At 49.7% G+C, this 285,849-nt stretch overlaps 10 protein-coding genes, 1 long non-coding RNA gene and 3 other non-coding genes across 14 annotated transcripts; 8 read left to right on the plus strand and 6 right to left on the minus strand.

Annotated features, from left to right (window-relative positions):
• Positions 1-7,702: 7,702 nt before the first annotated feature.
• trnae-uuc (transfer RNA glutamic acid (anticodon UUC)) lies at positions 7,703-7,774 on the minus strand. The gene has a single exon. It is a non-coding gene; the product is annotated as a tRNA-Glu (tRNA).
• Positions 7,775-16,274: 8,500 nt separating this feature from the next.
• trnae-uuc (transfer RNA glutamic acid (anticodon UUC)) lies at positions 16,275-16,346 on the plus strand. The gene has a single exon. It is a non-coding gene; the product is annotated as a tRNA-Glu (tRNA).
• Positions 16,347-18,247: 1,901 nt separating this feature from the next.
• On the plus strand, positions 18,248-18,319 carry trnae-uuc (transfer RNA glutamic acid (anticodon UUC)). The gene has a single exon. It is a non-coding gene; the product is annotated as a tRNA-Glu (tRNA).
• A 15,496-nt stretch (positions 18,320-33,815) lies between these two features.
• On the plus strand, positions 33,816-36,832 carry LOC140189326 (avidin-like). Its single transcript, XM_072246041.1, has 4 exons — positions 33,816-33,884; positions 34,489-34,684; positions 35,146-35,263; positions 36,624-36,832. Exons 1-4 carry the CDS (start codon positions 33,816-33,818, stop codon positions 36,721-36,723), a joined length of 483 nt encoding a protein of 160 aa, XP_072102142.1. The 3' UTR covers positions 36,724-36,832.
• A 4,471-nt stretch (positions 36,833-41,303) lies between these two features.
• Positions 41,304-44,183, plus strand: LOC140189327 (avidin-like). The gene is made up of 4 exons (XM_072246042.1): positions 41,304-41,372; positions 41,977-42,172; positions 42,635-42,752; positions 43,974-44,183. The coding sequence occupies exons 1-4, from the start codon at positions 41,304-41,306 to the stop codon at positions 44,071-44,073; spliced, it is 483 nt and encodes a 160-aa protein (XP_072102143.1). The 3' UTR covers positions 44,074-44,183.
• Positions 44,160-60,901, minus strand: LOC140189328 (uncharacterized). Its single transcript, XR_011883500.1, has 4 exons — positions 60,774-60,901; positions 59,847-59,970; positions 48,435-48,596; positions 44,160-44,776 (listed from the first exon to the last, which is right to left on the minus strand). It is a non-coding gene; the product is annotated as an uncharacterized lncRNA (long non-coding RNA).
• On the plus strand, positions 60,436-136,036 carry LOC140189324 (putative transcription factor p65 homolog). The gene is made up of 11 exons (XM_072246040.1): positions 60,436-60,609; positions 108,934-108,981; positions 109,116-109,252; positions 111,925-112,070; positions 119,912-120,003; positions 120,122-120,262; positions 122,671-122,775; positions 128,386-128,601; positions 131,735-131,812; positions 132,741-132,833; positions 133,140-136,036. The coding sequence occupies exons 1-11, from the start codon at positions 60,603-60,605 to the stop codon at positions 133,862-133,864; spliced, it is 1,788 nt and encodes a 595-aa protein (XP_072102141.1). The 5' UTR covers positions 60,436-60,602; the 3' UTR covers positions 133,865-136,036.
• A 12,128-nt stretch (positions 136,037-148,164) lies between these two features.
• On the minus strand, positions 148,165-160,181 carry c28h11orf68 (chromosome 28 C11orf68 homolog). The gene is made up of 2 exons (XM_072245979.1): positions 159,958-160,181; positions 148,165-149,027 (listed from the first exon to the last, which is right to left on the minus strand). The coding sequence occupies exon 2, from the start codon at positions 148,998-149,000 to the stop codon at positions 148,248-148,250; it is 753 nt and encodes a 250-aa protein (XP_072102080.1). The 5' UTR covers positions 149,001-149,027; positions 159,958-160,181; the 3' UTR covers positions 148,165-148,247.
• Positions 160,112-186,441, plus strand: drap1 (DR1-associated protein 1 (negative cofactor 2 alpha)). Its single transcript, XM_072245980.1, has 7 exons — positions 160,112-160,226; positions 169,668-169,740; positions 172,422-172,515; positions 173,359-173,478; positions 177,829-177,925; positions 178,611-178,690; positions 185,858-186,441. The coding sequence occupies exons 1-7, from the start codon at positions 160,185-160,187 to the stop codon at positions 185,994-185,996; spliced, it is 645 nt and encodes a 214-aa protein (XP_072102081.1). The 5' UTR covers positions 160,112-160,184; the 3' UTR covers positions 185,997-186,441.
• A 2,117-nt stretch (positions 186,442-188,558) lies between these two features.
• LOC140188823 (cystatin-2-like) lies at positions 188,559-212,094 on the plus strand. Its single transcript, XM_072245475.1, has 3 exons — positions 188,559-188,854; positions 211,331-211,441; positions 211,586-212,094. The coding sequence occupies exons 1-3, from the start codon at positions 188,588-188,590 to the stop codon at positions 211,673-211,675; spliced, it is 468 nt and encodes a 155-aa protein (XP_072101576.1). The 5' UTR covers positions 188,559-188,587; the 3' UTR covers positions 211,676-212,094.
• Positions 212,095-216,879: 4,785 nt separating this feature from the next.
• On the plus strand, positions 216,880-221,704 carry LOC140189283 (cystatin-like). Its single transcript, XM_072245982.1, has 3 exons — positions 216,880-217,120; positions 221,100-221,210; positions 221,354-221,704. Exons 1-3 carry the CDS (start codon positions 216,914-216,916, stop codon positions 221,441-221,443), a joined length of 408 nt encoding a protein of 135 aa, XP_072102083.1. The 5' UTR covers positions 216,880-216,913; the 3' UTR covers positions 221,444-221,704.
• Positions 221,705-245,963: 24,259 nt separating this feature from the next.
• On the minus strand, positions 245,964-248,857 carry LOC140188985 (cystatin-like). Its single transcript, XM_072245647.1, has 3 exons — positions 248,392-248,857; positions 246,715-246,825; positions 245,964-246,581 (listed from the first exon to the last, which is right to left on the minus strand). The coding sequence occupies exons 1-3, from the start codon at positions 248,785-248,787 to the stop codon at positions 246,492-246,494; spliced, it is 597 nt and encodes a 198-aa protein (XP_072101748.1). The 5' UTR covers positions 248,788-248,857; the 3' UTR covers positions 245,964-246,491.
• A 21,364-nt stretch (positions 248,858-270,221) lies between these two features.
• On the minus strand, positions 270,222-272,895 carry LOC140188879 (cystatin-like). The gene is made up of 3 exons (XM_072245539.1): positions 272,592-272,895; positions 270,818-270,927; positions 270,222-270,674 (listed from the first exon to the last, which is right to left on the minus strand). The coding sequence occupies exons 1-3, from the start codon at positions 272,893-272,895 to the stop codon at positions 270,585-270,587; spliced, it is 504 nt and encodes a 167-aa protein (XP_072101640.1). The 3' UTR covers positions 270,222-270,584.
• A 10,200-nt stretch (positions 272,896-283,095) lies between these two features.
• Positions 283,096-285,212, minus strand: LOC140189362 (cystatin-2-like). The gene is made up of 3 exons (XM_072246106.1): positions 285,009-285,212; positions 283,330-283,440; positions 283,096-283,185 (listed from the first exon to the last, which is right to left on the minus strand). The coding sequence occupies exons 1-3, from the start codon at positions 285,210-285,212 to the stop codon at positions 283,096-283,098; spliced, it is 405 nt and encodes a 134-aa protein (XP_072102207.1).
• Between the last annotated feature and the right edge of the window lie 637 nt (positions 285,213-285,849).

Raw genomic sequence — 285,849 nt, forward strand, 5'->3', positions numbered from 1 at the left:
TTAAGGACCTCCAGCACCCAGGGCATGCCCTTTTCTCACTGTTACCATCAGGGAGGGGGTACAGAAGCCTGAAGGCACTCACTCAGCGATTCAGGAACAGCTTCTTCCCGTCTGTTATCCGATTTCTGAATGGACATCGAACCCAAGAACACTATCGCACTTTTTAAAATATATATTATTCTGATTTTACACGATTTTAATCTATTCAATAGACGTATAATGTAATTGATTTACTGATTTATTTTTTCTACTATAATTTGTATTGCATTGATCTGCTGCTAAGTTAACAAATTTCACGACACATGCCGGTGATAACAAACCTGATTCTGATTATTAACATTTGACATTTTCCCTAAACGAGAACCTATGAAACTCGGCTTTACATACAGCCACAGCGGGCTGTGGCAACGAATTCCACCGATTCACCGTCCTCTGTCAAAAGAAATTCCTCCTCATCTCTCTTCTAAAAGGACGTCCTTCTATTCTGAAGCTGTGCCCTCTGGTCCTAGACCTCCAGCACCACCACCGCCCCCCCCCCCCACTCTCACCCCCGCCTACTACAGGAATTCCCCTCTCCACGTACACTCCACCGGTATTCGATATATTTCCACGAGATTCCTCCCCCCTCATTCTTCTAAACTCCAGTACAGGCCCAGGGACCTCTAGGACAGCTTCTGTCCCACTGTTATCAGACCCCCGAACCGGCCTCTCATACACTGAAACCACCAGACCAGCACCAATCCCACCGCATTCACCCACCTTTACCCTTGCACTCTATCTGTCTGCCTGCACTGCACTTTCTCTGTAACTGTAACACTTTAGTTTGCGTTCTCTTATTGCTTTGGACTTCGGGAAGGTGCAGGTAGCCCATCCCCCATCTGCGAATCCATGCCTCCTGCGTAGAGAGAGTTAAGCGCACCAACTTCCCGGCAGTTCCTAACCTGGTTCCTTAATTTCACTTGCCTTTGACTATTGCAAAAGTTTGGCTCCACTGTCCACGTACACCCACATTCCCGCCTGCGCGCCTCGCTGAACCAGAGCCCACCCCCAATTTTTTTTTTTAGATTATGAGAACACTCAGTCCTCTTTTATTGTCATTTAGAAATGCATACATGCATTAAGAAATGATACAATGTTCCTCCAGAGTGATATCATAGAAAAAAAAATAAACCAAAGACTAACAATGACAGAACCACATAATTATAACATACTGTATAGTTACAGCAGTGCAAAACAATACCATAATTTGATGAAGAACAAACCGTGGGTACGGTAAATGAAGTCTCAAAGTCCCCGATAGCAGGCGGCAAAAGGGAGAAACTCCCTGCCATAAACCTCCAGGCACCGTCAACTTGCTGATGCCTTGGAAGCAGCTGACACCGAGTCCATCCATCCAAAAACTTCGAACCTCCGACCAGTCTCCCGAGCGCCTTCGACTTTGCCCCGGCCGCTTAAACAAGCAAAGTCGAGGATTTGGGGCCTTCTGCTCCGGAGATACCGGTTACCATACAGTAGCAACGGCAGCGAAGCGGGCATTTCAGAAGTTTTCCAGATGTTTCTCATGTTCCTCTCCATCAAATCAGGGTTGTGCACGGTCCCCTACTTGACAATTACAGATATAATTCACTGGAGAGGCCGCGCTGCTGCCGTCGTGCCGTCATCTTCTCCTCCCCTTAGAGTGGGAGATGCCTGCGCCTGGGGCAGAGTCGGTCAGTTGTCGGGGAGAGGGGCAGGGGGTGTACATTTCTGTTGCTGCCCACGTCCCGAATGACTCCAGATGCCCCCAATCCCATCTGTTACGTCTCCAAGGCCGCCGTGACACGCGGCGCGATGGAGGGGTGTCCACAAGGCCATTAAACAGGGAAAAAACACGCACGAGAAATGCCAGAGCAGCTCAGCTAGTCAGGGGGCATGTATAGGAAAGGATTAAAGAGTCGATGCTTCAAGCCAAGACAGTTTCATATCCTCTCATATCCCTTTTGCCAATCAACTTTCCAGCTCTTAGCTCCATCCCTCCCCATCCTGTCATCTCCTCTCATTTCAAATCTCCCCCTCCCCCTTTCAAATCTCTTACTAGCTCTTCTTTCAGTTAGTCCTGATGAAGGGTCTCGGCCCGAAACGTCGACTGTACCTCTTCCTAGAGATCCTGCCTGGCCTGCTGCGTTCACCAGCAATTTTACGTGTGTTGCTTGAAATTCCAGCATCTGCAGATTTCCTCGTGTTACCGTTTATCCGGGTTCGGCCCGAAGAGGCACACAACTTGCTAACACCCGAACCCGAGATTTTGGGAACCGCAGAAAGGGAAGAACGCACAAACTCTTTCCGGAAATCGAACCCGTTTCGTCCCAAAGCATTCGCTTCCCATACCGGGAGCCTGGGTGAAAACCAGGAATCCTTATGAAAGGCTGGTCAGGTTTTTTTTGGCCATATCTCTGTCTTCTTTTCTCAACTTTACTCCCGGTGATTCTTTTATGGTCCTGTAAGTACCAGACCCACACAGGTTTTATGTACATACGCTCATAGTTTTTTACCTCGTGTTGGGGAACTGAGAACTAGAATGCTCAGATTTAAGACCGTAAAATATACGGGCAAATAGGCCATTCGGCCCGTCGAATCTGCTAGACTTTCCTTCATAGATGATTTATTACTCCTCCCTACCCCCATTCTCCGGTCACGTTAACACGACGCTCTTCCTAATCAAGAACCAATCGACCTCCGCTTTAAATATATCCAATAACTTGGCCTCCACAGCTCTCTGTGGCAATAAATTCCACACATTCGCCGCCTGTCTAAAGGATTTCTCGTCATCTCCAAGTCTTTCTATTCCGAGGCTGAGCCCTCTTGTCCTAGTCTCCCCCACTATAGGAAGCCAACTCCCCCTCCACAATTCACTGTATATATATTCGGTAGATTTCCAAGAGACCCCCCCCCCCCCACGTCCTCGTTCTTCTAAACCCCAGTGAGTACAGGCCCAGAGCTCTCTAGGACATCTTCTATCCCACTGTTATCAGACCCCTGAACCGGCCTCTCATGCACTGAAACCACCTTCAATCCCACCTCATTCACCCGCATTCTACCCTTGCACTTCACTTGTCCGCCTGCACTGCACTCTCTCTGCAGCTGCAACACTTCATTCTGCATTCTCTTTTCACTTTGGACTTCAAGAAGGTGCAGATAAACCATCCCCCCTCTGCGAATACATGGCTCCTCCTTTGAGAGAATTAAGCGCACCAAGTTCCCGGGAGTTCACATCACAGATGACCTCACCTGGACCCTTAATATCTCCTCCGTGAACAAGAAGGCACATCAGCGCCTCCGCTTCCTGAGAAGATAGAGGCAAACGAGATTCTACCCCAACCCTACTCTCCCAACCCCGTCCCAGATCTTAACTGTGTTTCACAGGAGCACCATTGAGAACGTCCGGACAAACTGCATCCCCATCTGGTCTGGGAGCAGCCGAGCATCGGACCGGAAGTCCCTACAAAGGACTGTGAGAACGGCTGAGAGGATCATAGGGGTCTCCCTACCATCCATCGGGGATATTTATCAGGAGCGCTGCGTACGCAGGACCCTAAGTATTATCACGGATCCCACCCATCCATCCAGCATCCTCTTTGACTTTCTACCATCAGGCAGGAGACTCCGATGCGTAAAGACAAGAACAGACAGGCTGGGAAACAGTTTCTTTCCTCAGTCCATGAGGCTTCTGAACTCCCCGCTGCATCGCATACAAAGTGTCACCGGGTTATCTGTCCGTACCTGGCAATATTTAATTTATGCATTTCAGTTTGTTATTTATGTGCGATTCGCTTGTAGATTTTATCCTTATCTTCATAAGTTATTGCGTGTTATGTGCTTTACACCCCGATTCGGTGAAACGTTGTCTCGTTTCTATATCCAATATATGGTAATATACGTTATATACATGTATATAATTAAATGGCAATCAACTTGACTTGACTTCAACTCCGTCCCACCTCAATGTGTTGGTGTGATCGGTACGGACGGCGTGTCAGAGAAAGTTTCTCCCTGAACCTCGGCACGCGTGACAATGATAAACATTACCAATCACATTCAGGGTTCAAGATCGCTGATTGTCAGCCTTCAAAGCAGAAAGTAGATTTTGTTATCAAAGTGCGTCCTGTATCTGTCGGCCGAGATTCACTTTCTTGCGCGCGTTCTCGGCAGAACTAAGAAATACAATGGAATCAGTGTGAAGTTACACACAAAGACACACAACTAACGTACGTAAGGAGATAAATTTGACACATACAGAAAATAAACATATCATACCAATAAATAAACAAACTGATAATAAATAATCATATAATGTACAAGTAGATAGGCAGATAAATAAATAGATGAATTTGTCCTGGTAGAGAGATGGATAGATAGATAGATGTTCTACAGAGGCGTGGTTGAGAGTGTGCTGACCTTTTGCATCACAACCTGGTACTCCAGCTGCAGTGCTGTCGACAAAAAAAGTCTTGCAGAGGGTGGTTAGGGGAGCAAAGAAGGTTATTGGGGTCTCCCTACCTTCTGTCCAAGACCTCTTTCAGAGTCGATGCCTCCAGAAGACAGGGTACATCATTAAAGACCCCTCACACCCTCTCCATGAACTGTTTCTTCTTCTGCCATCAGGCAAACGTTACAGGAGCATCAAAACTAAAACCACAAGGCTACTAAACAGCTTCGTCCCACAGGCAGTCAGACTGCTAAATAGCTGCTCCACCTGACTCCGCTTTTGGACACTTTTAACTTGCACTGGACACTTATAACTGATTTTAACTGACGTGTGGCTGTTGTGTTTTACTATTTATTGTGATTGCACTGTTCCTGGGAAACGCTGTCTCATTCTGCCCTGCAGAGCTGATGTACGGTTAGAATGACAATAAAGTTTTTTGGATCTTTGAATATATAGACAGTCGCAGACAATCCATAAAACGCAATGTACAAGTAACCTTGTAATAAATAACAAGCCGCCTCCTCCTTCATCTGAGACTCTCTGTCGGTGGGGGCAATGCGGTAGGCACCCACCAGCCGGGTGCAGGATTTGTGAGGCAACTCCCTGGCGCCTCCGGCGGTACAGCAACAGTGGCCCACGAAGACGTTTGCTTCCCAGAGCAGGATTGCTCTGGGTGAAAACCAGGAATCCTAACCGCTAGACCAGGTAGAAGCTGGCGGGGAAAAAAAAGCGGAAGTATGTGGGATTTGAGGGGCAACTTGCTGCCTCTCCTCCTGCCCCGCCACCCCCCCCGCTACCCCCGGCAGGAAGGCGGCCTTCAGAATCTCCACCTCCCACTTTATCTTCATCTCCCGCGACAACTCCATGTATCAAAAGGTGCCATCCAACACGCCGGTAACGAAACAATCCAGAAAAAAGTAGGAGACGGGACGGCTGCAACGGGATGAACCCCGCGACCGAAACGGAGAAGGAGAGGGGGGGGTGAGAATGTTGGAAAGAGAGGGTTCGGGTAAGTAGCTCTCCACACCACCCCACACCCCACACACCCTACACCAGGGTACGGAAGTTTCCTAGAGAGGGCAGAGGATTAAAATTGAGCTTTACTTGTCACAAGTCAATCGAAACGTACCGTGAAATGCGTCGTTTGCGTCAAATCAAATCAGAGACACTGTGCTGGGCTGGGAGAGCTGCGATTGTCTGCCTGGTCTTCGGTGTAGTATTGTTCCAGTGCCGCTGGAAAAACGTGTACTTCCCATACCGGGAGTCGAACCCGGGTCGCCTGGGCGCAAACCAAGAATCCTAACCGCTAGACCGCATGGAAGACAGTGGAAGATAACAGAGGAAACATGAGGGGGTTTGAGAGGCAAATTACTGCTTACCTGTGGACTTGGATAGGAGAAAGGTTTCGGGTGATACAGGCCAAGAGCAGGCAAAAGGAATTACTTCAGGTAGACACCTTGGTAGACCGGACGTATTGTACCCGTGTCCTCTGCTTTATCCTCAAATACTCTGCACTCAGAGTTACTCGGGGTTTTATTCTTTGTTCCGTAGTCTGTGTCTTGTTTTCGCATCTATACTCTCGGTTATTCATGTGTGAGTCCATCAGTATGGAGCGATACCCATTTTATAGTGTGAACACGCCGAGCCTTTTACGCAACGCTGGGCAACTGGACGCGCAAGAGTGAGATACGCCAACTAGTGGAGAGATGTTGCAGCAACAGCCCTGCACTTAACATCAGTAAGACGAAAGAGCTGATTGTGGACTTCAGGAAGGGTAAGACGAAGGAACACATGCCGATCCTCATAGAGGGATCAGAAGTGGAGAGAGTGAGCAGTTTCAAGTTCCTGGGTGTCATGATCACTGAGGACCTAATCTGGTCCCTACATATCGACACAGTTATAAAGAAGGCAAGACAACGACTGTACTTCATTAGGAGTTTGAAGAGATTTGGGATGTCAACAAATACACTCAAAAACTTCTATAGATGTACCGTGGAGAGCATTCTGACAGGCTGCATCACTGTCTGGTATGGGGGGGGGGGCGGAGGGGTTACTGCACAGGACCGAAAGAAGCTGCAACGGGTTGTAAATTTAGTCGGCTCCATCTTGGGTACTAGCCTACAAAGTACCCAGGACATCTTCAAGGAGCGGGATCTCAGAAAGGCAGAGTCTATTATTAAGGACCCTCAGCACCCTTTTCTTACTGTTACCATCAGGAAGGAGGTACAGAAGCCTGAAGGCACACACTCAGCGATTCAGGAACAGCTTCTTCCCCTCTGCCATCCGATTCCTAAATGGCAATTGAACCCGTGAACACTACCTCATTTTTAAATATACAATTATTTCGGTTTTTGCACGATTTTAATCTATTCAATATGCACGTATCGTAAATTTATTTATTTATTTATTTATTTATTATTTTAATATTTTCTTCTTCTTCTAGATTATGTATTGCATTGAACTGCTGCTAAGTTAACAAATTTCACGACACATGCCGGTGATAATAAACCTGTTCTGATTCTGAAAGCCGAGATTGAGGCTGAGAGGGGAATTGGATGGGCCATGAGGAAATGGCGAAGCAGAATCGACGAGCCAAATGGCCTAATTCTGCTCCCACCCATTATGGTCTTGCGGTCATATGGATAAGCAGAAAAACGGCATTGAGATGGATAATAAATTCGCCAAAATGGAATGGCGAGCAGACCCGATGGGCCGATTCGCCCGATTCTACTCCGATGTCTTGTGGTCTTACAAGAATCAATCATTCCGATTGTGAAACGTTTTAAGGATGCGTTTAGGCTGGAGGGGGCTCGGAAAATATTGGGCGTTTCAGAGTCTGAAATTCTGGAGAGGCCGAATTGTCTGGGGCTGTTTTCCCTCGATTGAAGGAGACTGAGGGGACACCTTATAAAGAGCGTAGTAGAATCGTTCGTGGATAAAGTAAACGGTCTAAGCCCATTTCTCCCCCAGGGCACGAGGGCATAGATTTAAAGAGAAGCTTTGTTTGTCAAAAGTTCCTCGGAAACTTACAGGAAACGCGTCGTTTATGTCCAATTTTTCTGGGCGGCCAGCAGGTGTCGCCACGTCTCCGGCGCCAACGCCGCCTGCCCACAATTTGCCAACCCGAACCGAACAGGATACAGGTGAACGCCCACCTGGTCACGGGAGGAACGCACACACTCCATCTGAAAATTGAACCCGGGTCTCCCTAAAACCGTGTCACCCCAAAATGGTTAGTTCCCATACCGGGAGTCGAACCCGGGCCGCCTGGGTGAAAACCAGGAATCCTAACCGCTAGACCATATGGGAGACGCTGTCATACAACAGCGGACATGCAAAGGTATTCGAAAGGTAACTTCACACAGACGCTGAGGTGGGACTTCAGTAAACTTTTAAAAACATTTCTAAATATATACGAAACCCCTGGTTCCCCTTGGCTAAGCAAGTCTCGGCAAGAAGACCTCCGGCCCCGCCGACCACCGGAGATTGAAGCGCTCTCTTACCCGAAACCCCAGTTTGTGTGGTTGCTGCGTCATTTGCTACCCTGTTACAAATTATTGCCGCGAAATAGCAGACGGTACACCGCAAACGATTAATAGATTATCTTTACGATTCTTAATTTGACTAAAGTGTGAGTAAAGAAAAGAACAAATAAAAATGTTAATGAAACACTCAAATGTGCGCAAGTTGGAGCTGACAGTTTCTCCACAGGCACCGATCTCGCCCCTGGCTTCGTTAACTCACGGTCCCGCTCCGGGTCGAATCCTACGATATTTTCTCTCCTGCGTCTTCATCTCCTCTCGAATAACAACCCCAAGGCCGACCTTTTTATTCCTCACCAGAGACACCTCCCCTTAATCGGACCATCCTAACTGGATGGTACACATTTCTGCTCTTCCCTTCTCTTCAACAGTAACCCAAACAAGTCAAGTCGTTTTTTATTTTCATTTCGACCATAAGCTGCTGGTACAGTACACAGTAAAAACGAAACAACGTTCCTCCAGGACCATGGTGCTACATGAAGCAACACAAAACTACACTAGACTAAGTGAGATAACACAAGGCTACACTAGACTACGTAAGACAACACAAAAACTACACTGGACTACAGACCTACACAGGACTACATAAAGTGCCCAAAACAGTGCAGGGCAGCACAATAATTAATAAACAAGACAATAGGCACAGTAGAGGACAAATTACAATATAATAATAAATGATTTAGATGTCAGTCTAGACTCTGAGTATTGAGGAGTCTGATGGCTTGGGGGAAGAAACTGTTGCACAGTCTGGTCATGAGAACCCGAATGCTTTGGTGCCTTTGGTCAGATGGCAGGAGGGAGAAGACTTTGTATGAGGGGTGCGTGGGGTCTTTCATAATGCTGTTGGCTTTACGGGTGCAGCGTGTGGTCTAAATGTCTGTAATGGCGGGAAGAGAGACCCCGATGATCTTCTCAGCTGACCTCACTATCCGCTGCAGGGCCTTGCGACCCGAGACGGTGCAATTTCCGAACCAGGCAGTGATGCAGCTGCTCAGGATGCTCTCAATACAACCTCTGTAGAATGTGGTGAGGATGGGGGGTGGGAGATGGACTTTTTTCAGCCTTCGCAGAAAGTAGAGACGCTGCTGGGCTTTCTTTGCTACGGAGCTGGTGTTGAGGGACCAGGTGAGATTCTCCGCCAGGTGAACAGCAAGAAATTTGGAGCTCTTAACGATCTCCACGGAGGAGCCGTCAGTGTTCAGCGGAGAGTTTTCAAGCTGAAAACAGAACAGACTGCTCTTACAGAACTGCCAAACTGAGATACATACAGCATAACAGTTAAAATATGAACCAGGGCATTTACATATATGAAAGGTTTCTCAGGGCTTTTTTTGGCCGTAGTCTCTGCCATCTTTTCTCAGCTTTACTCTCCTGTGGGTGTTTAAGTACGGAGGGATATGTACAAGGTGAACACACGTAGTCTTTCACCCAGGGTTGGGGGACCGAGAGTCAGAATGCATAGATTTAAGACCATAAGACATAGGAACAGATCTAGACCATTCGGCCCATGAAATCTGCTAACCTTTCCATCATGGCTGAATTATTGCCCCTCTCAATCCCTTTCTCCTGCCTTCTCCCTGTAACCTTTGACGTTCTTACTAACCAAGAATCTATCAACCCCAGCTTTAAATATACCCAATGACCCGGCATCCAGAGCCGTCTGTGGCAATGAATTCCACAGATTCACCATCCTCTGTCTAAAGAAAATCCTTGTCATCTCTGTGCTAAAAAGGCGTCCTTCTAATCCGAGGCTGTGCCCTCTGGTCCTAGACACCCCCACTATAGGAAGCCAACCTCCTCCATATTCACTGTATACATATTCAGTAGATTCTCTCCCCCAACCCCATCCCAGGTTCTTCTAAACCCCAGTGAGTACAGGGGCAGCTTCTATCTTGAACGGGCCTCTCATACACTGAAACCAGCAAACCAGCACCAATCCCACCTCATTCACCACATTCTACCCTTGCACTTCACTTGTCCGCCTGCACTGCACTCTCTCTGTAGCTGTAACGCTTTATTCTGCATTCTGTTTTTGCTTTGGACTTCAGGAGGGCGCAGATGGCCCATCCCTCTCTGCGAGCACCTGGCCTCTTCATTGAGGGAGTTCAGCGCACCGAGTCCCTGGGACTTCACTTCACGGATGACCTCACCTGGTCCCTGAATATCACCTCCCTGAAGAAGAAGGTTCAGCAGCCCCTCCACTTCCTGAGAAGGTCGAGGCAGAGAGGTTCAACAAAGTCCTTACAAAGGACTGTGAGAACAGCCGAGAAGATCATAGGGGTCTCCCTACTGTCCATCGGGGGCATTTATCAGGAGCGCTGCGTACGCAGGGCCCTTAGTATTATCAAGGATCCCACCCATCCATCCAGCATCCTCTTTGACTTTCTACCATTAGGCAGGAGACTCCGATGCGTAAAGACAAGAACGGTCAGGATGGGAAACAGTTTCTTCCCTCAGGCCGTCAGGATTCTGATCTCCATGCCACACCGAATTCGAAGTGTCACCGGGTAATCTGTCCAGTACCTGACAATATTTAAATTACGCACTTTCATTTGTTTATTTATGCATAAATCATTTGTAGATTTTATCTTTATCTTCATAAGTTTTTGTTTGTTATGTGTACCACCGTGCGTTACACACTGTTTCGTAGAAACGTTGTCTTGTTTCTACATATATTGTATGGTTATATACCTTGTATACATGTATACAAGTAAATTTCAATAAACTTGAGTTGACTTGACCTTGACTCGACCTCCACTCTGCCCAACCTCAATGTACCTATCTGTTGGTGTGATCGGGACGGACGGCGTGTAAGAGGAAAGTTTTTTTCCCCCCTGAACCTCGGCGCACCTGACAATTATAAACCGATTACCAATCTCATTCAGGGCTCAAGATTACTTCTTGTCAGTCTTCAAAGCTCAACGTCAAAGCACGAAGCAAATTTGTTATCAACATGCGCCCTGTTTACGTCGGCCGAGATCCATTTTCTTGCGGGCATTCCCAGTAGAACAACGAACTGCAATAGAATCAGTGTGAAACTGCACACAAAGACTGACAAGCAGCTAATGTACAAGAGGAGGTCATCTTGGCACATACAGAGAATAAACATATCATACTAATACAGATGGACAGGCTGACTGCCAGATATAAACGAACAACAAAGAAATCAAGATATAAATAATATTGAGGAGCGTGTGTTGTAGGGTCCTTGAAGTTAGTCTATAGGTTGTGTTCAGTGATCAGTTCGGGATTGCAGTGAGTGAAATTAGCCGCTCCGTATATGAGTGGATAAGGAACCGAAATGATTGTAACACCGGATCCCATTTACCAACAAAAATCACAATAAGCAGAACGAACACTATCAAAGCAAATCATTGATATAAAAGCAATCCTAAAAAAAACCTTGAGCTGCGTCATCTGAGACTCGCTGGGGGAAACTGAGCGAGGCGGTGCCGCTCGCCAGACGGGGTACGGTAAGCAGTGCCCAGACCGGGAGTCGAATCCGTGCCGCCCGGGTGAAAAGCAAGAGTCCTAACCCTGGACCACATGGAAGCCAGTGAAAGTAATAGCGGAAGTATAAAGGGTTTTGAGGGGCGACTTTCACCCTCTTCTCCACACACCGGTGCCTTCCCCCCGCAGGAACATAGTCTTCAGAAACCCCACCTCCCCCCTCATCTGCATCTCCCGCGGCAGCTCCATGTCTCAGAAGGCGCCGGGCAACAGGTCGGCTAAGAAACAAGCCAGGAGTAGGAGACGGGACGGCTGCAACGGGATCACCCCGCGACCGAAAGGGAGAAGGGGTGGGAGAGGGGCAGGATGTGGTGAACGAAGAGAGGGATTTGGGGGAGGGGGACTCTCCCTCCTCCCCACACCGGAGTTCGGAAAGTTTCCCTGAGAGAGCAGAGGTTTATAAAGAAGAGAAAATCTGCGGGTGCTGGCAATCCTAGCAACAGAGACAAAACGCTGGAGGAACTCAGCCGGCCAGGCAGCATCTCTGGAAAAGAGTAAACAGTCAACGATCCGGTCCGAGACCCTTCGGCAGGACTGGAGGGAAACAAAGCTGAGGAGTAGATTTAACGGCTGGGGGAGGGAAGAGAGAAACAGCAGGTGACAGGTGAAACCTGGAATGGGGGTTGGGATAAAGTAAAGAGCTGGGAAGTTGATTGGTGAAAGAGACAGAAGGCTATGGAAGAAAGAAAGCGGGGGGGGGGAGGATCACCAGAGGGAGGCGAGGTGAGAGAGGGGAAAGGGGATGGGAAACGGTGAGGGGGGGGGGGACATTACCGGAAGAATGAGAAATCGATGTTCATGCCATCAGGTTGAAGGCTACCCAGACGGAATATAAGGTGCTGCTCCTCCATCACGACAGCCGAGGAAGCCATGGACTGTCATGTCAGAATGGGAACAGGAAGTGGGAAGTGGAATCCATGGAAAATCTGAATGAATGGCATGCAGAACAAAAGATTTTCCTTGTTTCTCCATCGTGTCGGACCTTACCGACATGGAAACTGAACTCCGACGGACAAGGACTTTCTACTGCGGGTAGTTAAAACTACCTACGGCTTTACTGGCTGGTATTCGAGGACATACGTACAGAAAAGACCAGCCACGTCATTAAGGATCCCACCCTCCCTGCTCATGGACTGCTTGTCCCAGTCCCATCGGAGAAGAAAACCTCGCGGCATCCACGCCTGGAGCAGCGTGCCCGGCATGGTCGCACAGCGCCTGCCAGTACCGGCGACCCCGGTTCAGTGTGCCGTTACGGAGAGAGCGGAGTGCAGGCAGGCCAGTAACGAAACAGCGCAGTATGCGGGTGACCGAGGTGGGACTGGTGCTGGTTTGGCGGTTCCGGGGTGTGGGAGGCCCGATCAAGCGTGAGACAGAAGCTGCCCCTGTTGGCTGGTCCTGTACTCACTGGAGTTTAGAAGAATGGGGGGGGGGGAGTAAGGGGGCGGAATTCATTGAGACCTACCGAATATGGATCGAGTGGACGTGGGGAGGGTGTTTCCTACAGTGGGGGAATCTATGACCAGATGGCGCAGACTTAAAATAGGACCTCTCTATGGAACAGAAATGAGGAGGAATATCTTTGGCCAGTGGGCAGCGAATGTGTGGAATTTATGCCTCTGGATGTCAGATCACTGGGCTTACTTAAAGCGGGAGTCGATAGGTTTTTATTATTAGGAAGGGCGTGAAAGGTTACGGGGAGAAGGCAGGAGAATGGGGTTGAGAAGGATAAATAAACAGCCGTAATGGATGGGCTAGCAGACTTGATGGACCGAACGACCTAATTCCGCTGTTATGTTTTATGGTCTTCTAGCCTTAAATCTGAGCCTTCTGCCTCTCAGTTCCCCAGCCTTGGGTAAAAGGCTCGGTGTGTTCACACTATAAACTGGGTATCCCTCCATATTTACAGACCCACACATGAATAACCGAGAGTATAGCTGCGAAAACAAGACACAGACTACGGCCTAAACAAAAATCCCCGAGTAACTCTGACTGCAGAGTATTTGAGGATAAAGCAGAGGACACGGGTACAATACGTCCGGTCTACCAAGTATTCTACCTGAAGTAATTCCTTTTGCCTGCTCTTGGCCTGTATCACCCGAAACCTTTCTCCTATCCAAGTCCACAGGTAAGCAGTAATTTGCCTCTCAAACCCCCTCATGTTTCCTCTATTATTTTTCCAGTGTCTTCCATGTGGTCTAGCAGTTAGGATTTCTGGTTTTCACCCAGGCGGCCGGGGTTCGACTCCCGGTCTGGAAAGCAGCCGTTTTCCTGGGCCACTGCTGCTGTACCGCCGGAGGCGCCAGGGACTTGCCTCTCAAATCCTGCACCCGGCCCCTAGTGGGTGGCAGCGCCGACCGCATTTCCCCCACCGACAGCGAGTCTCAGATGATGGAGGAGGCGACTTGCTATTTATTACAAGGTTACATGTACATTGCGTTTTATGGATTGCCTGTGTCTCTCCATATATCTATCTATCAATCACTTTCCCTCCATGTATCCATTTCTCTACCAGTATTAATTCATCTATTTATTTATTTATCTGTCTATCTATACATTATATGCTTATTTATTATCACTTTGTTTATTTATTGGTATGATATGTTTATTTTCTGTATGTGTCAAGATTATCTCCTTATGTAAGTTAGTCGTGTGTCTTTGTGTGTAGCTTCACACTGATTCTATTGTATTTCTTTGTTCTGCTGGGATGCCCGCAAGAAAGTGAATCTCAGCCGACGGATACAGGGCGCACTTTGATAACAAAATCTACTTTCTGATTTGAACGTCGAGCTTTGAAGACTGACAATGAGCGATCTTGAACCCTGAATGTGATTTGTAATCGGTTTATCATTGTCACGCGTGCCGAGGTTCAGGGAGAAACTTTCTCTGACACGCCGTCCGTACCGATCACACCAACACATTGAGGTGGGACGGAGTTGAAGTCAAGTCAAGTTCATTGTCATTTAACTATATGCATGTATATACTGTATATAACCATATATTGGATATAGAAACGAGACAACATTTCTCCGAACCAGGGTGTAAAGCACAGTAGTATACATAACACACAATAAGGATAAAATCCACAGGAGAATCACACATAAATAACAAACTGAAGTGCATGAATTAAAGCAACACACATAAAAGTTGCTGGTGAACGCAGCAGGCCAGGCAGCATCTCTAGGAAGAGGTGTAGTCGACGTTTCGGGCCGAGACCCTTCGTCATAAATTTAATATTGTCAGGGTACAGAACAAATTAACCAGTGACACTTTGAATGCGATGCAGCAGGGATTTCAGAAGCCTGACGGCCTGAGGGAAGAAACTGTTTCCCATCCTGACCGTTCTTGTCTTTACGCATCGGAGTCTCCTGCCTGATGGTAGAAAGTCAAAGAGGATGCTGGATGGATGGGTGGGATCCTTGATAATACTAAGGGCCCTGTGTACACAGCGCTCCTGATAAATGCCCCGATGGACGGTAGGGAGACCCCCATGATCCTCTCGGCCGTTCTCACAGTCCTTTGTAGGGACTTTCGGTCTGATGCTCGGCTGCCCCCAGACCAGATGGAGATGCAACTTGTCAGGATGCTCTCGATGGTGCTCCTGTAAAACGCAGTTAAGATCTGGGGCGGGGTTGGTGGGGTGGGTTGAGGGTGGGGTAGAACCTCGCTTGCCTCGATCTTTTCAGGAAGTGGAGGCGCTGATGTGCCTTCTTGTTCACGGAGGTGATATTAAGGGACCAGGTGAGGTCATCCGTGATGTGAACTCCCGGGAACTTGGTGCGCTTAATTCTCTCAACGGAGGAGCCATGTATTCGCAGAGGGGGGATGGTTTATCTGCACCTTCCTGAAGTGCAAAGCAAAAGGAGAATTCACAATAAAGCATTACAGCTACAGAGAGAGTGCAGTGCAGGCGGACAAGTGAAGTGCAAGGGTAGAATGCGGGTGAATGAGGTGGGATTGGTACTGGTTTCAGTGCATGAGAGGCCCGTTCAGGGGTCTGATAACAGTGGGATAGAAGATGTCCGAGAGAGCTCTGGGCCTGTACTCACTGGGGTTTAGAAGAAGGAGGACGGGGGGAGGGGGTGTCTATTGGAAATCTACCGAATATATATACAGTGAATTGTGGAGGGGGTTGGCTTCCTATAGTGGGGGAGTCTCGGACAGGAGGGCTCAGCCTCGGAATAGAAAGACGTCCTTTAAGAACAGAGATGACGATAAATCCTTTAGACAGAAGGCGGCGAATGTGTGGAATTCATTGCCACAGAGAGCTGTGGAGGTTAAGTCATTGGATATATTTAAAGCGGAGGTCGATTGGTTCTTGATATGGAAGAGTGTCAAATGTTAACGTGAGAAGGCCGGAGAATGGGCATGGGGAGTGGTAATAAATCATCCATGAAGGAAAGTCTAGCAGATTCGACGGGCCGAATGGCCTATTTGCCCCTACATCTTATGGTGTTAAAGCTGAGTATTCTAGTTCTCAGTTCCTCAACACGGGGTAAAAAAACTATGCGTGTATGTATATATTTCTTGTGTGGGTCTGGTACTTACAGACAAACACAAGAATAACTGAGAGTAAATTGACAAAAGAAGACAGAGACTACGGCCAAAAAAAGAATTGAGAAGCCTTTCATAAGGACTTGGAATTTTTATTTTAAACATTGCTTTGTTACTTAGCTTGCTGCAGAGTCACTTATCAACGTCTATGTGACAAAGTTATCTCCCCCAAATTCCCTCGTATCGCCCTCCGCTGTTTCCGCTTCTCCCATATGGTCCAGCGGTTAGGTTTCCTGGTTTTCACCCAGGCGACCCGGGTTCGACTCCCGCTATGGGAAGCAAATTCTTGGGGCGACGCCGGCTCAGTTTGTGCGTTCTTCCTGTGACCGCGCGCGTGGTTTCTTCTCGGGTTCGGGTGTGAGTAAGTTGTGTGTCTTTTCGGGCCGAACCCGGATAAACGGTCTTGTCTTGAAGTTTCGACTCTTTAGTCCTTCCCTATAAATGCTCCCTGAGCAGCAGCTGAGTTGCTCTGGCGTTTCTCGTGCGTATTTTTTCCCCGTTTAGCGGTTTTGTGGCGTGTGACACGGCGGCATTGCAGATGTACCAGCTGGGACTGGGGGCATCTGGAGTCACTCGGGGCGTGGGCAGCAAGAGAAATGTACATCCCCTTTTCCCCCCTCCCCAACAACTGACCGACTCCACCCCACGCACAGGCATCTCGCACTCCAACAAGCTAGAGATGGGCTTCGGTTCAGTGAAGCGCGCAGCGCGCAGGCAGGAATGTGGGTGTATGTGGACACTGGAGCCAAACTTTTTCAATGGCCAAAGGGAGTTGACATGAAGGGACCAGGTGAGGAACTCCTGGGAACTCGGTGCGCTTAACTCTCTCTATGCAGGGGCCATGGATTCGCAAAGGGGATGGGCTACCTGCATCTTCCCGAAGTCCAAATCAATGAGAGATCGCAAGTTAAAGTGTTACAATTACAAAGAAAGTGCAGTGCAGGCAGACAGATAAAGTGCAAGGGTACAAGGTGGGTGAATGGGGTGGGATTGGTGCTGGTTTGGTGATTTCAGTTTATGAGAGGCCGGTTCAGGGGTCTGATAACAGTGGGACAAAAGCTTTCCTAGAGGGCCCTGGGCCTGTAGAAGAATGAGGGGCGAGGAATCTCGTGGAAATATACCGAATACCGGTGGAGTGGACGTGGAGAGGGAAATTCCTATAGTGGGGGAGTCTAGGATCAAAGGGCACAGCCTCAGAATGGAAGGACGTCCTTTTAGAACAGAGATGAGGAGGAATTTCTTTTGACAGAGGGCGGTGAATCGGTGGAATTCGTTGCCACAGCCCGCTGCGTGTGTATTTAAAGCGGATTTTCATAGGCTCTGGTTTAGAAAAAATGCCAAATGTCAATAATCAGAATCAAAACCAGGTTTATTATCACCAGCGTGTGTCGTGAAATTTGTTACCTTAGCAGCAGCAGTTCAATGCAATACAAATTATAGTAGGAAAAATATAAATGAGTGAATCAATTACATTATACGTCTATTGAATAGATTAAAATCGTGTAAAAACAAAATAATATATATTTTAAAAAGTGAGGTAGTGTTCTTGGGTTCGATGTCCATTCAGGAATCGGATGGCAGAGGGGAAGAAGCTGTTCCTGAATCGTTGAGTGTGTGCCTTCAGGCTTCAGTACCTCCTACCTGAAGGTAACAGTGAGAAGAGAACATGTCCTGGGTGTAGGAGGTCTTTTAATGGACGCTGCCTTTCTGAGATACTTCTCCCTGAAGATGTCCTGGGTACTTTGTAGGCCAGCAGCCAAGATGGAGCCGACTAAATTTACAACCCTGTGCAGCTTTTTTCGGCCCTGTGCAGGAGGAGAATGGGGTTGAAAGGGATAATAAATCAGCCGTGATGGAAAGACTAGCAGAGTCGATGGGTCGAATGGCCTAGCCCTGCTCATATGCCCCCATGGTCTTAAATCTACGCAGACTGGGTCCCACGTCCTCAATCTTGTGTAAAAATCTATTTGTGTTGACACTGCACATAACCCCTGTACTTGTATACCCACAGGAGAGTAAAGTTGAGAAATCAAGACAGAGACTACGGTCAAAAATAACCTGAGAAAACTTCCGTATCCATTTCGAAATTTTTTTTAAAACTTTGTAATCGTACTGAACTTCTGTGCGAAAAAGTTGTCTTTGAAATCTCTTTCTATTTGCGTTATCGCTTTCCAGTGTCTCCCATATGGTCTAGCGGTTAGGATTCCTGGTTTTCACCCAGGCGGCCCGGGTTCGACTCCCGGTATGGGAAGCAAACGTTTTTGGGCGACTCTGTACTGAGACTCGGGGCCATTTCCATATACGTTCCACCGGTTCCCCAAGTACGGAGGTTCGGGTTATTAAGGTGTGGGCAGGCTCTGTTGTCGCCGGAAACTAGACGACACTTTTGCTGCCCGCCAAGTATAATCGATACAAACGACGCACCCTCCTGAATGTTTCGGAGTACATTTGACAAATAAAACTAATCTTTAACTCTACGCCCTCGCTGGGAAACCCTCGTGCCCTGGGGACCTTTTGCTTATCTACGTGCAATTTTACTATCCTGTCGGTCAGAGCTCCTCTCAGGCTCATTCACTGGAGGGAAGGCACCCCGGTTCAATTTTGCCTCTTCTCATGACTCCAAACCTTCAGACCCTGAAACGACCAATGTTTTCCGCGCCCTCCGCCACCTAACGCATTCTTAAATGGTTTCTCAGAAGGGATGACTGATTCCTTTAAGACCACAAGACACAGCAGTAGAATCGAGCCCCTCGGCCCATCGGGTCTGCTCGCCATTCCATTATGGCGGATTTACTATCCCTCTCAAAGCCATTCTCCTGCCCTTCCCCGTAACCTTTAACGGGAATGGTAAAGAAGGCGGGGGTAGGGAGCGAAAGTTTAGCAAGGGAGAATATAGAAAGACCAGAAGGAGTGAGGTGGGGGAAGAGAGGAGGGGGCGGGGGAAAGAGGAGAGGGGTTGGGGGAGACGAGAGGTAGTGGGAGAAAAGTTCCGAGATGAAATACAGGGTTGGCTGTACGGAGAGCGGGCGTGAGCTGGCAAAGGGACGCAGACTGGAGATACGAACATGTGGGTTTGGAGGCAGGAGCAATGAGGGCAGAGGATTCGGGAGTCTCTCTGTTTGTGAAGGAGTTCGGGGGGAGGGTTTGGGCGGGGGTAGTTGGCGCCCCTTTACCCGTGGTAGTGAGGACGGTGATGACGAAGAAGAAGGAGGAGGCGAGGTCCCAGTTCCGTTCCTGGAACGCGTTGCCGGTGGGGGAAATGCCGTAGGCGCTGGCGCCCAGCAGCCGCTGCAGGAGACGCTCCAGTTCCCCCTCCTCCACACACCGGTGCCCCCGCAGGAACGTGGCCTTCAGAACCGCCACCTCCCGCCTCATCTGCATCTCCCGCGGCAGCTCCATGGCCGAGAAGACGAAGGCGCCGAAGAATGCGCAGGCAACGAAACAAGCCACCAGCTTCCAGAAGTAAGAGACGGGAGGGTGGCGGCGGAAACCTCCCATAACCGGCCCGGGATCCTGGCCCCTCAGTCCGGCACCCAAGCTGCAGATCCGGGTAAGATAGCTTCACAAAGGTGGGCGAGATCTTGCCCCATCAGGAGGCAATAGGGATTGTTGATCTCCGCTGGCTGACATGCCCACCAGAAAGTTTCTCTCTGTGCTTTAAATATAGGCCCTCTCCCTCTCCCGCCATCTCCCCCACCCCGTGTCTGAGAGACGTCACAAAGAAACTAAAAAGGTTAGTGTGGGTAGGAGCTGAGACAGACATGAACACGCGGTCCCAGCTCTGATACCCACTCTGTTCCCTGCCTCTTGAGTCTTCGGAATGTTGAATGGCCGGATAGAGCGGACATGGAACGGGTGTTTCTTATAGTGGGGGAGTCTCGGACTGGGAGCACAGCCGCAGAGTAGAGGGACGTCCCTTTAAAACAGAGACGGCGAGGAATTTGTTTAGCCAGAAGGCGTTGACTCGTGGAATTCGTTGCCACGGACGACTGTGGAGGCCAAATCAATGCACAAAAATGACCGCAGTATATTGTGACGGGATCCTGAAAATCCCTATGAACTGTGTGTTTGAAAAGAGGGAGAGAGTTGTTCGACACAGATACCTTGTTATTAAGAGAGAGAGAGAGAGACGAAGACTGCTTGGAGATGGTGCTATGGTTTCGCTGCAACGTGTCCACACTTTTGCAAGGACATTGTCCGCTTCTGTGTTCTTACAGAGAGAGAAGGGAGGAGCTACTTGATGGACAGCTGGTGTTCAGCGAGGTGAGATAAACAGAAGGTCAGCTGATAGACAGACGGGCACATGGTTTCGGACACTGGATAAGCTTTGTTGTGTCCACAGGAAAAGGTGGGTTTCGGAGGATCGATCGGGCAGTTTGATCAGTGGCTCTCGCAGTGTGAAAAAGGTGCGACCGATGGGGAGTTATTCTTGTGTTCTACCCTCGCCTGAGTTGATAATTCCACCACATGGAACGGTCCCTGTTGCTGTGGTCACATTCGGTGACTTTTAAAGGATTTCGGAGGACAACGGGAAGATCGACGGCATCGGCTCACCTGAAGACTCAAACCTCTCTCTCTCTCTCTCCATCACTACTCAACTCCATACCACGAACTGAACTGAACTTAAATCATCATCGTAAGACTCTATCCATTTACCCCTAGGCTTGAAGAAGCTTGGTTTTCATATATTTCCACACACACACACATATATATATATATATATATAATCTTTGCTAACCTGTTTCAATATATCTGAATTTATATTACTGTATTGCGTAGTTACTAATAAATACCATTAGTTCATAGCAATACCAGACTCCGAAGTGTTTTCTATTTCTGCTGGTTCTTTAACCCGTCACGGGGTACGTGACAATATGGCCTGCTGAGTTCCTCCCGCATCTTGTGTGTATTTCTTTCCCGCGTATCGGCCTTGGCATTGCGCCGCAGCAGACCTACCGGCTGGGACTGGGGCATCAGGAGTTCCTGTGGACATCGGCAACAGCAGAGACCACCACCCCTCCCCCAGAACGACAGACCTGCTCCTCCCCCCAACCCCCACCCCACACACACTTATCTCTCATTCTAACAGGCTGGGGGAAGAACGCCCGTTCGGGGAGCCGTGCAGACGAGAATGCGGGGGCACACGTGGACACCACAGCCAAGAAATTGCAACAGCCGCAGTCGGATCAGGAAATTGAAACGTCCTCAATGAGTCTTACCTATGTTCACAGACGCAGCGTAGAGGGCATTGTATGCAGGCGCATCGCGGCTTGGTACGGCAAACTGCTCTGCCAAGACAGCAAGAGATTGTTCAAGAGAGTGATGGACAAACAGAGTGAAACCAGTCCTTCCCTCCATGGATTGTCTGCACTCCACACACACACAAAAACTCTTTTCTGTCAAGGTGAAAATAGATCTCTACAAAGCAATCTACATTAATTACAAATATAAACCGCAAAATAATTGATTGCCTATTCACCTCTCTTTACCATGACACACCAAATCATCACTGGTGCAGCCAATTGGTGTTAGAAGTCACATAAATTAGTTAAATGGGGATCACCTGTGTGCAGTCAAGGTGTTTCAATTGATTGTTGTAAAAATTCACCCGTATCTGGAAGGTCCAACTGCTGGTGATTCAGTATCCTGGCAAAAACTACACCATGAAGACAAAAGAACACTCCAAGCAACTCTGCAAAAAGTTTATTGAAAATCACAAGTCAGGAGATGGATGCAAGAAAATTTCCAGGTCACTGAATATCCCTTGGAGGACAGTTGAGTCAATCATCAAGAAATGGAAAGAATATGGCTCAGCTGTAAATCTGCCTGGAGCAGGCTGTCCTCAAAAACTGAGTGACCGTGCAAGGAGGGGATGAATGAGGGAGGCCACCAAGAGACCCATGACAACTCTGGAGGGATTACAAGCTTCAGTGGCTGAGAAGGGAGAGACTGCGCATACAACAACTGTTGCCCGGGTGCTTCACCAGTCGCAGCTTTATGGGAGAGTGGGAAAGAGAAATCCTGATGTAGTCTGCAAGAGAACTGTGAATTGAGAGATTTGTTTTCCATCAAGACAATGATCCCAAGCATAAAGTCAAACCTATACAGAAATGGCTTAAAAACCACAAAGTTAATAGAACAGAGAAATCTACAGCACATTACAGCCCCTTCGGCCCAGGATGTTGTTCCGACCATGAAACCTACTCTACAGACAGCCTTGAATTTCCCTCGCACATAACTCTCTGTTTTCCTGAGCTCCATGTACCTATCTAGAGGCTGTTAAAAGACCCTATTGTATCCGCTTACACCACCATCCCCAACAGTGTCTTCCGCGCTCCCATCTACTCTCTGTGTGAATGTCCTGGAGTCGCCAAGTCAGAGTCCAGACCTCAATCCAATTAAGCATTTGCGGCTGAACTTGAAAAGGGCTGTTCACTCACGATCCCCGTGCAATCTGACAGATCTTGAGCAGTTTTGAAAGGAAGAATGGGAAAGAATTCCAGTGTTCAGATGTGCAAAGCTGACAGAGACCTATCCACACAGACTCAAGGCTGTAATTTCTGCCAAAGGTGCATCTACTAAATACTGACTTGAAGGACTAATACTTATGCGATCAATTATTTTGTGTTTTATATTTGTAATTAATTTAGATCACTCTGTCGAGATCGGTTTTCGCTTTGACACGAAAGGGTCTTTTTCTCTTTGATGAATGTCAAAAAGCCAAATTAAATCCAGTGATTCAATGTTGTAAAACAATAAAACATGAAAAATTCCAAGGAAGGATGAATACCTTTTTTATTCTGAGGCACTGTAGATAGATTGGTAGGTAGATTGATAGATACATAGGTAGGTAGGTAGGTAGATTGATTGATGGATAAGTAGGTAAGTATGCCGATAGGTAGATAACCAAGTAGATAGATATATTGATTGATTAATAGATAGATAAAATAAATAACTTCAAACACAATATGTAGAATCCCTGAAAGTTAATGAATAGGTTGTTTTTGAGCTGTCCTTGAGCCCGGTGGTCCGTGTATCTTCGGCCCGATGAGGGAGAGGGAGGGATGAAGGGAAAGTGTCTGGGGTGAGCGGATTATGCTGACTGCTCTACCGAGGCAGCAGGACCTGCAGACCATAAACACAAGAGATTCTGTTGATGCTGGAAATCGCGAACAAGGCGCGCAAGGAGGAGGAGGAGAAGATGGCGGCGCGACGGCAGCGCGCGCGTCCTCTCCAGTGAATGATATCTGTAATCTGTCAAGTAGGGGACCGTGCACAATTCTGATTTGATGGAGATGGACGTGAGAGTACAGAAGAACATCTGGAGAAACATCTGAAATGGCCGCTTCGCGGCCGCTGCTACTGTGTGGTAACCGGAATCTCCGAGCTGAAAGCCCCGAATCGTCGGCTTTGCTTGTTTCAGCGGCCGGGGTGAGGTCGAAGGCGCTCGGGAGGCTGTATTGGAGGAGCTGGTCGGAGGCTCGAAGTTTTTGGACGGAAGGACTCAGTGTCGGCTGTGGTCGGGTGCTTCCAAGGCATCGGCAAGTTGTCAGTGCCTGGAGGTTTATGGCAGGGAGTTTCTCCCTTTTGCTGCCTGCTCTCGGGGACTCGGGAGTCGATCAGGACTTGAAATTTTTTTAACGTGCCCATGGTCTGCTTTTCATCAAATTATGGTATTGCTTTGCACTGCTGTAACTATTTGTTATAATTATGTGGTTCTGTCAGTGTTAGTCTTTGGTTTGTCCTGTTTTTCTGTGATATCACTTTGGAGGAATATTGTATCATTTCTTAATGCATGTATGCATTTCTAAATGACAAACAAAGAGAACTGAGTGTCCTCATAATCAAAAACAAACGCCGGAGGAGCTCGACATGTCCAGGCAGCACCAACGGAGCGGAACAAGCAGGCGACCTTTCGCGCCGGGACTCTTCATGCCCTGATGAAACATCCTGACGAGAGGCCTCGGCCTGAAACATCGACTCTTTTATTCCCCTCCAGTGATGCTGACCTGACCTGCCGAGTCTCCCCCAGCATTATTTAATTTGAGTAGAGTGCGGACTCCAATGGAGGGGAGGCGGATTTCCGTGACGATCTGGACTGTGTCCATGACCCTTTGTACTATCTTGCTGTCTTGGCCGTGCAGTTTGCCCTGCCAAGCCGCGAAGCACCTGTAAAAACAGGAAAAGCTCATCTGGGGGCGTTCCAAATTTCCTTCAACACCCCTCCCGTGATTGCAATTGTTTGGCCGCAGAGTCCACGTACAATCTCATTCCAGTCTGCACGCCTCATTGAGGGAGAGCCCATCCCCAGCTTGTTAGAATGAGAGATACGAGTGTGTGTTGGGGGGGGGGGCGGTGCAATTCGCTCGCTGTGGGAGGGGGCGGGGTGGTGATGTACGTTTCCGCTGCTGCCAGAGCCTGCGGTACCTCCTGAGGCCCCCGTCCCAGCAGGGCCGCAGTGAAACGCAGCGCGATGGAGGCTGGTCCACGATAAGCGGGAAAAAGAAATACGCAGAACCTCACAGCAGGTCTGGCAGCGTTTATGCGGGGGGTGGGGGGGAATAAAGAGTCGATGCTTCGAGCCGAGACCCTTTTTCGGGGCCCCCGCTGAAGGGGGTTCGATCCGAAACACGGACATTTTATTCCTCCCCATAGATGCTGCCTGACCTGCTGAGTTCCTCCAGCACTTGGTGTCTGTTACTCCGGATTTCCGGCACTTGCAGAATCTCTCCTCTGTTTAAGGGGGAGGGGTTGAATAAACGCTTCATGCCAAATCCGGAGAGAAACCGAGTTTTAACAAAAAACAAGGTTTCATAGTGAATGGGTGCAGGAACGTTCACAGGGGCAGTGACGCGGGGTCAGGCTGGCAATGCCTAGGGGGCGCTGCGTTACCCCCGGGAAGGGGCTTGTGCATCGTCGTCGTCCGTGGGATCGCACTGATCTCAAAATGGCCGAGCTCAGGTGCAACAGTTGGCGTGTGACGGGACACGGATGTGGGGCCTTATGAGATCGGGGTGAGGGTGGGGAAAGGCTCTCGCAATCGACCCCAACGAATCGAAGTGAGTGGACGCCGAGATCCCGTGAGACCCACGTCTCCCGATCGAACTCCGGCCTGAATAGAACTCCGCCTGCCTCCTTCTGCCGGTGGGATCAGCCGCGCCTTCATTAACAAAGTTCCAAGTAAACTGATCATCAGAGTATGTTGAAATCTCCATCGGCAATCCCGAAATTCATTTTTGCGGGCATTCACAGCAGAACGAGGACAGTACAATGGAATCAGTGAAAAACTACGCATGAACTCTGGCAAGCAGCCAATGCACAGTCGATGTCGAAAGCAAATTTAAATATGGTTTTGGAACTGTAGTTATCTCACAATCGTTATTGTAAAGTGAGTAGAGCAGGGGACGAAGCTGATGGAGATCGTGGAGATATCTTATTGAACACCCGCTCATCCTTTCTTCGTTGCGTTGACGCCTTTCTACTCTCCCCTCCCCCACCTCCCCACTCCTCACCCAGCCACCCCGATTCTGCTGACTGCACCGCCGCGTTTAGTGCCGCCGGCAATCTTGGATCTTTGCCTCCACCCTGCCCCAAATCCAGACGCAATGAATGCCCGATTGACGTTCGGTTTACCGACCCCAGGCTCAGTGTCAAGGTGCACTTCAAGATCAACGCCAGGTTGGCGTTTTCAGATGCCGTGCCGTTCCTGTTCGTGATTGGAGGAGTGTGTGTGTGGGCGGTGGGGCGGGGTAGATGGGTGAAATAGATACGAACTATTTAAAAAATATATAGCAGCAGTCATTCTGCAGAATTTGGAAATAGAGTCATCGAGAAGTAGACCACAGAAACAGGCCTTTCGGCCCATCTAGTTCGTGCCAAAACCACTTAAACTTCCTACACCCATCGCACTGCACCTGCACCACAGCCCTCCATACTCTACCGTACAGAAATATACAAAATTCTGTATAGTTATATATATGGTTTCGCAAGCGCCCAATCTCATACCAACCCTGCGCTCAACCTTGTCTGTCACATCCTTGTGATTATGCCACCTCTGCCGACCGCAATCTGCTGATTACTCAGTTTTTCAGTTCGGAGAATCCGAGTTGCAACATTGTTAGCTTTTGTTTTTGCTGGGCAGGGTAGATTACCCGGCAGCTGCGCTCTCCATCTCCGATCAGAGGTGACATCATGCTGCGCAAACTTCCCCACCTGAGTCTCCTTTTGGCACGGGGCATCGTCGGTACCTCTTCGTCGGTGGTAAGTCGTGGAAATGGGATTACTGCAGGAAAATTAGGGGCAATTGATTCTTATTTGCGTTGGGAATTTGCCTTCGAAACGGTGGTGAGGCCCGCCAAGTGTCCTGCAAGCGCCCAATCATCGCACCCACCCTGCGCACAACTTTGTCGGTCACATCCTTGTGATCACGCCGCCTCTGCCATCGCTGCCCTGTTACCCCTGGGTTAGAGGGGGAGGGGAATCAGGGAGGGTTTCTTCTCCCCATCACTGACCGCTCACCCCTGGGTTAGATTCAACCAGGGGTCCTGCATCCCATTGCCACCCGGTGACCCCTCGCTCAGAGAGAGGGGAAATCACCCAGCGTTTCTGCTCCCCATCGTTGACCGGTCACCTCTGGGATAGAGAGAGGGGGGGGGGGATCAGCCAGAATCCTTACGCGTAGCTCACAGAAAATGAGCATTATTAATTGCGCTTCCTACTCCTGAATCTATCGAGTTCCGTTGCGACTGCGAGCCCCTCAGGGGGCTCCGTGCCAAAGGACAGACAGCCGGAACTCCTTCGCCAGGATTGCGGCTGTGCAGTCTCTGGGATCATGCTGTGTAGAATCACCCCCCCCATCCCCCACCCCGCACTCCCCACCCCATGCTTCCTCCAAAGCAGTGGTGACTGCACCTTAAGGTTGCGTCCCTGAGATCCCTGATAAACTGTGGGATTTTCCGGAAATATAGGAGGCGGACGCCACAGAGATGCGGCTGACCGGCGAGATTCGATGAGGTGACCTTGCTTTCAGGCCCAAACTCTGACCGGCTGCTGGACTAATGAGCTGGGGTCGACGGCGTACATCAAGAAGGACGAGGATGGGACCCTGCGAGGCTTCTACAGTTCCGCAGTGTCCAGCGCTGAGACTCCGGTTGAAGGGGAACTAATCGGATTCCAGGTCGATTATCGAGCAGCCGACCTTTGGGTTTGTGGTAAAGTGGACCTCAGGTACGTTGCTATTCCGCCCGTTCCCTGCCCGGGCTCCCGGGGCTCTGCGGCTTCCTCCCTCTGTCTCCTCGTCTCCCTCTGAGGTGATGCACCCCCGCGGGTGGGAGACAGCGCAGGAGCGCTGCAGTGTGGGGGTGGGCAGTACTGAGTCTCTCTCAGTCCTGTAGGAGGAGCGCCACCGAGACGGCCTAGCGCTCTGGGAAGGACGGCAAAACCGAGGGCATGCCATGCTGTGGGATGGGGGTCTGAAGAGGGAGCGCCAGGTGGGGGCGACACACTGTGGGAGAGGAGGTGAGCGGGGAGCACCCCGCTGTGGGAGGGGCGGTACTGAGGGAGCGCTGCACTGCGGGCGGGGGACTGTGCTACGGGAGGGCCTGTGCTGAGGGACGGTAGTAATAGGTCAGACATTATTTTAAAATTCTTTCTGTGCCCAGAGGAGGTCCGGGGGGATGTCTCAGTGTGGACTGGACAGATGTTTGGAGACCAAACTTTGAAGACCATGTGGTTAGCCCGATCATATTCCTCCGTCGACAGCAACTGGGAGGCGACCGTGTAAGTTCTGAATATCTTGGGCAGAGGCGCATATCCGGGGGACTGTGCGCCAACTCTTCACCGCGCCCCGATCCCACTCCTGAGATCTGAGCACAAGGCTGCACTGTGCGCGGGAGCGCCACACAATGGGAGGGGCTATGAAGAGGTAGGGTTATTGAGTGAACGTCGTACAATTGGGGGGGGCGGGTAGGTGTCAGTGAGGGATGGGTAACGCCGCACTATGGGAGGGGCTGATGAAGAGGAAACGTTGTACAGAGGTGGATGGATGAGGAGGGAGGGTCGAGCTGCGTGAGTGGGTGGTGAGAGCCGAGGGAGTGTCGGTGATAGGCAAGCGTCGACAGTGGGAGAGGTGGTGAGGGTGGGGGCGGGGAGGGGAGTGAGAGGGGAGTCAATGAGCAGTGAGTCCCATCCTGATGAAGGGGCGGTGGGGAGGGAGACTGACAACGAACTCCAGGACATCCTTGGCTGGTGAAAGGCGCTGCAGAAATGGAGGGATTCCACCATGAAATCCGGCTACTAAGCAAGGATTCAGCTCCGGTGCAAACGGCTGGGAAATTCTGCGCACCAGAATTCCAGGAGCAAAGGGCTTTGTTCCCGGTCCCTGCGTGACGGGTGACACCGTGATTCAGCATAGTGTTATTCTGAGACTCTGTCCATAACCCCAACGGTTCCTGTCCTGGGTGTGTGTGATGGAACGGTGGGGAGGGAGCTTCACTCTGTGTCTGACCCTGGGAATGTGTGATGGGATAGTGCAGAGGGAGCTTCACTCTGTGTCTGACTCCTGGAGTGTGTCATGGGACGGTGTGGAGGGAGCTTCACTCTGTGTCTGGCCCCGGAAGACTGTGATGGGACGGTGTAGAGGGAGCTTCACTCTGTGTCTCACCCCGGGAGTGTGTGATGGGACGGTGTAGAGAGAGTTTCACTCTGTGTCTGACCGAGGGAGTATCTGATGGGACGGTGTAGACGGAGTTTCACTCTGTGTCTGACCCCAAGTGTGCGATGGCACGATGTAGTGGGAGCTTCACTTTGTGTCTGACCCCGGGAGTGTGCGATGGAACGGTGTAGAGGGAGTTTCACTCTAACCCCTTCTGCCTGCTCACGACTCCCTTGTTTTGTGATTACCGGGTGTGAACTCCGATGTGACAATTACATAAAGTGACTGGGGGAAGTGAAGCGGGAATTCTCCGGCCTGGATCACTCTGTGAAAGGCGGATCTGAATGTTCCCAGTTCCACCTGACTCGTGTCTCTGATCACCTCTCTCTTTCTCCGTTGGAAACAGGACGGGCATGGACGTGTTTCGGTGTTGTATAGGGCAGTGTGGATCCACGGCCGGAGACGGAAGTGAGCGGAAATGTGACCCCAGCAAGGAAGGCTCGTAGGGGAGATGGGGCGCCAGATGCGATGGGCACGGCTTCCGCTGCCTTCCAATTTCTGTAATCGGCCGATAAATCATTATAAATCACAATTTCATTAAAAGAAACATTTTAACCACCAGATTTCGGTGCCGACTGGACGCGTCTCTCCATACAGTGAAGGCAGGTGTGGGGAGAGGTGGGAAGGTGCGGACAGTCACAAATAGAGAGCAAGGGCTACGCTGAGGCTAATTGGGAGGTCGGTAGTTCGTCCGTAAGTCTTTGAGAGGTCTCCGCTGAAGGGTCAGATAACAGCGGGGTGGCAGCTGTCCCTGATCCCGGTGGTGCGTGCATCTTCGGTCCGATGGGGGAGAGAGAGGGATGAAGGGGGAATGTTTGGGGTCAGTGGATGATGCTGACTGCTCCACCGGGGCAGTAGGACCTGAAGGCCATAAACACAAGAGATTCTGCAGATTTCGCGCCGGGACTCTTCATTCCCTGATGAAGCAACCTGTCGAGGGACCTCGGCCTAAAACATCGACCCTTTTATTCTCCTCCAGTGATGCTGACCTGACCTACCGAGTCGCCCCCAGCATTTTTTTATTTGAGTAGAGTGCGGAGTCCAATGGAGGGGAGGCGGATTTCCGTGACGATCTGGACTGTGTCCATGACCCCGAACAGTTTCTTGCTCTCTTTGCCGTACAGTTTACCGTACCAAGCCGCGATGCACCTGTAAAAACAGGAAAAGCTCATCTGGGGGCGTTCCAAATTTCGTTCAACACCTCCCCCCCCCCCCCCCACCCGTGATTTCTATTGTTTGGCCGCGGAGTCCACGTACAATCTCATTCCAGTCTGCACGCCTCATTGAGGGAGAGCCCATCCCCAGCTTGTTAGAATGAGAGATACGAGTGTGTGTTGGGGGGGGGGGCGGTGCAATTCGCTAGGTGTGGGAGGGAACGGGGTGGTGATGTACGTTTCCGCTGCTGCCAGAGCCCACAGTACCTCCCAAGGACCCCGTCCCAGCAGGGCCGCAGTGACACGCAGCGCGATGGAGGGTGGTCCCCGATAAGCGGGAAAAAGAAATACGCAGAACCTCACAGCCGGTCTGGCAGCGTTTATGCGGGGGTGGGGGGGGGCGGGATAAAGAGTCGACGCCTCGAGCCGAGACCCTTTTTCGGGGCCCCGATGAAGGGGGTTCGATCCGAAACACGGATATTTTATTCTTCCCCATAGATGCTGCCTGACCTGCTGAGTTCCTCCAGCACTTGGTGTCTGTTACTCCGGATTTCCGGCACTTGCAGAATCTCTCCTCTGTTTAAGGGGGAGGGGTGAATAAACGCTTCTTGCTAAATCCGGAGAGAAACTGAGTTATTAAAAAACCATGTTTCATAGTGAAGGGGTGCAGGAACGTTCACAGGGGCAGTGACGCGGGGTCAGACTGGCCATACCTAGGGGGCGCTGCGTTACCCCCAGGAAGGGGCTTGTGCATCGTCGTCGTCCGTGGGATTTCACTGTTCTCAAAATGGCCGAGCTCAGGTGCAACAGTCGGCGTGAGCCGGCACCTCACTGCTGTGACACCGATGTGGGGCGTTCTGAGATTGGGGTGAGGGTGGGGAAAGGCCCTCGCCCCTGTAAACCTCTTGCAATCGACCCCAACGAGACCAAATGAGTGGACGCCGAGATCCCGTGGGGGCATGAAAGGCCTTGGCGAGTAGGGTAAAGGAAAACCCCAAGGCATTCTTCAATTATGTGAAGAAGAAAAGGATGACAGGAGTGAAGGTAGGACCGATTAGAGATAAAGGTGGGAAGATGTGCCTGGAGGCTGTGGACGTGAGCGAGGCCCTCGATGAATACTTCTCTTCGGTATTCACCAATGAGAGGGAACTTGATGATGGTGAGGACAATATGAGTGAGGTTGATGTTCTGAAGCATGTTGATATGAAGGGAGGCGAGATGTTGGAGTTGTTAAAATACATTTGGACGGATAAGTCCCCGGGGCCTGACGGAATATTCCCCAGGCTGCTCCACGAGGCGAGGGAAGAGATTGCTGAGCGTCTGGCTAGGATCTTTATGTCCTCGTCGTCCACGAGAATAATACCGGAGGATTGGAGGGAGGGGAATGTTGTCCCCTTGATCAAAAAAGGTAGTAGGGATAGTCCGGGTAATTCTAGACCAGTGAGCCTTACGTCTGTGGTTGGAAAGCTGTTGGAAAAGATTCTTAGAGATAGGTTCTATGGGCATTTAGAGAATCATGGTCTGATCAGGGACAGTCAGCATGGCTTTGTGAAGGGCGGATCGTGTCTAGCAAGCCTGATAGAGTTCTTTGAGGAGGTGACCAGGCATATAGATGATGGTAGTGCAGTGGATGTGATCTATATGGATTTTAGTAAGACATTTGACAAGGTTCCACACGGTAGGCTTATTCAGAAAGTCAGAAGGCATGGGATCCAGGGAAGTTGAGCCAGGTAGGTTCAGAATTGACTTGCCTGCATAAAGCAGAGGGTCGTGGTGGAGGGAGTACATTCGGATTGGAGGGTTGTGACTAGTGGTGTCCCACAAGGATCTGTTCTGGGACCTCTACTTTTCGTGATTTTTATTAACGACCTGGATGTGGGGGTAGAAGGGTGGGTTGGCAAGTTTGCAGACGACACAAAGGTTGGTGGTGTTGTGGATGGTGTAGAGGATTGTCGAAGATTGCAGAGAGACATTGATAGGATGCAGAAGTGGGCTGAGAAGTGGCAGATGGAATTCAACCCGTAGAAGTGTGATGTGGTACACTTTGGAAGGACAAACTCCAAGACAGATTACAAAGTAAATGGCAGGATACTTGGTAGTGTGGAGGAACAGAGGGATCTGGGGTTACATGTCCACAGATCCCTGAAAGTTGCCTCACAGGTAGATAGGGTAGTTAAGAAAGCTTATGGGGTGTTAGCTTTCACAAGTCGAGGGATAGAGTTTAAGAGTCGCGAGGTAATGATGCAGCTCTATAAAACTCTGGTTAGGCCACACTTGGAGTACTGTGTCCAGTTCTGGTCGCCTCACTATAGGAAGGATGTGGAAGCATTGGAAAAGGAACAGAGGGGATTTACCAGGATGCTGCCTGGCTTAGAGAGTATGCATTATGATCAGAGATTAAGGGAGTTAGGGCTTTACTCTTTGGAGAGAAGGAGGATGAGAGGAGACATGATAGAGGTGTACAAGATATTAAGAGGAATGGATAAAGCTGTCAGCAGCACTTCTTCTCCAGGGTACCACTGCTTAATACAAGAGGACATGGCTTTAAGGTAAGGGGTGGGAAGTTCAAGGGGGATAGTAGAGGGAAGTTTTTTACTCAGAGAGTGGTTGGTGCCTGGAATGCACTGCCTGAGTCAGTGGTAGAGGCAGATACACTAGTGAAATTTAAGAGACTTCTAGACAGGTATATGGAGGAATTTAAGGTGGAGGCAGGGTTTAAAGGTCGGCATAACATTGTGGGCCAAAGGGCCTGTACTGTGCAGTACTATTCTATGTTCTATCTTCTATGTCTCCCGTTCGAACTCCGGCCTGAATAGAACTCCACCAGCCTCTTTCTGCCGGTCGGAACAGACGCGCCTTCATTATCAAAGTTCCAAGTAAACTAATCATCAGAGTATGTTGAAATCTCCATCGGCAATCCCGAGATACATTTTCTTGCGGGCATTCACAGTAGAACAAAGCAGTACAATGGAATCAGTGAACTCTGGCAAGCAGCCAATGTACAGTCGACGTCGGGAGCAAACTTAAATATGGGTTTAGAACTGTAGTTAGTCTCACAGTCCTAAGTGTAAAGTGAGTAGAGCAGGGGACGAAGCTGATGGAGATCGTGGAGATATCTTATTGAACCCCCGCTCAACCTTCCTTCGTTGCGTTGATGCCTTTCTGCTCCCCGCTCCTCCACCTCCCCACTCCTCACCCAGTGACCCCGATCCTGCTGACTGCACCACCCAGTCTAGCGCCGCCGGCAATCTTGGATCTTTGTCTCCACCCTGCCCCAAATCCAGACGCAATAAATGCCCGATTGACGTTCGGTTTACCGACCCCAGGCTCAGTGTCAAGGTGCACTTCAAGATCAACGTCAGGCTGGCGTTTTCAGATGCCGTGCCGTTCCTGTTCGTGATTGGAGGAGTGTGTGTGTGTGGGGGGGGGGGGTAGATGGGTGAAATAGTTTGAACTATTTAAAAAAATATAGCAGCAGTGATTCTGCAGAATTTGGAAAAGGAGTCATCGAGAAGTAGACCACAGAAACAGATCCTTCGGCCCATCTAGTTCATGCCAAAACCACTTAAACTGCCCACACCCATCGCGCTGCACCCGGACCACAGCCCTCCATACTCTACCGTCCAGAAATATACAATTCTATATAGTTATATATATGACTTCGCAAGCGCCCAATCATCACACCAACCCTGCGCTCAACTTTGTCTGTCACATCCTTGCGATCACGTCTGTCCACCCCAACCGCAATCTGCTGATCACTCACTTTTCCAGTTCGGAGAATTCGAGTTGTAACATTGCCAGCCCTTTTTTTCTCAGAATCCACCTGGGCAGGGTATATTACCTGGCACCTGCGCTCTCCGTCTCAGATCGGAGGTGACATCATGCTGAGCAACCTTCCCCGCCTGAGTCTCCTGTTGGCGCTGGGCATCGTCGGTGCCTCTTGTTCCATTGTGGTAAATCGTGGAAATAGGATTACTGCGGGAAAATTAGGGGCAATTGATTCATATTTGTGTTGGGAATTAACTCCCCATCGTTGCCCTGTGACCCCTGGGTTTGAGAGAGGTGGGGATTCAGCCAGGGTTCCTGCTCCCCTTCTCCGACCCCTGGGTTAGAGAGAGAGAGAATCAGACAGGGTTCCTGTTCCCCGCCACTGACCGGTCAACCCTGGGTTGGAGAGACGGGAGATCAGTCAGGGTCCTTACGCGGAAATCACAGAGATTTGTTAAGTCCTCCTGCTACTCCTGGATCTATCGAGTCCGGTTGCGACTGCGAGCCCTCGGTGACCGGGGCTCCGCGCCGAAGGACAGACAGTCGAAACTCCTTCGGCAGGATTGCGGCTGTACCCAGTCTCTGGGATCATGCTGTGTAGAATTACCCCCCCATCCCCCACCCCGCACCCCCCACCCCATGCTTCCTCCAAAGCAGTGGTGACTGCACCTTAAGGTTGCGTCCCTGATGTCCCTGATAAACTGTGGGATTTTCCGGAAATATAGGAGCTGGCGCCACAGAGATGCGGCTGACCGGCGAGATTCGATGAGTTGACCTTTCTTTCAGGCCCAGACTCTGACCGGCTGCTGGACTAATGAGCTGGGGTCGACGGCGCACATCAAGAAGGTCGAGGACGGGACCCTACGAGGCTCCTACAGTTCCGCAGTGTCCAGCGCTGAGACTCCGGTTGAAGGGGAACTAATCGGATTCCAGGTCGATATCGAGCAGCCGACCTTTGGGTTTGTGGTAAAGTGGACCTCAGGTACGATGCTATTCCGCCCGTTCCCTGCCCGAGCTCCTGGGGCTCTGCGGCTCCCTCCCTCTGTCTCCTCGTCTCCATCTGAGGTGACGCACCCCGCGGGTGGGAGACAGCGAAGGAGCGCTGCAGTGTGGGGGGTGGGCAGTACTGAATCTCTCTCAGTCCTGTGGGAGGAGCGCCACCGAGACGGCCCAGCGCTCTGGGAAGGACGGCAAAACCGAGGGCATGCCATGCTGTGGGATGGGGGTCTGAAGAGGGAGCGCCAGGTGGGGGCGACACACTGTGGGAGAGGAGGTGAGCGGGGCGCGCCCCGCTGTGGGAGGGGCGGTACTGAGGGACTGTCACGCTATCAGGGGGATGATCCGGGGGAAGTGTCACAATGTGGGACGGCTGCACTGCGGGAGGGCCTGTGCCTGTACTGAGGGACGGTAGTAACAGCATTTTAAAATCCTTTCTGTGCTTAGAATTGGTCCGGGGGAGTGTCACAGTGTGGACCGGACAGATGTTTGGAAACGATGCTTTGATGACCATGTGGTTACGCCGATCAAATTCCTCCGTCAAGAACAACTGGGGGGCGACCCGGTAAGTTCTGAGTCTCTTGCGTAGACGCGCAGATCCAGGGAACCGTGCCCAGTCTCTTCACCGAGCCACAATCCACGGGGTCATGTGGTCAAATCCCACCCCTGAGATCTGAGCACTGAAGGGGAGCTGCACTGTGCGAGGAAGGGCCGCGCCATGGGAGGGGCTGTGAAGAGGAAGGGGTATTGAGTGAGGGTCGGACAGTGGGCGGGGGTGTAGGGCTGAGTGAGGGGCGGATAGCGTCGCCCTATGGGAGGGGCGGATAAAGAGGAAACATTGTACAGAGGTGGATGGATGAGGAGGGAAGGTCGCGCTGCGTGAGTGGGTGGTGAGAGCGGAGGGAGTGTCGGTGACAGGGAAGCGCCGACAATGGGAGAGGTGGTGAGGGTGGGGGCGGGGAGGGGAGTGAGAGGGGAGTCAATGAGCAGTGAGTCCCTTCCTGATGAAGGGGCGGTGGGGAGGGAGAGTAACAACGAACTCCAGGCTGGTGAAAGGCGCTGCCGAAATGGAGGGATTCCACCTTGAAATCCGGCTACTCAGCAAGGATTCAGCTCCGGTGCAAACGGCGGGAAAATTCTCCGCTCCGGGAGAGAGCCCTGAGGGTCCTGAATTCCAGGCTTTGTCCCCGGTCCCTGGGTCACACCGTGATTCACCAAAGTGTTAGCCCGAGACTCTGCCCGCAACCCCAACTGTTCCTGCCGTGGGTGTGTGTGATAGACGGAGCTTCACTCTGTGTCTGACCCCGGGAGTATGTGATGGGACGGTGTGGAGGGAGCTTCACTCTGTGTCTGACCCCAGAAGTGTGTGATGGGACGGTAAAGAGGGAGTTTCACTCTGTGTATGACCCCGGGAGTGTGTGATGGGACGGCGTGGAGGGAGCTTCACTCTGTGTCTAACTCGGGGAGTGTATAACGGGACAGTGTAGAGGGAGTTCACTCTGTGTCTGACCCCGGGGGTGTGTGATGGGACGGTGTGGAGGGAGCTTCACTCTGTGTCTGACCCCAGAAGTGTGCGATGGGACGGTAAAGAGGGAGTTTCACTCTGTGTATGACCCCGGGAGTGTGTGATGGGACAGTGCAGAGGGAGCTTCGCTCCGTGTCTGACCCTGGGAGTGTGTGATACGACAGCAAAGAGGGAGTTTCACTCTAACCCCTTCTGCCTGCTCACAACTCTCTGTTTTGGAATTACCGGGTGGAAACGCTGAAGTTACCCGGACTCCGATGTGACAATTACATAAAGTGACCGGGGGAAGTGAAGCGGGAATTCTCCGGCCTGGATCACTCTGTGAAAGGTGGATCTGAATGTTCCCAGTTCCACCTGACTCGTATCTCTGATCACCTCTCTCTTTCTCCGTTGGAAACAGGACGGGGATGGACGTGTTTCGGCGTTGTATAGAGCAGTGTGGATCCATGGACGGAGACGGAAGTGAGCGGAAATGTGACCCCAGCAAGGAAGGCTCGTAGGGGAGATGGGGCGCCAGATGCGATGGGCACGGCTTCCGCTGCCTTCCAATTTCTGTAATCGGCCGATAAATCATTATAAATCACAATTTCATTAAAAGAAACATTTTAACCACCAGATTTCGGTGCCGACTGGACGCGTCTCTCCATACAGTGAGGGCAGGTGTGGGGAGAGGTGGGAAGGTGCGGACAGTCACAAATAGAGAGCAAGGGCTACGCTGAGGCTAATTGGGAGGTCGGTAGTTCGTCCGTAAGTCTTTGAGAGGTCTCCGCTGAAGGGTCAGATAACAGCGGGGTGGCAGCTGTCCCTGATCCCGGTGGTGCGTGCATCTTCGGTCCGATGGGGGAGAGAGAGGGATGAAGGGGGAATGTTTGGGGTCAGTGGATGATGCTGACTGCTCCACCGGGGCAGTAGGACCTGAAGGCCATAAACACAAGAGATTCTGCAGATTTCGCGCCGGGACTCTTCATTCCCTGATGAAGCAACCTAACGAGGGACCTCGGCCTAAAACATCTACCCTTTTATTCTCCTCCAGTGATGCTGACCTGACCTACCGAGTCGCCCCCAGCATTTTTTTATTTGAGTAGAGTGCGGAGTCCAATGGAGGGGAGGCGGATTTCCGTGACGATCTGGACTGTGTCCATGACCCCGAACAGTTTCTTGCTCTCTTTGCCGTACAGTTTACCGTACTAAGCCGCGATGCACCTGTAAAAACAGGAAAAGCTCATCTGGGGGCGTTCCAAATTTCGTTCAACACCTCCCCCCCCCTCCACCCGTGATTTCTATTGTTTGGCCGCGGAGTCCACGTACAATCTCATTCCAGTCTGCACGCCTCATTGAGGGAGAGCCCATCCCCAGCTTGTTAGAATGAGAGATACGAGTGTGTGTTGGGGGGGGGGCGGTGCAATTCGCTAGGTGTGGGAGGGAACGGGGTGGTGCTGTACGTTTCCGCTGCTGCCAGAGCCCACAGTACCTCCCAAGGACCCCGTCCCAGCAGGGCCGCAGTGACACGCAACGCGATGGAGGGTGGTCCCCAATAAGCGGGAAAAAGAAATACGCAGAACCTCACAGCCGGTCTGGCAGCGTTTATGCGGGGGTGGGGGTGGGGATAAAGAGTCGACGCCTCGAGCCGAGACCATTTTTCGGGGCCCCGAGGAAGGGGGTTCGATCCGAAACACGGACATTTTATTCTTCCCCATAGATGCTGCCTGACCTGCTGAGTTCCTCCAGCACTTGGTGTCTGTTACTCCGGATTTCCGGCACTTGCAGAATCTCTCCTCTGTTTAAGGGGGCGGGGTGAATAAACGCTTCTTGCCAAATCCGGAGAGAAACCGAGTTATTAAAAAACAAGGTTTCATAGTGAAGGGGTGCAGGAACGTTCACCGGGGCAGTGACGCGGGGTCAGGCTGGCCATGCCTAGGGGGCGCTGCGTTACCCCCAGGAAGGGGCTTGTGCATCGTCATCGTCCGTGGGATCTCACTGTTCTCAAAATGGCCGAGCTCAGGTGCAACAGTCGGCGTGAGCCGGCACCTCACTGCTGTGACACCGATGTGGGGCGTTCTGAGATTGGGGTGAGGGTGGGGAAAGGCCCTCGCCCCTGTAAACCTCTTGCAATCGACCCCAACGAGACCAAATGAGTGGACGCCGAGATCCCGTGGGGGCATGGAAGGCCTTGGCGAGTAGGGTAAAGGAAAACCCCAAGGCATTCTTCAATTATGTGAAGAAGAAAAGGATGACAGGAGTGAAGGTAGGACCGATTATAGGTAAAGGTGGGAAGATGTGCCTGGAGGCTGTGGACGTGAGCGAGGCCCTCGATGAATAGTTCTCTTCAGTATTCACCATTGAGAGGGAACTTGATGATGATGAGGACAATATGAGTGAGGTTGATGTTCTGAAGCATGTTGATATGAAGGGAGGCGAGATGTTGGAGTTGTTAAAATACATTTGGACGGATAAGTCCCCGGGGCCTGACGGAATATTCCCCAGGCTGCTCCACGAGGCGAGGGAAGAGATTGCTGAGCGTCTGGCTAGGATCTTTATGTCCTCGTCGTCCACGAGAATAATACCGGAGGATTGGAGGGAGGGGAATGTTGTCCCCTTGTTCAAAAAAGGTAGTAGGGATAGTCCGGGTAATTCTAGACCAGTGAGCCTTACGTCTGTGGTTGGAAAGCTGTTGGAAAAGATTCTTAGAGATAGGTTCTATGGGCATTTAGAGAATCATGGTCTGATCAGGGACAGTCAGCATGGCTTTGTGAAGGGCGGATCGTGTCTAGCAAGCCTGATAGAGTTCTTTGAGGAGGTGACCAGGCATATAGATGATGGTAGTGCATTGGATGTGATCTATATGGATTTTAGTAAGGCATTTGACAAGGTTCCACACGGTAGGCTTATTCAGAAAGTCAGAAGGCATGGGATCCAGGGAAGTTGAGCCAGGTAGGTTCAGAATTGACTTGCCTGTATAAAGCAGAGGGTCGTGGTGGAGGGAGTACATTCGGATTGGAGGGTTGTGACTAGTGGTGTCCCACAAGGATCTGTTCTGGGACCTCTACTTTTCGTGATTTTTATTAACGACCTGGATGTGGGGGTAGAAGAGTGGTTTGGCAAGTTTGCAGACAACACAAAGGTTGGTGGTGTTGTAGATAGTGTAGAGGATTGTCGAAGATTGCAGAGAGACATTGATAGGATGCAGAAGTGGGCTGAGAAGTGGCAGATGGAATTCAACTCGTAGAAGTGTGACGTGGTACACTTTGGAAGGACAAACTCCAAGACAGATTACAAAGTAAATGGCAGGATACTTGGTAGTGTGGAGGAACAGAGGGATCTGGGGTTACATGTCCACAGATCCCTGAAAGTTGCCTCACAGGTAGATAGGGTAGTTAAGAAAGCTTATGGGGTGTTAGCTTTCATAAGTCGAGGGATAGAGTTTAAGAGTCGCGAGGTAATGATGCAGCTCTATAAAACTCTGGTTAGGCCACACTTGGAGTACTGTGTCCAGTTCTGGTCGCCTCACTATAGGAAGGATGTGGAAGCATTGGATAAGGTACAGAGGGGATTTACCAGGATGCTGCCTGGTTTAGAGGGTATGCATTATGATCAGAGATTAAGGGAGTTAGGGCTTTACTCTTTGGAGAGAAGGAGGATGAGAGGAGACATGATAGAGGTGTACAAGATATTAAGAGGAATGGATAAAGCTGTCAGCAGCGCTTCTTCCCCAGGGTACCACTGCTTAATACAAGAGGACATGGCTTTAAGGTAAGGGGTGGGAAGTTCAAGGGGGATAGTAGAGGAAGGTTTTTTACTTAGAGAGTGGTTGGTGCCTGGAATGCACTGCCTGAGTCAGTGGTAGAGGCAGATACACTAGTGAAATTTAAGAGACTTCTAGACAGGTATATGGAGGAATTTAAGGTGGAGGTAGGGTTTAAGGGTCGGCATAACATTGTGGGCCAAAGGGCCTGTACTGTGCAGTACTATTCTATGTTCTATCTTCTATGTCTCCCGATCGAACTCCGGCCTGAATAGAACTCCACCAGCCTCTTTCTGCCGGTCGGAACAGCCGCGCCTTCATTATTAAAGTTCCAAGTAAACTAATCATCAGAGTATGTTGAAATTTCCATCGGCAATCCCGAGATTCATTTTCTTGCGGGCATTCACAGTAGAACAAAGCAGTACAATGGAATCAGTGAACTCTGGCAAGCAGCCAATGTACAGTCGATGTCGGAAGCAAACTTAAATATGGGTTTAGAACTGTAGTTAGTCTCACAGTCCTAAGTGTAAAGTGAGTAGAGCAGGGGACGAAGCTGATGGAGATCGTGGAGATATCTTATTGAACCCCCGCTCAACCTTCCTTCGTTGCGTTGATGCCTTTCTGCTCCCCGCTCCCCCACCTCCCCACTCCTCACCCAGTGACCCCGATCCTGCTGACTGCACCACCCAGTCTAGCGCCGCCGGCAATCTTGGATCTTTGCCTCCACCCTGCCCCAAATCCAGACGCAATGAATGCCCGATTGACGTTCGGTTTACTGACCCCAGGCTCAGTGTCAAGGTGCACTTCAAGATCAACGTCAGGCTGGCGTTTTCAGATGCCGTGCCGTTCCTGTTCGTGATTGGAGGAGTGTGTGTGTGTGGGGGGGGGGGTAGATGGGTGAAATAGTTTGAACTATTTAAAAAATATAGCAGCAGTGATTCTGCAGAATTTGGAAAAGGAGTCATCGAGAAGTAGACCACAGAAACAGACCCTTCGGCCCATCTAGTTCGTGCTAAAACCACTTAAACTGCCCACACCCATCGCACTGCACCCGGACCACAGCCCTCCATACTCTACCGTCCAGAAATATACAATTCTATATAGTTATATATATGACTTCGCAAGCGCCCAATCATCACACCAACCCTGCGCTCAACTTTGTCTGTCACATCCTTGCGATCACGTCTGTCCACCCCAACCGCAATCTGCTGATCACTCACTTTTCCAGTTCGGAGAATTCGAGTTGTAACATTGCCAGCCCTTTTTTTCTCAGAATCCACCTGGGCAGGGTATATTACCTGGCACCTGCGCTCTCCGTCTCAGATCGGAGGTGACATCATGCTGAGCAACCTTCCCCGCCTGAGTCTCCTGTTGGCGCTGGGCATCGTCGGTGCCTCTTGTTCCATTGTGGTAAGTCGTGGAAATAGGATTACTGCGGGAAAATTAGGGGCAATTGATTCATATTTGTGTTGGGAATTAACTCCCCATCGTTGCCCTGTGACCCCTGGGTTTGAGAGAGATGGGGATTCAGCCAGGGTTCCTGCTCCCCTTCTCCGACCCCTGGGTTAGAGAGAGAGAGAATCAGACAGGGTTCCTGTTCCCCGCCACTGACCGGTCAATCCTGGGTTGGAGAGACGGGAGATCAGTCAGGGTCCTTACGCGGAAATCACAGAGATTTGTTAAGTCCGCCTCCTACTCCTGGATCTATCGAGTCCGGTTGCGACTGCGAGCCCTCGGTGACCGGGGCTCCGCGCTGAAGGACAGACAGTCGAAACTCCTTCGGCAGGATTGCGGCTGTACCCAGTCTCTGGGATCATGCTGTGTAGAATCACCCCCCCATCCCCCACCCCGCACCCCCCACCCCATGCTTCCTCCAAAGCAGTGGTGACTGCACCTTAAGGTTGCGTCCCTGATGTCCCTGATAAACTGTGGGATTTTCTGGAAATATAGGAGCTGGCGCCACAGAGATGCGGCTGACCGGCGAGATTCGATGAGTTGACCTTTCTTTCAGGCCCAGACTCTGACCGGCTGCTGGACTAATGAGCTGGGGTCGACGGCGCACATCAAGAAGGTCGAGGATGGGACCCTGCGAGGCTTCTACAGTTCCGCAGTGTCCAGCGCTGAGACTCCGGTTGAAGGGGAACTAATCGGATTCCAGGTCGATATCGAGCAGCCGACCTTTGGGTTTGTGGTAAAGTGGACCTCAGGTACGATGCTATTCCGCCCGTTCCCTGCCCGAGCTCCTGGGGCTCTGCGGCTCCCTCCCTCTGTCTCCTCGTCTCCATCTGAGGTGACGCACCCCCGCGGGTGGGAGACAGCGAAGGAGCGCTGCAGTGTGGGGGGTGGGCAGTACTGAATCTCTCTCAGTCCTGTGGGAGGAGCGCCACCAAGACGGCCCAGCGCTCTGGGAAGGACGGCAAAACCGAGGGCATGCCATGCTGTGGGATGGGGGTCTGAAGAGGGAGCGCCAGGTGGGGGCGACACACTGTGGGAGAGGAGGTGAGCGGGGCGCGCCCCGCTGTGGGAGGGGCGGTACTGAGGGACTGTCACGCTATCAGGGGGATGATCCGGGGGAAGTGTCACAATGTGGGACGGCTGCACTGCGGGAGGGCCTGTGCCTGTACTGAGGGACGGTAGTAACAGCATTTTAAAATCCTTTCTGTGCTTAGAATTGGTCCGGGGGAGTGTCACAGTGTGGACCGGACAGATGTTTGGAAACGATGCTTTGATGACCATGTGGTTACTCCGATCAAATTCCTCCGTCAAGAACAACTGGGGGGCGACCCGGTAAGTTCTGAGTCTCTTGCGTAGACGTGCAGATCCAGGGAACCGTGCCCAGTCTCTTCACAGAGCCACAATCCACGGGGTCATGTGGTCAAATCCCACCCCTGAGATCTGAGCACTAAAGGGGAGCTGCACTGTGCGAGGAAGGGCCGCGCCATGGGAGGGGCTGTGAAGAGGAAGCGCCACGCTACGGAAGGGGTATTGAGTGAGGGTCGGACAGTGGGCGGGGGTGTAGGGCTGAGTGAGGGGCGGATAGCGTCGCCCTATGGGAGGGGCGGATAAAGAGGAAACATTGTACAGAGGTGGATGGATGAGGAGGGAAGGTCGCGCTGCGTGAGTGGGTGGTGAGAGCGGAGGGAGTGTCGGTGACAGGGAAGCACCGACAATGGGAGAGGTGGTGAGGGTGGGGGCGGGGAGGGGAGTGAGAGGGGAGTCAATGAGCAGTGAGTCCCTTCCTGATGAAGGGGCGGTGGGGAGGGAGAGTAACGACGAACTCCAGGCTGGTGAAAGGCGCTGCCGAAATGGAGGGATTCCACCTTGAAATCCGGCTACTCAGCAAGGATTCAGCTCCGGTGCAAACGGCGGGAAAATTCTCCGCTCCGGGAGAGAGCCCTGAGGGTCCTGAATTCCAGGCTTTGTCCCCGGTCCCTGGGTCACACCGTGATTCACCAAAGTGTTAGCCCGAGACTCTGCCCGCAACCCCAACTGTTCCTGCCGTGGGTGTGTGTGATAGACGGAGCTTCACTCTGTGTCTGACCCCGGGAGTATGTGATGGGACGGTGTGGAGGGAGCTTCACTCTGTGTCTGACCCCGGGGGTGTGTGATGGGACGGTGTGGAGGGAGCTTCACTCTGTGTCTGACCCCAGAAGTGTGTGATGGGACGGTAAAGAGGGAGTTTCACTCTGTGTATGACCCCGGGAGTGTGTGATGGGACAGTGCAGAGGGAGCTTCGCTCCGTGTCTGACCCTGGGAGTGTGTGATACGACAGCAAAGAGGGAGTTTCACTCTAACCCCTTCTGCCTGCTCACAACTCTCTGTTTTGGAATTACCGGGTGGAAACGCTGAAGTTACCCGGACTCCGATGTGACAATTACATAAAGTGACCGGGGGAAGTGAAGCGGGAATTGTCCGGCCTGGATCACTCTGTGAAAGGTGGATCTGAATGTTCCCAGTTCCACCTGACTCGTATCTCTGATCACCTCTCTCTTTCTCCGTTGGAAACAGGACGGGGATGGACGTGTTTCGGCGTTGTATAGAGCAGTGTGGATCCACGGACGGAGACGGAAGTGAGCGGAAATGTGACCCCAGCAAGGAAGGCTCGTAGGGGAGATGGGGCGCCAGATGCGATGGGCACGGCTTCCGCTGCCTTCCAATTTCTGTAATCGGCCGATAAATCATTATAAATCACAATTTCATTAAAAGAAACATTTTAACCACCAGATTTCGGTGCCGACTGGACGCGTCTCTCCATACAGTGAGGGCAGGTGTGGGGAGAGGTGGGAAGGTGCGGACAGTCACAAATAGAGAGCAAGGGCTACGCTGAGGCTAATTGGGAGGTCGGTAGTTCGTCCGTAAGTCTTTGAGAGGTCTCCGCTGAAGGGTCAGATAACAGCGGGGTGGCAGCTGTCCCTGATCCCGGTGGTGCGTGCATATTCGGTCCGATGGGGGAGAGAGAGGGATGAAGGGGGAATGTTTGGGGTCAGTGGATGATGCTGACTGCTCCACCGGGGCAGTAGGACCTGAAGGCCATAAACACAAGAGATTCTGCAGATTTCGCGCCGGGACTCTTCATTCCCTGATGAAGCAACCTAACGAGGGACCTCGGCCAAAAACATCGACCCTTTTATTCTCCTCCAGTGATGCTGACCTGACCTACCGAGTCTCCCCCAGCATTTTTTTATTTGAGTAGAGTGCGGAGTCCAATGGAGGGGAGGCGGATTTCCGTGACGATCTGGACTGTGTCCATGACCCCGAACAGTTTCTTGCTCTCTTTGCCGTACAGTTTACCGTACCAAGCCGCGATGCACCTGTAAAAACAGGAAAAGCTCATCTGGGGGCGTTCCAAATTTCGTTCAACACCTCCCCCCCCCCTCCACCCGTGATTTCTATTGTTTGGCCGCGGAGTCCACGTACAATCTCATTCCAGTCTGCACGCCTCATTGAGGGAGAGCCCATCCCCAGCTTGTTAGAATGAGAGATACGAGTGTGTGTTGGGGGGGGGGGCGGTGCAATTCGCTAGGTGTGGGAGGGAACGGGGTGGTGATGTACGTTTCCGCTGCTGCCAGAGCCCACAGTACCTCCCAAGGACCCCGTCCCAGCAGGGCCGCAGTGACACGCAGCGCGATGGAGGGTGGTCCCCGATAAGCGGGAAAAAGAAATACGTAGAACCTCACAGCAGGTCTGGCAGCGTTTATGCGGGGGTGGGGGGGGATAAAGAGTCGACGCCTCGAGCCGAGACCATTTTTCGGGACCCCGATAAATCATAATCTCATTAAAAGAAACATTTTTAGCATCAGATTTCGGTGTCGGCCGGACGTGTCTCTCCGTACAGTGAGGGCAGGTGTGGAAAGATGTGGGAAGGTGTTTACAGATACGGGTAGGTGTCGGCGATGTATGCAGGTATGTTAAGAATTGGAAAGGGGTGGTAGGGCGATGTGTGCAGGTGTGGGAAGATGTGGAAAGGAGTGGACAGATATGGGTAGGTGTGGGCTGTGTGTGCAGGTGTAGGAAGAGGTGGAAAGGTGTGGACGGAAAGTGTAGACAGATGTAGACAGGTGTGAACAGCATTGGAAGGATGTGGGCAGGCGTGATAAGGTGTGGCCTGGTGCAGGCAGGTGTGGACAGATCAGAGCCAGAATCAGATTTGTCATCACTGACATACTGTACGGCATAAAAATTCTTGTCTGGTGGCAGGAGTACAAAACAAAGACTTACTTAGCAAATAACTAAATAGTGCAAAAGACAAAAGGGTATGGGCTTGTGTGTGGTTGTGTGGACAGGTGTATCCTGTCTGAATTATACCCTGGGATCATTCTCCTCCTCAGGGCTCTACATTCCTCAGCATTTGGAAAATAAACCACCCTATCTGGCACCAACTATCTTTCCACAGTCTAGACCACATTTCTCCCCCCAATCCCCCCCCCCCCTTCAACAACACACGCAGAATGCTGGAAGAACTCAGCGAGTCAGGCTGCATCTTTGGAAAGGAATAAAAGTTTTAGCCTTAGACCCTTCACCGGGATTGGATAGGAAGGTGGGGGGAGGGGTGGAGGTACTAGAATAAAAAAAAGGTGAGGGGAGGGAAAAGAGGGCTAGACGGAACGAGATAGATACAGTCGAACGTGCGCATGTTGGAGCTGACAGTTTCTCCATAGTCACGGATCTCGCCCCTGGCCTCGTTTCATCACGGTCCCGCTTCGGGTCGAATCCTACGACCTCTTCTCCCCTGCGTCTTCACTCTTCATATGCTCTCGAACAACAGCCCCAAGGCCAACCTTTTTGTTCCTCACCAGAGAAACCTCCCCTGAATCCGACCATCCTCATTGGATGGCACACATTTCTCCTTGTCCCTTATCTTCAACAGTAACCCAAACAAGCTGAAAACAGGACAGACTGCTCTTACAGAACTGTCAAACTGAGATACATACAGAAAACAGTAAAAATATGAACCGGGGCATTACATATATGGAGGGTTCTCAGGGTTTTTTTTGGCCGTAGCCTCCGCCATCTTTTCTATCAGATTCTTTCCTCTCCAGCCCTTTACCTTTTCCACCTATCACCTCCCAGTTTCTTACATCATCGCCCCTCCCCCACCAACTGGCTACACCCATCTCCTTCCGTCTTGCCCTTTTTCCCTCCTCTAGCCTTTTTTTGCTCTAGTTCCTCCCCCCCCCCCGCCCCACTTCCCATCCAGTCCTGGCGAAGGGTCTAAGGCTAAAACCTTTATTTCTTTCCATAGATGCTGCCTGACCTGCTGAGTTCCTCCAGCATTCTGCGTGCGTTGCTGAGATTGGTGGGGGAGAAATGTGGTCTAGACGACTTTGATTGTGGAATGATAGTTGGTGCCAGATTGGGCGGTTTGAGTATCTCATAAACTGCTGATCTTCCTGGATTTTCACACACAACAGTCTCTAGAGTTTACAGAGAAATGGCGCAGTAAACAATAAAACAAAAAAAAACATCCAGTGAGCGTCAGCTCTGTGGGCAAAAATGCCTTGTTAATGGGAGAGATCAGAGGAGAATGACTAGACTGTTCAAGCTGACAGGAAGGTGACAGTAACTCAAATAACTACACGTTTCAACAACAGCGTGCAGAAGAGCATCTCTGAACGCACAACACATCAAACCCTGAAGTGGATGGGCCACAGCGGCAGAAGATCACGCAAATTAGGGTCTCCCCTGCTGCCGTGAAATGGAGACATCTCTTTCTCCCTTGTTAGGGAGAGAGAGAGCCTGTGGTATGTCGAATACCGGGTGAACGAGTAGTCTTTGGGATAGTGCAAGTCTGTGTCTTTATTGATGCTTTGCTGCACGCTTGAGTACTTTTTTGCCGATACTTTTTTGCTGGCGTGTGTGGGCGGGGGTGTTTTTTGCCTTCCTGCTGCTTGTGCGTGGGAAGGGAAGCTGGGGGGGGGGCGGTACTTTGGGGTCCTAACATTTAACTGTCATTTATTCTTTGGGACACTCCTCTGTTTTCGCCCATTTTCGCAAAAGAAAAAGAATTTCAGGATGTATACATTTCTCTGACATTAAATGTACCTTTGAAACCTTTGAAACATACAGGAGGTAAATTGTGGACTTTTTTTAAGGAAAAAGACGAGTTTTGGTGCTTATTTATATGAATTAATTGTTTTACTATTAATAAAAGCACAATAGACATAGATTCAAATACATTTAACATTTTAGAAAAGATGTTCAAAAATTATCGATATTAATCTTTTAAGAAGACAATGAAAACCAATCAGTTCTAAATAATATTGTCGTTGCAGTATTCAAATGCTGATGTGTACACCGGGTCTGCGAGGATTTCAATACGCATCATGCAGCACCACGTGTTCTCACAGCCGTCCATAATCAGGATGGTACCCAAAGTTCCTTGAGTTCTCAAAGTAGGCACCGTCGTCCCGCTGGGGACGGGGGTGTTTCTGAGGGGGCGGTAAGGATAGAGGGAGTGGCGTGTGGGGGCAAGTGCGCTCGGGAGCAAGGAGGCAGCTGAGGGATCAGACTCAACTTAAGAAATGAATTGCTTACTGTAAGCATTTGATCCTCGGTGCCTCGTGATTAATTACAATGATCGCGGAATCACCTCGCCTCTCTCCAACCCCACCGTTCTCTTTGGGCTTTGCTCAAAGCACATTACCGGCAGGTAGTGTTGAGGAAGCAGGGAATCTGCGGAAGAACTCAGATAAACTCGGAGACCGGCCATAAAGTGGCAGATGAAATACAGTGTAGGGAAGCGTGTGGTCATGCACTTTAGTAGAAGGAAGAAAGGCGTAGACTATTTTCTAAGTGGGGAGAAATCAGTGGTGCGAAGGGTCTTGGGGGTCCTTGTGAGGGTAACTTGGAGGTTGGCGCGTGGTCAAGTGGTTAAGGCGTTCATCTAGTGATTTGAAGAGCCTTGGCTGAGGCCGCGTGTGTGTCCTTCAGCAAGGCCGGTGCTGAGCTGCAGGGTCCTAGTGCCCTTACCTTAGACAACATCGGTGGCGTGGAGAGGGGAGACTGGCAGCATGGGCAACTGCCGGTCTTCCATACAACCTTGCCCAGGCCTCCGCCCTGGAAACCTTCCAGGGCGCAAATCCATGGTCCCATGAGACTTACGGATGTCTATATAAAACTTGGAGGTTGAATCTGTGGTGAGGAAGACAAACGCGAGGTTAACAACAGGAATTCTGCAGATGCTGTAAATTCAAGCAACACACTTCAAAGTTGCTGGTGAACGCAGCAGGCCAGGCAGTATCTCTAGGAAGAGGTGCAGTCGACGTTTCAGGCCGAGACCCTTCGTCAGGACGATGTTCACCAGCAACTTTGATGCGCGATGTTAACATTCATTTTTACAGGACTGGACTCAAAGAGCAAGGATGTGATGCTGAGGCTTTATAGGGCATTGGTCAGACCGCACTTGGAGTTTTGCGAGCAGTTTTGGGCCGCCTATCTAAGGAAAGATGTGCTGGAGAGGGTGCGGAGGAGGTTCGCGAGCATTATCCTGGGAAAGAAAAGGAAAAGGTTCATGCACGGAACGAGGAGCGCTTGACGACTCGGGAAATGCACTCGCTGGAGCTGAGAAGAATGAGGGTGACCTCATTGAATCTCATTAAATATTGAAAGACCCTGATAGAGTGGACATGAGAGGGTGTTTTCTACAGCGGGGGGAGTCAAAGAGCAAGGGCCAGGGCCTCGGAATAGAACAGAGATGAGAAGGAATTTCTTTAGCCGGGGGTAGTGAACCGGTGGAATCTATTGCCGCAGACGGCTGTGGAGGCTAAGTCATTGAGTAAAGTATATTCAAATTGGAAGGTTCTTGATTACTTAGGGCGTCAAAGGCTATAGGGGGAAAGCAAGGGAATAGGGTTAGGGATATGGAACGAAAAAGCAGATTCGATGGGCTGAAGGGCTTAATTCTGCCCCTATGTCTTTTGGTCTTATGGTCTATATCAGGGCTGAAGTAATCACGTTATTTCCGGGCTCGGCTCGCACGTTATTGCCATTCGTTCTTGCAGAGGGACCTCATCAGCCGTGGTTGACCGGTCATCTCGGAGAAGGGAAAATCTCATCTCAAATCTCCGCTGCCTTGCGGCTGTGCCCGCTCCTGGGGAAGGCTTCGGGAGTGAACCCCGAGGAATAAATCCGGGGCTGGAGTCCCTGAGGCAGACCGACATTAGAGTTCAACACAGACTGGCAACTCCTGAAACGCTGCTGGTACCAAAACTGTATCAGTCTCTGCCATTCCTTTGGGTTCATCTGATGCGTGGGGGGACGGGGGGGAGCTTGCTACACGGGAAATGGCTTGCTCACCATATCGTATTGCCCGGGCTTGCGTATTTAGACAGCTAGGACGTAATATCCACGGTCAACCTCGACTGGCGGAGGCCCTCGACTCAACTCAACTGGAGCACGGCCTCAGCGAGTACGATTCCCACACCCTAACCACGCACTGACGCAGTTTTCTGCGTATCATGGTGCAGCGTTCGGCGATGAAAAGTTCCGAACCTGCCCTTTCAATGTCATGGTCTGGTCCGTGAAGTCTGCATTCCGGTTCACGGTCCGGTCCGTGGACTCAGGACTCCGGATCTTCCAGCTGTCCCTCGTTTGGGTGAGTTAATCATAGGCACTTGATTCCCATCTTGGGGCTTGGAATATAAGTAGCCTTGGGGTTGAGTGTGGGCGGCTGGTTTGTCTTGTCAGTTCCCCCGGGAGCAACCTGCTGGTGGAAGGCTAGAGCGGCCACTTGTCATCTTTAAGCCGTGTTGGAGAACCATCGCTTCATAGAGCCTTGCTGTCGGTAGTCGGAGCCGTCTTTGCGGTATGGATTCGGCTGTTTCCTGGGCCAGCTGAGTGGCTGCCAGCCACTCCGAGCTATGTACGGATCCGGTTGTTTCTGTAGCCAGCTGAGGTCGCTAGCCGAACCGAGATTCGAAGCTTCCCCTGAGCAGAAATGGAACTGCCTGTCGTTCTTTGGTGTTTGACTCTTCTCGTCCTCACCTCCGTGGGTTAAGTCAGGCCGTTTGGCCGTTGCCCTGCGGGGGAATCTGTCTTGTCTTGTCCTCGCCTCTGTTGGGTAAATCCGGCCGTTCTGCCGTTACCTGACGGAGGGACCTGTCCCACCTCGGTGTGAAGATGAAGTTGAGTCCCGGCTTGTCTTAGGATAAGTCCCGGCTGTATGTCTATGTTCTGTCCTGTCTCATGTTAGTGTCGTGTTTAAGGTGAGTCCCGGCTTGTCCAAGGATAAGTGCCGGCTCTATGTTGAGGTTCGGTTCCCAGTCTGTCTCTGAGCTCAAAGACACCCAAGCCTCGAAGATCCCGCAGCCAAGCTCCAAGACACCCAAGCCTCGAAGATCCCGCAACCAAGCTCAAGACCCAAGCCTCCAGCCTCAAGCCAAGCTCAAGACCCAAGACCCCAGCCTCAGGCCAAGCTCAAGACCCAAGACCCCAGCCTCAAGCCAAGTTCAAGACCCAAGACCGCAGCCTCAGGCCAAGCTCAAGACCCAAGACCCCAGCCTCAGGCCAAGCTCAAGACCCACGGCCCCAGCCTCAAGCCAAGCTCAAGTCCCAAGACCCCAGCCTCAAGCCAAGCTCAAGACCCAAGACCTCAGCCTCAAGACGAGCTCAAGACCCAAGACCCCAGCCTCAAGACGAGCTCAGGACCCAAGACCCCAGCCTCAAGCCAAGCTCAAGACCCAAGACCCCAGCCTCAAGACGAGCTCAAGACCCAAGACCCCAGCCTCAAGCCAAGCTCAAGACCCAAGACCTCAGCCTCAAGACGAGCTCAAGACCCAAGACCTCAGCCGCAAGCCAAGCTCAAGACCCAAGACCCCAGCCTCAAGACGAGCTCAAGACCCAAGCCCCCAGCCTCAAGCCAAGCTCAAGACCCAAAACCCCAGCCTGAAGCCATGTCATGTCCTTGCCTGGTTCTGGGGTCCGAGCCCGAGGCAAGACCCAGGTTCTGGGTCCTTGTCCAGTCTCGGGCTCGGAGTCGAAGCTCTGTCTCCTAGTCCATGGTTTCTAGTCCTGGTCCCGCTTTCCCTAGCACAAGTCTGCGTTCTTGTCCCTGCTCCTGGTCTGAATCCTGTCACGTCCTTACTCTAGTCAAATCCTGTTCCTTGTACTTCAGTGTCTGTGTCTTGCATTTGGGTCCGTACCAGCGCCCCATTGTGACATTCAAGTGGTCTTGACTGGATTTCTCTAGCCCACGGCCCAACCGAGATACCACCGCCCTACTTTATGTGCCTTCTGGCAGAAGGTGTCGGGGCTTGCCTGAGCTGTGATAACGTCATCCCCCCCCTACCCCCCCCCCGGTATTGATCGTAGTGCTTGAGATTGAACTCAAACAGTAGGATGCCGTCATTAATTCTTAAAAAATCTGGCTGAAGCAGGTCAAAGGAAAGAGTACAGTGTGCGGTATCTTGAAATATAGATTTATACCAGCACCGAGCAAACAACAGCTGCTAATGTGTCTGTTGTGTGAAAAAGAATTTTCAAATAAGACAAATGTAACATTGGCATTCGTTTCAAGAGGACCAGAATATAAGAGCCAGGACGTGATGCTCAGACATTTGTCAGACCACACTGGGAGAATTGTCAGCAGTTTTGGGCCCCTTATCTAGAAAAGGCTCCTTGGACGTTTGAAGAGAATCCACTCTGATAAAGCAAACAAGAACTTGGCTTATTTTCAGCCACTTGGTGAAACTTTCAGAAGCAGGTAACTCTTCAAACACGCTCGCCAGCCCTTCCATACTACAAGACGGGTACGGTGGGTGTGCTCCAGACAGCATTCCGTTGCTCGCTGCCGATTCTGGAGAGCCCCATTACAATTGGAAAAGAACTGAGTCTTCCAGCAGTAAGGGAGGTTCTGGGTACGGTCTTGCTTAAGCCACCAGATCAAGGAATTAAAGCGATTCCACTCAGCGACAACTCTGTTCAAAGACGAATAGGTGAAATGTCTGAGAACGTGGAAGACACATTGTGCAACCTACTTGGGACAACAGAATTTGCTCTGCATCTGAATGACCCAAAGAATCTTTACTTCTTGGTTATGCTCACTCCATAAAAGATGAAAGTCTACCTCAAGAGCTGCTGTTTGCAAGGGGACGAAAAACAGAATGAAGGGGGAATTAATATTTTAGGTTGTTGGGCAATTTTTCAAAGACGACATTCTGCTCACCAACATTTCTGCCAGTGCAATCGGTGGGGGACGGTTAATGACAGGACACCACCGTGGGGGGTTTTCACTTCCTTGAAGCAAGCTGTACCTAACACATTTACCATCCACTGTGTACTTTTCAGTCAACATCCTGGTGCAAAATAAAAGCCTAAGTGATTGGCTACTCAAATCATTAGGTACTCTTTGTCGAGGCAAAACTAAACTAAAATCAAAACAAAACATTTGCCGTCGCCGGCGACCGCATGGACAGTTACATGCCGTGATGTGCCCGTGGCTCTAATGATTGCTCCAAGAGTCAAACCTTCTATTCAATCCTTTATTAGCAATTCGCAAACATACGATCTTGAAGAGGTGAATCTTAAGCATACCCTAGCGTAAACTAAGCCTAATTGAGCGTTACCTCAGCAAATGATATGACCTCCACCTGTCCCAAGCTGCAACTGCCACGAAATAAGCAAGAATACGGAGCTTAATCCCTTCGCTTTTACCACACCCCTTCCCACCACTCATATGAACAGCTGGTGTACATCACAAGTCCTGGTTACGCGACCACTGACACCAGGCAGACGATCTCTGAAGAGTACCGATAATGGCTGGGGGCGGGGCGGGGGGTGGGGTCACTCGTCTTGTGAAGATACTGCACAGAAGAAGGCAATGCCAAACCATGTCTGTAGAAGAATTTGCCAAGAACAACCATGGTCATGGAAAGACCATCATCTCCCAGAACGGACGAACTAATTATTAGGGTAATGCAGTTTGGTTCAAGAATCGAATGATTGAAGGGGACTGGTCGTGTGGAACTTTAGGTTTCTCTACCTTCTACCCGGTGGGAGCTACAAGAAGGTACCTTAGAGAACATAGAACATAGAATAGTACAGCACAATGTTGTGCCTACCCTCAAACCCTGCCTCCCATAAAACCTCCCACCGTAAATTCCTCCACATACCTGTCCAGTAGTCTCTTAAACTTCACTAGTGTATCTGCCTCCACCACTGACTCAGGCAGTGCATTCCACGCACCAACCACTCTCTGAGTAAAAAACCTTCCTCTAATATCCCCTTTGAACTTCCCACTCCTTACCGTAAAGCCATGTCCCCTTGTATTGAGCAGTGGTGCCCTGGGGAAGAGGCGCTGGCTATCCACTCTCTATCTGTTTTTCTTAATATCTTGTACACCTCTATCATGTCTCCTCTCATCCTCCTTCTCTCCAAAGAGTAAAGCCCCAGCTGCCTTAATCTCTGATCATAATCCATACTCTCTAAACCAGGCAGCATCCTGGTAAATCTCCTCTGTACCCTTTCCAATGCTTCCACATCCCTCCTATAGTGAGGCGACCAGTACTCTGGACACAGTACTCAAAGTGTGGCCTAACCAGAGTTTTATAGAGCTGCAACATTACATCACGACTCTTAAACTCTATCCGTTCACTTATGAAAGCTAACACCCCATAAGCTTTCTTAACTACCCTATCTACCTGTGAGGCAACGTTCAGTGATATGTGGACATGCACTCCCAGATCCCTCTGCTCCTCCACACTACCAAGTATCCTGCCACTTACTTTGTACTCTGCCTTGGAGTTTTTCCTTCCAAAGTGTACCACCTCACACTTCACTTTGTTGAACTCCATCTGCCACTTCTCAGCCCACTTCTGCATCCTATCAATGTCTCTCTGCAATCTTCGACAATCCTCTACACTAGGGGTCCCCAACCTCTTTTGCACTGCAGACCGGTTTAATATTGACAATATTCTTGCGGACCGGCCGACCGGGGTAGGTAGGGTTGCCAACGGACAAGAGTAGCAGTCAAATCCTTTGTGTCTACCCTTGAAAGACTACAACGACCATGAAGCCTTGCGCGGGAACCAGTGCGCATGCGTGACTTGTTACCTGCCGATATTTTTTTTCTACAAATTAGTTTGGCGATTCTGTTCGGAGGGGAGGGGAGGGGAGGGGATGGAGGGTGGGGTGTTAATCGCGACCAGAATGTAGTTGTTAAGTGGCTAATACACTCAATTTCCTTTCTAAAAGGGTTTATCTAACGAATTTAATATTAAACAAACAGCGCATATTTTCCTGCATTAATATAGCGATAAGTCAATAATCAGGGGAGGTCAGGGGAGTTTGAAGTAAGTGTTGAACGAACTTCCAGTAGAAGTGGTAGAGGCAGGTTCGGTATTATCATTTAAAGAAAAATTGAATAGGTATATGGACAGGAAGGGAATGGAGGGTTGTGGGCTGAGTGCAGGTCTGTGGGACTCGGTGAGAGTAGCGTTCGGCACGGACCAGAAGGGCCGAGATGGCCTGTTTCCGTGCTGTAATTGTTATATGGTTATATAGGTCACCTATCAGTCAATAGCATCATAACATTTTAAGTAACGTTTGGATATTAAACACACAGCACATATTTTCCCCAGATGAACATATAAAATCACTGCAACACACTAATATCGCTGAATCAGAGGGAGCCCTGGGCTTGTTTTCCTGCAACAAGACGATCCTATCGAAAGGTGATGGGAGACAGCGATACTCGAAGGGGGTTCCTTATGTCCAGTCTATTCCGCAGTTTAGTTTTCGTTGCATTCATTGCAGAGATATGTTGGAAATGGAAGCAACGTTTTCAGTGCTTTCGTGGCTATCTCAGGATATTCAGCCCTGACTTTGACCCAGAATGCCGGCAGAGATGTTATGTCAAACATACTTTTCAGCCCGCCGTCATTTGCAAGCTCGAGGAGGTGATCTTCTTCCCACCCTGACATGGATGACGCTCTGTTAATGACCTCGCGTGTGTTTAAGTTCAACAGTGGGCTTGACAGGGAATGAGGAAAGGTGCAGCTGACTCATATCGCCAAATCATATCGTTTCCTCGCAGCCTGATGGTTCGGGACCGCTGCTCTACACTATCTACAACACCACCAACCTTTGTGTCGTCTGCACTCTTGCCAACCCACACTTCTACCCCCACATCCAGGTCATTAATAAAAATCACGAAGAGTAGAGGTCAAAGAACAGATCTTTGTGGGACACCACTAGTCACAATCCTTCAATCTGAATGTACTCCCTCCACCACCACCCTCTGCCTTCTGCAGGCAAGCCAATTCTGAATCCACCTGGCCAAACTCCCCTGGATCCCATGCCTTCTAACTTTCTGAATAAGCCTACCGTGTGGAACCTTGTCAAATGCCTTACTAAAATCCATGTAGATCACATCCACTGCACTACCCTCATCTATATGCCTGGTCACCTCCTCAAAGAACTCTATCAGGCTTGTTAGACACGATCTGCCCTTCACAAAGCCATGCTGACTGTCCCTGATTGGACCATGATTCTCTAAATGCCCATAGATCCTATCTCTAAGGATCTCTTCCAACAGCTTTCCCACCACAGACGTAAGGCTCACTGGTCTATAATTACCCGGACTATCCTTACTACCTTTTTTGAACAAGGGAACAACATTCGCCTCCCTCCAATCCTCCGGTACCATTCCCGTGGACAACGAGGACATAAGGATCCTAGCCAGAGGCTCAGCAATCTCTTCCCTCGCCTCGTGGAGCAGCCTGGGGAATATTCCGTCAGGCCCTGGGGACTTATCCGTCCTAATGTATTTTAACAACTCCAACACCTCCTCACCCTTAATATCAACATGCTCCAGAACATCAACCTCACTCATATTGTCCTCACCATCATCAAGTTCCCTCTCATTGGTGAATACCGAATAGAAGTATTCATTGAGGACCTCGCTCACTTCCACAGCCTCCAGGCACATCTTCCCACCTTTATCTCTAATGGGTCTTACCTTCACTCCTGTCATCCTTTTTTTCATCACATAATTGAAGAATGCCTTGCGGTTTTCCTTTACCCTACTCGCCAAGGACTTCTCATGCCCCCATCTTGCTCTTCTCAGCCCCTTCTTAAGCTCCCTTCTTGCTTCCCTATATTCCTCAATAGACCCATCTGATCCTTGCTTCCTAAACCTCATGTATTCTGCCTTCTTCCACCTGACTAGATTTGCCAGCTCACTTGTCACCCATGGTTCCTTCACCCTACCATTCTTTATCTTCCTCACCGGGACAACTTTATCCCTAACATCCTGCAAGAGATCCCTAAACATCCATAGTACATTTCCCTGCAAAACATCATCCCAATTCACACCCGCAAGTTCCAGCCTCATAATTTGCCCTTCCCCAATTAAAAATGTTCCTGTCCTCTCTGATTCTATCCTTTTCCATGATAATGCTAAAGGCCAGGGAGCGGTGGTCACTGTCCCCCAGATGCTCACCCTCTGAGAGATCTGTGACCTGACCTGGATCGTTACCTCATACTAGATCTAGTATGGCCTTCCCCCTCGTCGGCCTGTCAACGTATTGTGACAGGAATCCATCCTGGACACACATAACAAACTTACTCCATCTAAACCCTTGGAACTAATCAGGTGCCAATCAATATTAGGGAAGTTAAAGTCACCCATGATAACAACCCTGTTATTTTGGCACCTTTCCAAAATCTATCTCCCAATCTGCTCCTCGATATATCTGCTGCTACCAGGGGGCCTATAGAATACACCCAATAGAGTAACTGCTCCCTCCCTGTTCCTGACTTCCACCCATACTGACTCAAAAGTGGATCCTGCAACATTACCCACCCTTTCTGTAGCTGTAATAGAATCCCTGAGCAGTAATGCCACGCCTCTTCCCCTTTTTCCGCCCTCTCTGTCCCTTTTAAAGCACTGAAATCCAGGAATATTGAGAATCTTTTCCTGCCCTGGTGCCAGCCAAGTCTCTGTAATGGCCACTACATCATAATTCCATGTATGTATCCAAACTCTCAGTTCATCACCTTTGTTCCTGATGCTTCTTGCATTGAGGTACACACACTTTAGCCCTTCTACCTTACTGTCTTTACATCCTTTATTCTGCTTCTCTTTTGTCAAAGCCTCTCTATATGTTAGATCTGGCTTTTCTCAATGCAATTCTTTCACTGCTCTATCGCTCTGGGTCCCATCTCCCTCGCAAATTAGCTTAAACCCTCCCGAACCATGCTAGCAAACCTACCTGCAAGGATATTGCTCCCCCTCGAGTTCAGGTGCAACCCATCCAATTTGTACAGGTCCCACCTTCCCCAGAAGAGATCCTAATGATCCAAAAATCTAAAACCCTGCTCCCTGCACCAACTCCTCAGCCACGCATTCAACTGCCATCTCCTCCAATTCTTACTGTCTCTGTCACGTATCACGTGCCTTTGCTGGGATACCTTCAGAACTCCATGTGGTTACTTTAAATTGCCCCCAGCATGTAGTACATAGAGCATGGAACATAGAAATCTACGGCACATTACAGGCCCTTCAGCCCACAATGTTGTGCCGACCACGTAACCTACTCTAGAAACTGCCTAGAACTTCCCTGCCACCCTCTAATTTTCTGAGCTCCGTGTACCTATCTAAGAGCCTCTTTAAAGACCTTATTGTTTCCGCCTCTACCACCATCACTGGTAGTGCATTCCACGCACCCACCACCCTCTGTGTGAAAAACTTACCCCTGACATCCCCCTTGTACCTACTTCCAAGCACCTTCAAACTGTGCCCCCTCGTGCTGGCCATTTCAGCCCTGGGGAAAAACCTCTGACTATCCACACGAACAATGCCTCTCATCATCTTATACATCTCTGTCGGGTCACCTCTCGTCCTTCGTCTCTCCAAGGAGAAAAGGCCGAGTTCACTCAACCTATTCTCATAAGGCACACTCTCTAATCCAGGCAACAGCCTTGTAAATCTCCTCTGCACCCTTTCTATGGTTTCCACAGCCTTCCTGTAGTGAGGTGACCAGAACTGAACACAGTACTCCAAGTGGGGTCTGACCAGAGTCTTACATAGCTTGTGTGTGTGTGTGTGTGTGTGTGGCGTGTGTCGGGTGGGGGGGGGGTAAGAGTTTGGAATCCTGAGGTCCATTGGTGGATAGGAAGAATAAAATTCGACCAGAGTAAACGGTTAGCAGAGGTCACGCTGATTTCTTTCCAGTAACCGCTGGCATAGAGCCACTCCCTAAAGTGAAGTTGCCCACCAAGGTTATGAATGCAACCCCCACAAAATGCTGGAGGAACTCAGCAGGTCAGCCAGCATCTTTGGAAATGGATAAGGAGTTGATGTTTCAGGCTGAGACCTTTCATCGGGGGAAAGGCACCAGAAAGGTTGGTTTGCAGGTGCAGTGGGTTACCAAGAAGGCAAGTGAAATGTTGGCCTTCATTGCTGGAGGGATTGAATTTAAGAGCAGGGAGGTTATGCTGCAACTGTACAGGGTTCTGGTGAGGTCGCACCTGGAGTACTGCGTGCAGTTCTGGTCTCCTCACTTGAGGACGGATATACTGGCTTTGGAGGCGGTGCAGAGGAGGTTCACCAGGTTGATTCCAGAGATGAGGGGGTTAGACTATGAGGAGAGATTGAGTCATCTGGGACTGTACTCGCTGGAATTCAGAAGGATGAGAGGAGATCTTATAGAAACAAATAAAATTATGAAAGGATAGATAAGATAGAGGCAGGAAAGTCGTTTCCACTGGCAGGTGAGACTAGAACTAGGGGACATAGCCTCAAGATTCAAGGGAGTAGATTTAGGAAAGAGATGAGGAGGAACTGATTTTCCCAGAGAGTGGTGAATCTGTGGAATTCTCTGCCCAATGAAGCAGTGGAGGCCACCTCAGTAAATACATTTAAGACAAGGTTGGATAGATTTTTTTTTTGCGTAGTAGGGGAATTAAAGGTTATGGGGGAAAGGCAGGTAGGTGGAGATGAGCAGATCAGCCATGACCTTATTGAGTGGCGGAGCAGGCTCAATGGGCCAGATGGCCGACTCCTGCTCCTATTTCTTATGTAAGGTGATGGTGTGCGGGAGAGGTATAAGCTGATAGGTTATACGTGAAGCTGAGTCGGTGGGGGCGGAGGGGGGGTTGAAGTAAGAAGCTGGGAAGTGATAGGTAGCTGGAGAAAAAAAGGATCTGATAGGACAAGAGAGGAGGGGCTACCAGGAGGAGGTGACAGGCAGGTGAGGCCAGAGTGGGGAATTGAAGAAGAGGGAAGGGGGCGGGAAAAGTACCGGAAGTTGGAAAAACCGGCGTTCACGCCGCCAGGTTGGAAGGAGCCCAGACGGAATACAAGGCGCTGCTCCTGAACAGCGGAGAATGAGAATTAAAATGTTTGGCCACTGTGAAGTCCCGAAACATGGACTGCTTACTCACCTTCGTCGATGCAGCCTGACCTCCTGTTGCTTCGGATTTCCAGCATCTGCAGCGACTCTTGCGCCCCAGGGAAGATTTAGGTGAAGATCTACGAGAATGGGTTGAGGGAACTTGGCCTTTTCTCCTTGGAGAGACGGAGGATGAGAGGTGTATAAGATGATGAGAGGCATTGATCGTGTGGATAGCCAGAGGCTTTTTTCTCGGGGCTGGAATGGCTATCACGAGAGGGCATAGTTTTGAGGTGCTTGGAAGTAGGTACGGGGGTAAATTCTTTACGCAGAGAGTGGTGAGTGCGTGGAATGGGCTGCCGGCGACGGGTGGTGGAGGCGGATACAATAGGGTTTTTTAAGAGACTCCTGGATGGATACATGGAGCTTAGAAATATAGAGATAACCCGAGGTAATTTCTAAGGGAAGGACACGTTCGGCACAGCTTTGTGGGCCGGAGGGTTTGTAATGCGCTGTAGGTTTTCAGTGTTTTTTTACGTTTCTATCTCGCGTCTCAGGCTATGAATGGGCGGCCGGCCGAGTGCGCAGGCGCGGGAGCCGCTACTTTGTTGCCTTCTGAGACCAGAATTCCATCCCGGCGGTGACGTCACCGGCCTGGGTATTTCCGCGTCTGTCAGTAAATAAAGTTGGGTTGACGGGGAGCTCCCCGCTCCCCTTCCTCACCCCCCCTGTCTGAAAGCGACTCCTCGCCCGTCTCCCCTTCCCTCACCCACCCCTCCGGACAGCGGGAGGCCGGCCGTGCAGCCCAATGGAAGGTCAGTTCTCGCAATATTTCTTTCTTGAAAAACGTTGGAAATTAAAAGCAGGCTTCATTGCTCTGGCCTGTGTGTGTGTGTGTGTAAGAGAGAGAGTGAGGGGGGGAAGAGATCAAAACGTTACTGCCTGCCCCCTATTGTACCCCAAATAAGGACGGAGCTACCTCGCCCGGCCTCCCCAACACGCTGCCCGATCCAAGAGAGAAAAGGCTGGCGATTGTTTGGTGTGCCCGATTTGGAAGGAGGCCTTATTTTATGATGACTTCCCTTTTGGAAGCTGTTCATGCTTGGCGGACCTCGCGACAGGAACGGGTTAATGCGCGCGTGTGTGCGTGTCTGTGTGTGCGTGCGTGTTTCTGTACTTTCGCCTTTCCCTCCAAAGGAAAGGACAGGCGTCTATTTTTTCGGGGGAGTGGGGGAGCGGAATCCGGAGAGGGAGGGAGGGAGGGATGTCGGCTGGGTGGAGGGAGGCGGCCTTTCTATCGGGCAGTCTGATCGCAAGCAGAGTTTGCGGGAGGGGGAGTTGAGCCACGGCAGGACGGCGGTAAATTTGGGATGCGTGTCCCCTGCCTCGGCACCAGGCGTCCGACCCGCGATGTTTCGGCAGCCCTCCTCCGAATAGACTCGGCGGTCGCTTTTTCGGCTTCCTGTGCCTAATAAATTGGCCACCGAGTGCATGTTCATCGTCTTCTGCTGCTGTAGCCCACCCACCTTAAAGTTCGACATGTTGTGAATTCAGAGATGCTCTTCTGCACGCCACTGTTGTAACGGGTGGTTATCTGAGTTACTGTCACCTTCCTGTCAGCCTGAACCAGTCTGACCGTTCACCTCTGACCTCTCTCTCATTAACAAGGCGTTTTAGCCCACAGAACTGCCGCTCACTGGGATGATTTTCTGTTTTTTTTTTGCACCATTATCTGTAAACTCCCGGAGAATCTCGTGCGTTGAAAATCCCAGAAGATCAGCGGTTTCCGAGATTCTCAAACCTCCCCGTCTGGCACCGACAATCAAAGTCACTTGGGTCACATTTCTAACCTCCCCCTCCTCACCCCATTCCGACGTTCCGCCTGAACAGCAACCGAGCCTCTTGACAGTGCCAGCGTGCTCCTGTGCACTGAGTCGCCGCCGCGCGATTGGCTGATTCGACATCTGCGTTAACGGGCAAGTGGCCACTGTGTGTGGGGCCGGGGTTAACTTTGCAGTTGCTTTGTGGGGGTGGGGGGGGGACACGGGGAGACTTAGAAGTGTGATGCCACGGCGGTGCCGCACCATTGGTGACCGTCTTCGGGGCTGAGGTGTCAGACTGAGGCCCAGTTGCGTCTCAGCGTATCTTGTTGCTGGAGATTGGCTGAAGATATCACCACCAGACCTGAGCTAAAAGTCAACAAATACACTCAAAAACTTCTATAGATGTACTGTGGAGAGCATTCTGACAGGCTGCATCACTGTCTGGTATGGGGGTAGGGGGCTACTGCACAGGACCGAAAGAAGCTGCAGAAGGTTGTAAATTTAGTCGGCTCCATCTTGGGTGCCAGCCTACAAAGTACCCAGGACATCTTCAGGGAGCAGTGTCTCAGAAAGGCAGCATCCATTATTAAGGACCTCCAGCACCCAGGACATGCCCTTTTCTCACTGTTACCATCAGGTAGGAGATACAGAAGCCTGAAGGCACACACTCAGTGATTCAGGAGCAGCTTCTTCCCTCTGCCATCCGATTCCTAAATGGACATCGCAGCTTTGGACACTACCTCACAGTTTTAATACACAGTGTTTCTGTTTTTTGCACTTTTTAAAAAATCTATTCAATATATGTACACTGTAATTGATTTATTTTTTATTATTTTTTAAATTTTATTTATTATTTATGTTTCTTCTAGATTATGTATTGCATTGAACTGCTGCTGCTAAATTAATAAATTTCACGGCACCTGCCAGTGATGATAAACCTGATTCTGATTTCGGATCCGGATCTTTATTATCACCGAGTTGGGTGATGTGCGGGGCCAGGGCCCCCGGGCTGGAGGCCCTGATGGGCCCCTGCCGACACCGTAAAATGCTGCTGTACCAAGCAAAAAAAGGGCAAGAACAAGAGCAAACGTCGTACTGGTCTAAATATTAAAAGCTGTGGACCAAGACATTGGTTTAGTACAATACGTAGGCTATAAGCTTACGGGCCTTAAGAGGGAGGACAGAAAGTAATGCAGATTCTTAGTTTGAAGGACAGCATCTAAAGCATTCAAAAATTGACCTAGGCTTAGTTGGCTTAGTAAAGTTATGAGGGAGATGAAGTACGATGTACCCAGTCTTAAATCTTTATTTAGCTATTGCTGCACACACCGTAGGCCTTATTTTTCAAACAATGCCAAAGCATTTTTATCTAGGTATTTTTCTCAACCGTGTGTTCTGAGAAAGTAAAATGGAAATGAGAGACAAAAAGGCCAAGAGAGATGGCACTATGGCAAACTAGGAAACTTGACAATACTCCAACAATCTTTTTGAAAAATGAGATCTAGCATGTACTAACCTATTGTTGTACTGTGTGGTTTGCAGAGTAACGACCACTTATTACTTACTAAGTTTGTAAGCAGTCAACTATTAGCCTATTGCCACAAAAACAGGAATAGCACTGACACACAAGCCTAGATATTTACAAAGTCAGATGCTTGTTTTTCAAAATTAAAGCCTAGTTTCTTCTGGATTTCTTCGCAGCAAAGCCTTTGATCAGATCACTAAAATCCAGTTTCTGAACAAGATCACTTTCAAGTGACGTCAGAGTAAGATGACTGAGCCTATGTAGTTGCCGTTATCAGACCTGCCAAATATGTCACTGGAGCCTCAGGTAGCCAGTCCCCTCTCGACCAAAAACTTCACAACCACGAACACTCTTCTCAGCTACAAAATAATCTGCAGATGCTGGGGTCAAAGCAACACTCACAACACGCTGGAGGAGCTCAGCAGGTCGGGCAGCATCCGTGGAAACGTTGACTGATCGTTTCCACGGGTGCTGCCCAACCTGCTGAGTTCCTCCAGTGTGTTGTGAACACTCTTCTCAATACGTCGGTCCAGTAGACACACTCTGACTCGAACTGTTTTTGCAATTCTGTATCTATTCTTCCGCCGTCAGACGCTGGTGTAAAGTAGGTCAGTATCGTTTTCCTGTGGTGTTCGCTATTTTCATGCTCTCCTATGCGCTCAGCGGCATGTTTCCAGTCGCTAAAGCCAGTTTCGAAGATGGACTGACAGTTACCATCGCTGAAGATGCGGCAAGCAAAGCAAAACACACAGCCGGTGGATGGGGAATATAAGAGCCATTGATATGTACTCACCATTTACCAGCTTGCGTTTGAAGTGAAATTTGGAGAGAAAAACGTCCCTGCTGTTTGTATACTCGTTCCAAAACTTTGATATCCACATCCTGATTCTGGCAGGACTCCGGCCCTTTCTTAGCCCAGTACGCTCGGACTGAATCATCCAACGTTTCCTTTCCCCAGGGAGCGGGATCAGTGCTGTAAGGATCCTCAGTAACAGTAACGTTAACGTTGTTCGGAGGCCTCTGTGGTCGGGAATCCCAAAGTCATGCTCTCTGCCTCTTCAACGTTAGCTGCTGACTGTGGCAAGGACAGTGGTCCTGTGTTAACGCTGGTGCTAACGCTAGCTGTTGAACAAGTCTCCATTTGTCCACCGGTCTCAGACTGTGACAAGAGCGATGATACTGCTGCATCATCGAGAACAGGTTTAAGAAATTCTGTCAATTTCAATGTCTTTTTTAATGCTTCTTTCTCACGGTCCTCTTTTTTTTTTTGTTTCTTTTTTCTTTTCTGTGCTCCACTCTCGTTTTTTTTTTTTGTCCACCATGATGATAGTTACCTATTTTGGGCCCCTCTGCAGCTCGGGCTCCTGGGCTGCCTAAAGTCCGGCCCTGGTGATGTGGAATGTGTTGTTTGCAGTAGCAGTGCAGGGAAAAGACATTTTTTAAAAAAAAAAAAAAAAGATAGTACTAGAAACAGCACAGAGGAAAGAGATAACAAGGTGTGTTCACGGACCGCTCAGAAATCGGATGGCGGAGGGGAAGAAGCTGTTCCCGATTCTTTGAGTGAGTGCCTTCAGGCTCCTGTACCTCCTTCCCTGATGGTAGCAATGAGAAGAGGGCATGGCCTGGGTGGTGGGGGTCCTTAATGACGGATCCTTGAGGCACCGCCTTTCGCAGGTACCCTTGATGGGGGAGGGTTGTGCCTGTGGGCAGAGCTGGCTGTGTCTTGCAGCCCCTTGCGCCCCTGCCATGCGCCCAGAGATGCTCTTCCGCGCACCGCTGTTGTGACGTGTGGTTACCTGCGTTGCCATCGCCTCCCTGTCAGCCTGAACCAGCCTGGCCGTTCTCCCGTGACCTCTCTCATTAACAGGACCTTTCCACCCACAGAACTGGCGCTCACTGGATGATCCCACCCCCTCTCTTAAAGTAACCCCCCGGTTACTTTAACCGTTATTTTGACCTTTGATTATTGCCTGTACAGAGACAGAGTGAAAATCTTGTCTCTGGTCACACAGATCAGACCATCCCACCGTGCATCGAGGAGGCAGAATAAGGTGAGCCAGTAACAATGCAGAATGAAGTGCAGCAGCGACAGAGAGAGGGCAGTGTGGGCAGACAAGGCATTCGCGAAGTAGCTTACGAGGTCGAGCCCATTTAAAAGTCTGACAGCAGCGGGTTGGGGGCCTGGTGGGACGCGCTTTCTGGCTTTTCTGCCGGACAGGAGAGGGGAGAAGAGGGAATGTCTGGAGTGGGTGTCTTTGATGATGCTGGTAATGAGAAGTGTAGACAGTCCATGGAGGGGAGGTCATCTCCTGTGATGCGCTAAGCTGTGTCCACAGCTCTCTGTAGCATCTTGCAATCACGGGCAGGGCAGTTGCTCAACCGAGAAACCCCTCTCCTCTCAGATTCCTCCTTCTCCAACCCTTTGCCTTTTCCAGCTATCACCTCCCAGCTCCTTACTTCTTCCCCACACCTGGCTTCACCTATCACCTTCTGGACTTTTCGCTCTGGCGCCGTCCGCCTTTCCTGTCCGGTCCTAAAGAAGGGTCGTGGCCCGGAACACGCCAACTGTTTTATTCCCCTCCGCAGGTGCTGGCTGAGCTTCCCCTGCTGTGTGTGTTTGTGTTTGCTCCCTGGAATTCTAGAACCTGCAGAACCTCGTGCGTTTACGCCTCCAGAGAGAACGCTTTCTACGGTCTGCTCACTGGAAAATTGGCCAAGGTCGATGGCGACCTTACTGTCTCGGGAATGTGGAGGGGGTTGGTTACCTTTCTCGGCTGGGCGACGAGGCCGGGGGGTCCCGTTCGGAATCAGAATCAGACCCCTGTTGAACATCAGCAGCAGGTGGTGTGAAATCTGTCGGCGTCTTCGTGGCTGGACCGGGGTAGGGGGGTTAGCAGCTCGGAGCCCTCTACCTGCTCAGCCTCCGCACCGTAGACGTCTCTGTCTGGCTATCCATCCTGTAGGATGATGATGGTTCCTTTCAGTCAGTTAGTGGGGTTTGATATGTGCCTCCTGGAGTGGCTGTACAGGCCGATCCTTGACAGGCACTGCTTGCCACATACTTGGCAGGTGAGGCCTGGGGGAGCAGAAGCTCTGTTGTGGCGCTTTCTGTGCCTTTCCTCTGTTGCCTCGTTGAGCTTGTTCTCAGCAGCGTCCTCCCATGCTGATGGGGCAATGTCAACTTTCTTGAGGCTCCTGTGCAGGACATCTTTGTACCGTAGTCGCTGGCCTCCTCGTTTTCGGGTACCACTGGGACAGTTGGCCGTACAAGATGTCCTTGGGCAGTATTCCGTCAGGCATTCTGACAACGTGTCCTGCCCGGCGCAGTTGGGCTGACATCACCAAGGTTGAAACTGCTGGCATTCCAGCTCGAGAGAGGACCTCGGTATTGGAGACCTTGTCTTGCCAGGTGATCTTCATCAGAGAACGTAGGTGACGCTGCTGCAGTTGGACAAGCTGGCGTAAGTGTCTCTGATATGGGCACCATGTCTCACACCCGTATAACAAGGTTGATATGACAATGGCCCTGTATACCTTGCACTTGGTGGCCAACCTGATGTTCTGAGACCAAACTCGATCTTTCAGCTGACCAAAGGCAAAGCAGGCTTTTCTGGTTCTTGACTCAATCTCTACATCCAGGGAAGCTGAGGATGTTATTATACTGCCCAGGTAGCAAAACATATTGACAGTATTGAGACAAGTGTCATCAATAAGGACAGTTGGTTCTTCATAGCTTGAGCCAGGAGCCAGTTGGTACAAAACTTCTGTCTTTTTCAGGCTGATTGTCAGTCCGAAGCTTTTGGATGCACTGGCAAAGCGACTGGTGATCTCCTGTAAGTCTTCAAGAGAGTGGGCAACCAGTGCACAGTCATCAGCAAACTGTAGCTCATGCGCCACAGTGTCCCTGACTTTTGTTTTTGCTCTCAATCTTGCGAGGCTGAGGAGCTCGCCATCAGCCCTCGTTTGTAGGAAGACCCCTAACTTCAGGTCTGATGTGGCATCAGCGAAGAGTAGTCCAAACAGAGTAGGAGCCAGAACACAACCCTGTCTTACGCCGTTGCTGATGGGAAATGGGTCTGACAACTCACCACACGTGTTGATGCGGCCTTCCATGCCTTCGTGGAACTGACGGATGATGCTGGTTTGGCGTGGGGGGCAACTGAGGAGCTTCCACAGGCCATCACTACCAACAGTGTCAAACGCTTTGGTTAGATCAACAAATGTGATATAGAGACTTCTCTGCTGCTCAAAACATTTCTCAGTGAAAACATCACGTCCAATGTGCTACGGCCTGTTCGAAAACCACACTGGCTTTCTGGAAGGATGTTGTCACTGATGTTGGGCACCAAGTGTCTAAGGATGATCGTCGCGAGGCATTTTTCCGCAACCGACAGAAGAGAGGTGCCACGGTAATTGTTGCAGTCTCTCTTGTCTCCCTCGTTCTTGTAGGTGGTCACGATTGATGCGTCTTTGAAGACTTATGGTAGTTCTGCAGCTCCCCACAACTTTGTGAACAGGAGCACGTATGCCGCACCCTCCCACCCTGAAGGTCCAGCTCTTTAGTTTTCTTGACCTTAAGGACTGAGGGAGGATTGTTGTTGCCAACTCCCACCGCTGCCTGCCAGGGCTTTGTCCGTTCTCTCCCCGTGACCGAGTGGGTTTCCTCCGGGTGCTCCAGTTTCCTCCCACAGTCCAAAGACCGACCGGTTGGTAGGTTAATTGGTCATGATTAGGCTAGGATTGAATTGGGGTAGAATGGCCTATTCCCAATCAGAATCAGGTTTAATATCACCGGCATATGTCGTGAAGTTTGTTGTTTTGTGACAGTAGTACATTGCAATCCATAATAATAGAAACTGTGAATTGCAGTAAATATATATTGTGTGCATAATATTGGATTAGATTCAACTTTATTGTCATTGTGCTGAGTGTCACATACCCCGTGATGGGTTAAAGAACCAGCAGAAATGGAAAACACTTTGGTGTCCAGTATTGCTATTAACTAATGGTATTTATTAGTAACTACGCAATACAGTAATATAAATGCATATATATAAAACAGGTTAGCAATGATTATATATAAGTAAGTATGGAAATATATATGAAAACCAAGCTTCTTCAAGTCTAGGGATAGTCTTACAATGATGAGTAAAGTTCAGTTCAGTTCGTGGTATTGAGTTGAGTAGTGATGGAGAGAGAGAGAGATTTGAGTCTTCAGGTGAGCTGATGCCGTTGATCTTCCCGTTGTCCTCCGAAATCCTTTAGAAGTCTCCGACTGTGACCACAACAAAGGGGATAGTTCTTCTGTGGTGGAATTATTAACCCAGGAGAGGGTTGGACTCACGAATAACTCCCCACCGGACATACCCTTTTGACACTGCAAGAGCCACTGATCGATCCGCCCGATTGATCCTCCAAAACCCACCTTTTCTGTGGGCACAACAAAGCTCGTTCAGTGTCCAAAACCATGTGTCTGTAGGTCTAACAGCTGACCTTCTATTTATCTCACCGTGCTGAATATCAGCTGTCTATCAGGCAGCTCCGCCCTTCTCTCTGTAAGAACTCGGAAGCTGCCAGTGTCCTCCAAAAGTGTAAACAAATTGTGAGCAGTCTTCGCCTCTCTCTCTCTTTCTTTCTCTCTCTCTTTTTATCAAGGTGTCTGTGTTGAACAACTCTCTCTGTCTTTTCAAAAGCACAGTTCATAGGGGTAATTCAGGACCCCATCACACGAGTACAGATACAAAGCCAATGAAATGCAATTAGCATCTGACCAGAAGTGCAAAAGAATAGTATTTTTTACAAAATAACTGCGAATAAAATGTAAGTGCTACAACGCACAAATATAAAAGTACTGAGACAGTCCAATATGGGCGCAATACTGCTTAGCGCTGTGATGAGAGGTTCAGCAGGGTCACAGCCTCAGGGAAGAAGCTCTTCCTGTGCCTGCTGGTGCGGGAGCGGAGGCTCCTGTAGCGCCTACCGGATGGGAGGAGAGTAAAAAGTCCATGGTTAGGGTGAGATGCATCCCTGATAATGCTTTTCACCCTGCCCAGGCAGCGTTTATGGTAGATGTTCTCAATGGTGGGCAATTGGGTGCCGATAATCCGCTGGGCAGTTTTCACAATATGTGTGGATGAATTATATATAAAATTGCTTAAAATTACACTACACCCTCTCCTTCCTCAAAATAATGTGTATGAATGATATATTATTTTTCCCTTGCCCCTTATGGGTATGTATGTGTATTTTTCCCTCAACCTCGGGCCCTCTACCAGAGGCCCAGAAGTTTGAGAATTCAGCACAGTATCCTAGCAGTGCGCTCTTCTGGACCGAGATCTCAGATGTTGTTCCTGGGATTTGGTGGAGCCACTCTCCCGGTCCAGGAGTCACAGCTCCAAGTGCTCCGATCGCCACCGGGATCACCCTGGCTTTAACCATCCACACCCTTTCTATCTGCTCTCTCTCGAGCCCTAGTATTTCCCCAGCTTCTCGTACCCTTTCTTCCTGAAGTTGCTGTCATGCGGAATTGCCACATCTATTACTACTGCTTTCTTCTGTTCCTTAACATAGAAATCTAGAGCACATTACCAGCCCTTCGACCCGCAATGTTGTGCTGACCATGTAACCTGCTCTAGAAGCTGCCTAGAATTTCCCTACTGCCCTCTATTTTTCTAAGTTCCATGTACCCATCCAAGAGTCTCTTAAAAGACCCTATTATACCCAACTCTACCACCTTCACTGGCAGTCCATTCCACGCGCCCACCACTCTCTGTGTGAAAAACTTACCGCTGACATCCCCCTTGGACCTTAAATCTATGTCCTCTAGTGTTAGCCATCTCAGCCCTGGAAAAAAGCCTCTGGCTATCCACACGATCAATGCCTGTCATCATCTTACACACCTCTATCAGGTCACCTCTCATCCTCCGTGGCTCCAAGGAGAAAAGGCTGAGTTCACTCAACCTATTCTCATAAGGCACGCTCCCCAATCCAGGCAACGCCCTTGTAAATCTCCTCTGGACTCTCTCCTTAGCATCCACATCCTTCCTGTAGTGAGGTGACCAGAACTGAACACAGTACTCCTAGTGGGGTCTGACCAAGTTCTCGTCCAGTGGGTGGCTGGCCAGTACCCACTTACCGGTCTGTGTTCGGAAGTCCCACAGGATCTTAGCTCTGTCATTCTCCATCTTGGGTGTTTCCCATGTGGACTTGGGCTATAAATATGTAAGGTAAAAAAAAAAATAGTGAGGTAGTATTCATGGGTTCAATGTCCATTCAGAAATCGGATGGCAGAGGGGGAAGGAGCTGTTCCTGAGTTGTGTTGTATCTGTGTCAATTAATGTCACTAAATTCTCCATCTCCTTCCTGTACTCAGACTTATTGTTTGAGACACAGCCCACAGAGTGAGTCCTTCATCTTAAAAGGTTTAGGCAAGATCGGGAATACTCCTCAGGAGTAGGAGTGGGTGTCGGAGGTTAGCAACAGAGTGGTTTGGGATGGAGAGCGGCTCGTACACCGAGGGAAGAGACAGGAGAAAATATTGGTCGAAGTACAGGCAGCGTCAGGGCAGTCTGGAGTGATCTGAGCTGAGAGACTGTGAGACTCGCACTCGGCCAACTCCGGAAGTTTATAAATACTGTGCATTAAATGGCAGTAGAAATGGAAGAAAAATAGATTATTTTGCTTCAATCTTCAGACCACGAGGCATAGGAGCAGAATGAGGCCGTTCAGCCCATCGAGCCTGCTCCACTATTCCATCATGGCTGATCCCGGATCCCACTCAACCCCATACACCTGCCTGCTCGTCCTATCCTTTGATGCCCCGACCGATCGGGAAATGATCAACTTTCGCCTTAAACATACCAACAGACTTGGTGTCCACCGCAGTCATTCCACAGATAAAATGTTGAAATGTTGGCATTGATTTCAAGAGGACTCGGAGGGCCAATAACTTTAAATTCCTGGGTGTCACTATCTCAGAGGACCTGTCCTGGACCCATCATATGAATGTAATTGCAAAGAAAGCACGTCAGCGCCTTTACTTCCTCAGGAGATTTAATATGTCATCAAAAACCTTGGCAAACTTCTATAATGTGTAGTGGAGAGTATATTGACTGGCTGTGTCACAATCTGGTATGAAAACACCAAAACCTTTGAGTGGAAAATCCTACTAAAGGTAGTGGACTTGGCCCACAGGTAAAGCCCTCCCAACCATCGAACACACCTACCTGAAACGTTGCCATAGAAAAGCAGCATCCATCATCAGAGACCCCCACCACCCAGGCCGTGCTCTCTTCTCACTGCCGCCATCAGGGTAGAAGGTACAAGAGCCTCAGGACTCGCACCACCAGGTTCAGGAACAGTTACTACCCCTCAACCATCAGGCTCTTGAACAAAAGGGGATAACTACACTCACTTGACCCATCTATTCAGATGTTCCTACAACCAATGATCTCACTTTAAGGACTCTCTATCCCATGCTCTCGTTATTTATTGATATTTATTTATGTTTTTATTTGCCCGGTTTGTTGTCTCCTGCACTCCGGTAGATCTTTCACTGATCCTGTTTACAGTTACTATTCTATAGATGTGCTGAGTATGCCCACGGGAAAATGAACCTCAGGGTTGTATGTGGTGACATGTACATACTCCGATAATAAATTTTACTTTGAGCTTTTGAACCTTGATACAAAGGCAAAGATCTACAGCTGAGATGAAGAATCAGGTTTAATATCACTGATGTATGTGGTGAAATTTGTTTTGTGGCAGCAGAACAGTGGGATACATATTCAAAAACCAGACCATAAATTACAATGAGAAATAGAATGGATTCCGGTTAAGTGGGACACATGGGGACCCGTACATTTTGGCCCAATTTTAGCGGCTGCCCCAATTAGCTGAAGTTTCATGGAAATAGTTAAAAAGGAATTTTTAAAAAAAAGGCAAACTATCATTTCCCTGAGTATCAAATTATGTATTTAAATGAAATACAGAACAAGTTAGAACACTACCAGTACTACGACAGTTCTGTAAAACTGTGTATTAGTTCCTAATAATTATCGACAGAGGAACTCATCTAGTGCACACTTCTGCATTGCTTTAATTGACTGTAGATGAACAAAATTATTGCAGATACCTAGTGTAGATATTGGACTGCCTTCACGCAATGCTTTTGATGATTGCATCCTGCAAATCTTCATTTTCATTGTAACATTCAAGATGATTTTTGATGCCTTCAAATTTTTCATAGTTTCTAACTTGTTGAAGTAGTGCAATTGTTTTATTTCACACCCGGCCGTTTCTGGCATCTGCAAGACTGAATGCTTGAAACTGCAGTGAGAAAAAGAGCTCTGAATTGTCTTGTTGCTTATTTCTTGCCAACCTTCAGTGACAAAATTCATTGCTATTTGAACACAACTGACGCTGTTTAAAAACTGTTCACTCTATGCATGGTGTAATGTTTAATAGCCACGCAAGTGCATGCGTTTGATGTTAGTTAGAAGCTATTTGGCAACAGCCTCCTGTCCCAATTAGAGGCATTGTGTCCCAAATAACTGAAGGGAATCCCAGCTACTTTCTCGATTTAGTTTTTGTTCTTGTCCCAAATAAGCAGCTGCCCCAGTTAACTGATTGTTCAATTAACCAGAATTGTGTTTGTGTGTTTGTTTGTGTGTGTGTATATACAAAACTTGTTTCAAAGCACCTTTATTGTCAAAGTATTTATGCAGTATACAACCCTGAGATTCATCTCAGGGTTGAGTGAGGTAGTGTTCATGGGTTCATTGTCTGTTCAGAAGCCTTATGGCAGAGGGGGAAGAAGCTGAATCATTGAACATGTGCCTTCAGGCTCCTGTACCTCCTACCTGATGGTAGAAATGAGAAGAGGGCATGTCCTGGGTGATGGGGGTCCTTAACGATGGACACCACCTTTTTGAGGAATCATCTTTTTAAGATAGGTTTTGTAAGGGGTTTCTTCTTTTATGTTACTGCGTAGTCTGATTAAAATAGCTTCTTTGTTATAATTGAAATGGCTTCTTTGTTATGTTAATTGCTGGGGAAGTCCTCCCGCTAGCAGTTTGTTTGCATCAAGTTACTGTTAAGAGGGTGAACAAACCAGTTGGGATAGATGTTATTCTTTCTGTGTGTCTGTCAGTTAGTGTGATGTGCGAGTTTTTGTGTAGAAAGCGGGGGAGAGAGAGAGAGAGAGAGATAGAGAGACAGAGGATGGACCAGGTGCTGTGAGTCCGCTAACAGGGTCAGACCCCGAGCAGGAGTCCGAGGTCCGGGGTGTTTGGCGAGGAGAGGAGATGGAGACGGACTCGTGTGGAGCATCTGGTCAACCACCATTGTTGGTCCCAGGCGGCAGGTCGAGGTGGTCCGAGGGGTCGCAGGGTGAAGAAGGAAGGTCCTGAGCTCCAACTGTTTGTGCACGAAGAGATTGAACTTTGATAAGTGTGGCACCTTTTATATTTTATTCTCTATTAATTATATAGTTCCAGTAATATCTATAAACTGTAAATAATTTCATCATATCTGGTGTATTGTCTGTTATTTGGGCGAGGTGGGGTACATCACACAGCATCCACACAAACTATTACCCAGTTTGGTGGGGCCGAGGGCTGTTTCCCTAGATGACAGCGAGCTGAGCGACCCTGAGGCTGGCCGGGGGGGGCTACATTTCAATAGGTACATTTAATGTCAGGGAAATGTGTACAATATACATCCTGAAACTTTTTTTCTTTGCAAACATCCATGAAAATAGAGGAGCGCCCCTAAGAATGAATGACAGTTGAATGCTAGAACCCCAAAGCCCCCCCCAGTTTCCCCCACCCACGTACAAGCAACAGCAAAGCGATGATCCCCCCCTTCCCCCACCCCCACAGCCTCAAGCATGCAGGAAAGCATTAATAAAGACACAGACTTGCAGTACCCCAAAAACGACTTGTTCACCCGGTAATTCAACATACCGCAGGCTCTCTGCCTAATGAGGGAAAAAGAGGTGTTACTGTGTCGCAGCGAGAAGAGACACATAACAAACAACTCACTGATTTATGGTGTTAAAAATCTGATGTGTGCTTTCTCCGAGCTCTGTGCCTCTGGGCACACAGCCAGCAGGAAGCTCTCTGCTTCCGATCTTCCTGGTTCTCCTGCGACGCATCCGCCCGCCTCCAGGGCCTCGAAAATCCAGCACCCCGAAGGCACGCTCGTCTTCCAGGCCGCGTCCTTGGCGTCTCGAAAAGCGGCCGGTCGCGAGGCCCTGAGAGCGGGTCCCATTCCCGCAAAGAACTGAAGTCAGCGTGTGACTCCAGGGCTGGGTCTTCGAAAGAACCTTGAAAAGGAAAGGGAAAGGGATGCCCTCGATGGTGGAGATGCTAGTGTCCGTGATGGACCTGGCTGAGTTTACAACTTTCTGGAGCTTTTTACGAAGGGTGGCCCCTCCAGGCCAGACGGTGACGCAGCCAGTCAGAACGCCCTCCGCGGTCCACCGCTTGAAGTTTGATGGAGTCTTTGGTGACATACTTTATCTCCAGTCTGCGATTGGAACCTCATCAGCAATTATGGGCCCTGTGTCCAAGTGTTGGCACGTGGCCAAGTGGTTAAGGCATCAGTCTAGTGATCTGAAGGTCGCTAGTTTGAGCCTCAGCTGAGGCAGCGTGTTGTGTCCTTGAGCAAGACACTTAACCACACATTGCTCTGCGACGACACCAGAGCCAAGCTGTAGGGGTCCTAATGCCCTTCCCTTGGACAACATCAGTGGTGTGGAGAGGGGAGACTTGCAGCATGGGCAACTGCCGATCTTCCATACAACTTTGCCCAGGCCTGCGCCCTGGAAACCTTCCGAGGTGCAAATCCATGGTCTCGCGAGACTGACGGATGCCTATAAATCTAAAGAAAGGCGCGTTGACCCTGGGGACCTTCACCAGAGTGTTGGCATCGTTAGTCTAGAACGAGGTCAAAGAGGATTTATGCAAATATTGTCAGGACGCGAGGGGCTGAGTTATGGGCAGAGGTTGTGCCTTATCTATTGGAGTGTAGAGGACTGAGGGGTGACCTAGAGGTATAGAAAGCCATGAGGGGCCAAGGCAGGATGAATACACATGTGGGTGAGAGGGGGGAAGGTTTAAAAGTTCAAAGTAAATTTTATTATCAGAGTACACCTGGAGTATTGTGTGCAGTTTTGGTCCCCTAATCTGAGGAAAGACATACTTGCCATAGAGGGAGTACAAAGAAGGTTCACCAGATTGATTCCTGGGATGGCAGGACTTTCATATGATGAAAGACTGGATTGACTAGGCTTATACTCATTGGAATTTAGAAGAGTGAGGGGGGATCTTATTGAAACGTATAAAATCCTAAAGGGATTGGACAGGCTAGATGCAGGAAGATTGTTCCTGATGTCGGGGAAGTCCAGAATGAGGGGTCACAGTTTAAGGATAAAGGGGAAGCCTTTTAGGACCGAGGTGAGGCAAAACTTCTTCACACAGAGAGTGGTGAATCTGTGGAATTCTCTGCCACAGGAAACAGTTGAGGCCAGTTCGTTGGCTATATTTAAGAGGGAGTTAGATATGGCCCTTGTGGCTAAAGGGATCGGGGGTATGGAGAGAAGGCTGGTACAGGGTTCTGAGTTGAATGATCAGCCATGATCATACTGAATGGCGGTGCAGGCTCGAAGGACCGAATGGCCTACTCCTGCACCTATTTTCTATGTTTCTATGTTACACATATGTCACCACATACAACCCTGAGATTCACTTTTCCTGTGGGCGTACTCAGCAAATCTATAGAATGGTAACTGTAAACAGGATCAGTGAAAGATCAACCAGAGTGCGGAAGAGTACAAACTATGCAGGACATGCCCTCTTCTCATTGCTACCATCAGGAAGAAGGTAGAGGAGCCTGAAGGGACACGCTGAACAATTCAAGAACAGCTTCTTCCCCTGTGCCATCGGGGGGAGGTACAGAAGCCTGAAGACACACACTCAACGATTCAGGAACTGCTTCTTCCCCTCTGCCGTCCGATTTCTGAATGGATACTGAACCCATGAACACTACCTCACTACTTTATATTTCTATTTTTGCACCACTTATTTAATTTAATTATTTTATATCTGTGTGTATATATACATAGTATATGCTTACTGTAATTCAGTTTTTTTGTCTCTCTATTATCATGTATTGTACTGCTGCTGCAAAGTTACATTTCATGATGTATTCTGGTGATATTAAACCTGATTCTGAAATGCAAATATAAATAAATATCAATAAATAACGAGAACATGAGATGAAGAGTCCTCGGAGTGAGATCATTGGTTGTGGGGACATCTCAATAGATGAGTGTAGTTAACCCCTGTTGTTCGAGAGCCTGATGGTTGAGGGGTAGTAACTGTGGTTGAACCTGGTGGTGTGAGTCCCGAGGCTCTTGCCTCAGGGACAATTTCTTTGTGTGGGTGGGGGAGGGCGGTGTATTATGGAGCAAGCTACCAGAGGACGTAGGTGGAGATAGGTAAGACACTTCCAACATGTGCATGGATTGGAAAGGTTTAACAGGATATGGGGCAACAGAGGGTTGTGGGAGCGGCTCAGATGAGATGGGATCCTTGGTCAGCATGGATGAGATGGGCCGAAGGGCCTGTTTCTGGGCTGTATGACTCTATGAATCTATGGAAGACTTAATGTACGAGGAGCATTTGATGTTTCTGGGCCTGCACTTGATGGGGAACCAGGATTTGAGGGGGGGGGGACTACTTTATTTAGTACCTCCTGTACCAAATATAGTGGCCACTGAGTGTATGTCTGTGGCCTTCTGCTGTTGTAGCCAGTCCACTTAAAAGTTTGACATGTTGTGTGCTCAGAGGTGATCTTCTGCACAGTGCTGTCGTACCGCCTGGTTATTTGAGTTACTGTCACCTTTCTGTCAGCTTGAGCCAGTCTGGCCAATCTCCTCTGACCCCTCTCGTTAACAAGACCTCTCGCCCGCAGAACTGGCACTCACTGGAAGTTTTCTGTTTCTCGGCCGTTCTCTGTAAACTCTAGAGACTGTTGTCCGTGAAAATCCCAGGAGATCAGCAGTTTCTGAGATACTCAAACCACCCCATCTGGCACCAACAGTCAAAGTCACTTAGGTCACATTTCTTCCTCCCCCTGAAGTTTGGTCTGAAGAGCAACTGAACCTCTTGACCATGTCTGCGTGCTTTTATGCACTGAGTTGCGGCCACGTGATTGGCTGATGAGATCTTTGTATTAACAAGCGAGTGTACCTAATAAAGTGGCCACCAAGTGTATGTCTTATGGACATTCGCCCGTGTAGTCAACAGAGACCCAGGTGTCCTTGTATGTTCTGCAATTCTGAAACATAAAATAGGTCTTTCGTCCCAGCTCCTCTGCTGCCTTCCCCATTTGCTTGTGTCCTGCCTACATCCCTCTAAACCAGGGATTCCCAAACGAGGGTTCATGGCATTAAAATAAAAAGTTTGGGGACCCCCCCCCCCCCGCTGTAAACCTTTCCCATCCCTGTGCCTGTCCAAATGTCTTTTTAAATTATAATTTTACCCACCCGTGCCATTTCCAAAGGCACACGGACCTCTATGGAGCAAAAGTCGACCCTCAGGTGCCCTTCTCACTTTAAAACAATCTCCCTCAAAAGATAATTGGCAAGCCAGCTCTCTTGAAATGTGGAATTCAATATCTAAAGCTACAAAGGATGCAGACTTGGTTGGCCCTTATAAGCATGAGCTTAAAACCTATTTATTTAACCTTGATTTTAATTGACATCTTTTTAAGTTAGTTTTTTTTTAATCTTATCTTCATGTTTGCACTTTATCCCTTAATAAAGCAATTTTTTAAAATGTATTGAGTTAACTTATTTATAGATTAGATCCTTCCAGCCCTTCGAGCCAAGCCCAGCAAATCCCTGATTTAATCTTGGCCTAATCGCGGGACAATTTACAACGAGCGATTAGCCTGTCAGCCAATGTGTCTCTGGACTGCGGGAGGAAACCAGAGCACCCGGAGGAAACCCACAGGGTCACGGGGACAACGTACCAACTCCTTACAGGCAGGGGCGGGAATTGAACCCGGGGTCAACGGCCCCCAAGCCTTGTGCTAACCACTGCACGACTGCACTTTGTGCTACATCGTTGTTATGAAAAGTGTTCTATAAGTAAGTTATTTTAATTCTTTCTCAGCTCAAGCTGGTAAAACCAGAGGTACAGGCATAACCAAGCACACTCATTTCTCATTGGCTAGGAACTTTTAAACAATTTTGGTGGTGTATAGCATTGTGGGTTTCTGGAGATTTACATAGATATTACTGGATATTCCTAATAGTTTAATGCTTTGGTCTGGTAACTTTGGGATGATAGGTGAGAACTGACCATGGATATTGTGTCCTAGCTGTCTAGATACACACACTTGGGCAGTACGATATAGAGAGCAAGCTGTCTCTCGTGTAGCAAGCTCCCCCTCTCCATGCATCTGATGAAAGAAAGCAAAGGAACGGCAGAGACCCATACAGTTTGGCACCAGGAGTTGCCAGTCAGCATTGAACTCAATGTAGGACTGCCTTAGGGAGTCCAGCTCCAGATTTTCCCCTCGAGGTTCACTCCCGAAGCCTCCCCCGTGAGCGGGTATAGCCGCAAGGCAGCGGAAGTTTGAGATCAGAGTTTTCCCTTCTCCCAGATAAGCTGCCAACCACGGGCTGACGGGCCCCGTCTGCCCGGAGCAACTGGTTCTAAGCCGCCAGTAAACCCATCTTTGCCCCTTCTCCTGTCAGTAGAAACGGTTCCGCCGGGCTTCGTAGCTAAGCCACGCGTGACGGCCAGGAGCTGGACTTGGTTGTCAGAGGCTATTTGAGACGCATGACATTGGGAGCATTTAATAGGTAGTGGGAACTTATTCCCATTACCAACCCAGGCTATAACAACCTTAAGGAATCAGTTGTAGATATTACTATTGAGACAATGTACACCCTGCTCATGTTCCATAGTCTGTCAATTTCCTCTTTTAATTCAGCATATTTCTGGTGTTTCTGTAAGTTATGTGTGTTTGGAATGGCTATATCTATTATATCTATTAAATAAATTGTTCTTTCTTGTTTATCCTGTCTTATTATATCCGGACGGTTGTTCGATCTGTAATAATGGACCAGTCGTAATATACTTCTTCAGACTCCGACTCTAAAACTGGATCAGGCTTGTATTTATAATAAGGTCTTCTATGAGATTGTATTTTAAGGAAGATTTTGGTGAATGATGCTTGCGACTTGGTTGTGCCTGTGTGAGTAAACAGATTGAGTTAAACTGCTACAGGATCCTGTAAGGTGTTGGACTATTTCTGGTTTTTCTCAGCATTTTCTACATTTATTGTCTTGAATCTGTTGCTCTTTTATTAGGTATTATTGATAATTTTTTGGGTTAACCACCTGATCCTGTATTGCCAAAAGGAACCCTTCTGTTTCTGGGAAGATGTCTTCAACTCTGAGCCAGGCATTCGACACTCCCTTGTCAACATCTAGTCTGCTCAGACCACGGGGATGTCTTCCATGGAGGGTCACGCTCTTCCATTGGTTAAATTTTCCTTCAATGGTGATAATGTCTTTTTTTTCTCGCCTTTAAGTGGTGTGTACTTCTTATCAAAATTGCATATGCTTGCGTGGAGTGCTGAATCCTGTTTTCGATGATACAATTGTGACCCTCGGTTCGGCTAGTGGTTTAATCTAGGGGGTGATAGTCCCCAGCCCGGCCAAACCTAAGAAATCTCGTTTGGGTGGATGCTGTGCGATGTGTCCCCTGTTGCAAATCAGTACCACGACTGAGCTTTATCATTCTTAATTTGACTGTACGGTTAGTAAAGGAACAAAAAAAAGGGTCCATTCTCATGAAACAGTCTAGTGCACAAATGTTGGAGCTCACAGTGTCGTCCATTTGTTCCCGTCGACCTCCGAGCGTAGCCGACCCTCAGACCCGCGCACCTCAGTCCACTCCAACTGGCGGTCTACCAAGTCTGTCCATTCGCGTCCTGTCTCTTCATTGCTCCCGACAAAAGACCGCGAATTCCCAGACACACAAGAAAGGACAACATCCTGCTCATTGGCTAACATGCCCCATTATCTCTAGTCATAACCCAAACATTGCTGAAACAGAGGAACCATTATCTCAGCAGTGAACATTACAGAGAGGCCATTACATTAGCAGCGAAACATTACAGAGTGTTACACAAGTATATCTGTAAAAGTTTTATCTGACTGTTGTGCAGATTTTTAAAGTCTGGAATTCCTCTTCCTCCTTTTGTCCTTGGTAGTGTTAACCTAAGCACATTCGAATGTACATAATGTTCTCTGAAAGTTCTTATTTCAATTCTTATTTTCCTTTGTAAAATTTCCAGATTGGTTTCAGTTATTAATAACAATAGCTTTATGCTCATTGGGGAAAAGACTGTGTCCATTCACCCTCCTTCTGCCCCTCAGGGGCAGGGGAAAATGCACAGTGGCTTATGTTGCTGGGATGTGAAAAGGTACCAGACCGCAGGCTCACAGAGAGAATTTGTAGACCTCACACAGCCAGCGCCGGAGGTGGGGATCGAACCCGGGTCTCAGTTGCCTTGACACAGCCCCTCTACCACCACACCAATGGAGCTGCCCCGATCACTGAGAGCTAACCTTCGGGTTTAACGAGCCAACGAGAAAGCAAAACGTGCATCAGCCTTTGAGTACAAGTGTAGAATTGTCAAAATCATGAAACAGTCTCGAGCGCAAACGTTGGGTTTATTGTCAAAATCAGGTTTAATATCACCAGCGCATGTCGTGAAATTTGTTAACTTTGCGGCAGCAGTACGATGCAATACAGAATAATACTTTATACTTTATTGGCGCCAAACAATTGATACTAGAATGTACAATCATCACAGTGATACTGGGTTCTGCACTTCCCGCTCCCTGGATTACAAATCGATAGAGAAAAAAATTGTGAATTACACTAAACATACATGAAGTTAAATTATATATTTAAGAATATATGTAGTTTATAATGTACTATGTATATATTCATTTAATTTAACGCACGCGCACACACACACACACACACACACACACACACACACACACACGCACGCAATAAAAAAGCAGTGAGGTAGTTTTCATGGGTTCAATGTCCATTTAGGAATTGGACGGTAGAGGGGAAGGAACTGTTCCTGAATCGTTGAGTGTGTGTCTTCAGGCTCCTGTACCTCCTTCCTGATGGTAGCAATGAGAAGAGGGCATGTCCTGGGTGATGGGGGTCCTTAGTGATGGATGCCACCTTTTTGAATTGAATGGAATTGACTTTATTTCTTGCATCCTTCACATGCATGAGGAGGGAAAATCTTTATGTTACGTCTCCATCTACAAATATGTATCATGTGCAATCACAGTAATTTATAATAATTTATAACAAATAGAACAGTCAATGTAACTCAAATCAGCGTGAGTTCATCAGTCTGATGGCCTGGTGGAACAAGCTGTCCCGGAGCCTGTTGGTCCTGGCTTTTATGCTACGGTACCGTTTCCTGGATGGTAGCAGCTGGAACAGTTTGTGGTTGGGGTGACTCGGGTCCCCAGTAATCCTTCGGGCCCTTTTTACACACCTGTCTTTGTAAACGTCCTGAATAGTGGGAAGTTCACATCTACAGATGCGCTGGGCTGTCCGCACCACTCTCTGCAGAGTCTTGCGATTGAGGGGGGTACAGATTCCACACCAGGCAGTGATGCAGCCAGTCAGGATGCTCTCAATTGTGCCCCTGTAGAAAGTCCTTAGGATTTGAGGGCCCATACCAAACTTCCTCAACCGTCTGAGGTGAAAGAGGCTCTGTTGTGCCTTTTTCACCACACAGCTGGTATGTACAGACCGTGTGAGGTCCTCGGTGATGTGTATGCCGAGGAACTTAAAGCTGTTCACTCCCTCAACCCCAGATCTATTGATGTCAATAGGGGTTAGCCTGTCTCCATTCCTCCTGTAGTCCACAACCAGCTCCTTTGTTTTTGCTACATTGAGGGAGAGGTTGTTTTCTTGACTCCTCCTTGAAGATGTCCTGGACACTACGGAGGCTGGTGCCCATGGTGGAGCTGACTGAGTTTACAACTCTCTGCAGCTTACTTCAATCCTGTGCGGTAGCCCCCACCACACCCCCGTACCAGACGGTGAGGCAGCCAGTCAGAATGCTCTCCACAGTGTCACCAGTGCACATCAGGAAATGACAGGAGGACAGTGCAAGACATAAAATTACTGTAAATTACAGAGAATGTATAACTATGCGGAAGAGGAATACTGAGATATTGTTCATAAGATATAGGAGTGGTACGAGACCATTCTGCCTGTCAAGTGCTCTACTATTCCATCCTGATTTATTATACCTGTCAACACCCATTCTCCTGCCTTCTCCCCGCAATCAGCCTTTTGACTAAGATCGAGTGTTTGTGAGCTCGTGGACTGTTTGGAGATCCGTGGCGGAGGGGAAGAGGCTGTTCCCAACATTGAGTGTTGGCCTTCAGGCTTCTGTACCTCCTCCCTGATGGTGGCAACGAGAAGAGGGTGACGGGGGTCCTTAATGACGGACCGCCCTTTGAAGCTATCCTCAGTGGAGGGGAGGGTTGTGCCCGTGACGGAGGGAGCTGGGCTCACAGCCCTCTGCGGAGCTTGCCGTTCCTGTATGTTGGAGCCCCCTGTCCCAGACGCCAATGCCACCGGTCAGAATGCTCTCCCACAGTACATCTGTAAAAAATTATTTGCTCTGGCGACGTACCATATCTCCCCAAGCTCCTGAGGAAGGGCTGACTTGTACAATTAATACAAGCTGTGGAGTATTTGGAACATCCTGAAGATGGAGCTTGAACTGGACCCAGTGTCTTTTCTCTTTGGCTTACCCAACAGTCGTATTGTTAATCAGAAAAAACTTTTTAATATCCTGACTTCTTGTGCGAGGAAGAACATTTTACTTTGTTGGATATCCGATAAGGCCCCTGGACTTTCTGGTTGGGATAAATTAATCATGGAATACATTCCTTTGGACCTTTTAACATGTACGGTACGCTCAAAAACAAATAGTTTTCATAAAACAGGGCAACCTTTTCTACAACATGTAGATGTAAACCGGTCTGCTATACTAATAAGGGCTTTTGTATAGGCAGACATCCCATCCTGCAAAAACTGATTTCAGGGGGGTAGCACCATCAATTTGCAGGGAACTTCCGGGAGAGGTGGGATGTCTGCAATAGAGTAGCTCCTTAGCAGCTGGCCAGCTAGTTTAAATAACATTAGCTATGCTAATGAACGAATGACACCTGTTAAACTCACCTCAGCATGTCTTTTACAGTCTTAACCCACCATGGGCAATGGAAAAGTCACTGTTGTAAACAGAGCAGTGAGCAACACTGTCATTATTTTTGACCCCTATTAAGCAGGGGTACACTTTAGTGTAGTCTGGGGTGATGTACGTTTTTTTTTGGAACACTCTGTCATCGCGTGTGCGCTCGCGCTCTCTCTCTCTCTCTCTCTCTCTCTCTTTCGTAGTCGCTCGCACGCTGTCTCGCTTTCTCGCTCGCACGCTCTCGCTTGCTTTCTCTCTCGCACTCTCTCTCGCGCTCTCTCTCTGTCGCTCGCGCGCTCTCAAAAAAATTGATTTCCGTGTTATTGTATATAATTTGCGGGCATCAGGGAGCCACTATTCATACGCGGGAGACTCTCGGAACTTCCAGGAGAGGTGGGACGTCTGTATAGGCTATGGTGGTGATGCCTATACTTTGATGAAAGTGTTCTGATAGCTGATATCTGTGAGGGAAAGAAACGTAGATGTACCTGGAAATTGAAAGTTTTGTTATGCTGAGCAAAAAAAAAAATTTTTTTAATGAAAAAAAAAAGTTCAGAGCAAATTTATTATCAGAGGACGTAGTATTTGTGTCGCGCGTGGCCAAGTGGTTAAGGCGTTTGTCTAGTGATTCAAAGGTCGCTGGTGTTGTGTCCTTGAGCAAGGCACTTTACCGCACATTGCTCTGCGACGACACCGGTGCCAAACTGTATGGGTCCTAATGCCCTTCCCTTGGACAACATCAGTGGCGTGGAGAGGGGAGACTTGCAGCATGGGCAACTGCCGGTCTTCCATACAACCTTGTCCAGGCCTGTGCCCTGGAAACCTTCCAAGGTGCAAATCCATGGTCTCATGAGACTAACGGGTGCCTATGAAGTATGGCTATAAGTGTCTATGTCAGCTGAGGTTCACTTTCTTGCGGGCATTCACGGTATAACAAAGAAATACAATAGAATCAGTGAGAAACTGCTCACAGACAACGACTGACACGCTGCCGATGATTAAAGGAAGACAAACTGTGCGAATACAAGAAAAAAAGTAACAATAAATAAATAATACTGAGAAAGTAGGTCATAGTCAGTTCAGAGTTGAGGTGAGGGAGGTTACCCACGCTGGTTCAGGAGCATGGCAGTTGAGGGTGATAGCTGATCCTGAACCTGATGGTGTGGGACCTGAGGTTCCTGTAACTCCTTCCCGATGGCAGCAGTGAGAGGAGACACAGCTGGATGGTTGGGGGGGGGGGGGCGGGGTGGTCTTTGATGGTTTTTGCTTTCTTGTGGCATTGCTCCTTGTTGATCTGCTCAGTGGGGGGGATGAGCTTTTCCTGTGATGGTCTGGAGGCTTTTCCATGCTAAACCAATGGTCCCCAACCTTTTTTGCACCACGGACCAGTTTAATATTGACAATATTCTTGCGGACCGGGCAACAAGAGGGGGCAGGGTGCTCAAGTAGGGTCGCCAATTTTCTCACTCCCAGATAAGGGACAAAAGTAGGAATCAAATACCAACCAGTTGTGCTTACCCCGAGAAAGACTACCATGACCATGAAGCCTTGCGCGGCCACCTGTGTGCGCGTGCATGACGTGCGCGACGTGCGCATGCGTGACGTGTGCGTGCGTGTACGTGCTGATTTTTTTTCTCTACAAATCGGTTTTGGCTTAATCTTCCTGATTCTGATACACTGTACATACATTATTTCTACTTTATATAGGCTGTGCATTTATCATGTCATTCCTGCTTTTACTATATGTTAGTGTTATTTTAGGTTTTATGTGTTATTTGGTATGATTTGGCAGGTTATTTTTTGGGTCTGGGAACGCTCAGAAATTTTTCCCATATAAATTCATGGTAATTGCTTCTTTGCTTTACGCCATTTCGGCACGAACGGTTTCATAGGAACGCTCTTCCTCAGTGGAGGAAATACGGGACAAGGGCGGTCCCGTATGGGACAGACCAATTTAGCCCAATATACGGGATGTCCCGGCTAATATGGGATAGCTGGCAACCCTATGTTCGAGTTCAACAGTGCGTGACAGGGAATGAGGAAAGGTGCAGCTGACTCGTATCGTTCCATATCGCCAAATCATATCATTTTCTCGCGGCCCGGTGGTTATATATATATATATAAAGTACAATGGTGAGACTTTATAAAGCACTGGTGAGATCTCTCTTGGACTACTGTGAGTAGTTTTGGGCCCCTTATCTTAGAAAGGATGTGTTGACACTGGTGAGGGTTCACAGGAGATTCACGAAAACGATTCCAGGTTTAAACAGATTATCGTATGAAGAGCGTTTGATGCCTCTGGGCCAGTACTCACTGGAATTTAGAAGAATGAGGGGTGACCTCATTGAAACCGATCGAATGGTGAAAGGTCTTGATAGAGTGGGTGTGAGGAGGATGTTTCTGGTGGTGGGAGAGTCTAAGACCAGAGGACACAGCCTCAGAATAGAGGGGCGTCCTTTTAGAAAGTAGATGAGGAGGAATTCCTTAAGCCAGAGAGTGGTGAATCTGTGGAATTCTTCACCACAGGCAGCTGTGTCTTTTGGGATATTTAAGGTAGAGGTTGATTGGTCAGGGCATGAAGGGATATGGGGAGAAGGCAGGACATTGGGGCTGAGAGGGAAAATGGATCAGACATGATGAAATAGAGGAGCAGACTCAATGGGCCGAATGGCCTAATTCTGCTCCTATGTCTTGTGGTCTTAAATATACATAAAGACTTGGCCTCCACAATTAAAGATGGTACGTCCTTGTGCCTACAAAAAGATGTGGCGGGTTTGCCCTCAGTAGGAGAGAGAGACAGAGATTGAGTTGTCAGTAGTTCACATTGGACATAGTATGTAGTTATAATTGTGTTTTCTGGTAAATATCTTTTGTCAATATTGGCAGGTTTTGTTTGGCTACTTTTGCTAATTTTTGTAAGTTTGTATATGTGTCAAAACCCACATACGTGACATTGGGTGTTGGCGTTCTCACACCAGGCCGTGGTGCGACCAGACAGGATGCTCTCCACTGTGCGTCTGTAGAAGTTTGTCAAAAGTTTTTAGTTGACGTGCCGAACATGCGCAGACCTCTGCAGTTCACCAGAGACCGGTTTCTGCGGGAAAGATGGAATGCTGTGAAGTTTCACCGGGTCAGTTCCAGGATGGGGCGTGGTTGTCTGGGCAGGGATTAAGCAACGCCCGAAATGCAGGAGAAACTCAGCCTCTCTGGGAATAGTCCCTGCCTATTGGTGGCTCATTTAAATACCAGAGAACGTGCACAGTGTACGACCTGAAATTCTTACTCTTCGCAGACATCCACGAAACAAGCAAAGCCCCCGAAGAATGAATGACAGGAAAACATTAGAACCTCAAAGCACCCCCCCCCCACGCACAAGCAGCAAAAGCATCAACCTACGCCTCCCTCCCCACCCCCACCTGCCTCAGGAAAAAGCATCAGACAAACCTCCCCCCACCACCACCCACCATGCAAGGAATAGCAAAACCCCCCAACCAGTCCATGATGTAGAGTCCATCAAAAAAACCCACTGTTCACCCCAACAGTTCGACATCGTGCAAACAATAACAGTGAGTGCAACCCCCAGGTTCGGCCGTTGGCGTTAGTCTGAGGGAAGACAGTCTCCGGCCCCGCCAACGTTGTGAAATCTCGTTTGTGTGGCTGCTGCGTGATGTGTTCCCTGTTACAAATCCGTACCACAAAATATCAAACAGTGCACCTTATGCAATTGAATGATTGAGCTTTATAATTCTTAATTTGACTACAGGCTTAGTAAAGAAAACAAAAAGAATCATGAAACAGTTTAATGTGCACTTTGGAGCTCACGGTTTTCTGTCCATCGATTTCCTCTGAGCGTTGTCGACTCCCGGACCCTCACTCCCAAGTCCATTCCTTCCTCTCACGTCTTCTCTCTCCACCTCTCGCCAACAAAAGAGCGCGAATGCCTCCTCTGGGACACGCAAGAAAGAAACAACCTCCCCTCATTGGCGGTGCAGATTCCAAAGCCCCCGTTATCTCTCGCCATAACCCAGACGCCGCTGCTACAGAACAACCATTACTTTAGCAGTGAAACCTCTCCCAGAAGCAGAGATCGTTCAGAACGAAAATGAGCCCACAGACACGAAGCTTGGAGCAGCTCGAGCAGGCCCAAAGCCTCGGCCTCGGTTCAGCACCCAGCAGACCAGGTGGAGCAGGCCCGAAGCCTCGGCCTCGGTTCAGCACCCAGCAGACCAGGTGGAGCAGGCCCAAAGCCTGAGCCTCGGTTCAGCACGCAGCAGAGCAAAGGTTAGGGAGCAGCCCGAGCAGGCCCGAAGCCTCAGCCTCGGTTCAGCACGCAGCAGAGCAAAGGTCGGGGAGCCAGCGAGCAGAACCGGCCCGTCCCCTCGCCTCCGGTCCCGACACCCTTCCCTTTCCGATCCGTCTGGCCCGGCGTTTAAATCGTCCAAGCTTTGGGCCGTTCCTCACTCTAAGACCTGTCGCATGGGTACGCTCTGGGCCTGCACCCTGCCGCCTGGCACGTTGATCGGTTGAACCTCGCTCTTGGTCGATGCAGATGGGCTGCAGGTGGGTTGGGGGTCTTCGGTTCACCTGGCTGCCTTATTGAGGCAGCGAGAAGTGCAGACTGAGTCCGTGGAGGGGGGGGGAGGCTGGTGAGTGGGCCGGGCTGTGCCCACAGCTCTCTGTGGTTTCCTCCAGACTCGGGCGGAGCAGCTGCCAGGCCAAGCCACGGTCCATACGGATAAGATGCTTTCAGTGGCCCATCAATAAAGTGTGTGGAGTTTGCAAGTGCCCCCTGTGATCACTTGGGATCCCCCTGAGCTCGTGATGTAGTTGGAAGTTGCCCCTGGTGTGTAGATGGGGGGGGGTAGAATCCCAAGGAGTGTGTGATGAGGAAAAAGGGGTTTATCAAGTCAAATCTGTTGTCATTTAACTATATATGCATATACCGTCAAACGGCAAAATGTTTCAACGGACCAGGGTGTAGAGCACACTTAACACATAGTAACTTATGAAAGTAAGGATAAAATCTACAGATGAATTACTCATAAATAGACAAACTAAAGTGCATTAATATTAAATATTGTCAGGTACAGAACAGATTAACCTGTGACACTTTGAATGCGACGCGGCAGGGAGTTCAGAATCCTGATGGCCTGAGGGAAGAACCTGTTTCCCATCCTGACTGTTCTTGTCTTTGTGCATCGGAGTCTCCTGCCTGGTGGTGTTGGTGTTCGTCTATCGTCGACGTCGATGAGGACCTCGACACCTTTATGATGGTGTCGAGACTGGCGCATGATTTGGATTTAAGTGAGGGAGAGTTGCGCAGTGTCAGCCTCACTCTCTTCCCAATTCCCATCTGGATCCAGTGGCAAGACAGAGTCGAGACGGCTAGAGATGGGACTAGGCGCAGTGGATGACCAGGACATCTTCTGTGTCTTGTCCTGCTCTACGTGTTCCACGACGCTTGCCGAGACCGCCTTCTTGACCGTTGGACCTTCCATTGGTCTCGTCCGCTCAATCCGCCGGAGTTCTGTCTTCACGTGCTGGGATAGACAGCCTGATAGTAGAAAGTCAACGAGGACACAATTAAAATCATAAGATCTAGGAGCAGAATTGGGCCGCTCGAGTCCACGGAGGCGGCGGCTTATTTCCACGGCGTGCCGAGCCGCAGTCGCGGCACTCTGCGGTTTCTCGCGGTCCCAGCGGAAACAGTTACCACGCCGAGCCGGGACGAGCCTGGGGTTGGGCGGCCGCTGTGCCGCGTTAAAACCTTGCCGGCTGGTGGTCGCGATTGGACTCTGATCGGCCTGCGCCAAACGGGGGCGACCGAGCCGCGCCCACACGTGTGCATGTGAGAAAAACTATTTTGACTGCTCTCTCTGCTGGTGGCATCTCCTTCGTACACAGTACGCTCCTTTCAACCGCTGCCCTGCACTGTAACTGTATATAGACAGCTCGCACAAGTGTGCTCCAATTAACTCCACCGTACCAGCGCCGAAACCCTCTCCGACAATGAACTGGTGTTTATAAGCGACGGTGATCTATATGAATTTCTAAATCATTGATGACTCTTCAATGAGCAGTAATTTGTAAAAAATCTAAAATAATCTAATAATCAGGTTTATTATCAAAGATTTAATAAGTACTTTGCGGTGTGACTCTGTGAGTGAGTGTCCTGGATGTTTCTCTTGCGATCGCAAGGCCCTGCTGGATGCTGATAATGTAATTAAAGCCACAGGCCTGCTTCCCCTGTTTGGTAGAGAGACGGGTGTGACGAGAATACACATAAAATTAAGATGTTTGCTGGCCTGGGTTAGCATCAGTGGCATCAGCAGTTGGTCTGCCACCTGTCCTCAGGGGGAAGGAGAGATAAGGAACAATGAAGCAGCGTGTGGAGATGTTAATGAAGGAGCCATCAGTCTGGGTATGGCCAAGATCGGCTCCCCCTTTGAACCCTGAACTGTTTGAAGTGATGGACAGGCGATCTGAAGATGTGTAATGAAGGGACGGGAGAGAGAGCTGCCTGGAGCGGCTCCCCCTTTGAACCCTGAACTGTTTGAAGTGAGGGACAGGCGATACCCCAGCAGGGGGATAAAAAGGGACAGGTTCGCTAAGGCAGGATACACACGACACCCCGAGGTAACGAGACCCTGGAAGCGGTGCGTCTCTCACGAGTCGGTGGGAAGTACCGGACAACACACAGGGTGGAAAGGTACGATCAGCGGGAGCCCGGTGTGTGTCCGCCTTTGCTTGGGTGCCGGGTTCACTGCAGAGGATCGACCGCATCTAGAGAAGGGGTCACAGTCGGTGACCTCAGGTAACATCACCAAGGACCTGCCCAAAAGCTGCTTGTGAGCAATATCGCCGGTCTGTGAGTGGAAGCTGTTTCTGAATGATCAGTCGTTCCCGTTCTCTCTCTCTCTCTCTCCCCCCACGTTGTCCATTGCCATGGCAACGATTACAGCGAACTGAACTACTAAATTGGACTGAACTTTGTGTCACTTTGAAATTGGTCATTTATCCCTAGACAACGATAGAGCTTGATTGATGCTGTTATCTTAATTCTGTGCACATGTGTGTTTATCATTGCTGAACTGTTGCATTTATTATCCTTTCGATTACTGTGTTGCTTGTTTCTTTAATAAAACTTTCTTAGTTCTAGTAATCCAGACTCCAACTGAGTGATCCATTTCTGCTGGTTTGGCAACCCAGTTACGGGGTACGTAACATAAGTGGGGTTCTCGTCCGCGATTTTGAACGCTAAATTTGAGACGAAGTAAATTGGTTGGGTTAAAATTCCCGAAAGAAAGAAAAGACAAACAGCAGAAATGGAGGCTGAGGAATTTATAAAGGCGCCGACCTTGGAGGCGTTAGAGGATGCCAGGAAATCAGAATTGCTAGCTGTGGCCAAACGGTTGAATCTTGCTAAGGTGAAGTCGACAATGAGGAGAGAGGAGATACACAGAGCTATTGTAGAGCACTATGTACCTAAAGGTGTGTTTCCCCAAGGCGAGCTGGGGGTGGTGTCTATTGAAAAACCTGCTGGAGACGCGGTACAGGTGCAGCTTGAAAAACTGAGACTCGAGCACGAGTTCTGGGTACAACAGTTGGAGCGAGAAGAGAAAGAGAGAGAAAGACAGTTGGAGAGAGAAGAGAAAGAGAGAGAAAGACAGTTGGAGAGAGAAGAGAAAGAGAGGGACAGACAGTTGGAGAGAGAGAAGAAACAGAGGGAAAGGGAATTTGAGCTGGAGAAGTTAAAGATAAGGGCCGAGCAGGGGCTCGTGCCGAACCAAGGTGGAGGGTTCTGGGCGACCCAGGAGGTTAGGCTGGTTCCCCCATTTGACGATACCAACGTGGATTGGTACTTTCTCCACTTCGAAAAAGTGGCTATAAGTCAGGAATGGCCGAGGGATCAGTGGGCTGTGTTACTTCAGAGTGTACTGAAAGGGAAAGCCCAAGAAGCTTACTCCGCTTTGTCCGCGGAAGATGCCTAGAGGTATGAGGTGGTGAAAGAGGCCATCCTCAGGATTTATGAGTTGGTCCCGGAGGCATACCGGCAGAGGTTCTGGAATGGGAGGAAGCAGTGTATTTGGAGTTTACCCGTGAGATGCAGACATATTGTGAGCGTTGGTGCGCCTCGAAGGGGGTAGAGGGGGATTATGACAGACTGCTACAGCTGATCCTGATTGAGCAGTTTAAAGGTTGTGTCCCTGAGGGTATGAGACCCTACCTCGATGAGAAAGAGGCAGCCACGTTAGCCGCAACTGCTAAGTTAGCGGATGAGTATGCGTTGACGCATAAAATGAAGCTTGCCCCGAGTAAAGGCTACCAGAAGGGTAGTCAGGACGGCGGGGAGAGTCCGCCGGAAAAGTCAGAAAGTAAGCCGGGGACTAGTGAGAAGGATAAGGTAGACCGGGAGCAGTCTGGTAGGAAGTCTCCTGGGGTCGTCTGTTATAATTGTGGGAAAGTCGGACACTTTACGTCCAGGTGCTTTGCCCCAAAGAAGGAGACGGGGAAAGGAAAAACTGCAATCTTGAATGGCTGTATCGAGCTGTTAAGCGAACCGCTAGGGAAGGTCAGGTCTGCCAAAGTCCAGGAAGGGCGCGAGGGGTTTATCTCGGCCGGATTGGTGTCAGTGAAAGAGGGGTTAAAACCAGTTCCAGTGCGGTTTTAACTGAGAGACACGGGAGCGTGTCAGTCACTAATACTGAAGAGTGTATTAGAGTTTAGCTCAGAGACCCAGACTGGGGAGGTAGAGGTCAAAGGTGTTGGAGAAGGGACAGAGTCAGTCCCTTTGCACCAGATACACTTACAAAGCAACCTGGTCTCTGGACTAGTCACGATCAGGGTGAAGTCCGAATTACCGATGAAAGGCGTGGAAGTCTTGCTCTGTAATGACATCGCCGGGGGAATCGTGTTCCCAGTGGTGAGATTGACAGGTCAGCCTGCCAGCAGTGAGGCCCCGCCCATGGACTCACAGGTTCATCATGGGGCCGCGGTGGTAAATTTAGCTGCGGTGGTAAGTTTAGCTGAAACGTTTCTGCCAGTCTTGTACGAGACGGGGGTAGAAAATGAAAAGGAGGAGTGTAGTGAGACAAGAGGTAGTGAGGGAGCTGGGACAGACGTAGCAGTAGCCAGGAAAGAATTTGTGCAGACGCAGGAGCGAGACGAGGGGCTGATGGTTTTGGCAGAGACAGCTCTCTCTGACACAGCTTTAACAAGGGAACTAGTAGGCTATTGTGCGGAGGAGGAAGTGCTAAGGAGAAAAGGGAAATCAAGTACAGTACCCGCAGATGAGGAGTGGGGGGTGGTGCAAAAGGGTTATGGGGATGAGGTTTTTAACATGGCCCACGAGGTACCCCCCGGTGGACATTTTGCGGTGCTGGAAGAAACAGTTGGTGGAATCAGGAAAGAGGTTTACCGACTGCCCGGGGGAAGAATGTTATTGATCATGACCGACGCGAACTGAGACGGTCACCGGCTTTTGATATGCTAACAAACCTAGTCGGGGTTAGCGTGGAAATCAATGAAGCTAGGGCCCCCGATAAGAGAAAAAAAACATTTTGAAAAGATTAGTATGGGATCGATCAGATGGGAGAAGGCTATTGTTTTGGCCAGGTCTACTGATAAGGTCTCTCCCTTAATCCCCGAACAAAGCAAATCTTTAGCAGAAGTAATTAAACGACTCGCACCCGTGTGCTTGATTGTCCCGAGGCGATGCAAAGAACTGGGACGTTGGGTGATGTCTGTTACAATAGGTCAGCCTAGCAAACAACAGCCATATATAATGAATAATTCAGTGACTAAAGGGCTGATGAACACAGAGGTGTGTATTGGTAATTTAATACGGCTGCCTGAAGCCAGCTGGATAGTGAACCTTGGAAAAAATGAATTCGGCCACACGAGGGTCACTTACCTGGGAATTGTGGTGACACAGGGGCAGCTGGCATCGATGCAAGCTACAGTGCAGGCTATCGCTGACCTCCCAACCCCGACAGACAAGAGGGCCCTCAGAAGGCTATTGGAGATGGTGGGGTACTGTAGGAAGTTTTGCAATAACTCTGCGGTCACCACCCCTCCCCCTCCTACTAAGCCCTTGCAAGAGAAAACTAAGTCGGAATGGGACGACCCTTGTTATTGTGGTCCGGGACAAAACCAAATGAGAGGTTACATTGATCGCAATTCATCAGTGTTTTTGGCCACTATGAAGTTTGCTGAGTTGGAGCCTGGTCTAAGGGATTATTAATAACACATATAAAAGGGACAGAAAATGTGATGACTGTTTGTCAAGGTGTTGACAACTTCAAATTCTCTGTATTAGCCAAATAGCTGATAAAGATGTATATTTGTGTGTGTATCAAATAATATATTCATGTTTGTAATTTTTACCTCCTGGTAAAAATCCTTAAAGGGGGGAAGTGTGACGAGAATACACATAAAATTAAGATGTTTGCTGGCCTGGGTTAGCATCAGTGGCATCAGCAGTTGGTCTGCCACCTGTCCTCAGGGGAAGGAGAGATAAGGAACAATGAAGCAGCATGTGGAGATGTTAATGAAGGAGCCATCAGTCTGGGTATTGCCAAGATCGGCTCCCCCTTTGAACCCTGAATTGTTTGAAGTGATGGACAGGCGATCTGAAGATGTGTAATGAAGGGACGGGAGAGAGAGCTGTCTAGAGCGGCTCCCCCTTTGAACCCTGAACTGTTTGAAGTGATGGACAGGCGATACCCCAGCAGGGGGATAAATAGGGACAGGTTCGCTAAGGCAGGACACACACGCCACCCGAGGTAACAAGACCCTGGAAGCGGTGCGCCTCTCACGAGTCGGTGGGAAGTACCGGACAACGCACAGGGTGGAAAGGTACGATCAGCGGGAACCCGGTGTGTGTCCACCCTCGCTTGGGTACCGGGTTCACTGCAGAGGATCGACCGCATCTGGAGGAGGGGTCACAGTCGGTGACCTCAGGTGACATCACCAAGGACCTGCCCGAAAGATGCTGGTGAGCAATTATCGCCGGTCTGTGAGTGTAAGCCGTTTCTGAATGATCAGTCGTTCCCATTCTCTCTCTCCCCCCCCACGTTGTCCATTGCCATGGCAACGATTACGGCGAACTGAACTACTAAATTGGACTGAACTTTGTGTCACTTTGAAATTGGTCATTTATTCCTAGACAACAATAGAGCTTGATTGATGCTGTTATCTTAATTCTGTGCACATGTGTGTTTATCATTGCTGAACTGTTGCATTTATTATCCTTTCGATTACTGTGTTGCTTGTTTCTTTAATAAAACTTTCTTAGTTCTAGTAATCCAGACTCCAGCTGAGTGATCCATTTCTGCTGGTTTGGCAACCCAGTTACGGGGTACGTAACACGGGCGACAAGGCAGCCCGGTGGCCTCAGTTGTAGCGAGGACTGGGCCCCAAGCTGCGGGCTTGCAGTCCAGCCGAGGCAGGCAGTGTTAAGGTGGAGACCGTGCTCGGTTGTGGGGGCTGGCCTCTCCCGTCAGTGCTGCCCTCTGGTGTTCGTACGGCGGAAGGACAGGCTGGATTGCTAGGAGTTGTACCATCAATTTGCATGTCGCTCAGGGACTTGGACTGTACATGTATTTTCTTGTGTAACGATATATGTGTGTGTGTGCGTGTGTGTTTTCTCTCTCACAATTTCGAATGTATGTTTTTGCACCTGGGCCTCAGAGGAAGGCTGTCTCGTTCGAATGTTTCCATGTCTGGCCTGAATGATAATTAAATTTGGTTTGACTTGATTTTGATATCCAATACACAGCCTGAAATTCTTCCTCTTCACAGACATCCACAAAGCAAAAAAAATGCCATACAATGAATGATAGAAACATCAAAGTCCTGAAGCACCCCCCCATTTGCATAGTCATAGTCATACTTTATTGATCTTGGGGGAAATTGGTTTTCATTACAGTTGCACCATAAATAATAGTAATAGAACCATAAATAATTAAATAGTAATATGTAAATTATGCCAGATGGAAATAAGATGGAAATAAGTATGTAAATAAGAGCAGAGAGCAGCAACTTGCTGTTCCGCTGTCGCGGTCTCCTGTGTCGCTTCTCCGAGCCCCGCCTGTCCCGAGGACGGACAGACTCTCACTTGCCAAAGAAAGAGAGGGTGAGGGATTGCTCAGGTACGAGGGCCCAACCAACGACGGCGGCCAGCAATTAGCAAACACACCGTCCGCCGTCTTGGTCTTCCGGTCTCGACGATTCAAATCGCGTTTTATTAAAGTACGTACGCAGTGTTCGCCCCCCCCGCTGACAGCCACGGAATAAAGAGGACCATGGAAACCGTTCAAAGAGAAACATCAGACCCCCAGTGCGCAACAAAAGAAGCGCAAATCACGCAAATGGCAGAAAAAAAGTGGGAGGTGCAGAATGTAAAACACTGAGACGTCGCAAGAGATTGCAACATCGAGACAGCAGGGCTGTTGGAGGCCCCTGTACTCTCTCACTCTCCCTCCCCCCCCCAATTGTCCTCGAGTTGTGGCAACTTGAATAAGCAGCGCTGCAGATTGTAACATTGAAACCGCGTGATTTTGCTCCCCCTCTCATCTGTAGCAGGCGTAATAGCTCTCTCCCCCCTCGCTGCCGGTCTCCTTCTCGTCCATTGCACCCAATTCTCCATCGAGCAGTGCCCAGTTTCTTAGTTCATTACATTACACACCAAAGAAAATACTTTTGGGTGTGTTTTATAGAATCTGGGCTGCTGATTATGAAAATCGCCGCGAAATTTCCCTATCATGCACCACGTTTTTTGAAATTGCCTATAATGGTTATTTCAATTCACAATTCAAGTCAGAATAACTGATGCCAAGATTAAGGAAGCCATTTTTTGTTGGTCCACAAACCAAACAGGTCATCAATGACAGGCAATTCGAAGAACTTCTAGCGGGACCGGAGAAAATCACATGGAAGGCATTCAGGGATGTTGCTGAAAGTTTTCTTGGCAACTGCAGAGCACCGAACTACGTGCAGCCAGTTGACAACATGCTTTTAGCCTTCAAAACCATGAAGTGCGACATGTCACTAAAGATTCATTTTCTGCATTCCCATGTAGACTTCTTCCCTGCCAATCTTGGCACTGTCAGGGACGAGCACGGTGAAAGGTTTCACCAGGACATTGCGGTCATGGAGAAATGGTATCAGGGCAACTGGAATCCATCAGTGCTGGCTGATTATTATTGGACGCTTAAGCAAGAAGCCTCAGACACTGAGTACAAATGAAAATTATCCAGAAAACAGTTTTAGCTTAGGTGATCTTTTGCAAAGGATCAGCACCATTATACAATTAAATGCATTATATTCAATAAAAAGTTAATTTCTTATTTCTCCAAATTTCTACAAATAGTCTGAGGTTAGACCATAAGCTATAGGAGCAGAATTAGGCCATTTGGCCCATCAAGTCTGTTCCACCATTCAATCATGGCTGATCCTGTTATTTTTCTCCTCCTCAACCCCAGTTCCTGGCCTTCTCCCCATAACCTTTGATGCCGTGTCCAATCAAGAACCTATCAATCTCTGCCTTAATTACACCCAACGACCTGGCCTCCACCACTGCACTTGGCAACAAGTTCCACAAATTCACCACCCTTTGGCCAACGAAATTTCTCTGCCTCTCTGTTTCAAAAGGGCGCCCCTCTATCCCGAGGCTGTGCCCTCTAGTCCGAGTTGTGTTTGTTGTAACATGACGAAGGTCACCGGACAGATACTGAAGCAGGTGGATACAGAAGTGTTTTATTCAGTAAAATGAAACCCTCTTGGAGGAAGAGGGCTGCTCGACTCAATATAACATGACATTTGATACACTAAAGATCAAAGGTCAATTCTATACTTACAACTTACAAGTTGAATTACATACAACTTTCACACCTCCTTTGCACCCACACTCCAGACACCCAACGTGAACGTTAATCAGCATTGTCTGGTTTGCAATCCAACGGAGTGCACAGCTCCAGGAAAATAAGGTGCAGGGCAGCGTTTTTAATTTAGTCTACGAATCTGAAGATTGATTGCAGAAGTTAATATTTGTTACATATCCTAACTCCAGAACACGCCCTGAGTGTTCAGCTTCATAAAACCAAAAAGAATAATTTCACTTTCGGGAGAGGGGGGGTGGGGGGGAAGAATTGTTGTCCAGTGTTATTGTCACAAGTTCTGAGGTATAGGGATGGACTTTGTTTTACATGCCATCTAAAGCAATCATTTCATCGTGACAGTACCTCCAGCAAAACAATTCTCCAATTGACTTCCTAACTACGATTACAAATGAATAACACGCGCAAAACGTCAAAACATCAGCAGGACCATTACATGTACATTGAAATGTCCGTTGGCAGGTCAGGCAGCTTCTATGGACGGGGGGGGGGGGGGGGGAAAGAACAGCTGACGTCTCGAGCTGAGACCCTCCCGCCAGGACTGGATCTCTTGTGCCTCCAGTTACAAAGGAACAAGAGAGGTGCGACTTCAGGATTGAAGGACGTCCATTTAGAACTGAGATGCGGAGAAATTACTTTAGCCAGAGGGTGGTAAATTGGCGGAATTTGTTGCCTCGGGTGGCTGTGGAGGCCAAGGGTGCATTTCAGGTGGAGATAGATAGGCTCTTGGTCAGCCGGGGCGTCAAAGGGTATAGGGAGTGGGGATGACTGGAAGAATTGTTTCAGCCCATGATTGAATGGTGGAGCAGACTCGATGGGCCAAAAGGCCGGCTTCCGTTCCTATATCTTGGAGAGGACGAGTGAGCCTGCCCCCACACTCCCCCCGAGGGCTGACCGTCGACAAGCGGGACGCTAGTGTCACCGAACAGGTCCGGAAGCGCTCCAGATAATGGAATTGGGATCCGGTTTATTACCACTGACAAAGATGGTGAAGTTTGTTGTTGCGTAGCAGTAATGCAATCCATATAACCATATAGCAATTACAGCACGGAAACAGGCCATCTCGGCCCTTCTAGTCCGTGCCGAACTCTTACTCTCACTTAGTCCCACCAACCTGCACCCAGCCCATAACCCTCCATTCCTTTCCTGTCCATATATCTATCCAATTTAACTTTAAACGACAACATCAAACCTGCCTCAACCACTTCTGCTGGAAGCTCGTTCCACACAGCTACCACTCTCTGAGTAAAGAAGTTCCCCCTCGTGTTACCCCTAAACTTTTGCCCTTTAACTCTCAACCCATGTCCTCTTGTTTGAATCTTCCCCACTCTCAATGGAAAAAGCCAATCCATGTCAACTCTATCAATGCCCCTCATAATTTTAAATACCCCTATTAAGTCCCCCCTCAACCTTCTACGCTCCAAAGAATAGAGACCCAACTTGTTCAACCTTTCTCTGTAACTTAGGTGATGAAACCCAGGTAACATTCTAGTAAATCTTCTCTGTACTCTCTCAATTTTGTTGACATCTTTCCTATAATTCGGTGACCAGAACTGTACACAATACTCCAAATTTGGCCTCACCAATGCCTTGTACAATTTCAACATTACATCCCAACTCCTATACTCAATGCTCTGGTTTATAATCCATAAAATATAATATAAATTACGATTATATTAATCGGGGTGCACCTCGGGTTAGTGGGGGAGGGGGAGTGTGTGCCTAGTTGGACATTAGGATTAGGTTTGAGGATTGGGCTGGGAGAGAGAATGTTCTGGAGTTTAGTGTGGTGAGGTATGTGGGCCAGTGGCACATTGAGTAATGGAGACACTTCAGTCTGGCCCGTTCCTTTCATCAACCTGGTCTGATATCACCTGGTTTAATGAACCGGGTGTGCACTGGGACACATCATCAGCAGTGCAACCTGATGGTCATTGGGTGCTTTGGGTCTTTAATCATTAGACCCCCCTCCCCTCCCGCCCAGGCGTCCTAGCCTAGGCTGATCAGGCCTGGCTTGTGTTTATCCCATGGATCAAGATAATGAGAGGCATGTCATTCTGAGGGTTGTGGTATTTTTAGACCTCATTAACTGGCATCTGGCGCGTGGCCAAGTGGTTAAGGTGTTCGTCTAGTGACCTGAAGGTCGCTAGTTCCAGCCTGGGCTGAGGCAGCGTGTTGTGTCCTTGAGCAAGGCACTTAACCACACATTGCTCTGCGACGACACCAGTGCCAAGCTGTATGGGTCCTAATGCCCTTCCCTTGGACAACATCGGTGTCGTGGAGAGGGGAGACTTGCAGCATGGGCAACCACCGGTCTTCCATACATCCTTGCCCAGGCCTACGCCCTGGAAACCTTCCAAGGCGCAAATCCATGGTCTCACGAGACTAACAGATGCCTAAAAAAAAACTGGCATCCGTATGCCTGGGATTGCATGGGTTAAGTTGATGGTGTTTACTGGAGATTCAGTATCACTCCACCCTGTCACTGAGTTTAGTCGTGACTTCATAGTATGTGTGTGGATGTAACCCTGAGGTTTGGACAGCACGTGTTTGTCTAGGGGAAGGCAGCCTCTGGCCCAGCCAAACTGAGAAATCTCGTTTGTGTGGATGCTGCCGGATGTGTTTCCCGGTTACAAATCCGAACCGCAAGATATCAGACAGTACACCGTATGCAATTAAATGACTGAACTTTATAAATCTTAATCTGACTATAGGGTTAGTAAAGAAAAGAAAAAGGGGCCTATTTTAATGAAACAGTCTAATGTGCACGTTGGAACTCACGGAACCGTCCATTCGACTCCCATCGACCCCCTCTGAGCGCCTCAGGCCCTCGCTCCAAGTCCACTCCATCTGGCGGTCTACCATCTCCCTCCATTCGCATCTTCTCTCTTCGTCTCGCCGACAAAAGACCATGAAATCCCTTCTTTCAGACCCACAAGAAAGAACAACACACCTCTCATTCCAGACCCCCGTTATCTGTAGTCATAACCCAAACACTGCTGCTACAGAGAAACCACGACATTAGCAGTGAAACATTACAGTGTGTTACATGTATATGAGAGATTTATGTAGGGGTGTGTGTGTGTGTGCGTGTGTGTGTATATATATACTTTACGGATCCCGAGGGAAATTGGGTTTCCTTACAGCTGCACCAACCAAGAATAGAGCGTAAATATAGCAATACAAAAACCACAAACAATCAAACAACAAAATGCAAACTATGCCAGATGGAAATAAGTCCAGGACCAGCCTATTGGCTCAGGGTGTCTGACCCTCCACGGGAGGAGCTGCAAAGTTCAATGGCCACAGGCAGGAACGACCTCCCGTGCCGCCCAGTGTTGTATCTTGGTGGAATTATGGCTGGAGTCCAACAGCAAAAAAGTTCAATATCCGGTCTACAAACACGTTCCTCGATTGTAATATGACCCGGATTGCACCATCTGTTGTTAATCAGAACAGTAAGCACCCAACTCCTTTACGCTTACCGCTCTCAGTGCACCTCCGGTCAGCCCGAATGGTCTGGAAGCCGTCCATGGAGAAGTTTTGATCGGGTATGTCCTCATGCAGCCCCGTTCCAGTGAAACACATAACACTGCACTCCCGAAATGTTCTCTGACGCCTGGCTAGCACCGTCAACTCGTCCATTTTATTACCCACCGAACTCCTCTTCTCCATAAGTCTCTGTTGTCTCAACCCGGTCCTCTTTCCTCACCTTTGTGATCCCCCTTTGCATCCTCTGTGTGTTTTCCTCCAGATTTTAGCCGAGGTGTCCGAATATCAGAATCAGATTAAATATCACCAGCACATGAAAGTTGTTAACTTAGTGACAGCAGTACAATATAATACATGATAAATATCGAAAAAAACTGTATTATGTTAAGTATGTATATTAAATAGTTAAATAAGTAACGCAAAATCAGAAATATATTTTTTTTAAAGTAGTGAGATAGTGTTCATGGGTTCAGTGTCCATTCAGAAATCAGATAGCTGAGGGGAAGAAGCTGTTCCTGAATCGTTGAGTGTGTGCCTTCAGGCTCCTGTACCTCCTCCCTGGTGGTAACAATGAGAAGAGGGCATGTCCTGGGTGATGGGGGTCCTCAATAATGGATGGTACATGATACAGCTGGCTAAGTTTACAACTCTCTGCAGCTTCTTCTGATCCCGTGCTGTAGAAACCCTCCCCCTGTAACAGACAGTGATGCGGCCAGTCAGAATGCTGTCCATGGTACACCTGTAGAAATTTGCTGGAGTCTTTGGTGACACACCAAATCACCTCAGACCCCCGAAGGAAATAGAGGATAATGGCTGGGGGGGGATCACCCATCTTGTAAAGACACTGCCCAGAAGGAGACGATGGCAAACCACTTCTGCAGAGAAATTTGCCAAGAGCGATCACGGTCATGGAAAGACCATGATCGCCCAGGTCACACAACACGGCGCATAGTGATGATGTCATGTGACACGGCGCATAATGATGACCAGTGCACTAAGTTGGATCCTTGACCTCACGGTCTACCTTGTTATGATCTCGCACTTGTGTTGTCTGCCTGCTCTGCACTTTCTCTGTCTGGGATATCAGAAGTAGGTTTCCTACATGAGAGTGGTCGCTGGCAGAGGTGGTGGTGGTGGGGGCAGAAACACAGGCACTTGGATGGAAGAAAAAAAGGTCTATATGAGAGGGAAGGGTCAGATTGTCTTAGAGGAGGTTCAAAGGTTGTCAGACAATAGTTTTCCATACTGTGCTGTACCTTCGATGTTCTACGTTACACTTCATTCTGCATTCTGATATTGTCGTAACTTTCTTCTCTCTCCATGCACCGTGTAACGATCTGATCTGTATTCAAACAACAGGAATTCTGCAGGTGCTGGAAATTCAAGCAACACACATCACCAGCACCAGCAACTTTGATGTGATCTGTATTCAAGTCATTTTTTTTTTAACTGTGACAATAATAAATTATAATTTTTAAAGTAACTACTCTGTACAATTGGGTAAAACCGTGCTGTAATGAACTGCTCTTTACAATCCACTCTAATGAGCGCTCGTTCCAAGCCTCTGCGCCTGCCCTCCGACTGCCCAAAAGTTGCAGTTTGACCCCTGTTCAGGGGCAACATTTCAATTCACATGTAATCATCATTCAGCCATACGTGAATGCTCACGAATGCAGCCAAATGAGACAGCGTTACTCTGGGGTCAAGATACAAAACACAACACCAACAGTCATCATCATCATCATCAGGTGCCATGCCCAGTTTGAGCTTTGACTGCCATGGCCCACACACTCCTGTTTCGGGTCAAGTGGATCAATTCATTGGTATTCATTTCCAGTTCTCTGGCTGCTGTCTCCATCATCATTTGTCTTTGTCTTCCTCTTGCTTTCTTCCCTTCAATCTTTCCCATAATTACCGTGCATTCTAACTCCTCTTTCCTAATCACATGTCCAATGAAGTTACATTGCCTTTTCATGATCTCATACATTATTTCTCTTTTTGTGTCTGCCCTGTTCATGACATCCTCATTAGATATTCGTTTCATCCATGATATTCTTTGCATCCTCCTCAAAAACCACATCTCTGCTGCTTCAATTCGTTTCCTCATGTTACTAGATATTGTCCAACATTCTGAGCCATATAACATAACTGGATAAACGTAACATTTCAGTACTCTGAGGCGGGTTGTCATGCCTAGTTGAGTGTTGGTCAGTATACTCTTCATTCTCGTAAAGGTGTCTTTTGCCATCCCTATTCTTCTTTTGATGTCCAAGTTGCACCTGCCATCTGATGTCACCCAGCTTCCTAAGTAGCAAAAGTTCTGTAATTGTTTTATGTCTTCCCCATTTATTCAGCCTGCAGATAGGAATCTCCTTCTTTTTGGATATCACCATACATTCTGTCTTTTTGCAATTGATAGATAGACCCATTTTTGCACTTCCTTCAACAACTACATCACTAAAGTTTTGTAGTTCTTCCTCCATACTTACAATTAACACAGTGTCATCTGCATATCTGAAATTATTGATGTTTTCACCACCAACTTTGATTCCCAAGATGTCTCTTAAGTTTTGTAATATTGTTTCGCTGTACACATTAAATAAATCAGGGGAGAAAACGCACCCTTGTCTAACGCCTCACTTGATTTTCGTAAACTGACTCACTTCTCCATCTATTCTTACAGCGGCAGTTTGTTCCCAGTACAGATTTCTGATTAGGTGGAGGTCCTTCAAATCTAGATCTAGAGTTTCCTGTAATATTTCAATAACTTATTGTGCTTCATTATCAAATTTATCAAATACTTCTGTGCAGTCGATAAAACAAACAAACAAATCTTTTTGCACTTGAATAGCTCGTTCTGATCGTATCCTTAGCATCAATATTGTGTTTCTTGTACCATTGTTATTGCTTTTGTGTGTTGGCATGTGGCCAAGTGGTTAAGGCGTTGCGAACCTCTGCTGAGGCAGCGGGTTGTGTCCCTAACCACACATTGCTCTGCAACGACACCGGTGCCAAGCTGTATCGGCCCTAGTGCCCTTCCCTTGGACAAAATTGGTGGCGTGGAGAGGGGAGACTTGCAGCATGGGCAACTGCCGGTCTTCCCATTGCCCAGGCCTGCACCCTGGAAATCTTCCAAGGTGCAAATCCATGGCCTCACGAGACTAACGGATGCCCATGTCTTAAACAAAACCACATTGTTCTTTACCTATTTCAGCTTGTATCTTACTTTTAGCCCTTGTCATCAAAATTCTTCGAAGTCTCTTGGTGATATGACTTATTAAACTTATGGTCCTGTGGAATTCACATTCTATTGCTCCAGGTATCTTAGGAAGAGTGATAAATACCAACTGTCATGCACGGCACAAAGCACGCATGGCAGGTACAAAACAGAAAGATACAGCTACTTCACAAAGGAGACCAAACTCAAGCTGCCCAATGACACTGAAATCTGCCCACGACCACAACAGAGCTTGTCTTCCACCGAGCGAACACTGGGGAGCAGCACTGACTCCAGCCTGGACGCCGCACCACGCTGCCCCCTGGTGGAGTGTACCGGCTCCGACGCCTCTCTCCCAGCAGGCAATGCCGCGACTTGAGGCCGGCTCGGTAGCAAGCACGTGTAGCATATCGGTAATAAAATTGCGCAAAATATATATCTACAGAGTCAATAGGAATTGAATATGGGGCAAAGCGGATGTGAGCTGCCCTCGATCCTGGGAAAAATGGCCACCGAGGAGCGGCTTCAGTTGATGTCTGTGTTCACCCAGCGGGGACAACTGTGCTCTGGTCAGCAATCAGACTAAAATCAGTGGCTGTTTACGGCCGGGTACTTTATAAATTAGCCGCATTTTGCGCCCTATTTGTGTCTGGCAGTTGAAGATTAAGGTTAGCTTCCTTTATTAAAACATAATGCATCATAACTGTCGATAACCCAACACAGTTTGAGGGTGCACGAGGGGCAGCCCGCTAACCCACGCCAACATGGCATGCCCACAGCTTACTAACCCTAACCCGTACATCTTCAGAGGAATCCGGAGGAAACCCACGCGGTCACGGGGAAGGGGGAACGTACAAACTCCTTACGGGCAGCGGCAGGAATTGAACCGCAAGCTTCCGATCGCTGGCGCCGCAAAGCGTTACGCCAACCGCCGCTCTACCAAGCCGCACCTTTTCCCCCTGGTGCTGCCTCACCATAGGCCGTAAGGTGCAGAAGCAGAACTGGGCCATTTGGCCCGTCGAGTCCACTGCGCCATTCCGCCATGGCTGGTTTGCTGTCCCTCCACCTCGTCATGCACGAAGTAGTATGGACGGTATCCCAGCCAAGCTTTTCCCAGTGGGCCAATCTATCAACTGACGGCCACGTGCTCTAATGTTGAGGAGCAACCTGAGCTGGTTGGGGGGGTGTGGGGGCCTCCTTCATCCCGAGGGACTTCCGGAGAGGAGGGCAATCCGTCAACGAGCGGTGGGAATTGGCCTCGTGCCTTGTGCTGATGAGTAGGTACGGTTGCCTTCTGATCGACCGCCGGCTCCGTTTGCCCTCTGGATAATGTTGAGGGGAGGCGGAGCACCATCTCGTATTCCCTTGTCAAGAATCAGACAGGTTTAACATCACCGGCGTATGCCGTGAAACTTGATAGCTTTGCGGCAGCAGTACAATGCAATGCGTGGTAATGCCGGGAAAGGAAATTGTGAATCACAGTAAGTGTATGTATTAAATAAATTAAATAAGGTTCGTCCATCATCATCGATGAAAACCTCGACACCATTAGTACTTTTTACGAGGTCGAGTTGCGAGCTCGACGCTCAACCCGGCACGGATGGAAAGCGTGCCCGGGAGCGGCTCGACTGGATTCAAACTCAGGAACCTTAGCCCCCGGGGTCCAGTGCTGATGTCACTGCGCCACCAGCCAGCTTGATGGTGTCGAGACTAGCACGTGATTTGGATTTAAGTGAGGGAGAGTTGCTCGCTCTCTCTTCCCAATTCCCATCTGGATCCAGTGGCAAGACAGAGTCTAGACGGCTGGAGATGGGACGAGGCGCAGTGGATGACCAGGACGTCTTCTGTGTCTTGTTCTGCTCTACACGTTCCACGACGCTTGCAGAGACCGCCTTCTTGACCGTTGGACCTTCCGCTGCTCTCGTCCGCTCAATCCACCGGAGTATGTCTTCACATGCTGGGATAGACAACTCCCTATCTCACCGAGGGTTTGAGACCCGTCGGCTACCCTCACCTGGTTTAGCCGGCTTGTCGAAGCCGTTGCCCGGGGTGTGGCCGCTGTCGCATGCAAACAGCTACAGGGAGCCACAGGTGAGAGCTGAGTGCCAGGTGGGGACCAAAGGTGGACTAACCGCCCTGAAAAGGACGCGACATGTTCCCCCACCAGAGGTGCTACCCCTCCCTGACACCCCAACACCCCAGTTAAATAAAATATGTAGTGCAAAAACAGAGACAGGAAAGTGGTGAGGTAGTGTTCACGTGTTCAGTGTCCATTCAGGAATCGGATGGCAGAGGGGAAGAAGCTGTTCCTGAATCGCTGAGTGTGTGTGTCTTCAGGCTTCTGTACCTCCTCCCTGATGGTAGCAATGGGAAGAGGGCATGTTCTGGGTGATGGGGGTTCTTAACGATGAGGAGCATCTCACTGAGACTCTCCTGCAGTCGAATCTGTTGAGTTATGCTGCAGCTCTCTCTCTCTGGGGGATGATTAGCTTCCGGGGGCCAAGCCAGCAGCTCTGCTCCATCAGGAGCTTGAGATGGTTCAGAATTTAAAGTAAATTTATTATCAGAGTACGTACATGTCTCCACGTGCAGCCCTGAGATTCATTTTCCTGCGGGCGTACTCAGTAAATCTATAGAATAGTAACTGTAAACAGGATCAATGAAAGGTCAACCAGAGTGCAGAAGACAGCAAACTGTGCAAATGCAAAAAGAAGGAACAATAATGATAAATAAATAAGCAATAAATATCGAGAACACGAGACAAAGAGTCCTTAAAGTGTGCCCATTGGTTGTGGGGACGTTTCAATGACGGGGCGAGTGAAGTTTGGTTCACGCTTTTGTTCGGGAGCCTGATGGTTGAGGGGTAGTAACTGTTCCTGAACCTGGTGGTGCGAGTCCTGAGGCTCCTGATGACAGCAGTGAGAAGAGAGCGTGACCTGGGTGGTGGGGATCTCTGATGATGGATGCTGCTTTCCCACGACAGCGTTTCGTGTAGATGTGCTCAATGGTGGGCGGGCGGGGGGGAGGGTTTAACCCGTGATGGATTAGGCCATGTCTACTACTTGTAGGATTTTTCATTCGAGGGCATTGGTGTTTCCGTACAAAACTTTGATGGGGGCCAGTCAATGTACTCTCCAGCTCTCATCCATAGGAGTTAGTCAAAGCTTTAGATGTCAACCAAACCGCCGCAAACTCCTAAGGAAGTAGATGCGCTTTGCAACTGCACTTGTCTGCTGGGCCCGGGGCGGGACCTCCGAAATAGCAGCACGGAGGAATTCTTCGGTATGTCGCCGGAGATTCTTGCGAGTCTCTGCAGGTGCAGGGTGGAGAGCAATCTGACGGGTTGCTTCGCCGTCTTGGCGTGGAGGCTCCGATGCCCCCGCGGTCCAGGAGAGGCTGCAGAGGGCTGTAATCTCGGCCCAGCTCCATCACGGGGCCACAGGAGGACGACTTCGAAAGGCGGCGGCATCTGTCACTGCCTGGGGCGCACCCTCCCTCAAGTGCCAAGGACTGGCGGCCAGAAGCCCGGGGGTTGGAGACGAGTGTGCGTGCGGGTGGATGGGGACAGGTGCTTGCCCGCTGTTTTGCTGTTGTGGTTTCTGTTGTTCTGTTGGGCGCCAGAATTGGTGCCAAAACATATGGCGGAACTGGTGGGCTGCCCCGGGCACCAACCCCCAAGGATGTGCTGAGAAGTGCATCAATTTTTGTTGTTGCTCTGTTTGTGCATTTTTGTATTGTCAGGGTGGACTAGTGCTGCAGCCTACAGGTCGCAAGTTGGTCGCAGGTCACTGGGTTGCACTGAACTGAATGTGCCTGGACTCTATCGGTGTCTTTGTGATTTGGTGTTTTGCATTCAGTGTTTTCTATTGCCATTTGCGTGATTTGTTTTTTTTTTTTTGCATTGAGGGGGTTGGTGTTTTTCTTTAAACGGGCCCCATGCTTTTTCTCCATTTCGTGGCTGGCTGTGTAGAAGACAAATCTCAGGGTTGTTACTTGCGTGTGCACTTTGATAATAAATGTACTTTGAACCTTCAAAATGTCGCCACGTTTCTGGCGCCAACACAACCCGCCCATAACTTGCTAACCCTAACCTGTACGTCTGTGGAACGTGGGAGGAAACCGGGGCACCCGGAGGAAACCCACGCGGTTATGGTGAGAACGTACGAACCCCGTACAGACAGCGGCGGGAAGTGAATCCCTATTGCTGGCACTATAAAGTGTTACACTGACCGCTACAATACCACACGATACGGCGAGCTGAGGCGGGGAAACGTTGGCGGGGGGGGGGTGCGTGCTGACTTTAGACAGTTGTCCAGGGATGGGCCAGACCGCCCCCCCCGGCTACAAGTGTTGCAGGACCAGCTTCCGGGGAATCGCGTCCCGACTAACAGAATGATAGGTCGTAATGGGTCTGACCGAGCTCTTGGCCCGATGCCCTTTGGCTCACTGCCAGTTCTCGGAGGCAGACCTGTAGGTGCCCGACATGTCAGAGGTACTGGATAAGTTTGATATTTTGTTTTGCAAGTACTTAGCACCACACTCAGGGGAAACGGAAAGCAAACCTGCGTCGGTTCTGACCTCGATCGCTGGGTCTGGGGTTTGGACAATCTCCCAGTGACTGCATGGATTTGCTCCGAGTGCTCCAGTTGCCTCCCAGGGTCAGTGGGTCAATCGGGCAGGTGTAAATTGTCTCCCTGGCTGGTCCCCTTGGGGAAGGTAGGAAGGTGGATGGGGTGAATGGGTTGCAGGGAAAGTTACTTGGGGGGGGGGGGGGAATGTGCTAGCAGGGCCTCGATGGGCCGGGTGGAAAACGCAGAGCAAACTAATCCTTGCGTTCTTGTCCGCCCCAGGTTTCCTTCAGATGCCGACTGTACAATGGACGCACAACATCACCCCAGGTGAGTTTCTGGCGACCTGTCCCCACCCCGCTGCCCAGGGGGAGCTCCCACAGGCCGGACTTCTTGGGGGAGAGGGGGTGGAGGGCTGTCTTTTGGTTGTTTTCCTCACCGGGCCTCCTGTCCTTTCCCTCCAGCCCCGCCCTACATTCGGATTCTGGAGCAGCCCAAGCAGCGGGGGATGCGGTTCCGGTACAAGTGCGAGGGCCGCTCGGCGGGAAGCATTCCTGGTGAGAAGAGCACGGACAGCACGCGGACGTACCCGGCCATTGAGGTGAGTGCCCCCCTCCCCCCTTTGCACTGAGCCGTGGGTAATCTGGCCCGGGAAAGGTTGTGGCTTTGGGTGCCCCGCACAAAGTAATATAGGCATCCGTCAGTCTCGTGAACCATGGATTTGCTCCCTGGAAGGTTTCCAGGGCACAGGCCTGGGCAAGGTTGTATGGAAGACCGGCAGTTGCCCATGCTGCAAGTCTCCCCTCTCCACGCCACCGATGTTGTCCAAGGGAAGGGCATTAGCACCCATACAGCTCAGCACCGGTGTCGTCGCAGAGCAATGTGTGGTTAAGTGCCTTGCTCAAGGACACAACATGCTGCCTCGGCTGGGGCTCGAACTCACGACCTTCAGGTCGCTAGTCCAATGCCTTAACCACTTGGCCACTCCAGATCTCCACATCCACTCCATATCTAATAGGCTTTAATGAGATCCCCCCTCGTTCTTCCAAACTCCAACAAGTGCAAGCCCTGAGCTGTCAAACACTCCTCAAATGTTAACCCTTTCATTCCTGGAATCATTCTCATCAACCTCCTCTGGACCCTCTCCAATGCTTGCACATGCTTTCTTCGATAAGAGACCCAAAACTGCTCACGATACCCTAAGTGTGGTCTGAGGCTCATCGAACCTGCTTCAACCACTTCTGCTGGAAGCTCGTTCCACACAGCTACCACTCTCTGAGTAAAGAAGATCCCCCTCATGTTACCCCTAAACTTTTGCCCTTTAACTCTCAACTCATGTCCTCCTGTTTGAATCTCCCCCACTCTCAATGGAAAAAGCCTATCCACGTCAACTCTATCTATCCCTCCCACAATTTTAAACACCTCTATCAAGTCCCCCCTCAACCTTCTACGTTCCAAAGAATAAAGACCCAACTTGTTCAACCTTTCTCTGTAACTTAGATGATGAAACCCAGGTAACATTCTAGTAAATCTTCTCTGTACTCTCTCTATTTTGTTGACATCTTTCCTATAATTTGATGACCAAAACTGTACACGATACTCCAAATTTGGCCTCACCAATGTCTCGTACAGTTTTAACATTAAATCCCAACTCCTATACTCAGTGCTCTGATTTATAAAGGCCAGCAAACCAAAAGCTTTCTTCACCACCCTATCCACATGAGATTCCACTTTCAGGGAACTATGCACCATTATTCCTAGATCCCTCTGTTCTACTGCATTCTTCAATGCCCTGCCCTTTACCATGTATGTCCTGTTTTGATTAGTCCTACCAAAATGTAGCACCTCACATTTTTCAGCATTAAACTCCATCTGCCATCTTTCAGCCCACTCTTCTAACTGGCCTAAATCTCTCTGCAAGCTTTGAAAACCTACTTCATTATCCACAACTCCACCTATCTTAGTATCATCTGCATACTTACTAATCCAATTTACCACCCCATCATCCAGATCATTAATGTATATGACAAATAACATTGGACCCAGTACAGATCCCTGAGGCACACCGCTAGTCACCGGCCTCCAATCTGACACACAGTTATCCACCACTACTCTCTGGCGTCTCCAATCCAGCCACTGCTGAATCCATTTTACTACTTCAATATGAATACCTAACGACTGAACCTTCCTAACTAACCTTCCATGGGGAACCTTGTCTTACCCATAAAAGTGAAAGATCTTTCAGAACCACCATCTTTTATTCCTTTGTCTTACGCCCCTTAGCGTTAATTCCTGCTTAGCATCATTTCTCGGCTCCTTAAATAGCTTGCTTAGTACTTGTGGGCTCGTTTGTACTCTTAAAGTATACTGAAATCTTGGAATTAAGACTGCTAGCTATTTTTGACTCCCGGAAGAACCCCAAGGGTCAGGAGATCAACAGAAATCCAACAGCAGAGACGTAGCATCAGAGAAGCAGCATTCACCAGAAAATGCACAAATTTAACAGAATTTTCGCGAGAAAGTAGAACAAAAGTCAACTTTAATGCAAAGTAGCCACGGTGTCGCTGTACTATTGTTGTTCCTTTCCACGCCTTGTGGCGCATCGGGCAGCAACTTCGCCATTCCCTTATCACCTGTCTGTTTTTTTTTACGAGGGGAGCCGCTAGCTCGAGGCTCGACCCAGCACGGATGGAAAGCGTGCAAGGATTTGAAGGAAGCCGGCCGGATTCGAACTGGGGACCACTCGCCTCGAAGCCCGGTACTGATACCACGACACCGCCGGCCGGCTATTTGCTATGCCCAGGTAGTGATGGCCAGTTCAAGAACCGAACGGCTGAGGGGAAGGAGCTGTTCCCGAACCTGGTGGTGTGGGACTTCAGGCCTCTGTACCTCCCGCCCCATGGGAGCTGCATCTGGTTATGGGCCACAGGCTAGCAAATGAGAGGAGCTTGGCTGGCCGGTGGCGTAGTGGTATCAGCACTGGGCTTTGAGCCAAGTGGTTCCAGGTTCAAATCCGGCCGGCTCCTTGCGTGATTTACATCCGTGCTGGGTCGAGCGCCGAGCTGGCAACTCGGCCTCGGGAAAACGCCAAAGGAACGGCAAGGTTGCCGCCCGCCTGTCAAATGGGGCGCGGAGGGGAACTCCCAGCTGGGAGGGGGTCTTAGTCGGCTGAAGGGCCCGTTTCTGTGCTCTGCGGCTCCGTGTGCGGCCATGGGACGCAAAAGGCACCCTCTAATGGCAGGCCCGCCCTGTGCTGGTCTTTCCGCCGTGCAGATCGTAAATTACCTCGGCCCGGCCCGGGTGCGGATCTGCCTGGTGACCAAGAAGGAACCCTACAAGCCCCACCCCCATGACCTGGTGGGGAAGGACTGCAAGGACGGCTACTACGAGGCCGACCTCCCGGAGAGGAGCGTTCACAGGTCTGCGGGGGTTTGGTGCCGGAGGGGCTGAGGTGATGGGGGGGGAGGCAGGGGGGAGGGAGAGAGGTTGGTCTGGGGAGGGCTGGGGTGACGGGGAGGGATTAGTCTAAGATGGGGCTGAGGTGAGGGAGAGGGAGGGATTGGTTTGGGGAGGGACTGAGGTGTCCGGGAGGGGTTGGTCGAGAGGGGCTGAGTTGGGGGAGGGGGAGGGACTGAGGAGTCTGGGATGGGTTGGTTGAGAGGCGCTGAGGTGAGGGAGAGGGAGGGATTGGTCTGCGGAGGGACTGAGGAGTCTGGGAAGGGTTGGTCTGAGAGGGGCTGAGGTGATTTAGAGGGAGAGATTTGTCTGGTGAGGGGGTTGTATGAGGGAGGGGGAAGGATTGGTTTGGGAAGGGGTGAGGTGATGGGAGAGGGAGAGGGTGGGGTTGGTCTGGGGAGGGGCTAAGGTGATGGAGACGGAGGGATTAGTCTGGGAAGGATCTGAGGTGATGGGGAGGATTTGGTCTGAGGGGCTGATGTGAGGGAGAAGAAGGGACTGATTTGGGAAGGGGCTGAGGTGATGGCTGTGGGGGGTTGAGGATTAGTCCAAGGAGGGGGTGAGGTGATGGGAAAGAGGTTGGTCTGGGGTGGGGGGGGCTGAGGTGATCGAGATGGAGAGGGAGGGACTGGTCTGGGGAGGGGCTGAGGTGCGGGAGTGGGAGGGGTTGGTTTGGAGGGGCTGAGGTGATGGGGAAGATGTTGGTCTGTGGGGGTGCCGAGGTGATGGAGAGGAAGGGACTTGTCTGGTGAGGGGGTTATATGAGGGAGAGGGAGGGACTGGTCTGGGGAGGGGCTGAGGTGCGGGAATGGGAGGGATTGGTCTGGGAGGGGGTTATATGAGGGAGAGGGAGGGACTGGTCTGGGGAGGGGCTAAGGTGCGGGAATGGGAGGGATTGGTCTGGGAGGGGGTTATATGAGGGAGAGGGAGGGACTGGTCTGGGGAGGGGTTGAGGTGCGGGAGAGGAAGGGATTTGTCTGGTGAGGGGGTTATATGAGGGAGAAGGAGGGATTGGTCTGGGGAGGGGGCTGAGGTGCGGGAGTGGGAGGGGTTGCCTTGGGAATGCCTACGGTGACACAGAGGGAGGTGAGAGTCTGGGAAGGGCAGAAGGGGGGCAGGAGATCCAGGAGGGTGGGTGATTTCGGTGTCTGGGGAGTGGGATTCACGATCCGAGGGGAGAAGGCAGGTTGAGGATCGGGGAGGCGGGGAATGCGGATGGGGAAAGGGAGGGTGAGAGTTCAGAGATCAAAGGTTACAGGGTGATGAAGGTTTGAACAGACTGGGAATATTGTGTTCAGTTCTGCTCGCCTCATTAGAGGAAGGATGTGAAAGCTTTGGGGAGGGTGCAGAGGAGATTTACCTGGACTAGAGAGTGTGTCTTATGAAGATAGGCTGAGCGAGTTAGGGCTTCTCTCTCTGGAGTGAAGGAGGACGGGAGGCTATGGGACTCCTTCCAGTCGGTGGACTGGGCCATGTTCAAGGTCTCATCCATGGATCTAAACGAAGACATCATGGCTGTCACGGACTTTATAAAATCAGTTGTAGATGAGTGTGCCCCCAGAAAGTCATTCTCAGTGTCTTCCCCAACTGGATAAACACGATCTGCAGCCTGCCGGGGGCCAGATCAGCAGCATTCAACGGCGACCAACTTAAATACAAGAGGTCCAGGTAACAATCTCCGGAAGCAAAGTGGCAGTTCTGGACCAGACTCGAATCACTGAAGGGTGCTCGACAGATGTGGCAGGACTTGAATGCTGTCACCTCCTGCGAGTGACAAGAAGGCTTCACTTCCGGGTGTGCTCAATGCCCTCCGTGCTCGCTTTGACTGTCAAAAGATTGGAGGGGCCTTCACGAACTTCGCAGCCCCCAAGGACAGTGCGACTTCAGTCTCTGGGGTCGACGTGACAGCAGCCTTCAGCCACGGAAAGCGTCCAGCCCAGACAGGGCGCCTGGCCAAGTACTAAAGACCTGTCTTGATCAACTGGCAGGAGTGTTCATCGATATCTTTAGCCTCTCGCTTCAGCAGTCTGAGGTACCCACCTGCTTCAAGCCGGCTTCAGTTGTACTGGAGCCCAAGAAGGACGCGGTAACCTGCCTCAGTGACTGTCGTTCAGTAGCACTGACGGCCACAGCAATGAAGTACTTGTGAAGTTCTTTCTTTCTTTTTAAATCTTTTTATTAATTTTCCAAAATTATAAACACAGTAACAATATTGATACAGAGAGATTGGAATAATCTTATTGTTGATAAACATGTACAGAAAAGATTTCAAATAATACAGGTGTAATAGACTTCCAAACGCTTCATATGGTTAATCATAGAGAAAAAAGGAAAAAAAATGCAAAGAAACCCCCCCCCCCAAAAAAAAACAAAAAACTAAAAAACAAAGAACTAAATGCTAAACTCAAAAAAAAGCAAATGGAATAAAACAAGGCTGGACCAATATTTTAAATCAAATACGTTCAATAATGTTGTCAACTCCGCTCCTCTATTCATATATTTTAAGTTAATAAGAAGGATTCGGAAAGGTCAAATTACGTCATATGAAAATCTTGAATAAATGGTTTCCAAGTCTCTTCAAATTTAACCGAAGGATCAAAAATGTCACTTCTGATTTTTTTTCTAAATTTAAACATGATATAGTTTGGGGAAACCATTGAAATGTGGTAGGAGGATTGGTCTCCTTCCAGTTCAATAAAATGGATCTTCTGGCCATCAAAGTAACAAATGCGATTGTCCAACAGGCTGAACTTGAGAACTTGGTGATGAAACATATCAACCCCTGCCTGAGAAGGGAGTGGGATCTGCTCCAATTTGCCTACCGTCACAACAGGTCCACAGTGGATGACATTTCACTGGCTCTTCCCTCAATCCTGGAACACCTGGACAGCAAAGGTGCAGACATCAGGGTGCTCTTTATCGACTACAGCTCAGCGTTCAGTCCCCTCAAAACTGATCAATAAGCTTCAAGACCTTGGCCTCAATAAGTCGCTGTGGAATTGGGTCCTGGATTCCCTCACTTGCAGACCCCAGTCAGTCTGGATTTGTACCAACATCTCCTCCACGATCTCCATCAGCACAAGAGCACCACAAGGCTGTGTGCTCAGCACCACCCCACCCCCAGCTCCACACACTTTACACTTACGACTGTGTGGCCAACCACAGCTCCAAAGCTGACAAAATTTGCTGACAACTGCCGAAGGTGGTGATGAATCAGCCTGTAGGGGGGAGAATGAAAAATCTGACTGAGTGGGGCCACAACAGCAACCTCTCACTCAAACCCCAGACCCGAACACCTAGGGGCAGAGTTAGGCCAGTTGGCTCATCGAGTCTGCACCACTGCTTCATCATCACTCATCATCCCTCTCAACCCCATTCTCCTGCCTTCTCCCTGTAACCTTTGACACCCTGACTAATCAACCTCTGCCTTAATGATATCCCCCCTCCACAGCCTTGTGTGGCAATGAATTCCACAGATTCACCACCCTCTGGCTAAAGAAACTTTTCCTCATCAAAATGGACATCTTTCAGTTCTGAGGCTGTGCCCTCTGATCCTAGACTCCTCCACTACGGGGAAACATCCTCTCCACATCCATATAGGCACCCGTTAGTCTTGTGAGACCATGGATTTGCGCCTTGGAAGGTTTCCAGGACTCAGGCCTGGGCAAGGTTGTATGGAAGACCGGCAGTTGCCCATGCAGCAGGTCTCCCCTCTCCACGCCACTGATGTTGTCCAAGGGAAGGGCATTAGGACCCATACAGCTTGGCATCGGTGTCGTCGCAGAGCAATGTGTGGTTAAGTGCCTTGCTCAAGGACACAACACGCTGCCTCAGCTGAGGCTCGAGCTAGCGACCTTCAGATCACTAGACGAATGCCTTAACCACTTGGCCTCGCCAACACATCCACTCCAGATCTCCACATCCATTCCATATCTAATAGGATTCAATGAGATCCCTCCTCATTCTTCTAAACTCCAGCAGGTACAGGACCAGAGCCTTCAAACACTCCTCATATGTTAACCCTTTCATTCCTGGAATCATTCTCATGAACCTCCTCTGGACCCTCTCCAATGCCAGCACATGCTTTCTTTGATAAGAGGACCAAAACTGCTCACGATACACCAAGTGTGGTTTGACCCATGCCTTATAAAGCCTCAGCATTACAACCTTGCTTTTATATTCTAGTCCCCTCGAAATGAATGCTAACATTGCATTCGCCTTCCTCACCACCGACTCAACGTGCAAGTTAACCTTTAGGGAATTTTGCAGGAGAGCTCCCAAGTCCCTTTGTGCCTGTATTCCTTCTGCCAAAGTGCATGTCCACACACTTCCCGATGCTTCATTCCATCTGCCGCCTCTTTGCCCATCCCTCCCCAATCTGGCTTAAATCCTTCTGCAGACTCCCTACTTCCTGAACACAACCTGCCCCTCCACCTACCGTCCACAAACTTGGCCACAGAGCCATCAATTTCTTCAGCCAAATCACTGACAAATAACACCACGAGTCGTGATCCCAACACTGGCCCCTGTGGAATACCACTAGCCAACCAGGAAAGGCTCCCTTTCTTCCCACTCTTTGCCTCCGGCCAATCAGCCAATCAATATCACTTAATATTGGAAAATGTATCCAGCATACAACCTGAAATTGTTATTCTTCACGGACAGCCAGAATGACAGAAAACATTAGAACCCCAAAGAACATGAGAACTAGGAGAAGGAGTCGGCCATCTGGCCCGTCGAGCCTGCTCCGTCATTCAATAAGATCATGACTGATCTGACCATGGACTCATCTCCACCTACCTGCCTTTTCCCCCCAACCCTTAATTCACCTACTATGCAAATATCTATCTTGAAAGGTCATTGCTAAAGCCTCCATTATCTCTCCACCCACCTCTTTTAGAACTCTGGGGCATAGTCCACCTGCTCCAGGTGTCTTGTCTACCTTCAGACCTTTCAGCTTCCCCAACTTCGGTTTGCACCCCCCCCCCCCCGCCAACTTACCTTAAACCCTCCTCAACAGCTCTAACAATCCTACCTGCAAGCCTATTGGTCCCCTTGTGGTGTAACCTGCCCTTTTTGTACGGGTCATACCTTCTCCAGAAGAGATCCCGATGATCCAGAAATCTGAATCCCTGCCCCCTGCACCAGCTCCTCTGCCAAATCTTCCTATTCTTACCCTCACTGGCGAGCGGCACAGGCAGCAATACAGAGATTACTACCCTGGAGGTCCTGCTTTTCAGCTTTCTCCCTAACTCCCGATATTCCCTCTTCAGGACCTCCTCCCTTTTTTATCTATGTCGTTGGTACGAGGACTTCTGGCTGTCCACACTCTTTAGAGTACCATGGACCCGATCTGAAACTGAGATCTGGGAGGCAACTTGCCATCCGGGTGCCAGAATCTCCTTGCTGCTCCTGTAATTATGGAATCCCCTATCACGACTGCAGTCCTCTTCTTCCCCATTTCCCATCTGAGCCACAGCACCAGAGATCTGGTCACTGCGGCTTTCCCCTGGTAAGCCCTCCCCTCCCCCCCCCCCAAAACACCACCACCAACGGTATCCAAAGTGGTATACTTCATTTCTGAGGAGAACGGCCACAGGGGTACTCAGCACTGGCTTCCTGGTCCCTTTTCATTTCCTGACAGTCAGGCACCTGCCTCCTGCAACGTCGGGGTGACTACCTCCCTGTAGTTCTTGTCCATCACCTCCTCACCTTACCAAGGTGCTGATCAGGAGAACGAAGCCCAAGGTCCATGACTCAGTTCTCATCTGGGGATGAAGGCTTGAGGTACATTTGCTATCAAGGTATCTATGCAGCATACAACTCTGAGATTCGTCTTCTCCAGATAGTCACGAAACGGGGAAAACCGTGGAAGCCGTTCAAAGAACATTAACTAACCTCCTCCCCACTGACACACAAAAAAAAACAAATCACGCAAACAGCAACAAAAACATCAATCCCACCATACACAAAAAGGAATCATGTAGACGGCAACGAGAACATCAAACCTCAAACCCCAAACACCACCCCCTGTGCAAAAAAGAACAAAAGGACAAATGGACGAAACTACAGACTGTAAAACATAAAGAGTCCACTGGTTGCCGTCCACATGATTTTTTTTTTCATAAGTTCATAAATTGTAGACCCAGAACTTCAGTATCATCCTCTGACAGCATCGTGGAGGAGAGAGACCACCCGAACACAGAGGCCTTCCCATGGGAACAGAGGGCGACAGGCACCCTTGTCTGGCAGCAGCGAGCGAGAGGTGGTAAGGTCTGTCAACTTTAAATTCCTCGGTGTTACCATTTCAGCGGATCTGGCCTGCCGGTCCAGCACGCCAGCGCCGTTACGAAGAAAGCACGGCAACACCGCTACTTCCTTTAGAAACTTGCAGAGATTCGTCACGACATCTAAAACTTTGACAAAACTCTATAGGTGTGTGGTGGAGAGTATAATGACTGGCTGCTTGACAGCCTGGTATGGGAACACCAATGCCCTTGAGTGGGAAAATCCCACAAAAAGTAGTGGATACCGCCCAGTCCATCACGGGTAAAGCCCTCCCCACCACTGAGCTACACGGAGCTCTGCCGAGGGAAAGCAGCGTCCATCATCAGAGATCCCCACCACCCAGGCCGTGCTCTTTTCTCGCTGCTGCCATCAGGAAGGAGGTACAGGAGCCTCAGGACTCGCACCACCAGGTTCAGGAACAGTTACCATCCCTCAACCATCAGGCTCTTGAATCAAAAGGAATAACTGCACTTAACTTCATTTGCCTCATCACTGAAATGGACTCACGTTCAAAGTCTCTTCATCTCTTGTTCTCTTGTTATTTATTGCTTATTTTTCTTCTCTCTTTGTACATACACAATTGTTGTCTTTTGCACGCTGGCCATTTGTCCATCCTGTTGGGGGCAGTCTTTCATTGATTCAATTCAGTTTCTCGTATTTTACTGTGAATGAATCTCAGGGTTGTATAATAAGGCATCCGTTAGTCTCGCGAGACCATGGATCTGCGCCTGGAAAGTTTTCACTCTCCAGGGCGCAGGCCTGGGCAAGGTTGTATGGAAGACCGGTGGTTGCCCATGCTGCAAGTCTCCCCTCTCCACGACATCGATGTTGTCCGAGGGAAGGGCAAGGGCCGATACAGCTTGGCACCGGTGTTGTCGCAGAGCACTGTGTGGTTAAGCGCCTTGCTCAAGGACACAACGCGCTGCCTCAGCCGGAGCTCGAACTCACGACCTTCAGATCGCCAGTCCAATGCCTGAACCACTTGGCCACGTGCCCACAACAGGGTTGTATATGGTGACGTGTATATATATATATATATATATATATATATATATACTTTGATAATGAAGTTACTTTGAACTTTGACTTGCGAGAGGTGCACAAGATGGTAAGAGGCACGGCTTGAGTGGGCAGCTGGAGACTTTTTCTCGGAGCGGAAACGGCTAACACGAGGGGGCGTAATTTTAAGGTGATTGGAGGAAAGTGTAGGGGTGGCTGTCAGCAGTAGGTTCGCTACAATGAGCATGTGTGGAACACCCTGCTGGGGGCGGTGGTGGAGGCCGATACATTAGGGACATTTAAGAGACTCTTAGGTAGGCACGTGGATGATTTAAAAAAAAAATGGAGGGTGAAGTAGGAGGGAAGGGATTAAAGGATCAGTACGACATTGTGGGCTGAAGGGCCTGTACTGTGCTGCAACGTTTTGTGGGCTGGCAAGGTGGAGAGCTGGGGTGCCAGGGATTGGGTTGAGGGGTCGGAGGTGAGCGGCTGTCCGTGATTCCGTTGCTCTTCCCAGCTTCCAGAACCTGGGCATCCAGTGCGTGAAGAAGCGAGAGGTCGCCATGGCTCTGCAGAACCGGCTCAGCAAGAACGTCAACCCCTTCAACGGTGAGGACCTCTCTCCCCCCGTCCTGGCTATCCTGTTCCTCCCGGTGGTGGGGTGGGGCTGGGGATTGGAGCCTCGGCCTAATGTCTGTCCCCCTCTTCCCCCATGTGCGTTTTGCAGTCCCGGTGGAGGAACTCCAGAACGACTCCGAGGAGGATCTCAACGTGGTCCGGCTCTGCTTCCAGGTTTTCCTCCCCAACGAGATGGGCCTCTGCACCGTGCCGCTGCAGCCGATCGTCTCCAACCCCATCTACGACAACCGTAAGTGCAGTAATCGCCAGTCAGAACGCTCGTTGCTGTGCTTGTCGTTCAGTGGTTCGTGACCTCCTGGTCCAGGGGCGGTTTCCACGGCAAGGTACGGAAGTAGATTTCTTCCGCGCAGTTGCTGCCGCTGACTTCTCCAGGTAGTCACGAAACAAAGAAAAACCGTGGAAGCCGTTCAAAGAACATTAACTAACCTCTCCACTCACACAAAAAAAAACAAATCACGCAAACAGCAACAAAAACATCGACCCCCACCATACACAAAAAGAAATCATGTAGACGGCAACGAGAACATCAAACCTCAAACCCCAAACACCCCCCCTTGCAAAAAAAAAAACAAATCACGCAAATCGCAGCAAGAATGAGCGGGCAAAAATACAGAATGTCAAACATAAAACTGAAAAGGAGTTCACTCGTTGCCGTCAGTTTGAACTCAGGACCTTCTGCCCTGAAGCCCAGCGCTGATACCACTACACCGCCAGCCGGCCCCGTGAGAGCACTTAGTTACTCTGCTTTGAACGCCAAGGTCGCTGGTTTGGTCTCGCTAGGGCTTTGCCGCTGTGAGGTCGTTCGCCTTTGCGGATTTCAAAATAAAGGATCGGCTGTACCTTTGTCGTTACGTGGAAGCGCGTTGTACTGTGTTGATCTCCCGGCCTGGTCTCTCAGCACTTTTAGTTTGTGCCCACTGTCCCTCTGAGCCATACCGTCTGGGCACCCTCATACCTGATGGCATTAATATCGATTTCTCCTTCCAGTAAACAAATCCACCCTCACTTCCCTCCTCTAATTCCCACTCTGACCTTTCACCTCTTCTCACCTGCCTATCACTTACCCACCACCCCTCCCCCAAGGTCCCCTGCTCCTTCTCTTCCTCCCCTGGTCCCCTCTCCTCTCCTCTCAGATTCCTTCCTCTCCAGCCCTTGACCTTTCCCACCCGCCTGGCTTCACCCGTCACCTTCGAGCCAGCCTCCTTCCCCTTTCCCCCACCTTTTTATTCTGGCCTCTTTCTCCCCTCCCTTTCCGTCTCAGTCCTGCTGAAGGGTCCCGGCCCGAAATGCGACGGTTTATTCATTACTGCAGGTGCGGCCTGACCCGCTGAGCTTGTCCAACGCTCGGTTCGAAAGTCGGCCTCTCATTTCGCCTTCGGGTCCAAACTCCGCACACGAGCCCCGACAGTCGTCAGAGCAGCCAGTCCTGTGTCAACAAGGCGAAGTTATTTACAGAGTTATTCAATAATCAAGTGTGGAATAAAGGAGAACTTGCAGTTTAAGGGGGCACTGGTGAATCTGAGCGACTTCTGCCAGTAACCAATGAAACAAAGGGAATAACTAAACAAAAGTTTGTCAAACAAACTTTTGCTGGTATACAATCGTGGTGAGCAGTAGTCTCTAACCTCCCTTTGGACTTGGAGGCAACTCGGTGTGACAGAGGTGTTGCTGAGAGCAAGGAGGAGTATGAAAGGTCGGGGGACGGGTCGAATCGAAGCCACGGGGTCCGCGCCCGAGAGCACGGCGATGCTACCAAACGTGCTCTTCGGGTGGAGATTTACAGGTGGGATCGAGGCGCCAAGTGTGGCGTATCCGAGCAGCAGGACCCATCGTTCGGACGGAGACTTACAGGCAGAAGTGAAGTGGCAAAGTCCGTCGTATCCAAGTGCAAGAACCAGTAGCTGGGACAGAGACTTAAGCCCCGGGCCAGATTGAAAAGGTCAGGGTGTCGGGGTCCGAGGCGAGGTACGTGCCAGCTCTGATTGCTGCATCACCACGTTTACTCGCCTCTGCGCTGAACTGTGCAACCCTTTGGATTTCAGTTCAGAAACGCTATTCGATTGCGGTTACTGTTTGCAGGATGTCTTTTTTTAACGCCTGCTGGGTGTTCGACAGTCTTTCTTTATGCAGTATTTAATTTTATTTTTTTCTGTGGGTTCTTTTTTTGTTGAGCTTGATGTGGTTTTTATTCTCTGCACATTGAGTGTCAGGCAGTCTTATATATACTCCGTGTCTGACCCCGGGAGTGTGTGATGGGACGGTGTGGAGGGAGCTTCACTCTGTGTCTGACCCCGGGAGTGTGTGATGGGACGGTGTAGAGGGAGCTTCACTCTGTGTCTGACCCCGGGAGTGTGTGATGGGACGGTGTGGAGGGAGCTTCACTCTGTGTCTGACCCCGGGAGTGTGTGATGGGACGGTGTGGAGGGAGCTTCACTCTGTGTCTGACCCCGGGAGTGTGTGATGGGACAGTGTGGAGGGAGCTTCACTCTGTGTCTGACACCAGGAGTGTGTGATGGGACGGTGTGGAGGGAGCTTCACTCTGTGTCTGACCCCGGCAGTGTGTGATGGGACGGTGCAGAGGAGGTCTAACTTGTCTTGGCGTTGCCTGGTCTTTAACGACCTCGCGTCTCATTTCAGGAGCTCCAAACACAGCCGAGCTGAAGATCTGCCGGGTGAACAAGAATTCCGGGAGCTGCCGGGGTGGCGAGGAGATCTTCCTGCTTTGCGACAAGGTTCAGAAAGGTAACGGGAGATTCCGGGCTCCGGGAGATAGGGCGGAAAATGGAACCGGTTGTCAGCGCCTGGAAGACTCACTGACCGTTGTGGCACAGAGGGGCAGAGCGGCTGTCTCCCAGCTCGAGAGACGCGGGTTCGATCCTGACCTGGGCCGCTTTCTGTGTGTTCAGTTTGCACATTGTTCCCCTCCCTGGTAGTTCCAGTTTCCCCCCCCGTCCCAACGATGTGCAGCTCAGTGGGTTACGTGGCGGCTGCCAGGGGTTGTAGAAACAGATCAAAATGGTGGCATGCATTACGCCGCCGGCGTTTCGGGCAGCAATGAAGGCCCTCCATCTCTGGCAGCTTTCGGGGCTTCATTCGCCGTCTCGGTAACTTCACTACTGTCAGCCATGCCTATACATTATAGTCGTCAAACAATTGATACCAGCACGTACAATCATCACAGCGATATTTGATTCTGCGCTTCCTGCTCCCTGGATTACAAATTGATAGTAAATATTAAAAATTTAAATTATAATTCATAAATAGAAAATAGAAAATGGAAAGTAAGGTAGTGCAAAAAAACTGAGAGGCAGGTCCGGATATTTGGAGGGTACGGTCCAGATCCGGGTCAGGATCCGTTCAGCAGTCTTATCACAGTTGGAAAGAAGCTGTTCCCAAATCTGGCCGCATGAGTCTTCAAGCTCCTGAACCTTCTCCCGGAGGGAAGAGGGATGAAAAGTGTGTTGGCTGGGTGGGTCGTGTCCTTGATTATCCTGGCAGCACTGCTCCGACAGCGTGCGGTGTAAAGTGAGTCCACGGACGGAAGATTGGTTTGTGTGATGTGCCGCGCCATGTTCACGATCTTCTGCAGCTTCTTCCAGTCTTGGACAGGACAACTTCCATACCAGGTTGTGATGCACTCTAGAAGAATGCTTTCTACAGTGCATCTATAAAAATTAGTGAGGGTTTTAGGGGACAGGCCAAATTTCTTTAGTTTTCTCAGGAAGTAAAGGTGCTGGTGGGCCTTCTTGGCCGTGGACTCTGCTTGGTTGGATCAAGTCAGGTCATTTGTGATATTGACCCCGAGGAACTTAAAGCTTTTGACCTGTTCCACTTGCGCACCACCGATGTAAATGGGGTCGTGCGGTCCGCTACTCCTTCTGAAGTCAACAACCAATTCCTTCGTCTTGCTGACGTTGAGGGATAGGTTATTGTCTTCGCACCATGCCACCAGGTTCTTAATTTCCTCTCTGTACTCAAACTCATCATTACCCGAGATAAAGGTCAAATACTGAAAGGACTTGCTCAGGTGGACGTGGAGAGGCTGTTTCCTACAGTGGGGGGTATCCAGATTTCGAGGGCACAGCCTCAAAATTGAAGGGCGACCCTTTCGAACAGAGAATTTTTTTGGCCAGAGAGTACTGAGTCTGTGGAATGCACAGACTACGGTGTCTGCCAAGCCCGTGGGTATATTTAAGGCGGAATTTGATAGTTTCTTGATCGGTCAGGGCATCAAAGGATATGGCGAGAAGGCAGGTGTAAGGGGTTGAATGGGATCCGGGATCAGCCATGATGGAATGGCGGAGCAGACTCGATGGGCTGAATGGCCTAAATCTGCTCCTACGTCTTAGGGTCTTGCAAGTCCGGGTTGGAGACTCAGGTTTACTCAGCCGCTCTCCAAGGTAGGGGGATCCTTCATTGCTGCTGCCATAACCAGTGGTGGTTGTTGGCCCTGAGCAGAGCCTGCTACCCCTCCCCCAAAACCTGGTGAACCACTCTCAGTTTGACCTCTACCCTTTGACTTCTTTGGCATGGGTGACCCTACCAAGAGCCAGAGCACAAAGCCCTGGCTCCAGCCAACAGAGCTCTCCGGGTCACCTGAGGCAGGGAAGCCTCCAGACCCTACGACAAGGTTGTGGACCTCTCGGAGGCTGAGGGTAGCAGATAGCTTGTTAATATCCAGGGAACGGAGGGGGTACGGATCGTGCACGGGTAGAAGAGATTAATTAACTAAGAGTTCTGGTCACTGTTGTGAGGGTGTTGAGGCTTCGGAGCGGGTGCAGAACAGGCTCACCAGGATGCTGCCTGGTGTAGAGAGCAGAATCAGAATCGGGTTTGATACCACCGGCATAAGTTGTGAAATTTGTCTTTGCAATACAAAATAACAAAAAAAAAGATCAGAGTTACAGTAGCTATATAAATTAAATAGTTAAATTAAATAAGCAGTGCAAAATTAGAAATTAAAAGAGTAGTGAGGTAGTGTTCATGGGTTCAATGTCCATTCAGAAATCGGATGACAGAGGGGAAGAAGCTGTTCCTGAATCGTTGAGTGTGTGGCTTCAGGCTCCTGTACCTCCTCCCTGATGGCAGCAATAAGAACAAGGCATGTCCTGGGTGATGGGGGTCCTTTATGATGGACGCTGCCTTTCTGAGACACCACTCCTTGAAGATGTCCTGGACACTACGGAGGCCGGTGCCCATGATGGAATTGACTGAGTTTACAACTCTCTGCAGCTTACTTCGACCCTGTGCAGTAGCCCCCCACCACCCCCCCATACCAGACGGTGATGCAGCCAGTCAGAATGCTCTCCACAGTACGTCTGTAGAAATTTGCGAGTGTGCTATCGTGAGAGGCCAGATGAACTTGGGTTGTCTTTTCCGGAGTGCCGGGGACTGAGGGATCTGATGGAGGTTTACAGGATTATGAGAGGCATAGAGTGGACAAGGAGCATCTGTTTCCCAGGGTAGAAATGTCTAATACCAGAGGGCATGAATTGAAGGTGAGAGAGGGTAGGTTCAAGGGGGATGTGAGGGGCAAGTTTTTTTTTACTCAGAGTGTTGGATGCCACGAATGTGCTACCTGGTGTGGTGATAGAGGATTAGAGACTTTTAGGAGTCGTTTGGATAGGCACATGGATGTAAGGAAGATGGAGGGATATGGACATGGTGCAGGTAGGGGGAGGGATTAGTTTCTGGGGATATTTCCAAGTTTACTTTTTAGCTGGTTCAGCACAATATTGGGAAATGGTTGAAGCAGATACGATAGGGGAGTCTTAAGAGGTTTTAAGGTCGATGCGATGAATAGCCGGGGAGAAGGAAGCGAATTTAGACCATGACGGGCAGATGTTCCATTTAAATTGGTAGTCATGATCAGTACAGACACTGTGGGCCAAAGGCCCTGTTTTCACTGTTCTAGTCCCACTGCACTGGGTATATTTAAAGCAGGGCTTGATAGGTTTAAAGTTCAAAATTAGATTAGATTAGATTATGAGGACAGGCAGTCCTCTTGTACTGTCATTTAGTAATGCATGCATTAAGAAATGATACAATTTGTTCCTCCAGAATGATGTCACAGAAACACAAGACAAACCAAGACTAAAAAAACTGACAAAAACCACATAATTATAACATGTAGTTACAACAGTGCAAAGCAATACAGTAATTTGATAAAGTACAGACCATGGGCACGGTAAAAAAAAGTCTCAAAGTCTCTCGAAAGTCCCACCATCTCACGCAGTTGGTGGGAGGAAGAGAAACTCTCGTCCTGCCGTGAACCTCCAGTGCCGCAAACTTGCCGATGCAGCACCCTGGAAGCACCCGACCACAGCCGACTCTTGAGTCCGTCCAAAAACTTCGAGCCTCCGACTAGTCCTCCGACACCGAGCACTGAGCACCATCTCTGCCGAGCGCTTCGACCCTGGCCCCGGCAACAGGCAATAGGCAAAGCCGAGGATTCAGGGCCTTCCCCTCCGGAGATTCTGGATCGCACAGTAGCAGCGGCAGCGAAGTGGGCATTTCAGAAGTTTCTCCAGATGTTCCTCCATGCTTCTCACGTCCGTCTCCATCAAATCAGGATTGTGCACAGCCCCTAGTTACACATACGATATCATTTCGGAGCAGCCGCGCGCGCTGTGTCGCGCCGCCATCTTCTCCTCCTTATAAATTATACGTTTATAATCAAAGTTGTGGACTGAAGTGTAACAGCTACAGAGAAGGGGGGTGTGGGGGTGTAGTGGTCAGCACAACGCTTGACAGCACCAGTGACGCGGGTTCGATTCCTGCCACTGCCCGTGAGGGGTTTGTACGCTCTCCCCGTGACCGCGTGGGTTTCCTCCGGGTGCTCCGGTTTCCTCCCACAGTCCGAAGACCGACCGGTTGGTGGGTTAAATGGTCATTGTAAACTGTCCTGTGATTAGGCTCGGATTAAAACTGTAGGATCGCAGGGCCTGCTCTGCGCTGTGTCACAATAAATAAACAAATAAATAGACAAATAAATAAAAATTATACTGTAAGGGCTTATCCCCTCACAGGCATCAGCGGGAATTGAACCAGGGACTCCTGTACTGTAAAGCGTAGTGCTAACCCCTACACTACCATGCCACCCCGGATAGTTTAAGTTGGTGCTGGGCAAGGCACTAAAACCGTGCGACGGCAGGTTTCTTCCCCTTAAGTTCAGAGTACATTTCTTATCAGAGCACATATACTTTATACAACCTTGAGATCCGTGCCCTCACAGGCAGCCACAAAACCAGGAATCCAGTAGAACCTGTTTTTAAAAAGAATGCAGCAAACACCCAATATGGAGGGAGGGAGGGAGTGGGAGAGGGAGAGAGAAAATGAAAATGAAAATAAATAAATTGTGTAAACAATAAAAGCAAGCAACAGAACCAAAGTGAGCCCATAGGCACGAAGCCCAGAGCAGGCCGCAGCCTCAGCCTCAGTTCAGTGGCAGAGCAGAGTAAATGTCAGACATGAAGCCTGGATCAGGCCGCAGCCTCAGCCTCAGTTCAGTGCAGAGCAGAGTAAACGTCAGACATGAAGCCCGGAGCAGGCCGTAGCCTCAGCCTCAGTTCAGTGCAGAGCAGAGTAAACGTCAGACATGAAGCCCGGAGCAGGCCGCAGCCTCAGCCTCAGTTCAGTGCAGAGCAGAGTAAACGTCAGACACGAAACCAGAGCAGGCCGCAGCCTCAGCCTCAGTTCAATGCAGAGCAGAGTAAACGTCAGACAGGAAGCCCGGAGCAGGCCGCAGCCTCAGCCTCAGTTCAGTGCAGAGCAGAGTAAACGTCAGACACGAAACCAGAGCAGGCCGCAGCCTCAGCCTCAGTTCAGTGCAGAGCAGAGTAAACGTCAGACACGAAACCAGAGCAGGCCGCAGCCTCAGTCCAGTGAAGAGCAGAGTAGACCGCAAAGCAGTGAGCAGAACCGGCCTGGCCCAACCCGACCTGACCCTCACCTCCGGTCCTGACCCCTGCCGTTACAATCCAGTGCTTAAATTGTCCAATCGTTGGGCTGTTCCTCTTGGTTAGTCAGGGCATCGAACGTTACAGGAAGAAGGCAGGAGAATGGGGTTGGGAGGGATAATAAATCAGCCATGATGGGATGGCAGAACAGACTCGATGGGCCGAATGGCCTAATTCTGCTCCTGTGCCTCATATATATCTGCTAGTATTGGGTCATAAAGCCTCCTACGGGCCAAGACTCTGCATCAGGACTGGTTTTTCCAGAATTTTGTGTCCCATGTTTCTTTTGACTCGTACTTGGCTACATGCATTGTGTGTGTGCGTGCGTGTGTGACCAATCGATTGTAATCTCGATCTCCTCTCCTCGCCGCCCCCCCCCCCACATCTTCCGCAGAGGACATCGAGGTCCGTTTCTTCACCAGCGACTGGGAGGGCAAGGGCTCCTTCTCGCAGGCGGACGTGCACCGGCAGGTGGCCATCGTCTTCAAGACGCCGCCGTACAAGGACGTGATGCTGACGCAGCCGGTCACTGTGCACATGCAGCTGCGGCGGCCGTCGGACAAGGAGGTCAGCGATGCCATGGAGTTCCAGTACCTCCCCGAGGACAAAGGTACGGCTGCCCCTCGCCCTCCCGCCTCGCTCGTTCTCCAGCTCTGCCGTCTTTCCCTCTTCACCTCCCTCTTGCACTTTTCTCTCCCCACCCCGCCGTGCTCACTTTCAATCCTTTCCCTTCTTTTTATATTACGAGAACACTCAGTCCTCTTTTATTGTCATTTAGAAATGCACACATGCATTAAGAAATGATACAATGTTTCTCCAGAGTGATATCACAGGAAAATAGGACAAACCAAAGACTAACACTGACAGAACCACATAATTATAACATATAGTTACACCAGTACAAAGCAATACCGTAATTTAATGAAGAACAAACTATGGGCACGGTTAAAAGAAGTCTCAAATGCCCCTGAGTCGATCGACTCCCGAGTCCCCGATAGCAGGTGGCAAAAGGGAGAAACTCCCTGCCATAAACCTCCAGGCACCGTCAACTTGCCGATGCCTTGGAAGCAGCCGACCACAGCCGACCCTGAGTCCATCCGTCTGAAAACTTCGAGCTTCCGACCAGCCCCTCCGATACAGCCTCCCGAGCGCCATCCTCTGCCGAGCACCTTCGACCTCTCCCCGGCCGCTGAAACACGCAAAGCCGAGGATTTCGGGGCCTCCAGCTCCGGAGATTCCGGTTACCACACAGTAGCAGCGGCAGCGAAGGGGGCATTTCAGAAGTTTTCCAGATGTTCCTCCGTACTCTCACGTCCGTCTCCATCAAATCAGAATTGTGCACGGTCCCCTACTTGACAGATTACAGATATTCATCACCGGAAAGTGCACTGCTGTTGTGCTGCCATCTTGCACGGCGTGGATCGACATCAGCCCTTGGGAGGGGGCTACGCTTTACAGTACAGGCGACCCGGGTTCAATTCCCGCCACTGCCTGTAAAGACCTGCGGCCTGTTATGCCACTGGTGTTTAGGGTAGCAGTGAAGATCGTCCATCTCCCTCCATCTCTCTCTGCTCTCACACACACACACACACACACACACACACACATTGGTATTTCTGTAACAGTTTCGTTTCACCAGTCCGAATGTTGGCCCCGAACCTGGAGGACCGGTGGGCCACTCTTAGTCTGGCCTCTTAACCTTTGACCCTGTTGGGTATGGGTGACCCAACCAAGAGCCAAAGCGCAATGCCTCGACTCCAGCCAATGCAGCTCTCCGGGTCGTTGAGGCAGGCAAGCCTCCGGGCCCAACTTGAAGGTGCCCGTGAGGAGTTTGTACGTTCTCCCCTTGACCGCATGGGTTTCCTGCGGGCACTCCGGTTTCCTCCCACAGTCCAAAGACCGACCGGTTGGCAGGTTAATTGGTCATTGTAAATTGTCCTGTGACTAAATTAGCGGCTAATCGAAGTGCCAGGAAGAGGCTACTCCGTACTGTATCCCAATAAATCAATAAAACGTAAAAAAATTCATAATCAGCCATTGGGCCCAGCAAGTATGTGCTAGCTGCTTGCAGGGCACAGGGATGCTGACTCAGTTGGCACTTTTAAATGGAGGCTTGAAACCTCCGGTATTTATTTACCTTGCTTTTAAATAACATCTTTTTACATTTCATTTTCATGTTTGCCCTTTATCCTGTTGTAATGTGCTTTGAACCTCCTCACTTGTATGAAAAATGCTCGATAAATACATTATCTTCCCTCTCAAGCGTTTTGCTAACTCACTAGTGTTTACGTGTAGTCAGTTCCAGACTATACCCACTGTGTTGCCCCACGGGCTTCATTGCAACCCCCAGCAATCTGTATCCCAAACCTTTAACTCACCTTGAACCATCTACTGTCTCCCCCAATTTCCCGATACCGAATCATTGTAAGACCACAAGATATAGGAGCAGAATTAGGCCATTCGGCCCATCGAGTCTGTTCTGCCATTTCATCCTGGCCGATCCATTTTCCCTCTCAGCCTCCAATCTCCTGCCTTCTCCCCGCATCCCATCATGCCCTGATCAATCAAGAATCTATCAACCTCAGCTTTAAATATCCCCAATGACCTGTCCTCCACAGCTGCCTGCAGCAAAGAATTCCACAGATTCACCACTCTCTGGCTAAAGAAGCTGCTCTTCATTTCCGTTCTAAAACAGATACCTTCTATTCTGAGGCTGTGCCCTCTGCTTCTGGACTCCCCCACCAAAGGAAACATCCTCTCTATCGAATCCCTTCAACATTCGATAGGTTTCAATGAGTTTCCCCCTCATTCTCACAACTCCAGCGAGTGCAAAGTTTTTAATTTTCTCTCCCTTTAGAAATCAGTCTACCCTTTTTACCGTTTTTCTCCTCTACCGAAGTACGTGACCGACCACTTCCCGACGCTGTGTTCCGTCCGCAGCTCCGAGCCTCTTCTCCCCGACGAGCGGCCTTACGGCAGATGGGCCTCATCCCTGGGGGCGGCCTGGTACCCCCCCCCCGCCCCCCCCCCCCCCCCCCCGGCGTGACGCTCCAAAATCCGGACCCGGCCAGAATCAGAGTCAGGTGTAACGTCACCGGCACACGCCGTGAAATTTGTGGCCTTTGCCGCAGCAGTCACATCATAACGGGAGGGAGAAAACCGTGCCTTCAGGCTCCTGTACCTCCTCCCTGATGGTAACAATGAGAAGAGGGCATGTCCTGGGTGGTGGGGGTCCTTAATGATGGACGCTGCCTTTCTGAGGCATCGCTCCTTGAAGATGTCCCGGATACTACGGAGGCTGGCGCCCATGATGGAGCTGACTGAGTTTACAACTCTCTGCAGCTTGTTTCGATCCTGTGCAGTAGCCCCCACCCTCCCCCAGTGCCAGAAGGTGATACAGCCCAGTCAGAATGCTCTCCACGGTACATCTATAGAAATTTGTAAGTGTCTTTGGTGACAAACCAAAAGCACATCTTTCCCCCCTTCCGGGATCAAATTAACTTCCCTTCTCCTGCCCGCCTGTCCCCTGATAAATCCCAGAATTCCAGTGAACTTGCCAGCCGCACTTCCGGCGCGCCCTGTCAAAGAGAATTCCAGCGGACGGACGGTGTTTCACCCCGGAGACAAACCCGTCCTCGGCTGAGTGCCTGCCTCCCTTGCCGCTCTCCCCACTGCTGCGGCTGCTTTCGGGCTCCTGCGTGTGTTTGTCTCTGAGTACGATCGCTCTCCGCTCTCTCCTTCAGATCCGTACGGGACCCAGGAGAAACGGCGCAAGACCCACAACGAGTTTGTCAACATGCTTCATAAGTGCCAGATACCAGGTGAGTGTCCCCTATCCTGTTTCCACCCCGTCCCCTGCCTCCACCCCAGTCCTGCCCCCTGACCTCTGACCCCTGAACTCTGCACCTCTCACCTGTGCCCTTCCATCCACACTTGTCTCCCCTCTCCCCTCAGCCCCCTCTCCTTTCTGTTCATGGCCACTCCCTCCCCCCAGCCTCTGACCCCACCCTCCCCTCTTTCTGTTCCCTCCTGCCCCACTTCCCCTTTGCTCCCGCCCGCTCCCTCCCCCCAACCTCTGACCCTGTCCTCTCCCACCCAGCCTCTCCCCCTCCCCTTCCCTCTGCTCCCTCCCACCCCCTCCCCTGTACTCCCTCCCCTCCCCTCTTTCTGTTCCTTCCTGCCCCACTTCCCCTTTGCTCCCGCCCGCTCCCTCCCCCCAACATCTGACCCTGTCCTCTCCCACCCAGCCTCCCCCCCTCCCCTTCCCTCTGCTCCCTCCCACCCCCTCCCCTGTACTCCCTCCCCTCCTCTCTTTCTGTTCCTTCCTGCCCCACTTCCCCTTTGCTCCCGCCCACTCCCTCCCCCCAACCTCTGACCCTGTCCTCTCCCACCCAGCCTCTCCCCCTCCCCTTCCCTCTGCTCCCTCCCACCCTCCCCTCTTTCTGTTCCCTCCTGCCCCCCTTCCCCTTTGCTCCCCCCAACCTCTGATCCGGCCCTCCCCCACCCGGCAGTCCTGCTCCCTCCCCTCCTGCCCATCGTCCCCCCCCCATCCTCGCCCTCTGCTCTGACACCCCCCCCCCGCTTTCACCCTCTGCTCTGACACCCCCCTCCCGCTTTCGCCTTCTGCTCTGACACCCCCCTCCTGCTTTCTCCCGCCTGTTACCCCCCCACCCAACCCACCCCGAACATTTAAGATACTAGAGCTGCCTTGCGCTGCTAACCCCCGCTTCCGTTTGCCTGCCTCCCCAGGGGTACCCATATCCAAGAGGCCGATATCGATCCCGTCCCGCGGGCCCGATGGCAGAGCGAAGCCGAAACACTTCCACAAGCCCCCCCACACAGGTAGGCCACCCCGGGGAGGGGGTCTGGCATCAGGAGGGAGGGTCGGGTTGGCTTTCGGGCCGGGGGTGGGGTGCCGGGGCGAGACAAGGGCTGTGGGTGGAAGAGGAATCTGTGATGAGGTGGGAGGTCAGGGTGTGGGGCTGGGTGGGGGGGATTGGCGGGTGCCAGGGCAGGGACGGTGAGTACCGAGGGTCAGGGCTGGTGGAGTGGGGGGAGACTGGGGTTTCTGTTGGTATTCTGGTGGGGAAGGGGACACATCTCGGGATAGCCACGCTCACCAGCCTCCCGCCCGCCTTGTCTTCGCAGGGGGCAGCACTCCAGACCTGCTGGGCGGCACGGGACCAGTGCCCTCTACCTACCCGCCGCTCGACAGCCTGGGCCTGGAGCCCCGCCGGGGCCAGGACGCGCCGGGCGGCCTAGGGCCGGCCTTCCCCCACTTCCAGCCGCAGGGGATGGGCCTGCTGGGCAACCTCTTCCCGCCGCCCCAGGTGCAGCCCCAGCTGCCGCCGGCCCCCAAGGCCGCCGAGCCGCACCCCGCCTTCGCCACCATCGACGCCACCGAGCTGTTCGGCTCGGCGTTCCAGGCGGGCACTGAGGCAGCGGGCCTGGACAGGCCGGAGCTGTACCTGGGCGAGCCGGTGGCCACCATGGAGCAGCTGCTGCCCGGCCAGGACGGCGAGTGCGTCAGCCTGGGGTCCATTGACAACGGCGACTTCCGCGACCTGCTGTCCCGTCAGCCCGACTTCGCCCTCGCCGGCCCGCAGCAGCCCACGCTGATGAGCTACTCCCCCGACCTGATCAAGCTGATGGGCAGCAGCCATGAGCTGCGGGCGGGGGCCGGGGCCCCGGGGGGGCCGGCCCTCAACGGCGAGCTGGAGGCGGCGGTGACGGCCTCCGACTTCCTGCCAGACGACGACGAGCAGTTCATGTCCATCTTCACACAGAGCTTCGAGCTCATGAACTCGTCCGAGATCAATAACATGTACGAGACAGAGCGGGCCAGCCAGGGAGCGGGTGGGGGGAGGGAGTGAGGGGGAGAGGGAGCACGGGTGTTGAGGGAGCCAATCCGTTTGGGCTCTCCCCTCCATCTCCAATCTGCCATTCTGCGCTCCCTCGCTGTTCTCCCCTCACTCCCATCCCTCCTCTCATCTGACACACTCTTCAGGCATGCACATTCACTCTCTCTCTCTCTCCCCATCTTCTGTCTGTCTCTCTCTACCCCTTCTGTCTGTCTGTCTATGTCTCTACCCCGTCTGCCTGTCTCTCCCTCTACCCCATCTGTGTCTGTCTTACTCGACCCAATCTGTCTGTCTGTGTCTCTACCCCATCTGTCTTTCTGTCTCTACCTCATCTGTCTGTCTGTCTCTACCTCCCCATCTGTCTGTCTGTCTGTCTCTCCCCATCTGTCTGTCTCTCTCTCTCCCCCCCATGTGTCTCTGTCTCTCCATGTGTCTGTCTGTCTCTCTCCCTTCCCGTCTTCTGTCTGTCTGTCTCTCCCTTCCCGTCTTCTGTCTGTCTGTCTCTCTCCCCCCCATCTTCTGCCTGTCTGTCTCTCCCTCCCCATCTTCTGTCTGCCTATCCCTCCCCATCTTCTGTTTGTCTGTCTCTTTACCCCATCTTCTATCTGTCTCTGTCTCTTCCTCCCCCTCTCCTGTCTGTCTTTCTCTCCCTCCTCCTCTCCTGTCTCTCTCTCTCTCTCCCTCTCCCTCCTCCATCCCAGCTCCTGCTTGTCCCTTGCTCTGGCCCCCTCACTCTTTATGTTCTCAGTCCCCATCTCCCCCTCTTTCCCACTGCATTCAGTCCAGTTCCACTCCCACCCAGCTCTGGACTCTCAAAGATGTTTAATGTCTGCTTCACAAAGAGATATTTAACAAAAAAAAATTATCCTCCAAACCTCGGGAGCTGAACTACATGGCGAAACCCTCTGTTAAAGAAATACCTATTTGGAGGAGGGAGAGAACCTCTGATTCTCAAATTCATGCTCCAGCTGCAAGAGATCAGACTTGTTTCTCCTCTGTCCTTTCGCCTCCCAAACTTACAGCCTCTGGAATCTTTTTGGCAAATGCAGAGGCTGGAGTTAGACCTGTTTCCTGAGACATCTATCTATTTGTCTGACATGTAATTTGTTGTACAGACTTTTGAACACCTTTTCGTTCCACTTATAAACTCTCCATTCATTTCTTGTATAAAGAAAATAGACCTTAAAGGTGAAAATAGAAAACACGGAAATTCTGGCAGGCAGCAGGGTGCTGCAAAGTTCTAGGGAATTGATAGGGGACTTCTTCTGGCATTTGGACGGCTGGGAAGGCCCTGCCTCCATTCTAAATCTTGCCCCGCTCACCCCAGAGGGATAAAATGCCAGAATGTTGCCTGGATAGAGCCTTACTCCCAGCAGATACCTTCCCATAGCTTCACCGTTTTCTCTTGTGATGCCTCTTTAATTTTAGAACGTGTCCATTATGTTAAGGGAAGCTATGATTTTTTTTTTAAATAAACCATTCCTGGTTGCATTTAGGCTGGGGAGATAAATAGAAGAGGGTAGGGTGGGCTGGGTTGTAGGATTGTTCCTCCCTGTGTGCCTGGAGACTTTGAATACACAATGGAAGCATTGTCGTCCCAGAATGCCAAGTGCCTATGCAAGCCCTCTACTGAAACAGTTTCAGCACCTTGGAGAGGGTCATTGGGAGGGGCGGATTGCGCACCTTCCTTTGGGCAAGCTGATTGTTTGTGACCCTGATTCCCACCCCTCCCCTTCCCCTACCGCCCTCCTCCTGGACAAATGAGGGTAAATCCTACCGGGAGGCAACTTCTATTGACGGGGAGAGGCGGGCCGCGACGAGGGCCTAGTCCGAAGGTCCCTGCGCTCACTGAAGATGAATGGGACCTCCTCAGAAGAACGGACAACAATAACTGTTGTAGGGAGGATGGGGCGGGGGAGGCCCCCCCAACACACACACACACACACACACACACACACAGTTCTAACAGTGCGCTCCCCACAGTGACGAAAATCCACAAATTGACACATTTTTGCAAAGTAGAGCTCTAGACCAGCGGCTTAACCAGCATGTACATTGCCGAGACTCCTTGGGCGAGCCGCACTGTAGGATCTCTGTATAGCAAGTAGCTTCCACGTGTAAAAGTATTAACATGTAGTGTGTTTTTTTTTAAAAAAAAGAATAATAAATTTTGCTAAAAGTGTACTTCTTGCTTTGGGGGTCTGTTCATCATGTTTGTTTATGTTATTGAGCTGCAGTACCTAGCAATTCCCCGAGTTAATTCTAGCCTAATCACGGGACAACTTACAATGACCAATTAACCGGCACGTCTTTGGGTGGTAACCGCAGCACTGGGCGGGGACCCCGAAACGATCACGCGGGGGGGGGGGGGGAAGAGACCATACAAACTCCTTCCGGGCAGCCGTGGGAATCGAACCCGGGTCGCTGGTACTGTAAACCGCTGCGCCACTGTGCCGCAAACTTTTAGCAGGATGAGGGAGATCTCACTGGAACATGCCGATTATTGATGGGGTTAGATGGAGTGCATGAGAGCAGAGGGTGCTTCCAATGGTGGGGTCCTCGGAATAGAAAAAACAGAGGAGAAATTTCTTTAGCCAGGGTCTGGTCTGGGATGTCTGTCGGTTAGGGTCGACCATTAATATTGCGCCCTCGCTGTCTAGACACGCAAGCCTGGGCAGGACGATATGGAGAGCAAGCTGTTGCCCGTGTAGCAAGCTCCCCCTCTCCACGCATCCGGTGAACCCAAAGGAACAGCGGAGTCTGGTACCAGCGGCATTGCAGGAGTTGCCACTCAGCATTGAACGCAATGAGGGACTCCAGATTTTTCCCTCGGGGTTTGCTCCCAAGGCCTTCCCCATGAGCGGGCACAGCCGCAAAGCAGCAGAGGTTTGGGATTCGGAGTTTTCCTTCTCCTAGATGAGCTGCCAACCACGGGCTGACGATCCCCAACTGCCCGGAGCGACCGGTTTTAAGGCGCCGGTAACCCGCCTTCGCCCCTTCTCCTGTCAGTAGAAACGGTCCCACCGGGCAGGCCAGGACCTGGACCTGGTTGTCAGAGGCTACCTGAGGCACAAATCATTGGGAGCATTTAATAGGTAGCGGGCGCTTGTCCCCATTACCAAGCTCGGCTCTAACAACCTTAAGGATGGTAAAAGCACAAGGGTGGTGTACAATTAATTGCCACAGATGGCTGTGGAGGCCAAGTCTTTGGGTATACCTGAAGGGGAGGTTGATAGATTCTTGATTAGTAAAGACATCAAAGGATACAAAGAGAAGGCAGGAGAATGGAGTTGAGAGAGATAATAAATCAGCCATGATGAAATGGCGCAGAAGACTCGACGGGATGAATGGCCTAAATCTGCTCCTATGTCTCAAGGTCTTATTGCGTTACTTTCGCACGGTTTTGTAATTTGCAGTGCTTTTCTGTCGCTGCAGTGTTCTGCTGCCACAAAACCACAAATTTCACGTCATATCAGTTGTACTGCCCCCACCCCCGCCCCGGCATCCATCCCGCGTGCCTTCGTGTGGGAAGGAGACAGAAGTAAATGGAGGAGGAGTTAGAAGGTGTGGGGTGTGGCAGAGGAAGGGAAAATAGTGATGATCAGCGCAGACAAGTCTGAAGTGCTGCATTTGGGGTTCGAGCCCACAGGACGCTCAAAGCTGCTGCGCAGGTTGACTCTGTGGTTGAGAAAGCAGACGGTGCATTGGCCTTCATCAGTCGTGGGATTGAGTTTACGAGCCGAGAGGTAATGTTGCAGCTATATAGGACCCTGGTCAGACCCCACTTGGAGTACTGTGTTCAGTTCTGGTCACCTCACTACAGGAAAGATGTGGAAACCATAGAAAGGGTTCAGAGGAGATTTACAAGGACGTTGCCTGGATTGGGGAGCATGCCTTATGAGAATAGGTTGAGTGAACTCGGTCTTTTTTCCTTGAAGCGCCGGAGGATGAGAGGTGACCTGATAGAGGTGTGTAAGATGATGAGAGGCATCGATCGTGTGGATAGTCAGAGGCTTTTTCCCAGGGCTGAAATGACTAGCATGAGAGGACACAGTTTTAAGGTACTTGGAAGTAGGTACAGAGGAGATGTCGGGGTATGTTTTTTTTACGCAGAGAGTGGTGAGTGCGTGGAATGGGCTGCCGGCGACGGTGGTGGAGGCGGATACGATAGGGTCTTTTAAGAGACTCCTGGAGAGGTACACGGAGCTTAGAAAAATAGAAGGCTATAGGTAAGCCTGGGTAATTTCTAAGGTAGGGACATGTTTGGTACAGCTTTGTGGGCCGAAGGGCCTGTATTGTGCTGTAGGTTCTCTATGTTTCTATTTCAGGAGGACAAAAAGGGTGGAAATCCCTTCCCCCTCCCCTCTTCCTCTAATCCCCCACTCTGCCCTTTTACCTCCTCTCACCTGCCTATCACTTCCCTCTGGGTCCCCTCCTCCTTCCCTTTCCCTTACGGTCCACTCTCCTCTCCTATCAGATTCCTTCCTGTCCAGCCCTTTACCTACCGCGGCTTCATCTATCACCTTCTTTCCCCTCTTCCCCACACCTTTGTATTCCAGTGCCTCCCCCCGCTCGCCTCTCCTCTCCTGTCAACACACACAAAATGTCTGGCAAACTCAGGAGTCCAGGCAGTACCTGTGGAAAAGAGAGTCAACATTTTGGGCCGAGACCCTTCAGGAGTGGGAAGAAAGATGAGAAGTCAGAGTAGGAAGATGGGGGGCGCGGGGAGGAAGATGTACAAGGTGGCAGGTGATAGGTGGAACCGGGAGGGGGAGAGGAGGGAAGTAAAGAGCTGGGAAGTCGACTGGTGAAAGAGATAAAGGGCTGGAGAAGCCCTTTGATAGGAGAGAGCAGGAGACCATGGAAAAAGGGGAAGGAGGAGGTGCACTAAGTGATGGGCAGAGAAGTTGAGAGGCATGTTGCCAGGAAGGGTACGTGCCTGCAATAGCAGGTCTGGGTGAGCACATGGGCAAAGAGTCGGAGGGCAGCAGAGGTCAGAGAGAGGGAGCAGTGAGAGAGGGTTTCACCGAGCTCCTGTCGAAGGGAAGGTTTAAACTTCAGGGTTGGCATCCCTGGAAGAGACTTAGTGCAGTAGTCCAATCACAAACTATTTATTCATTTCCGTCGACGCTGCCTGACTCGCTGAGTTCCTCCAGCAGTGTGCGTGCGTGCGTGTGTGTGTTGCTTAGGACGAACAACAGGGCCCTGAGGAGTGTAGTAGAACAGAGGGTTCTGTGAATAAAGATTCCTTGAAAGTGGGTCACGGTTAAATAGGGTCGTAAAGAGAATTTTTGCCACATTGGCTTTCATAGATGAAAGCAGTGAATACTGAAGTTGGTTTGTTATGTTGAAGTAAGGCTTAATTTGGAGTATTGTGTTCCGGTGCCAAGCTGTATGGGTCCTAGTGCCCTTCCCTTGGACAACATCGGTGTCGTGGAGAGGGGAGACTTGCAGCATGGGCAACCGCCGGTCTTCCATGCAACCTTGCCCAGGCCTGCACCCTGGAGAGTGAAGACTAACGGATACCTTGTGTTCTGGTCACATACAGTTCGGTGCAAAAGTCTAGCTATATACATGTGCCTAAGACTTTTTCACAATACTGTAGTGGTTTTATGTGATGCACTGTACTGATGCTGCAAAAAATAAACACAAATTTCATGACTTACGTGAGTGATGATAAACCTGATTCTGATTGTGGACTGAGAGTGGGAAGGGGGCAGGGAGAGGGGAATCGTAGTTGGGAAAAGGGGAAGGGAGGGGAGAGAGAAGCACCAGAGGGACATTCTGTAATGATCATAAAAACCAATTGTTTGGAATCAAATGACCTTACCTGGTGTCTCGGTGTTGAGTGTGTCTGCACCCGCCCCCGGCACTCTTTCCTACCCCCCTGCCACGGTGCTGCACCCTCGCCATTCCCAACATCCTTTGTTGTCCAACATCCTCTGCTCCCGCACCAGCAGGCACAGGAAGAGCTTCTTCCCTGAGGCTGTGACCCTGCTGAACCTCACATCACAGCGCTAAGCAGTATTGCATCCGTATTGTACTGTCTCAGTACTTGTATACTTGTGAGCCGACACACTTTTTATTCGCAGTTATTTTGTAAATAACACTACTCTTTGCATTTCTGGTCAGACGCTAACTGCATTTCATTGGCTTTGTATCTGTACTCGGCACAATGACAATAAAGTTGAATCTAATCTAATCTAATCCTTTGCTCCCCTGAGATTTATGAGCTTGCTGTCCGTTCCACGTTGACAAATGCAGTACTGTGCAAAAGCCTTGGGCACCTTAGCGATATATTTTATTGAGATACAGCATGGAACAGGCTCTTCCAGCTCTTCGAGCTGCGCCGCCCAGCAATCCAATTTAACCCTAGCCTAATCCCGGGACAAGGCACAGTGACCAAATAACCTACCAACCGGTACGTCTTTGGACTGTGGGAGGAAACTGGAGCACCCGGAGGAAACCACGCGGTCACGGGGAGAACGTACAAACTCCTCACAGGCAGCAGTGGGAATATATATGTGCCTAAGAACTTTGCTCAGCACTATACCTACAGGAAAGATAATAATATTGAAAGAGTGCAGAGAAAATTTACAAGGATGTTGCTGGGTCTGGAGGACCTGAGTTATAAGGAAAAATTGAACCAGGTTAGGACTTTATTCCTTGGAATGTAGAAGATTGAGAGGAGATTTGATAGAGGTATACAGAATGATGAGGGGTGTAGATAGGGTAAATGCAAGCAGGCTTGTTTTCCACTGAGGTTGGGTGAGATGACAGTAGAGGTCGCGGGTTGAGGGTGAAGGGTGAAATGTTAAAGGGGAGCATTTTCACTCAGGGTTCAATTTCAACATTTAAGAGAAGTTTGGATGGGTACGTGGGTGGGAGAGCTATGTTGTGGGTGCAGGTTGATAGGAGGAGGTGGGGTCACGGTTCAGCATGGGCATGATGGGCCAAAGGGCCTGTTTCTGTACTGTAGCGCCCTGTAACTGTAGCGGGTATCAGCAGGGACTGGGTAACAAATGGGGGATCTGAAGGGTGTTTTTCCCCAACACAGATGGTGGTGGGTCTATTTGTTTACTGAGCTAGAGTGTGCAGTGGGCCCTTCTGGCCTTACCAGCCCCGCCGCCCGGCAAATCCCCCGATTTAATCCTAGCCTAATCACGGACCATTTACAATATCCAATTAATCTAGTAACTGGTAGGTCTTTGGATTGTGGGAGGAAACGGGGAGAACGTACAAGCTGCGTACAGGCAGCGGCGGGAATCGAACCCGGGTCGCCGGAACCGTAGGCCGTTGTGCTAACCGCTACACTACTGTGCATGAAATGAGCCGCCTGAGGAAGTCGTAGAGGTGGGTACAAAGGTGTTCGTACAGATGTGGACAGTTCTGAAGGATATGGGGATGGGGGAAGAGGGCACATGGGACGAGCTCGGGAAGGCAGCTTGGTCAGCGTGGAGTTGGACCAAAGGGCGTGTTTCCCTGCTGGATTCCTCTATGACTAAGACCCTCTGCAGGGTCCGGGGCCCACACTTCATCTTGATGTGACTTAGAGTCCATTTCCAGCCGGGATTTTTAATTTTGAAAAAGGTAGTAGGCCTAATGAACGTAGGAGCTTTAAAATAAAAGGCAGGAAGTGTTCTCAGCCGAGAGATCACGCCTTGGGGAGTGGGGTGTGGCAGAGTCTGTAAAGGTTCAAGTGAAAGGCCGAGATAGATGGGCAAGCCGAGGATGTTTCCTATGTTGTGTGTGGGGGTGGGGGGAGTCCAGGATCAGAGGGCGCAGTCTCGGGAGAAGAGGAATGTCCCTTTAAAATAGATGAGAAGGAATTTCTTTAGCCAGAGAGTGGCGAATCTGTGGAATTCATTGCCACAGACAGCTATGGAGGCCAAGTCATTGGGTAGAAAACCGAGGTTAATGGGGTCGTACTTGTGGGGGTGGACGTCAAGTGAGAAGGCAGGGGAATGGGGATGAGAGGGAAAATAAATCAGCTGTAAATGTAATCCGGGAAATTATAGGCCGGTAAATTTGACGTCGGTAGTAGGTAAATTATTGGAAGGAGTACTAAGAGATAGGATCTACAAGTATTTGGACAGACAGGGACTTATTAGGGAGAGTCAACATGGCTTTGTGCATGATAGGTCATGTTTAACAAATCTATTAGAGTTTTTCGAGCAGGTTACCAGGAAAGTGGATGAAGGGAAGGCAGTGGATGTTGTCTACGTGGACTTCAGTAAATCCTTTGACAAGGTCCCGCATGGGAGGTTAGTTAGGAAGATTCAGTTGCCTGGTATACATGGAGAGGTGGTAAATTGGATTAGACATTGGCTCAATGGAAGAAGCCAGAGAGTGGTGGTAGAGAATTGCTTCTCTGAGTGGAGGCCTGTGACTAGTGGTGTGCCACAGGGATCAGTGCTGGGTCCATTGTTATTTGTCATCTATATCAATGATCTGGATGATAATGTGCTAAATTGGATCAGCAAATTTGCTGATGATACAAAGACTGGAGGTTTAGTAGACAGTGAGGAAGGTTTTCAAAGCTTGCAGAGGGACTTGGACCAGCTGGAAAAATGGGCTGAAAAAATGGCAGATGGAGTTTAATACAGACAAGTGTGAGGTATTGCACTTTGGAAGGACAAACCAAGCTAGAACATACAAGGTAAATGGTAAGGCACCGAGGAGTGCAGTAGAACAGAGGGATCTGGGAACACAGATACAAAATTCCCTAAAAGTGGCGTCACAGGTAGATAGGGTCGTAAAGAGAGCTTTTGGTACATTGGCCTTTATTAATCGAAGTATTGAGTATAAGAGCTGGAATGTTATGGTGAGGTTGTATAAGGGATTGGTGAGGACGAATCTGGAGTATTGTGTTCAGTTTTGGTCACCAAATTACAGGAAGGATATTAATAAGGTTGAAAGAGTGCAGAGAAGGTTTACAAGGATGTTGCCGGGACTTGAGAAACTCAGTTACAGAGAAAGGTTGAATAGGTTAGGACTTTATTCCCTGGAGCATAGAAGGATGGGGGGGAGATTTGATAGAGGCATATAAAATTATGATGGGTATAGACAGAGTGAATGCAAGCAGGCTTTTTCTACTGAGGCCGGGGGAGAAAAAAAACAGAGGACATGGGTTAAGGGTGAAGAAGGAAAAGTTTAAAGGGAACATTGGGGGGGGGGTGCTTCTTCACACAGAGAGTGGTGGGAGTGTGGAATGAGCTGCCAGATGAAGTGGTAAATGCGGGCTCATTTTTAACATTTAAGAAAAACTTGGACAGGTGCATGGATGAGAGGTGTATGGAGGGATATGGTCCAGGTGCAGGTCAGTGGGACTGGGCAGAAAAATAGTTCAGCACAGCCAAGAAGGGCCAAAAGGCCTGTTTCTGTGCTGTAATGTTCTATGGTCTATGATTGAATGGTGGAGCTGAATTGGGTGTTTTTAAAAGCGGAGGTCAATAGGTTCTTGATTACTAAGGGTGGCAGGAGAATAATCTTAGGAATGACAAGATTAAATATGAGGCGTGTTTGATGGCTCTGGGCCTGTATTCACTGGAAATTAGAATGAGGGAGGATCCCATTGAAACCTACCAAGTACTGAAAGGCCTGGACAGAGTGGATATTTCCTATAATGTGGGAGTCTAGGACTGGAGGGCACAAGGATATCCCTTTAGAACAGTGGGTGGGTGGTGAATCTATGGAATTCCTTGTCATAGACAGCTGTGGAGGCCAAATCATTGGGTTTATTTAAAGTGGAGGTTGATAGGTTCTTGGGCCATCAAAGGTTATGGGGAGAAGGCAAGTTGAGAAGGATAGTAAATCAGCCATGGTGGAATGGCAGAACAGACTCGATGGGCAGAATGGCCTACTTCAATCTCTCATAGTCTCATACTTAAAACAGAAGTCGATAGGTTTTTGATTAGTAAGGGTGTTGGTTAGGTTAATTATGCAGATTAGTAGGTACAGAGGAGATGTCAGAGGTAAGCTTTTTTTTTCGCAGAGAGTGGTGAGTGCGTGGAATGGGCTGCCGGCGACGATGGTGGAGGCGGATACGATCGGGTCCTTTAGGAGACTCCTGGATAGGTACATGGGCTATGGGTAACCCTAGGTAATTTCTAACAAGTTCGGCACAGCATTGTGGGTTGAAGGGCCTGTATTGTGCTGTAGGTTTCCTATCTTCTATGTTCTAAACCCACCAAATACTGCAAGGCCTAGAGAGAGTGGAGGTTTTCAATAATATGTGAGTCTGGGACCAGAGGGCACAGACTCAGAATAGAAGTATCTCCCTTTAGCACAGAGATGAGGAATTTCTTTAGCCAGAGGGTGATGAATCCATGGAATTCCTGGCCATAGACTGCTCTGGAGGCCAAGCCAGTGGGTAGGAAGCAGAGGATGACGAGGACTTATTTGTGGGGGGGGGGGGGAGTCGAAGGTTACAGTCAGGAGGCAGGGGAATGGAGACGGGAGGGAAAATAAGTCAGCCATGATTGAATGGTGGAGCAGACTTGGGTTGAAAGGCCGAATTCTGCTCCTGTGTCTTATGAAGGCCTCCGAGAGGACCCCAACTCCGCCACGGTCCGGGGGCTTGCATACCTCAACGACCCGGAGAGCTGTGCTGGCTGGAGTCAGGGCTTCATGCTTTGGCTCTTGGTAAGGGTCACTCATGCCAAAAAGGTGAAAGAGTAGGGGCCAGACTAAGAGTGGTCCACCAGGTCCTCCAGGTTCAGCTCAGGGCTGACTGGTCAGACAAAACTGTTACGGAAACAAGAATGAAGAATCCTTCTATATCTGAGTGCGACGGTGTTCCCGAGTCTCCACCCGGGACTTGCGTGACTGACAGGAGTGAAAACCGGGAGGAAGCGACTGACACGATGAAGGAAGCCGTGAACACCGCCAGAGATGGAGGACCTTCAAATGCCAGTGGGGTAACGGACAGTAAGTCTTACGAAGAAGGGTCTAAGGCTAAGGAAAGCTTCAGACCGAAAGCAGTTCAACAAGAAAGTTGGGTTTCGTGGGAGACATGAGAGACGGCAGACGCTGGGATGTTGAGCAACACGCTGATGGGGGAGCTCGGCAGGCCGAGCGGCATCTGTGCGGGGAAGGGAAACCCTGCAGACGGATCCAAAGCAACAATTCCCTTTATTTTCTGGCTCAGTGACCACACCACAGCGAAGTCAGCGGCACTGCAGTGCGAGGGATCGAAATGAGTGGCAGCGGAAGTCGAGAGTTTCTCCGAGCAAGCCGTTTGTTGCCCTGAGTGGGGAGGGAGTTGGGGGAGCGGGGAGACGCGAGGAGATAGAGGGGCAATAGTGTAGGTGGGCCAGTGATTGATAAAATTTCGAACCGGGGAGCTTGTGTGACTGTACCTGAGAGACCGTGCGCAGTTCGGATCAACTTACAACTGAGTGACCACTTTACTAAGTACAGGAGTGGAACCCGGCGTGGTATTCTGCGGCTGTAGCCCGTCCACTTCAAGCCTCGACGTGTTGTGCGTTCAGAGATGCTCTTCTGCACACCGCTTGTTCTAACGTGTGGTTATTTGAGTTACTGTCGGTTTGAACCAGCCTGGCCATTCTCCTCTGATCTCTCTCATTAACAAGGCGTTTTCGGCCACAGAACGGCCGCTCACTGGATGTTTTTTGTTTCTCACACCAGCTCTAGAGACTGGTGTTCATGAAAGTCGCGGGAGAGCGGCAGTTTCTGAAATACTCAAGCCACCTCATCTGGCACCGACAATCAATCCCCCCCGGTCAACCTCACTGAGATATTTCTTCCCCAATTCTGATGCTTGGTCTGAACAACAGCTGAACCTCTTGACCATGTCGGCGTGCTTTAGTGCGTTGAGTGGCTGCCGCATGATTGGCTGGTTAGCTATTTGCATTAACGAGCGGGTGTACAGGTGGCCACTGAGTGTATTTTCAAAAGAGGAGGATACCGACATCAGTGGTTGTTCAGAAGAGATTCACTCGGCTTATTTTTCGGTCCCTTTAATGAGCAGTCGAAGAAATTACGCCTGTGTTCTTCGGCGTTTAGAAGAATGAAGAGCAATCTGGTCGGAACGTTCATGATCCCGAGGGAGGCAGTGACAGGGTGGGTGCGGAGATGTTCTCTCCAGTGGAAGGGTCTGGGTTACAGGGACAGAGATGCAAGATAAGGGGTTGTCATTTGAAACCGAGGCATGTCGGATTTCCTCGCAGCGAGGAGGAAATCTCTGGAATTTGAAGGCGGGGGGTGGGGTATGGAGGCCGAATATTAATATTAATACACTTTAGTTTGTTACTTATGTGCGATTCATCTGTAGATTTTATCCTTCATAAGTTATCATGTGTTATGTGTACTACTGTGCTTTACACCCAGGTTCAGGGAAATGTCTCATTTCTGTAGACGGTATATGGTTATATATGTTATATACACGGTGTATAGCTAAATGACTATAAACTCCACTTGATTTCTGCAAACCATAGACACGAGAAAGTCTTCAGATGCCGGACATCCACAGTAACACACACAAAATGCTGGAGGGATTCAACAGGCCAGGCAGCATCCACGGTCGACGTTTCGGGCCGGGACCCTTCTTCGGGACCGAGAAGGAAGCGGCAATGGAAATGAAAAGATAGTTGAAGTTTCGGGCCGAGACCCTTCCTCGGCGCTGGAAAGGAAGGGGGGAGGGGGGAGATGCCGGAATATAAAGGTGTGGGGGAAGGGAAGGAGGCGAGCTGGAAGGTGACGGGTGAAGCCAGGTGGGTGGGAAAGGTCAAGGGCTGCAGAAGAAAGAGTCTGACAGGAGATGAGAGTGGACCATGGGAGGAAGGGAAGGAGGAGGGAACCTAGGGGGAAGTAATAGGCAGGTGAGAAGAAGTAAATGGTCAGAGTGGGGGTAAAAGGAAGGGCGGTGGGGGAATCTGTTCGTGCCTTCGGGTTGGAGGCTTCCCAGATGGAATATAAGGTGTTGTTCCTCCACCCTGAGGGTGGCCTCATCTTCGCACAACAGGAGGTCATGGACTGACATGCTGGAACGAGAGCGGGGATCGGAATTAAGATGTTCGGCCACTCTTGGCAGATGGCGCGGAGGTGCTCAACGAAGCCGTCTCCCAATTTGCGACGGGTCTCAGTAATGCAGGGGAGGCCACATCGGGAGCACCGGCTGCAATGGACCACCCCAGCAGATGCGCAGGTGAAGTGCTGCCTCGCCTGGAGGGACTGTTTGAGGCCCTGAATGGAGGTGAGGGAGGAGGTGAATGGGCAGCTAGCAGGGACAAGTGCCGGGAGGGAGATTAGTGGGGAGGGACGAATAGACCACGGAGGGAGGGAAAGCGGAAACAGGAGGGGAGGGTAAAGATATTTTTTTAGTAAAGATACATTCATTGCAGATGCTCAGAAGAGAAATGAGACAACTTTAGTGAAAGATTGGGGAGCTGGCACAGGGGAGGGGGATGAGGATTCCGACAGGTGAGCCATTAATAGTGCCACCAGCCAACGCCGGCTCCTATTTTTCGTACATTCACGGCCCTCTGTGTGTGAGTGGGAGGAGAGGGGCTTGTTTTGCTGTCTTCGTAGGGTTTGGAGGGTTGCGTGCCTCGGTGACCCGGAGAGCTCTGCTGGCTGGGGTCAGGGCCTTGTGCTTTGACTCCTGGTAGGGTCACCCAAGCCAAGCAGGGTCAAAGGGTAGAGGGCAGACTAAGAGTGGTCCACCGGTCCTCCAGGTTCGGGGCTAACAACCCTGACTGCTCAAACAAAACTGTTATGGAAACAGCAAGGAAGAATCCTTCTCCATCTGAGTGCGACGGTATTCCTGAGTCTCCACCCGGGACTTGCGTGACCGACAGGAGTGAAAATTAAGAGGAAGCTACTGACCCGACGAAGGAAGCACTGAACCCCCCCGAGATCCAAAACAGACACAGGGACGGAGAACCTTCATCGCTGCCCTGAACGCCAGCGGCATAACGGGCCGTAACTCACTTCGCCGTTGCTTGCGGGCACGCCATGCTGGGAGCGGAACTATGTGGCGACTCTCGCAGGCCGCCCCCGGCGCACCCCCGGGTCTTGTCGGTCGTTGCGGCAAACGGCGCGTTTCCCTGTCCGCTTTGACGTACACGCGAGACATAAATCGGGATTCGAGTCCCCTCCCTCAAAAGCCCCCACCGAAAACTATAGGACACCCCAAGCGGAGAGGGCGTCAGCGTGCCGCGGCTGAAACCAGCAGGGCGGACAGCCCACCCGACGTTTCCCCCACCCTCCGGCAGGGACCCTGCGCCCATGTCCACACAGTGAGTGGTTAAACTAGCAGCTCTACAAGACACTGACGATGCCAACACCCGTTTCTTTGCCGATATTTTTTTTTCGCTCTGTTAAACCTGTACACGCTTAAGTTAATGTTTAAAAAAAACTCCCGCGGACGGAGTCAGGTCAGTTCTCGCATGGTCACTTTGCAGATGATTCGGGAACGCCGGGGAATGCACTCCAGGTCGAAGTGGCTCTCGTAGACGGTGGGGGAGAGCTTCCAGCGGTTGCCCCGGTAGAGACCCAGGTAGGTGTAGGCGTCGGGCTTGAAGGAGAGCGGGCACTTGATGCCTAGCGAGCGGATGGCAGAGTCTAGGCTCACCACCTGCGCCAGGTCGGTGAAGTCGTCACCGGGGATGCAGATCACGTGCTTGGCGCCCGAGGAGGGGCAGAAGGGGCTGACCTTAGCGGCCGGCAGCTTGCCGTCCAGCACCGCCCGGGCGATGCGCCCCCAGGCCTGGTCGACCTTGAAGCCCGTGTCCAGGTGCATCAGCCACTTGCCGCTCAGCACCTTGCGGTTCAGCGCCAGCTCGCTGACCGTCTCGAAGGTGACGGGCCGGCCGCTGGACAGCAGCCTCTCCCAGTCCTCCTGCAGGCCCTCAGCGTCGCCCTGCTCGGCCGGCGGCGAGCAGGTGGGCCCGTAGACGGCGATCCAGCCCACGGGCTCACCCCCCAGCCCCGGCGCCCCGTACCGGAAGGTGCGGGAGGGCCGATTGCTATCCAGCCAGTCGTCGAACTCGGCCCGCGGGGTCTTGCGGCCGTCGAAGACCACCCAGGGGTCCATGTCGGCCGCCATCGACTCCGCCGCGTAGTCGACCGCCTCGCGGGGCTCCCCGGCCGCATCCCCCTCCTCCTCTTCCTCGTGGTCACTCATCCCGCGGGCCTCCAGGCGGTGGGTGTCCTGTGTTAAAGGGAGTGGGAGAGAGTGAGCCATGGGCTTTTGGTGGGGGGGGGGGGGAGCTGCCGCCTGCTCTGTCCTGTCAGACAGCAGGTCCTCACTCACCCCTCCTCCCGTTCTCTTGACCTCACAATACACCTCATTGTGACTTTGCACCTTCCTGTCTGCCTGCCCCCGTACTTTCCCTCTCTTGTCTTCTGCAGGGCGTACCTAATAAAGTGGCCACTGCCTCCCAGTTCCCCATCAAGTTCGGGCTCAGAAACATCAAATGCTCCTCATCCCTGAGGCCTTCCATATATTCACAGAGTCATACAGCACAGAAACAGGCCCCTCGGCCCATCTCATCCATGCTGACCAAGGTTCCCATCTCATCTGAGCCGCTCTCACAATCCGCCTTTGGCCCAGATCCCGCTAAATCCTTCCAATCCATGCAAGAGTCTTGGAAAAGTCATACCTATCCCAACTCACTTCTGGGTAGCTTGTTCAATAATGCACCCCCAGCCCCCACGTAAAGAAGTTGCTCCTTGAGAATCAGCCTCAAGACCCACACCACCAAGAACAGTTACTACCCCTCAACCTTCAGGTTCTTGAACCGAAGGGAATAACTACACTCACCTATTGAGATTTTCCCACAACCAATGATCTCTCTTTAAGGACTCTTTATCTCATGCCCTCATTATTTACTGCCATTTATTTATAATTGCATTTGCACAGTCTGTTGTCTTCTGCACTCTGGTTGATCTTTCGTTGATCCTGTTTACAGTTACTATTCTATAGATTTGCTGAGTATGCCTGCAGGAAAATGAACCTCAGGGTTGTATGTGGTGGCTTGTATGTACTCTGATAATACAATTTACTTTGAACTTTGTTTAGAGATACAGGGCTTTCCAACAAGCCCGCATCGCCCAATTACGCCCATATGACCAATTAACCCGCTAACCTAGCAACGCACACAAAATGCTGGAGGAACTCAGCAGGCCAGGCAGCCTCTATGGAAAAGAGTAAACAGTCGACGTTTCGGGCTGAGACCCTTCAACAGGACATACTAAGCTAGACTATTTTCTCATGGAGAGAAGATTAAAAAATCTGAGGTGCAAAGGGTCTTATGGGGGTCCTTGTGCGGGATTCTCTAGCGGTCACTTTAGGGTGGCGAATGCAATTTCGCATCCTCTTTGAGCGGACTGGAATATGAAAGCAGAGATGTAACATTCAGACTTTATGACGCACTAGCGAGGCCTCACTTGGGAGTTTTAGGCTCCTTTTCGGAGAAAGAATGCGCTTGACATGACAAGGAGGGTCGAGAAAGTGATTCTGGGATTGGAAGGCTTGTCATGTGAAGAGTGTTTGATGGCTCTGGGCCTGTACTCATTGGATTTTGCAAGAATGAGGGGTGACCTCATCGAAACCTATCGAATGGTGAAAGGCCTCAACAGAGTGGATGTGGAGAGGATGTTTCCTATGTGGGTGAAGAGTCTAGGACTAGAGGACACAGCCTCAGAATAGAGGGACGTTCCTTTACAACACAGATAAGGAGGAATTTCTTCAGGGGGCAATGAACCTGTGGGATTTGTTGCCACAGGGTGGCTGTGGAGGCCAAGTCATTGGGTATATTTAAGGCAGAGCTTGATAGATTCTTGATTAGTCAGGGCATGGGGGGATACGGGGAGAAGGCAGGAGATTGGGGCTGAGAGGGGAAATGGATCAGCCATGATGAAATAGCGGAGCAGACTCAATGGGCTGAATGGCCTCATTCTCCTCCTACATCCTATGGTCCTAAAACTGTTCATCATGTAGGAGGAAACCCACACAAGTACAGGAAGAAACTCCAGTGGCAAGAAATGGACCTGGCTCATTCTGCATTTGTTTCTGTTTTACCCTGTTCATTGTATGAACAGTATACATACAGTTTACACTGCGACTGTAATTAACCAGTGTAATCCAATGCACAACTTTGAGTTTACACTGCAACAGTAATTAACCAGTGTAATCCAGTGCACAACTTTGAGTTTACACTGCGACTGTAATTAACCAGTGTAATCCAGTGCACAACTTTGAGTTTACACTGCAACAGTAATCAACCAGTGTAATCCAGTGCACAACTTTGAGTTTACACTGCAACAGTAATTAACCAGTGTAATCCAGTGCACAACTTTGAGTTTACACTGCAACAGTAATTAACCAGTGTAATCCAGTGCGCAGCTTTGCGGTTGAGATCCTCTCCGCATCGGGTGGCAACCTTTCACATTCATCTTGGGTTTTTTAAAAACGAGGCCGAGTCGCTGGCTCGACGCTCAGCAAGGCGCGGGTGGAAAGCGCGCGAGGAGCCGGCCGCTTCGAAGCCGGGACCGCTCGCCCCGGAGTCCGGTGCGGACGCTGCTACGCCGGCTTTGTGGTAGCCAATGAGAAAATGGCGACCAGGCCTCTAGAACGTGGACGCTTTGACCTCAATCTGCCTGGTTATGAGCCTCACTTGTATTTGTCTCTTTATTGATTGGGATACAGGGCAGGACAGGCCCTTCCAGCCGCCGGCCGGCAATCCCCGATTTAATCCCAATCTAAAAACGGGACAATTTACAATCACCAATTAACCTACTAACCGGTCTTTTGGACTGTGGGAGGAAACCGGAGCATCCGGAGGAAACCCAGGCAGTCGCGGGGAGAACGTACAAACCCCTTGTGGACCGCACCGGAATCGAACTCCGAAAGGCCCCGAGCTGAAAAAGTGCCGGGCGAACTGCTATGCTACCGTCGTACCCCGACTGAAGCGACTGACCCACTGGGTTCCATCGGGCTCTCGAAACCCGCTAAACACCATCACACAAATTAATCCGTGATCTACTAAAAAAAATCCCGATTAGTGAAATTCGGACTTTAAATCCAATCGATGCAACAACTATCGACTAAATTCTGACTTTAAATCCAATCGACCCAAACAAATTGATCCAACCCTGGAGAAGAAGTGCTCAACAGTCCCGCGGGTGTAGTCCCTTGGTGGAATGGAGACAGTTTTCTGGCTTTTTTAAAAATTTCAAAATACCACACGGTAACAGAACGTTTGGGCCCAGCGAGCCTGCTGCCCGATTACACCCATGTGACCAATTAACATGTCCGCCTGTAGAATATGGGAGGAAACCGGAGCACCCGGAGGAAACCCACGCGGTCACGGGGAGAACGTACAAACTCTTTACAAGCAGCGGTTGGAATTGAACCCGCGTCGCCGGTACTGTAAACCGTCGTGCTGACCACTATGCTACCATGCCCCCCCCCACCACTCTTCAGTCCACAACGTAGTTACGAACTAATTAATCCAGTAATGAAATTGTGGGCCGAATGGCCAGTCCCGTGCTGTACAGTTCATACTGAGCATTCTACATTGTATTGAAATTGGTTTATCATGGTCAGTGAAAAACTTGTCTTGCATGTTGATCATACAGATCAATTCAATACCGTAACACCATAAGATATAGGAGCAGAATTAGACCATTTGGCCCATCGAGTCTGCTGCACCATTTCATCATGGCTGATCCATTTCCCCCCTCCACCCCAATCTCCTGCCTTCTCCCCGTATCCCTTCATGCCCTGACCAATCAAGAATCCATGAACCTCTGCCTTAAAGACTTGGACAGATTCACCACTCTCTGGCTAAATGCGCTTATGCCGGCCAGTTTAGCGAGCAGAGCGGCGGACACCCCTGCTGAAATCTGGAGGAAGACACACAGAGGATGCAGAGGGGGATCACAAAGGCGAGGAAAGAGGACCGGGTCGAGACAACAGAGACTTACGGAGAAGAGCAGTTCGGTGGGTAATAAAATGGACGAGTTGACGGTGCTAGCCAGGCGTCAGAGAACCTTTCGGGAGTGCAGTGTTTTGTGTTTCACTGGAACGGGGCTGCATGAGGACATACCCGATCAAAACTTCTCCATGGACGGCTTCCAGACCGTTCAGGCTGACCAGAGGTGCACTGAGAGCAGTAAGCGTAAAGGAGTTGGGGGCTTGCTGTTCTGGTTAACAGCAGATGGTGCAATCCAGGTCATATTACGATCGAGGAACGTGCTTGTAGACCGGATATTGAACTTTTTGCTGTTGGACTCCGGCCATAATTCCACCGAGATACAACACTGGGCGGCACGGGAGGTTGTTCCTGCCTGTGGCCATCGAACTTGCAGCTCCTCCCGTGCACGGTCAGACAGCCTGAGCCAATAGGCTGGTCCTGGACTTATTTCCATCTGGCATAGTTTGCATTTTGTTGTTTGATTGTTTGTGGTTTTTGTATTGCTATATTTACGCTCTATTCTTGGTTGGTGCGGCTGTAACGAAACCAAATTTCCCTCGGGATCAATAAAGTATATCTATCTATCTATCTAAAGAAATTCCTCTTCGTCTCCCTTCTAAAACGACGCCTCTCTATTCTGAGGCTGTGTCCTCTGGTCTTAAGACTCCCCCACCATAGGAAACATCCTCCCCACATCCACTCTATCGAGGCCTTTCTCCATTTGATAGGTTTCAATGAGGTCACCCCTCATTCTTCTGAATTCCAGAGCCATCAAACGCTCTTCACATGACAAAAATGCATGGTGCTTTGAGGTAGAACAATGACAGAACGCAGAACGAGGTTGAGATATAGACATTAAGAAAGAGGATGTGCTGGAACTTTTGGAAAGCATCAAGTTGGATAACTCACCGGGACCGGATGAGATGGACCCCAGGCTACTGTGGGAGGCGAGGGAGGAGATTGCTGAGCCTCTGGCGATGATCTTTGCACCATCAATGGGGACGGGAGAGGTTCCGGAGGATTGGAGTGTTGCAGATGTTGTTCCCTTATTCAAGAAAGGAAGTAGAGATAGCCCAGGAAATTATAGACCAGTGAGTCTTAATTCAGTGCTAGATAAGTTGATGGAAAAAGATCCTGAAAGGCAGGATTTATGAACATTTGGAGAGGCATAATATGATAACAGGATAGGTCCAAATCAGCATGGACTTACAAAGGGGAAATCGTGCTTGACTAATCTTCTGGAATTTTTTGAGGATGTAACTATGAAAATGGACAAGGGAGAGCAAGTGAATGTGGATGTAGTGTAACTGGACTTTCAGAAAGCCTTTGATAAAGTCCCACATAGGAGATTAGTGGGCAAAATTAGGGCACATGGTATTCGGGGTAGAGTACTGACATGCATTGAAAATTTTCTGGCTGACAGGAAACAAAGAGTAGCGTTTAACGGGTCCCTTTCGGAATGGCAGGTGGTGGGTGCAGTGGGGTACCGCAGGGTTCAGTGCTGGGACCGTAGCTGTCTACAATATACATTAATGATTTAGATGAAGGGATTAAAAGTAACATTAGCAAATTTGCTGATGACACAAAGCTGGGTGGCAGTGTGAAATGTGAGGAGGATGTTATGAGAATGCAGGGTGACTTGGACAGGCTGGGTGAGTGGGCGGATGCATGGCAGATGCAGTTTAATGTGGATAAATGTGAGGTTATCCACTTTGGTGGTAAGAACAGGAAGGCAGATTATTATCTAAATGGAGTAAAATTAGGAAAAGGGGAAGTACAATGAGATCTAGGTGTTCTTGTACATCAGTCACTGAAAGCAAGCATGCAGGTACAGTAGGCAGTGAAGAAAGCTAATGGCATGCTGGCCTTCTTAACAAGGGGAGTTGAGTATAGGAGCAAAGAGGTCCTTCTGCAGCTGTACAGGGCCCTGGTGAGACCACACCTGGAGTATTGTGTGCAGTTTTGGTCTCCAAATTTGAGGAAGGACATTCTTGCTATTGAGGGGGTGCAGCGTAGGTTCACAAGGTTAATTCCCAGGATGGCAGGACTGTCATATGTTGAAAGGTTGGAGCGACTAGGCTTGTATACACTGGAATTTAGAAGGATGAGGGGGGATCTGATTGAAACATATAAGATTATTAAGGGATTGGACATGCTGGAGGCAGGAAGCATGTTCCCGCTGATGGGTGAGTCCAGAACCAGAGGCCACAGTTTAAGAATAAGGGGTAGGCCATTTAGAACAGAGTTGAGGAAAAACTTTTTCACCCAGAGAGTGGTGGATATATGGAATGCTCTGCCCCAGAAGGCTGTGGAGGCCAAGTCTCCGGATACTTTCAAGAAAGAGATGGATAGAGCTCTTAAAGATAGCAGAATCAAAGGTTATGGGGATAAGGCAGGAACTGGATACTGATTGTGGATGATCAGCCATGATCACAGTGAATGGCGGTGCTGGCTCAAAGGGCCAAATGGCCTACTCCTGCACCTATTGTCTATTAGGAATAGTCAGCATGGCTTTGTCAAAGGCAGGTTGTGCCTTATGAGCCTGATTGAATTTTCTGAGGATGTGACTGAATACATTGATGAAGGTAGAGTAGTAGATGTGGTGTATGTGGATTTCAGCGAGGCATTTGATAAAGTATCCCATTCAAGGTTTATTGAGAAATTGAGGCATGGGATCCAAGGGGACCTTGCTTTCTGGATCCAGAATTGGCTTGCCCACAGAAGGTTGAAGATGGGTCATATTCTGCATGGAGGTCGGTGACCACTGGACACAAAGGTTGGGGGTGTTGTGGAAAGTGTGGAGGGTTGTCAGAGGTTACAGCAGGACATTGATAGGATGCAAAACTGGGCTGAGGAGTGGCAGATGGAGTTCAACCCAGATAAGTGTGAGGTGGTTCAGTTTGGTAAGTCAAACACGATGGCAGAGTATAGTATTAATGGTAAGACTCTTGACAGTGTGGAGGATCAGAGGGATCTTGGGGTCCGAGTCCATAGGACACTCAAAGCTGCTGCGCAGATTGGCTCTGTGGTTAAGAAGGCATACGGTGCATTGGCCTTCATCAACCGTGGGATTGAGTTTAAGAGCCGAGAGGTAATGTTGCAGCTAAATAGGACCCTGGTCAGACCCCACTTGGAGTACTGTGCTCAATTCTGGTCACCTCACTGCAGGACGGATGTGGAAACTATAGAAAGGGTGAAGAGGAGATTTACAAGGCTGTTGCCTGGATTGGGGAGCATGCCTTACGAGAATAGGTTGAGTGAACTCGGCCTTTTCTCCTTGGAGCGACGGAGGATGAGAGGCGTATAAGATGATGAGAGGTGTATAAGATGATGAGAGGCATTAATCATGTGGATAGTCAGCGGCTTTTTCCCAGGGCTGAAATGGCTAGTACGAGAGGGCATGGTTTTAAGGTGCTTGGAAGTAGGTACAGAGGAGATGTCAGGGGTAAGTTTTTTACGCAGAGAGTGGTGAGTGTGTGGAATGGGCTGCTGGCAACGGTGGTGGAGGCGGATACAATAGGGTCTTTTAAGAGACTCCTGGATGGCTCCATGAAGCTCAGAAAAATTGAGGACTCTGGGTAGGCCTAGGTAATTTCTAAGGTGAGGACATGTTCAGTACAGCTTTGTGGGCCAAAGGGCCTGTATTGTGCTGTAGGTTTTCTATGTTTCTATGAGGTGTAACAAGGTAGATTATGAGGTCAAAATGGCTAACAAAACTGTCTGTTCCAGCTGCACAACCTCCCTATCCCTTCATTCCCTGCACATAGAAGCACAGAATGGCACAACACAGAAACAGGCCATTCGGCCCACAATATTGTGCTATCCCAGCTAAAAAGCCAATCCAAAACACCCAAACACTAATCCCTCCTACCTACACCGTGTCCAGATCCCTCCATCTTCCTCACATCCATGTGCCTATCCAAACGTCTCTTAAAAGCCTCTAATGTGTTTGCCTCTACCAGCACACCAGACATCCAACACTCTCTAAGTGAAAAACTTACCCCTCACATTCCCTCTCTCACCTTCAATGCACGCCCTCTGGCATTAGACATTTCAACCCTGGGAAACAGATACTCCCTGTCCACTCTATCTATGCCTCTCATAATCCTGTAAACCTTGATCAGATCTCCCCTCAGCCTCCGGCACTCCAGAGAAAACAACCCAAGTTTATCCAGCCTCTCATGATAGCACACGCCCTCTAAACCAAGCAGCACCCTGGTAAACCTCCTCTGCGCCCTCTCCAAAGCCCCAACATCCATCCTATAGTGGGGCAACCAGAACTGGACACAATACTCCCAATGTGGCCCAACCAGAGTTTTATAAAGTTGCAACATAACCTCTTGACTTTTGAACTCAATCGACTAATAGAGGCAAGCATTCCACAAGCCTTCTGAGCCACATTATCGACCTGTGAGGCCGCTTTCAAGGAGCTATGAACCCGGATCCCATTGTCTTGAATTGATTGTATTTATCTTCACCACCTCCCCGGCCAATGCACTGGAAGTGTCCACTACGCTGTCTTTAAAAGAACTTGCCCGGCACAACCCCTCTGAGTTCTCCCCCCTCACCTTAAGTGCTTGCTCTCCTGAATTTGTTCCTACAGAACTACAGGAGATTATTCTCGCAAAGATACGCAAAACACCAAGTATTTACAAGACGGTGAGCAATTTCAAATTAAAATCTGATTATTGCTGTCTATAAAGCAGTCAATTCGCCGGGGAGCCCACCATTTGTGGAAAACCCCACGATTCTCATCGTGATCGCGTTCTCCCTCTCCGAGGAACTCGAGCACCAACGTATCCCCGGAACAGCCCTCGACCGCCTGCCGCCAGGACCGGCGAACGGTCACCTTGGCCGGGCTCAGGAGCAAGGTCACCAGTAGGCCTGCCGAGCAACCCACCCCCTTCCCTACTGGGTGCCTGTATATCGGGAGCACGGGGCCGAAGTGTAACTAGCCCCTTCAGATATTCAAACAGGGGCTGCAACCTCTCACAGTCCATACAGACATGGTACACTGACTCCTCTGGTCATTGGACGGACAAGTGGACGGGGTGTCACTTAAAAACTTATTCCATGGTACTGCCCAATGCAACACCTTCCACCACGAGTCCCCGATGTAGAGCATAAAGAGGTTTCTGCTGGGGACCACCCTTGCCCTCCAGCATTAGAAATGTTGACCTTGTCTATTCTATCTACGCCTCTGATGTTTTTGAAAACTTCCATTAGGCTGAGCCGCTGAGAAAGGGGTGACGCGGTGGTGTAGCGGTCAGCACAACGGTTTACAGTACCGGCGACCGGTCCCCGCCGCGGCCTGTAAGGAGTTTGTATGTTCAAACCCGTGATCGCGTGGGTTTCCTCCGGGTGCTCCGGTTTCCTCCCACAGTCCAAAGGCGTAGGTTAATTGGTCATTGTAAATTGCCTCGTGATTAGGCTAGGGTTAAATTGAGGGATTGCTGGGCGGCGCAGCTCGAAGGGGGGAAGAACCTATCCCGTGCTGTATCTCAATAAAATAATTTTTTTGAAAAGCCAAGTTTGTCAAATCTCTCTCTACAGCAAAGTACACTTAATACCAGTAAACCTCTCCTAAACCCTCTCCAAAGCCTCAACATCCTTCCTATACATGGTGGGGCTAGAAATACTCCCCGATGTGGCCACACCAGAGTTTTACAAAGTTCAAAGGGGAAGGGAACGTCGACTCAGACCATAAGAGGCTTGCGTCAGGCATTTCCATGCCTTACAAGGTGCAGATTGGAAGTCTGTGCCACTCCTCGCACAGACACTAGAGCAATGTGTAATTAAGTGCCTTGCTCAAGGACACAAACAGGCTGCCTCAGCTGAGGCTTGAACCAGCGACCTTGGGATCACTAGACGAATGCCTTCACCAGTTGGTCATATGCTCACACAAAGTTCAAAGGTTCATGCAGACCCATCTTCTCCAGATAGTCACAGAATACAGAAAAGCTTACAAGTAGTTGAAAGGAAGACATCAACTCCGCCCACTGCACAAAAAGAAAAAGCAAAAACTCGCAACTCCCCCCCAACCCTTTCCTCGCACAGAAACCGACAGAGCAACGTAACTTCCTGACTGCTGAACTCAGTGTCTCGACTAATGAAGCTAGGCTCACCACGTGCCTTCTTTACCGCCCCAGCAGCCTGTGCGCCTGAGAGCCAAGGACTTGGACACCAAGATCCCTCTACCAGAGTAATGCCTCTTTGCATTTGATCTCTCAAACTGGGACGGCACAGTGTGGAGGCCCAGTGGCTGTAGACTCTATTTGGGGAACTCTGAGGTTCATGCCGCATGTGTTTCTGGATTCTACTTGCTCCTTAGCCACAGGCCCCGGGGGTAGGAGGGGAGAAGAGGGGCCTGTCTCCCTAGCAACAAGACCCTGGTGGGGGGCAAGGAGGAGAGAGGGCCTGTCCCTAGCAACTGGGGTGGGGGAGAGAGGACCAGTCTCCCCAGCAACATGTCCTGTGGAGCAGAGGATCTGTCTCCCTAGCAACGGGCTGGGAGGAGGGTGTACTCATCTCTCTAGCAACGGGGCCCTGGGTGGAGTCTGTACTCGTCTCCCTAACAACAGGCCCTGGGTGGAGAAGCGAGAGAGGGCCCGTCCCTAGCAACATGCTGGAGGGGAGGGGGAAGAGAGAGGACCCGTCTCCCTAGCAACGGGGGTGGGGGGGGGGGGAAAGAGGAAGGGAGAGGGAGAGAGAAACAACCTGTCTCCCTAGAAACAACCCCTGGGGGAGGAGGGGCGTCACTCTAGCAACAGACTTTGGGGTAGGAGCGGGAGCCCCCGTCTCCCTAGCAACAGGCCCCGGGGGTAAGAGCGGGAGTCCCCGTCTCCCTAGCAACAGGCCCCGGGGGTAAGAGCGGGAGCCCCCGTCTCCCTAGCAACAGGCCCCGGGGGTAAGAGCGGGAGCCCCCGTCTCCCTAGCAACAGGCCCCGGGGGTAAGAGCGGGAGCCCCCGTCTCCCTAGCAACAGGCACCGGGGGTAAGAACGGGAGCCCCCGTCTCCCTAGCAACAGGCCCTGGGGTTAAGAGCGGACTCCCGTCTCCCTAGCAACCGGACCCGGGGGCGTCACCCTAGCGAGAGCCAGGCTATTACCGAGGCCTTTCCTCCCTCTCGTCCCCCCCCGGTTCCTCCATCCCCACGTCTCACCGTTCCTCTTCCGGTCTCTTCGCTTCCCTCGGGCGGGAGGCCCCTCCTACCCGCCGGCGGAGGAGGCAGAGTCGACACACCGGTGAGGGGGCGGAAAAACGGGCCGCGGCCGGACAGGCAAACGGGCTGGCCGCCTACCTCCCCCGTCTGCGCGCCGGCCCGCCCCGGAGGACCCTGCGCCGCCCCGCTGACGTCAGGGAGCCCGAGCCCCGCAGCCAGAGGCCGAGATGCCGTCGAAGAAGAAAAAATACAACGCGCGGTTCCCGCCGGTGAGTCCGGGGCCGGGACATGTCCCGGGGGTGCGGGGTCCGGTACTGCGGCTCCCGCCGGGGTAGGGAGTCCGGTATCGCGGTTCCTGCCGGTGAGTCCGGGGCCAGAGCCGGTGTCCGGGGTGGGGACATGTAGCGGGGGTGGGTTCGTGCCGGTGAGTCCGGCGTGGGGACAGGTCCCGGTGTTGGGGGGTCCCGTACTGCGGCTCCCGCTGGTGTCTGGGATGGGGACATGTCCTGGGGCTGGGGGTTCGGTACCGTGGCTCCCGCCGGTGAGTCCAAGAACTGGGGTCTGGGGTCTGGGTACTGGGACGTGAACTAGTGGGGTGAGAGGGGAATGCGTCGGGGTACCACTTCCCACCGGTGGGTCCAGTCGGGGGGCGGGGTGGTGAGTACACCATGGGTTGGGGTGGGTGTCCGCCCTGTTTGTCTGGATCTGGTGGTGGTGGGGGGTGGAGGTTGCCGCCGTTTTCTGCCAGGGGAGACGGGTCATCCCGGGGATGGAGGTTCCTGGCGTGGAGTCGGGGGGTCGGTGAGGAAGGGTGTGCATAGAGTGGCGTTTGTGTAACGGGCAGTGCAATAGAGGACCAGGAGAGGTCACCAGCCAGAGGCCTGGGTGGGAGGGAGAGGCCGGGTGGAGGGTGGGGGGACAGGTGCCTCATTGGGACCATTGTGAGCAAAATGGTGAGGAACCCAAAGAATATCCCAGTGGGGTGGGGTGATTGCAGACGCCAGGGTGGTGTGGAGGGGGTGGATCCCACTAGGACGATTATATCCCCTTTGGTGGCAAAAACAGGAAAGCAGATTATTATCTGAATGGTGGCCGATTAGGAAAAGGGGAGGTGCAACGAGACCTGGGTGTCATTATAGTCATTGAAAGTGGGCATGCAGGTACAGCAGGCGATGAAAAAGGCGAATGGTATGCTGGCATTCATAGCAAGAGGATTCGAGTACAGGAGCAGGGAGATACTACTACAGTTGTACAAGGCCTTGGTGAGACCACACCTGGAGTATTGTGTGCAGTTTTGGTCCCCTAATCTGAGGAAAGACATTCTTGCCATAGAGGGAGTACAAAGAAGGTTCACCAGATTGATTCCTGGGATGGCAGGACTTTCATATGATGAAAGACTGGATCGACTAGGCTTATTCTCTCTGGAATTTAGAAGATTGAGGGGGGATCTTATTGAAACGTATAAAATCCTAAAGGGATTGGACAGGCTAGATGCAGGAAGATTGTTCCCGATGTTGGGCAAGTCCAGAACGAGGGGTCACAGTTTGAGGATAAAGGGAAAGTCTTTTAGGACCGAGATTAGGAAAAACTTCTTCACACAGAGAGTGGTGAATCTGTGGAATTCTCTGCCACAGGAAACAGTTGAGGCCAGTTCATTGGCTATATTTAAGAGGGAGTTAGATATGGCCCTTGTGGCTAAAGGGATCAGGGGGTATGGAGAGAAAGCAGGTACAGGGTTCTGAGTTGGATGATCAGCCATGAACATACTGAATGGCGGTGTAGGCTCAAAGGGCCGAATGGCCTACTCCTGCACCTATTTTCTATGTTTCTATGAGTGGGGGTGTGGGCACTGATGCAGTGATTGGAAGTGGGCGGGGGGAGCCTGGAGGGGCCACAGGTACAATGAAAGCGGTTCTACAGGCATGTAGGTACATTCTGTAATCTGCAGGAAGAATTCCTGGAGGGGAGGCTGTGTTGGGGAACGGAGGTATGCAGAGACCCTGGTGGGTCATTCAGAGAGACCTCGACAGCCCGGTCTGAGGAGGGAGATGCGGGCGGTCGCGGGCTGTCGACCTGGGGGGAGGGGGAGGGAAATGGTTTCTTATCGTCACCGATACCGAGATACAGAGGAAAGCTCACCTCACAAATCAAATCACTGAGGTAGAAGGAAGCACAATAAGAATGCAGAATAAAGTGTTAACAGTTTCAGAGAGAGTGCAGGTATATGATAAGGTGCAAGATCATAATGAGGTAGATCGTGAGGTCAAGAGTCTCTCTTGCCATCTGTGCTTTTTGCTATTTGTGTAATTTGCATTTTTTTTGAACGGGTTCCATTGTTTTCTTTCTTTCATGGCTGTCCGTGGGTAGATGAATCTCAGGGTTGTACACTGCATACGTACTTTTGACAATAAATGTACTTTGACTCCTTCGAAGAGCCTTCTAAAAGCAGGGTAAAAGCTGTCCTGAAGCCCGGTGGTACGTGCTGTCGGACGTGTATCTGATGGCAGGAGCGAGCTGTGGAAAGACCCTGGGGGAGAGGAGAGAATGTCTGGGGTGGGTGGGGTCCTTTACTGCGTTGACTGCTTTACCTGGGCAGCTGAGGTTCCTGCTTCCTAGGGGTAAGAGGGTGGGGGCGGGGTCAGGGGGCTCGGTGGGTTGAATTTCTGGAACAGAGAGATGGGCAGTCTGGGTGTAAGAGATAGGAGCAGAATGAGGCCATTCAGCCCATCGAGTCTGCTCCGACATTTCATCCCGGCTGATTTATTGTCCCTTTCAACTCCACTCCCCTGCCTTCTCCCCATAACCTTTGACGCCCCGACTAATCAAGAACCTATCAACCTCCATTTTAAATGCACCCAATGACTTGGCCTCCACAGCTGTTTGCGGCAACGAATTTCACACATCCACCACTCCTCATCTCTGTTCTCAAGGGGCATTTTGTTTATTCTGAGGCTGTACACTGAGCGCCGAGGCTCCCCCACTATTGGAAACGTCCTCTCTACGTCCGGTCTAACCAGGCCTTTTAACATTCGATAGGTTTCAGTGGGATTTCCTCTCGTTCTTGTAAACTCCAGTGAGTACAGGCCCAAAGCCATCAAACAGTCTTCATAGGTTAACTCCTGAAAGCCCTTTGGTTCTGCTGCTGCCCCTGGAGTCCTCAGAGCTGACAGCCCACTGTCCTTGCGTGCCTTAGCTTCGTACTTCGCAGAGCAGAAGAAAGAGGGGGTTATTGCATTGAAAACTATCAAATATTGATAGAGTGGACGTGGAGCTGGTATTTCCAATAGCGGGAGAGTCTAGGACCGGAGGGCACAGGCGAATGTCCATTTAGAACGGAGATGAGGAATTTCTTTAGCCGGCGGCGGGGCTGGGGAGTGAATCTGTGGAATTCCTCGCCACATGTGGCTGTGGAGTCCAGGTCATGGGTCTGTCTAAAGCAGAGCTTGATAGGACAGCGAAAGCCCCACGCGCACACGAGGACGGGCAACACACAGAGTATAAATTATACTCAAATTACGCCAAGGAAACAGAGAGTGAAAACAGTAGCTAACGGTAATCAGTGTCCACCGTGTCCACAGTCGTCATCACCATAAGGTGCCATGCCCAGTTTGGGCTTTGACTGCCATGGCCCACACACTCCTGTTTCGGGTCAAGTGGATCAATTCATTGGTATTCATTTCCAGTTCTCTGGCTGCTGTCTCCATCATCATTTGTCTTTGTCTTCCTCTTGCTTTCTTCCCTTCAATCTTTCCCATAATTACCGTGCATTCTAACTCATCTTTCCTAACCACATGTCCAATGAAGTCGCGCTGCCTTTTCATGATCTCATACGTTATTTCTCTTTTTGTGTTTGCCCTGTTCATGACATCCTCATTAGATATTCTTTGCATCCTCCTCAAAAACCACATCTCTGCTGCTTCAATTCGTTTCCTCATGTTACTAGATATTGTCCAACATTCTGAGCCATATAACATAACTGGATAAACGTAACATTTCAGTACCCTGAGGCGGGTTGTCATGCCTAGTTGAGTGTTGGTCAGCATGCTCTTCATTCTCGTAAAGGTGTCTTTCGCCATCCCTATTCTTCTTTTGATGTCCATGTCACACCTGCCATCTGATGTCACCCAGCTTCCTAAGTATCAAAAGTTCTGTGCTTATTTTATGTCTTCTCCGTTTATTCTCAGCCTGCAGATAGGATTCTCCTTCTTTTTGGATATCACCATACATTCTCTCTTTTTGCAATTGATAGATAGACCCATTTTTGCACTTTCTTCAACAATTATATGAATTTTGTAGTTCTTCCTCTGTACTTGCAATTAACACAGTGCCATCCGCAATTCTGAAATTATTGATGTTTTCACCGCCAACTTTGATTCCCAAGATGTCTCTTTTTTTGTAATATTGTTTCGCTGTACACATTAAATAAATCAGGGGAGAAAACACACCCGTGCCTAACGCCTCACTTGATTTTCATAAACTGACTCACTTCTCCATCTATTCTCACAGTGGCAGTTTGTTCCCAGTACAGATTTTTGAATAGGCAGAGGTCTTTCGAATCTAGATCTCGAGTTTCCTGTAATATTTCACATAACTTACTGTGCTTCACTTCATCAAATGCTTTTGTGTAGTCGATAAAACAAACAAACAAATCTTTTTGCACTTGAATAGCTCATTCTGATAGTATCCTTAACATCAAAATCGTGTTTCTTTTACCTTTGTCTTTCACAAAACCACATTGATCTTTACCTATTTCAGCTTGTATCTTACTTTTAGCTCGTCATCATTGTTGTACCTGGGAGAAAATTCAGTTTTGAATCCAGTAACGCATCTAGACCAGATGGCCACCATATTAGATGCCTCCTAAAGTAACCTGAGCTTATGTTCCTGACCTTCTGCTGCTGTGGCGTATCCATTTCAAGGGTGGGCATGTTGCACGTTCAACCACAGTTGTAATGTGTGGTTATTTGAGTTCCTGTCATCTCCCTGTCAGCCTGAACCCAGTCTGGCCATCCCCCTCTGACCTCTCTCACTGACGAGGCATTTTCGCCCGCAGAACTGCCGCTCACTGGATGTTACGATGCGCCCCCGACAGGGCACCAGGTGTCCGACTTCCAATGTTTCAGGAGCCCTCCTCCGACCTCGACTCGGGCCACTTTATGAGGTACTTCGTGTATCTAATAAAGCGGCCCCTGAGTGTAAGTCTGGGTCCTCTGCAGCTGTAACCCATTCTCATCAAGTTCAACGGGTCGTGCGTTCAGAGGTGCTCTTCTGCACACCACCGTTGTAACGCGTGGTTATTTGAGTTACTGTCAGCTTGAACTGGTCTGGCCGTTCTCGAATCAAACCAAATCAAGTTTAACTATCATTTAAACCATACATAGATACAGCTGATCGAGACAGCGTTCCTGTGGGGCCAAGGTGCAAAGCATTCAAAATGACAAGCAACTACTCAAAAATAGCGAGTAACGTAATTCAAAATAGCAAGCAAAGACGCATATTCACTCAAAAAAAACGATATATGAGGTCATTCTTACCCTCGGTCACTGGGCTCTATAATGAGTCAACCTATAGACAGGGAAGTGGTGACCCCTCCTGTTAGGCTGTTTGAGGTAACTTATTTTTTATTCTTTCTTCTCTTCAAATATTTGTATATCTGTACACTTGTAATGCTACTGTGACATTGTAATTTCCTTTGGGATCAACAAAGTATATCTATCTACCCCATGTTCTTAGAGTAAAATTGTCTTTGGATCGTAAAATAACAAATTTTACAAACAAAAGAGCACCTTTGGTTGGCCCCCGAGAAGCCGCTGCATTCACTTTCTCCCCAACCTCTCTCATTAACATTTTCATCCTCAGAACTGCCGCTCACTGATTTTTTTTTCCCCTGCACCATTCTCTGTAAATTCTCAAGTCTGTTGTGCATGAAAATCCCAGGAGGTCAGCAACTTCTGAGATACTCAAACCACCCCATCTGGCACCAACAACGAAAGTCGCATAGATCACATTTCTTCCCCCATTCTGATGTTCGGTCTGAACAACAACTGAACCTCTTGACCACGTTGGCGTGCTTTTATGTGCAAGTGTTCCTAATCAAGTGGCCCACTGAGTATGCATTGTAATTATAAATACAAGCAAGCAAAAAATGGACCAATGCAGGGGTTCCCAACCTTTCCTGTGGCATGGACCGGTCGAGTGGTCCGTGAACCCCTGTGCTGACGTGATGAACAAAATGAGACAGATACAATTAAGAGTCAAGTCAAGTTTATTGTCATTTAACTATATACACGTATACCGTCAAACGAAACAACGTTTCTCTGAATCACAGTAGTACAATAACTTGGGAAAGTAAGAATTAAATCTTCAAATGAATTAGGTATAAATTAAATATTGTAAGGTATGGAACAGATTAACCAGTGATACTTTGAATGCGATGCGGCAGGGAGTTCAGAAGCCTGATGGCCTGAGGGAAGAAACTGTTTCCCATCCTGACCGTTCTTGTCTTTATGCATCGGAGTCTCCTGCCTGATGGTAGGAAGTCAAAGAGGATGCTGGATGGATGGGTGGGATCCTTGATAATACTAAGGGCCTTGCGTACACAGCGCTCCTGATAAATGCCCCGATGGATGGTAGGGAGACCCCTACGATCCTCTCGGCCGTTCTCACAGTCCTTTGTAGGGGCTTCCGGTCCGATGCTCGGCTGCTCCCAGACCAGATGGAGACGCAGCTTGTCAGGACGCTCTCAATGGTGCTCCTGGAAAATGTGGTTAAGGTGGGTGAGGGTGGGGAGAGCCTCATTGCCTCAAACTCCTCAGGAAGTGGAGACGCTGCTGTGTCGCCTTTTCAGGGAGGTGATATTCAGGGACTAGGTGAGGTTGCCCGTGATATGATCTCCCAGGAACTTGGTGCACTTAATTCTCTGTACGGAGGGGGCCATGCATTCGCGGAAGGAGGTGGTTCGTCTGCACCTACCCGAAACCCACAAAGAGTGCAGATTCGAGACGGTACCACCGGGAAAGGGTTGCCAGAGGGCTGATGGGCTCAGGAGTCTGACAGCAGTGGGGAAGAAGGTGTTCTTCACTCTGGTCTATCAGGCTTTCAGACTGCTGCATCTTCTCCCAGAAGGTAGAGAAGAAGGAATGGCCAGGGCGGTGGGCATCCTCAGTGACCCTGTTAGGCCTTCCCAAGGCGGAGAGTCTGGGAATCGTCATCTCAATGATCGGCTCGTCCGACCGCAAGTCCCTGAGGACATCATCAGGGTCTCTCCTCCGCCCGTTCGAGGCATTTATCAGGAGCACTGCGTAGGCAGGGCCCTCAGCATTACCAGTGATCCCTCCCATCCTTCCAGCCATCTCTCTGACCCCCTGCCATCAGGCAGGAGGCACATGAACTGTCAGGGTGGGAAGCAGCTTCTTCCCCCGGGCTGCAAGACGACTGAACTCCCTGCCACCACCCAGGTCTCGTCACGAAGCGCCCGTAGCTTCAACTGTTTTCTATTCAACTCGTATCCGAAGTGCACCATATTAATTGTCGTAATATTGCTCTACGTGTTATGTGTGCGAGTTATACGTACTGTGTTGTGCACCTTGGTCCGGAGGAATGTCTCGTTGGCGGTATACGTGGGTACGGTTGAGTGACATTAACTCTGAATAAGCGATCAGCCGTTTGCAACTGGGGTAGACCGTAGAGTGATACACCACAGGCCCTTCAGCCCACTCTCTGATACTGTACTCACTAAGTTTGCAATCAAATGCCCAACCAAACTAATCCCTTCTGCCTAGACAATGTCTACATCCTGTGCACTCGCGTGCCTGAGCACCCCTGTTGTATCTGCTTCCTCTGTCGCCCCGTGAAGTGCATTCCAAGCCCCCCCCCCGCCGTTCTCCGTATAAATCTCCTTTGAACCTGCCTCCTCGTGCCTCAAGTTGATCTCTGTCTCGAATTAGACTTTTCAACCCAGAGGGAGAAAAGATACTGGCTGACTTTTCTTTGTATGCGCTTTATAATCTTCTAAGCCTCTTCTCACAACCTGGGGTCCCTTGCTTAACGGTATTGGTCCACCACGCACAAAGGTTTAGGAGCCCCCCCCCCCCCCGATCGGGCTGTCCCTCAGTCTCTGCTACTTGGCTACCCACGATTGTATTGCCAAGTTTCCATCAAACTCAATATATAAGTTTGCTGATGACACAACAATTGTAGGCCGTATCTCGGGTAATGATGAGTTTGAGTACAGAGAGGAAATTAAGAACCTGGTGGCATGGTGCGAAGACAATAACCTATCCCTCAACGTCAGCAAGACGAAGGAATTGGTTGTTGACTTCAGAAGGAGTAGCGGACCGCACGACCCCATTTACATCGGTGGTGCGCAAGTGGAACAGGTCAAAAGCTTTAAGTTCCTCGGGGTCAATATCACAAATGACCTGACTTGATCCAACCAAGCAGAGTCCACGGCCAAGAAGGCCCACCAGCACCTTTACTTCCTGAGAAAACTAAAGAAATTTGGCCTGTCCCCTAAAACCCTCACTAATTTTTATAGATGCACTGTAGAAAGCATTCTTCTAGAGTGCATCACAACCTGGTATGGAAGTTCTCCTGTCCAAGACCGGAAGAAGCTGCAGAAGATCGTGAGCACGGCACAGCACATCACACAAACCAATCTTCCGTCCTTGGACTCACTTTACACCGCACGCTGTCGGAGCAGTGCTGCCAGGATAATCAAGGACACGACCCACCCAGCCAGCACACTTTTCGTCCCTCTTCCCTCCGGGAGAAGGCTCAGGAGCTTGAAGACTCGTACGGCCAGATTTGGGAACAGCTTCTTTCCAACTGTGATAAGACTGCTGAATGGATCCTGACCCGGATCTGGGCCGTACCCTCCAAATATCCGGACCTGCCTCTCGGTTTTTTTTGCACTACCTTACTTTCCCTGTTCTATTTTCTACTTATGATTTATAATTTAAATTTTTAATATTTAGTAATTTTAACTATTTTTAATATTTAGTATTTGTAATCTAGGGAGCGGGAAGCGCAGAATCAAATATCGCTGTGATGATTGTACGTTCTAGTACCAATTGTTTGGCGACAATAAAGTATAAAGTACCTCAAGTTGTTCCACCCTCTCCCCCAGCACATGCCCTCTAATCCAGGCAGCATCCTGGTTAGCCTCTCCAAAGCCTCGACAACTTCCCTGCAATGGGACGGACAGCGAGGCGTGCAGCGACGCGCTCGAGACGCTGGGGGAGCTTAGCAGGTTGGGCAGCATCCGTAGAGAGGAATAAAGAGTCGACGTTTCGGGCCGAGGCTGGGAGGTGATAGGTGGAAACAATAAAGGGTTGAAGAAGGAGGAATCTGACAGGAGAGGAGGGTGGGCAACGGGAGAAAGGGAAGGAGGTGGGGAACCAGAGAGAAGTGGTGGGCAGGTGAGGACGAGAGGGGGAGTAAAACAGGAGCCGGAATCGTTAAAGGTCATTTATTCTGACTGACTCTTTGTTTCCCTCCGTAGACACTGCCTGATTTGCTGAGTTCCTCCATCAGCAAGCAGTGATGATCTATGGGGGGGAATAAAGAGTTAAAAGCTTTCGGCCAAGCCCCTTTGTCGGGACTCTGAAAGAGCCCATCGATGCTGTCGCTCCACATTTCCAGTGTCTGCAGAGCCTCCTTGTGTCCCTTGCTTGTACTGACCTTGTTGGTCCATTCTGTTCCTGTTGTAGGCCAGGATAAAGAAGATCATGCAGACGGACGAAGAGATCGGAAAAGTGGCCGCCGCTGTCCCAGTGATCATCTGTATCCTCCAGAAGCCGTCCCTGACGAGCCCCACAGGGCGGGGAGAAAGGGCTGCTTGGGCCATGGTTCTGGGAATTCCTCTCCCATCACCCCAGTTATCCAGTTGTCCCAGTGACACCCGATGGGCTGAGTGGCCTAATTCTGCTCCAATGTCTTGTGGCCATCCAAAGATTCCTGCAGAGAAGGCCAGTCAGCACATCTGCCCTTCTCTATCCTTCTCTCTAGCCAGCCTGTGCCATCAAACCCCATCCCTTAATACTTCTTGCAGTGGAGCGAATGTTTCCCAGCGTGGGGGAGTGTAGGACCAGAGGGCACAGCCTCAGAATAGGAAGAGATGGAGGGATTTCTTTACCCGGAGGCTGGTGAATTGGTGGAATTCATTGCCACAGGCAGCACAGATTCCGGCAAAGGGCCATTCGGCCCACCTGACCCATTCTGTCCTTCACTAAGACTCTAGCCAGTCTGTGCCATAAAACCTTCATCCCTGAAAACCTTTTGTAACCAGATGTCCCTCACTGATGTGCTACCATTATCACATCTGTTAGGTCGGGGTTGCTTCATGTTTGTTTTCCTTGCTTGTAATCCAGAGGCCGTCGCTGGTAACTTAGAAACAGCTTGGGTGGCTAATGAGATGATTCAGCTCCGTTTGGATTGGTTACGACCACTATTAAAATAAGGCTTTTTGTTGGAAATCAAAATGGATAAACACAGAATGGAACAGTCTCTTCAGCCCCCGATTTTTGTGCCAACCTTTTAACCTAATCCAGCTTCAATCCAACCCTCTCTCCCGCCCCCCATACGCCTTCATTTTTATTTCATCCATTGGCAGGGGTGCTCCATGCACCCACCACTCCAGGTTTCAAAATATATATGTATTACCCCTGACATCCCCCCCCCCCCCCGTACTTCCCTCCAATCATCTTAACATTAGGATTTTCGACCTGAGGAAAGAGTCTGTGACTCTTGTTGTCTTGTACACCTCTGTCAAGTCACCTGAAATCCAGGCAGCGTACTGGTAAGTGTCTTCACCTTCTTTAAAGCTTCCACATCTTTCTGATAGTGAAGGGTTTCAAAACTGAGCGCTGTACTCCCAAAGGTGGTCTGGCCAGGGTTTTTAATGGAGCCGCAGCGTTACCCTTGCAGCTCTTGAACTGAACCCCCCAGCCCCCTGACTCATGCAGACCAACTCACCCTATGCATTCGCAACCTCCCAGTCAACTTTGAAGGACGTGGACCCCGCCCTCCCTCTGTTGCCCCACACTGCTAAGAACCTTATCGTTAACTTTTTGTACTCTGACTTCCAAAAGTGAATCACCTCACACGTTTCCAGTTTGACCTCCGAACTGGGGGAAAACTACCCGCAAGGATCCACGAACACGAACTGGCTGTCCCAACGGCTTGACCAACTCTCCCTCGTCTCTACCCGTGAAGGTCGAGAAGGGCACAAACTCGGCTGGGCATCGTGGCACAAGCGAACACACGGCATGCAAGAGAACCCCTAGGAGCATGGTTTTCCGCACCTTTCATATCCCTTTTGCCAATCAACTGTCCAGCTCTAGGCTCCATCCCTCCCCCTCCCGTCTTCTCCTATCATTTTGGATCTCCCCCTCTCCCTCCCACTTTCAGATCTCTTACTAGCTTTTCTTTCAGTTAGTCCTGACGAAGGGTCTCGGCCTGAAACGTCGACTGTACCTCTTCCTGGAGATGCTGCCTGGCCTGCTGCGTTCACCAGCAACTTTTATGTGTGTTGCTTGAAACTCCAGCATCTGCAGATTTCCTCGTGTTTGAGATAGACCTTCATCCCATTTTTAAGCCAATGTGGGCAAATTTCCAGACCACAATGCACAGAGTTCACCACACAACCAATCAGCAATGAGACCCCTCCCTACCTCACAAATAAGTGTCCGTAATGATGACCAATCAGCTGATTGATAAGTACCTGAAGGCCAAGCATTTGGAGGACACATCGCAAGTGAGGCACCAGAAGGACCTTCTGTAGTGATCAATAAACCAATTGTTTGGAATCAAATGACCTTGCCTGGTGTCTCAGGGCTGGGTGTGTCTGCACCCACACCACTCCTCTGCGAGCTGTCCCACGCCCCTCCCGCGGTGCTCCACTCTCGCCACTCCCAACGTCCTTTGCTCCCGCCAGATTTACACACTGGCTCTCCGCTCCACGTCGACAAGTACAGTCCTGTGCAAAGATCTAGCTATATAGATGGGCAAACGTAGAGGGGTATGGGCCTGAAACGGGCAGATAGGAACAGCTTAGGTGGGGTGGCACAGACCAGCTGGGCTGAAGGGCTGTTGCCCCACTGTATAACTCTGCGATTGGGGTCCTTCAGGAGCAGAATGGAGCGATACGTGTGGTTCCTCTGGCTTTGTCATGAACTTACTTGGCACAGTCCTGCAACTCTGGCTGGTGCCCGGGTAGCGAACAGAACCGGCCTCCTCCCACTCCAGGGACGTGGGAGACACACACAAAGAATGCTTCCCAACAGACCACAACTGTCAGCTCCAGACAGGGGCACAAGATAGAATGGCGGGGTGGGGGTGGGAGGCTGTTTGGGAGGTTGCTGATGCCAAAATAGCTTGACGGTGCCAGGAGCCCCACGCCACCTCGGGCGGTCCGCGCCCAGGGAGTGAGGGCGTCGAGCAGATTTCCTTAACGTGCCGCTCAGCTCGGGCGTTGGAACTGTTCCTGGACTCCCTCCTGACGAAGGCCTGCCACGTGACCCAGTCGCGGAACGCCAAGACCATGACCACCTCGCACCTGTAAGTAAGCGGCCCGCACGTTTCCCGTTCGGCCTGGCTTCCCCCAACCCCCCCCCCCCCCGCCCACTTAGCCTTCTCTTCGGGCTCCCAGAGCAGGAGGGCACCTCTCCCTTGTTTTGACCTATTGACTATTGAAAGGCCCAGGTAGAGCAGACATGGAGAGGATGTTGCCTATAGTGAGGGAGTCTGGGATCAGGGGGCACAGCCTCAGAATGGAGGGACACCCCTTTGGAAAAGAGATGAGGAGAAATTTCTTTAGCCGGAGACTGGTGAATCTTGGGTTTTCATTGCCACAGATGGCTGTGGAGGCCAAGTCATTGGATATATTTAAAGCAGAGGTTGATAGGTTCTTGATTAATCAGGGCATCAAAGGTTACGGGGAGAAGGCAGGAGAATGGGGTTGGGAGGGATAATAAATCAGCCATGATGGAATGGAGGAGCAGACTCGATAGACTGAATGGCCTAATTCTCCTCCTATGTCTTATGATTGGAGCATGGAAGGGAGGAGAGAGGTTGGGCAGTTGCTTCAGGGACAGAAGGTTTGAATTCCAACTCAGAAGGGGAGTTTGAATTCAGTTAATTTGTGAGCACCCATCTGGTTCTTGAGGAGAGAAATTGGCCATCTTTAGCCAATCAGACCCTCCTGTGCACTCTGATTGACCTGTCACAGCAGCCAATGAATACAGGACTGGCCAGTGGCTCCCGCCTCCCACCCAGACAAGGTCTGCACCGGTTGGGGATGGGGTGGGGAGGAGGAGGTGGCAGCGGTATGGAATCCGGTGGCTCCCGCGGATGCGCAAGGCAGGGCTCTGCGCTGACGTCTCGGCCCGTTCCCCCCGCCAGGAAGCAGTGCATCGAGCTGGAGCAGCAGTTCGACTTCCTCAAGGACCTGGTGGCCACCGTGCCGGACATGCAGGGCGAGAACGAGGATGTCCACATGGAAGGGGACAAGGTGCCTCGCAGGTGAGTCCCGCCTGATGGTCCACCGGGGCGCAGGCTTGAGAGGGCTCCCCTCCATTGCAGAGTTGCGCCTCGGCGTAGGGTGAGGGGCAGTCTGGTAGGCTTCCTCCTCCGTTCCATTCCCCACCCTCCCAGCCGTGTGTGAGTTGACGTCCCACTGGTGTTCCACTCAGATATAAATTTATGAATCACACGCACATCAAGACATAGGGTGAAATGTGTCGTTTGCGTTAACAACCAACCCAACCCAAGGACGTGCTGGGGGGTGGGGGCAGCCCGCAGTTGGTATACTGCGCCAACGTAGCATACCCACAATGTTCGGCCAGAGTAGCAACAATGGCAAAACAGGCCCCTTTGCGAACGCCCCCCCCCCAACACGATACAGCCTCTCCCCTCCCCATACACATCCCCTTGCTCTCATGCTCTCTTCTCATTCCTGCCACCAGAGAGGAGGTACAGGAGCCAGAAGACTCAAATTCTCAAGAAGAGCTTCTTCCCCTCCGCCATCAGACTTCTGAACGCCCATCGAGCCAGGTCACGGACACAGCCCCACTCTGTCTGCCCTTGTACCATCTGCTCTCGGGATGAGGCTTTCCATTCCAGAACAACTGTGGTGTCCGCCTCCTCCAAAGAGAGGGGCTTCCCTTCCCCCACCATCACCGCTGCCCTCAACCGCACCTCTTCCGCTTCGCGCGCGCCTGCTGCTCACCCCATCCTCCCGCCACCCTGCCCGAGATACGGTTCCTCTTGCCCTCCCCTACCACCCCACCAGCCTCCGCGTCCAGCACGTAATTCTCCGTAACTTCCACCATCAAGCACCTCTTCCCTCCCCTCCCACTTCCCGCTTTCCATAGGGATCGCTCCCCGCGCGGCTCGCTTGTCCATTCGTCCCCCCCCACCGATCTCCCTCCTGGCACTAATCCCTGCAAGCGGAACGAGTGCCACACCTGCCCCTTCACCCCCTCCCTCATCCAGGGCCCCAAACAGTCCTTCCCGGTGAGGCGACACTTCACCTGCGAGTCTGTTGGGGTAATTTACTGTGTTCGGTGCTGTCAGTGTGTCCTCCTGTATATCGGTGAGACCCGATGTATATTGGGAGACCTCTTTGCCGAGTATCTACTCTCCGTCCGCCAGGACTAGCGGGATCTCCCAGTGCCCACCAATTCCAATTCTACTTTCCATTCCGATATGTCCATCCATAGCCTCCTCTACTGTCGTGATGAGGCCACACTCAAGTTGGAGGAACAACACCTCATATTCCGTTTGGGTAGCCTCCAACCTGATGGCATGAACATCGACTTCTCTAACTTCTGGTAATTGCACCCTCCCTCTTCTTCACCATTTCCCATTACAGTTCCCCTCTCTCACCTTATCTGCATACCGGCCCATCACCTCCCTGTGGTGCTCCTCCCCCTCCCTTTCTTCAATGGCCTTCTGTCCTCGCCTGTCAGATTCCCCTTCATAGAACATAGAAAGCTTACAGCACAATACAGGCCCTTCAGCCCCACAATGCTGTGCTGGACATGTCCTCACTTTAGAAATGACCCAGGGTTACCCATAGCCCTCTGTTTCTCTGAGCTCCATGCACCCGTCCAGGAGTCTCTTAAAAGACCCTATTGTATCAGCCTCCACCACCGCTGCCGGCAGCCCATTCCACACACTCGCCACTATCTGCGTAAAAAAACTTACCCCTGACGTCTCCTCTGTACCTACTTCCAAGCACCTTAAAACTGTGCCCCCTTCTCTTCTGGTTACCTGCCTATCAGCTCCCCCGGTGCCCCTCCTCCTTCCCTTTCTCCCACGGTCCACTCTCCTCTCCTATCAAATTCCTCCTCCTTTTCCATCCATCACCTCCCAGCTCTCACTTCATCCCCCCCCCCCCCAAGCTACCTTCCCTCCCCTTCGCCTGGTCCCTCATATCACCTGTGAACTTGTACTCCTTCCCCTCCCCCTCCGACCTTCTTACTCAGGCATCCTCCCCCTTCCTTTGCAGCCCTGATGTGGGGCGATGGCCCGAAATGTCGCCTGTTTATTCCCCTGCGTTGATGCTGCCTGACCTGCTGAGTTCCTCCAGCATTTTGCTTGTGTTGCTCCGGATTTCCAGCAACCCTGCAGACAGCTGTATCCAGAGCAGAAATGATGGGAGTCCTTCTCCAGGCCTTTATCGCTTCCACCAGTCTTTACTTCACCCTCCTCCTCCTGTCCCTATCACCCACCACCTGGTACTTCTTCCTCCTCACCCCCCACCTTCTTATCCTGACTTCTCATCTTCCTCTCCAGTCCTGACGAAGGGCCTCAGCCTCAACCTGCGACTGTTTACTCTTTTCCATAGACCTGCTGAGTTCCTCCAGCGTTTTCTGTACTTTACTATAATTCATCGTTACTTTTGTGTATATTGCAGTGTCCTGCTGTCTCACAACAACTAATTTCACAACGTGTGCCAGTGATACTAAACCTGACTCGGATTCTTATCCGGAAAGCCGAGGCTGGAGGGCCAGGAGCTGTTCTGAAAACGCTGAGCGTCCAGCCGCCAGGCTCCTGTACCTCCTCCCAGACGACACGCGCAAGGTGCTGGCGGACCTCAGCCGGTTCGACAGCGTCTGCCGAGGCGAGCGGACAGTCGGCGTTCCGGGCCGCGATCCTTCATCGGGCCCGAGACGTCGACCGGTTTATCCTTCCCCTCGGAGGCTGCCTGACCTGCTGAGCCCCACCGGCATTTTGTGGATCATTTCCGGATCTCCAACGTCTGCAGAACCTCTTCTGTTCCGGTAGTAATGAGAAGAGGGCACGTCCCTGGAGGATGGATGCCAACGACTTGAGGCGCTGTCTCGTGAAGATGTCCTCGATGGTAGGGGAGGTGGGGGGCGCGGGAGGGTGTGCCGGTGATGGATCTGGCTGAGGCGGCAACCCCCTGCAGCCCCTGTCGATCCCGTGCTCTGGAGCCTCCGTACCAGATGGTGATGTGACCAGGCAGAATGCTCTCCTCGGTACATCCGTTTAAAGAGAAACAGCTACGGTCTTTGACCTCTCAGATTCAGGTTTATTTTATCGCATGTGCATCGAAACGTACGGCCAGACGCATCGTTCTTCATTAGTAAATAGCCCACCTGAGAGTGCGGTGGGGGTGAGTCGGGGGGTCACCAATGCAGCACCCCCACAACGTTTGAAGTTTCACAGTACATTTAATCTCAGGGTATACAGCCAGAAATTCGTCCTCTTCACGGACACCCACGAAACAAAGACACCCTGTAAAACGTTACCGGGGGGGGGGGGACACCTCCCCTTCCCTTCGCACAAGCAGACCCCCACCCCCAGCTGCACCAGCAGAAGCAACAATCCACCTCCCCCCGCCCCCCCACCCCCCCGGGGGCGCCAGGCGAGTCTGCGGCAGAAGCCCCAGAGTACCACAAACCAGCACTTCGGTATCACAGGCAGGCGCGCTCCGTCGCCAACGAGAGAGGGAGGTCCTTGCCGTCACAACGAGAGCCGGAGACCAGCAGCGCACAGTTCAGATGTCACAGTGTCTTACCCCCGTTGGTTCTGCGAGCACCCTCCGGATCAGGGACTGTCTCCCCGCTGCCTGACCGGTCCAGGGTCCACAGAACTGGGCGCTGAAGGAGGGTGGGACTAGCCACCATCTGCTGAGGTGGGCTACTGCACAGGGTCAAAGTCGTTGTCATCGTGGCTGCCCCTCGAGGTCGAGGATGATGGTCTTCGTTCTGTACAGAGCGAAGACGCCTGTGCGTGTCTTTGTTTAACGTGTACTTGATGTTGCACTCCAAGAAGCACTCCAAGACCAACTGATTCCAACAGCATGGAAGCCACGACAATTGGAGCTGATGGATTTGTTGCAGCCTTCATCCGCCTTCACAGCCGTTGAGTTCGAAGTGACTTCGTCTGCCTGTTCCACCGCTGAGGTCTTGGTTGGATTGTTCTTTGTTGGACCTCACCTTCGACCTTACCGCCATGGGTGACCCTACCAGGAGCATAGCTCCAGACGGCATTGCTCTCAGGATCACAGGACCACGCAAGCTTCTCCACCACGACAAGGTGACAATCCACAGAGAAGACAGGATGAAAGAAAGCTGCAGAGAGTTCTAAAATTAGTCAGCACTATCACTGGAACCAGCCTCCATAGTATCCTAGACGTCTACAAGGAGCGGTGCCTCAAGATGGCGTCACATGTCATTAGGGCTCCCTCCATCACCCAGGATGTGCCATCTTCTCATTGCTACCATCAGGAAGGAGCTGCTGCAAAGTTAGCAAGTTTCCCAACACGTGCCGGTGATATTTAACCTGACTGTTGATTGTGATGGGAAGGAGTGCTGTGTGCTCATCTCCCTGCCGTTTCAGGGGTCGGAAGCCCGGAATGGGTCGCAGGAACGCCAACGGAGGGGCCGGAGCGAAAGGGAAGGACAAGAAGCAATCCAGCACGGAATCGGAGCAGGAGGTGAGCAGTCCCGACTGCGGCTTCTTCCCCCCTTCCTCCCCTCTCCACAGACGCTGCCTGACCTGCCTCCCTCCCTCCCAGCACTTTGTGTGCGTTGATCCCAGTTCCCAGCCCCTGCAGTCCCCGTTGTGCGAGTGTCCGTCCGTGGCGCCCCGCGACCCAATCCCATTCCGGTCTGACGCACTCCGGCCCGGCCTGACCCCCGCCAATCCGATCGGCTCCACTCCACTCCAGAAACTGACTCGGGAGACTGGGGGCTTTGCCCGGGACAGTATCAGTGCTCATCGTGGCCAGTGGTGTGGCTGCATGAGGAGACGCTCTTGGAATAATAGTGGAGGCAAATCGCACGGTCACTGTGTCCCTCTTGAGAGTGTGACCCCTACTCCCACATATCTCTGATCCCCAGCACACACATACAACACGACTGCCGGGCTCGATCAACTGGGGAAGTAGGCCAAGGGTCTGGATCGGAGGGTAAGTCTGCCTTAGCTACGGCGACTGGCTGGGCAGACAGTGGGGTTGTGACGTCCGCGGTGGTCTGATGCTCGCCGTCGGTCTGCGGCCTGCCACTCCGATGACCTGCCTGGCAGAACGGCCGATCCGCTGGGCGCCGGCCGGGGCCGGCGGGTGGGGGAGAAACGAGGCCCGCTCTCAGCCCAGCCCCTCTGCTTGCTCCCTCCCACAGGACGAGTCGGAGGACAGCGAGACGGATGAGGAGGAAGCCTCCCGCTCCAGCGTCGACAAGGCCGGGGACCAGATCCGGAGGTTAGTGGTTGCCCTGACCTGCCTTCACTTCCCCCCCCACCTCACCTCCAAAAGACCAGGCAAGCCCTAGGCTCCGTCTCGGGCCTGTGCCACCTTGGCAGATTCTGCTTCCCGCTGACAGCCTCTACCCTGGGAGGGAGAGCAGCAGCAGGCTGCTCGTTTAATTACGTGGGGGGGGGGGGGTGCGTAAGGCGTTAACGTCGGCGATCCCGGGTTCAATTCCCGCCATTGTCTGCGAGTACATTCTCCCCGGGACCCTGTGGGTTTCCTCCCATGATCCAAAGGGCAGGGTTAGTGAGTTGTGGGCAGGCTTCGTCGACACTGGAAGTGTGGCGGCACTCGCGGGCTGCCCTCAGCGCTTCCTCGTGTTGGTCGCTGGTGCAGATGGCGCATTCCGCTTTGCGGTTCGGTGGTCCGACACGCACGTGACAGATAAAACTGATTTATCTAATTCAGAGTCTCTTAAGGAACAGCACAGGAGCCGGCCATTCGGCCCACAACGTTGTGCTGCTCCAGCTGAAATGTAAATTCAAAACCTAAACACTCGTCCCTCCCACTTACACAATATCTCCCCCCTTCCCCACCTTCTTACTCTGCCTTCTCGTCATTCTTTCCAGTCCTGATGAAGGGTCTCAGCCCAAAATGTCGACCGTTTACTCTTTTCCTCAGATGCTGCCTGACCTGCTGAGTTCCTCCAGCGTTTTGTGTGTGTTGCTTAGATTTCCAGCATCTGCAGATTTTCTCTTGTTTGTGACAGTGACGAACTATTGCAATTTTCCCCAAATAAAAGAAAACCAAAGCTACGCACACACGACACGCTGCAGGAACACGGCAGTTTGCCCTTCTCAGCAAGTCTGTAATCTCTTGTCCAAAACCACCTTACACCCTGTCAGGTTGTCCCTAATATCCTCAATAGATACACACCTGAAATAACACCACTATGTCCTGAAGTGGGAAGGAGAACAGCCAGAGGTCGTGGTACATATTGGTACCAACGACATAGGTAGGAAAATCCTGAAAGCAGACCACAGGGAGTTAGGAAGGAAGCTGAGAAGCAGGACCACAAAGGTTGTAATCTCGGGATTACTGCCTGTGCCACGTGACAGTGAGTATAGGAATAGAGTGAGGTAGAGGATAAATATGTGGCTGAGGGATTGGAGCAGGGATTCAGATTTCTTGATCATTGGGACCTCTTCTGGGGCAGGCGTGACCTGTACAAAAAGCATGGGTTGCACTTGAATCCCAGGGGGACCAATATCCTGGCGGGGAGGTTTGCTAAGGCTATTGGGGAGAGTTTAAACTAGGATTGCTGGGGGGTTTGGAACCGAACTGAAGAGACAAAGGAAGAGGCGGTTCGCTTGCAAATAGAGAAAGCTTGTAGACAGTGTGAAAGGGAGGATAGGCAGGTGATAGAGAAGGGACGTGCTCAGACCGATGGTCTGAGATGTGTCTATTTTAATGCGAGGAGTATTATGAACAAAACAGATGAGCTTGGAGTGTGGATCAGTTCTTGGAGCTATGATGTTGCGGCCATTACAGAGACTTGGATGGCTCAGGGGCAGGATTGGTTACTTCGAGTACCAGGCTTTAGGTGTTTCACAAAGGACAGGGAGGGAGGCAAAAGAGGTGGGGGCGTGGCACTGTTGATCAGAGATAGTGTTACAGCTGCAGAAAAGGAGGAAGTCATAGAGGGATTGTCTACAGAGTCTCTGTGGGTGGAAGTTAGAAACAGGAAGGGATCAATAACTCTACTGGGTGCTTTTTATAGACCACACAATAGTAACAGGGACATCAAGGAGCAGATAGGGAGACAGATTCTGGAAAGGTGTAATAACAACAGGGTTGTTGTGGGAGATTTTAATTTCCCAATATCGATTGGCATGTCCCTAGAGCGAGAGGGGTTTAGATGAGGTGGAGTTTGTTAGGTGTGTTCAGGAAGGTTTCTTGAAGATAAGTAGATAAGCCTACAAGAGGAGAGGCTGTACTTGATCAGGTATTGGGAAATAACCTGGTCAGGTGTCAGACTTCTCAGTGGAAGAGTATTTTGGAGATAGTGATCACAATTCTACCTCCTTTACCATAGAATTGGAGAGGGATAGGAACAGACAAGTTAGGAAAGCGTTTAATTGGAGTAAGGGGAAATATGAGGCTATCAGGCAGGAACTTGGAAGCATAAATTGGGAGCAGATGTTCTCAGGGAAATGTACGGCAGAAATGTGGCAAATGTTCAGGGGATATTTGCATGGAGTTCTGCGTAGGTACGTTCCAATGAGACGGAGAAAGAATGATATAGTACAGGAACTGTGGTGTACAAAGGCAGTTGTAAATCTAGTCAGAATGAAAAGAAAAACCTTAATGAAAGGTTCAAAAAACTAGGTAATGATAGAGATCTAGAAGATTATAAGGCTAGCAGAAAGGAGCTTAAGAAAGAAATAAGAAAAGCCAGAAGGGGCCATGAGAAGGCCTTGGTGGACAGGATTAAGGAAAACCCTGGGGCATTCTACAAGTATGTGAAGAGCAAGAGGATAAGACGTGAGAGATTAGGACCAATCAAATGTGACAGTGGAAAAGTGTGTACAGAACTGGAGGAAATAGCAGAGGTACTTAATGAAAACTTTGCTTCAGTATTAACTACGAAAAAGGATCTTGGCAATTGTAGGGATGACTTACAGCGGACTAAAAAGCTTGAGCATGTAGATATTAAGGAAGAGGATGTGCTGGAGCTTTTGGAAAGTATCAAGTTGGATAAGTCACTGGGACCAGATGAGATGTACCCCAGGCTACTGTGGGAGGCGAGGGAGGAGATTGCTGAGCCTCTGGTGATGATCTTGGCATCATCAATGGGGACGGGAGAGGTTCAGGAAGATTGAAGGGTTGCAGCTGTTGTTCCCTTATTCAAGAAAGTGAGTAGAGATAGCCCAGGAAATTGTAGACCAGTGAGTCTTACTTCAGTGGTTGGTAAATTGATGAAGAAGATCCTGAGAGGCAGGATTTGTGAACATTTGGAGATGAATAATATGATTAGGAATAGTCGGCATGGCTTTGTCACGGCAGGTTGTGCCTTACGAGCCTGATTGAATTTTTTGAGGATGTGACTAACCACATTGATGAAGGTAGAGCAGTAGGTGTAGTGTATATGGATTTCAGCAAGGCATTTGACAAGGTACCCCATGCAAGGCTTATTGAGAAGGTAAGGAGACATGGGATCCAAGGGGACATTGCTTTGTGGATCCGGAACTGGCTTGCCCACAGAAGGCAAAGAGTGGTTGTAGACGGGTCATATTCTGCATGGAGGCCGGTCACCAGTGGGGTGCCTCAGGGATCTGTTCTGGGACACCTTACCTTCGTGATTTTTATAAATGACCTGGATGAGGAAGTGGAGGGATGGGTTAGTAAATTTGCTGATGACACAAAGGTTGGGGGTGTTGTGGATAGTGTGGAGGGCTGTCAGAGTTTACAGCGGGACATTGATAGGATGCAAAACTGGGCTGAGAAGTGGCAGATGGAGTTCAACCCAGATAAGTGTGAGGTGGTTCATTTTGGTAGGTCAAATATGATGGCAGAATATAGTATTAATGGTAAGACTCTTGGCAGTGTGGAGGATCAGAGGGATCTTGGGGTCTGAGTCCATAGGACACTCAAAGCTGCTGCACAGGTTGACTCTGTGGTTAAGAAAGCATATGGTGTATTGGCTTTCATCAATCGTGGGATTGAGTTCAGGAGCCGAGAGGTAATGTTGCAGCTATATAGGACCCTGGTCAGACCCCACTTGGAGTACTGTGCTCAGTTCTGGTCACCTCACTGCAGGAAGGATATGGAAACTATAGAAAGGGTGCAGAGGAGATTTACAAGGATGTTGCCTGGATTGGGGAGCATACCTTATGAGAATAGGTTGAGTGAACTCGGCCTTTTCTCCTTGGAACGACGGAGAATGAGAGATGACCTGATAGAGGTGTACAAGATGATGAGAGTCATTTTATTCTGTGGATATTCAGAGCCTTTTTCCCAGGGCTGAAATGGCTAGCACGAGAGGGCACAGTTTTAAGGTGCTTGGAAGTAGGTACAGAGGGGATGTTAGGGGTAAGTTTTTACGTAGAGAGTGGTGAGTGCGTGGAATGGGCTGCCGGCGACGGTGGTGGAGGCAGATACGATAGTGTTTTTAAGAGGCTGCTGGATAGGTATGTGGAGCTTAGATTACTAGAGGGCTATGGATAACCTGAGGTAATTTCTAAGGTAAGGACACGCATTGTGGGCCGAAGGGCCTGTATTGTGCTGTAGGTTTTCTGTTTGTATGAGCCGTCACTTTTCTCCCCCACCGATGTCCTAACCATTTTACTCACTTTCAGACCTTTCTCCTGTTGTTTATAAATCAAACGCCCTACCTAAGGCATTTTGCTGATTTTAGTTTACCAATCTCCTTCAGAATAGCCAGAGAACGTAGATTACAGCATAACAGGCCATTTGGCCGTCAGTGTTGTGCTATCCCAGCTAAAAAGCAAATCCAAAACACCCAAACACTAATCCCTCCTACCTACACCGTGTCCACATCCCTCCATCTTCCTCACATCCATGTGCCTATCCAAACGTCTCTTAAAAGCCTCTAACGTACTTGCCTGTACCACCATATCAGACATCCACCACTCCCCGAGTAAAACACTTACCCCTCACATCCCCCCCCGCTCACCTTCAATGCATGCCCTCTGGCATTAGACATTTCAACCCTGGGAAACAGATACTCTCTGTCCACTCTATCTATGCCCCTCATATTCTTGTAATCCTCTATCAGATCTCCCTTCGGCCTCCGACGCGCCAGAGAAAACAACCCAAGTTTGTCCAGCCTCTCGTGATAGCACACGCTCTCTAAACCAGGCAGCATCAGGTTTAATATCACCAGCATTGGTCGTGAAATGTGTTGTCTTTGTGACAGCAGTGCAATGTAATACATAATAGAAAAAACTCAATTACAGTAAGTACACATATATTAAATTAAGTAGTGCAAAAATAGAAATTTAAAAAGTGGTGAGGTAGTGTTCGTGGGTTCAATGCCCATTCAGAAATTGGATGGCAGAGGGGAAGAAGCTGTTCCTGAATTGCTGAGTGTGTGTCTTCAGGCTCCTGTACCTCCTCCCTGATGGTAGCAATGAGAAGAGGGCATGTCCTGGGTGGTGGGGGTCCTTAATGATGGATGCCACCTTCTTTAGAGGCACCGCTCCTTGAAGATGCCCTGGGTACTGCAGTGGCTCGTGCCCATGATGGAGCTGACTGAGTCCTCAACTCCTGTTCTGCACTCTGTCCGAAGCCTCAATGTCCTTCCTGTAGTGGGGCGACCAGAACTGGACGCAATACTCCAGATGTGGCCTGACCAGAGTTTTATAAAGCTGGGGGTCATCCGACGAAAATCAGAAACCCTTCGAGTGAATCACTTTTGATCCTACTGCTAATTCCATCCGCAAAAATAGTTGGAAATTTTTTTTCTTCTTCAGCAAATCCATGTTGATTTGCCCGTACATGCTGGATTTTAGAAGAATGGAGTTGGGGGAGGAGAGATTTTTATTGAAACCTATAAAATATTGAAAGGTCTAGATGGAATGGATATGGAGAGGATATTTCCTGTAGTGCAGGGGTCCCCAACCTTTTCTGCACTGCGGACCGGTTTAATATTGACAATATTCTTGTGGACCGGCCGACCCGGGGGTTGGGGTTGCCAACGTACAAGAGTAGCAGTCAAATACGTTGTGTTTACCCCGAGAAAGACTACAATGACCATGAAGCCTTGCGCGGGCACCAGTGCGCATGCGTAAATATGTGCCGATTTTTTAAAAAATCGTTTTTGGCGATTCTGTTCGGTGGTGGGGGGTGTTAATCACGACCGGAATATAGGTGATAAATGGCTAATACACTCAATTTTGTTTCTAAAAGGCTTTATCTAACAAATTTAATATTAAACACACGGCACATATTTTCCTCGCATGAATATAGTGATAAGTCAATTATCAGGGGAGCTTGAAGTAAGTGTTGAACAAACTTCCAGTAGAAGTGGTAGAGGGAGGTTCGATATTATCACTTAAATTTAAAGTGGACAGCTATATGGACAGGAAAGGAATGGAGGGTTATGGGCTGAGTGCAGGTCGGTGGGACGAGGTGAGGGTAGCGTTCAGCACGGACTAGAAGAGCAGAGATGGCCTGTTTCCATGCCGTAATTGTTATATGGTTATATAAGTCATTTATTATAGCATAATAACGTTTTAAGATACGTTTGGATATTAAACACACAGCGCATATTTTCCTCGTATGAACATATAAAATCATTGCAACGCACTAATATTGCTGAATCAGTGGGAGCCCTGGGCTGAATACTTGTTTTCTGCAACAACACGGTCCTATTGAGGGGTGATGGGAGACAGCGATACTCGAAGGGGGTTCCTTATGTCCAGTCTATTCCGCAATTTAGTTTCAGTTGCATTCATTGCAGAGGTATGTTGGAAATGGAAGCAACGTTTTCAGTGCTTTCCTGACTATCTCAGGATATTCAGCCTTGACTTTGATCCAGAATGCCGGTAGGGATGTTATGTCAAACATAGTTTTCAGCCCGCCGTCATTTGCAAGCTCGAGGAGGTGATCTTCTTCCCGCACTGACATGGATGACGCGTGTGTAATGACCTCGTGTGCGTTCAAGTTCAACAGTGGGCGTGACAGGGAATGAGGAAAGGTGCAGCTGACTCCTATCGCCAAATCATATCGTTTCCTCGCGGCCCGGTAGCGCATGCCTTGCGGCCCGGTGGTTGGGGACCGCTGCTATAGTGGGGTGCCTAGGACCAGAGGCCACAGTCGCAGAATAGAGGGGTGTCCCTTTAGAATGGAAATGAGGAAAAATCTCTTGAGCCAGGGAGTGACAAATCTGTGGAACTCATTGCCTCCGGCGGCCGTGGAGGGGGAGTCATTTGATACTTTTTAAGCGGAGGCTGTTAGGTTCTTCATTAGTAAAAGGCATCAAAGGTTACAAGGAGAATGGGATTGGGATGGATAGTAAATCAGCCATAGTGGAGCAGACTCGATGGGCCGAACCTCCTTTGACTTGCGGTCTAGCACCTCTGCGTGTATGTGCAGTAGACGTGACCTTGAAGGCGCCCAGCAGGCCTTAACGCGCTTTTCCATTGTCTGTTGCAGCCCCGAACCCGTCTTCAGCAGCCCCCCACCAGTGCTGCCCACCCCCATGTTTGCACAGGCAACGAACACCCTGTCGATGCCCGCTCCTGTCCTGATGACCAGCAGTCAAGATGGCGAGGATGAAGATTACGACTCTTAGCTCTGGGTTTATGTTGTCTTTTACCGGGTGGGTAGCCAGAATTTTATTCCCAGTGCGAGTGCGTGTGTACGTGTACGTATGTCCAACGCCCCCCCCCACCTCCCCAAGAGATTATTTTCATATCGCCTCATTTTATTTTAATTTGGATTCACCCTCGCCATCCCCTCTCCCCACACACTCAAGTTTTAGTTGCCACTCCTGGGATGCAGTTCTTAATTCGTTTTAACCCCCTCGTCGTGTCCGTGTGCGCACAGAAATCACCCGTCCCCTCCGGAGTAAATGGCCCTTCCTCCTCAGAGAGAGGCTGCGGCAGGCGGTGGGGGGGTGTAGGGAGTGGGCTTGGGGAGCCGGGTTTTGAAACAAAGGCATTTACCCCCGATTTTGAGTTGGCCATTACTTTTTTTTTAATTTTTAACTTTAGTAATGTGCAGAATAAAGTTTGGAATAAAGTAAATTCGTCCTAAATCGTTTGCCCTGCTTGTTATTTCTCTCTCTTTCTGTGGATTTTCCCAGCAGTGACTCCCACCCCCTTCCCCGGCACACGCTAATTGCAGTGGGGTGGCCAATTAGCGTCGAATTCTCACCGCAGGCGTCCTGTGGTCATGTTCCTGCTCCCCTCCCCTCTGCCGCTGGTCCTCCACAAGGATTCGGTTGGCATTTTGTGGCGTCACTGTCCCAGAGAGGGGCAGGAAGGGGAACTACCCGCAGGAGACTGTGCGGATGCTGGAAAGCCAGAGCAAAAAATGCTGGAGGAACTCGGCAGATCTAATGGAGAGGAACAGGCAGTCAACATGCACGGCTGCAGCAACCCTTCATCAGTCTTGCCTCTGACATGCTTAACGTCCAGCCACCTTAAAATTCTGCCCCCCTGGCTGTCCCGGGGGAAAGTCCACTCTATCTCCACTCAGTTGTCACTCTGTTCGGTTCACCTGCTTGTTAATGCGAATATCCAATCAGCCAATCGGCACAGCAACTCAATACAGATTTTCAGTTGTTCAGACCAAACATCAACATGTGAAAGAAATGTGATTTTTTTTTTTCCCCCACGTACAATGTTCACTACTCTAACATGTCGCCCAGACGGGGTGGTTTGGGTATCTCAGAAACTGCTGATCTGGGATTTCCACGCACAACTGTCTCTAAGGGTTTACAGAGAATGGTGAGATACACAAAAATAAACCCAGTGAACGGCAGTGAAATTGCCTCGTCAATGAGAGAGGTCAGAGGAGAATGGCCAGACTGGTTCAAGCTGACAGTAACTCACGTTACTACAGTGGTGTGCAGAAGAGCATCTCTGAACACAGGACGTGTCGAACCTTGAAGTGGATGGGCGACAGCACCAGATGACCACAAACATGCCCTCAGGGGCCTCTATTATTAGGTACAGGAGGTACTGTACCCAATAAAGTGGCCACTGAGTGTATTACAGCAATTAAGACTCACAACACGCTGGAGGAACTCAGCAGGTTGGGCTGCATCCGTGGCAACGTTTCGGGCCGGAGCCCTTCCTCAGGACTGTAGAGGGAAGGGGCAGAGGCCCTATGAAGAAGGGGAGGGTGGGAAGGAGGAGGCTGGTAGGTTCCAGGTGAAAAACCAGTAAGGGGAAAGATAAAGGGGTGGGGGAGGGGATAGGCAGGAAAGGCGAAGAAGGAATAGGGGAAAACACAATGGGTAGTAGAAGGAGGTGGAACCATGAGGGAGGTGATAGGCAGCTCAGGGAGGGGGCAGAGTGAAACAAGGATAAAGGAAGGGAGGGGAAAGGAATTACCGGAAGTTGGAGAATTCTATGTTCATACCAAGGGACTGGAGACTACCTAGACGGTATTCATACCAAGGGGCTATTCCTTCTTCACCTTTCCTGCCTATCACCTCCCTGCATCCCCTCCCCCACCCCTTTATCTTTCCCCTTACTGGTTTTTCACCTGGAACCTACCAGCCTTCTCCTTCCCATCCTCCCCCCACCTGCTTTATAGGGCCTCTGCCCCTTCCCTCTTCAATCCTGACGAAGGGTTCCGGCCCGAAACGTCGACTCATCGTTTCCACGGATGCTGCCCGACCTGCTGAGTTCCTCCAGCGTGTTGTGAGTGTTGCTTTGACCCCATCTGAGTATTTTGTATTTACAGCAAATAAAGTTGATCCTTGCTACTGTCTTTCAAACACATTAACTAACCAATATGAAAGGTGATTTTACTATTAATAATTTATGAGCACTTTTAATATCTCATAGATAGTAGTAGTAGAATTAGGCCATTCAGCCCATCGAGTCTGCTCCGCCATTCCATCAGGGCTGATTTATTAACCCTCTCAACCCCATTCTCCTGACTGTCTTCTCAGCACTGGAGAAGGGTCTCCGCCCGAAACGCCGCCTGTTTATTCGTTTTCATGGATGTTGAGTTTCTCCAGGGTTTTGGGTATGTTGCGTTGCTTTGGATTTCCTGCGTATGCAACATTTCCCATATTTGCGCTGATGGGAATATAGGAAGACGGGCGATGTTTCGCCCCACAGAAAGATGGTGGGCCCAGTGCGGGGCGGAAGTGACGAAGGCGGGGCGAATGACGTCGCCGTCTGGAATTTTTTACTGCGTGTGAAGATGGCCGCGTTCGGGCTGCGCTTCGCAATGGGCCCGGCTCTGCTGCTGGTGGGGTTGGTGTTTGGGGCGGCGGCGGCGGCGGACATGAAGGTGCAGGACGCGCTGGAGGCGGCGGCAACGCCCCCCTTGCTGGGCAGCCTGTACGACGTACGCGTCGATTCCCCCAAGGTGGTGAAAGCGACCAGGGTGGCCGTGAAGGCCTTCAACCGCAGCTCCAAAGACGTGCATCGCAGCGCGGTGTCGAATGTGATATCGGCCCAAGCACAGGTGGGGAGGTGTGGGGTGTGGTTGGGAGGGGGTGGTAGGTGGGGTGCGAGAGAGGGTGTTCGGAGTGGGGGAGGGATGAGGAGGGGACGGAGGGCGGGGAGAGAGGAAGGGGATGCACGAGAAGGGGTAGAGGGTGGGGGGTAGAGGAGAGGGACGGGAGGGGGTAGAGGGTGGGGAAAGGAGGTGGGGGAGGGATGGGGGGGTAGAGGGTGGGGACAGGAGGTGGGGGAGGGAGGTAGGGAGAGGGGAAGGGTGGGTGGGTGTAGAGGGTGGGGAAGGGAGGTGGGGAGGGGAGGGAGGGCGGGGAGAGAGGAAGGGGATGCACGAGAGGGGGTAGAGGGTGGGGAAGGGAGGTAGAGAGTGGGGTGGGGAGGGGTGGGCCAGAAGGGAGAGACAGGAGCGGGTAGATGGTGCGGAAAGGAGGTAGGGAGAGGGGAGGGAGTAGAGGGTGGGGAAAGGAGGTTGGGGAGGGAGGTAGGGAGAGGGGAAGGATGGGAGGGGGTAGAGGGTGTGGAAAGGAGGTAGAGGGGAGGGAGTAGAGGGTGGGGAGGGAGGTAGGGACGAGAGGTGGGAGGCAGAGATTATGGAGGATGGGGCTGGTGAGGGGAGAGAGGAGAGAAGGGTTGAAGGGGATGAGAAGAAAGGGTGAGTTCTCTGGAGAGGAGGGGTCAAGTAGAAGGGAAGTAGGACAGAGGAGTGAGTAGAGACAGAGTGGATCCCTAGGCAATGCTCTAGGGGCAGGGTGGGGTAGAATTTTGGAACACAAGGGCGAAGGCCGTGGAGGTGGCCCCTTCATTAGGTACATCTCCAATATCTAACCAGCCAATCATCGAGCAAGAAGCACACCGACGTGGTCAAGAGGTTCAGTTGTTCAGACTGGGGGAGAAATGTGATCTGAGTCACATTGACCATGGAACGATTGCTGGTGCCAGACGGGCTGGTTTGAGTTATCTCGGAAACTGCTGACCTGCTGGGATTTTGGCACACAGCAGTCTTCACAGATTGCAGAGAATAGTGCAGAAAAAGAAAAAAACATCCAGTGAGCGGCGATTTTATTCAGAAATACGGCTTTCCAGCCCAGCAGCCTATTTAAACAGAGTGCGATTTACAGTAACCACTTAACCCACTGACCGGTACGTCTCGGGGAAACTGGAGCGCCTGGAGCAAACGCACTCACAGGGAGGACGCAGGTGGGAGACGCAACTGAACTCCGAGTTCTGATACCCCCGGAGCTGTAAATTGCATCGCGCTGACCCCTATCTCACAGTAGAGATCGGTGGCGAAAACCCCTTATTGCTGAGGGAGGTCGGAGGAGAATTGCTGGACAAGGTCAAATAACCACGCATTACAGCAGTGGTGTGAACGAGAGCATCTCGGAATGGGCCACGGCGGCAGACGACCACGAACGTACACTCACTGGCCACTTTAATTAGACGCAGGAGCCATCTCAGAAAGTGGCCACTGAGAGTAAAGTTGATACTTGACGCTGGCTTTCAAACACATTAACCGCCCAGTGCGAAAGGGGTTGCCACTATTAATAATAATATCTTATTTACAGGGCCCTTTTCACAGGTGAAACCATGAAACAATTAGGCCATTCAGCCCATCATTTGCGCCACCATGGCTGATTTGTTGACCCTCTCAACTCCTGCCTCCTCACCGCAACCTTTTGACACCCTGATTAATCAAACCCCTATCATCCTGCGCCTTAAATGCACCGAGTGACTTTGCCGCCTGTGGTCAAGAATTCCAGAGGTTCACCACCCTCTGGCTAAAGACAGTGTTCCTCACCTCTGTTCCGAATGGATGTCCCGCTATATTGAGGCTCTGCCCTCTGGTCCTAGACTCTTGTACCCCCTCTATCGGAAACGTCCACTCTATCCAGGACTTTCAATATTTGGTAGATTTAAATAAGGTCGCCGCCTCATTCTTCTAAATTCCATGAGTACGGACGGAAAGCCTTAAAATGCTGGGATCCTGGGATCGTTCTCGTGAATCTCCTGTGGACCCTCCCCAATGCCAGCATGTCCTTCCTTTGAAAAGGGGTCCAAAACTGCTCACATTTCCTTTAAGGGGCTCACAGCACTCCCAACTGCAGTGTAGTTACAGACAATATAGTTCAAAGTAGTTTACAATGTGAAAAAGTGCAAAGTATAAAAATAAGGCAAAATAACGTTAGTTAAAAGCAAAGTTCGATAGATTTTGATCGGGCATTTAGAAATGTCAGTTGAATCTGCTTCTCGTATAGTTTTAAGCATCAAGTTCCACAGGTTAGGAGCCTAGTTCATAAAAACAGCTGACCTGCCAGTTCTCTTCTGAGGGAGATTACTTAAATTTAAGGCACAGGCGATAAAGTGGAGAGGATGTTTCCCATGATGGGAAAGTCTACATCCAGAAGGCGCAGCCTGAGAATAGTGAGATGAAATGGTGAGCAGACTCAATGGGCCAAATGGTTTAGTTCTGCTCTGATGCCTTATGGTCTTAAGAAGACCTAAGAGCCCAAGCAGATTTATAAAATGAATGAGGAAATCTACAGATGCTGGAAATCCAAAACAACACACACAAAATGCTGGAGGAACTCAGCAGGCCAGGCAGTGTCTATGGAGAAGAGTAAATGGTCAACATTTCAGTCCAGGACCCTTCGTCAGGTCTGGAATGGGAGGGGGAAGAAGCCAGACTAGTGGGGGGCGGGGGAGTGAAATTGGAGAGCTGGGAAGTGATTGGTGAAAGAGACAAAGGGCTGGAGATTGGGAAATCTGATAGGAGAGGGTAGAAGGACATGGAAGAAGAGAGCACTGGGGGAGCTGATGGGCAGCGATGGAAAGAGAGGGAAATGGTGAGGTGGGGGGCATTACCTGAAATTCAAGAAATTGCTGTTCATACCATCAGGATGGAGGCTACCCAGACGGAATATAAGGCGGTGTTATAAAAAGGAAAGCGATTCAGTAATATATTCTGGTCTCAGACCATTGAGCGCTTTGGCAGCAAGTAAGAGGACTTTAAAATTAATTCTGAAAGATGCAGAGTAGGTGGGGTTGGCAGTGGTGTACTCCCTCGTCCTGGTTAACAGCCATGAGAGCGAAACAGGAGTCCTCACGCTGTTAAAAGCTGCAAAATTGAACTAAGCAGCAGATGAAATCCTGCTGCAAGGCCACAACCCAAAGCATTGACCAGCACTTGACCACAGAATTCTATCAATTCTACACTCTAAATTCCAGCCTCCATTAAACTTCTGGTAACTATTTTGGGAAATGTTAAGACATTGACGCAGCAGTTGGGCACCACACGAATCAAATACCACCACGGACTGGGATACGGGGCATTTGGGCTCCACGGGGAATCAAATATCATCCTGGACTGGAATAAGGGGCAGTTGGGCACCACTGGGTATAAAATATCTGGACTGAGATATGGGGCAGTTGGGCACCACAGGGAATCAAATATCATCCTGGACTGGGATATGGGGCAGTTGGGCTCCAATAGGTATAAAACTCATCCTGGAGTGACATACGAGCAAGTTGAGCACCACTGGGTATAAAACAGATCCTGGACTGGGATACAGGGCAGTTGGGCACCACTGGGTATAAAACATATCCTGGACTGAGATACGGGGCAGTTGGGCACCACTGGGTATAAAACACATCCTGGACTGGGATACGGAGCATTTGGGCTCCACTGGGTATAAAACACATCCTGGACTGGGATACAGGGCAGTTGGGCACCACTGGGTATAAAACATTATGGGCTGGGATACGGGTAGTTGAGTACCACTGGGTAGAAAACATCCTGGACTGAGATACGGGCAGTTAGGCACCACTGCGTATAAAACACGTACTGGACTGGGATACGGGGCACTTGGGCAGCACGGGGAATCAAATAGCATCCTGGACTGGGATACGGGGCAGTTGGGTACCACTGAGTATAAAACACATCTTGGACTGGAATAGGGCAGTTGGGCACCACTGGGTATAAAACATCCTGGACTGAGATAATTGGCAGTTGGGCACCACTGGGTATAAAACACATCCTGGACTGGGATATGGGGCAGTTGGGCTCCAATAGGTATAAAACTCATCCTGGACTGAGATACGAGCAAGTTGGGCTCCAATAGGTATAAAACTCATCCTGGACTGAGATACGAGCAAGTTGGGCTCCAGTAGGTATAAAACAGATCCTGGACTGGGATACAGGGCAGTTGGGCACCACTGGGTATAAAACAGATCCTGGACTGGGGTACGGGGCGGTTGGGCTCCACCGGGTATAGAACATCCTGGACTGGGATACGGGATATTTGGGCACCACTGGGTATAAAACACATCCTGGAATGGGATATGGGGCATTTGGGCACCACTGGGTATAAAACATTATGGGCTGGGATACGGGTAGTTGAGTACCACTGGGTAGAAAACATCCTGGACTGAGATACGGGCAGTTGGGCACCACTGCGTATAAAACACGTACTGGACTGGGATACGGGGCACTTGGGCAGCACGGGGAATCAAATAGCATCCTGGACTGGGATACGGGGCAGTTGGGTACCACTGAGTATAAAACACATCTTGGACTGGAATAGGGCAGTTGGGCACCACTGGGTATAAAACATCCTGGACTGGGAGATGGGACATCTCGGCTCCACAGGGAATCAAATATCATCCAGGACTGGAATACGGGGCAATAGGGCACCACTGGGTATGAAACATCCTGGACTGGGATACGGGATATTTGGGCACCGCTGGGTATAAAACACATCCTGCAATGGGATATGGGGCATTTGGGCAGCACGGGGAATCAAATATCATCCCGGACTGGGATATGGGGCAGTTGGGCTCCAATAGGTATAAAACTCATCCTGGACTGAGATAAGAGCAAGTTGGGTTCCAATAGGTATAAAACAGATCCTGGACTGGGATACAGGGCAGTTGGGCACCACTGAGTATAAAACACATCTTGGACTGGAATAGGGCAGTTCGGCACCACTGGGTAGAAAACATCCTGGACTGAGATAATTGGCAGTTGGGCACCACTGGGTATAAAACACATCCTGGCCTGGGATATGGGGCAGTTGGGCTCCAATAGGTATAAAACTCATCCTGGACTGAGATACGAGCAAGTTGGGTTCCAATAGGTATAAAACAGATCCTGGACTGAGATGCAGGGTAGTTGGGCACCACTGGGTATAAAACAGATCCTGGACTGGGGTACGGGGCGGTTGGGCACCACTGGGTATGAAACATCCTGGACTGGGATACGGGGCATTTGGGCACTGCTGGCTATAAAACACATCTTGGAATGGGATATGGGGCATTTGGGCAGCACAGGGAATCAAATATCATCCTGGACTGGGATACGGGGTAGTTGGGCTCCAATAGATATAAAACCCATCCTGGACTGGAATAAGGGGCAGTTGGGCAGCACTGGGTATAAAACATTCTGGACTGAGATACGGGGCAGTTGGGCACCACAGGGAATCAAATATCATCCTGGACTGGAATAAGGGGCAGTTGGGCACCACTGGGTATAAAACATCCTGGACTGGGATATGGGGCAGTTGGGCACCACTGGGTAGAAAATATCCTGGACTGGGATATGGGGCAGTTGGGCACCACTGGGTAGAAAATATCCTGGACTGAGATAATTGGCAGTTGGGCACCACTGGGTATAAAACATATTCTGGACTGGGATATGGGGCAGTTGGGCTCCAATAGGTATAAAACTCATCCTGGACTGAGATACGAGCAAGTTGGGCTCCAATAGGTATAAAACAGATCCTGGACTGGGATACAGGGCAGTTGGGCACCACTGGGTATAAAACACATCCTGGACTGGGATACGGGGCGGTTGGGCTCCACTGGGTATAGAACATTTCCAGGACTGGAATACGGGGCAGTTGGGCACCACTGGGTATGGAACATCCTGGACTGGGATACGAGGCATTTGGGCACCGCTGGGTATAAAACACATCCTGGACTGAGATACGGGGCAGTTGGGCTCCAATGGGTATAAAACCCATCCTGGACTGGGATACGGGACATTTGGGCTCCATGGGGAATCAAATATCATCCTGGACTGGAATAAGGGGCAGTTGGGCACCACTGGGTATAAAACATCCTGGACTGGGATACGGGGTAGTTGGGCATCACTGGGTAGAAAACATCCTGGACTGAGATAATTGGCAGTTGGGCACCACTGGGTATAAAACACATCCTGGACTGGGATACGGGGCGGTTGAGCTCCACTGGGTATAGAACATTTCCAGGACTGGAATACGGGACAGTTGGGCACCACTGGGCATGAAACATCCTAGACTGGGATACGGGGCATTTGTGCACCACTGGCTATAAAACACATCCTGGAATGCGATATGGGGCATTTGGGCAGCACAGGGAATCAAATATCATCCTGGACTGGGATACGGGACATTTGGGCTCCACGGGGAATCAAATATCATCCTGGACTGGAATAAGGGGTAGTTGGGCACCACTGGGTATAAAACATCCTGGACTGGGATACGGGGTAGTTGGGCACCACTGGGTAGAAAACATCCTGGACTGGGATAATTGGCAGTTGGGCACCACTGGGTATAAAACACATCCTGGACTGGGATATGGGGCAGTTGGGCTCCAATAGGTATAAAACTCATCCTGGACTGAAATACGAGCAAGTTGGGCTCCAATATGTATAAAACAGATCCTGGACTGGGATACGGGGTAGTTGGGCACCACTGGGTAGAAAACATTCTGGGCTGAGATAATTGGCAGTTGGGCACCACTGGATATAAAACACATCCTGGACTGGGATATGGGGCAGTTGGGCTCCAATAGGTATAAAACTCATCCTGGACTGAAATACGAGCAAGTTGGGCTCCAATATGTATAAAACAGATCCTGGACTGGGATACAGGGCAGTTGGGCACCACTGGGTATAAAACAGATCCTAGACTGGGGTACGGGGCGGTTGGGCACCACTGGGTATGAAACATCCTAGACTGGGATACGGGGCATTTGGGCACCACTGGGTATAAAACACATCCTGAAATGGGATATGGGGCATTTGGGCAGCACAGGGAATCAAATATCATCCTGGACTGGGATACGGGGCAGTTGGGCTCCAATGGGTATAAACCCCATCCTGGGCTGGGATACGGGACAGTTGGATACCACTGAGTATAAAACATCCTGGACTGAGATAATTGGCAGTTGGGCACCACTAGGTATAAAACACATCCTGGACTGGGATATGGGGCAGTTGGGCTCCAATAGGTATAAAACTCATCCTGGACTGAGATACGAGCAAGTTGGGCTCCAATAGGTATAAAACAGATCCTGGACTGGGATACAGGGCAGTTGGGCACCACTGGGTATAAAACAGATCCTGGACTGGGGTATGGGGCGGTTGGGCTCCACTGGGTATAGAACATCCTGGACTGGGATACGGGATATTTGGGCACCACTGGGTATAAAACACATCCTGGAATGGGATATGGGGCATTTGGGCAGCACAGTGAATCAAATATCATCCTGGACTGGGATACGGGGCGGTTGGGCTCCAATAGGTATAAAACTCATCCTGGACTGGGATACGGGGCAGTTGGGCTCCACTGGGTATAGAACATTTCCTGGACTGGAATACGGGGCAGTTGGGCACCACTGAGTATAAAACATCCTGGACTGGGATACGGGGCATTTGGGCTCCACGGGGAATCAAATATCATCCTGGACTGGAATAAGGGGCAGTTGGGCACCACTGGGTATAAAACATCCTGGACTGGGATATGGGGTAGTTGGGCACCACTGGGTAGAAAACATCCTGGACTGAGATAATTGGCAGTTGGGCACCACTGGGTATGAAACACATCCTGGACTGGGATACGGGGCGGTTGGGCACCACTGGGTATAAAACACATCCTGGACTGGGATACGGGGCGGTTGGGCACCACTGGGTATAAAACACATCCTGGACTGGGATACGGGGCGGTTGGGCTCCACTGGGTATAGAACATTTCCTGGACTGAGATACGGCGCAGTTGGGCACCACAGGGAATCAAATATCATCCTGGACTGGGATACAGGGCAGTTGGGCTCCAATAAGTTTAAAACCCATCCTGGACTGGGATACAGGGCAGCTTCCAGCACGGGGTATAAAAATATCATACTCATCAGGATATGGGGCAGTTAGGCGTCACAGGGAACCAAATATTATCTGGGCTAGGATACGGGGTAGTTCAGCACCTCGGGGTATAAAATACAATCCTGGTTTTGGGTAAGCGCAGTTGGGCACCTTAGGGAATTGGGGATTCCCGTACCATCAAGGATGGGGATACGGGATAGCTCGGCACGACGGGGTATCAAATACAATCCTGCGCTGGAATGATGGGCACCATCGGGTATCAATTACCATCCTGCGCTGGGCTATGGGGTAGTTGGGCACTGTGAGATATCAATGTCCAGGACTGGGAAGATGGGCACCTCGGGGTATCAAATATCAACCAAGCTGGGATGTGGCCCTTGGGCACCATTGGGAATACCATCTTGGCTTGCACGTGGCAGCTGGGCACCACAGGGAATCAAATACGATCCAGGACAGGTATAAGGAGCAGGTGGGCACCCACAGGGAATCAGATACCATCAAGAACTGGGTTAGGGGGCAAATAGGCAGTACAGGGAATTCAATACCACCCTGCTCTGGGATACGGGGTAAGTGGGCACCACAGGAATCAAATACCACCCTGGACAGGGATACGGGGCAGCTGGGCACCACGGGGAATGAAATACCCTGCTCGGGAGTGATATGGGATTGTTGAGAACCAGACGGAATGGAAACTATCCTGGACAGGAATGAGGGGCAGATGGGATATCAGATAACATCTTGGCTGGGATGTGGCAGCTGAGCACTATTGGAAATCAAATACCACCCTGGACTGGGATAAGAGGTAGATGGGCACCACAGGAAACCAAATACCGTCTTGCCTTCAGATACTATGCAGTTGGGCACCGCAGGGAATGGAATACCATCAAGGACGGGGAAATGGGGTGTCTGGGCACCATGAGGTATCAATTACAATCCTGCACTGGGATACGGGGTAGCGGGGGCCGCTGGGTATCAAATACAATCCTGGACTGGGATGAGGGGCAAATGGGCCCTAAAGAAAATCAAGTACCATCCTGGGGTTGGATACCGTGCAGTTAGGGTCCTCGGGGAATCCCATACCATCAACGACGGGGATACGGGATAACTGGGCACCATGGGGTATTAGTTACAATTGCACTGGGAAGGAGGGCAGTTGCGCACCAGGGGGGAATGAAATACCATCTCGGCTGGGGGATGTGGTAGCTGAGCACTATCAAATGCTATCAAGGACTGGAATGAGCGGCAAATGGGCCCGACAGGAAACCAAATAACCATCCTGGTTTCAGATACTATGCGGTTGGGCACCTCAGGGAATCAAATACCATCCTGGGCAGGGATGTGGGGCAAATGGGCCGTACAGGAAATCAAGTACCATACTGGTTTCGGACATGTGCAGTTGGGCACCACAGAGAATAAAATATCATTGTGGACAGGGTTAGGGGGTAAATGGGCACCATGGGGTATCAATTATCATCCTGCAGTGGTATAAGGAGGTTGGTTGGGCACCACAGAGTATCTGGTAAAATCCTGGATTGGGATACGGGGCAGCTGGGCACCTCAGGGGATCAAATACCATCGAGGACTGGGATATGGGGTAGTTGGACACCATGGGGTATCAAATACCCAGCTTGACTGGGCTACAGGGTAGTTGAGAACCAGACAGAATTAAAACCAAACTGGACTGCGATACAGGGTAGTTGGGCACCGCAGTGAATCAAGTACCACCCTGCACTGGAATACTGGATAGTTGGGCACCACGGGGATATATTACCACACTGAACTGGCATATAGGGCAGCTGGCAACCACGGAGACTCAAATATTACCCTGGCTGGTATGTGTCAGCTGGGAACCACAAGGAATCAAAAAGCATCCTGGACAGGGATACTGGGCAGTTAGAAACCTCAGGGTATCAAATACAATCCTGGACTGGGATATGGGGCAAATGGGCCGTACAGGAACCTGGGTTCTGATACTGTGCAATTGGGCACCGCAGGGAATCAGATACCATCAAAGACATGGATACGGGGTAGCTGGGCACCATGGGGTATCAAATGGATCCAGGACAGGGATAAAGGGGAAGGTGGGCCCACAGGGAATCAGATTCCCTGATCGACTAGAATACAGGGTTGTTGAGCACCACGGGGCATCAAAAAAATCCTGGATTGAGATACGTGGCAGTTGGGCATCACGGGGAATCAAATACCATCAAGGACAGATTTAGGGGGCAAATGGGCACTACTGGGAATTCAATACCACCCTGCACTGGGATACGGGGTAGTTGGGCACCACAGGAATCAAATAACCATCCTGGACTGTGTTACGGGGCACCTGGGCACCACGGGGAATGAAATATCCTGCTCGATAGGGATATGGATTGTTGAGAACCAGAGGGAATCAAAGCCATCCTGATCTGGGATACGGAGCAGTTGGGACGTCAAATAACATCTTGGCTGGGTTGTGGCAGCTGAGCACTATGCGAACTCAAATACCACTCTGGTTTCAGATACTGTACAGTTGGGCACCTCAGGGAATCAAATACCATCAAGGACGGGGTAGCTGGGCACTGTGGGGTATCAACTGCCATCCTCGACTGGGATAAGGGCTGCTGGTCACTGCAGGATATCAATACCATCGGGGACTTAAATACGGGGAAGATGGGCACCATTAGGAATCAAATAGCCTCGTGGACTGGAATAGGGGGCAGTTAAGCACCATGGGGTATCAAAAAGTGTCCTAGACTGGGATACGGGGTAGTTGGGCACCGCGAGGTATCAAATATCAACCAAGCTGGGATGTGGCCCTTGGGCACCATTGGGAATCAAATGCCATCTTGGCTGGCATGTGGCAGCTGAGCACCACAGGGACCCCACCTAATCGACTAGGATACAGGGTTGTTGGGCACTACGGGGTATCAAAAAATCCTGGATTGGGAGACGTGGCAGTTGAACATAGAATAGTACAGCACATTACAGGCCCTTCGGCCCACAATGTTGTGCCGACCCTCAAACCCTGCCTCCCATATCACCCCCCACCTTAAATTTCTCCATATACCTGTCTAGTAGTCTCTTAAACTTCACGATTGTATTTGCCTCCACCACTGACTCAGGCAGTGCATCCACGCACCAACCACTCTCTGAGTAAAAAGCCTTCCTCTAATATCCCCCTTGAACTTCCCACCACTTACCTCAAAGCCATATCCCCTTGTATTGAGCAGTGGTGCCCTGGGGAAGAGGTGCTGGCTATCGACTCTCTATCTGTTTTTCTTAATATCTTGTACACCTCTATCATGTGTCCTCTCATCCTCCTTCTCTCCAAAAAATAACACCCTAGCTCGCTTAATCTCTGATCATAATACATACTCTCTAAACCAGGCAGCATCTTGGTAAATCTCCTCTGTACCCTTTCCAATGCTTCCACATCCTTCTTATAGTGAGGTGACCAGAACTGGACACAGTACTCCAAGTGTGGCCTAACCAGAGTTTTATAGAGCTGCATCATTACATCGCGACTCTTAAACTCTATCCCTCGACTTATGAAAGCTAACACCCCATAAGCTTTCTTAACTAACCTATCTACCTGTGAGGCAACTTTCAGGGATCTGCGGACATGTACCCTCAGATCCCTCTGCTCCTCCACACTACCAAGTATCCTGCCATTTACTTTGTACTCTGCCTTGGAGTTTGTCCTTCCAAAGTGTACCACCTCACACTTCTCCGGGTTGAACTCCATCTGCCACTTCTCAGCCCACTTCTGCATCCTATCAATGTATCTGCAATCTTTGACAATCCTCTACACTATCCACAACACCACCAACCTTTGTGTCGTCTGCAAACTTGCCAACCCACCATTCTACCCCCACATCCAGGTCGTTAATAAAAATCACGAAAAGTAGAGGTCCCAGAACAGATCCTTGTGGGACACCACTAGTCGTAATCCTCCAATCTGAATGTACTCCCTCCACCACGACCCTCTTGCCTTCTGCAGGCAAGCCAATTCTGAACCCACCTGGCGAAACTTCCCCGGATCCCATGCCTTCTGACTCTCTGAATAAGCTTACTGTGTGGAACCTTGTCAAATGCCTTACTAAAATCCATATAGATCACATCCACTGCACTACTGTCATCTACATGCCTGGTCACCTCCTCAAAGAACTCTATCAGGTTTGTTAGACACGATCTGCCCTTAACAAAGCCATGCTGACTGTCCCTTATCAGACCATGATTCTCTAAATGCCCAGAGATCCTATCTCTAAGAATATTTTCCAACAGCTTTCCCACCACAGACGTAAGGCTCACTGGTCTATAATTACCCGAACTATCCCTACTACCTTTTTTGAACAAGGGGACAACATTCGCCTCCCTTCAATCCTCTGGCACCATTCCCGTGGACAACGAGGACATAAAAATCCTAGCCAGAGGCTTAGCAATCTCTTCCCTCGCCTCATGGAGCAGCCTGGGGAATATTCCGTCAGGCCCCGGGGACTTATCTGTCCTAATGTATTTTAACAACTCCAACACCTCCTCTCCCTTAATATCAACATGCTCCAGAACATCAACCTCACTCATATTGACCTCACCATCATCAAGTTCCCTCTCATTGGTGAATACCGAATAGAAGTATTCATTGAGGACCTCGCTCACTTCCACAGCCTCCAGGCACATCCTCCCACCTTTATCACTAATCGGTCCTACCTTCAATCCTGTCATCCTTTTGTTCTTCACATAATTGAAGAATGCCTTGGGGTTTTCCTTCACCCTACTCACCAAGGCCTTCTCATGCCCCCTTCTTGCTCTTCTCAGCCCCTTCTTAAGCTCCTTTCTTGCTTCCCTATATTCCTCAATAGACCCATCTGATCCTTGCTTCCAAAACTTCATGTATGCTGCCTTCTTCCACCTGACTAGATTTTCCATCTCACACGTCACTCATGGTTCCTCCAGCCTACCATTCTTTATCTTGGACACCACGGGGAATCAAATACCATCAAGGACTGGAATAGAGGGCTGGGATACGGGGTAGCTGGGCACCAGGGGGTTTCAATTATAATCCTGTACTGGGATACGGGGTAGCTGGGCACCATGGGGCATCAATCACATTTGCACTGGGAAGAAGGGCAGTTGCACGCCAGGGGGAATGAAGTGCCACCTTGGCTGGAGCATGTGGCGGCTGAGCACTGTGGGGAATCACATACGGTCCTGGACTGGGATACGGGCCAGCTGGGCACCTCAGGGTATCAAATACCATCGACTGGGATGCGGGGCAGTTGGGCACCATGGGGGACCAAATACCCTGCTGGACAGGGCTACAGGGTAGTTGAGAACCAGACAGAATTAAAACCAAACTGGACTGCGATACCGGGCAGTTGGGCACTGCAGAGAATCAGGTACCATCCTGCACTGGAATACGGGGTAGCTGGGCACCCACATAAATCTATTACCGCACTGGACTGGCATATAGGGCAGCTGGGCACCACGGAGAATCAAATATTACCCTGGCTGGTATGGTGTCAGCTGGGCACCACGGGGAATCAAAAAACATCCTGGACGGGGATACAGGGTGGTTGGTGACCACAGGAATTAAGTTCTATCATGGACTGGGATAATGGGCATTTAGGCTCCACGGGGAATGAAATACCCGCTCAACCTGGATACGAGGCAGTTGGGCAGTTCAAGGAATCAAATACCACCCTGGACTGAGATATAGGACAGCTAGGTACCTCAGGGTATCAAATATCATCTGGGCTGGGTTAAGGGGCAAATGGGCCCTACAGGAAATCAAATACAATCCTGGGTTTGGCACTGCGCAGTTGTGCACCTCAGGGAATCAAGTACCATCCTGGACTGGGGTGCGGATCAGTTGGGCAACAGGGGGAATGAAATGCTCGGCTCGACAGGGATACAAGGTAGTTGAGAACCAGAGGGAATCAAAACCATCTTGGACTGCCATATGGGGTAGTTGGGCACTGCGGGATATCAAATAATGTCCAGGACAGGGATACAGGGCAGTTGGTCACAAGAAGGAATTGCATACTATCCTGGACAGGGATACAGTGTAGTTGGGCACCACGGGAATCAAATTCCATCCTGGGATACAGGTCAGCCTGGCAACACGAGGTATCAAATATCGAACTGAAACAGGATACGGGGCAATTCGGTACCACGGGGTATCAAATACGATCTGGGCTGCGATACGGGGCAGTTGGGCACCTCAGGGAATAAAATACTGTTGGGGTCTGGGATGCGGGACAAATGGGCCCTACATGAAATCAAATACCATCCTGGGTTGGGATACTGTGCAGCTGGGCACCGCAGGGGATCCCATACCATCCTGCACTGGGATACGGGGATGATGGGAACCTCGGAGTATCAAATACCAACCGAGCTGGGATGTGGCCCTTGGGCACCATTGGGAATCAAATACTATCTTGGCTGGCATGTGGCAGCTGGGCACCACAGAGAATCAGATACCCTGTTCGACTAGGATACAGGGTTGTTGGGCACCACGGGGTATCAAAAAAATCCTGGATTGGGATACACGGCAGTTTGGCACCACAGGGAATCAAATACCATCAAGAACTGGGATGGGGGCAAATGGGCACTACTGCGAATTCAATAGCATCCTGCACTGGGATACAGGGTTACTGGGCACCACAGGAATCAAATACCATCCTGGTCTGGGATACGGGGTAGCTGGGAATGAAATACCCTGCTCGACAGCGATACGGGCTAGCTGAGAACGAGAGAGAATCAAGACCATCTTGGACAGGAAAGCGGGGTAGTTGGAATATCAAATAACATCTTGGGCACTATGGACAGGGATACGGGGCAAATGGGCACTGCAGGACCCATTCAGGGCCCCAAACAGACCTTCCGAGTGAGGCAACATTTCACCTGCACATCTGATGGGGTGAGGGGGTGTCATCTATTGTGTCCGGTGCTCCCGATGCAGCCCCCTCTATGGCGGTGAGACCTGCGGCAAAGTGGGGCACCACTTCGTCAAACACCTCCGCTCCAACAGAACTTCCCAATGGCCAAACGTTTTAATTCCCATTCCTGTTCCAACATGTCGGTTCATGGCCTCCTCTTGCAGCTACAATGGGGCCATCCTCAGTGGAGGAGCAACACCTTATATTCCTTCTGGGTAACCTTGCATAGTTATTGATTTCTCCTTCCTGTTAATAAAAGGAATTCCCTCCCTTTCCCTGTTTTTCTATTTCCCGTTCTGGGCTCTTACCCCTTCTCACCTTCCTATCACACTGTGCCCTTCCTCCTTCCCTTTCTCCTTTCGTCCTCTCCCCTCTCCTGTCAGATTCCTTCCTCACCAGCTCTTTTCGATCCTCATCCACAAAAGCTGCTGCTTTTGTGATAATGGCGACTCGTAGATATCATAAGACCATAAGATATAGGAGCAGAAGTAGGCCATTCAGCCTATCGAGTCTGCTCCGCCATTCAATCACGGGCTGATCCAATTCTTCCAGTCATCCCCACTTTCCTGCCTTCACCCCATACCTTTTGATGCCCTGGCTAATCAAGAACCTGTCTATCTCTGTCTTAAATGCACCCAATGACTTGGCCTCCACAGCCGCACATGGCAACAAATTCCACAGATTTACCACCCTCTGACTAAACTAATTTTTTCGTATCTCTGTTCTAAATAGATGTCCTTCAATCCTGAAGTCTTGCCCTCTTGTCCTAGAGTCCTCTACCATGGGAAATAACTTTGCCATATCCAATCTGTTCAGGCCTCTTAATGTTTCTATGAGATCCGCCCCCCCCCCGCCATTCCCCTGAACTCCAAGGAATACAGCCCAAGCGCTGCCATACGTTCTTCATACAGTAACCCTTTCATTCCTGGAATCATTTTCGTGAATCTTCTCTGAACCCTCTCCAATGTCAGTATATTCTTTCTAAAATAAGGAGCCAAAAACTGCACACAATACTCCAAGTGTGGTCTTAAGAATGCCTCAAGGAGCCTCAACATCACATCCCTGCTGTTGTATTCTATACCTCTAGAAATGAATGCCAACATTGCATTCAATTTCTTCACCAACGACTCAACCTGCAGGTTAATCTTTAGGGTATCCTACACAAGGATCCCCAACTCCCTTCGCATCTCTGCAGTTTGAATTCTCTCCCCATCTAAATAATAGTCTGCCTATTTATTTCTTCCACCAAAGTGCATGATCATACACTTTCCAACATTGTGTTTCATTTGCCACTTCTTTGCCCATTCTCCTAAACTATCTAAGTCTCTCTGCAGGCTCTCTGTTTCCTCAACACTACCTGCTCCTTTACCTATCTTTGTATCATCGGCAACTTTAGCCACAAATCCATTAATACCGTAGTCCAAATCATTGACATACATCGTAAAAAGCAGCGGTCCCAACAACGACCCCTGTGGAACTCCATTGGTAACTGGCAGCCAGCCAGAATAGGATCCCTTTATTCCCACTCTCTGTTTTCTGCCAATCAGCCAATGCTCCACCCATGCTAGTAACTCCCCTGTAATTCCATGGGCTCTTACCTTGCTAAGCAGCCTCATGTGCAGCACCTTTTAAAGGCCTTCTGAAAATCCAAGAACAGCACATTTACTGCATCTCCTTTAACTACCCTGCTTATAATTTCTTCAAAAAATTGCACTAGGTTTATCAGGCAGAATTTTCCTTTCAGGAAACCATGCTAGCTTTGACCTATCTTGTCATGTGCCTCCAGGTATTCCGTAATCTCATCCCCAATAATGGATTCCAACAATTTCCCAACCACTGATGTCAGGCTAACAGGTCTATAGTTTCCTTTCTGCTGCCTCCCACCCTTCTTAAATAGCGAAGTAACATTTGCAATTTTCCAGTCATTTGGTACAATGCCAGAATCTAATGATCCTTAAAAGATCATTATTAATGCCCCCGCAATCTCTCCAGATACTTCCTTCAGAACCCAAGGGTGCATTCCATCTGGTCCAGGAGATTTATCCACCCTCAGACCATTAAGCTTCCTGAGCACCTTCTCAGTCATAATTTTCACTGCACAAATTTCACTTCCCTGATACTCTTGAATATCAGGTATACTGCAGATGTCTTCCACTGTGAAGACTGATGCAAAATACACATTCAGTTCCTCTGCCATCTCTCTGTCTCTCGTTACAATATCTCCAGTGTCATTTTCTGTTGGTCCTATATCTATTCTCAACTTTCTTTTACCCTTTATATACTTAAAAAAGCTTTTAGTGTTTTCCTTGATATTAGTCGCCAGCTTCCCTTCGTAATTCATCTTTTCCTTCCTACTGACCTTCTTAGTTTCCTTCAGCAATTTTTTAAAAGCTTCCCAATCCTCTATCTTCCCACTAGCTCTGCCCTCTCTTTTGCTTTTACTTTGGCTCTGACTTCACTTGTCAGCCACAGTACTGTACTTCTTCCATTCAAAAAAAAATTATTTGGAATATATCTGTCTTGCACTTCCCTCATTTTTCACAGAAACTCCAGGCCACAGCTGCTCTGCAGTCCTTCCTGCTAGTGTCCCTTTCCAGTCAACTTTCGCCAATTTCCCTGTCATGCCATTGTAGCTTCATTTATTCCACTGAAATACCGACAGATTGGATTTTAGTTTCTCCTTTTGAAGTTTCAAAGCGAACTCGATCATATTGTGATCACTGTTCCCTAAGGGTTCCCTAACCTTAAGCACCTCCGGATCATCACACAACACCCATTTCAGCACAGCCGATCCCCTAGTCGGCTCAACAACAAGCTGCTCTGAAAAGCCATCCCTTAGACATTCTACAGATTCTCTCTCTTGAGGTCGTGGTTTTTCCAATCCGCTCTCATGCTAAAATTCCCAACGATTATCATGACATTGCTCTTCTATCTCCTGCTGTGATTTGTAATCCACATCCCGGCTGCTGTTTGGAGTCATTACTGGAGTGTGAAGGAGGATCAGATCCTGTCTCCCATTCCTGTTTTAATTAAGAAGTTCCCCACATCCCTACCCCGGCTGCCAAGACTATCCTGCCCAGATCTATGCTCATGTGTTAACCCTTCCATTCCCAGAAGGACCTTTTCTGGAAGCACATTCTTTCTTAAATAAAGTAGACCAGAACTGCTCCAAAATGAGGTCTCACAGGTGTCTTGTAACGCCTCAGCATTACACACTTCCTTTTATATTGTAGTCCTCTCAAAATAACTGCTAGCATTGCATTTGCCTTCCTCACCACCGGCTCTGCCTACAAGTTAGATTTTGGGGAATCCTGCAGGAGGTCTCCCAAGTCCCTTTGCACCTCTGATTCCTGAATTTGCTCCCTGAAACTCCCCATCAGTGTGTCCATAAGGACAGTCATATTAACCTCTGCCCCAGAGATACTGAAGGCAACGGAGGCTGCGCCACCCTGAACAGACGCTCACCAGCCATAACGGCGACCCGCACCTATCAGGCAGGGGCGTTACCGCCACCTACTGGAAATGGAGTGCTCCTACCTCCCAAACCTGTTTTGATTAAAAAGGCTCACCCAGGGTCCCCTAACTGTCCCTGGCTCGGTTGCTAAAGTATCTTGCAACCTAGGCAGCCCGGACCTACCCTTAAATTGCCTAAACAGCTTCCTGCATTCCAACAGGTATCTGCGGCAGACCGCGATCACATGTTCCGCCGGTCACTGGCACCGTACAAAAATCACACCACCCGTCCCCATGATTACCAACAAGCACCTCTACCACCATACCAGGCAGTGCATTCCGGGCATGTACTTAGGGTGAAAAACTTACCCCTCAGTTCCCCCTCTCACCTTCAATGCATGCCCTCCAGTATTAGACATTTCTACCCTGGGAAACAGACACTCCCTTGTCTACTCTATCTATGACTCTCATAACCTTATAAACCTCGATCAGCCTCGGACGCTCCCAGAAAACAACCCAAGGTAATCCAGCCTGTCATGACAGCCCACGCCCTCCTGGTGAACCTCTTCTGCACCCTCTCCAAATCTCAATATCCTTCCTATGGGGGTAGGGGGCCGACCGGAACTATACGCAATACTCCAGGTGTGAGTTCTACCAAATCAGTCAATCTAACCGGGAGAATATTTTTGTCACAGTTAGAAACAGAGAAAACCTATAGCACAATACAGGCCCTTCGGCCCACAATACTGTGCCGAACATGTCCTTACCTTAGAAATTACCTAGGGTTACCCATAGCCCTCTATTTTTCTAAGCTCCACATACCTATCCAGGAGCCTCTTAAAAGACCTTATCATATCTGGCTCCGCCGCTGTCGCCGGCAGCCCATTCCACGCACTCACCACTCTCTGCGTAAAAAAAACATCTCCTCTGTACCTTTTTCCAAACATCTTAAAACTGTGGCCTCTCGTTCTAGCCATTTCAGCCCTGGGAAAAAACCGCTGACTATCCACACGATCGATGCCTCTCATCATCTTATACACCTCTATCAGGTCACCTCTCATCCTCCATCGCTCCAAGGAAAAAAGGTCGAGTTCACTCAACCTATTCTCAAAGGCACGCTCCCCAATCCAGGCAACATCCTTGTAAATCTCCTCTGCACCCTTTCTAGGGTTTCCACATCAGTTAGACATGAAAGTGCTCATTACCTTAACGTCGACAATATCTTCAACCCCGGTCCTAATGCCCTTCACCTCCTCATCCCAAACCGTTACCCACGACTCAGTTCTTGCCAAAATCCATTTCATCCTGTCACTGAGCTTCCCGATCTGAACTTACCATCGGCTGCACTCAGTCACAAACCACCGGCCCCCGTCAGGCTCGTCAGCGGCTACAATATCCAGACCACACTGCGGTTTCATCCCCGAAGGGAAAAGACGCATTCTTTCCTCTGTCCCCGGCCCACCTGGCTTCACCCGTCGTCTTTGACCTTAACCTCATTCCCACGTCATGATTTTATATTCTGGCCTCTTCCCCTTCCTCTCCAGCCCTGATGAAGTGTCTCGGCCCGAAACGACGGCTGGTTATTCTTTTCCATAGATGCTGTCTGACCTGCTCAGTTCCTCCGGAATTTTGTATTTCCGTAGATCATGTCCGACCTGCTCAGTTCCTCTGGCGATTTGCGTGTCTGTGTTGCCTAGTATTTCCACCATTTCTCATGTTTGCGGAGGGGAGTAGTTGAGGAGGGGGAGGGGGAGTGGGAGTGGGTGAGGACGGCGAGAGGGAGGGAGGAGGGGATGTGGGAGAGAGGGAAGGGGAGGTGTGTGGGGGCGAGAAGGAGGAGGGGAGGGAGGGAAGTGAGGTGGGGTTGGGAGGAGGGTGGTAGGAAGAAGGAGGAGGGGATGTTGGAGAGGGTGAGGGAGAGGTGTGTGGGGGAGAGGAGGGAGGGAAGTGAGGTGCGGTGGGAGGGAAGTGAGGTCGGGGTGGGATGAGTGTGGTGGGAAAAGGGAGGAGGGGAAGAGCGAGGACGGGGGAGGGAGGAGGGGAGGAGTTTTGGGGTGGTGGATGAAGGGAGATGGGAGGAAGGTGAGAGGGAGATGGGGAAGGAGGTGGGGTTGGGCTGGCGGAGAGAGGTGAGCAGTGGGGAGGCCGTGGGTGGCGGAGTTGGGGGAGGGAGGTGTAGGGGTGGGGAGAGAGTTGGTAGGAGTGGTGGGGTGGTGGAATGAATTTGGGGAAGTGGGGTGTGGTGAGGGAATGGGGGAGAGAGATCGGGGTAGGAGAGGGCAGAGGGGTGGGATGGAAGTAGAGTTTGTAGAGGTGAGGAGTGGGGGCGGATTGGGTTGTGGTTGAGGTGTAGAGATTGTGGAGACGGGTGGAGAAGTAGGGGTGTATGGGGGGCAGGTGAGGATTAGTGAGGGGGTGGGTTTGGGTGTATGGAAGAGGGGAAGGGGGGTTTGGGGAGGAAAGGGCAGAAAGATGGGAAGGAAGGTTGGGTGCTGTGGGGAGGAGTGAGAGAGGAGGAGCTAGGGAGTAGGAAAATTGTTGGAGTGGGTGAAGACATTGACGGATGTGGATCAACGCTATAAGAGATATAACGAGCGCAGTGGATAGAGGGGAACAGATGGACGTTATCTACTTGGATTTCTAGAAGACGTTCGATAAAATGCCGCATAAACGACTTAGCCATAGATAAAGATGCATAGAGTTGGGGTGATGTATTAGCATGGATAAACGATTGGTTAACCAATGGAAAGCAGAGAGTTGGCATACATGGGCGTTTCTCTGGTTGGCAATCAGTGGTGAGCGGTGACACACATTAACAATCTGGAAGAGGGGACCAAGTGTAGTGTATCTAATTTTGTTGATTAGTACTAAATTGAGTGCAGAATATACGGAGGGTCTGCAGAGAGATATAGGTAGGTTAGGTGAGTGGGCAAGTGTCTCTCAGATGGAGTACAATGTTGGTAAATGCGAGGTCATTCTCTTTAGAAGGAAAATAGAACAGCAGATTATTATTTAAATGGTAAAAGATTGCAGCATGCTGATGTGACTGGGGACTCGGGAGTGCTTGTGCATGAATCACAGAAGGTTGGTTTGCAGGTACAGCAGGCTATCAAGAAGGCAAATGGGACAAAACATAGAACATAGAATAGTACAGCACAGTACAGGCCCTTCGGCCCACAATGTTGTGCCAACCCTCAAACCCTGCCTCCTATATAAGCCCCCACCTCTGCTCCATTCCTCCACTGCTAGAAGGATTGAATTTAAGAGCAGGGAGGTTATGCTGCAACTGTACAGGGTACTGGTGAGGCTGCACCTGGAGTACTGCGTGCAGTTCTGGTCTGCTTGCTTGAGGAAGGATCTATTGGCTTTGGAGACGGTGCAGAGGAGGTTCACCAGGTTGATTCCAGAGATGAGGGGGTTAGACTATGAGGAGAGATTGAATCGCCTGGGACTGTACTCGCTGGAATTCAGAAAAATGAGAGGAAATCTTATAGAAACATAAAATTATGGAAGAGATAGAGGCAGGAAAGTTCTTTCCACTGCTAGGTGAGACTAGAATTAGGGGACATAGCCTCAAGATTTAGGACAGTAGATTTGGGACTGAGATGAGGAGGAATTGTTTTGCCCAGAGGATGGTGAATCTGTGGAATTCTCTGCCCAATGAAGCAGTGGAGGCTACGTCAGTAAATATATTTAAGACAAGGTTGGATAGATTTTCGCACAGTAGGGGAATTAAGGGTTATGGGGAAAAGGCAGGTGGGTGGAGATGAGTCCATGGCCAGATCAGTCATGATCTTATTGAATGGCGGAGCAGGCTCGACGGGCCGGATGGCCGACTCCTGCTCCTGTTTCTTATAACCAGCAGAGTGTAGGTGGTGGGTGTGTGCAGATGAGTGACCACGCCTGGCTCGATACATACAGACACCCTGTAGAGATGTTTTGAGGCCTTTCTGACTGTAGGGTGCTCTTGCAGGTGGTGTCGGGGCTCATGTACCATCTCACCCTGGAGCTGAGAACCACCGTCTGCAGGAAGAGTTCTGTTTCCCGCAACTGTCCCTTCCACAAGAATCCTCGGTATGCCAAGGTGAGCAATCAGTGCACTGGTGGTCTCGGAAGAGAGGGGCGGGGGTCCTGTCCCCAGGGACACTGGAACCTGGTGGGGGTTCATGAATCTGCCGGGGTACCGGCGGGAAACTCTTTTAATACTGGCTTCTGCTTTTCCCCGCAGACAATGACCTGTAGATTTAAAGTCTGGGATCGCCCGTGGGTCGGACCAATGCAGATGTTCGAACAGCGTTGCTCCAGGACGGCAAAGTGACCGGTCTGTCGGACCCCGGCGGCACACAACGTGGCGCGCACCGCTCAGCTAAAGCAATACTTCTGATGACCAGGTCAAATGGATACGAATACAGCACTTTACCACGGCCCGGGGCGCCTCGTAATGCAATCTCTGCAACGCATACAGACAAACGAGCGTGTGTATACACTCGCTCACTAATATACATTCCCCAGGCTACTATCTCTCTCTCTCTTTTACACGCCATCTTTGAGTTGGAACTCGTCATAGACATCGAGGGGCCAAATAACCCGCTCCTGTGCCAGACCGCTGTACGTTCTGTGCTCAATAGTATTTGGGTTCCAACTCGCGGGCTGACCAGTTATTACCATAATTGTATACTGTAATTAATCTGCTAATGTATATTTTTATTCTTGCGCAATAAAGTTTTTGCATTCTGAGTCTGCCTGTGTTTGCAATGTTAACAGGGTAACTCAGTGAATTGGGTCGACCCAGCACTGACCACCACGGACTATAGTGCGCTCAGCGATCGTGTTTACACCCAGCATCTCGATAGGAGCGACGGGTAATTCGTCGTGTGAGTGGTGTAATTTCAAATGTGGCGGGTGGGTGTAAGACCAGAGGACTCGGCCTCAGAATAGAGGGCCGTCCTTTTAGGAGGGAGAGGAGTAATTTCTTCAGCCAGAGAGTGGTGAATCTGTGGAATTCGTTGCCACAAGCAAGCCTTCAATTACGTTTAAGACAGAGATTGATAGATTCTCGACTGGTCAGGGTATGAAGTAACACGGGGAGAAGGCAGGAGATTGGGGACCGGGAGGGAAAATGATGAAATGGCGGAGGAGATTCGACAGGCTAAATGGCCTAATTCTGCCTTTATATCTCACGGCCTTATAAAGTGCTTTCATCATGGAAACTGTACCGTTTCACGTTCTAATCAGGAACACTCTCCAGAGCCTCAACGTCCTTCCTCTCGTGGGAGGACCAGAACTATACGCAATACTCCAGATCTGAGTTTTATGAAGTCTGTCAATCTAACCGGGCGAAGACTTTTGTCACAGTCAGACATGAAAGTGTTCATTGCCCTAACGTCGACAAAATCTCCAACCCCAGTCCTAATGCCCTTCACCTCCTCATCCCAACCCGTTACCCACGACTCAGTTCTTGCCAAAATCCATTTCATCCTGTCACTTCGCTTCCCGATCTGAACTTACCATCGGCTGCACTCAGTCACAAACCACCGGCCCCCGTCAGGCTCGTCGTCAGCGGCGATGATATCCAGACCACACTGCGGTTTCATCCCCGAAAGGAAAAGACGCATTCTTTCCTCTGTCCCCGGCCCACCTTGCTTCACCTGTCGCCTTTGATCTTATCCTCATTCCCACATCATGTTTTTATATTCTGGCCCCTTCCCTTCCTCTCCAGCCCTGAAACATAGAAACATAGAAAATAGGTGCAGGAGTAGGCCATTCCGCCATTCGAGCCTGCACCGCCATTCAGTATGATCATGGCTGATCGTCCAACTCAGAACCCTATACCTGCCTTCCCTCCATACCCCCGATCCCTTTAGCCACAAGGGCCATATCTAACTCCCTCTTAAATATAGCCAATGAACTGGCCTCAATTGTTTCCTGTGGCAGAGAATTCCACAGATTCACCACTCTCTGTGTGAAGAAGTTTTTCCTCATCTCGGTCCTAAAAGGCTTCTCCTTTATCCTCAAACTGTGACCCCTCGTTCTGGACTTCCCCAACATCAGGAACAATCTTCCTGCATCTAGCCTGTCCAATCCCTTTAGAATTTTATACGTTTCAATAAGATCCCCCGTTCAATCTTCTAAATTCCAGAGAGTATAATCCTAGTCAATCCAGTCTGTCATCATAAGAAAGTCCTGCCATCCCAGGAATCAATCTGGTGAACCTTCTTTGTACTCCCTCTATGGCAAGAATGTCTTTCCTCAGATTAGGGGACCACAACTGCACACAATACTCCAGGTGTGGTCTCACCAAGGCCTTGTACAACTGCAGTAGTACCTCCCTGCTCCTGTACTCGAATCTTCTTGCTATGAATGCCAGCATACCATTCGCCTTTTTCACCGCCTGCTGTACCTGCATGCCCACTTTCAATGACTGGTGTATAATGACACCCAGGTCCCGTTGCACCTCCCCTTTTCCTAATCGGCCACCATTCAGATAATAATCTGTTTTCCTGTTTTTGCCACCAAAGTGGATAACCTCACATTTATCCACATTAAATTGCATCTGCCATGAATTTGCCCACTCACTTAACTTATCCAAGTCACCTTGCATTCTCTTAGCATCCTCCTCACGGCTAACACTGCCACCCAGCTTCGTGTCATCCGCAAACTTGGAGATGTCGTATTTAATTCCCTCGTCTAAGTCATTAATATATATTGTAATCAACTGGGGTCCCAGCACTGAGCCTTGTGGTACCCCACTAGTCACTGCCTGCCATTCTGAAAACATCCCGTTTATTCCCACTCTTTGCTTCCTGTCTGTCAGGCAATTCTCTATCCACATCAATACCATACCCCCAATACTGTGTGCTTTAAGTTTGCACACTAAACTCCTGTGTGGGACCTTGTCAAAAGCCTTTTGAAAATCCAAATATACCACATCCACTGGTTCTCCCCTATCCACTCTACTAGTTACATCCTCAAAAAATTCTATGAGATTCGTCAGACATGATTTTCCTTTCACAAATCCATGCTGACTTTGTCCAATGATTTCACCGCTTTCCAAATGTGCTGTTATCACATCTTTGATAACTGACTCCAGCATTTTCCCCACCACCGATGTTAGGTTAACTGGTCTATAACTCCCCGGTTTCTCTCCCCATCCTTTTTTAAAAAGCGCGGTACATTAGCCACCCTCCAATCCTCAGGATCTAGTCCAGAATCTAAAGAGTTTTGAAAAATTATCACTAATGCATCCACTATTTCTTGGGCTACTTCCTTAAGCACTCTGGGATGCAGACCATCTGGCCCTGGAGATTTATCTGCCTTTAATCCCTTCAATTTACCTAACACCACTTTCCTACTAACATGTTTATCCCTCAGTTCCTCCATCTCACTAGACCCTCGGTCCCCTACTATTTCCGGAAGATTATTTATGTCCTCCTTAGTGAAGACAGAACCAAAGTAGTTATTCAATTGGTCTGCCATGTCCTTGTTCCCCATGATCAATTCACCTGTTTCTGACTGTAAGGGACCTTAACCAATCTTCTTCTTTTCACATATCTATAAAAGCTTTGACAGTTAGATTTTATGTTCCCTGCCAGCTTTCTCTCATAATCTTTTTTCCCCTTCCTAATTAAGCCCTTTGTCCTCCTCTGCTGAACTCTGAATTTCTCCCAGTCCTCAGGTGTGCCACTTTTTCTGGCTAATTTGTATGCTTCTGCTTTGGAATTGATACTATCCCTAATTTCCCTTGTCAGCCAAGGATGCACTACCTTCCCTGCTTTATTCCTTTGCCAAACTGGGATGAACAATTGTTGTAGTTCATCCATGCGATCTTTAAATGCTTGCCATTGCATATCCACCATCTACCCTTTAAGTATCATTTGCCAGTCTCTCTTAGCTAATTCACGTTTCATACCTTCAAAGTTACCCTTCTTTAAGTTCAGAATCTTTGTTTCTGAATTAACTATGTCACTCTCCATCTTAATGAAGAATTCCACCATATTATTGTCACTCTTACCCAAGGGGCCTCACACGACAAGATTACTAACTAATCCTTCCTCATTGCTCAATACCCAGTCTAGAATGGCCTGCTCTCTAATTGGTTCCTCAACATGTTTGTTCAGAAAACCATCCTGCATACATTCCAAGAAATCCTCTTCCTCAGCACCCTTACCAATTTGGTTCATCCAATCTATAGGTAGATTGAAGTCACCCATTATAACTGCTGTTCCTTTATTGCACGCATTTCTAATTTCCTGTTTAATGCCATCCCCAACCTCACTACTACTGTTAAGTGGCCTGTACACAACTCCCACCAGCGTATTACTTCCCCTTAGTGTTATGCAGCTCTACCCATATCGATTCCACATCCTCCCGGCTAATGTTCTTCCTTTCTATTGCGTTAATCTCCTCTCTAACCAGCAATGCTACTCCAGCACCTTTTCTTTCATGTCTATCCCCCCTGAATATTGAATATCCCTGAATGTTGAGCTCCCGTCCTTGGTCACCCTGGAGCCATGTCTCTGTGATGCCAACTATATCATATTCATTAATAACTATCTGCACTTTCAATTCATCCACGTTGTTGCGAATGCTCCTTGCATTGACACACAAAGCCTTCAGGCTTGTTTTTACAACACTCTTAGCCCTTATACAATTATGTTGAAAAGTGGCCCTTTTTGATTTTTGCCCTGGATTTGCCAGCCTGCCATTTTTACTTTTTACCTTACTACTTTTTGCTTCTACCCTCAATTTACACCCCTCTGTCTCTCTGCACTTGACCCCATCCCCCTGCCACATTAGCAAACGCTCCCCGTAGGACATTGGTTCCAGTCCGGCCCAGGTGCGGATCGTCCTGTTTGTACCGGTCCCACCTCCTCCAGAACTGGTTCCAATGCCCCAGAAATTTGAATCCCTCCCCCTTGCACCATTTTTCAAGCCACGTATTCATCTGAAATATCCTCCTAGTTCTACTCTGACTAGCACGTGGCACTGGTAGTAATCCAGAGATTATTACCTTTGTGGTCCTACTTTTTAGTTTATCTCCTAACTCCCTAAATTCACCTTGTAGGATCTCAACCCGTTTTTTTACCTATATCGTTGATACCCATGTGCACCACGACCACTGGCTGTTCACCCTCCCACTCCAGAATGTCCTGCAGCCGCTCAGAAACATCCTTCACCCTTGTACCGGGGAGGTAACATACCCTCCTGGAGTCTCGTTTGCGGCCGCAGAAACGCCTGTCTATTCCCCTTACAATCGAATCCCCTGTCACTATAGCAAAGTGAAGAAGTGACTCAGCCCGGAACGACGGCTGTTTATTCCTTTCCATAAATTCTATCCGACCTGCTCAGTTCCTCCAGAATTTTGCGTGCCTGTGCTGCTTGGTATTTCCTCTGTTTCTCATGTTTGCAATTATCGGACCGGGGCAAGAAGAAGGGGGAATTTGTAGGTTTTCCGCCCCACAGAAAGATGGCGGCCGCAGTGCGGGGCGGAAGTGACGACGTTGGGGAGCCGAAGGAAATAACGCCCCAGTCTGTAAACATTTACTAACTTGTGAAGATGGCGGGTTTGGGGCTGCGGGCTCTGCTGTTGGGATTAATGTTGATGTTGGGGGTGGAAGCTGTAAAGCTGGGCGGCCTCAGCCCCGTGCCCACAGATGACCCCGGGGTGCTGAACGCCACCCGGGTGGCGGAGGAGGACTTTAACCGCAGATCCAACGACTTGTTTCACACCGCGGTGTCGAATGTGATATCGGCCCAAACACAGGTGATGGGGAGGGAGGGGGAAGGGGTGCTTAGGGAGGGATGGGGAAGGGGTGGGTAGGGGGGAAGGGGTGGGTAGGGAGGGAGGGGGAAGGGGTGGGTAGGGAGGGAGGGGGAAGGGGTGGGTAGGGGGGAAGGGGTGGGTAGGGAGGGAGGGGGAAGGGGTGGGTAGGGAGGGAGGGGGAAGGGGTGGGTAGGGAGGGATGGGGAAGGGGTGGGAGGCGAGGCGGGAAAGGGGTGGGGAGGGGGTGGGGAGGGGGTGGGGAGGGAGGGGGAGGGGGTGGGGAGGGAGGGGGAAGGGGTGGGTGGGAGGGATAGGGAAGGGGTGGGTAGGGAGGGAGGGGGAAGGGGTGGGTAGGGAGGGATGGGGAAGGGGTGGGAGGCGAGGCGGGAAAGGGGTGGGGAGGGGGTGGGGAGGGGGTGGGGAGGGAGGGGGAGGGGGTGGGGAGGGAGGGGGAAGGGGTGGGTGGGAGGGATAGGGAAGGGGTGGGTAGGGAGGGATGGGGAAGGGGTGGGTAGGGAGGGATGGGGAAGGGGTGGGTAGGGAGGCGAGGGGGAAGGGATGGGTAGGGAGGGAGGGGGTAGGGGTGGGGAGGGAGGGAGGGGGTAGGGGTGGGGTGGGGAGGGAGGGGGAAGGGGTGGGTGGGGAGGAGAGGGGGAAGGGTGGGTGGGGAGGGATGGGGAAGGGGTGGGTAGGGAGGTGAGGGGGAAGGGGTGGGTAGGGAGGGAGGGGGTAGGGGTGGGTGAGGACGGGCGGGGGAAGGGGTGGGTGGGGAGGGGGAGGGAAGGGACGCAGTGGGGAGGGATGGGGAAGGGGAGGGGAGGGTGTGAGGGTGGATGAATACAGAGCTCTGGTGGAGGACTTTGTCTTATTAATGTTGAGCTGCAGATGATTCAAATCACATCATTGAACAAAGGGGATGGCGATGGAGTTTAGGATGGGGAGGGATTTACGATGAGGAGGGGGAGGTTTTTGGGTGAGGAGGAGGGGGGTAGGGTGGGGAGAGGAGGTGATAGTGTGGGCAGGGGAGGAGGGGGTCGAGAGGGGAGCGGGGTTAGGGTGGGGAGGGGAAGTGGGGGGAGGAGAGGGAGAGAATACGGAGAGGGGGCTTGTGGAGTGTGAGGTGAGGAAGGGATGGGAAGGAAGGGGAAGTGCTGAGGAGTGGAGGGTCGAGTAGGGCCGAGGGAGGGTAAGTTTGCAGGAGGTGAGGAGCAGAGCGCCAGTGTGGGGGAATTCCCCGAAGCCCAGTGAAAGTAGTTTTTCAATCGCTGTGCCTCTGACCCTTGCAGGTGGTGACGGGGCTAATGTACCACCTCTCCCTGGCGCTGAGAACCAGAGAGTGGTGAATCTGTGGAATTCGTTGCCACAAGCAAGCCTTCAAGTACATTTAAGACAGAGATTGATAGATTCTCGACTGGTCAGGGTATGAACTAACACGGGAAGAAGGCAGGAGATTGAGGGCTGGGAGGGAAAATGATGAAATGGCGGAGTAGATTCGACGGCCCAAATGGCCTAATTCTGCCGTTATATATCACGGCCTTATAAAGTGTATTCATCATGAAAAATGTACCGTTTCACGTTCTAATCAGGAACACTCTCCAGAGCCTCAACGTCCTTCCTCTCGTGGGGCGACCAGAACTATACGCAATACTCCAGATCTGAGTTTTATGAAGTCTGTCAATCTAACCGGGTGAAGACTTTTCTCACAGTCAGACATGAAAGTGTTCATTACCTTAAGGTCGACAAAATCTCCAACCCCGGTCCTAATGCCCTTCACCTCCTCATCCCAACCCGTTACCCACGACTCAGTTCTTGCCAAAATCCATTTCATCCTGTCACTTCGCTTCCCGATCTGAACTTACCATCGGCTGCACTCAGTCACAAACCACCGGCCCCCGTCAGGCTCGTCGTCAGCGGCGACGATATCCACACCACACTGCGGTTTCATCCCAGAAGGGAAAAGACGCATTCTTTCCTCTGCCCCCGGCCCACCTGGCTTCACCTGTCACGTTTGATCTTATCCTCATTCCCACATCGTGTTTTTATATGCTGCCCTCTTCCCCTTCCTCTCCAGCCCTGATGAAGCGACTCAGCCCGAAACGACAGCTGTTTATTCCTTTCCATAGATGCTGTCTGCACTGCTCAGTTCCTCCTGAATTCTGCGTGCCTCTGTTGCTTAGTATTTCCTCTATTTCTCATGTTTGCAATTATAGGACTGTGGTAAAATGATGTGGGAATTTGCTGGTCTGGGGCGAATGCCCCACAGAAAGATGGCGGCCGCAGTGCGGGGCGGAAGTGACGACGTTGGGGAGAGGAGGGAAATGACGCCATGTCTGTCGGCGTTGATTAAATTGTGAAGATGGCGGGTTTGGGGGTGCGCTCTCTGCTGCTGGGATTAATGATGATGTTGGCGGTGGAAGCCGTGAAGGTGGGCGGCCTCCACCCCGTGCCCGTAGATGATCCCGAGGTGGTGAACGCCACCCGGGTGGTGGAGGAGGACTTCAACCGCAGATCCAACGATTTGTTTTACAGCGCGGTGTCGAATGTGATATCGGCCCAAACACAGGTGGCGGAGGGGGAGGGAAATAGGAGGAGGGGACGAGGAGGGAGGGGAAGAGGGGAGGGGAGGAGGGGGAGGGGACGAGGAGGGAGGGGAAGAGGGGAGGGGAGGACCGGGAGGGGAAGGGAGAGGGGAGGGAGGAGAGGGGTAGGGGAAGAGTGGGAGGGGAAGGGAGAGGGGAGGGAGGAGAGGGGTAGGGGAAGAGGGGGAGGGGAAGGGAGAGGGGAGGGAGGAGAGGGGTAGGGGAAGAGTGGGAGGCGGGGAGGGGGAGGAAGGGGAGGGGAGGTGAGGATGGGGAGGAGACATGAAGGGGATAAAAGGGGAAGATAGGGAGAGGGAGATGTAGAGGGAGGGAGAGTGGGTTGAGGAGTGGGAACGGGGAAGATGGGGTGTAGGGGTAAGGGAGGGGCAAGAGGAAGGGAGAGTGGGGAGAGGGCGAGGGAGAATACGGAGAATCTTCAGGAAGATATGTATGGGTTAAATCAGTGGGCAAATGTCTGTCAGATGGAGTACAATGTTGGTAAATACGAGGTCATCCACTTGGGAAGGAAAAAAGGAAGAGCAGATTATTATTGAAATGGTAAAGGATTCCAGCATGCTGCTGTGCAGAGGGACTCGGGAGTGCTTGTGGATGAATCACGAAATGTTGGGTTGCAGGTACAGCGGGCTATCAAGCAGGCAAATGGGATGTTAGCCTTCATTGCTGGAGGGATTGAATTCAAGAGCAGGGAGGTTATGCTGCAACTGTACAGGGTACTGGTGATGTGGCACCTGGAGTACAGGGTGCAGTTCTGGTCTGCTTGCTTGAGGAAGGATATACTGGCTTTGGAGGTTCGCCATGTTGAGACTAGAGAGGAGGGTGTGAGACAAAAAGGGGAGATTGAATCGCCTGGGACTGTACTCGCTGGAATTCAGAAAAAATGAGAGGAAATCTTATAGAAAAATAAAATATGAAAGAGATAGATAAGATAGAGGCAGGAAAGTTCTTTCCACTGGTAGGTGATAAACTAGAGCTAGGGGACATAGCCTCAAGATTTAGGGGAGTAGATTTAGGACGGAGATGAGGAGGAATTGCTTTTCCCAGAGAGTGGTGAATCTGTGGGATTTTCTGCCCAATGAAGCAGTGGAAGCTACCTCAGTAAATATATTTAAGACAAGGTTGGATAGATTTTTGCATAGTATTGAGGGTTATGGGGAAAAGGCAGGTAGGTGGAGATGAGTCCAAGGCCAGATCAGCCATGATCTAATTGAGTGGCGGAGCAGGCTCGATGGGCCAGATGGCCGACTCCTGCTCCTGTTTCTTATGACCAGCAGAGTAAAGGTGGTGGGTGTGTGCAGATGGATGACCACTCCTGGCTCGATACACACAAACACCCTGTAGGGATGTTTTGAGGCCTTTCTGACTGTAAGGTGCTCTTGCAGGTGGTGTCGGGGCTCATGTACCATCTCACCCTGGAGCTGAGAACCACCGTCTGCAGGAAGAGTTCTGCTTCCCGGAACTGTCCCTTCCACGAGGATCCTCAATATGCCAAGGTGAGCGATCAGTGCACTGGTGGTCTCGGGAGTGAGGGGCGGGGGTACTGCCCCAGGGACAGTGGAACGTGGTGGGGATTCGTGAATCTGCCGGGGTACCGACGGGAAACTCTTTTAATACTGGCCTCTGCTTTTCCCCGCAGAAAATGACCTGTAATGTTAAAGTCTGGGACCAACCGTGGGCTGGGCCCATGCGGGTATTCGAACAGCGTTGCTCCAGGACAGCCGAGTGACCGGTCTGTAGGACCCCGGCGGCGCACTCAGCTTGCTGAAGCAATACTGCTGATCACTAGGTCAAATAGATACCAACACAGCACCTTACCACAGCCCTGGGTGCCTACTTAATCAAAGCACTGCAACGCATCCAGACAATTTGTATTTGTATTTCACCTCATGGGCTGACCAGTTAATACCATAATTGAATAATTAAGCTGCGAATGTGCAAATGTTTGTACATTTTTTTAATCTAGCGCAATAAACTTTTTGCATCCTGAGTCTGGCTGTGTTTGCAGTGTTAACAGGGTAACTCGGTGAATGAGGTCGGCCCAGCACTGGCCACCACAGACTGTAGTGAGCTCGACAATCGCAGTTAGACAGACCCTGCACCTTGATAGGGGGCCACTGACACACAGCCTGGGGTCTCAGTCAGTGGTCTGTGAAGAATCCTTCTGATTTCAAACATGGCGGGAGTGTCTGAGACCGGAGGACGCAGCCTCAGAATAGAGGGCCGTCATTTTAGAACAGAGAGAAGGAGGAATTCCTTTAGCCAGAGAGTGGTGAATCTGTGGAATTCGTTGCCACAGGCAGCTGTGGAGGCCAAGTCTTTATGTATATTTAAGATAGAGGTTGATTGGTCAGGGCATGAAGGGATACGGGGAGAAGGCAGGAGATTGGGACTGAGAGGGAAAATGGATCAGCCATGATTCACATTCTAATCAGGAACCCTCTCCTTCCTGTAGTGCGGCGATTAGAAATATACGCAAAACTCCAGATCTGAGATATATGAAATCTGTCAGTCTAACCAGGTGAAGATTTTTGTCACAGTCAGACATGAAAGTATTCATTACCTTAACGTCGACAAAATCTCCAACCCCGGTCCTAATCCCCTTCACCTCCTCATCCCAACCCGTTACCCACGACTCAGTTCTTGCCAAAATCCATTTCATCCTGTCACTTCGCTTCCCGATCTGAACTTACCATCGGCTGCACTCAGTCACAAACCACCGGCCCCCGTCAGGCTCGTCGTCAGCGGCGATGATATCCACACCACACTGCGGTTTCATCCCCGAAGGGAAAGGACGCATTCTTTCCTCTGTCCCCGGCCCACCTGGCTTCACCCGTCACCTTTGATCTTATCCTCATTCCCACATCATGTTTTTATATTCTGCCCTCTTCCCCCTCCTCTCCAGCCGGATGAAGGGTCTCGGCCCGAAACGACAGCTGTTTATTCCTTTCCAGAGATGCTGGGTTCCTACACCATTTTGCGTGTCCGTGTTGTTTTGTATTTCCAGTGTCTGCACCGTTTCTCCTGTTTGCAATCATAGGAAAGCCATAAAAAGACGTGGAAATCTGCAGGCAACACACACACATACACACACATATACACCCACATACACACACACACACACACACACACACACACACACACACACACACACACACACACACACAATGCCGGAGCAACTCAGCAGGCCAGGCAGCATTTGTGGAAAAGAGTTTCGGGCCGAGACCCTACAGCAGGACTGGAGACAAATCATGAGAAGTCAGAGTCAAAAGGTGAGAGAGGGGAGAGGGAGAAACACAAGGTGATCGGTGGAACGGGGAGGGTTAGGGGGTGAAGTAAAGAACTGGGAAGTTGATCGGTGAAAGAGATACAGGGCTGAAGAAGGGGAAGTCTGATAGGAGAGGAAGGAAGGCCATTGAAGAAAGAAATCAGGGAGAGCACGAGAGGGAGTTGTGAGCGGGCAAGGAGATGAGGTGAGAGAGGGAAATGGTGAAGTGGGGGGCGGGGGCATTACCGGAAGTTCAAGAGATCGATGTTCATGCCACCAGGGTGCAGGCTACCCAGACGGAATATAAGGTGGTGTTCCTCCAACCTAAGTGTGGTCTCATCAAGACAGTAGAGGAGGCCATGGATGGACATGTCGGAACGGGAATGGGAGTGGAATTAAAATGGGTGGCCACTGGGAGATCCGGCTTGTTCTGGCAGACATTGATGCTCAGCGAGGAGGTCTCCCAACCTACGTCGGGTCTCACCTGTTAGAGTGAATTTTTTTAGGTAGGTGATTTGTTTACACTTAAATGACTTTGGCCACCAGACTTCTATTTTAGGTAATGAACTGGGTCAGGTCACGGATCTCTCAGTGGGTGAGCGTCTGGGGGACAGTGACCACCACTCCCTGGCCTTTAGCACTATCATGGAGAAGGATAGAATCAGAGAGGACAGGAAAATTTTTAATTAGGGAAGGGCAAATTATGAGGCCATAAGGCTAGAACTTGCAGGTGCGAATTGGGATGATGTTTTTGCAGAGAAATATACTATGGACATGCGGTCGATGTTTAGAGATCTCTTGCAGGATGTTAGGGATAAAGTTGTCCTGGTGAGGAAGATAAAGAATGGTAGGGTGAAGGAACCATGGGTGACAAGTGAGGTGGAAAATCTAGTCAGGTGGAAGAACACAGCATACATGATGTTTAGAAAGCAAGGATCAGAATGGTCTATTGAGGAATATAGGGAAGCAAGAAAGGAGCTTGAGAACAGCTGAGAAGAGCAAGAAGGGGGCATGAGAAGGCCTTGGCGAGTAGGGTAAAGGAAAACCCCAAGGCATTCTTCAATTATGTGATGAAAAAAAGGATGACAGGAGTGAAGGTAGGACCGATTAGAGATAAAGGTGGGAAGATGTGTCTGGAGTCTGTGGAAGTGAGCTAGGTCCTCAATGAATACTTCTCGTCGGTATTCACCAATGAGAGGGAACTTGATGATGGTGAGGACAATATGAGTGAGGTTGATGTTCTGGAGCATGTTGATATTAAGGGAGAGGAGGTGTTGGAGTTGTTAAAATACATTAGGATGGATAAGTCCCGGGGCCTGATGGAATATTCCACAGGCTGCTCCACGAGGTGAGGGAAGAGATTGCCGAGCCTTTGGCTGGGATCTTTATGTCCTCGTTGTCCATGGGAATGGTACTGGAGGATTGGAGGGAGGCGAATGTTATCCCCTTGTTCAAAAACGGTAGTAGGGATAGTCCGGCTAATCATAGACCAGTGAGCCTTACGTCTGTGGTGGGAAAGCTGTTGGAAAAGATCCTTAGAGGTATGATCTATGGGCATTTAGAGATTCATGGTCTGATCAGGGACAGTCAACGTGGCTTTGTTAAGGGCAGATCTTGTCTACCAAGCCTGACAGAGTTCTTTGAGGAGGTGACCAGGCATATAGATGAGGGTAGTGCAGTGGATGTGATCTATATGGATTTTAGTAAGGCATTTGACAAGTTTCCACACGGTAGGCTTATTCAGAAAGTCAGAAGGCATGGGATACAGGGAAGTTTGGCCAGGTGGATTCAGAATTGGCTTGCCTGCAGAAGGCAGAGGGTCGTGGTGGAGGGAGTGCATTCAGATTGGAGGATTGTGACTAGTGGTGTCCCACAAGGATCTGTTCTGGGACTTCTACTTTTCATGATTTTTATTAATGACCTGGATATTGGGGTAGAAGGGTGGGTTCGCAAGTTTGCAGACGACACTAAGGTTGGTGGTGTTGTAGATAGTGTAGAGGATTGTCAAAGATTGCAGAGAGACATTGATAGGATGCAGAATTGGGCTGAGAAGTGGCAGATGGAGTTCAACCTGGAGAAGTGTGAGGTGGTACACTTTGGAAGGACAAACTCCAAAGCAGAGTACAAAGTAAATGGCAGGATACTTGGTAGTGTGGAGGAGCAGAGGGATCTCAGAGTGCATGTCTGCAGATCCCTGAAGGTTGCCTCACAGGTTAGTTAAGAATGCTTATGGGGTGTTAACTTTCATAAGTCGAGGGATAGAGTTTAAGAGTCGCGATGTAATGATGCAGCTCTATAAAACTCTGGTTAGGCCGCACTTGGAGTACTGTGACCAGTTATGGTCACCTCACTATAGGAAGGATGTGGAAGCATTGGAAAGGGTACAGAGGAGATTTACCTGGATGCTGCCTGGTTTAGAGAATATACATTATGATCAGAGATTAAGCGAGCTAGGGCTTTACTCTTTGGAGAGAAGGAGGATGAGAGGAGACATGATAGAGGTGTACAAGATAAGAAGAGGAATAGATAGAGTGGATAGCCAGTGCCTCTTCTCCAGGGCACCACTGCTCAATACAAGAGGACATGGCTTTAAGGTAAGGGGTGGGAAGTTCAAGGGGGATATTGAGGGAGGTTTTTTACTCAGAGAGTGGTTGGTGCGTGGAACGCACTGCCTGAGTCAGTGGTGGAGGCAGGTACACTAGTGAAGTTTTTGAGATTACTGGACAGGTATATGGAGGAACTTAAGTTGGGGGCTTATATGGGAGGAAGGGTTTGAGGGTCGGCACAATATTGTGGGCCGAAGGGCCTGTACTGTGCTGTACTATTCTATGTTCTATGTTCTATAACTGTTTGACAAAGGACTGCGGATACCAACCCAGACATGTTGGCGTTGGGAGGAAAGGATGGTGTGATAGTTTGCCCAGACATGTTGGCGTCGGAAGGAAAGGATGGTGTGATATTTTGCCCAGACATGTTGGCGTCGGAAGGAAAGGATGGTGTAATATTTTGTATGTAGCTTCAGTAGGAAGCATTGTCTATAACTTTTCAAGTAGCGATTGCCCACGTAAATATCGAGCCCACGGTGAGCTAGCAGACCTTTCTGCGGAAAGCGTCTCCGTCCGTACGATGCCTGCTGTACCTTCTTGTATCGAATAAAGAAGCTGCTTTGTACCTACCGGTAACTCTGTCTCTCCAGTGATTTCATCCACGCTACAACATTTGGTGTCAGGGGTGGGATACTTCGTGACCCATCGTGTGCCCAGCGTTCCTAGCAGTCTCAGTTGGTGAGTATTTTTCTAAAATAACAGTCACACTTGGATCTGTTCGGTCGGTGGTACACGGGAACACAAGGCATCACGAGCGTGGAGAGCCGAAATGGTGGATATTAAAGTAGTGTGTGCGTGTGCATGTGTGTTTATATAAGTGACGAATCTTTGCAGGTTAACTTGGTTAACTTGGTGAGACTTGAACCACCAGTTGCAAAAGGTGGTAACCAACGGTACGGTTCGAGACGCCAGAGTAGGGGCGTGTATACTCGTTCGGGGAGCTGCATTTTAGTGTATGCGATTGCAAGTGTGATGCAAGGGAATACAGCAGGCAACATGAGTTCGGGTACTCAAAAGTGGCAGATTGTGGAATACATACTCTGCGGTCTTAACTATATGTTGTTTAACTGGTACCCAGCTTTTCTATTTTACATAGTGTGGGGATATCTCAGGACGAGGTTTTACCCAGATGAATCTACCAGAGTGGCACCTGTTGAGTTGAGGCAACGTCAGGTTGAGACCCCTGACGATCCGAGCCAGCCCTTGACCTTGATTACGACTATTCATAAGCCCTTCACCCCCGGGGAGAAACAGAGCATTTTGTCCGAGTTGCCCTCACTTAACGTCGCCTGTGGGAATTCAGAATTCTGGCGCAAACGCGAGGAAATGGTTGAAGTTCACCACATGCACCCTAACGATATACACGTGTTAGTGAAAGCCAAGTGCCCGAGGAATATGTCGGACAGGATGGCCCAGGGGGAGCGGGATGGTACATGGACAACTACCAGGAGCGCCAGTAATGAAGAAAGATATTTCTATTTCAAAGGGGAAGTGAGGCAACGGCTGGGGGGAGGCAAAAGTAGCTGGGGAACGATAATGGCAGTGATTCAAAAAGCTGACGAGACAGCCATGGATTATGCAGAACGTAAATACCGAGTGTATGAGGAGTATTTCGGGTTGGCCCAGTCTTCCTAAAAGTGCTGAAGGAAGGCCTGAGCTCAGCCCACCAGGACGTTTTTGATTTAGGTATAACGGTAGGGTCCGATTACTCTGCGATAGTTTCGTGGGCTAGTGAGATAGACCAAAGAAAAAGCAAGAAAAATCGTAAAGTGGGTATAGTGGGTGCAGCTGCTATGATGTTCCAGAGAGTTTGTTTTGCTTGACAGCAGCCAGCACACTTAACAAAGGACTACCGAACCAAGTATAAGGCAGTGAAGGTGTTGATATGCTACAGCTGTGGCCTATCGGGACATGGCTGGAGACAGTGACCAAAAGGGAGGGGTACAACCCAGGCGAAGGTCACGGCAGACGCCCGGTCACTCACCCCATCAGCAACCAGTCTGACTGTCGATCGGATCAAAGAGTTAGTAACAGCCCCTCTTCAGGTGGAAGAGGATGTGGCAGCGGGCTCCATGGCCAGCGCTGGTGACCCGAGGATGTACACAACAGCATTGTTAGGGGGACGGCAATGCAATATGTTAGTAGACACAGGGGCATCTGTATCGATGACAGACTTGCCCTTACCAACAACCGGACAGGCCAGTTATATTAGGGGTGTAGGAGGGAAAACAGTAAAAGCAGAAAGAAGCGAGAAGCAAATACTAGAATTCGGGGGAGTAGAGCTACCAGTGTATTTCTAGGTAAGTCCAAATAATGAGGGCACGATCCTTGGAATAGACATCCTACGGGAAGCAGGAGCTGTTATAGCTTCGGGAAAGGGAGAAATAATATGGACGAGTCAGGGGCAGCGAACGCATACAACCAGCAGAATACACAAGCAAGATTGTGGGCAGGTAAAGATAGACCCAGTTAAAATAGGGGAGGGTCTGTATAAACCCCCGAAGCAGGACCCTATACAAACTGACACACTGACCACTGTTCAGGGTATAGTGAAGGAACAAAAACACCAGGGGATACTCAGAGAGGCTGCGGCCACTCCAGAACATAAAATTTTCCCAGTTCCTCTGAGGGCAGACATTACTGCAAATATGGAAGCTGGGGAACAAGAGGCAATTGAGTTTGCAAGTGTGCAGGAGGAAAGGACAGAAGCCAGCTTAGTAAAATTATATGAAGAGGTCGAGACAGAAGAGAAGGAAAATGGAGGAGAGAAGGAACAAAGGAGGGATCAGATGGGTGCTGGACACACGGGGAGGAAAGAGTCACAGTGACCCCACCCTGTATTAGACAGATACTACTAAAGTTTTATCATGGGGGGGGATGCATCAGGGAAGGCAGAGCATGATCACAACCCTCCAGCAGGACTGGTGGTGGCCAGGGATGGGTGGGGATGTGGAGAAATTCTGCCGCCGTTGTATCATTTGTGCCCAGCATAACCCTGGTAAGGGCAGAAAGCTACAGCTGGCAAATCAGCCTCGGCCGAGGGGACCCTGGGAAAACATCCAGATAGACTTCACAGGGCCCCTGTCAAAAAGTCGGGGGAAAAGTTACCGTCAACTTAAAAGAATTAAAGGATCGAGCGAAACTACAGCAGCGAACCGCTGTTGAGAAAGAAACATAGAACCATAGAAACATAGAAAATAGGTGCAGGAGTAGGCCATTCGGCCCTTCGAGCCTGCACCGCCATTCAGTATGATCATGGCTGATCATCCAACTCAGAACCCTGTACCAGCCTTCCCTCCATACCCCCGATCCCTTTAGCCACAAGGGCCATATCTAACTCCCTCTTAAATATAGCCAATGAACTGGCCTCAACTGTTTCCTGTGGCAGAGAATTCCACAGATTCACCACTCTCTGTGTGAAGAAGTTCTTCCTCATCTCGGTCCTAAAAGGCTTCCCCTTTATCCTCAAACTGTGACCCCTCGTTCTGGACTTCCCCAACATCGGGAACAATCTTCCTGCATCTTGCTTGTCCAATCCCTTTAAGATTTTATACGTTTCAATCAGATCCCCCTCAATCTTCTAAATTCCAACGAGTATAAGCCTAGTTCATCCAGTCTTTCATCATATGAAAGTCCTGCCATCCCAGGAATCAATCTGGTGAACCTTCTTTGTACTCCCTCTATGGCAAGAATGTCTTTCCTCAGATTAGGGGACCAAAACTGCACACAATGCTCCAGGTGTGGTCTCACCAAGGCCTTGTACAACTGCAGTAGTACCTCCCTGCTCCTGTACTCGAATCCTCTTGCTATGAATGCCAGCATACCATTCGCCTTTTTCACCGCCTGCTGTACCTGCATGCCCACTTTCAATGACTAGCATATAATGACACCCAGGTCTCGTTGCACCTCCCCTTTTCCTAATCGGCCACCATTCAGATAATAATCTGTTTTCCTGTTTTTGCCACCAAAGTGGATAACCTCACATTTATTCACATTAAATTGCATCTGGCATGAACTTGCCCACTCACCTAACCTATCCAAGTCACCCTGCATCCTCTTAGCATCCTCCTCACAGCTAACACTGCCGCCCAGCCTCGTGTCATCCGCAAACTTGGAGATGCTGCATTTAATTCCTTCATCCAAGTCATTAATATATATTGTAAACAACTGGGGTCCCAGCACTGAGCCTTGCGGTACCTCACTAGTCACTGCCTGCCATTCTGAAAACGTCCCATTTATTCCCACTCTTTGCTTCCTGTCTGCCAACTAATTCTCTATCCACATCAATACCTTACCCCCAATACCGTGTGCTTTAAGTTTGCACACTAATCTCCTGTGTGGGACCTTGTCAAAGCCTTTTGAAAATCCAAATACACCACATCTACCGGTTCTCCCCTATCCACTCTACTAGTTACATCCTCAAAAAATTCTATGAGATTCGTCAGACATGATTTTCCTTTCACAAATCCATGCTGACTTTGTCCGATGATTTCACCGCTTTCCAAATGTGCTGTTATCACATCTTTGATAACTGACTCTAGCAGTTTCCCCACCACCGATGTTAGGCTGACCAGTCTATAATTCCCTGGTTTCTCTCTCCCTCCTTTTTTAAAAAGTGGGGTTACATTAGCCACCTTCCAATCCTCAGGAACTAGTCCAGAATCTAAAGAGTTTTGAAAAATTATCACTAATGCATCCACTATTTCTTGGGCTACTTCCTTTAGCACTCTGGGATGCAGACCATCTGGCCCTGGGGATTTATCTGCCTTTAATCCCTTCAATTTACCTAACACCACTTCCCTACTAACATGTATTTCCCTCAGTTCCTCCATCTCACTGGACCCTCTGTCCCCTACTATTTCTGCCTCCTTAGTGAAGACAGAACCAAAGTAATTATTCAATTGGTCTGCCATGTCCTTGCTCCCCATAATCAATTCACCTGTTTCTGTCTGTCGGGGACCTACATTTGTCTTAACCAATCTTTTTCTTTTCACATATCTATAAAAGCTTTTACAGTCAGTTTTTTATGTTCCCTGCCAGTTTTCTCTCATAATCTTTTTTCCCCTTCCTAATTAAGCCCTTTGTCCTCCTCCGCTGAACTCTGAATTTCTCCCAGTCCTCAGGTGAGCCACTTTTTCTGGCTAATTTGTATGCTTCTTCTTTGGAATTGATACTATCCCTAATTTCCCTTGTCAACCACGGGTGGACTACCTTCCTTGATTTATTCTTTTGCCAAACTGGGATGAACAATTGTTTTAGTTCATCCATGTGATCTTTAAATGCTTGCCATTGCATATCCACCGTCAACCCTTTAAGTGTCATTTGCCAGTCTATCTTAGCTAATTCACGTCTCATACCTTCAAAGTTACCCTTCTTTAAGTTCAGAGCCTTTGTTTCTGAATTAACTATGTCACTCTCCATCTTAATGAAGAATTGCACCATATTATGGTGACTCTTACCCAAGTGTAAGAGACAGAGGGAAATGGTATAGTTATTCCACAGCCCAGCGACCAAGTTATGGTGAGGGTGCTGCCAGAAAGGCCGGGGTTTGCCCCCAGGTGTATAGAACCACAGACGGTACTCTTAACCAATGATACGTGTGTCTGTGTACAGACTCGGCGAGGCAGCCAGTGGAAACACTGGACTCAGGTTAAAGCATACAACTCACCCTCTTGTTGCTCCCACAGACAGAGTGGGGAACCAAGTGTACCCAGTAACCATGTAATTACAGAGAACCTCAGCGAGGAACACCAGACGGCCATACCAGACCAGACCACAGCTGATGAAAACATATCCGGAGAAAACGCAAAGGCAGAAAACGCTGACAGCGTGGCAGAAGACACTGAGAACGTGTTGGAAAACCATGAACAGCCTGCTGAAGTGTGATGGTGATGGTACTCTGTAAAGAAGGCTGGTTGCTGAAGGTAGTTGATTACTTGTATAACACAGTATAGAAATTTATTGGGAAGTAGACGGGGAGGGATTTTTGAGTTAAAGCAGAGACGGCAAGTTCCACCACTTCGACGGCATTTCAGACTGCACACGGCATCTGGAAGCAGTCACCCCGAGTCTGAGGAGCTGGGCCCTTTTCAGCAGTTGGGCCAGCCCTCGACCGGACAGTTCGGAAGGGGGTGCCACCGGGGAGATGTCCTAGCAGACATTTACGTAGAGGCCACCCCAACCCTTTCCTGTACGTCGATGAGAGAGCCTGTGGGTGCTCCTGGAAGGAAAGTTTCAGCCTCCAGAGGATGAAGGTCTGAAGACAAAGGAATGTGATTAAGATGCAGTCAGCGACAGGCGCACGGAAGGAGCCACATTTCTAAAGACTTGGAACAGCCTCTCTACTTAACATTTGGTAGGTAGCGATTAGGTAATGCTAGAATAGATAGAGGTACATAAGACTGCGTGGGGGGGGGCGAATTTCGAGACTGGGCATTTTTTGGCTGCCCTATTTGAGCAGATCCTCCTAGGCTGGCCTTTCCTGATACAAATTTAATCTTTGTCCAGGAAAGCCAAGAGGAGGGACTGTTAGAGTGAATTTTTTTGAGTAGATGATTTGATTACACTTAAATGACTTTGGCCACCGACTTCTATTTTAACTGTTTGACTAAGGACTGTGGATACCAACACAGACATGTTGGCATCGAAAGGAAAGGATGGTGTGATATTTTGTATGTAGCTTCAATAGGAAGCATTGTCTATAACTTTTTAAGTAGCGATTGCCTTTGTGTTTAGCATATAAATATCGAGCCACGTTGGGCTAGCAGACCTTTCTGCGGAAAGCGTCTGCGTCCGTATGATTCCTTCTGTACCTTGTTGTGTCGAATGAAGAAGCTGCTTTGTATCTACCAGTGACTCTGTCTCTCCGGTAATTTCATCCACGCTACAACATCACCGATATACAGGAGGCCACACCGGACATAGTAGATGACTGTAACGGATACACGGGTGAAGTGTCGCCTCACCTGGAAGGCCTGTTGGGGCCCTGAGTGGTAGTGAAGGAGGAGGTATGGGGACAGGTGTGACACTTGTTCGGCTTGCAAGGATGAGTGCCGGGAGGGAGATCAGTGGGGAGGAACGAGTGGACAAGGCAGCCGCGTATGGAGCGATCCCTGCGGAAAGCAGACAGTGGTGGTGGTAGCGGGAGAAGTGAGGGAAAGATGTGCTTGGAGGTGGGATCCCTTTTGGGGTGACGGAAGTTGCGGAGAATTATCTGCTGGACGGAGGCTGGTGCGGTGGTAGGGTGAGCACAAGAGGAACTCTATCCCTGGTAGGGTGGCGGGAGGATGGGGTGACAGCAGACGTGCGCGAAATGATAGGGATGTTTGAGGGCAGCGTTGATGGTGGAGGAAGGGAAGCCCCTTTCTTTTAAGAAGGAGGATATCTCCTTCGTCCTGGAATGAAAAGCCTCATCCCGAGAGCAGATGCGGCAGAGACGGAGGAATTGAGAGAAGGGGACAAGGGGCATTTTTACAAGTAACAGGGTGGGAAGAGGTATAGTCCAGGTAGCTGTGAGACTCGGTGGGTGGATAAGATGTCTGCAGAGGTAGAGACAGTGAGATCGAGAAAGGGGAGGGAGGTATCGGAAATGGACCAGGTAAACTTGAGGGCAGGGTGGAAGATGGAAGCAACGTTGGTAAAGTCGACCGAGTTCCGCATGGGTGCAGGAAGCAGCGCCAATGCAGCCGTCAATGTAGCGTAGGAAAAGTTGCGGAGTGATACCAGTGCAGGCTTGGAACACAGACCGTTCCTCGTAGCCGACAAACAGGGAGGCACCGCCGGGACACATGTCAGAGCCCATGGCTACACCCGTACTTTGAAGGAACTGGGAGTTGCCAAAGGGGAGATTATTTAGAGTCCTCTATATGCCAAAGTGAGCGAACCGTGCGCCGGTGGTCAGCGGGAGAGAGGGAGGTTTCATGAATCTGCCGGGGTACCGGCGGGGAAACTCTACTGGCTCCAGTTTTCTTTCTCTCTCTTTCTCTCTTTCTCTCTTTTTCTCTCCCCCTCTCTCCCCCTCTCTCCCCCTCTCTCCCCCTCTCTCCCCCTCTCCTCCCCCCCCCGCAGAGAATCAGCTGTAGATTTAAAGTCCGGGACCGCCCGTGGCTCGGGCCCGTGCATGTGATTGAAGAGCAGTGCGTCAGGGTGGCGAGGTGACCGGACTCTAAGACCCCTGCGGTGCACACAGCTCTGCTGAAGCCATACCACTGACCCCAGGTCAAACGGATACTAACGCAGCACTTATGACTCTGCTGGTCATAAGAAATAGGAGCAGGAGTCGGCCATCTGGCCCGTCGAGCTTGCTCCGCCACTCAATAACATCATGACTGATCTGACCATGGACTCATCTCCACCTACCTGCCTTTTCCCCATAAACCTTAATTCCCCTACTATGCAAAAATCTACCCAACCTTGTCTTAAATACATTTACTGAGGTAGCCTCCACTGCTTCATTGGGCATTGAATTCCACAGATTCACCACTCTCTGGGAAAATCAGTTCCTCCTCATCTCTGTCTTAAATCTACTGCCCTGAATCTTGAGGCTATGTCCCCTAGTTCTGGTCTCACCTAGCAGTGGAAAGAACCTTCCTGCCTCTATCTCTTTCATAATTGTATTTTTTTCTAAGATTTCTTCTCATTTTTCTGAATTCCAGCAAGTACAGTCCCAGGCGATTCAATCTCTCCTTATAGTCTCACACCCTCTTCTCTAGTCTAAACATGTTGGACCTCCAAAGCCAGTATATCCTTCCTCAAGCAAGGAGACCAGAACTGCACGCAGTACGCCAGGTGTCACGTCACCAGTACCCAGTACAGTTGCAGCATAACCTCCCTGCTCTTGAATTCAATCCCTCCAGCAGTGAAGTCCGACATCCCATTTGCCTGCTTGATAGCCCGCTGTACCTGCAAACCAACCTTTCGTGATTCATGCACAAGCACTCCCGAGTCCCTCTGCACAGCAGCGTGCTGCAATCTTTTACCATTTCAATAATAATCTGCTCTTCGTTTTTACCTTCCCAAGTGGATGACCTCGTATTTACCGACATTGTACTCCATCTGACAGACATTTGCCTGCTGACTTAACCTATACATATCTCTGTGTAGATTCTCCGTATTCTCCCTCGCCCTCTCCCCCACACCCTTCCCCCCACTCTCCCCTCCCTTACCCTTCCATCCCATCTTCCCCCGCTCCCACTCATCCTCCCACTCTCCCTCCCTCTACTTTCCCTCTCCCCCTCAGTATCTTCCTCCTCCCTCACCTCCCCTCCTTCCTATTCCTCCTACCCCTTTTATCCCCTGCATCACTGCTCCTCATCCTCCCCTCCCCTCCCCCCCACCCTTCCGCTTCCTCCTGTCCTCCCCACTTCTCCTCTGCCCAGCCTGTCTATTCCCCACTTGGCCCCATTCTCTCCCCCTCTCCATTGCTTCTCCCCTTCCCCTCCCCTCCCCATCTACTCCCCACTTCCCCTCCTCCTCCCTCCCCACCCCTCTCCCTCTCCTCCTCTTCCCCCTGCTCCATCTACCCTTCCTCCCCCATCTCCCGCTTCCCCATCTCTCCTCCCCTCACCTCCCACATTCCCCGGCTCCCCCTCCTCATTCTCCTCTTCTACTCCACGCTCCCCCCGCCCCAACCCCTCTTCCCTCCCCTACCTCTCACCTCCCTCCCCTCCCCTCTTCCTATTTCTCTCTTCATCACCTGTTTTTGGGCCGATATCACAGTCTACCCCGCGGTTTGAAACAAGTCGCTGGATTTGCTGTTGAAGACCTCCTCCGCCACCTGGATCGCGTTCACCACCACGGGGTGATCTGTAGGCACGGGGCAAAGGCCGCCCGGCATGCAGGGCGTCACCACCTCCGCCGCCCCCAGCATCAACACCAACACCACCAGAACCGAACCCATCTTCCTCCGCAGTAAAGCAAATAACAGGTGCTGACGTCTTTTCCTCCGCCCTTCGCTCGTTACTCCCCCGTCTCTGGCCACGTCATCCTTCTGCGGGACTTCCGCACCCAAATCCGCAATTTCCCCACGTCTTTTTGTGACATTGCAAACACAAGAAAGGAGCAGATGCTGGAAATCCAAAGCAACGCGCACACAAACACAAAATGCTGGAGGAACTCAGCAGGCCAGGCAGCATCCATGGGGGAAAAGAAAGTACAATCGACGTTCCCGCCCGAGACCCTTCGGCAGGACTATGGAAAAGAGAGGTTTTGGGCCAAGATCCTTTCTTCAGGACTAGAGGGAAGGGGAAAGACGTCTGGATAAGAAGCTGGAGGGAGGGGAAGGGCGCTAGCTGGAAAGTGATAGATGAAGCCGGGTGAGTGGGAGAGAGGAAGGAACCAGAGGGGAGAGGAGAGTGGGCCATAGGGAAGGGATAGAACATAGAATAGTACAACACAGTACAGGCCCTTCGGCCCACAATGTTGTGCCGACCTGAAACCCTGCCTCCCATATAAGCCCCCAACTTAGATTCCTCCACATACCTGTCTAGTAGTCTCTTAAACTTCACTAGTGTATCTGCCTCCACCACTGACTCAGGCAGTGCATTCCACGCACCAACCACTCTCTGAGTAAAAAACCTTCCTCTAATATCCCCCTTGAACTTCCCACCCCTTTTAAAGTCATGTCCTCTTGTATTGAGCAGTGGTGCTCTGGGGAAGAGGCGCTGGCTATCCACTCTATCTATTCCTCTTATTATCTTGTACACCTCTATCATGTCTCCTCTCATCCTCCTTCTCTCCAAAGAGTAAAGCCCTAGCTCCCTTAATCTCTGAACATAATCCATACTCTCTAAACCAGACAGCATCCTGGTAAATCTCCTCTGTACCCTTTCCAATGCTTCCACATCCTTTCTATAGTGAGGTGACCAGAACTGGACACAGTACTCCAAGTGTGGCCTAACCAGAGTTTTATAGAGCTGCATCATTACATCGCGACTCTTAAACTCTAGCCCTCGACTTATGAAAGCTAACACCCCATAAGCTTTCTTAACTACCCTCTCCACCTGTGAGGCAACTTTCAGGGATCTGTGGACGTGTACCCCGAGATCCCTATGCTCCTCCACACTACCAAGTATCCTGCCATTTACTTTGTACTCTGACTTGGAGTTTGCCCTTCCAAAGAGTACCACCTCAGACTTCGGGTTGAACTCCACCTGCCACTTCTCAGCCCACTTCTGCATCCTATCAATATCTCTCAGCAATCTTTGACATCCTCTACACTATCTACAACACCACCAACCTTTGTGTCGTCTGCAAACTTGCCAACCCAGCCTTCTACCCCCACATCCAGGTCGTTAATAAAAATAACGAAAAGTAGAGGTCCCAGAACAGATCCTTGTGGGGCACCGCTAGTCACAATCCTCCTATCTGAATGTACTCCCTCCACCACCACCCTCTGCCTTCTGCAGGCAAGCTAATTCTGAATCCACCTGGCCAAACTCCCCTGGATCCCATGCCTTCTAACTTTCTGAATAAGCCTACTGTGTGGAACCTTGTCAAATGCCTTACTAAAATTCATATAGGTCACATCCACTGCACTACTCTTATCTATATGCCTGGTCACCTCCTCAAAGAACTCTATCAGGCCTGTTAGACACGATCTGCCCTTCACAAAGCCATGCTGACTGTCCCTGATCAGACCATGATTCTCTAAACGGCTATAGATCCTATCTCTAAGAATCTTTTCCAACAGCTTTCCAACCACAGACGTAAGGCTCACTGGTCTATAATTACCCGGACTATCCCTACTACCTTTTTGAACAAGGGAACAACATTCGCCTCCCTCCAATCCTCCGGTACCATTCCCGTGGACAACGAGGACATAAAGATCCTAGCCAGAGGCTCAGCAATCTCTTCTTTCACCTCGTGGAGCAGCCTGGGGAATATTCCGTCAGGCCCCGGGGACTTATCTGTCCTAATGTATTTTAACAACTCCAACACCTCCTCTCCCTTAATATCAGCATGCTCCAGAACATCAACCTCACTCATATTGTCCTCACCATCATCAAGTTCCCTCTCATTGGTGAATACCAAAGAGAAGTATTCATTGAGGACCTCGCTCACTTCCACAGCCTCCAGGCACATCTTCCCACCTTTATCTCTAATCGGTCCTACCTTCACTTTTTTCATCCTTTTTTTCTTCACATAATTGAAGAATGCCTTGGGGTTTTCCTTTACCCTACTCACCAAGGCCTTCTCATGCCCCCTTCTTGCTCTTCTCAGCCCCTTCTTAAGCTCCTTTCTTGCTTCCCTATATTCCTCAATAGACCATTCTGATCCTTGCTTCCTAAACATCATGTGTGCTGCCTTCTTCCTCCTGACTAGATTTTCCACCTCACTTGTCACCCATGGTTCCTTCACCCTACCATTCTTTATCTTCCTCACCGGGACAAATTTATCCCTTACCTCCCGCAAGAGATCTCTAAACATTGACTAAATTTCCATAGTATATTTCCCTGCAAAAACATCATCCCAATTCACATCCGCAAGTTCTAGCCTTATAGCCTCATAATTTGCCTTTCCCCAAATAAAAATTTTCCTGTCCTCTTTGATTCTATCCTTTTCCATGTTAATTATAAAGGTCAGGGAGCGGTGGTCACTGTCCTCCAGATGCTCACCCACTGAGAGATCTGTGACCTGACCCGGTTCATTACCTAGTACTAGATCTAGTATGGCATTCCCCCTGGCCGGCCTGTCCATATACTGGGACAGGGAATCCATCCTAGACACACTTAACAAATTCTGCCCCAACTAAGCCCTTGGAACTAATCAGGTACCAATCAATATTAGGGAAGTTAAAGTCACCCATGATAACAACCCTGGTATTTTTGCACCTTTCCAAATTCTGCCTCCCAATCTGCTCCTCTGTATCTCTGCTGCTACCAGGGGGCCTATAGAATACCCCCAGTAGAGTAACTGCTCCCTTCCTGTTCCTGACTTCCACCCTTATTGACTCAAATGAGGATCCTGTTACATTACCCACCCTTTCTGTAGCTGTAATAGTATCCCTGACCAGTAATGCCACCCGTCCTCCCCTTTTTCCGCCCTCTCTATCCATTTTAAAGCACTGAAATCCAGGAATATTGAGAATTCATTCCTGCCCTGGTGCCAGCCAAGTCTCTATAATGGCCACTACATCATAATTCCATGTATGTATTCAAGCTCTCAGTTCATCACCTTTGTTCCTGATGATTCTTGCATTGAGGTACACACATTTCAGCCCTTCTACTTTACTGTCTTTACACCGTTTATTCTGCTTCTCTTTCCTCAAAGCCTCTCTGTATGTTAGATCTGGCTTTACTCCATGCACTTCTTTCACTGCTCTATCGCTCTGGGTCCCATCGCTCTCGCAAATTAGTTTAAACCCTCCCGAACCATGCTAGCAAACCTACCTGCAAGGATATTGGTCCCCCTCGAGTTCAGGTGCAACCCATCCAATCTGTACAGGTCCCACCTTCCCCAGAAGAGATCCCAATGATCTAAAAATCTAAAACCCTGCTCCCTGCACCAACTCCTCAGCCACGCATTCAACTGCCATCTCCTCCAATTCTTACCGTCTCTGTCACGTAGCACTGGCAGCAATCCTGAGAACGTCACCCTTGAGGTCCTGTTCTTCAGCCTTCCGCCTAATTCCCGAAACTCACACTTCAGGACCTCATCCATCTTCCTGCCTATGTCTTTGGTCCCAACATGTCTCTGCTCAGTCTGAGCTATTCAAATATTGATTATCTAATTAACGGCTTACTGCTGATCTATTCAAATGTTGATTGACTTGATTGCACAGACCAACTGCCAAAACTGCCAGAATCTCTCGAGTCAAAGCCTCAAAGCTCCACTCCTTCACTGGCCCACTCAAGCTCTGGCCGCTTCGCTTGAGCTGTCCCTCTATTTATCTGTTTGTGCTTTTCAAAATGTTTGGTCACCTGACCTCGACTGCCCAATCAGCTGCTTTCTGCTGAGTCTGAGCTATTCAAATCTTGATTGTCTAATTAACGGCTTACCGCTGATCTATTCAAATCTTGATTGACTTGATAGCACAGACCAACTGCCAAAACTGCCAGAATCTCTCGAGAGGAGGAGGGGACCCTGGTGGAGGTAATAAGAAGTGAATGGTCAGAGTTGGGAAGATGAAGAAGGGGGTGGGGAACGGTTTCATACCACAAGGAGAAAATTATTCATGACATTGTGGTGAAGCTTCCCAGACGGAATATAATGTGTTGCTTCTCCACTCTGAGGGTGACCTCATTTTGGCATATTTTGGCCTTGGACGGACACGCTGGAACGGAAACGGGAATGGAAATCGGAATTAAGAGTTTCGGCTACGGCAAGTCCCGCTTGTGGCAGATGTGGGTGGTGGTGGTGCAGGTGCTTGAAGTGGCCCCCTAGTTTCCTACGGTGTTGACTGTTCGTCAGCTGAACCAGGCCAGGAAAGTCACCACGTAACTTGTAATTGGTCGAAGCTTGCACTTTTTCGCCTCTACAAGAACAAGAATGTGACCAGGCCAACAACTTAAAACATGAATTCTACTCTCCTCTGTTTACCAATACTCATTCAAACCGCTCCTCCACTTCTAATCACAACAATCGGGAATCTCCCATTGTTCAGAAGATCGACCCTTCTTCTCCCAGTCCCCGGCATGCACTTTCTTCTTTGCGATGATAATTCTTGGAGGTCATCGCTATGATGCATTTGAAGCCTCTGCTTTCTTTTCATTCCATTCCAGTTCAAATGTTGCTTTCACTGTCAGCGTTATCTGACGGTCCTATAACACCTTACCACTGGATATAGTCAGACAGCTACACAGCTTCTCTTGTCTCCTTCTATTCTTGTTCAAACCAGGTCACTTAGACAGTGGGTCGAGGTACCGAGACGACTTCTGCAAACTTGCCATTGTACTCAACACACAGCTTATCTGAGAATGTTCTCAGGTTTAGCAGCAACTCATTGTCACAACCTTCAATTACTCTGATTCGTTTACCCCCGAGGAAGAATCAGTTCTCAAACAGTTCACAAGATGGAGGCTACAGGACAGCCTCACAAAATGGCGGACTCCATTCCGTCAAGCACATAGCAAGAGCAAAGACAATTGGTTTGTCTGTTTCCACTAACCTCGACCCATTCGAGTTTGACACGTTTTCTCACATTTTCACGCCCTCAGCCCCCCGGCCGACAATGGATCTCACCGATGTAGAGGAGGCTGCGTCAGGAGCACCAAACACAATAGACCACACCAGCAGATTCAGAGGTGAAGTGCTGCCTCACCTGGAAGGACAGTTTGGGGCCCTCAGTGGACGTGACTGGGCAGGTTAGGCCAGTTGCAGGGATAAATGCCTGGATGGAGATTAGTGGGGAGGGATGAATGGACAATGGAATTACGGAAGGAGCGATCCCTGTGGAAAGTGGATTGATGGGGGTAGACGGTGTGGTGGGGTCAGTGGAAGTTGTGGCGGATGGTGTGTTGGGTGCGGAGGCTGATGGAGGGGTAGGCAAGAACAAAAGGGACTCCACTACTATTAAGGCAGCGGGAAGAGTGTGTGAGCGTGGATGATCGGGAAATGGAGGAGATGCGGGCGAGGGCAGCATCAATAGTGCAGGGGCGGAGCGTTTCTCTAAAGAAGGAGGACATCTCTGATGTCCTGGAATGGAAAGCCTCGTCCTGAAGGTGAAGAGACTGAGAAATGCAAATAGCACTTCTGTCGGAGACGGTGTGGGAAGAGTTATAGTCAAGATAATCATGGGGATCAGCTTTATAAAAGATATCTGTTGACTGTCTGTGTACAGAAACAGAGAGAACAAGAAAGGGGAGGGAGATGTCGGAAATGAACCAAGTGAATATAAGGGCCGGGTGGAAGTTAGAGCCAAGGTTCATAAAATTAAAGAGCTCAGCTTGGGTGCATCAAACGGCGCAGATATTGTCGTCAATGCAGCGAGGGAGGACTTGGGGGACAAAACCGGGGAAGCCTTCGAGCGTAGGCCATTCTGTGCAGCCGACATGAACGGGCAGGCATAGGGAGGGCCCGTGCCGGCGCCCTTGGCTAGCTGTCAGGTTCGGAGAGACAGACAGGTGTGCGGACTGGTCCGCCAGGCAGAGGAGGCTGGTGTTGGAATGGAATTGGGTGGTTCTTCTGTCAAGGAAGAAGCGGAAAGGCTTTGAAACCTTCCTGATTGGGGGTGCGGCTGGGGAGGATGGAGGAAGAAAGGCTGAACATCCAAGGTGAAGATGAGGTGGTCAGGGCCAGGGAATCGAAGGTTACGGAGAAGAGAGAGGGCGTGAGAACTGTAAAATAATACTAAGAGTCCAGTGGGTGAAGACCCGAGAGCTCAAGCGTGGTTAAAAACAAAAATGGTCCTTTGATGTACATTCTCTGATATAGACTTCGATCCCAGACCATTAAGAACTTTAAAAACAAGTAAGGAAACCTTAAGATCAATTCCAAAACATCCAGGAAGCCATTGCAGAGTAGGTGGGGCAGGAATGATGTTCTCTCTCAAAGTCTAGCAGTGGTGCTCTGAATGAATTTGTGCACAAAACGCCCTCCCGTCCACCGCTCCTCGTTTCAGAGAATGGTGCAAAGAAACACAGAAAAACAGAAACAAAGCATCCAGTAAGTGGCTGTTCTGTGGGGAAAAACACCTTGCCCATCAGTGGTTGGAGTGGTAGGGCCTATTCTGGAGTTGGGGTATATGGCAAATATTAATTTGACCAGCGACCAATCTGCAGACCTGAACATGGATTGTAGATTGAATTCAAAGTGCAGTCCTGAACAATAACTCTCCCTGAGCTGTGCGCTGTATTCGGTTGCAAACCGGACAACGCTGATTAACACACATTGTGGGTGTCCTGAGTGTGGGTGCGAAGAGGGAGGTGATTGAAAACTACATGTAATCTAAAGGAAGCACTGTAGATACATTATAACCATAGAATGATCCTGCTCTTGCCTTTGATCTTTGGCATGTAAAAATGTCACAGAGTATTGGGTCGTGAGGTCTCTTCTCCCGAGAGCTTCTCATTTTGTATCCACCAGCTTCATTCAGTGTCTCTGTGGCAACTTTGTTCTCGTTACAAGAGCAGAATTGCCAGACTGGTTCAAATAACCAGGTGTTACAACAGTGGTGTGCAGAAGAGCATCTCTGAACACACAACACGTCGAACCTCGAAGTGGACGGTCTACAGCAGAAGATCATGAACATACACTCAGCGGCCACTTTTTTAGATACAGGAGGCACCTGATGTAGTGGCCATTGAGTGTACAGGACATTCGGTAAGCTGTCGTCAAAGCTAAAGTGAAATTTATTATCAGGGTCACGACATACAACTCTGAGATTCATTTTCCTGCGGGAATACTCAGCAAATCCATAGAATAGCAACTGTAAACTGGATCAGTGAAAGATCAACCAGAGTCCAGAAGACAAAAGACTGTGAAAATGCAAATATCAATAAATAACGAGAACGTGAGATAAAGGGTCCTTAAAGTGATATGATTGGTTGTAGGGGCATCTCAATAGATGAATGTAGTTCTCCCCTTTTGTTGGAGACCCTGATGGTTGAGGGGTAGTAACTGTTCCTGAACCTCGTGGTGTGAGTCCTGAGGCTCTTGTACCTTCTACCTGATGGCAGCAGCGAGAGGAGAGCAGGGCCTGGGTGGTGGGGGTCTGATGATGGATGCTGCTTGCCTCCGATGGCAATGTTTCATGTAGACGTGCTCAATGGATGGGAGGGCTTCACCCGTGATGGACTGGGACGAATCCACTACATTTTGTAGGATTTTCCACTCGAAGGTTTTGGTGTTCCCATGTCAGGCTGTGATGCAGCCAGTCATGTCCTTGAATCATATAGTTTTAAGACCATAAACTATGGTCTTAATCAAAATTAGGATCAAAATTAGGCCTTAGAGTCTGCTGCGTCATTTCATCCATACTTCCTATCAGCCCCCAATCTCCTACCTCCTTCGCCTCCGCACCTCATCCCTTCCTGCCCTGACCAATCAAGAATCTATCAATCTCTGCCTTAAGTAAACATAAATACTTGGGCTCCAAAGTGCCTCTGGCAAAGAATTTCAAAGAATCGCTCTGGCTAAAGAAATTACTCATCACCCTTCTCAAAGCTCAGCGCTCTATTGTCAGACACGCCCGCCACGTTTAAAATCGCACCGTTGACTGAGACCCGTCGCTCCGATCAAAGTGCAGGGTCTAACCGCTCACTACAGCCCGTGGTGGTCAGTGCTGGGGCGACCTCATTCACTCAGTTACCCTGTTAACATTGCAGACACAGGCAGATTCAGAACGCAAAAGCTTTATTGCTGAAGAATAATATATATATATATATATATATATATATACACACACATCAAAGTTGCTGGTGAACGCAGCAGGCCAGACAGCATCTCTAGGAAGAGGTACAGTCGACGTTTCGGGCCGAGAACCTTCGTCAGGACTAACTGAAGGAAGAGCTAGTAAGAGATTTGAAAGTGGGAGAGGGACGGGGAGATCCAAAATGATAGGAGAAGACAGGAGGGGGAGGGATGGAGCCAAAAGCTGGAAAGGTGATTGGCAAAAGGGATATGAGAGGATCATGGGACAGGAGGCCCAGGGAGAAGGAAAAGCGGGAGGGGGGAAACCCAGAGGATGGGCAAGGGGTATAGTCAGAGAGACAGGGGGAGAAAACGGAGAGCGAGAGAAGGAATGTGTAGCGGAAGTTAGAGAAGTCAATGTTCATGCCGTCAGGTTGGAGGCTACCCAAACGGAATATTGGTGTTGTTCCTCCAACCTGAGTGTGGCTTCATCTTTACAACGGAAGAGGCCGTGGATAGACATATCACAATGGGAATGGGATGTGGAATTAAAATGTGTGGCCATTGGGAGATGCCATGATCCTCTCATATCGACTGGCAGGCTCCAGGCTACAGGGCCGTGCTGGCACAGCCAGTGCCCGGGCTCGATGGGGAAGGACCACAGTCTGGGCTCCTGATGCAAGTCTGCTGAGGAAAACCCCTCGAAACCTCTGTAACGGGGGTGCATGTATCCGGCCGGGAGGGTACGGCAGGTCGCCACCCATCACCTCCTCTCTGCTGTTCAACCTCCACCACCCCGGCCCCACGTCCCCTGCACAGGAGCTCTGCTGTGGGAGCACCACTCCCCCTCCTTCCACATCTCCACACACTCCAACAATCCTCCGGCTCCCCGACTCGTCCTCTCTTTCACTCCGACCTGACTCTCCTCTCCACAGCGCTCGCCCTTCCCTCCCATCTCTTCCCCCCTTCCTCCCCAAACTCCCTTCCATCTTCCACCCGACCCCTTCTCCCTAAACCCCTCACTAATCGACACGCAAAATGGTGTAGGAACCCAGCATCTATGGAAAGGAATAAACAGCTGTCGTTTCGGGCCGAGAGCCTTCATCAGGGCTGGAGAGGAAGGGGAAGAGGGCAGAATATAAAAACATGATGTGGGAATGAGGATAAGATCAAACGCGACAGGTGAAGCCAGGTGGGCCGGGGGCAGAGGAAAGAATGCATCTTTTCCCTTCGGGGATGAAACCGCAGTGTGGTCTGGATATCGTCGCCGCTGACGACGAGCCTGACCTGGCCCGGTGGTTTGTGACTGAGTGCAGCCGATGGTAAATTCAGATCGGGAAGCTAAGTGACAGGATGAATTGGATTTTGGCAAGAACTGAATCGTGAGTAACGGGTTGGGATGAAGAGGTGAAGGGGATTAGGACCGGGCTTGGAGATTTTGTCGACGTTAAGGTAATGAACACTTTCATGTCTGACTGTGACAAAAATCTTCACCCGGTTAGATTGACAGACTTCATAAAACTCAGATCTGGAGTATTGCGTATAGTTCTGATCGCCCCACGAGAGGAAGGACATTGAGGCTCTGGAGAGTATTCCTGATTAGAACGTGAAACGGTAGATTTTTCATGATGAATACACTTTATAAGGCCGTGAGATATAAAGGCAGAATTAGGCCATTTGGCCCGTCGAATCTCCTCCGCCATTTCATCATTTTCCCTCCCAGCCCTCAATCTCCTGCCTTCTCCCCGAGTTACTTCATACCCTGACCAGTCGAGAATCTATCAATCTCTGTCTTAAACGTACTCAAAAGCTTGCCTGTGGCAACGAATTCCACAGATTCACCACTCTCTGGCTGAAGAAATTACTGCTCTTCCTCCTAGAAGGACGGCCTTCTATTCCGAGGCCGAGTCCTCTGGTCTCACACCCACCCGCCACATTTGAAATTACACCACGGACTGAGACCCGTCGCTCCTATCGAGATGCTGGGTCTAAACACGATCGCTGAGCTCACTATAGTCCGTGGTGGTCAGTGCTGGGTCGACCTAATTCACCGAGTTTCTCTGTTAACATTGCAAACACAGGCAGACTGAGAATGCAGAAGCTTTATTGCGCAAGCATAAAAACATACATTTGCAACTTAATTATACAATTATGTTAATAAGCCGTCAGCCCGTGAGTTGAAACCCAGATACAACTTGCGCCCCCTGGAACATCCTGTCCCGCAGCTTCCTCGTAACTTCGCTTTCACTAAGACGTGTACATCTTTAGGGTGAATCTGGTGAATTTCAACCATTTCCCCGAGCTTGCGCCAGAATTCTGAATTCCCACAGGCGACCTTAAGTGAGGGGAGCTTGTACAAAATGCTTTGTTTCTCCCCGGGGGTGAATGGCTTATGAGAGAGAGAGAGAGAGAGATAGTAGCCCGGGGAATGAACATTAGCAAGCGAGTGTATACACACGCGAATTTGTCTGAGTGCGTTGTGGAGATTGCATTACGAGGCGCCCCGGGCCGTGGTAAAGTGCTGTATTCGTATCCATTTGACCTGGTGATCAGAATTATTGCTTTAGCTGAGCGGTGCGCGCCACGTTGTGCGCCGCCGGGGTCCTACAGACCGGTCACTTGGCCGTCCTGGAGCAAGAAGATTCAGTCACGTGCATGGGAGCGAGCGCCGTATGGTCCCAGACTTGAAATCTACAGGTCATTGTCTGCGGGGAAAAGCAGAGGCCAGTATTCAAAGAGTTTCCCGCCGGATTCATAAATCCCCACCAGGTTCCAGTGTCCCTGGGGTCAGGACCCCCGCCCCTCTCTCCCGAGACCACCAGTGCACTGATCGCTCACCTTGGCATACAGAGGATCCTCGTGGAACGGACAGTTCCGGGAAACAGAACTCTTCTTGCAGATGGTGGTTCTCAGCTCCAGGGTGAGATGGTACGTGAACACCCACACCACCTGCAAGAGCACCTTACAGTCAGAAAGGCCTCAAAACATCTCTACAGGGTGCCTGTGTGTATAGAGCCAGGAGTGGTCACCCATCTGCGCACACCCACCACCTTTACTCTGCTCGTCATAAGATATAGGAGCAGGAGTCGGCCATCTGGCCCGTCGAGCCTGCTCCGCCACTCAATAAGATCATGACTGATCTGGCCATGGACTCATCTCCAACTACCTGCCTTTTCCCCATAAACCTTAATTCCCCTACTGTGCAAAAATCTATCCAACCTTGTCTTAAATACATTTACTGACGTAGCCTCCACTGCTTCTTTGGGCAGAGAATTCCACAGATTCACCACCCTCTGGGAAAATCAGTTCCTCCTCATCTCTGTCTTAAATCTACTGCCCTGAATCCTGAGGCTATGTCCCCTAGTTCTAGTCTCACCTACCAGTGGAAACAACTTTCCTGCCTCTATCTCTTTCATAATTGTATTTTTCTCTAAGATTTCCTCTCATTTTTCTGAATTCCAGCAAGTACAGACCCAGGAGATTCAATCTCTCCTTATATTCTCTAACCCTCCTCTGTCGTCTCAACATGGCGAACCTCCAAAGCCAGTAGATCCTTCCTCAAGCAAGCAGACCAGAACTGCACGCTGTACTCCAGGTGCCACGTCACCAGTACCCTGTACAGTTGCAGCATAACCTCCCTGCTCTTAAATTCAATCCCTCCAGCAATGAAGTCCGACATTCCATTTGTCTGCTTAATAGCCCGCTGTACCTGCAAACCAAACTTTCGTGATTCATGCACAAGCACTCCCGAGTCCCTCTGCACAGCAGCGTGCTGCAATCCTTTACCATTTCAATAATAATCTGCTCTTCCTTTTTTCCGTCCAGACTGGATGACCTCGTGTTTACCAACATTGTATTCCATCTGGCAGACATTTGCCTACTGACTTAACCCATACATATCTCTGTGTAGATTCTCCGTATCCTTCCTCGCCCTCTCCCCGACCCCCTTCTCCCCACTCTCCCCTCCTCATGCCCCTCTCTTCCCCCTCCACCCCATCTTCCCCCGCTCCCACTCCTCAACCCACTCTCCCTCCCTCTACTTCTCCCTCTCCCCCTCACTATCTTCCTCCTTCCTCACCTCCCCTCCTTTCCTCTCACCTTCTCCTTTTATCCCCTCCATCTCTGCTCCCCATCATCACCTCCCCGACACCTCCTCCCACTCTTCCCCTTACCACTCTCTTCCGCACTTGCCCTCCTCTGCCCACCGCGTCTATTCCGCACTTACCCCCACACACTCCCCCCTCTGCTTCCGAGTTCTCCTCCCCCTACTCCCCACTTCCCACTCCTCCTCCCTCCCTCTCCCATCCCTCTCCCTCTCTTCCCCTTCCCCCTGCTCTATCTACCCTTCATCCACATCTCCGCCTTCCCCATCTCTCCTCCCCTCACCTCCGCCCTTCCCTGGCTCCCCCTCTTCACTCTCCCCTTCTCCTCCCCGCTCCCTCCGTCCCACCCCTCCTCCCTCCCCTACCCCTCTCCTCCCTCCCCTCCCCTTCCACCTATTTCCCTCCCCATCACCTGTGTTTGGGCCGATATCACTTTCGACACTGCGGTGTGAAACAAGTCGCTGGATCTGCTGTTGAAGTCCTCCTCCGCCACCCGGATCGCGTTCACTACCCCGGGGTCATCTGTGGGCACGGGACAGAGGCCGCCCGGCATGCAGGGCGTCACCACCTCCGCCGCCCCCAACATCAACACCAACACCACCAGAACTGGACCCATCTTCCTCCGCGGAAAAGCAAATAACAGGTGCTGGCGTAATTTCCTCCGCCCTTCGCTCGTCACTCCGACCCGGTCGTCCACGTCATCCTTCTGCGGGACTTCCGCCCCCATATCCACAAGCTCCCCACGTCTTTTTGTGACATTGCAAACACGTGAAAGGGGCAGATGCTGGAAATCCAAAGCAACGCGCATACAAACACAAAATGGTGGAGGAACTCAGCAGGCTAGGCAGCATCTATTGGGGAAAAGAAAGTATATCGACGTTTCGGGCCGAGACCCTTCGGCAGAACTATGGAAAAGAGAGGTGTTGGGCCAAGAGCTTTCTTCAGGACTGAGAGGGAAGGGGAAAGACGTCTGGATAAGCAGCTGGAGGGAGGGGACGGACGCTAGCTGGAAGGTGATAGGTGAAGCCGTGTGGGAGGGACAGAGGAAGGAACCAGAGGGGAGAGGAGAGTGGACCATAGGGAAGGGAAGGAGGAGGGGACCCAGGTGGAGGTAATAAAAAGTGAATGGTCAGAGTTGGGAAGATGAAGAAGGGGGTTGGGGAACGGTTTCATACCACAAGGAGAAAATTAATATTGATGACATTGTGGTGAAGGCTTCCGAGACGGAATATAAGGTGTTTTTTCTCCACTCTGAGGGTGTCCACATTTTGGCACAGTTTGACCTTGGACCGACACGCCAGAACGGAAACGGGAATGGAAATCGGAATTAAAAGTTTCGGCCACGGCAAGTCCCGCTTGCGGCAGACGGGGGTGGGGGGGGGGCGGTGGTGCAGGTGCTGGAAGTGACTCCCTAGTTTCCTACGGTGTTGACTGTTCGTCAGCTGAACCAGGCCGGGAAACTCACCACGTAACTTGTAATTGGTCGAAGCTTGCACTTTTTCGTCTCTACAGGAACAAGAATGTGACAGGCCAACAACTTAAAACATGAATTCTACTCTCCTCTGTGTACCAATACTCATTCAAACCGCTCCCCCACTTCTAATCACCAAGAACGGGAATCTCCCATTGTTCAGAAGTCATATCCTTCTTCTCCCAGCCCCTGGCATGCACTTTCTTCCTTGCGATGATGACTCTTCGAGGTCATCGCTATTATGCATTTGAAGCCTCTACTTTCATTTCATTCCATTCCAGTTCAAATGTTGCTTTTCAGTGTCAGCATCATCTGACTGTCCTACAACACCTTCCCACTGATGTAGACAGACAGCTACACAGCTTCTCTTGTCTCCTTCTATTCTGGTTCAAACCAGGTCACTTAGACAGTGGGCCGACGTACCGAGACGACTTCTGCAAACCTGATATTGTACTCAACGCACAGCTTATGTGAGAATGATCCAGCATTTAGCAGAAACTCAACGTCACAATGTTCAATTGCACTGATTCGATTACCCCTGAGTAAGAATAAGTTCTCAAACAGTTCACAAGATGGAGGCTACAGGGCAGCCTCACAAAATGGCACACTCCATTCCGACAAGCACATGGCAAGAACAAAGACAATTGGTTTGTCTGTTTCCACTAACCTCGACCCATTCGAGTTTGACACTTTCTTCCATATTTTCACTCCCCACGGCCGACAATGGGTCTCACCGACGTAGAGGAGGCTGCGTCAGGAGCACCAAACACAATGGACGACTCCAGCAGATTCGCAGGTGACGTGCTGCCTCATCTGGAAGGACATTTTGGGGTCCTCAGTGGAGGTGATTGGGCAGGTTAGGCCACCTTCAGGTGTAACTGCCTGGAGGCTGATTAGTGGGGAGGGATGAATGGATAAGGGAATTATGGAGGGAGAGATCCCTGTGGAAAGTTGAGTGTTAGGGGGGGCAGTGGAAGTTGTGGACGATGATGTGTTGGGTGTGGGGGCTGACGGAGAGGTATGCAAGATCAAAAGGGACTCGGTCACTATTAAGGCAGCGGGAAGATGGTGTGAACATGGATGATCGGGAAATGGAGGAGATGCGGGTGAGAGCAGCATCAATAGTGGAGGTGGGGGGGGGGGGCATTCTTTAAAGAAGGAGGACATCTCTGATGTCCTGGAATGGAAAGCCTCGTACTGAACGTGAAGAGACTGAGAAGAGCAAATACTATTTTTCCCGGAGACTGGGTGGGAAGAGTTATGGTCAAGATAACCATGGGGATCAGGTTTATAAAAGATATCAGTTGACTGTTTGCATACAGAGACAGAAAGAACAAGAATGGTGAGGGAGGTGTCACAGATGAACCAAGTGAATGTAAGGGCCGGGTGGAAGTTAAAGCCAAGGTTGATAAAATTGACGAGCTCAGCGTGGGTGGATGAAACGGCGCCGATTCTGTCCTCAGAGTCGCGAGGGAGGAGTTGGGGGTTAGAACCGGGGAAGCCTTCGAGCATAGGCCGTTCTGTGCAGCCGACATGAACGGGCAGGCATAGGTAGGGCCCGTGCCGGCGCCCTTGACTACTCTTCAGGTTCGGAGAGAGAGAGAGGAGAGCGGACCAGGTCTGCCAGTCGGAGGAGGGTGGTGCTGGAGTGGGATTGGGTGGTTCTTCTGTCAAGGAAGAAGCGGAAAGTCTTTGAAACCTTCCTGATTGGGGTGGGGGGAGGTGGAAGGGAGGAAGAGAGATTGAACATCCAAGGTGAAGATGAGGTGGTCAGGGCCAGGGAATCGAAGGTTACGGAGAATAGAGAGGGCATGAGAACTGTAAAATAATACTAAGAGTCCAGTGGGAAAAGACCTGAGAGCTCAAGCGGGATTAAAAACAAAAATGGTCCTTTGATGTACATTCTCTGATATAGACTTCGATCTCAGACCATTAAGAACTTTAAAAACAAGTAAGGAAACCTTAAGATCAATTCCAAAACATCCAGGAAGCCATTGCAGAGTAGGTCGGGCAGGAATGATGTTCTCCCTCAAAGTCTAGCGCTGGTGTTCTGAATGATTTTGCGCACAAAACGCCCTCTTGTTCATGCTCCTCGTTTCAGAGAAATGTGCAAAAAAACCTCACAAAAACAGAAACAAAACATCCAGTAAGTGGCTGTTCTGTGGGCAAAACACCTTGCTCATGTGTGGTTGGGCGTATTCTGGATTTGGGGTATATGGCAAATAGTAATTTCACCAGCGACCAATCTTCAGACCAGAACGTGGATTGTAGATTGAATTCAAAGTGCAGTCCTGAACAATAACTCTCCCTGAGCCGTGCGCTGTGGTCGGTTGCAAACTGGATAACGCTGCTTAACACACATTGTGGGTGTCTGGAGTGTGGGCGCGAGGTGGGAGGTGATTGAAAACTACATGTAATCTAATGGAAGCACTGTAGATACATTGTAACTATAGAATGATCCTGCTCTTGCCTTTGATCTCTAGCATATATAAATGTCACAGAGTATTGGGTCGGGAGGCCTCTTCCTCCGAGTGCGTCTCATTTTGTTGGATAAAACTGTTCTGTATCCACCAGCTTCATTCAGTGTCTCACTGGCAACTTTGTTCTCGTTACCAGAGGAGAATGGCCAGACTGGTTCAAGCTGACAGGAAGGCGACAGTAACTCAAATAACCACCCGTTACAACAGTGGTGTGCAGAATAGCATCTCTGAACACACAACACGTCGAACCTCGAAGTGGACGGGCTACAGCAGAAGATCATGAAAATAAACTCAGTGGCCAGTTTTTTAGATACAGGAGGCACCTGATGTAGTGGCCATTGAGTGTACAAGACATTCCATAAGCTGTAGTCAAAGGAAAAGTGAAATTTATTATCAGGGTCACAACATACAACCCTGAGATTCATTTTCCTGCGGGTATACTCAAGCAAATCTATAGAATAGTAACTGTAAACAGGATCAGTAAAAGATCAACCAGAGTGCAGAAGACAACAAACTGTGCAAATGCAAATATGAATAAATAACGAGAACATGAGATAAATAGTCCTTAAAGTGAGATCACTGGTTGTGGGGGCATCTCAATAGATGAGTGTAGTTGTCCCCTTTTGTTCGAGATCCTGATGGTTCAGGGGTAGCAACTGTTCCTGAACCTGGTAGTGCGAGTCCTGAGGCTCTTGTACCTTCTACCTGATGGCAGCAGCGAGAAGAGAGCACGGCCTGGGTGGTGGGGGTCTCTGATGATCGAGTCAGCTTTTCTACAGCGGCATTTCACGCAGGTTTTGCCGTGGTTTTTACAAATGACAAGGAAGCGCCGAAGATTCTCCAAGAGATTTTAAACTTTAATTTGCAAAGTAAAGCTGAGACAGACAGTGGACTAGGCTCTGTAAGTCTGCCACTGAATGCCTGTCGATGTTTTCACACAGCATTCTTTATAGCACCCCTTCTGGGTTAACAGCATTAACATATTAGCATATGTTGTTTGCTGTTTGTTTCTGTTGTTATTAGCATATCTCTGTAAGTTTCACTTTAGCTAATAAATCAATTACTTTTATCTCTCTTACTTGGCTACATTCGTTTTTCTCGAGGAGTGAAGAGTGCACAGGTATCATTCAAAGATTACACCCCAAATACCATAGTAATCCCACGCACTCAGTAACAGACACTTAATGCATAGTAAAGGCATGGTGAACATCCGAATAAACACCTGATAGCAATAAAAGCACACTTAAAATAAACACTTAGAAAACAGAGTTAAAATGTTTTCCAATATAATCTCTGCTTTGAGACTTACAAAGTCTCACATAGAGAGAGAAATCTACGAGTCCACACACAAAAGCTCAAATAAACTCCAGAATTTACTCCCAAATCTGGGTCAAACTATAACTTCTTGTGCTTAGAACTCGAAGTGTTCTGTCCCTACCTTTCTAGGCCACTGAGCCAAAAACCTGTCCCTTCGTGTCTGAGACAGGAAAAAAGACTCAGGAGCCTTTACAGTCTGCTGCCACATTATCATTTCGCTCCTGTACATCTGCATGTCGTGTAAGCTGCAACAGTACATCATCGGTATTTCTCTTTCCACTGGGCTTGATTCAGCAATTTCCAGGAGCATCGGAAAGCGTTTTGTTGCGGCCCGCACTATAAGAGACCTGAGACACAGAAAACAGCACAAAACAATTCCACAGCTTACCAATACAATACCTACAGTTATCGCTATCTTGGTTAGCCATGCTCCCCATCCCCTTAGTTTACTATCTAACCAGTCAAATAACTGACTTCCCGAACCCTGCATTCTGTCTAACTTCTCTTCTCAGACTTTTCAATTTGTTCATTGCTCTGGTAAATGATCCCTCCGGACTAGTGTTATTTGGTATAAAAGTACAGCACTGTTCTCCAAACATTACACAAACTCCTCCTTTTTCTGCCAACAGCCAGTCTAACACCTGTCTATTCTGCCACGCCACTCTACTAGTTGCATCCAGCTGTTGTCCTAGTGCCTCCAGCGCATCATCGGTGTAGTTAATGAATCTCTGTCGATTATAATATATATAATTTATCCACTCAACGTTTTTGCTAACCCCTATCACAGATATAATCGCTTCCCAGCCAGCAGCAATCTTGTTTCTTGCCTTAAACTCGTTAGGTATACCTCTCGGCTGTCCTATACTATCGATTCGGAACGTTGGGTCAGGTTCATATTTTCGCCTCTTCCGCCGCAGTGTCTGCTGCTTCGAAGCGTCAAGTTGTACTTCAGGGGATACTACAACTTCTTGAATCAGCATAACCCGTGTACATGTACCAGCCCAAATAAGGGGAAGCGTGGATCTCAGGCCTCCCTCCATCCCGCACAACCACCAAGTGTCCGCTAACGGAATGATCTGGACCTCCAACGCACCTTCGGGTGGAGAGGTACCTACTATGTATCTTCGGCCTGCGGTTACATCCCAAGTCTGGAGGCAGTTACCCCTAAAATGGCCAACAGAAAAAGCACCTGTCCGTGTAAAGCATTCATAATTCAAATGATCCTGCATTATCAATTTTCCCACCGCGGGGGCTCTGACTTCTTTTACTAATGGCCCAAGGTCTGCTATAATTACATTTATGGGCGAGCGCATTTCGATCGAATTGCGAGGAGGCTTGGGATAGCATACACCAATAAGGGCAATATGAGGTGTTATCAGTACAGATTAACAAGGATCCGTCCCGCTACAAATTCCCATGCTGCAAGTCTTGACTACACTTGGACAGTGCCGCGCCCACTGCCCCCTCCGCACCTTTCGCCATTGTGTGCAGGTGAAGGAGTTATAAGGCATGGGGGCTACGTGTTGCACGGGCTTCGCCCTGGAGCACAGATAACAATTCTGTCTCTCCATCATTCCTGCTGTGTATTGTGCCCATTGGTACCACCGGCTAGTACGTGTCTGTTGCCAGTGCAGAGGTAACTGTTGCGCTCCGCTTACTCCTTTCTTTCAAGGTTTGCGGAGTCCAGCATTCCGATGCCATATCGGCCAAATTAATGGTTTCCAAGTCCATACAAGGGTGTGCGGGTGTATCATCCCGCGGGGCAAGACTGGTCGCTCCCAAGTCATCCTCACTGTCTGAAGGAGTACTACTATCCACAACCCCATCCTTAGGGTCACCAGACCTATTCTCAAAACCAAAGTCTTCCCTTATGGTCTGATCAAACTCCTGTGGTACAGCGACAGCTTCTTGTTCCTCTTGTCTGTCCGCTGCTATCCGTTCCTCTTCACCGCTTACCTCGGGCTCCACACCTGACTGTACCTGCGGGACTGCTCTGGTGCAGTGATTAAGATGGTACCAGGTGGAGCGTCCCTCTATTGAACTGCGGTGGGTGACGCCTGGTTACCGTAAAAGACCCTTCCCTTCTTGGTTCCTCCACTTTCTTCGAAAAACTCTCACATAAACCTGATCTCCTGGCTTCATTGGTCATTCCCTTTGCACGGTCTCCGGCTCTTTCCATTTTTCCTGTGCATAAACAGACTTATGTATCATGGTTAGCTGCTGCATGTATTCTTTTAGTTCGACTTCCAATTGTTCCAAGCTAGGACCTTTATATGGTCCTCTCCACTGGGGCACTGGCATGGGCCTTCCGGTTAGCATTTCATGCGGTGTTGGACACCTCACTCGGTTAGTTTGCATGCTCTAACTCATTAACGCTAACGGCAGCGCGTCAATCCAGTTGAGTTTAGCACCCGCACGAATTTTATTCAGTTTGGTTTTTAGAGTCCCGTTAATTCTTTCCACCATGCCCTGCGACTGAGGGTGATACACGCATCCAAACCTCCGCTTTATTCTCAGTGCTTGCAATACTAATTTGACCACTTTTGGATAAACGCTGAACCGTTGTCTGAGCAGACTTCTGTTGGTATTCCGAATCTTGGGATCACCCCGTTTGTCAGGAATTTTATCACTGTTCCTGCCCCTTGATCTTTCGACGGTACCGCTTCTACCCATCTCCTGAATCTATCAATTACTACCAACATGTATCTTTTCTCTCTTACTGTCCTTATCATATCTACGTAGTCAATCACTAAATGTTTAAAAGGCCCTTCGGGCACGGGTATATGCCCTATTGGGGTTGTAACTCCTTTCCGAACATTATTCTGTGCACATACCTCGCACTGCAACAGCACATGATCTACTGAAGCCTGTAAATAAGGCGACCAAAAACCGTCCTTTTTTAGTTTCCTTATCACTTCCCCCCTTGCACAATGATCCATCCCGTGCGCATATGCCGAATCAGTATAAATGTCTACTTTCTCACCTTCCATCATTTCACACGCTGCTGTCAGGGCTTTGATTTGCGCTAATTGAGCGGAACACGGTTGGGGGCAAGCTTCCATTCTAGTAGTCTTAAAGCTTGTCTGATCCTGCTGCACTACTGAGAAACCTGCATGATTTCCATCATAATCCCTATAACAGGAGCCATCTACAAACAAAACCTTTTTATCTTCCTCTTCTAGTAATTCCAATCGTAAATCTGCTCTTAATTTGGCAAATGCCATTGTTTCCCTTACACAGTCATGGGGTTCTCCTTTATGACCCGAGGGGACATAATCAGCTATGTTATTGGTATCTCTGTATAGTTATATCTGGAAATGTCAATAACATCTGATATGCTGTTATTCTGGCTGGTGTCAACACAAATTTACCTCTTTCCAGTAATTCTGTTACTGTGCCTTGTGGTGTGTGTACAGGATCGCAGGGTAACCCATGGTCACGGATGATGCCTTTTCATAGGCATAGTACAATGCTATTAGTCCCTGATGACAGGGTGTGTACCCTGATCCACTTCATCCAATTTCGCACTATAGTATGCTATTGGTTGTTTTGCTTTTCCTGTGCCTGTCTCTTGTGTTAGAATCGCTGCGACATAGCCTTCCTGCCGGTTGGATACATACAATTGAAAGTCCTTTTCATAGTCAGGCAAAGCTAACGCTGGGGCTGACTGCAATTCCTGTTTAATAGTATTAAGCGCTATTTCCAGCTCCCTTGTTATCACTGGGTAATGTCCCTTCCCACCTGGGTTCTCTGGGCACCCCTAGCATCTTGCATAGGGGTTCACGGCTCCGCCTGAGCCTGTGGGAGCTGGTCCTTGGCTAACCTGTCGGTTCCCTTTTCATCGGCTCCTGCTGGTACGTGACGGGCCATGAACTGAGTGAACAGTCTCTTCTCATGTGCCCTGACTGTTTACACCCCCAGCACAGTCTCTCTATCTCTCTCTCTCCCTTGTCTCCTCACTGGCCCTCTTTGTCCATAACCTCTCTGTCCCCCTCCTTGGGATTTCCAGTCCTGTCTGGGCTGCTGTTTAAATTTACTGGGTTCCTGATAAGGCATTCATAGCAATGCTCCTCCAAAGATGTTTATTATTGGCATGGGGTTTTCTGGCCCCTGTCTGACAGCGTGACCGGTTCCTCCATACAGTGGTGTTTTATTCATTTTAACAGTTGCACTCAAATCGGGTGCAACTGGCAGCAGCTTTTTTCCCTGTTCTTTTCCCTTCTTTTTGAGTTCTTCAAGCTGCATTTGCATTCGCTTTCTTTGCACCTCTTCCTGCTGCTCAATCAGCTTCTGTTTGTCTTTCCGATATTTCTCAACCGAATGGACTACGTGGTCTCTAAATTCTTGTGAGTTCATTGACATCAGTCCGACCTCTTCCTCCAGTTTATATTTAACTCGCGGAGGCATTGCGTCCAAAACGGCGGTTCAGAACAGTATGGTCGTAAATGAGTTGTCTTCCACTTCTTGCTCAGTCTCCAGTCTCCACCTTTCAACTGATTTTCTACATAGGCTGCTGGATTCTCAGTGTCCCCCAGCGGATCCCCTTTCAAAGCTTCGGGGTCCACTTTAGGTGGTTAAAGCTTCCTGAGGGCCTGCCGTACCCTCTGCCTCACTTGGTCAAGGCTGGTCCCGTCAGTCATTGGGCTGACGCATTTAGTAGTCCAGCCGTTTCCGTCAGCTCTGTTAATTTGGAGGTTCCCATCAACCTTATCAGCAGTGCCTTCAAATCTCCCATAGCCAATAACTGTCCAGTAGTTTCTTCTTCAAAGGCTCTAATCCACTTCCCTACTCCTTCACGTAAGCTAGGCAGGGTGTTTTTCAGCCCTTCCAAGTCCTAGGAGCCCCAAGGAACATACTGTACTTGTCCTGACCCTTTTACTAACAACGGCATCACTTTTTCCTTTTCTCGCCGTATTCTGATTTCTCCTCACCCGACTCCTCATATTTTCTTCTTTCTTCCTCCGTATCCCAGACTTTAAACTTTCCCTCCAGTTCTAGTTCTCCTGATAATGCATGACACTGTTTAAGAGTTTCCTTCCCGTAATAGGGGGAAGGGGTTTCTACATTTCTCAGGTCTGTGTATAGAGTCGGTTCCTTATTCTCTTTCTCCTGTGGTTTACCAGACTGCTTTTCTTGTTTCTCAGTGTCTTCTTTACTTGCTACTGATATTCTTCCTTTCTTTCTCAATCTCTCTCCCTCCGTCCTAAAGAGTTTTAACACTTCTATCTCCTATTTTCTTTTTCTCCCTCTTTTCTTGGATTTATTTCTTAGTTTGTGATTTTTAATCAGCGCCTCCATTTCCTCACGTAAACTTACATCAAATATTCCTTCTTTCAGCCACTTCGTCACCAGATTTTTGGTTCTTTTTTCCCATTTTTCTGAAATTTCCGCGATCTTACCTTGACACAGCGGGAATATTTTGCTCCGTATTTCTACTGCCGTTCCTTTCCCTATCATGTTGTCCTTCCCCTTTTTAAGGTATTCTTGATGTCTCACACCTTGGTAATGCTATTTTCTGTAACCCATTTCTCTATCCAACCTTTTGGTTTCTTCTCACAAGCGTCTAAATTTTCTACTTCAGCTATCCTTATCTTCTATTCCGTTCTGCACGTGCAGACCCCTTTCTCGGGCAGTAACCGCAGAACCGTCTTTTTGCACATCCTCAATTCCAGGGGTCCCCAACCTATTTTGCATTGCGGACCGGTTTATTATTGACAATATTCTTGCCGACCGGGGAGGCCCTTCGGCAGTTGTTTCACACTTCTGAGTCCCCGAGATCTCCGCAAAAACCAACAGAATTCTTAGTCCAAATTGTCGCTAAAAAGCGCTTACCTTCGTTTGGGTGCACGCTGAATTCTGTTAACTCAGTGGAGGTCCCCAGGGACTGGGAAGCGCCCTCAATCTGCTGTTTCCTTCTTCCACGGGTCTCGTCCCGATCCTGCCGAGTACGCCAGTTTTGTCGCAGTTTTACAAATGACAAAGGAGACGCCGAAGATTCTCCAAAGAATTTTAAACTTTAATTTGCAAGTCAAAGCAGAAACAGACAGTGGGCTAGCCTCTGTAAGTCTGCCTGCCTCTCTCACACAACATTTTTCTAGGCCTCCTTCTGGCTTAACAGCATTAGCGTATCGCTGTAAGTTTTACTCTAGCTAATAAATCAATCTACTTGGTTAAATTCTTCTTTCTCAAGAGGTCAAAATTACACAGGTTTCGTTCAATGGTTACATAGTTGAAATACCGTAGTAATCCCCTACACACTCGATAAGACACTTACTGCATAGTAAACTCCTGAATAAACACCTGATGCACAGTAAAAGCACACTGAAATAAACACTTTGAAAACAGAGTGCTACAATGTTTTCCAATATCATTTCCTTGATGAATATAGTTTTAAGACCATAAGATATAGGAGTAAAGTTAGGCCTTCGAGTTTGCTCCGTCATTTCATCCATTTTCCCTGTCAGTCCCCAACCTCCTTCCTCCTTCTCGTCCCCCCATCCCTTCATGCACTGACCAATCAAGAATCTATCAATCTCTGCCTTAAAATAAACATGAAGACTTGGCCTCCACAGTCGCCTATGGCAAAGAATTCCAAACAATCGCTCTGGCTAAAGAAATTACTTATCACTCTTCTCAAAGATCGGCGCTGTATTGTTAGACACGCCCGTCACGTTTGAAATTACACCGCTGACTGAGACTTTTAAAAGATGCATTTCCTACTGTATTTCCTAACCAACCACCATTATTGAATCGTGTTCACAGAGTACCATCATATTCGCTTAGGTCAGATGAACCTCGACATGTCATTTTACGTTTTCATTACTTTCAAGACAAGGAGAAACTGTTTCGTTTTGTTCGATCTAAAGGTTATATTGATTTTCTGGATCTTAAGTTCCAATTCGTGGAGGATTTCAGTAAACCAATTCGGGATCAACGGGTTCGTTACAGATCTGTGATGTCGGAACTCTACAAGATGGATTTAAAACCAGCGCTGCTTTACCCTGCACGTCTAAGGATTCGTACGTCGGATGGAGCCCTCCGCTTTTTTGAATCTCCTTCGGATGCCCAGAGTTATCTCGATCAATTTTCACCTTCAACATCTTAATCGTAATTTTTAACTATCTATGTTGAGCGGAGGTTGTGAATTTGTCAGTCTTAATTTTTTTTTGTGTCCTATGTGGGCAGAAAAGTTTATTTTTGATTATTTAATATGGTTGCTAAACTTTCCTTTCAACTGCGTCATTCCTTTCTTTTTCCCAGGGGATTCTGGGTGGTTATTCCCTCATCGTCATTTTACGTATTTCCTTTGTGGCTTTAAATTTTGTAGTTTTTTAAAATCAACTTTGTTTTGTAGGTTTTCGTAACTAGTTTATGTTAATAATCTCAATTTTTTTTGTTTTGTTTTGTTTACTTATAGGGTCTGGGGTTTGATGCGTTTTTTTATATTTTCTGGCTTTTACTCTGTTATATTAGCTGTTTGTTTTAATTGAGTTACCTTTTTTTTATTCTCTTACTGTTTTATAATTAGCTGATCTTTTTTTATATTTACACTTTTTTTAGGGAGCGTATACCGGAAGTCATGGGGGTAGTTTTAGTGCTTGCTTCTTTCGGGCTGGTCTGCGTTAGATTTAGCCTTGGGGTCATGGGGTGGGGGGTGGTGGGAGGAGCTTCACGTTTTAGTTTCTTTCTTCTTGGGCTATGTACATTATTGAAGTATTGGTTGCGTTCTTCTTCCCGGTATCTCTTATTTGTTCTGTTCCCTTTCCGGGTTCGTGGGTCGAGCCTATCGTCAATCCTCCTTGATGCGGGTTGACTTTAGGGTTTATGGAGTCTATTATTAATTTTGTCTCCTGGAATACTAATGGTCTTAATCATCCTATTAAAAGGAAAAAAGTTTTTAAAGTGTTCCAGAGACTTAAAGCACAAATTTTATTTTTACAAGAGACCCATGTGCGGAGGGGGGACAGACTACGTTTTTTTAAATTCTGGAAGGAACAACAGTTTCATTCGAACTCCAATGCTAAGATTCGAGGCGTCTCTATTTTTATAGACTCCTCAGTTACTTTTATACAACATGATATTATTTCTGATCCGAATGGTAGATTTCTATTGGTTAGTGGTCTACTATTTAATAAAAAAGTAGTTTTGGTTAATGTTTATGCTCATAATATGGACTGCCCGGAATTTTATAAATCATTATTTAATCAATTCCCGAATTTGAATGAGTTTTCATTGATCTGGGGTGGAGATCTTAATACCTGTTTATCTCCAGCTTTGGAACGTTCGGCTCCTCTACGGACTTTACCTAATAAATCTGCAACTTTGATTAATTCATTCCTCTCTGATTCTGGGTCGACGGACATTTGGCGTTTTTTGCATCCTCAGGAAAAAGATTTTTCTTTTTTCTCACATGTTCACCATTCTTATTCAAGAATTGATTATTTCTTTATTGATTCTCGTCTTATTTCTTCAGTGATTAAATGTGATTATGACTCTATAACCATTTTGGATCATGCTCCTCTTAAGCTTTATATTATAATTCAGGCCAATACACAAAATAATAGACAGTGGCGTTTTAATTCGTTGTTGCTTCAGGACTCGGACTTTGTTAACTTTATGAATGAACAGATTGATCTTTTTTTTACAATTAACTATACAGAGGATATTTCTGTGAACATTCTTTGGGATACTTTTAAAGCTTATATTCGTGGTCAGATTATCTCGTATTCTGCTGCTTTGAGGAAGAAGCTGAAGCAGGAGGAGTTGGTAATCGTGGACAAGATTAAGGAAATTGATAAGAAATACGTTATAGCTCCTTCTGAGGAGTTAAGTAAACAAAGAACTGAACTTCAAATGGAACACAGTTTATTACTTTCGTCCTCGATTGTAAACCAATTAAAGAAAACAAGAAGTGAATTTTATGTACACAGTGAGAAAATTGGCAAACTCTTGGCTAATCAATTGAAATCTAATTATGCTAAATCTCAAATTAATCAGATTTATAACCAAAATGACCAACTGATACTTGACCATGTGGGGATTAATCAAACTTTCTGTGATTTTTATTCTTCCCTATATCAATCAGAGTCTCCTCGAGATTCTAAATATATGAATGATTTTTAGATAATCTAGACTTCCCTGAGATTTCACAGGATATGTCTTCTATGTTAGATACTTCCATTACCACGGATGAGATTAAGAATGTTATTTTCTCTATGAATTTGGGGAAAGCTCCTGGCCCTGATGGGTTTACTGTAGAATTTTATAAATGTTTCGCACCTTCATTAATCCCTTGGCTCTGTAGGGTTTTTGAGGCTTCATTAAAACTTGGTAAACTTCCTGAATCTTTCAATAGAGCGTCAATCTCTCTAATATTAAAGAAGGATAAAGATCCTGCTCAATGTGCATCTTATAGACCAATATTTTTATTAAATGTTGATTCTAAAGTTTTTTCTAAGTTATTAGCAAATAGATTAGAAAAAGTACTTCCTTTTATTATTTCGGAAGACCAAACGGGTTTTATTAAAGGTCGTTACTCTTTTTATAACATTCGCACACTGTTAAATATTGTTTATACCCCCTCACAAAATGTTCCTGAGTGTGTTATCTCTTTAGATGCTGAGAAAGCTTTTGATAGAGTAGAATGGCCTTATTTATTTAAGGTGCTTGAAATGTTTAATTTTAGCTCGAAATTTATATCCTGGATTAAATTGTTATATCATCCTCCTGTGGCCTCGGTCCGTACTAACTCTTTAAGCTCACCTTTTTTCCCTCTTTTTCGAGGTACTCGAAAAGGGTGTCCTCTTAGTCCTTTATTATTTGACATTGCCTTAGAACCTCTTGCAATTGCCATTCGAGAATCTCCAAATATTACTGGGATAACTCGGGGCTTAAAGTCCCATAAAATATCACTCTATGCTGATGACTTACTTTTATATATTTCTAATCCCCAAAAATCCATCCCTGCTGTTTTAGAGCTATTAGCACAATTTGGTCTTTTTTCAGGTTATAAATTAAATCTTAGTAAGAGTGAACTTTTCCCGATTAATAAACAACTTCCCTTATATCATAACTTTCCTTTTAAATTGATTAATAATTATTTTTCATATCTTGGGATTAAAATTACTTCTAAATACAAAGATTTATTTAAGATTAACTTTTTACTCTTAATTGACCATATTATTCAACTTTCATCTAAATGGTTTCCTTTATATTTAACTTTGATTGGTCGTATTAATGCAGTTAAGATGGGTTTTTTTGCCAAAATTTTTATATATATTTCAGGCATTACCAATTTTTGTTCCAAAATCTTTTTTTGATAAAGTTCACTCCAAAATTTCTTCATTTATTTGGCAAAATAAAAACCCGAGACTGGGTAAAATACATTTACAGAAAGCTAAGAGAGATGGAGGTTTAGCATTACCTAACTCTAGATTTTATTATTGGGCAATTAATATTCGACATATGGAATTTTGGTTACTTGACCAGGATATACTATCCATTCCTAAATGGGTAGCATTGGAATTACAATCTATTCAGGGCTATACACTTGGCGCTATTTTAGGCTCCTCTCTTCCTTTTGATTTGAAACGCCTTAAACAGGTATCTAACCCGATAGTTAAATATACCTTACGTATTTGGTTTCAATTCAGAAAATTTTTTGATCTTAACCAATTTGGGCTAGCGATTCCTATTTTAGGTAACATATTTTTTCCTCCCTCTTTTACGGATCGTACTTTTCAAATTTGGAAGACTAAGGGTATTTCACGGTTTTTGGATTTATTTTTAGATGGTTCCCTTATGTCTTTTGAACAATTATCTAATAAAATATAATTTATCAAGAATACATTTTTTTAGATATCTACAAGTTAGAAATTTCCTAAGTACCATACTTTCTTCCTTTCCAATGCTTCCTCCTACATACATTTTAGATACTATAATTAACCTTAATCCATGTCAGAAAGGTGCATCAGCTATTATTTATAATATTATTATGAAACTTAGGAAAGCTCCACTTGATAAGATTAGGTCAGATTGGGAACAAGAATTGGGATCTATTATTTCCGTGGATGACTGGGGGCAGATTTTACAATTAGTCAATACTTCCTCTATCTGTGCTAAACATTCCCTAATTCAATTTAAAGTTGCTCATAGAGCACATATGTCCAAAGATAAATTAGCTCGCTTTTATTCTCATATTAATCCTTTTTGTGATAGATGTCCGGGGCAGATAGCTTCTTTAACTCATATGTTTTGGTCTTGTCCTACTCTGGAAACTTTTTGGAGAGGCATTTTTAATATTATTTCCAAGGTATTGAATATAGATATCTCTCCTCACCCTATTACTGCTATCTTTGGACTACCTAAAATTTCCAGTAATCTTTCTCCTTCAGCCCGTAGAATGATTGCATTTCTTACTTTAATGGCGAAAAGATGTATTTTACAACATTGGAAAGAGCTTAATGCTCCAACTACCTTTTTTTGGTTTTGCTTGAATTTGGAGAAAATTAGAAGCAATCTTTATGACTTTTCATTTAAATTTGAACAGACCTGGAGATCTTTTATTCAATTCTTTCATTTAATGTAATATATACCCTTCTTGTTTTTTTTTACTGTTTTTAATGGAGGTCGGGATTGAGGACGTGATTTTAAGTTTTTTAACTCTGTTTGGTTTCAAGTTAGCCCATTGCTTTGCTTTGCTTTTAGTTAGTTGCACGGTGGGTTTTTTTTTTCCTTTTCTCTATTGATATATATAAAAATTAGTATACTGTTATGTTACCTTGGTATGTTATGTTTAAATTACATTGTTTGTATTTTTTTGTATTAATATCTCCTGTAATTTTATTATATTCTAACAGTGGATTAGTGCCTATATGGCTTACCTTTTTGTATACTTATTCAATAAAAAGATTTAAAAAGAAAGAAAGAATTTGCAAATCAAAGCAGAGACAGACAGTGGGCTAGCCTCTGTAAGTCTGCCTGCCTCTCTCACACAACATTTTTCTAGGCCTCCTTCCGGCTTAACAGCATTAGCGTATCGCTGTAAGTTTTACTCTAGCTAATAAATCAATCTACTTGGTTAAATTCTTCTTCCTCAAGAGGTCAAAATTACACAGGTTTCGTTCAATGGTTACATAGTTGAAATACCGTAGTAATCCCCTACACACTCGATAACAGACACTTACTGCATAGTAAACTCCTGAATAAACACCTGATGCGCAATAAAAGCACACTGAAATAAACGCTTTGAAAACAGAGTGCTACAATGTTTTCCAATATCATTTCCTTGATGAATATAGGTTTAAGACAATAAGATATAGGAGTAAAATTAGGCCTTCGAGTCTGCTCCGTTATTTCATCCATTTTCCCTGTCAGTCCCCAACCTCCTACCTCCTTCTCCTCCCCCCATCCCTTCATGCACTGACCAATCAAGAATCTATCAATCTCTGCCTTAAAATAAACATGAAGACTTGGCCTCCACAGTCGCCTATGGCAAAGAATTCCAAACAATCGCTCTGGCTAAAGAAATTACTTATCACTCTTCTCAAAGATCGGCGCTGTATTGTTAGACACGCCCGTCACGTTTGAAATTACACCGCTGACTGAGACCGGTCGCTCCGATCAAGGTGCAGGGTCCAATCGCGATCGCCGAGCTCACTACTGTCCGTGGTGGTCATTGCTGGGCCGACCTCATTCACCCAGTTACCTTGTTAACATTGCAAGCACAGGCAGACTCAGAATGCAAAAGCTTTATTGCGCAAGAATAAAAAATTATATATATATATATATATAGAAATATATATATATATATATATATATATATATATATATATACATCAAAGTTGCTGGTGAACGCAGCAGGCCAGGCAGCATCTCTAGGAAGAGGTACAGTCGACGTTTCAGGCCGAGACCCCTCGTCAGGACTAACTGAAAGAAGAGCTAGTACGAGATTTGAAAGTGGGAGGGGTAGGGGGAGATCTAAAATGATCGGAGAAGACAGGAGGGCGAGGGATGGAGCCAAGAGCTGGACAGGTGATTGGCAAATGAGATATGAGAGGATCATGAGACAGGAGGCCCAGGGAGAAGGAAAAGGGGGATGGGGGTAAACCCCAGAGGATGGGTAAGGCGTATAGTGAGAGGGAGAAAAAGGAGAGAGAGAGAAAGAATGTGTGTATATAAATAAATAACGGATGGAGTACGAGGGGGAGCTGGGCATTAGCGGAAGTTAAAGAAGACAATGTTCATGCCATCAGGTTGGAGGCTACCCAGTCGGAATATAAGGCGTTGTTCCTCCTACCCGAGTGTGGCGTCATCTTTACAGTAGAGGAGGCCGTGGATAGACATATCAGAATGGGAATGGGACGTGGAATTAAAATGTGTGGCCACTGGGAGATGCCATAATCCTCTCATATCCCTTTTGCCAATCACCTGTCCAGCTCTCGGCTCCATCCCTCCCGCTCCTGTCTTCTCCTATCATTTTGGATCTCCCCCTCCCCCTCCCACTTTCAAATCTCTTACTAGCTCTTCTTTCAGTTAGTCCTGACGAAGGGTCTCGGTCTGAAACGTCGACTGTACCGCCAGGCCTGCTGCGTTCACCAGCAACTTTGATGTGTGTTGCTCGAATTTCCAGCATCTGCAGAATTCTTCGTGTTTGCATATATATATATATGCACTTGCGGCTTATTTATACAATTATAACGTTCCGTTATATTGGCTCGTGTATGTCAAGGGGAAATCCCACCCAGCACCTGCCTCAACAGTCTCCACAGTGTCGGCTGCCGCCCGAATCAATCCCAAACCTCAATCATCAGCCAGCACACCCGGTAACTTTTAACAAGTACACTTAATAGATATTACTAATTCTATGACATTAATATAAATTCGATACAGAAAGGAAAGTAATGGGAAAAAAAGGCGCCAACACTTATCAAAGTCCAAGTTCTTCGCACGCAACCGTTGGCGCTCAATCACCACCCGAATCCTGTCGACTCACGGCTCGGGACCACCCGGAGTGATCAACCGGAGCCTCTCCGCACGTCCGCGATCCTCCTCGTCTCTCCTCCGACTCCCCGTCTCTCCTCCGACTTCCCGTCTCTCCTCCGACTCCTCGTCAAAAACCCCGTCCACCGTCCTCCCCGTCTCTCCTCCGACTCCCCGCCAAAAACCCCGTCCACCGTCCTCCTCTTCTCTCCTCCGATTCCCCACCCAAAACCCCGTCCACCATCCTCCTCGTCTGTTCTCCGACTGCCCCCAAAAACCCCCGCACGTCCGCCGTCCTCCTCGTCTGTCCTCCGACTCCCCACCCAAAACCCCGTCTACCGTCCTCCTCGTCTCTCCTCCGACTCCTCGTCTCTCCTCCGACTCCCCCCCAGAAACCCCCGTCCACAGTCATATGATACAGCATGGTATCCGAAAACAAAACGATACATGACCACCCATTGGCTAATAGCACCCTACTATCTCTAATAACCCAAGCAACTGTCTAGTTAGAGACTGTCTCAGCATTCCCCAGCATAACATAACAAAAGAAGCTATTTTAAATTTAACAAAAAAGAAAGACCCCGTACGCAATTATGGTAATAACTGATGAGCCGGTGAGTTGAAACACAGATACTACCGAACGTAGAGCGTATAGCGGTCGAGCACAGAAGCGGGTTACTTGGCCCCTCGATGTCCATGACGAGCGATTATGCAGGAGTTCCAACTCAAACTTGGTGTGTGTGTGAGAGAGAAAGAGAGATAGTGGACCTAGGAATGTATGTTAGTGAGAGACTGTACACACACACACACACACACACACACACACACACATACACACACACACACACACACACACACACACAGACACACACACACATACACACACACACACACACACACACACACACACACACACACACGCACACACACACACACACACACACACACACACACACACACACACGTAAAGTGCTGTGTTAGTATCCGTTTGACCAGGGGTCGGGAGAATTGTTTCAGCAGAGCTGTGTGCACCATAGGGGTCCTACAGTCCGGTCACTTCGCCACCCTGACGCACTGCTCTTCAATCATCTGCACGGGCCCGAGCCTCGGGCGGTCCCGGACTTTAAATCTACAGCTGAATCTCTGCGGAGAGAGAGAGAGAAAACTGGAGTCAGTGGAGTTTCCCCGCTGGTACCCCGGCAGATGCAGGAACCCTCCCTCTCGCCCGCTGACCAGCGTCGCGCAGTTCGATCACTTTGGCATATAGAGGACTCCCGTGGAAGAGAACGTCCGGGATATTAAGCGCAGTCTTCTTGCAGATGGTGGTTCTCAGCTCCCGGGACAGACGGTAAATTATCCGCTCCGCAGCCTGGAAGAGCACCCTACCGTCAGAGGGGCAGCGAATGATGAAAACATCCTACACCGGGCTACTAGGGAATGGTGCCGAGTGGCAGGCTCCAGGCCTCAGGGCCGTGCTGCCACAGCCAGTGCCCGGGCTCGATGGGGAAGGACGACAGTCTGGGGTCCTGATACAAGTCTGGTGAGGAAAACCCCTCCAAACCTCTGTAAAAGGGTGTGTATGTATCGGGCCGGGAGGGTTCGGCGAGTGACCACCCACCACCTCTTCTCTGCTGTTCAACCTCCACCACCGCGGCCCCACGTCCTCTGCAGAGGAGCTCTGCTGTACGAGAACCGCTCCCCCTCCTTCAACGTCTCCACACACTCCAACAATCCTCCGGCTCCCCGAGTCGTCCTCTCCTTCACTCCTACCCGACTCTCCTCTCCACAGCGCTCGCCCTTCCCTCAAATCTCTTTCCCCCTTCCTCCCCAAACTCCCTTCCATCTTCCACCCGACCCCTTCTCCCTAAACCCCTCACTAATCGACACGCAAAATGGTGTAGGAACCCAGCATCTATGGAAAGGAATAAACAGCCGCCGTTTCGAGCCGAGACCCTTCATCCGGGCTGGAGAGGAAGGGGAAGAAGCCAGAATATAAAAACATGACGTGGGAATGAGGATAAGATCAAAGGCGACGGGTGAAGCCAGGCGGGCCGGGGACAGAGGAAAGAATGCGTCTTTTCCCTTCGGGGATGAAACCGCAGTGTGGTCTGGATATCGTCGCCGCTGACGACGAGCCTGACGGGGGCCGGTGGTTTGTGACTGAGTGCAGCCGATGGTAAGTTCAGATCGGGAAGCGAAGTGACAGGATGAAATGGATTTTGGCAAGAAGTGAGTCGTGGGTAACGGGTTGGGATGAGGAGGTGAAGGACATTAGGACAGGGGTTGAAGATATTGTCGACGTCAAGGTAATGAACACTTTCATGTCTGACTGTGACAAAAGTCTTCACCCGGTTAGATTGACAGACTTCATAAAACTCAGATCTGGAGTATTGCGTATAGTTCTGGTCGCCCCACGAGAGGAAGGACGTTGACTCTCTGGAGAGTGTTCCTGATTAGAACGTGAAACGGTAGATTTTCCTTGATGAATACACTTTATAAGGCCGTGATATATAAAGGCAGAATTAGGCCATTTGGCCCGTCGAATTTCCTCCGCCATTTTATCATTTTCCCGCCCAGCTCCCAATCTCCTGCCTTCTCCCTGTGTTACTTCATACCCTGACCAGTCAAGAATCTATCAATCTCTGTCTTAAACGTACTTGAAGGCTTGCCTGTGGCAATTAATTCCACAGATTCACCACTCTCTGGCTGAAGAAATTACTCCACTCCCTCCTAAAAGGACGGCGCTCTATTCTGAGGCCGAGTCCTTTGGTCTCACACCCACCCGCCACACTTGAAATTACACCGCTGACTGAGATCCGTCGCTCCTATCGAGATGCTGGGTCTAAACACGATCGCTGAGCGCACTATAGTCCGTGATGGTCAGTGCTGGGTCGACCTCATTCACCGAGTTACCCTGTTAACATTGCAAACACAGGCAGACTCAGAATGCAAAAGCTTTATTGCGCAAGCATAAAAACATACATTTGCAGCTTAATTATACAATTATGGTAATAACTGCTCAAATACCCAAATACTACCGAGCACAGAACATACAGCGGTCGGGCACAGGAGCGGGTATTTGGCCCCTCAATGTCTATGACGAGCCATTTTTCAAGGGTCCAACTCAAAGATGGCGTGTGAAAGAGAGACAGACATAGCAGATTGTAACCCGGAGAATGTATATTAGTGAGCGAGTGTACACGCGTTTGTCTGTCTGCGTTGTAGAGATTGCATTACGAGGCGCCCCGGGCCGTGGTAAAGTGCTGTATTCGTATCCATTTGACCTGGTCATCAGAATTATTGCTTTAGCTTAGCGGTGCGCGCCACGCTGTGTGCCGCCGGGGTCCGACAGACCAGTCACTTGGCCGTCCTGGAGCAAGAAGATTCAGTCACCTGCATGGGCCCGACCCACGGTTGCTCCAAGACTTGAAATTTACAGGTCATTGTCTGCGGGGAAAAGCAAAGGCCAGTATTAAAAGAGTTTCCCGCCGGTACCCTAGCAGATTCATGAACCCCAGCAGATTCCAGTGTCCCTGGGGACAGGACCCCCGCCCCTCTCTCCCGAGACCACCAGTGCACTGATCGCTCACCTTGGCATATCGAGGATCCTTGTGGAAGGGACAGTTCCCGGATACAGAACTCGTAAGCAGACGGTGGTTCTCAGCGCCAGGGTGAGATAGTATATGAGCCCCGACACCACCTACAAGAGCACCTTAAAGTCAGAAAGGCCTCAAAACATCTCTACGGGGTGTCTGTGTGTATCGAGCCAGGAGTGGTCATCCATCTGCACACACACCCCCCACCTTTACTCTGCTGGTTATAAGAAATAGGAGCAGGAGTCGGCCATCTGGCCCGTCGAGCCTGCTCCGCCACTCAATAAGATCATGACTGATCTGGCCATGGACTGATCTCCACCCACCTGCCTTTTCCCCATAAACCTTAATTCCCCTACTATGCAGAAATCTATCCAACCTTGTCTTAAATATATTTACTGACGTAGCCTCCACTGCTTCATTGGGCAGTGAATTCCACAGATTCACCACTCTCTGGGAAAAGCAGTTCCTTCTCGTCTCTGTCTTAAATCTACTGCCCTGAATCGTGAGGCTATGTCCCCTAGTTCTAGTCTCACCTAGCAGTGGAAACAACTTTCCTGCCTCTATCTCTTTCATAATTGTATTTTTCTCCAAGATTTCTTCTCATTTTTCTGAATTCCAGCAAGCACAGCCCCAGGCGATTCAATCTCTCCTTAAACTCTCACAGCCTCCTCTCCAGTCTCAACATGGTGAAGCTCCAAAGCCAGTATATCCTTCCTCAAGCAAGGAGACCAGAACTGCACGCTGTACTCCAGGTGTCACGTCACCAGTACCCTGTACAGTTGCAGCATAACCTCCCTGCTCTTGAATTCAATCCCTCCAGCAATGAAGGCCAACATCCCATTTGCCTTCTTGATAGCTCGCTGTACATGCAAACCAACCTTTCGTGATTCATGCACAAGCACTCCCGAGTCCCTCTGCACAGCAGCGTGCTGCAATCTTTCACCATTTAAATAATAATCTGCTCTTCCTTTTTACCTTCCCAAGTGGATGAACTCGTATTTACGAACATTGTATTCCATCTGACAGACAGCTGCCTACTGACTTAACCTATACATATCTCTGTGTAGATTCTCCGTATTCTCTCTCGCCCTCTGCCAGACACCCCTCTTCCTACTTTCCCCTCCTCATGCCCCTCCCTTCCCCCTCCACACCATCTTCCCCCGCTCCCTCTGCTCCTCCCACTCTCTCTCCCTCTACTTCTCCCTCTCCACCTCACTATCTTCCTCCTCCCTCACCTCCCCTCCTTCCCTCTCCTCCTACCCCTTTTATACCCTCCTTCTCTGCTCCCCATCCTCACCTCCCCTCCGCCCACCCTTCCCCTTCCCCCTCTCCTCCGCACTTCCCCTCCTCTGCCCACCGCGTCTATTCCGCACTTACCCGCACTCGCTCCCCCTCCCCCTCTGCTCCCCAGTCCCCCTCCCCCTAATCTCCACTTCCCACTCCTCCTGCCTCGCTTCCCCACCCCTCACCCTCTCTCCCCACTATTCCTCCTTTGCCCAGCCTGTCTATTCCCCACTTACCCCCACTCTCTCCCTCTCCCCCTCTCAATTGCTTCTCCCCTCCCCCTCTCCTCCCCAGTTCCCCTCCCGATCTACTCCCTACTTCCCCTCCTGCTCCCTCCCCACCCGTCTACCTCTCCTCCTCTTCCTCCTGCTCCATCTACCGTTCCTCCCCCTCTCCCACTTCCCCATCTCTCCTCCCCGCTCCCCCCGTCCCAGTTCCTCCTCCCTCCCCTACCCCTCTCCTCCCTCCCCTCCCCTCCTCCTACTTCTCTCCCCATCAGCTGTTTTTGGGCCGATATCACATTCGACACCGCTATGAAACAAGTCGCTGGATTTGCTGTTGAAGTCCTCCTCCGCCAGCCGGATCGCGTTCACCACCCCCGGGTCATCTGTGAGCACGGGGCAGAGGCCGCCCGGCGTGCAGGGCGCCACCACCTCCGCCGCCCCCAACATCAACACCAACACCACCAGAACCGGACCCATCTTCCTCCGCGGAAAAGCAAATAACAGGTGCTGGCGTCTTTTCCTCCGCCCTTCGCTCGTCACTCCGCCCCGCTCTGGCCACGTCATCCTTCTGCGGGACTTCCGCTCACAAATCCGCAATCTCCCCACTACTTTTTGTGACATTGCAAACACGACAAGATCTTTTCTTCAGGACTGTGAGGGAAGGGGAAAGACGTCTGGATAAGAAGCTGGAGGGAGGGGACGGACGCTAGCTGGAAGGTGATAGGTGAAGCCGGGTGAGTGGGAGAGAGGAAGGAACAAGAGGGGAGAGGAGAGTGGATCATAGGGAAGGGATAGAACATAGAATAGTACAGAACAGTACAGGCCCTTCAGCCCACTATGTTGTGCCGACCCCCAAACCCTGCCTCCCATATAAGCTCCCACCTTAGATTCCTCCATATACCTGTCTAGTAGTCTCTTAAACTTCACTAGTGTATCTGCCTCCACCACTGACTCAGGCAGTGCATTCCACGCACCAACCACTCTCTGAGTAAAAAACCTTCCTCTAATGTCCCCCTTGAACTTCCCACCCCTTACCTTAAAGCCATGTCCTCTTGTATTGAGCAGTGGTGCCCTGGGGAAGAGGCGCTGGCTATCCACTCTATCTATTCCTCTTATTATCTTGTACACCTCAATCATGTCTCCTCTCATCCTCCTTCTCTCCAAAGAGTAAAGCCCTAGCTCCCTTAATCTCTGATCATAATCCATACTCTCTAATCCAGACAGCATCCAAGTAAATCTCCTCTGTACCCTTGCCAATGCTTCCACATCCTTCCTATAGTGAGGTGACCAGAACTGGACACAATACTCCAAGTGTGGCCTAACCAGAGTTTTTTAGAGCTGCATCATTACATCGCGACTCTTAAGCTCTATCCCTCCACTTATGAAAGCTAACACCCCATAAACTTTCTTAACTACCCTATCCACCTGTGAGGCAACTTTCAAGGATCTGTGGATATGTACCCCGAGATGCCTCTGCTCCTCCACACTACTAAGTATCCTGCCATTTACTTTGTACTCTGCCTTGGAGTTTGCCCTTCCAAACTGTACCACCTCACACTTCTCCGGGTTGAACTCCATCTGCCACTTCTCAGCCCACTTCTGCATCCTATCAATTTCTCTGCAATCTTTGACAATCCTTTACACTATCTACAACACCACCAACCTTTGTGTCGTCTGCAAACTTGTCAACACACCCTTCTACCACAACATCCAGGTCGTTAATAAAAATCACGAAAAGTAGAGGTCCCAGAACAGATCCTTGTGGGACACCACCAGTCACAATCCTCCAATCTGAATGTTAACCCTCCACCACCACCCTCTGCCTTCTGCAGGCAAGCCAATCCTGAATCCACCTGGCCAAACTCCCCTGGAACCCATGCCTTCTAACTTTCTGAATAAGCCTACCGTGTGGAACCTTGTCAAATGCCTTGCTAAAATCCATATAGATCACATCCACTGCACTACACTCATCTATATGCCTGGTCACCTCCTCAAAGAACTCTATCAGGCTTGTTAGACACGATCTGCCCTTCACAACGCCATGCTGACTGTCCCTGATCAGACCATGATTCTCTAAATGCCTATATATCCTATCTCTAAGAAACGTTTCCAACAGCTTTCCCACCACAGACGTAAGGCTCACTGGTCTATAATTACCCGGACTATCCCTACAAGCTTTTTTGAACAAGGGAACAACATTCGCCTCCCTCCAATCCTCCGGTACCATTCCCGTGGACAACGAGGACATAAAGATCCTGGCTAGAGGCTCAGCAATCTCTTCTCTCGCCTCGTGGAGCAGCCTGGGGAATATTCCATCAGGCTCCGGGGACTTATCTGTCCTAATGTATTTTAACAACTCCAACACCTCCTCTCCCTTAATATCAGCATGCTCCAGAACATCAACCTCACTCATATTGTCCTCATCATCATCAAGTTCCCTCTCATTGGTGAATACCGAAGAGAAGTATTCATTGAGGACCTCGCTCACTTCCACAGCCTCCAGGCACATCTTCCCACCTTAATCTCTAATCGGTCCTACCTTCACTCCTGTCATCCTTATTTTCTTCACATAATTGAAGAATGCCTTGGGGTTTTCCTTTACCCTACTCGCCAAGGCCTTCTCATGCCCCCGTCCTGCTCTTCTCAGCCCCTTCTTAAGCTCCTTTCTTGCTTCCCTATATTCCTCAATAGACCCATCTGATCCTTGCTTCCTAAACCTCATGTATGCTGCCTTCTTCCACCTGACTAGATTTTCCACCTCACTTGTCACCCATGGTTCCTTCACCCTACCATTCTTTATCTTCCTCACCGGGACAAATTTATCCCTTACATCCCGGAAGAGATCTCTAAACATCGACCACATGTCCATAGTACATTTCCCTGCAAAAACATCATCCCAATTCACATCCGCAAGTTCTATCCTTATAGCCTCATAATTTGCCTTTCCCCAATTAAAAATTTTCCTGTCCTCTTTGATTCCATCCTTTTCCATGATAATTATAACGGCCAGGGAGCGGTGGTCACTGTCCCACGGATGCTCACCCACTGAGAGATCTGTGACCTGACCCTGCTCATTAGCTAGTACTAGATATAGTATAGCATTCCCCCCTGGTTGGCCTGTCCACATACTGTGACAGAAATCCATCCTGGACACACTTAACAAATTCTGCCCCATCTAAACCCTTGGAACTAATCAGGTGCCAATCACTATTAGGAAAGGTAAAGTCACCCATGATTACAACCCTGTTATTTTTGCACCTTTCCAAAATCTGCCTCCCAATCTGCTCCTCTGTATCTCTGCTGCTACCAGGGGGCCTATAGAATACCCCCAGTAGAGTAACTGCTCCCTTCCTGTTCCTGACTTCCACCCATATTGACTCAAAAGAGGATCCTGCTACATTACCCATTCACCATTTCAGCCCTTCTACCTTACTGTCTTTACACCGTTTATTCTGCTTCTCTTTCCTCAAAGCATCTCTGCATGTTAGATCTGGCTTTACTCCATGCACTTCTTTCACTGCTCTATCGCTCTGGTTCTCATCGCCCTCGTAAAATTAGTTTAAACCCTCCCGAACCATGCTAGCAAACCTACCTGCAAGGATATTGCTCCCCCCTCGAGTTCAGGTGCAACCCATCCAATCTGTACAGGTCCCACCTTCCCCAGAAGAGATCCTAATGATCTAAAAATCTAAAACCCTGCTCCCTGCACCAACTCCTCAGCCACGCATTCAACTGCCATCTCCTCCAATTCTTACCATCTCTGTCACGTAGCACTGGCAGCAATCCTGAGAACGTCACCCTTGAGGTCCTGTTCTTCAGTCTTCTGCTTAATTCCCGAAACTCACACTTCAGGACCCCATCCCTCTTCCTGCCTATGTCTTTGGTCCCAACATGTCTCTGCTCAGTCTGAGCTATTCAAATATTGATTATCTAATTAACGGCTTACTGCTGATCTATTCAAATGTTGATTGACTTGATTGCACAGACCAACTGCCAAAGCTGCCAGAATCTCTCGAGTCAAAGCCTCAAAGCTCCACTCCTTCACTGGCCCACTCAAGCTCTGGCCGCTTCGCTTGAGCTGTCCCTCTATTTATCTGTTTGTGCTTTTCAAAATGTTTGGTCACCTGACCTCGACTGCCCAATCAGCTGCTTTCTGCTGAGTCTGAGCTATTCAAATCTTGATTGTCTAATTAACGGCTTACCGCTGATCTATTCAAATCTTGATTGACTTGATAGCACAGACCAACTGCCAAAACTGCCAGAATCTCTCGAGAGGAGGAGGGGACCCTGGTGGAGGTCATAAGAAGTAAATGGTCAGAGTTGGGAAGATGAAGAAGGGGGTGGGGAACGGTTTCATACCACAAGGAGAAAATTATTCATGACATTGTGGTGAAGCTTCCCAGACGGAATATAAGGTGTCGCTTCTGCACCCTGAGGGTGACCTCATTTTGGCATATTTTGGCCTTGGACGGACAAGCTGCAACGGAAACGGGAATGGAAATCGGAATTAAGAGTTTCGGCTACGGCAAGCCCGCTTGTGGCAGACGGTGGTGGTGGTGGTGCAGGTGCTGGTAGTGGCCCCCTACTTTCCTACGGTGTTGACTGTTCGTCAGCTGAACCAGGCCAGGAAGCTCACGACGTAACTCGCAATTGGTCGAAGCTTACACTTTTTCGCCTCTACAAGAACAAGAATGTGACCAGGCCAACCACTTAAAACATTAATTCTACTCTCCTCTGTTTACCAATACTCATTCAAACCGCTCCTCCACTTCTAATCACAACAATCGGGAATCTCCGATTGTTCAGACGATCGACCCTTCTTCTCCCACCCCTGGCATGCACTTTCTTCCTTGCGATGATAATTCTTCGAGGTCATCGCTATTATGCATTTGAAGCCTCTGCTTTCTTTTCATTCCATTCCAGTTCAAATGTTGCTTTCACTGTCAGCGTTATCTGACGGTCCTGTAACACCTTCCCACTGGATATAGTTCGACAGCTACACAGCTTCTCTTGTCTCCTTCTATTCTTGTTCAAACCAAGTCACTTAGACAGTGGGTCGAGGTACCGAGACGACTTCTGCAAACCTGACATTGTACTCAACACACAGCTTATCTGAGAATGTTCTCAGGTTTTGCAGCAACTCATTGTCACAACATTCAATTGCTCTGATTCGTTTACCCCCGAGGAAGAATCAGTTCTCAAACAGTTCACAAGATGGAGGCTACAGGGCAGCCTCACAAAATGGCGGACTCTAGTCCGTCAAGCACATGGCAAAAGCAAAGACAATTGGTTTGTCTGTTTCCACTAACGTCGACCCATTCGAGTTTGACACTTTCTCCCATATTTTCACGCCCCCCACCCCCGGTCAACAATGGATCTCACCGATGTAGAGGAGGCTGCGTCAAGAGCACCAAACACAATAGACCACTCCAGCAGATTCGCAGGTGAAGTGCTGCCTCACCTGGAAGGACAGTTTGGGGCCCTCAGTGGAGGTGGCTGGGCAGGTTAGGCAATTTGCAGGGATAAGTGCCTGGAGGGAGATTAGTGGGGAGGGATGAATGGACAAGGGAATTACGGAAGGAGCCATCTCTGTGGAAAGTGGATTGATGGGGGTAGGCGGTGTGGTGGGGTCAGTGGAAGTTGTGGCGGATGGTGTGTTGGGTGCGGAGGCTGATGGAGGGGTACGCAAGAACAAAATGGACTCCATCACTATTAAGGCAGCGGGAAGAGTGTGTGAGCGTGGATGATCGGGAAATGGAGGAGATGCGGGCGAGGGCAGCATCAATAGTGGAGGTGGGGGGAGCGGTTCTCTAAAGAAGGAGGACATCTCTGATGTCCTGGAATGGAAAGCCTCGTCCTGAAGGTGAGGAGACTGAGAAATGCAAATAGCATTTTTGCCGGAGACGGTGTGGGAAGAGTTATAGTCAAGATAACCATGGGGATCAAGTTTATAAAAGATATCTGTTGCCTGTTTGTATATAGAGACAGAGAGAAGAAGAAAGGGGAGGGAGGTGTCGGAAATGCACCAAGTGAATGTAAGGGCCGGGTGGAAGTTAGGCCGTTCTGTGCAGCCGACATGAACGGGCAGGCATAGGTAGGGCCCGTGCCGGCGCCCTTGGCTACCCGTCCGGTTCGGAGAGAGAGAGAGGAGAAAGAACCGGGTCCGCCAGGCGGAGTAGGGCGGTGTTGGAATGGGATTCGGTGGTTCTTCTGTCAAGGAAGAAGCGGAAAGGCTTTGAAACCTTCCTGATTGGTAGTGCGGCTAGGGAGGACGGAGGAAGAAAGGCTGAACATCCAAGGTGAAGTTGAGGTGCTCAGGGCCAGGCAATCGAAGGTTACGGAGAAGAGAGAGGGCATGAGAACTGTAAAATAATACTAAAAGACCAGTGGGGGAAGACCCGAGAGCTCAAGCGGGATTAAAAACAAAAATGGTCCTTTGATGTACATTCTCTGATATAGACTTCGATCCGAGACTATTAAGAACTTTAAAAACAAGTAAGGAAACCTTAAGATCAATTCCAAAACATCCAGGAAGCCATTGCAGAGTAGGTCGGGCAGGAATGATGTTCTCTCTCAAAGTCTAGCAGTGGTGTTCAGAATGAATTTGTGTACGAAACGCCCTCCTGTCCACCGCTCCTCGTTTCAGAGAATGGTGCAAAGAAACACAGAAAAACAGAAACAAAACATCCAGTAAGTGGCTGTTCTGTGGGGAAAAACACCTTGCCCATCAGTGGTTGGAGTGGTAGGGCCTATTCTGGAGTTGGGGTATATGGCAAATATTAATTTGACCAGCGACGAATCTGCAGACCTGAACATGGATTGTAGATTGAATTCAAAGTGCAGTCCTGAACAATAACTCTCCCTGAGCTGTGCGATGTAGTCCAATGCAAACCGGACATCGCTGATTAACACACATTGTGGGTGTCCTGAGTGTGGGTGCGAAGAGGGAGGTGATTGAATACTACATGTAATCTAAAGGAAGCACTGTAGATACATAGTAACTATAGAATAGTCCTGCTCTTGCTTTGATCTTTGGCATATAGAAATGTCACAGAGTATTGGGTCGTGAGGTCTCTTCCCCCGAGAGCGTCTCATTTTGTTGAATAAAAATCTTTTGTATCCACCAGCTTCATTCAGTGTCTCTGTGGCAACTTTGTTCTCGTTACAAGAGGAGAATGGCCAGACTGGTTCAAATAACCAGATCTTACAACGGTGGTGTGCAGAAGAGCATCTCTGAACACACAACACGTCGAACCTCGAAGTGGACGGGCTACAGCAGAAGATCATGAACATACACTCAGCGGCCACTTTTTTAGATACAGGAGGCACCTGATGTAGTGGCCATTGAGTGTACAGGACATTCGATAAGCTGTAGTCAAAGCTAAAGTGAAATTTATTATCAGGGTCACGACATACAACTCTGAGATTCATTTTCCTGCGGGAATACTCAGCAAATCCATAGAATAGTAACTGTAGACTGGATCACTGAAAGATCAACCGGAGTGCACAACAAACTGTGTAAATGCAAATATCAATAAATAACGAGAACATGAGATAAAGGGTCCTTAAAGTAATATGATTGGTTGTAGGGGCATCTCAATAGATGAATGTAGTTATCACCTTTTGTTGGAGACCCTGATGGTTGAGGGGTAGTAACTACTCCTGAACCTCGTGGTGTGAATCTTGAGGCTCTTGTACCTTCTACCTGATGGCAGCAGCGAGAGGAGAGCAGGGCCTGGGTGGTGGGGGTCTCTGATGATGGATGCTGCTTGCCTCCGATGGCAATGTTTCATGTAGACGTGCTCAATGGATGGGAGGGTTTTACCTGTGATGGACTGGGACGAATCCACTACATTTTGTAGGATTTTCCACTCGAAGGTTTTGTTGTTCCCATGCCAGGCTGTGATGCAGCCAGTCATGTCCTTGATTCATATAGTTTTAAGACCATGAACTATGGTCTTAATCAAAATTAGGATCAAAATTAGGCCTTAGAGTCTGCTGCGTCATTTTATCCATACTTCCTATCAGCCCCCAGTCTCCTACCTCCTTCACCTCCGCACCTCATCCCTTCCTCCCTGACCAATCAAGAATCTATCAATCTCTGCCCTTAGATAAACATAAACACTTGGGCTCCAAAGCCGCCTCTGGCAAAGAATTCCAAAGAATCGCTCTGGCTAAAGAAATTACTCATCACCCTTCTCAAAGGTCAGCGCTCTATTGTCAGACACGCCCGCCACGTTTGAAATCGCACCGCTGACTGAGACGCGTCGCTCCGATCAAGGTGTAGGGTCTAACCGCGATCTCCGAGCTCACTACAGCCCGTGGTGGTCAGTGCTGGGGCGACCTCATTCACCCAGTTACCCTGTTAACATTGCAGGCACAGGCAGATTCAGAAGGCAAAAGTTTTATTGCGGTGAATAAAAAATATATATATACATACACACACATCAAAGTTGCTGGTGAACGCAGCAGGCCAGACAGCATCTCTAGGAAGAGGTACAGTCGACGTTTCGGGCCGAGACCCTTCGTCAGGACTAACTGAAGGAAGAGCTAGTAAGAGATTTAAAAGTGGGAGGGGGAGGGGGAGATCCAGAATGATAGGAGAAGACAGGAGGGGGAGGGATGGAGCCAAGAGTTGAACAGGTGATTGGCAAAAGGGATATGAGAGGATCATGGGACAGGAGGCCCAGGGAGAAGGAAAAGGGGAAGGGGGCAAACCCAGAGGATGGGCAAGGAGTGATAAAAACATCCTACACCGGGCTGCTGGGGAATGGTACCGACTGACACGCTCCAGGCCTCAGGGCCGTGGTGGCACAGCCAGTGCCCGGGATCGATGGGGAAGGCCCACAGTCTGGGCTCCTGATAGAATGGTGAGGAAAACCCCTCCAAACCTCTGTAAAAGGGGGTGCATGTATCGGGCCGGGAGGATACGGCGAGTGGCCACCAGTCACCTCTTCTCTGCTGTTCAACCTCCACCTCCCCGGCCCCACGTCTCCTGCACAGGAGCTCTGCTGTGGGAGCACCGCTCCCCCTCCTTCAACATCTCCACACACTCCAACAATCCTCCGGCTCCCCGACTCGTCCTCTCCTTCACTCCTACCCGACCCTCCTCCCCACAGCGTTCGCCCCCCCTCCCATCTCTTCCCCTCTTCCTCCCCAAACTCCCTTCCATCTTCCACCCGACCCCTTCTCCCTAAACCCCTCACTAATCGACACGCAAAATGGTGTAGGAAACCAGCATCTATGGAAAGGCAGAAACAGCCGCCGTTTCGGGCCGGGACATTTCATCCGGGCTGGAGAGGAAGGGGAAGAGGCCAGAAGATAAAAACATGATGTGGAAATGAGGATAAGATCAAAGGCGACAGGTGAAGCCAGGCGGGCCGGGGGCAGAGGAAAGAATGCGTCTTTTCCCTTCGGGGATGAAACCGCAGTGTGGTCTGGATATCGTCGCCGCTGACGAAGAGCCTGACGGGGGCCGGTGGTTTGTGACTGAGCGCAGCCGATGGTAAGTTCAGATCGGGAAGCTCAGTGACAGGATGAAATGGCTTTTGGCAAGAACTGAGTCGTGGGTAACGGGTTGGCTTGAGGAGGTGAAGGGGAGTAGGACCGGGGTTGGAGATATTGTCGACGTTAAGGTAATGAACACTTTCATGTCTGACTGTGACAAAAGTCTTCACCTGGTTAGAGTGACAGACTTCATAAAACTCAGATCTGGAGTATTTCGGATAGTTCTGGTTTCCCCACTGGAGGAAGGACGTTGAGGCTCTGGAGAGTATTCCTGATTAGAACTTGAAACGGTACATTTTTCATGATGAATACACTTTATAAGGCCGTGAGATATAAAGGCAGAATTAGGCCATTTGGTCCGTCGAATCTCCTCCGCCATTTCATCATTTTCCCTCCCACCCTCAATTTCCTGCCTTCTCCCCGTGTTAGTTCATTCCCTGACCAGTCGACAATCTATCAATCTCTGTCTTAAACGAATTCCACAGATTCACCACTCTCTGGCTGAAGAAATTACTGCTCTCCCTCTTAAAAGGACGGCCCTCTATTCTGAGGCCGTCCTCTGGTCTCACACCCACCCGCCACATTTGAAATTACACCACTGACTGAGACCCGTCGCTCCTATCGAGATGCTGGGTCTAACCACGATCGCTGAGCGCACTATAGTCTCTGGTGGTCAGTGCTGGGTCGACCTAATTCACCGAGTTACCCTGTTAACATTGCAAACACAGGCAGACTCAGAATGCAAAAGCTTTATTGCGCAAGCATAAAAACATACATTTGCAACTTGATTATAAAATTATGTTAATAAGCGGTCAGCCCGTGAGTTGAAACCCAGATACTACTTCCACCCCTCGGGCTATCCTGTCCCGCAGCTTCCTCGGGCACTTCGCTTTCACTAACACGTGTGTATCTTTGGGGTGCATCTGGTGAAGTTCAATCATTTCCTCGAGTTTGCGCCAGAATTCTGAAATCCCACAGGCGACCTTAAGTGAGGGGAACTCGGACAAAATGCTCTGTTTCTCCCCGGGGGTGAATGGCTCATGAGAGAGAGAGGGATAGTAGCCCGGGGAATGTATGTTAGTGAGCGACTGCATAAACACGCGCGTTTGTCTGAGTGCGTTGTGGAGATTGCATTACGAGGCGCCCCGGGCCGTGGTAAAGTGCTCTATTCGTATCCATTTGACCTGGTCATCAGAATTATTGCTTTAGCTGAGCGGTGCGCGCCACGCTGTGTGCCGCAGGGGTCCTACAGACCGGTCACTTGGCCGTCCTGGAGCAAGAAGATTCAGTCACCTGCGTGGGCCCGATCCACAGTTGCTCCAAGACTTGAAATTTACAGGTCATTGTCTGCGGGGAAAAGCAAAGGCCAGTATTAAAAGAGTTTCCCGCCGGTACCCCAGCAGATTCATGAATCCCCACCAGGTTCCAGTGTCCCTGGGGACAGGGCCCCCGCCCCTCTCTCCCGAGACCACCAGTGCACTGATCGCTCACCTTGGCATATTGAGGATCCTTGTGGAAGGGACAGTTCCGGGAAACAGAACTCTTCTTGCAGACGGTAGTTCGCAGCTCCAGGGTGAGATAGTAAATGAACCCCGAGACCACCTGCAAGAGCACCTTACAGTCAGAAAGGCCTCAAAACATCTCTACGGGGTGTCTGTGTGTATCGAGCCAGGAGTGGTCATCCATCTGCACACACCCCCCACCTTTACTCTGCTGGTCATAAGAAATAGGAGCAGCAGTCGGCCATCTGGCCCGTCGAGCCTGCTCCGCCACTCAATAAGATCATGACTGATCTGGCCATGGACTCATCTCCACCCACCTGCCTTTTCCCCATAAACCTTAATCCCCCTACTATGCAGAAATCTATCCAGCCTTGTCTTAAATATATTTACTGACGTAGCCTCCACTGCTTCATTGGGCAGAGAATTCCACAGATTCACCACTCTCTGGGAAAATCAGTTCCTCCTCATCTCTGTCTTAAATCTACTGCACTGAATCTTGAGGCTATGTCCCCTAGTTCTAGTCTCACCTAGCAGTGAAAACAACTTTCCTGCCTCTATCTCTTTCATAATTGTATTTTTCACTAAAATTTCCTCTCATTTTTCTGAATTCCAGCAAGTACAGTCCCAGGCGATTCAATCTCTCCTTTTCGTCTCACACCCTCCTCTCTAGTCTCTACATGGTGAACCTCCAAAGCCAGTAGATCCTTCCTCAAGCAAGCAGACCAGAACTGCACGCTGGACCCCAAGTGCCACGTCACCAGTACCCTGTACAGTTGCAGCATAACCTCCCTGCTCTTGAATTCAATCCCTCCAGCAGTGAAGTCCGACATCCAATTTGCCTGCTTGATAGCCCGCTGTACCTGCAAACCAACATTTTGTGATTCATGCACAAGCACTCCCGAGTCCCTCTGCACAGCAGCGTGCTGCAATCTTTTACCATTTCAATAATAATCTGCTCTTCCTTTTTACCTTCCCAAGTGGATGACCTCGTATTTACCGACATTGTATTCCACCTGACAGACAGTTGCCTACTGACTTAACCTATACATATCTGTGTAGATTCTCCGTATTCTCTCTCGCCCTCTCCCCCACATACTTCTCCCCACTCTCCCTTCCTGTTGCCCCTCCCTTACCCCTCCACCCCATCTTCCCCCTCTCCCATTCGTCCTCCCACTCTCCCTCCCTCTACTTCTCCCTCTCCCCCTCACTATTTTCCTCCTCCCTCACCTCCCCTCCTTCCCTTTCCTTCCTACCCCTTTTATCCCCTCCTTCTCTACTCCCATCCTCTCCTCCCATCCCCCTGCCCCACCCATCCCCTTCACCCTGTCCTCCCCACTTCTCCTCCTCTGCCCAGCCTGTCTATTCCCCACTTGCCCTCACTCTCTCCCCTCTCCATTGCTTCTCCCCTCCCCCTCTCCTCCCCAGTTCCCCTCCCCATCTACTACACACTTCCCCTCCTCCTCCCTCCCCACCCCTCACCCTCCTGCTCAATCTACCCTTCCTCCCCCTCTCCACCTTCCCCATCTCTCCTCCTCTCAACTTCCCCATTCCCCGGCTCCCCCTCCTCACTCTCCCCTTCTACTCCCCGCTCCCCCTGCCCCAACCCGTCCTCCCTCCCCTACCCCTCTCCTCCCTCCCCTCTCCTCTTCCTATTTCTCTCCCCATCACCTGTTTTTGGGCCGATAACACATTCGACACCGCGCTATGAAACAAGTCGCTGGATTTGCTGTTGAAGTCCTCCGCCGCCACCTGGATCGCGTTCACCACCCCGGGGTGATCTGTGGACACGGGGCAAAGGCCGCCCGGCATGCAGGGCGTCACCACCTCCGCCGCCCCCAACATCAACACCAACACCACCAGAACCGAACCCATCTTCCTCCGCAGTAAAGCAAATAACAGGTCCTGGCGTCTTTTCCTCCGCCCTTCACTCGTCACTCCCACGTCTCTGGCCACGTCATCCTTCTGCGGGACATCCACTCACAAATCCCCAATCTCCCCACGTCTTTTTGTGACATTGCAAACACGAGAAAGGAGCAGATGCTAGAAATCCAAACAACGCACACACAAACACAAAATGCTGGAGGAACTCTGCAGGCCAGGCAGCATCCATGGGGGAAAAGAAAGTACAATCGACGTTTCGGGCCTAGACCCTTCGGCAGGACTATGGAAAAGAGAGATTTTGGGCCAAGATATTTTCTTCAGGACTGAGAGGGAAGGGGAAAGACGTCTGGATAAGAAGCTGGAGGGAGGGGAAGGGCGCTAGCTGGATGGTGATAGGTGAAGCCGGGTGAGTGGGAGAGAGGAAGGAACTAGAGGGGAGAGGAGAGTGGACCATAGGGAAGGGATAGAACATAGAATAGTACAGCACAGTACAGGCCCTTCGGCCCACAATGTTGTGCCGACCCTCAAACCCTGCCTCCCATATAAGCCCCCACCTTAGATTCCTCCATATACCTGTCTAGTAGTCTCTTAAACTTCACTAGTGTATCTGCCTCCACCACTGACTCAG

The sequence above is a fragment of the Mobula birostris genome, chromosome 28 (genome assembly GCF_030028105.1).
Source record: "Mobula birostris isolate sMobBir1 chromosome 28, sMobBir1.hap1, whole genome shotgun sequence".
Taxonomy (NCBI): domain Eukaryota; kingdom Metazoa; phylum Chordata; class Chondrichthyes; order Myliobatiformes; family Myliobatidae; genus Mobula; species Mobula birostris.

Coding starts and splice junctions, on each gene's coding strand:
- LOC140189326 (XM_072246041.1), top strand. CDS start 33,816: ATGCTGAGCAACCTTCCCCGCCTGAGTCTCCTGTTGGCGCTGGGCATC. Junction 33,885..34,488: donor TCGGTGCCTCTTGTTCCATT/GTGGTAAATCGT, acceptor CCTTTCTTTCAG/GCCCAGACTCTGACCGGCTG. Junction 34,685..35,145: donor TGTGGTAAAGTGGACCTCAG/GTACGATGCTAT, acceptor TTCTGTGCTTAG/AATTGGTCCGGGGGAGTGTC.
- LOC140189327 (XM_072246042.1), top strand. CDS start 41,304: ATGCTGAGCAACCTTCCCCGCCTGAGTCTCCTGTTGGCGCTGGGCATC. Junction 42,173..42,634: donor TGTGGTAAAGTGGACCTCAG/GTACGATGCTAT, acceptor TTCTGTGCTTAG/AATTGGTCCGGGGGAGTGTC. Junction 42,753..43,973: donor AACAACTGGGGGGCGACCCG/GTAAGTTCTGAG, acceptor CGTTGGAAACAG/GACGGGGATGGACGTGTTTC.
- LOC140189324 (XM_072246040.1), top strand. Junction 108,982..109,115: donor GACGCACAACATCACCCCAG/GTGAGTTTCTGG, acceptor CTTTCCCTCCAG/CCCCGCCCTACATTCGGATT. Junction 122,776..128,385: donor TTGCGACAAGGTTCAGAAAG/GTAACGGGAGAT, acceptor CATCTTCCGCAG/AGGACATCGAGGTCCGTTTC.
- c28h11orf68 (XM_072245979.1), bottom strand. CDS start 149,000: ATGAGTGACCACGAGGAAGAGGAGGAGGGGGATGCGGCCGGGGAGCCC.
- drap1 (XM_072245980.1), top strand. CDS start 160,185: ATGCCGTCGAAGAAGAAAAAATACAACGCGCGGTTCCCGCCG. Junction 169,741..172,421: donor CGCTGTCCCAGTGATCATCT/GTATCCTCCAGA, acceptor CGTGCCGCTCAG/CTCGGGCGTTGGAACTGTTC. Junction 177,926..178,610: donor GCACGGAATCGGAGCAGGAG/GTGAGCAGTCCC, acceptor TCCCTCCCACAG/GACGAGTCGGAGGACAGCGA.
- LOC140188823 (XM_072245475.1), top strand. CDS start 188,588: ATGGCCGCGTTCGGGCTGCGCTTCGCAATGGGCCCGGCTCTGCTGCTG. Junction 188,855..211,330: donor TGATATCGGCCCAAGCACAG/GTGGGGAGGTGT, acceptor GTGCTCTTGCAG/GTGGTGTCGGGGCTCATGTA. Junction 211,442..211,585: donor AGAATCCTCGGTATGCCAAG/GTGAGCAATCAG, acceptor TTTTCCCCGCAG/ACAATGACCTGTAGATTTAA.
- LOC140189283 (XM_072245982.1), top strand. CDS start 216,914: ATGGCGGGTTTGGGGCTGCGGGCTCTGCTGTTGGGATTAATGTTGATG. Junction 217,121..221,099: donor TGATATCGGCCCAAACACAG/GTGATGGGGAGG, acceptor GTGCTCTTGCAG/GTGGTGTCGGGGCTCATGTA. Junction 221,211..221,353: donor AGGATCCTCAATATGCCAAG/GTGAGCGATCAG, acceptor TTTTCCCCGCAG/AAAATGACCTGTAATGTTAA.
- LOC140188985 (XM_072245647.1), bottom strand. CDS start 248,787: ATGCGCGTTGCTTTGGATTTCCAGCATCTGCCCCTTTCACGTGTTTGC. Junction 246,826..248,391: donor TGATATCGGCCCAAACACAG/GTGATGGGGAGG, acceptor GTGCTCTTGCAG/GTGGTGTGGGTGTTCACGTA. Junction 246,582..246,714: donor AGGATCCTCTGTATGCCAAG/GTGAGCGATCAG, acceptor TTTTCCCCGCAG/ACAATGACCTGTAGATTTCA.
- LOC140188879 (XM_072245539.1), bottom strand. CDS start 272,895: ATGACGTGGCCAGAGCGGGGCGGAGTGACGAGCGAAGGGCGGAGGAAA. Junction 270,928..272,591: donor AACAGCTGATGGGGAGAGAA/GTAGGAGGAGGG, acceptor GTGCTCTTGTAG/GTGGTGTCGGGGCTCATATA. Junction 270,675..270,817: donor AGGATCCTCGATATGCCAAG/GTGAGCGATCAG, acceptor TTTTCCCCGCAG/ACAATGACCTGTAAATTTCA.
- LOC140189362 (XM_072246106.1), bottom strand. CDS start 285,212: ATGGGTTCGGTTCTGGTGGTGTTGGTGTTGATGTTGGGGGCGGCGGAG. Junction 283,441..285,008: donor TGTTATCGGCCCAAAAACAG/GTGATGGGGAGA, acceptor GTGCTCTTGCAG/GTGGTCTCGGGGTTCATTTA. Junction 283,186..283,329: donor AGGATCCTCAATATGCCAAG/GTGAGCGATCAG, acceptor TTTTCCCCGCAG/ACAATGACCTGTAAATTTCA.